General features: G+C 32.4%; 3 protein-coding genes and 4 non-coding genes across 9 annotated transcripts; 2 read left to right on the forward strand and 5 right to left on the reverse strand.

The window, feature by feature from the left end:
* Positions 1–3,982: 3,982 nt before the first annotated feature.
* On the reverse strand, positions 3,983–214,272 carry LOC146530908 (uncharacterized). Of its 3 annotated transcripts, XM_085199633.1 has the most exons (6): positions 213,926–214,272; positions 188,630–188,709; positions 150,736–150,855; positions 8,106–8,165; positions 6,331–6,405; positions 3,983–6,246 (listed from the first exon to the last, which is right to left on the reverse strand). In XM_085199633.1, exons 4-6 carry the CDS (start codon positions 8,106–8,108, stop codon positions 5,248–5,250), a joined length of 1,077 nt encoding a protein of 358 aa, XP_085055759.1. In that variant the 5' UTR covers positions 8,109–8,165; positions 150,736–150,855; positions 188,630–188,709; positions 213,926–214,272; the 3' UTR covers positions 3,983–5,247. The 3 variants fall into 3 exon arrangements, with proteins under 3 accessions (XP_085055759.1, XP_085055761.1, XP_085055758.1); XM_085199635.1 differs by lacking the exon at positions 188,630–188,709; XM_085199632.1 differs by lacking the exons at positions 150,736–150,855; positions 188,630–188,709; positions 213,926–214,272 and adding an exon at positions 49,072–49,588.
* Positions 214,273–218,164: 3,892 nt separating this feature from the next.
* On the forward strand, positions 218,165–220,499 carry Prosalpha7 (proteasome alpha7 subunit). Its single transcript, XM_085199438.1, has 5 exons — positions 218,165–218,330; positions 218,533–218,739; positions 219,165–219,413; positions 219,849–219,961; positions 220,291–220,499. Exons 1-5 carry the CDS (start codon positions 218,310–218,312, stop codon positions 220,466–220,468), a joined length of 768 nt encoding a protein of 255 aa, XP_085055564.1. The 5' UTR covers positions 218,165–218,309; the 3' UTR covers positions 220,469–220,499.
* Positions 220,500–220,904: 405 nt separating this feature from the next.
* On the reverse strand, positions 220,905–221,023 carry LOC146530910 (5S ribosomal RNA). Its single transcript, XR_014878877.1, has one exon. It is a non-coding gene; the product is annotated as a 5S ribosomal RNA (ribosomal RNA).
* Positions 221,024–223,528: 2,505 nt separating this feature from the next.
* LOC146530911 (uncharacterized) lies at positions 223,529–225,009 on the forward strand. Its single transcript, XM_085199518.1, has 4 exons — positions 223,529–223,802; positions 224,283–224,445; positions 224,536–224,540; positions 224,687–225,009. Exons 1-4 carry the CDS (start codon positions 223,529–223,531, stop codon positions 224,911–224,913), a joined length of 669 nt encoding a protein of 222 aa, XP_085055644.1. The 3' UTR covers positions 224,914–225,009.
* A 1,890-nt stretch (positions 225,010–226,899) lies between these two features.
* On the reverse strand, positions 226,900–227,018 carry LOC146530912 (5S ribosomal RNA). The gene has a single exon (XR_014878879.1). It is a non-coding gene; the product is annotated as a 5S ribosomal RNA (ribosomal RNA).
* Positions 227,019–232,915: 5,897 nt separating this feature from the next.
* LOC146530913 (5S ribosomal RNA) lies at positions 232,916–233,034 on the reverse strand. The gene has a single exon (XR_014878880.1). It is a non-coding gene; the product is annotated as a 5S ribosomal RNA (ribosomal RNA).
* Positions 233,035–238,931: 5,897 nt separating this feature from the next.
* On the reverse strand, positions 238,932–239,050 carry LOC146530914 (5S ribosomal RNA). The gene has a single exon (XR_014878871.1). It is a non-coding gene; the product is annotated as a 5S ribosomal RNA (ribosomal RNA).
* Positions 239,051–243,793: the final 4,743 nt, after the last annotated feature.

Consider the following 243,793-nt stretch of genomic DNA (forward strand, 5'->3'; position numbering starts at 1 on the left):
TTAAAAGAATCATTTAATGATAATATCAAAATCGTTATAATCATTAAGGCATAATAATTTAAATTGAGTTATGTATGTAAGCAGTGTTGGTATAACTGTATAATTCAACCAGGTTCGGTCACACGCCGACCGAGCACGACATGCGCTCGCGCATTGCAAGTAAATTAAGCTTTTATATCGAACCAAGATTATATTACATTAATGAAGTTTTATATATATATATATATTTTAATGTTTCGTATTCATTTATTTTTATTTTCATTTCATTCATTTATTTTTATTTTTCATTTATAAAAATTAAATGTAATATTTCATAATCGATTATTATATTTTACTGATAATCTAAATAAGTAAAAGGGCGATATTGAACTGCTTGTTATATTAATCATGAATTGGCATCGCCGAAAAGCGACCACGCCTCGAACACCAAGGAGCGCCGCCCACACCGCCCATCTCTAATTATTATTATAACCAGTTATTTGTAACCGTTGTAATTAGCAATCAGCGCCACCTGTTGCCCATAATGTGATTCAAAATGCTATTAATTAAAATTTATTAATAATTGCTGTGTAAACATTAGATGTGTGGACGCAAGAGGTCTTCTTTAATAAGTCTTAAAGTTCTTATTTATTGAAAATATAATTTTTAGTTGTAAATAAAGATATTAATATTTGAATTATAGTAGTCTAGATTCATATTTTTGTTCCTTGATACTACCAACCAAGGACGCCGCGCGGCGTTTAGTTCCGCTACTGGACAAACAGTGCCTGGATAATTCTGCGGAAAGTGGGAGACGAAGTATCTTAATACTAGGTTCCCTCTGCCTACTCTACTATACAGCGCGAAGCTAAGAAAAATATAAAATATCTTTATTTTTAGTCATAACTTTAAATAAATGCATATTTACAAAGAGTCGATAGTCGCGTTTGCAAGTAATAATTATTCTGGAGTAAATCTTGCGAGCAACACAAATTAAATGTATCTACCTACAGTCGAAACAGGTTCCGTTCAATAATGTAAAGTGTTTATTCATAAGCTTACATTCTGCTCCAGTAACTTGTAGATTTACAGCTTACTTTTAGATTGAGTTGCATTATTAAAGACTTTATATAGGGACGTATCACGACTGGCTTAGTAGTGGCGCAGGAATACAAACTGTAAACGCCACAGCCTGTAGATTCGATGCCCACTTGAGGCAAATGAAATATTACATATAAATTAATATAATTAAATAAATTTCATTCTCTCTATGGCAACGAGGCAAAGTACGGCGTTGAGTTTCACACAAGGAACGAAGTGTTTTAACATTAGATTCTCTCTGCCTACTCTACTATAAACACTTGTATTTTATTTACACCAATCCATAATTCCTAATCTTAACAAAAAAAACGTTCTTAAAAACAATAACAATCCCCTTTAAACTCATTCAATGAACCCTTCAAAGAACCTACGTATCAAAGTCTCACAGAAAGCGGAGGGAACAATTAAAGTAATTTGAAGACAAATATTTACCAGTATTTACAACGTGATGTTTAGCGAGCGCCTACACGCTGACAGCCGGCCATTACCTGCGCAAGCGCAAGGCTCCCTCGGGGATCGGCCAGCTCATACTTGATAGCGGAGATTAAATTAAACTTCGTGAAAGTAATTAGGTGCTTTTCTGCTAAAATACTACATTGTAGACTTACAAGTTTACCTTGTCTGTTTTATCTTTGACAGGTATTGCAATTTATGGCAAGTTTTATTTAATTATGGTATAAATTTATGGTAATTACAGTGTAAAATTAGTTTAAACAAACATAAATAATGAATGCACCAATTATGTTTTAATATTATTTTATAATTGATTTCATATTTAATGAAAAAATGCGTTTAAGTAAATTGCTAATATAAGCAATTCAATTGCTAAGTGTAATAAAAATATGTTTTATATTTCTTTTATAATGAATTATTTAGATTATATAACTTTGAACCTAGTGGTACTGGAACTCCTGTATCTTGGATGGTTTCCAAGAGGCGCGGTTTCGAGTCCCAGACTATTATTTTATATTTCTACATAGTCCCTGGCAATTTTACCAAAGCTATTTTCTAGATTTTAGACGGCCTTTAAAGGACTTGTCACTTAAAAACGTTATACAGACAGTGGCCATTTCATGCTTTAATTGTGTAACCTGAATTTCCGTTGACCAATAAGAATTCTGAGATGACGTTAGATTAAGTATTACAACCTCTCGAATGAAAACCTGTTGCAGTACACGTATTTTATCCTCGTTTGTTTAGTAAGAACCTGCCTTTGGATCTTTGTACAAATTAGCCCTTTCACTTTTGTAATTAAAGAACTTTATAGTTATAATATAGATATACGATATTTCCTGTGATATAATAAATATGATATCAGAATTTTCCACAAAACGTATTAGATTTATCATAAGATAGGTACTCTTACACAGGCTCTAGCAGCCTCAAGGATTCCGACGATTACGGACCTGGTCCTAAGATAAGGCAGATATAAAATGCAATCGATAAATTTTATGTCAATTTTATCTTAATTGCTAGTGCATGGTACAGACGGCTTTAGTTGTTGGTTGGAGATTGCCTGAGAAACGGACCAGCTAAATATGGAGGTGGATTATGAAATATTACTTTAATCTGTTTATATAATTATGCAGCTATCTATGTTAACGAGAGATGTGGATTAAAAGTCTCTTTTATGGTAGAATATAAGAAATAAAAAATATATTATTTTTTATAGATTGCTTTTATATTATTAATATTAATTAATAGTTTTTTAATTAATAAACTAATAATACCCACAATATATTGCTTAGAACATTTAGAGCAAGACTTTAATCCCCAATTGAAGCCCATTTTCTATTAAATTAAAAATGTTAATTATCTTTTTGTACAGGAATTGTACTCACACCTATCGAGCTGTTTAACCTGAACTACAAATGAGCTTCATATAAGTCAACGTTAACCAATTACTTATTTCCTTGAAAAATTTACAACGTGAGTAGGTATACTAAAATTATCAAATTTAAAAGTATTGGACGTAAAGCCCATAAGGAATAAGAAATGTGCCCAAGTTTTGTAATAAATCTTAAAAGAATGCTCGGCCGTTCCCAAAAGGATACTCGTGGAAGCGTTCACCTTCTATTTTCCTTGTTATTTATGAGCCTATGCTTTATACTGTAACCGCGAGCCAGAATAAAGTAAGTAAATAAAATAAATTGCCTCATCTAACAACAACCGTATGTTCGAAACCAAAAGTATTTTCGGTAATGAAAACTTATGAGGAAACTAGAAGTCCATACTAATTAATTTTATCTAAAGTGTCCCAAAGTCCAAAGAAATATTTTATTTCAATATAATTCTAACGAGGTGAAGACAAAAAGCCCGTATCTAATCTAAAGGCCTGATTTATGATGATGTGAGCATGAATACGGGCTATTATAGTTTAAATTCTAATACTATCTCCAATTTACAACTAATTTACATAGACCTCCTCTTAATTTGCATCTTTCTATAACGTTATTATAAATATCACGTACATATCAGCTAACAACTAGGTTAAAGAAATTCGTTAATAGACCTAAAATTAAAACTGCTCAAATATTTAAATATTCCAGTTTAATATTTCTAGTCGTTCGTTTCTATGCTAGGTTTGTATACAACGGGAACCTTGGGGTAGCGTGACATAGAAATCTTTTTGTTTGATCGGGCATTTGTGACAACAATTTCGTTGACGTTAATCCCTAGACAATGGTAACGTTTTATACGAAACACAACGAGCCCTTTGAATTATGTTGAATCAGAGTTAATGTTTATTTAAAAGCTTTCTTGGAATTATCGTTTTTATTAAAATCGTCGGTGCAGTAAATCCCTTGAAATTGAAATGACTTACACAGTAATAGAACTTTTTCCTGATAATTTATTTGTTTAGAAATATTATAGGGATTTGAAAATGAAATAAAACTTATTGTAATTTGGCAGACATATTTATTTATACTTGTTAAATTTTAGCTGCATCAATATAGCAATAATATTTATTTACAAATTCCAATGAAGGTACGAATGTAATATCAAAATAAATAAATTTAACTAAGTACTTAACTTATACTATGATAAATTTGGTCACCAAACAATATTCATTAACAGCACAAAGTAATTTTGGCTTATTAGTTATGCCCTACGAGAAATTAAAGTTTTAAGTACATGTTTAAAGCTAACATCAACTTCAAACAAATCTGACTACATCATCATTTAACAATTATTACAAGACAATTTATTTTCGCTCGACTAATCTAGTTATAGAACGAAATCCACGCAAATTTCGAATAAAAATACAGTTAATTTTTTAACCTTCCTCCATTACATTTAGAAATATCTGTTTACGTTCACGAAAAATATAATTTCTCTGTCAGTTTATACAATAAATGTTTTAAATATTTACAAATACATACATGTAATTTTATTGCTGAAGAAGTCGTAAAGTTCCTAGTGTAAGTAAGATTCACAATTAGAAGTAAAATATATTATCTAAGAACTATAACTAAAGAATAATAAGGACTAGCTGTAAAAATATTTTTATTATTTTAAGTGTCTTTCAAATGTGGTTCCGATATGAGAAATGAAGGTGTTTTGGCAATTTATTTAGTTTATTGCGCTATCATGAAATAATCGTTTATGCTTTAGAAGACTGCAAACTTATTTAAGATTATATTTTTAATATCTCGAGAGATAAAAATACCTTAACATTAATTGAGAAATTGCTCTTACAACACGTATATTTACAGCACATTTAATTTAATTAATTTTAAGAAATGATGGTTTACCATGTCTCATAATATTTACATTGCTATACTAAGCTTTTCTGGTGTTTATCTTACTGTGATTCATAAATACAATTATAAGTACATTTTTCAATATACAATTTGCCTAGATCTACATACCAAATTCAAATAGGTAATTTTTATCCGATAACATAGATAATTTCTTTATAGCATATACACTGACTTCGAGAGTTCATGAGTACCTAGTGAAATATAAACAAGTTAACAGAATAGTTTTTGAAATATATCGTCGAACTTTCTCTCACTGGCACAACTTAAATAACTTTATCACATTCTTAAATCCATTTTCACTGCACTTTTCTACATATCGATTATTCCTTTGCGAATATATCGTCCAATAATTTTAGGAACTCATAACGCGGTCTTCAAATGACAGCATGTCAAAACTATGACGTCACACAACTACATCTCTCGCTGTGGCTCCATTAGAGGGAGATTTTGGAGCGATAACAGGCTGGAAACAATGTGGTGTTGGAACAAAGTCTTCTACTAATTTACGCTTTAGAACAGAAGAAGATCCAACGTATACGTTAGTTCCCGGAAACGTGCCTCGGCGCCTCCGCCTCCAAATGATGGCAGCAAGACCACCTAATCCAAAAGCAATAATAGCCGACAAACAACCCAAAACGAGTTCTGAGTCTGGCGTACGTTCTGGAACGCGCTCACCCCTCATAGAACTAACAAGAACAGACATAAGCCGATCTCCTTCACTAACTTCAACGTCTTGTACACTCTCTGTAGAAACACGTTGTGCTCGGCTGGTGTCTATTGTCATTGTTTCAGATTTTTCATTGTCAACACCTGGCGTTCGAGAAACTAGTTCTACCTGAATATGGTAAATTGTATCTGGCCATAAAGATAAGGTAACACGAGTCGAATCTGTGAATAGATTTCCTTTGAGTCCACCTCCATCAACTTCCCATGTAACGAGATATACACCACGGGCTATTCTGGGCTCCCAAGCAATTTCACCAATAACAAGTACTTTTTGGTGTATAAGTGATATTTCTTTTAGTGTCCATTTATGCTCGTCATGATTGGAGCTGTTTGTATCATGTGCCACCCAAGTTTCATCTGGACTATAGATTGTAACTAGACCTAATGGATCAACGACCAGCACCCTCAGAAGGGCCCCTTCGTTATTTGAAGGTACTCTGGTGGCAAGAGCTTGTGTTTGAATAATTTGTCTCCATGGTCCGTCAGCAGCTCGGCGCATTACAACGTAGACAAAAGGTGCAGGGCGAGAAGCGGCTCTTGGGGCTGGTGGTGGCCAGCGAGCGAGTGCCCCACTGACTCTCATTACCCCTTCACCTTTTGTATGAATTACTGGTTGTGTCTGAGAAGCTCTTGCCGCTTCCGTGTGGAACTCACAAGCTATTTTGCAGCCAGGAAACTATAACAAAAACAAATTATTAATAATTTATTTTATTATGAAATATCAATACCTAGTAAGTAAAAAAACATAAATTATACTTACACAGATGTCTTTCTCATCACATACTGCACCCCACACTTCGTAGTTGGATTGGAGTAGTTCACAATTTTCCCAACACTGCAAAGAAAAAAAATATATTATTTATGTTTTACAATACGATAATAAAATAAAATAAATATTTAATAAAATATAAATAAATCTTTGGTATTTAATAACAATAACCAATTTATAAAGATCAAATAATATTTAATAAGTGACATATCTAGACAAATACATTCGACGGCGGACACAAACGCAGCATTTGTCATTTGAAACACTCATTAGTTGGAGTTGACGTTAACTTGACGCCCACTCTTGCCTTGGTAAGCTTTAATAATTATGAGAACGGGCTGAGCCGCGGTTATTAATTACTGGTATTGACAAAATGTCCTGTCGCCTGGAATCCAGGGAGCCTTTGAAGTGGCAATTTTATTGATTTTAACAAGTAATTTCATTAGTATTTTAAGGTTTCACGCTCGGTTGAGTCGGTTGGACAGTTTAATATAAGACTTTATAATTAACATGAGTTATTCGTGTACACATAAATTATATATTTTTTTATATTTTTACAAATTCTAACGTAAAATATTCTGCAATGAGCTTAAAAATGCAAAACTAGCGGTTAACCATATGAGAAAACCCGTCATTTTTAGTATAAAATTCTTTCTTACATATAAATACATTCCAAAAGACTCAAAGATCAAATTAATTTGGTAATACTACTAGATAGCTATCAATATCTCACAAACAAATAATTTCCTTAATGAAATTATTTTTCTTTAACAAAATAACTGCGTTTTCCACATTATTTTCATAAAATAATGTCTATATTTATTTTATATAATTAATATTTAATTATATTTACGATTTTAATTAAGTGCCTTTTCTTCTGGAGCTATATCATTACTGAGTCCTGAATTTCAACGTCGACGTCGACTACAAAAACCCGAGCAACATCAGCTGGAAGTATTAATTAGCGTTCTTTTATATTTCCCATTATTACTATAGATAATGATAAAAAACAAACTTCCTTTACCATTCCGTATTGTATTTTAAACTTGTTGGATATTCGTATTTTTATAAGTACATTGTCAGACTGGTTAATTATCTGTCTGCGTTATATACCTTTTTTTAGAATCAGCTAACTATTAACCTAGTGTTGAGACACTCCGTTTCCCATTATCCACTGAATTCTGGAGGCATTTAGTGTTTAGTCGCGGAAATGAACGCCGCGATGGCGTAGTCGACGTGGCTAAATACTGGCAAAATATGACAGAAATTTTCCAAGCATTGACACGAAGAATAGGAAGATGCCGCGCTTGGCCACAACACCAGATCGAGGAAATAAAAATATGGAATATTTCATTTCATTGAGTAGGAATCGAACCCACAATCGATCACGATTTCAGTCACACTTTGTGCTCCTGCACTAGCGATAGTCTAAACTTGTAGATAACTAGTATTTTTATAAGTCCATTTTCAGATTGTTTAATTATCTGTACTTACTACCGTTATATACCTACTATGAGCTAAGTAATTATGGCTTTACGTTATGACATTTTAAAATCCAATAAATATCCAACGGATATTAAATAATTAAGTTAATTTTTACAACCGCCCACATTGGTTTTTTGGCGGTAATTCGATTTACTACTATTATAAAGTAATTGGGGATGTAATTATAAGATGTTATGGAAATTATATACTAAAATTAATTGGCTCTAAAACTGATTTATTGGTTTGTAAAGTGTATGGGATCAGAAAAATGGAACGCTCACCATAAAACAGTCGGGGCCCTGCAAGCACGATGACTCCCCGCCAGGTCGAGGTGGTGCGAACTGTGGACAACAAAAAAATATAAGTAAAAATACATACACTGTAAGTGCAATATATCATATAAGATACACGATCGATGCATTCCAATACACCTTATTGATAACGCAATTTTATTTTATGTTTTTGTTTGGTTCTTTTTTTTTGTTTTTGTATAAAAGTTAGCTTAATTGCAATGAAGTTGTTACTTTATGAAGGTTTTATATTTAAATTATAAATATAAAATAAATCATAATTAAAAAAAGTGTATAAAGTAAATGCGGCGTTAAATTCCGCTATTCAACATGTAATACCTCAAAAATAAAAAAAAACTCGTCTTTATCGCTGTTATAATTAATTATTGTTGACTTAGAAGTATAATCATTAACTAATGAAGATACCGATCAATAAATTTTAATTTTGTAGTTATAATAAGAGCTACCTTAAAACTGGAAAAATCAAAGGACAAAAGTACGTTACCATATTTATATACTTTTTATCGTCCTTCATAGTCATTATCCTTTTACGTTACTTATCTCGGAGGGTGCTCTGGTACTTTTAAGCTATATATCTTGAAATTTTTCTACTACTTTTCTCTTTGTTTTATGTTTTTTTTACATTTATCTATCTACCTTTATCTTTTGTAATTTTCTACGACAAAAATAACTACAGCGAAATAATGTGATAAACATTATAGTAGAAGCAGTACTGTTATGATATTGGTGTGAGTTCGATTTCCATTGGGTAAAAAAAATATATAAAACATAATTAGTTTTTTTTTAACATTATGATTATACCTAGAAAATACATCAACTTTGTTTCATATATATTTAAATATTATAGAATATGGTTGAATTAAGAAATGTACAATACATTTGTACTCGGAATAACACATACAGATGGCAAGAGATGGTAAACTCCGAACATTTAGGATATAATTTCCGCTCCAAGAAGCTGTTGTTACCACAAAACACTACTTAAGTTAGCCTCTATTCTGCGGCTGCATTTAGTGCTGATGCTTGAAATTTGCACATTTAAATATCTAACTAGCGACCCGCTTGCGGCTTCGCCCGCTTGAACTAAGAAAAAATATTTATTTACTTAACCGGATTATTTTCGTGTTGTAATAACATTATGTACTGAAAGACAATGTCCAGATAATTCAATAATATATCGATATAACTTTTTTAATTAACCAACCGATTGAAATTACAAATATATTAAATGTTAAGAGAAGTTTTCCAAGTAAAAACTGTACTTAAATCGGTACAGCCGTGTCTAAAGTTAGCGTTCATCAAAGCATAGACAAACAGATAAAATGTTAAAAATCTTTGTTTCAGCTTTTATTACATTATCAAATGCCCTTATTACTAATTTTTCTCATAAATTATTATTATTTTTGTATATTTTTGTTTATTTAAGAGAAATAAGAAAAAGATATTTATTTGCGTTTAAGGAAAATAAATAATAAATATGATAAGACAAATACGATAGGATTATTACTGAAAATATTAGCACACGTTATAATAAATATATTTACACAAAATGTTGGTAATCAATATTTATTATTCTGTTCCGTATATAGTCTTTTCGCACATTTCTCGTGTTTTGTAAGGTACATATACGAGTAATATAGGCGTTAACGCACTCTAAATAACCAGAAAATATCAATATTTTAAATTGCTACTATTTATTTTACATATCTCGCATATAGCAGAATAGGCAGAGGGAACTTAGTGTTAAGACACTCTGTTCTACCGAATTTTTGAGGTATTGCGTGTTGAATGGTGAACTTAAAGCGAAGTGATGCCAAGAAATTATTTACTATGTAATATTTGAAGCTACAGTCTGGTATTGGCTATAAAGGAACATATTTTAAACTGATTCAAATATATTGTCTTTAAGGCAACCAAATTGGCATACAAGCTTACCCCAACATATATATCGATGTGAATATTCGACCACATTGGTCGAAAAATATTTTAGCCGTAATTCAATACACAATCGACCAGTTCGTGTATTGATATTTATTCGAAATACTTTTCCATACCGCAATGACCATTCGAATTCTTAATTAAATATAAATGGAATTTTAATTATTCGACAGAAGCTAACGCATTAGTTGTTATCTAAGCTAAAAGAGGGTATATGTAAACGAAAAACGACCAACTAAATGTTGGAGCGAGCTCTCAGTTTAATGCATTTGATAAGGATGATCGGCATCTTCTTACTGGCTGTAGCCTGCTTTAATTGCATGATATGGCGAAAGGACATGCATACGGTGGCACGAACACGTCAGAATATTTCGTGACTTCATGAAGAGTTAATTTTTTATTTATTTTTTACGTCAAAACTGTGACTGGCATATAAATTGTTTTTTTTAGTGGCACGCTCTATTTCGCATACAGCAGGATAAGCAGAGAACCTAATTATGAGACACTCCGTCCCAATTTTCCGTTGAATTTTGAAGGCCGTGTGTGTTTACTGATGGAAAATTTCCTCGAGTGGGAATCGAACCAACTGACGTTTACAGTTATACTTTTACTATAGGGGTGTGGCGTGTTTCAAACATAATTTTATACAATAAATTAATTTTAAATTGAATTTCATTTTGTTTGTAGTACATATTATTTATGATATTGTTTTTCATAAGAAAGGTTTTTAGAGACTATAAAATACATATTTTAGTAGGGTAATATATTATGAAAATATAATCGGGCTACCAAATAAACGTGCCACAGTAGTAATAATAATGTGATATAAAAATAAGAACTTTATTATTCGTTTCATCTTTCTTTATCTTTCTTTATTTTATATCTTAAAGATATAATATAAATAACCTTATTATTATTGTATAACATATAATAAAAGCTTATTATAATATACCAACATAAAAAAATACTTTTCACAGAGTTTTAGTAAGTAGTTTAAATGATGCACTAAGACCTTTAACATTTCAAGTTATACGATAAAAATATCTCTTATTGCTTTTTTGTATCAGCTCGATAAGAAAATGTCTCATTACTTTGAGTGCAGATATTAAATAGTAATAAAATATACTATTTAAACATAAACAATATTTTAAACAAGTTTCAAATATTAAAAACTCGCTGGTAATAAAATAAACATATAAAGATAATTTGAATGTAGACAGCTAATGTAAAAAGTAATTATAAATTATAATTAGCATTTATTAATCACAAATAAATGTTAATGGACTATAATTTTATAATAAAATTAAATTATAGTAGGTTTATAGGAAATTGTAAAACGAAATAAAACTCTCCTCGGGTCACTATCATTGCGGCTAATGAACAAATAATGACGCCAATATCAAACAAGTCCGACATCCGCCTCTATTAGATGTAATCATCGTAATTTTTCACACAATTTATTTTTTTCAACCGTGATACAACGCCGCAGAAATGTTATTTCACGTCAACTAATGACAACAAAAAATATTATTAAAATTGTTATGCTTTGGGCTATTTAAATGCCAACGGAAAGGTAAGTTTGAAATTATTTCCGTTGTACATTTTCTTATTTATACTACCGTTGGTTTATCATTGCTATTATTATCATTAGCTTTACGCTGTACATATTAGGAAGTAGTGTTAAGACACTCCGTTCCCCACTTTCCGCCCAATTTTCGAGGCATTGTGTGTTGAGTGGCGGAACTCAACACCTCGCTTGTGCCTTTATATAAGAGCAAAGAAATGAAAATATTCATAAATAATTATTCTTTCCTCCAATTGGGAATCGTATCGTCGCATTAAAATCACACGCTTATACCCTGGAGCCGACGACGGCATCAGCCATTAAGGTTTTATCATTAAATAATATAAATTCAGTTTATCTAATTAAATCCAACTCCAAAGAGATGCCAATCAATCGAACCACTTTCCAAACGCACGAAGTTTTAACCAATTCAATTATTAAAAGTATTGTATCGCACGACTTCCTCTCGAACTCTGAAATTTGAAAGTAAAACAAAATAAAACTGGCGAATATACGAGTACTTCGGCGGATGCAAAGGGAAGTGAGTGGATAATGAATGACGGTGATTGAAATCTGCTTGACGAGTGCTTCGTATTTGTATTAGATGCCGCCATAGATTACTCTTTTGTTAGTCAAACAACGCTTATTGAATATTATTTAATTAATCTTTGGTATTTGACTTTGGACGCCGTTGTGGAAGCCGTATGAAAAATGAATTGTTTGGAGGGGAATCTAGAGGCTTTTGAATATTTCAATTATTATAAATGGGATAAAGAATGGAAAATCGCAAACAATAACAGAAAGTATTAGTGAATTAAATGAAAGCTTACACGATAAGATCTTCACTATTATAGTGGATAAAGAAAAGAATGCGTCAAAATGACAGGATAGCGTAACACATAAATTTTTAGGGTTCTGTACCTCAAAAAAAAAACAGACCGCTTATACAATTACTTTTATTGTTTGTGTCATGACCGTTTGTCCTGAGATCGCATGAATGTATCATCTGATGAATATAAACTCTAGTCTACTGTCCCTTGAAGTGGAGAAAGGTTCTAAGCCATCGCGATCAAAAGTTACGAGCATTTATGCATAGATTTTGCAACATTTTCTATGAAATTTGCACGAAGTGAGAACTTATGATACAAATAAAAAAATTATCGCAAAATGCAAATTTTAGTATGTCATAGAAAAAAACATTACAAACTTATAATCGTATTTGATTTCATACAAAATGAAGGCATAGGTCCACAAACTGTACTTTGTTAACTATTACAAATTGTACATTCCGTTTACCTACAATCCTGAAATTGCTACGGAACCCTCAGCATGCGAGTTCGACTTACATTTGACCGATTTTTTAAAGATTATTAGACATAATCATAAATAAGCGATGCCTAGGGCGATGCTAGAGGTAGGAATTAATCGATCGAAGAGCACACACGCTCGTTTACAATCAATCTATCAGCGTTTATGTTACCATAACTACCGGCTATCTTCATTTATCATTTTGTTTGTGAGTAGCCAGCGAGATCTGTTGGGGGTCATACCGAAGGTCCACGAGCGGACGCCAGTATTACGAAATAAACTACTGCAGCACAGAAATGGAATAATATTATTTTATTCCATTTAAAGAACATGGCACTTGCCCAACGTCGCAAGGTTATCTAACAAAATAAAAGAGAATAGTAATTTCTTCTTACTCAACATAAAATCAGCGAACTCAACAACACAAAAGATATCGTGAGCTGGAATCTAAAAGTTTAATAAACAATAGTAAGTGCCACATTTACAAGGAAGGAGATGGAGGATGGTTTCGAGCACGTTGCTATTTTTTTTGAAGAAAGCAGGAGAGGAGCATGAATTATGATTACGCATAAAGATAAAATACAAGCTAAGCTAGCTCGCCAAATGGTGGAAAGGAAACGTAATTTTCTCTTGAGAGGTACGACCGCGATTAAGATGAAAATATGGAGTTTACAGATTTTACAGATTAAAAATTTATAGAAATAATAAATAGGCTACAGCTATGTTTTTTTTTATAATTTACTTATTTTTAGTAGTGAGGAAAAAGAATATTGTAATTTATTAGATGATGATATAGAGAGATTATATTAGAGTGATATACTATTTTAAAAAATTAAAGTAAGACAATTTCTTTCTTTTTAGAGAAAAAAAAAGAAAATTATAATATACCATCTTTATAATAAATTTAAGTGTCATCATAAAAAACAATTTTTTTTTGATACTATCAAAATCATAATTTTTATAAAAGCAAGTTTTGATTAAGTTTTCCATACAATAAGTAGTTTCTACACAATTATTTTTAATACTCACTCATACATTTTTTTGCTTTTGAGCTTCATTATATTCATTAAATGACTTACCTCCATACCTTTGTGCGGTTACAATAGGCTTAGATGAAGTGAGCCTGGTGTACTGGAATAATAATTTATATGCAAATGATATTTATGAGTTCTAGTTACATATATCTGCATTAGAATTTTGTAAAATCAAATCTTAATTATTATACCTAGGTATGGTATAAATGTACAATCGTTTAATAAACATGAATTTAAATTGTTATTATTCTAGTTTTATTGTCGCATAGCAAGGTAAAAAGAAACCTTGTGTTAAGACACGTTTCCTACTTTTCAGACAATTGAGACATTGCGAGTTGAGTGAAAAGTCAATTTTGCTTTGTCTAATACAACGGAGAAATGAAAATCATTTAAATAATCTCTAATCTCTCTAATCTCTAAGTAGGATTTGAACCGGCAACCATCGAGTTTAATCAAACGCTTTACACAGACGGTCAGAAGTTTATTTTTTACTTTTTAAAAAGGAATAAGAAAAATATACATCTATAAAACAGTAATTCAGCTTCTAAATAAATTCATTAACCGCATCTAATAAAATACTCATTTAAAAGGATTTCTAGATAAATCGTGAAAAAGCAAAGGAAGTGAATGGTGCTCGAGTGTGTGCAATGTCTCCCGTACGCTGGCTGTTATTTTATTTGATCTGGAGGTAAACTCTATTACTGGACCGTTTTTACAAGTAGAAATTCAATTTCAACGGCGTGTTCTTAGTGGAAAGTAGGTTATTGGACATGGAGGATAAAAATTAAATGAACTTGTTTCGACGTAAACAACTTACTTACAATAATAGTATTTATATTACAATTTTCTGTTTGAAATTGCTTAGTTGATTTTCCTTGTAATAAAAATATATCTTATTTTTCTGGAAATTTTGCTCTCCTCCGCATCATGTGGAGAGTGTAAAAGAAAATAACTTTTAAAATGGAATTCTTATTTTTTTGCTTAGTATCGAATACCGGTAACTAATGTTTTTTTTTCCAAAATAAACTACATATTTCTAATATTTGAAATTGTATTTTTTTGGTAAATGAGAATGTAATCTTCAACCTAAAAATTTATCAGAACTGCGTCAGGCTTCATTAATCTTACACTTCACTTTATATTTCTTATAAACCTATATCTTTTCTTATACATAAATTTTAAATATAACAAAAACAATAAAACCCATAGAGAAATCATACCTACCAAATATATTATTTAACATTTATCATATGACGCTCTCGCACATTCGTTACATTAAATACGTGTCAACATTTGAAACAAACGATTAATGAAAGATATATACCCGTTGGCAATAAAAGATGGCATCGGCATCATTAGGGGCGCGGCTGCGATATGAATTTTTCATGAAATATGGACTGGCACGGCGTTTATTGCTGCGAGTACAACGTACAGAGCTGTATTATTACATCCATCGATTCTTTTTCCTTATTCAACTTTTTTCTTTCGTGTGAAAGGACCTGATGATTTTATCTTGTCTTGTGTACAAGGCTATAAAATTTCATCTGATATGGACGAAATCGTGGACACGAATTAATTAAGTTGGTACTTCATATAGAAATATTATTATTGCAGGTGATGCGAAAGGTTATATTTGAAGTTTTATTATTATTATTATGATAATAGCGAAATATATTTATGAAAGCTTAATGAATATTGATGATTCATATATTCGTATTATCGTCTATTTTTATATAGCTTCTATAATATTTTATTATTTTGTAAGGCAAGGAGAGAGAAAAATTTAAAATGTTAATAAATTCATTCCCCCGAGTAGGGATCGAACCCACAACCATCGCATTACAGTCACACCCTTGTAACCCGGCGCAATAATAGCAACTCAACTCAACTTAATTTTACTAACAGAAAAATTTACTATATTATATTAAGCTTTTTTTAAAAGTTTCTAAGTTTATTAGCTTCATCATTTGTCACTACATGTACAAAAAATTACATGTTATATTCTAGTGGTACTATTACTTTAATGACCCAAGTGTTCCATATAAACTATATATAATTGGAATCTAACTAGTGTTTTTGTCTTCACAGTTATAATCCAAACCGTTGACCCATTTTCTTATTATACGTAGAGCCGTTGTATCCTGCCAATTTACTTTATTGACATAACATCGTTTAGTTTTTATTACGTTTGCCGGTTTAGAGTCTATAATTATTACAATTTCAAACTATCCTTAAGCTATTTTTAAATTGCACCTCTACGTCTAAATTCCTATTTTTATAATAAAGGGATAATAGGTACCGCTAATAGATCTACAATAGCATAATTGGTCATAGGACTTGATTTTATAACTAAAACGTTTTCATAGGATTATAATTAAGTAATTATAGTATATATTGACGGTATGGATGTTATTGAAGGATTTTAAATTTTAAAATGGTCAGCTTTTAAATTTGATTGTATTAATTTTTAGACGCTTAGTACATATTTCCTCGTAATCCTGAATAGACAGCAAAGAGATAAAATGATTGTTTCTTCAAAATATCAACAGCTTTCAGAAATAAATCAAGTTGTCACTTCGTTTATACCAACAAACGATACAAAACATGTACAAAATTTGATTATACCACGTATAAATTAAATGTGAACACAATAACAGATTAAATTACTACTCCATTCTGCCCACACGACAGGCACCAGGCCGCGCGACGCGACCAGAGAACTTTCGAAGCGTTATGTACGAAGGTGGCTTAACATATAATATTGTAGCACATTGTACGACTCGAGGACCGCATATAAATGCGTTCGGAGCAAATAAAATGGTGCTATAATTTCAAATCATATGGACAGAGAATGGGTGTGGACGGCGCTCTCATTGTGTGGAAATGATGTAACCACTATTAAAAGTGTGGGCTGTATCCCTGAATATTTCTTGCAACGAAGACGTCGCTGGTCATATCGGTATTTTATATCTCCAAGGAGACAATAGCGTACATTCCCAATAAGAAAACTTGATTCGTACGTTAAGTGGTTATACAGTGCTTGGTAAAAATCAACGTCAGGACCCCAAAAGGCACAAGTTCGCGAAGTGAATTAGTACCTCATTTAAAGCGGAATAACTAATTGTATTGCTCAAGTTCTTATTGAATTTTGTTTTTTATATTGTTTGTTTGTTGTTGTTGTTATAAATTTTAAACAGGAGTGAAATACGAAATTATGATATTTTAAAAGTTATTAAGTAAAAAATATTATTTACATGAGGGCATGATTAATCAAACTCTATTTAGTAAAAATTGTCGACATTTTTAAAGTTTTAACTAATCTGGTTATTTTGTTTATTTTACACATGTATACGCTTAAAAGTATACACATATTCTAAAAAGTTCTATTTGTATCATAGCTGTTTAAATAAGAAATCGATTTCGTCTCTTAAAACCTTAACAGCAACGACTTAATTAAAAAAAAAACAGTATAATCGATAACCATCCAACCTTTCTAAAACAACTATGAATAAAAAACTCAGATTAACCTTAGTTTTTTATTGAACATAAATCTTCGAAATCCGTCGAAGTTGAAGGACAGTACCCCTGGTTGGGGATTAATTTATCTTGCGTCCCGTTCACGCGTGTAAAAGCGGGATACGTCTATCTCTGTCTATCCGTCGGTTTTTGTAAGTCTCAGAAGTTCCTTGGAGCATGCGACAGATGCGCGCTTGGCTGCAGTCCCTAACGAAGCGTATTTCAATCGGGATAATCAATCATATCTGTGATTGTTTGACCGGTGATCTTTGATTTCGAAAGCTATATCTGATACGGCTCTAAGTATACATTTTGGACGCTAAGCAGGTATTGGATCCCAAAGTTTTTGTGATTAAGATTAATCTCCTGATTCTTAAGCTTTGATAGTATGGTATGATTAAATTAGCGATCTTCTCGGTAGCTTGGTTAACTGTAGATAAATATTTGTTGGGAAAAAGAAATTGAAAACTAAGTGCTATAATGATTCAAAAACCTAAAATTTATAGAAAAATATTTTAAATCGTAGGTTTGTTAGGAGATTTTGTGAAGATTGCTCAATCAACGTTCATTTTTCTAAACTATATTTACGTCAACTTTTCTTTTATATAAATAAAACATAATCTATCATTATAGAATGCAATAATCATTTAGCCAATAACTAATTCCGCAAAGCTAGACCCGATCCTGTTACTACCACCAATAGCAACAACCAGTCATTCTGCTATTGTACCAGATGGTCATCAATCAAAACGTGCGTTCATTACTCAAAATATAAAATTCATTTTCAATACAAGTTACATTACAACTTCAGCGTACCTGAGAAGCGTGTCCTCAATAATATTCCCAACAAAAGTATAAATAATATCTTACCAAGATATCGTAATCACGATACAAGCGAAGGAAACGGGAGAATGTAGCCAGATAGGAAGACCGTTACAAAGCGATATCGACAACCGAATCCGATGGCCGCATTGCGAATATTAACCAGAAACCACACTCCACAGCCTAGAATTAGGTTATGCTAAGTCAGTGGCTTAAAACTACAGATTCTACAGTAATATGTAAATTCACAGTAACAGTTTTTGTTCGCAATCCAACTAAAGCCATTATCAAGAAGTGTTCTGCTCCAGGTAGTTAAGTTGTTATATCTTAAACTAAACTTAATTTTTTATACATAAGAACCATACTTGCATGTATCGCAATCTTTTTCTCATTCCTGATGGCCGGTTGATGGCTAGAATTACGTGGTGAGTGATAATAAACCATATGTTTAACGGGGCTAGGTTGAGTTTTAATTTTAGCCATTTATTAACCACTAGTTAAGCTGCCTAGTTCCCTGCCTAATAGCTCGGGTGCGCTTTCGTACGGTCGGCTTGAAGTAAGCCTACGTTGATTATCCTTTTTTCTTACTATGCTATATCTTTGATATTTACATTTTCTTGTACTTAAATAAACAATGTCGTTATTTTATTGCTAAGAATTGCTACAAATATAAAGTTTGTTATAATATATATTTAGTATAAAATCACCTTTAATCTGGTTAGGCGAGAAGTAGGTTTCCATTCCATTCCATCAGCCTTTTAAAGTCCACTGCTGGAGAAGTAGGTACTTAATGATGTATCACCTCGATATTCACCAATCATTTCCTTTCCAAACATAAACAACAAACGTGCTGGGTGGTATAATAATATATTTTTTATTGCCATATTATCTCAACTGATCCGTCTTTTTCTTGTTCCTTGACATTTGCGAACTTAGATTTAAATCACAAATTATATAGATGTTTGAAAGTTTCAATATTATTATCAACATTTTTTTTATTGAGCTTAACTTATAATAATTATTTTTTTTATGTATTCTATTATTTTTATTTTAGTGAAATCTCTTTCTTCCTCACAATTTTCTCAAATTTCCTCACATTTCGATAAAGTTTTGCCAAATCAAGAAAACATGCTCCAATAGCCCCCATAGCGACCATAAATAAACAATTAAATATATATTGGAGACTATCTGGTATATCGTCTGCCAACGTAATAGACCACCTTACAAAGAAAACACCATGTCCTCTCACAGCTCAAGATCGAAGGCGTAAAGACGACATAGAAATGGTTATGTTTCTGTATGTATCAGATTTAAGTGACACATCGTTTATTCTGCTTACGGTTTCATGAAAGCTTAGAGATGCGATCGATTTATTCTTGTTTATTATGGTATAAAACGTATGTGTTGGTTTAATCGATGAATCTAAGTATATTGGAGTCCACAAATAACTTTAGAATTATTTTGAATTGGTAATTGATTTGTGTGTTAACATTTTTTTTGGAGGTTAAAAATTATTTTTTTGTATATTTTTCTTCTTTCTTTCAGCTAGGCTGGCTAGACCGAATTTTGGAGGCATTGCTTGTTGAGTGACGCAAACACTCGACTAGGAATCGAACCTACAAACTGTCGATTTTACAGCCACACGCCTCGACTGGCCTCAAAATCCTCAGATGGCTTCCGATAAAATAATATGCATATTGAAATAACAAATTTTTTTTTAAAAATAAAATAAAGTATACGTTGTATATAAAATATACAATACAAGAAACTTTTGTTGGATAAAATAGCAAATGCATAACAAATTCATTGAATCTTATTATATACAGCTAGGCGGGAGCTAACGGCGTCGTGCTTCTATTCTTATTCAATACAGCTTAATTGTGGTTTCCGTTACGGCCTAGTCTACCTCGCCTCACCATGCCTTACCATGCCTTACCATGCCTATCGATCTAAAACGTGAACAATAATATTATTAACCGAATGTACGGTTGCACGAAGCACTTATATCAATCTTAGGTATTTCCTTGATCGCTATCGACGTGGACAACCGTATGGGATTCGATAAGAGACCCATATCAAATCATATTTCGTATCGATCGTAATTCATTAAAAATACTTTTTATTTTAGAGTTAATCTCAGACGAGTATTTGGGCCAGTCGTGGCGGGCACATAGTGGACTGTAAATACCACTGGTTGTGGTTCGCTTCCAGGAAATTAAATATTTTATATCTTTGTTGTTTGTTCTGGTATCGAGGCAAAGCGCGGCGTTGAGATCCGCCACACGCAAGTGGAGTGTCGTGCGGGAAGCCGATTTTTTTCTTTTTTTAATCTCAAACAAATATTACTTTATGACCGAGTTTATGACCGCGGCAAGCTTAATTTTATCACGGTAGTATTTTAAATGTATCTATTATATGGGGACTAATGCACACAAATGTTTGTGTCGCACCAACTTATCATGAAAGATGGTTAAAGTGGAATATAACTGTCATAGATGGAGGGTAACTATTAAAGATTAGGTCCAATGTTAGACTATGAAACATGTTTATCTAGATATTTATTTTTATATTATATATTTGTATACTTTCTTATATATATGTTATAGAAACATATAGAAAAATACTAAATTTCACGTATATACAAAAAGTATATATTACGTTAGATTTACCTCACTGTAAAGCATCGGCAAGCTACATATGCAATGACTCCAAGAGCAATTAAAGGATTCATAACCAAAAAAGTAAATGGCCGCGTTCTCCTTCAAATATTTATATAGGCGAGAGCAAACAGTAGCGTTAAAAGCAAAGACATGCGTTTAGTCTATGACAAACACGCTGAAAGAATTACGCGAGAGGGACACAAACACTAAAGAGGACTCTCGTACCCAGAGGGTAAACAAGCGAGGCTATAAGGCAGGTAAAGCGAGGATTACCTCCTAGCTCAGGCGAGGCCAGGCAGGCACTACGGTATTAAGGCGACGCACCGCAGTTCAAAATGTAAATGACTTGCTTAGAAACTCTCAACTGGATTAAGTTGTAATTTGCATATGTATGATGATATCATAAACTGTTACTGGGGAATACTTTCTTTAAGTGTTATCTTTGAAAGAATGTTTTAAATACTTGTCAGGGTATAAAGCTGGATCATTTTGATTTACATGTCGATTAGATATTTATGTTTGTATGGTTATTGGAATTTTATACTAGACTAGCGGACGCGCGCAGCTTCGCTTGCGTATATAGGGGTGAATTCTAATAAACCATGAAACATGTGTTCAATGAAATATTTTTAAGAGTCTAAATTTCAAATTTTATAAAAATCGGTGGTGATTTGAAGATTTTTCCATACAAAATTTCAACCCCTTATTTACACCCCTAGGGGATGAATTTAAATAAACCACGAAACATCTGTTCAATGGTATATTTTTAAGAGTCTAAGTTTAAAATTTTATAAAAATTGGTGGCAATTTAAAGATTTTTCCATACAAACTTTCAACCCCTTATTTGCACCCCTAGGGAATGAATTAAAAAAAAAATTCTAAAAAACCGTGAAACACATGTTCAATTAAATATTTTTAAGAGTCTAAATTCCAAATTTCATAAAAATCGGTGGCGATTTAATTTTTTTTCCATACAAACTTTCCACCCCTATATCACCCCTTTAGGGTTAAAATTTTTCAAAATCCCTTCTTAGTGGATGTTCAGATTACGAACGTAAACATCTGTCCAAGTTTCAAGTTTCTACGCACAGCGGTTACGGCTGTGCGTGCGTCTTACCTCAGTCAGTGAGGACAAGTCCTTTTATATATATAGATATACTTACAACCTGAGGCCGTCTTGGCGCAGTGGCTTAAGCAAGGGATTGTAGACGAGGGTTGTCGTCCCATTCGGAGGAAAGAAATATTTAATTTTTAATACTATATTCCCTCTGCCTATCCTGGTACATGCGAAATACAGCGTGAAGCTGCAAAATAAAGAAGATAAAACCTACTTCTCTATTTTTAGGCATATTAACTATAAATATTAATATTTTTTTTATATCCATTTATTATTATTTGTATAGCAAGCAGCAAAAGCTTCGATAAAACTAAATACAGTATCTAGAAAGTTCATTATAATTATACAAGTAAACTCATTCAACTCTGTGAGGTCGGATTAGTCGAGAGCTATAAAAGTTATCGAACGTACTACCATTATTAGATAAGCAATGTAAATTTCCTTCTTATCGCAGTAAAACTTTATCTAAAACGGACGACTACAGTAAGGCTGGGAGCTAACCAACTTGTAAGAAGTTAATTTATTGTCAATTATGTTAGTTCTAACTTACTAAGCTACACTTGACGTATAAAGTGCACGCTAAGTTACAAATTATCTTTAGCTATAGCGAACAATAATCTGTATAATAAATAAAAGAATTCTTGATTGTGATAGCATCTCGTCGAGATAGCATAAGTCGAGCGGAGAAGCAAAGTATATTTTACATGTTTTATTTTCATGAATATCTTATATTTTAAGAGAAATCGCTTTCCATTTCTTTCAATTCAGTAGTTCGCTGTGCCCAAAGATTATCAAAGAATCAGAAAAACTTAAGTCTTAAAAATTTTGTAAAAACAAAAATTTTATTGGGCTAGAATGGCGTCTATAAAAAATATTTTGCTATTTTAAAAGCAATATTAAAATAATTTATAATGTGAAATAGCTGGACTTACTTAGATTAATAAATATGACCTCGACCAAAAACTATTTTTTGGTCGAGGTAGGTAAAACTATTTAGCTATCTAAGCAAAGGCAGGGCAATCGCCCGTATAAAATTTTTCTTTTCTTTTCAATTATATACGAGTACGAGTCACTATAGCTGTTTTGCAAGCAACCACCAAATGAGGACTAATAAGGATTTATGTTGGAGATAACTTTCTATTGATTCATCATTGCCATTACGTTTGAATAATGACAGGCCTACGATACACACGTCCATCTTTCATGTTTTCAATTACTTTGATATACCTATAATACAAAAAAATATACTGAAGAGGCCAGTCGTGGCTCTAGGCCACAAATGTGGGACTGTTAACTTGACTGGTTCTGGGTTTGATCTTCACTCAAGAAATTGATATATTAAACCTTAAGCTTAAGTTAAGTTCCGCTACTCAACAAGCAATGCCTTCAGAATTCGACGGAAAATGGAGAACGGAATCTCATAGTACTAGGTTCCCTTTATACCCGGGATGTATACGGGATAAAGCGTGAAGGTATTGAAAAGAAGATTATTATTATAATATACTAAAAAAATTAAAAAATATATATCAACATTATATGACATTTTAGCCGCCCGTTTTAAAACGACAAAGTTTTCGTAACAACCAAAAACTGAGTAAAGAGCGCAGATGCCGCAGACAGTTGGGAACAACTGGCTTTGAGTTGTACTATAAAAAGTTATCTTTTAAAACAAAGCTGTAAATCAATAAAAAGTTTATACTTTATAGGAAGCGTTAAGCGGAAATTTACGATGACGGTCCTTTCTAGTATCTTGATAATCTGTGAAGATAGTTTAGCTTTACTATAAGGTTTTAGAAAGCTAAGCACTATGTACTTCGAAACGTTAAGTAAGAAAATAAACATATAATAATATATCACAAAATTAATTTCAATATTTAATATATCGATATATCTATTTTAGTTTATTAAACTTGAAAAAAAACCACATAAATTTGTTATATATAAATATCTTTTTTTTATTTACTCTGTCTCTTACATAGCAGGCTAGAGTAGGTAGAGTGGTAGAGGTAGCCTGGCAACCAGGTGGTCCACCGGCCAACCAACCATTAATAATATTGCCGTAATTAAATGTTACTCGTAAGTGGTACAAATAGTAATAGAATGAATAAAAATTTGCTTTACATGGTAGAGTCTTCGCTAGCTAGCCCTATTTTGATCATGTTTTCTATGCAGATAAAACATATCATCAAACATAGAATACGTAAAAAAAATTACGAAAACATCCAAATTTACTTGTAAATTAGAAACATAAAAATTTTCAATTAACTCCAACATTATATCACTAAAACGATTCACAGATAAGGCGAGGTAGAAAACCCTATTGTGTATAGAAAATTACCTAAAGATATGAAAGGGTTATATTTTTTGTTAGACAAAACTGTTTCGCTTCGATCGGCATCCAATTTACTTAGAAGAGGCCACCGTCCCGCCGTCCCGTACCTGACGCTTTGTCGCACGGTCACGGTACACGTTCTAGTATTTGTGTACTTTATAATTAAAAACGAATGTACATCAGGAATGTTATTATGGAAGTAATGGGAACATTAACTTTTAGATTTTGATGTTTTGATTACGATTAAGGTATAAAATGGTGTATTAAATTGTTAGACTTTTTATATAGGTATTCCATTTTATATTGAAGACAGAGAAAAATGAAAAAAGAATTGTATAAATGAAATGACGAGTAGAACCTGTAACTAAAGCGAATACTGAATTCGATTTCATTTTATTATATACTTGTATTTAAGTTACAAATATATGTTTCTTGGTAAATTGTATTTGGAGTGCAACTTGTGTACATGCTGTAAAAATTATGTTTATTTTAGAATGGGATCGTTGTATGTACCTACATATATTTTCCGCATTTCACAATAGAAGCAAGGAACACTTCGTTCTCGTTTTATTCTAGAAATTATAAAACAAAAACTTTATAACAAACCCTAAAACATTATAAAAAATCAATTATATCAAACCCTAATAGTTACCTTAATCTTCCAACAATCAACAACAGAATAAGCATTTCACTTCATTCGTATTAACATACATAGACATACGTACCCAGTCAGTACGGCCACTTAGAACAACACCGCTTAATGCAGCAAAAACAATGGCAACCTAACGTTCCATACTAACTTAATATCGCTCGCCTACTTATCTGAGGTACTTAGCGGACCTTCTATGTTATAGGTTGCTCCTTTTAGGGAGCTGTTTGTGTTATAATTCTGTATTGCATATGGTAAATGAAGGAAAGTGGCAATAACGTTTGGTTTTTCTTTTAAAAATTATAAATAAAAAGTGTTAAGTTACTTAATTTTGGCTAATCTTAAATTAAGTAGACAAATTAACAGTAAATTCTCAATAAATAAACGCCGACAGAAAGCAATTTTATTTTTTTAAGTAGTGCTGCTCTTGATTGCAATTACTGTTTTCTTTTCAGTCAGAAAGTCCTTATTACTATTTTATATTTATACTAGCGACCCCCTTGCGGCTTCGCCCGCTTTTACTACTGGATTATTCATATAATGTATGTTTGCAAAGCACTTAAGATAATGTGAAAATTAATTTTCTCTAATGCAACCCGCATTTTCGTAGTTCCAATAAGGATTTTCCAATTGTTTTACACAGCAACGATTTTTTAGTAGGTATAGTAATTTTAAATCTGTGCTACTAATCTTTTTAAGAACTTATTAAAATATATTTAAATGACTATTTTTAGATAGTTAAATGACTATTTTTAAATGGAAGAAATTATAAACAAAAGCCTTCCTACTAATAACTACTACAAAAAATATGAAACCAAATATATCGCGCTGAAATAATACATTCAATTCCAATTATCCAATACGTGCAAACACATCTAAATCTTCGTTGCTATGCCTCTATAGCGGGCGGGTTTTTTTTTTCGAGCTTGTGGTTAATGCTGAAGAGGGTATTCTGTCCCTGATGAAAAGAAAGCACTACTTGGCTGCCTGTGAAGAAAATTAAATAGAATGCATTGGCCGGGAATCGAACCCGGGCCGCCCGCGTGGCAGGCGAGCATTCTACCACGGAACCACCGATGACTGCTCATGACACGCTTGTATAAGCAAAATGTCGCGGGGCGCGTTTCGCAGCAAGGATGTTTTGATATTGTAACAACTTCTAAAGTACTTATTAAAATGAAAAACAGTAAAAGACAGTTTTGATCTACATTAAATGGCCAACGTAACTAATATACTTATTTATATGCTGAGAGTAAGGGATAAGTAAAACTTAAGTCGGCACAGCTGATGAGTCAACGGCGTGATGTGTCAACAATTAAATGCGTTTTTCTCTAAAACTATTCGCAATTTCGAAATAGTGTAAATAGCAAATTTTATCTTCGTTTAACGTAGAAAATTAATAAAGTATTTTAAAGGATAAGGATTAATACCATTATGGAAAAATATCCCTCACAATAAAAAATATATTGAAATTACTATTTTTAGACAGAAATATGATCACTACACGTTATCCTTAAAAGATAAAAATATGCTCTCGCGGACTTTTTTGTAGATCTTATTAAGAGGAACAATACTCCAGTACATTGTTTTCATGTAGTACTTACCATTAAAGCAGCGCATGCGCGAAAGTGTCTCAATGGGTAGGACTTTAGACACATTTATCGTATTTATGTTAATTTACATAAGAATGTACAAATAATAAACTATATATAAACCTTCCCTGAGAAATACTCGACCTAATGGTGAAAACCGCATAAAAATCCGTTGGGTGGTTTAGAAGAAGAAGAGTTAGAAAGTTCAGACAGACACGAAAAGCGACTTTGTTTTATAAGATATAGGATATAGAATAGAATATTCTTTATTGCACACACAAAAGATACAAATACCCCAAATATAATTAGAATATATATTTAAAAGATATATGAAAAAAACGGTATTATTGCTTCGAGCAATCTTTTATATACTAGATATAGTTATCTCGTTATTTAAAAACTATTAGTTATGCCTCTACCACGATAAGACTTACGCTTTGGAAGCCGTAATAGTAAGTAGCTTTATAGATAAGGAACCGAAAGCAGCATCTTTTGACAAATGGTCTACATCTGCCAAATCTTAAGGTTAACTTATTATCATCATACTAGTATTATTAATGTGACAGTAAGTTTGTTTGTTACGGTTTTCACGCCAAAAATACTTAAATGATTATGAAGAAACTTTGTAAATATTCTTAGAGATATTAGAAAGGACATAGGATACTTTTTAGTTTTAATATAAAAATAAATTTAAGCGCCTTTGAGTCTCTAGCTATGAAATAGTAAAATCTCTCATTGTTTAGCAACTTTTAGGCATGTTTTACAAGTACGTTTCAATTTATATATTTTTTTTTATTTTATTTTTATTTTTATTTTTTATTTTTTATTTATATTTTTGATCAAATATTGTACCACAAAAGACGTCGAGATACAATACAATACAAAAAGATATGAAGTTAAAGCACTGGCGGGGTATCTTGAGATATTAGTTGATTTGATACAAATCCTGGTTTCTTAGATAAGACGAGCTCAAGGGTCCGCTTGACAAATGGTTGCGTCTATGAGGTCATGGCTGCGATGTAGACTCTTCGCATACTTGGATAGAAATAAAGCTAAACAACTTTAGTTTAAACTCTTGATAGCGCTATTAAAGTTAATCTTTAAATTGTTTTTAATCTCGGATAATTTTCTCGTTTTTGTGACAACCACTTAAGAGTTGAAAGCTTCTGCGTAATGTTTTAAATGGAATCTGTAGTGGGCTTGTTAGTAATTATTAAATATGTGTTAGATAATTTTATTTAATAGTGCCTATTCAGGGAGATATTGTTAGTTATTTTTATAAAGTAAAGCCTCCAGAATTCGGCAGAAAGTGGGGAACACTAGGGAACACTAACACTAGGTTCTCTCTGCCTACCCTGCTGTGTGCGGGATAGAGCGTGAAGCTAATATTTATAAAATAAGCTTATGTAGCGATTTGAATTGAATAAATTGGTGTTGCGAATCAGACTCGTCCACCAATGGTTCCTTATCAATTTTGTAATTGAATTTGACAAACTTAACTAATAGTCTTTCTGTGGTATATCTATAAATTACCAGTTTACGGACTTTCCTTTACAATAACATACAATATATCGTAAGCAAAAATTATCGTATCTTTTTGTTGTGCTTTCTCAATTCAATCTTCAATTCGTGGTAAGATCTCTAATATTATTTTTGAACATTTAAGATATGTCATATGTATAATTGTAACTAACGTCTGACGTCTCAAACAAGACGTCTGTTATACGTCTTTGCTTAACCACTAAGACTTTCACGCGGAAACCCGCACATGGCAGAAAGAACCTAGTGATAAAGCACTACGTTTTCCACGCACAGGTCAATTATTAAAACTGTGTATTAAACGATTAAAAGCTTAACCTTTAATCAAAACAACATCTAATTAAATTGTAATACAACAAATATTAAATATTGTTATACCTTGTATATAATATTGACGTCTTATAATAAGCGGGAAGTTGGTACAGGTTTCTCGTGCAATGTTTTCCCAAGATACATAGCGGGTTACTTACACGACCGGGCTATGTTAGTCTAACCTGGTTGACCTCGCTTTATTTCGTATTTTAATTCATTAGCAAGCCCCGAACAGCAGAAGCGACTTCTGATACCGATTGTACTTTTGCAACGTGTATTTGTAATATGTAATTGGGGAATACAATTACGTTTTGAGGGTAGTTTCAATTTGGTTTGTTTTTCACAACATTAGGTTAATTTTAAACATTGGTCAATTTAAAAATAATAATTAATACTAGTTTATTGCAATTTCGAATATTTAGAGGGTATTTAAAAATACTTCTAAAGTGATATAATATTGTGATAATTTTAATACAAAAAAAATTATTAAAACATTTTTTTTTTTTTTAAATAAATATTTTTATAAAGTTTCACTACTCAAAGCTTCTCCTAATGTTCAATTGACGAGTTAAGTTGCTCATACCATGACTGAAAAATGTATATATTTTGTTCAGATAAAAAATATCTACACATTATCAATTTAATACATAAAAACAATCTAGTAGACGATGCAGCTTCGCCTTGTATCATCTCATTTAGTAAGGTAAACAGATCGAACCTAGTGTTAACACACTCCGTATCCCACTCTCCGCTGAATTCTCGAGGCATTACATGTAGAATGGCGGAACTAAACAAATATAATACAAATTTGTAGCCTTTTAATATTAACATTGATATTTACTGTAAAAGTCAATTAGAAAAAGTGTATTCAACCGTCAGCACAATGGTAGAGCAACCCGCGCCCCAGTCAGCACACAATATACAAATTATAAACAGTCCACTTGCCATACGTGGACTCGCATCACTTCCTGTGGCATTCATTGTCAGTTTTCAATACATACAATAAGTTTTTATTGGAATAATCCTAGAACGTAGCTTTGAACGAGAATAGGCTTTTATTTGTGGGTCCGTGCCACATTGTCGTACACAATTTCAATTACAGCTATTTCCGTTTATATCAAAAGGAAGGTACGGATGTCGATGAAATATTTGCGAATGCTAAGCTTGAATATATTACAAAAGCCACAATCGATTACGTCGTGACAAATGTACGCGGTGTCCTATAGGGAGGTTGCTGGTTGCCGTGGTTAACTTAACTATTGTGATGTAACTGCGGAAACCGTTTAATACCTGCAACAAAAAGAATAAGTGTCATTTTGGTAATAAATACTATTTTTATTGATACTTAATAAAAGTAAAATTTTCGTGCGTATTTTTTTTCATTTTTACGCTGTATCTCGGATATAATAGGTTAGGCAGGAGAAATGAGTGACGTAACTTAACGCTGCGGTGTACTTTGATATCAAAGCCCACAAATAATATCGAACGCACAATCGTTGCGCTTACAGTCACACGCTTGGACCACTGCGCTACAACGGTCCCAATTGTATTAAAAATGTATGTATGAAAATTATCTAGGTATATATCATTATAATACAGCTAATTAAATTAACTAACTCTAACATAAACTATAAATACTATTTTCCGTACATATTTCTAAAATATACATATTTATAACATAGTTCTAACAAAATCACTTATATTAATCATTTAAACACCAAAAAACTAACATTTAATAATAATTAATAGCATAATCTACCAAATACTATAATTAAAGCCATTCCATACACGACCTATACAAACAATCTAGACAAGAACCTAACCCTAGCCCTCCAAGCTAGGTAAATCGATATCTCAAAGGTATTCGAGGCATGACATACTGGCATTCTACATTCTATTGACAAATAATAATTAACATGCAAACAGCGTCAGTACTTAGGAAGCGGTTACCAGGCATAGCTCCATAATTATATTATATATCTATATCTATACTAATATAATAAAGCGGAAGAGTTTGTTTGTTTGTTTGTTTGTTTGTTTGTTTGAACGCTAAGATCTCTGGATCTACTGGTCCGATTTTCATTGTTTTTGTTTTGTATGAAAGCTGCATTCTTCAGAAGTGCTATAGGCTATATAACATTACATTACACATATATACTAATATATTTTAAAGTACATTCTAATTTGACATGCAATTTATTCTGCCATGTTAATAACAACCGTCGTTGCTACGCGACCGCTACCGCGACGTTTTGATATTCATCCTTAAGAAAATAAATATAATAGTCACTTTTAGCATTTTATCTAGATTGAAATTATAGTTTACTATATAACATACTAATAAATAATTAAGAAGATGTCACTGATTCCAAATGACCTAGCCACCTAGCGGGCGGCACAGTATGACCGACACGAACGGGCAGATGACGTTGACGGTTTTATAAATTTTCATACATTTTCGAACTTTATTTGTTGTTTATAATTAATTTAAAATACACTTTGATTCTCTTCTTATTTTATTTGATATTGCCCGCTAAAATTATCCTACTTAATAGAGAGAAATGTTTAGTTGTTTCGTAGAGTCGATATCTATGTACGCACGTACGGAAAACTTTAGGTACTTTTTCTAATATTAAGAATACCTATCCTTTAGTTACTTTTAATCCTTTTGTTAGTTCATTTCAATAACTCAGATATTTTTTTCTAATAATGTGTATCTACTTATTATTCTTTTTGATTATTTGACCTTATATTTTCTTACTAATTCTATTGAGAATTGAAAATAATTTCATGAATATATTTAATAAATATTCTTATAGTTGAAGCAGGCGTAGCCGCGTCCGGGTCCACTAGTACTAATATAATAAAGCGGAAGAGTTTGTTTGTTTGTTTGTTTGTTTGTTTGTTTGAACGCTAAGATCTCTGGATCTACTGGTCTGATTTTCATTGTTTTTGTTTTGTATGAAAGCTGCGTTCTTCAGAAGTGCTATAGGCTATATAACATTACATTACACATATAAACTAATATATTTTAAAGTACTTTCTAATTTGACATGCAATTTATTCTGCCATGTTAATAACAACCGTCGCGTCGCTACGCAACCGTTACCGCGACATTTTGACATTCATCCTTATGAAAATAAATATTATAGTCACTTTTGGCATTTTATCTAGATTGAAATTATAGTTTACTGTATAGCATTCTAATAAATAATTAAGGAGATGTCACTGATTCAAAATGACCTAACCTTCGGGCGGCATAGTATGACCGACGCAAACGGGCAGATGACGTTGACGGTTTTATAAATTTTCATACATTTTCGAACTATTGTAAATGTTTATGTAATTATTTGCTGTTTATAATTAATTTAAACTACAGTTTGGTTCTCTTCTTATTTTATTTGATATTGCCCGCTAAAATTATCCTACTTAATAGAGAGAAATGTTTAGTTATTTCGTAGAGTCGATATCTATGTACGCACGCACGGAAAACTTTAGGTACTTTTTCTAATATTAAGAATACCTATCCTTTAGTTACTTTTAATCCTTTTGTTGGTTTATTTCAATAACTCGGATAATTTTTTCTAATAATGTGTATCTACTTATTATTCTTTTTGATTATTTAAGCTTATATTGTCTTACTAATTCTATTGAAAATTGAAAATAATTTCATGAATATATTTAATAAATATTCGTATAGTTGAAGCAGGCGTAGCCGCGTCCGGGTCCACTAGTCTTATATATAATGTGAAATAACTATTGGTGTTCAGAGATGAGGTCTTCGAACCTGGTCTACCGTTATGTTAGGTCAGGGAATGTTTTTGCTGGTTTAATTAGTACGTATTGTGTAATATGTTATGTAAAATTAACGTTATTAATATTAATTTTGTGTGTGTGTATATAACTGTATTTAATTCGTGTTTAATTCAATTTTGATGTTTTTTTTAGGATTGGCTGTGCAAGTTTTTATAGCTTTGAAAATGAAAAACAAGATCACGTTTTTATGCCTTAAATTTCAAAATATTTTAAAATATGTTTTTGCAATTTTTGTCTAGAAATTTTGAGACTTGCCAACAATCTCTAAAATATCTTAAGGTTACTCTTTAAAATCCCAAATATATTATATGATATTGTATACAATGGAATAACCATTGCCAGAAACATATACACCATTCTAATTTTAACGAACCCCCTATAAATAAACTATATATATCCCTTTATCATACCACCATACTTTATCTTTACCTTTTAATATATTTGTTCGATATTACGAGACAAATTGGTGAGCTTGGTCTAAACTGGTCAGCTGGTACTTTGATCATCCGGCAGTCCACATAAAACGTAATGGATGCCATCAATTCGGATAAAACTCTAACCTTTTTAATAAAGCCGCTATTTGCCCAACGCGGTGTAGAACAGAAAGATTAATACAGTATATCATTGTAAGCTAGTCAAATTAAAGCTAAAATAAATCTAGACATAGAGCTAGATATAAATATAGATTTTTTTGTTTTGTTTATCGCCTACGTATTAAATTTTATATTATTTCTATTTTTGTTTAATATAATGGACGAAATTATCGCAAGAGCATTTAAGTTATTTTATATTAGCATACCTATTTAAATATAAAGATATTTATATTTAAGTATTATCTTTATAGTAATAAATGATTTTGGGTTCAATCGACCCCTAAGGAGAATAAATTCTGTCTGCCCTGCTTTAAAAGTAATATAACATGAAGCTGAAGAAGAATATTGTTATATGACTAAATTAAAACATTATCATTTTTTATTGTAATTACTGAGTAAAAGTTATCATTTAGTTTTCACGAATATTTCTGTAAATATAAGCTGTCTAGATTTTATTTAAAAACAAACTTAAAGCATTTCAACGTATGCATATTTAAATAAATATTGCTATGCTATTTTATAGGTATGCCCTATAAAATAGCAAAAGACTACTTTAGCTTTTACACTTAATAAAAAACTGTAATACCTTAATAGTAGATATTCATTTGTCTGTTTAATTAAAGCGAAACTTTAGTAAAAGCGAAAAAGAATAATTTACTCCGAACTAAACGTCACATAAAGTCGTGGGCGAGGGGACAGCTTGGATAAAAGGAGAAACTTTTTTTTTTTAATTTAAGCAACAGACAGTGAACAAACACAGCTGGCGGAATGCAAAACAATGTAAGAGAAGGAACCCACATGTTAAGCGCAACTACCTACCTAAAGGGAATCATTGATTTCTGAAGCAATTTATTTCGCCTTCGCGTTTTTCGGTTAGTACAAACAAAAGTAAAAAATTGTAAAAATGTCGCGATACGTCGGTAAAAGATATTTATATTATATTTTAAAATAAAATTATATAATTTGGTGTTTATTTGTGTGACAAGAAAACGTGTGCGTTAGTTCGAAAGATTGATTAAAATATATTTTTAGGTCATTCCAATTTCAGGCCCGTATTCATTCACCACTTTCAAATGTGACATGAATTTTAAGATACCATCGATTTCAAGATCGATTTCAGATTTGAGAGCGATTTAATAATTCTCTGCTTTGCATGCCTTAGTGTCATAATTCTTCTCCTTTTTGAGTCTTTGCGTTACCTAATTATCCACTTGAAAACTAAATTAGTCAAATATTGAACAGTATTTAGATCTTTTTATGAGATTTTTTTATTCTGATATGTATGGCAACTAAGAATAATTAACTATTTCAAAAGTACCCACATATAAAATGATGCTTTTTGTCCCAACCAAAATATATTAAGAGCAGTCGACAATCAGATTGCGATACCAGTTACAAGAGATACCAGATAACTTATCTCCTCCGAAAGGAAACGTACTGTTCGAGAGGTATTATTGTTGTGACTATTGCCTACCATAAACATTGGCCACGAGTCCTTAATTAACAAGGAACGGAAACGTCTTAAACATTGTTCTTTGACGAGCTCTAGATATGGTGGTACTGATTGTGGGGATCTAAAGTTAACGATTTATTTGATTAAGAAACTTTTATTTTGGGTTATGTTTCACATATTAATTGTATTCGTTGTATTCATTTTTAAATAATTCAAAAGTCATTATGGTTTTTTGTTACAAATCAGGGTACTTCTTTAGTTTAGCTTCATGTTCCTGCACATAGCAGGGCAGGCAGAGGATACCTGGGAAACTAGCATTAAGACCATTCCTCAATTTCCAAATTCTGGAAGCATTGCATATTGAGCGGCAGAACTCAACATCTAGCTCTCGTTACAAGAACGACAAAATGAAAATATGGAATAATTCAATTTTTCAAGCGGAAATCGAACGTACAATATATTGCGTTTATAGTCGGAGACAACAATGATCTATATATATAAAAGGACTTGTCCTCACTGACTGAGGTAAGACGCACGCACAGCCGTAACCGCTGTGCGTAGAAACGTGAAATTTGGACAAAAGTTTACTTTCGTAATCTGGACATCCACTAAGAAGGGATTTTAAAAAATTTTAACCCTAAAGGGGTGAAATAGGGGTTCAAAGTTTGTATGGAAAAAAATTTAAATCGGCACCGATTTTTATAAAATTTGAAATTTAGATTTTTAAAAGTATTTAATTGAATACGTGTTTCATCGTTTTCTAGAATTCTCTCCCTAAGGGTGCAAATAAAGGGTTGAAAGTTTGTATAGGGTTTTTTTTTAAATCATCACCAATTTTTATAAAATTTGAAATTCAGACTCTTAAATGTATATAATTAAGCACATGTTTCATGGTTTTCTAGAATTCACCCCCTAAGAGTGCAAATAAGGGGTTGAAAGTTTGTATGGGAAAATTCTTAAACCGCCACCGATTTTAATAAAATTTCATATTTAGACTCTTAAAAATATTTCATTGAACACATGTTTCATGGGCTATTAGAATTCACCCTTAAATACGCAAGCGAAGCTGCGCGTGTCCGCTAGTCTTTAATAAGTACAGAAAACTAAGAGACATCCTTTTAAGACAACTTAAAAGGCTGTCTTTTAGTTCTTTTTCTTTTGTATCGTATGTATAATAATCCACAGACAAAACCTATATTGCTATTTAATAGCACACTTAGTGTAACAACAAAAACACTGCTATAAACCAGAACCCACTTCTGAAGTGTTCGAAATATTTATAGTCAGACCGCTTTCTTTCCGTACCCGCTTACGCCATTTCTGTACACTTTCTCAAGAATAAATTTCCGATTAACGCGATAAACGGCCGAAAGAACAATATTTAGGAGTCAATTATACATAAATAAGTATGGACGACTGAGGCCACGCGTAGCGTACGGGCATAAAATGTGACTGTAAACGTCACAGGTTGTAGGTTCGATTCCCACTCGAGGAAATTAAATATTTTCGTTTCTTCGCTCTGGTGTCGAGGCAAAACGCAGCTTTGAGTTTCGCCAATCAACTACTCAACCTCCAAAATACGGCGGAAATGGGGAACGGAGTGCCTTAACACTAGGTTCCCTCTTCCCGCTGATTGCGGGAAACAGCGTGAAGCTACAAAAAAGTATCAACGCCTAGCGCGTCCGTATAAAGTGAGGCTAATACCCGTTTATACGGCAATAGCTAACAGCGGGAAATTTGTTGTAAACCTGTGGTACGCGCCACGGGCGACTGACTCTGGCCTCTTTTACTACACTTAATTTGTTTTTTGTAATTGAATTTATCATAAATTGAATATTTTATTAACCGAATTCTACATTACATTCTTTTATTTCCATATGGTGACGTTCTAAGCGTGTTTTAGTTTTTCTATAGAGTTTTATTTTTTCTTTAGTTTTTTTTTTGGTGTTTGGTGTTGTTATGTCTCGCTTGTAGATAATAAACAAGCATAGTGTTATTAAGTTCCACTTATTACTTGTGAAATAGCGACCACTTAGAAACATTGTCCGTTAGTTAGATATTTGAATATTTATACCTACCTAACTTATTTATATAAAAACATAGTTATAGTTCATGAAATATTTATTTACATAGCTACATTTATATTTTCATTTCTTCGCTCTTGTGTCCAGGCATAGAGTGGTGTTGAATTCCGCCACTCCACACGCATTGGCTCTAGAATTCGGCGGATAGTGGGAAATAAAATGTCTTAACACTAAGTTCCCTTTGCCTATCCTGCTGTGTGCGGGATACAGCGTGAAGTAAAAAAAAGTTATACATATTTCAATGAAATCAAAACAATGTGAAACATGAGAACATATTAATTGTAATTCTAATAAATTAATGAAGAAACTTATATGTCTACATATAAATTATTAATCACAAAGGGATAAATTCAAATGAAACTTATCAGTGGCTATTGTGTTATTCGATATTTCTACGACTTAAGAAGCCGTATGAATACGACAATGCATTCAGGTGTCGTTTTTAAAACTGGGAACAAACAATACGTGAAACTCTCTGTGGTGACTCATTTATACGAATGATTGAATCTACTTTTTAGTTATTCGCTTTCGATTCGGTAAGTAATTAAAATTATTAAGTTTTATTGTCAGGAAAAAGTCATGACATACGGTGCCGAAACGTGGACACTAACAGTCGGTCTAGTCCATAAGTTCCAAGTCGCTCAACGTGCTATGGAGCGAGCTATGCTCGGAGTCTCTTTGAAAGATAAAATCAGAAATGAGGTTATCCGGAAAAGAACCGGAGTTACCGACATCGCTCGCAGAATTAGTACGTTGAAATGGCAATGGGCTGGACACATCTGTCGAAGGACCGATGGCCGTTGGAGCAGACGAGTCCTTGAGTGGAGACCGCGGATCGGCAAGCGTAGCGTAGGGCGCCCTCCAGCTCGATGGACCGACGACCTGAAGAAAGTTGCTGGCTTCGACTGGATGCGGAAGGCGGAGGATCGGGAGCTTTGGCGCACCCTGGGAGAGGCCTATGTCCAGCAGTGGACCCGAAAAGGCTGATTTGATTGATTGATTGATTGTCAGGAAATAGTAAAATCAGCTTCACGGTGTATCCTGCACACTGCAGGGTAGGCAGCGGGAGCTCAGTGATCAGATACTCCGTTTCCCACTTTCTGCCGAATTCTGGAGACATTGTGTGTTGAATGGTGGAACTGAATGCCGCGCTTTGCCTCGATACGAGAGCGAAAGAATGAGAATATAAATTTAAATAAATATTTTATTTCCTCAAGTGTGGATCGAACCCATAATCACTCACGTCAATACAGTCACACACTTAGTCTTATCACCCCTGCGCTACGACTGGCCTGTAAATATATACACGCCTAAAATATCTTAATGAATCCTATTTCAAAATCTAGTCAAATAATCTTCAAACTAAAACAAAGCGACGAAAAATAAACGAAACAAAAAACGTAAATTACATTTTTAACTAAAACAGTACAATATAAAATGTGACAAATTCGTCTCACAACAGACATGTTGAGAACGAGATGCCTCGTAAATATTTAAGAAGAAACTCAAAAGACGTGTTAAATCATGAAGCGGGAGTCCCCCTCAAAGAGACATACCCAAAGACGTCAATTTGTTTACGAATTACGCATAAATTCGTCCCGAGAGACAAGAAATCTCGTGCGGCGATCGCTGTTGCGACATTTCAATAAAATTTACGATTCTGACTAAAACTGTGCATTCGATGGACAAAAAATACGTACGCTTTTTATACATCCCGTAGCTTCGTTAAAATATCTGGCTACGGATGATAAATCCATATTTTAGTATCTTTTAGTATGGATTCATCGTTGAAATAGCAATGGAGTTTATTATATTGATATAGGTAATTAAATCTTTGAGTTAAACGCCACTCGCATCGAGTTCTCGTTTCCCTTTCATATTTTCATAAGAAATTGAAGCTTAGTATAATATTAACAAGATCGAAGAAGGTCGATGGCGTTTGACGCTTCACAACGTCGTATTGGCACATAAATATTTTGAAACTACTTATAAGAGACCGGGCGTCAAAAAAACAATTTAAAATTTTATCATCTTTCATTCGCGTGGGTTTCCATTTTATTGGCTCGTTATTTTGAAACAAACGAGATGCTCACAACAAGATGACCCTTGCCAATATCGAGGATTGAGATTAGGATGATTTTGTTCAAGGATTTGTAGTAAAGATTTATTGAACCTTACTAAAGAAGGTAATTTGAGATTTTTTTATCAGTTAAGAAGATAAAAGGTTTAATAAATGCATGATTAAATTACATTTTGTTCGAAGTTAGGTCTCTCTACCTGAACTGAATTTCGTCTATTTAAAAATAAATAACTATACAATTAATTTTAACTTTCTACACCTTATTTATTTTAAAGCAAGTAAGAAAATATTTTTCAAGGGGGAATGTAGTGAATTAGTGGCAATACTAAAATTAGTATTTAGAGTGGCACGGTGAAACGTACGCAGCATTGACACGTTATTGGCCGTGACAGCCAAGTTTACGAGTCGAATATATCGCCCTTAGGATACATTTAGAGTAAGCGGACAAAGCTACAATATTAGTTAAACGTTGAATCGTCTTGAAATTATGTGTTGGGTTAAAGGCTTAAGATTAAATTGAAATAGATTATATACAAAATAATATTATTTTTTTTTAAAACCTTTCTTGTGTGTATAGTGTATTTTTTTTTTTCTTTTTTAAAGATTTTTGTAAAAAAATGGTGATAGTAATACTGTAACGAGATCGACTGTTATAATTGTCAAATAATCTAAGCTTCCTTTATTTCCTTCCTTCATTGTTTTTATTTCCTATTAAGAAAATAGATTAAAAAAAAACTACACTATTACATTTAAATGACCTAACGCACCACATAAGTTTAAATTTTCTAAACTTAATATTCAAAATGAAATAAGTATAGCAAAAGTAAATATAAAACTAGCCAATACCAAAACCCCACACAGTAGGTGGTTTTGGTTCAACGCGTTTGGTATTTTTGTCTCAGTATTGACATAGATTGTGTACCCAGTCTACAATGTTTACTCAGATGACTCGAAATCTCAAACTTAAACTTTCGTTGAACAATAGAAATTCCAACAACTGAGTTGCCTAAGTTTGTAAAATGTAATAAATAGATTTATTTAAATTAAAATAAAAGTCATAAAAGCTTGTCGCCATTAATAATTTTGATCGCTAATAAAGTGAAAAATTGTTTATAATCAATAAAAACAGGTGAAACGAAAAATTATAAGTTATAAAACAATTGACTAATGCCCTCTTCGTTCCATTAGTTAAAGTATTTTATTAAAACTTAAACGTAAATAGAGTAAAAATAAATGTAAATAACAGTGTTAAATTCTGTTGTTGCAAGCTTGCAAGAATGGATTCAGAATGAAATACAATTTAATGTACCAGACAAAATTTAAATATTCATAGATTTTTTTGCCATTTCTTATTTAAAGTCTAATATTTGCGCTGTATAAAAATTCTTTTTCTACTGCACAAATATTAGAACTACGAAATAAATACTATGATTGAAATTTTCACTATGTCTTTAGTTTGTGCTAGTTTTAGACATTGCATTATCAGTTTGCATCTGGTAAAAAGATTGCAAATTAATATAAATTATAATTTTGATTAATATTTTAAATTTTACAAACTTAGTGATCCCATAAAAAATGCTTAAAAAGTATTTTAAACATTAGTACTTTATAATATTAAGAACCGTATAACAAACAATATATTACAACATAATTACTTATGCAGCACGATCATCAAAATTTTATTTCACAGAAACCAAAACCTTTCAATTTAAAACAACTGTGGGCTTAAATTTTGTTTTTTACTGCCGTCTTCATTTTAAATACAACACTTAAAATCTCGGCGTTTAACATAAAAAAACTTATATAGAGGCATATTTCATTATTTTTTCTGTAAAACAACGGGGTGCCTCGTGTTTTTTGTTGGGAGTACCAAATGGGTCGAAGCCCACGCGAGCCCCCATGATCGTTCACACTTTAAGTGGCTCTACAGTAGTGATATATACCTACTCAAACTATTATTAGAATTTCTAGGAAAGTATTACACAAAAACTAACTTCTCAATGTGGTATTATAAGTAGATATTTAAATTTCAAACTCCAGTCATCTTTGACAGCACATCGCATTTAAATTTGTAAATAATTCAAATTGACACTTTGGCCTTATAATGCATCAAAATAAGTTATTTTAAAATGAAATATTCGATCATTTAAGCTTGTGACATACTTCTAAGTTGTATCGACACCTCTAGGAATTTTTATCGAGCCACATTAGATTTGAGCCCCCGATAGCTGGCGGGACCGCCATCAATTTCATTCAAATATACCAAATATTTATAACCTTTAAGATTTCTTGTAGATGAAAGATCAAAGCTGAGATAAACCATCGACTTTACTAAGACGAAACGATATAGACTATAAATTTTAACACCTTATTTGCTTTGTTCTTTAAAACTTTCGATGTGGGTATTGTTTTTATGGCTTGTGAATAAAAAATGGTAATGGAGTAAATATTCCCCACCTTTTTCATTTGCCAGCCCCTTTATAGCTGCGTTTACGCATAGTTAGCCCCGCCTATACGGACGTCCTACTCTTTGTTTTAAACACGGTATCTATTACCAACGTGTACAGAGAATAAATGGACTAATTGTAATTAAATTAAATATATGTAAATTTTTTATATGTGGTTCTTTTTATTTAATATGAAAATTTAGATTATGTGGACTCATATTCTTTCAAGAGTTTGTTAAAACAACCTTTTAGATATCATTAAGCTAATATCAGTTAAATTTAACTGTTATTAAACTGATAGTTATTTGTTACGAAATTTTAGTATTAAAGTTGGCCATCCAACAATTAGTAGATCGAACGTTCGAGTCTCAAAACGAAATTTACGAGTATTGAAACTATCTTCATTCGATCGTGCAGGGTACAGTATGACTATGAGAGGCAGCTGCTTTTAATCGAATCCCAATCAACTCCCAATGATATTAAATACTTTACTACAGTATTAAATATTGTATAATCAACTTCAAGTGCCGCCGCGACTGTTACACAAGTTTCAAGTTCATTTTGTTATAGCTCAAACGTCAAAATGAAATGAGATTTTTTTTATTTCACATACTTTTCTATGAAATATTGTAATAAAGTCTCCCACGTATTCCTTAATTATTAGGCTGTATATTATATTTCACTTTTCAAATCTATTTTTTTTATTATAACTATAAAAATAGTATTTCATGAAAACAACGAATATTTTCAACTAAAGTTAAGAAAATAAAAAATTACAATTGCACCCTATTTAAAAGAAATTAAACGGTGATTTATTTATTGATAGATTGATAGCGAATAGAAACAATATGAGGTCGAAAACTTGATTAGACGATTCTTAGATTTTATTAGTATTAAAACTTCCATATAAAGATAAGTTAAAATGACACACCATTAGATACCGTCGTCTTGATTGATCGTCGTATAAGATAAAGAGAGAGAGAGAGTCATTAATTTGTTATTTACCAACACGACCCGTAGGTGCTGGGGACCGTGCTGTCAAGTCTGTGGTACACAATGGTCGAGGATTAAAAGCGAAGCTATGTACCGGTAGCCAGGTATCATTTATCAGGATAAGTATTTTGAATTGAAATATGAATGCTTATGTTTATAAGAAAAATACTTTTTTTCAGGTTCCGGCATATAGGCAGAGGGAATCTAGTGTTAAGGCACTCCAATTCCCAATTTCCACTGATTTCTGGAGGTATTGGACGTTGAATGACACCAGAGCGAAGAAATGAAAATATTAAATATTTTATTACCCCGTGTGGAATTCGAACCCTCAACTTGTTACATTTACAGGCACACGTTTGTGCCCCTGCCCCATGATTGGACTAGCTAAAATTATATACTAATATAAAATTATTTGTTAAACTTTAATATGAAAAACACATCTCATTGCTTTTTTTGTTCCAAGGTTAGTTAATAAAAATTAAATTATTAAGGTTGCACCATTTGCGACTCTTTGGAATGCAGGTGTTATAAAATATCTCCGTAAAACGACAATGTTATGGGTTAGCATTTTACGCATTCTTTGTGTATTTAATATTTAATATTTTCAAAAATTGCTTGAAAAAAAGAGATTTTCAAAGAGTGGTTGTAATAAATATGTAGCAATATTTATTATAAGAAAGGAAGTAGCAAGAGATTACGAGGAAAACTATGATTAATATCAGCTTTCTAAGCGTTCGTTAGTCGTAGATGTAAGATAAAGACAAAAAATTATAACTAAACAGAAAATGTGTATTATTTTTCTCATATTTTATATAAAAATATAGTTGTGTTGATAATTCCAAAAGACAAAATTGTGTTAACTCTTTCAAATTTCTTTACTGAATAGAAATTTTAATTTCATTCGAAATTCGTTTTATTGCTGGATTGCGTGACAAGAAATACTATTTTAAGTTTTGAACTAACTGTATGTCATGTAATTTCCAGTAACGACGTGTTTTTTTATTGTCAATCTCCGAAATGCTAACTTCATCAAATAAGTAACGTTCACGTTACATTTGGATTGAAATATCACCTCGTTTACATTTCTTTTATGTTAATTATTAACAACCATAAATATTCTAGATTATATCAGCTTCATTTATTTTGAACTTTACGAAAATAATATTATAAAGATCTGATTAAAAAATGTAATTTATATTAAGACATATATTTCTAGACGAAAATATTGACATATTGGCTAAATCAAAGATAGACAAACGAAAAAGTAAACAAGATCCGTCGCTTTCACAATCGATAGCTAACTCGTTACAACTTCACACCAAACCCGATTGTAACATCAGCTTATTACCACTAAACAAATAAATCCCATCACCTACCACTACCACCATCGTTATCAAGAATCTTTAGGAGAAATCCGAAACCGTAAACATGCACGACGAACACACAGTTAACTATTCATTCGGCGTCTCTGGAGAATATATTGAACAAAAGAGGAGTTCAGCATCCGACTACACTATTTCTCACTACTTCGGTGCGATGTAATCAGAGAAGACGACGTGTCGCGTTTATTTATGTATGGACGGGGCGCGGGCGAGGGTGGGCCGCGGGATACAAACAGAATAATATTGATGACACTAAGCTCCGAGGGTCGTGAATCATTAATCGTGAGCTCTCGTCTACGGCTCTATTACGACTACCTTGGTGGATAAGCCACCCTTCAGAGGTGATGCGAGATATGCCTTACGCTTGCCTTTTTCGTGAATCAGGCTGCGTTTAATGATATGAGGATCGGGCTGCACGGAACGGGTAGATAATTTTTACATTTATATGAAGAAATCTTGTGCTTTATTAATTCAAAACTAATAATGTATTATCATCATACATCCATTTCATTATTTTCTATTTTCATGGGTAAAACATCAGCTTTACATTGTATTACGACATCAGAGTAGGCAGAGGGAACCTAGTGTTAAGTCACTTCGTTTACCACGTTACATTTCGTGGGTAATAGATAAATTTTAAGCATCATTAGTGAAAACTACATTAAAATCTGTTTTCGTAATTTAGAAGATTGAATGAAAGTTACATTATCAGTGGTTGGTTTATGCAAAATGAAGAAATTTAAACTATTTTTTTTTCAATAATATACAAAATACAACCAAGCAATTTAATTTTAACTTTTTTAAAAGACAATAATTTCGATATTGTTATTTATTTCTTATCACCAACGCCGACCGCAAATCTACGACCACAAAAAGAAACGGTAATATCTCGAACAGAAGAAAAAAAAACAAAGTCAATTTAAGTTAATTCAGTAAGCAAAAGACATGGCTACTTCCAAATGAACCCGAACGTAACAAAAACGAAAACAAATCGGGAACAAAAACGCGGGTCATTTCGGACTATCGTTTATTTTTTTTAAGCGAGGACGTGCATTGAAAACCTCAGAAGGGTTTTTTTTATTTTAAAAAATTCTTACTAAACCTGCGTAACGATAAAATAATAATGCTCAAGTTGGAATAGGAAAGGGACTTAAGTATTTGAACGCTTTTTGATTTCTAATTCGTGTTACGTTTTCAGTTCTTTATTATTTTTATTATTTTCAAATACGACCCTGGTAAGTAATTTTATACCATTTTTTATTATTTTGTAGTCAATGAGAGTAGAGAGTTAGGTTGGAAGGATTTATATAAAAATAAGCATCTGCACGTTTTGTCCCGCATAAGTAGAGGAAACGAAATTTGCGTACACGATTAATGTTTTCCCTAAGTGGGGATCGAACCCACTACCACTGCGTTTATACTCAGACGCCACACCACTTCGCTACGACGACCCCATGTAAGTAGTGAAAAAATTTTAAACTTAAACCAAAAATGTACTATTCTTCAGATAATTTATTATGATTTTACTCATTTGGCTACCACAAAAGAATAACAGAGAGGCCAAAGAATAGAAGATTTCGAAGCAAAGTAATTTAAATTCCGTCCACCTTCGACTGACTGCTTTAAAATTTTAAATGTTTAAGCAGACAATATGTTTTACATGACAAGTCACTTAGTAACCATAAAAATTGAGAGGCATATTATCTTAAAGTTGGAGCTTTAAAGGGCTTCTTTAAATTCATCACATGGTCCTAAACCAAGTCAGCGTACTCGTCCAAAGCTACGCTTAAAAAAAATTTAGATAAAAATAAAGCCAATCGTGACTTGTTTACAGAAAAAAGAAAGTTTCTTAGAAGTCACTTAATGATTTTATTATATCAAATTATTGTTAAAGTTTAACTAATTCGAGTTAATATAGAAATATTATAATGGAGGTACAAGGGTTTGACTGTAAAAGGGCAGATTATGGGTTCAATATTCACTCGAGGTAGTTAAATATTTAATATTTAAATTTTTTTGCTCTAGTGTCGGTGCAAAACTCTAGAATTCGGCAGAAAGTGGAGAGCGGAATGTCTTGACACTAGGCTGAAAATAATTTTATTACTTAACATGTGTACCTAGACATATAAAGAAACAACTGTTACAGGACCCTAAAAGTAAAAAGACGAAATGGAAAAATACAAATCGATATATTTAAAAAGGACGGAGCTACAATGCATTGTGCAGAAAAAATAGTTTCTGGCGACAGTACGACAATAACACAATGTGGGCCCCACTTTTTTTACTTTTGGTCGTTTTTGTTATATTGTTTGAACTAGTATTTCAACTACTTTAGAAATTCTGGATAGTTTAGGCAAAAAGCTATAATTAAAAACATTTTTTTTCTTACCTTCAAGACACTAGTGTCGAGGCATTCCATTCTTCACTTCCGGAACTACGTATGTATATGTACATCTACTATTAAGTATAAGAAAAATAGAATATTATAAATTTTAGGAGTAGACAGAATAAATCAAAATCAGCTGCACTCTGTATCCCGTATACGGCAAGGTATGCAGAGGAAACCTAGTGCTTAGACACTCTGTTCCCGACTAATAGATATATTAGCATTTGTACATACAGTGGTCCAAAGGATTTATATCTTTTGTATTTATATTAGTACAACTTCTTATCTAATATCTCATTACAAGGAACCAAATAAAAGAAGGAAGTAATTAAAAATTATCTCAAACGTTAATGTTATCTACTATTTACTTTAAGTAATTAAGATATTCCATATCAGGTTAGTAACTAGTTCTTTGAACTGATGAATGGAGTGTAATCGCATTTTTTTCTATATTAAATATGTTATTTGATATTTAAAATAGTTTAAAATTAATCCAGTTCCTATCGCAACTATTAGATCGCTATCGTTGATAAATTAAAACATTTGAAATTTCCAGTTTCTAATTAGTTCAGTAAAAATATGTTTTGGTGTCATTTAAAAACACATTACCGGTTCATAAATTAAAAGGTTAAATCAGGTTCTCGCTGTATCCCGCACAAAGTCGGGTAGGCAGAGGCAACCTAGTGTTAAGACCCTTGAATTCTGAAAGCATTGCATGTTGAGTGGCGGAATTCAACGCCGCGCTTTATCTAGAAACCAGAGCGAAGAAATGGAAATTTAAATAAATAAATATTTCAATACCGGTTGGTAACATTAACAAATTCTGATGGTATCACAGCATCCTAGTTTTTGTCAACATAATTTGGGTACTTCCTGACTGCTCTAATCATGTGAATAGGAGGTAGGATCCTATCGCCTTTGTAGGAATCACGAACGTCCCTGAGTAATAAAAAAAAAAATGCCGAGCTCATTGTGTTTGAGGCAGGTAGAAGGAACAAAAACGGTCAACTAACAACGAGACGTTATGCAAAAAATTGTACGAAGCGAATATTTTAAGTTATAAACAGATGGTTATATCTAGAAATTATAAATATGATTATTTAATAATTTTATAAATTATTATTATATATTTTTTAGTATTATAATTACCTAGTAGACTAAAAAAAATAAATTAATTATATTAAATTATTCATAAACTTTATATGAACTATGATTAATATTAATAAAAATATATATATACACATACTTACATACAAAAATATACTTACTATGTTCACATCAACCCGTATAATGTTAGAGTAATACATTTGCATTTTGATATAGACTTTTATATTAAAATGTGTTTTTTAAACGAATGCTGCCTTAGTAAAAGTTACGACTGTAGTGACATAAAAAGTTAAATTCTTCAACTTAAGTATCATCGTAAAATTTAAAAAGTTAATTAAAACTCAATCAAGAACCTTATTAAGTCGGTAGAATAATACATTAATCTCCAGGCTGGAAGATATAAGTTTGTTCGTATAAAATTAATGGAATTTGATAACGTGGTTTTTACCATTTCCTATTAAAGATAACACAACTTGTTACAATAGTCCAATTTATCTGCATAGAATAACTTAAAATCATCATCGTTTATAAAAATTATTATTTTTTCTTGTTCTCAAAATAAGTTTACATATTAAAAAAAAATAAAAAAAAAATGTTAAAGACTTCGGCGTAGGCTGTTACTTTTAGAGTACAGTTAGTGTTATAAACGTAATCGACGGTCTAAATGACCTAGACGTAGAGCTAAGTAAATATATATATGTATAATAAATATAAATGTATATAGAAATAATATAAAATTAGTATTAATTACATTTATTATAAATCTAGGATCACCAATCAACAACTAAATCTTTTTCCTTTTTATTTTACCTAACCTATCTCTAGTTAACTTAAACTATATATTAAAACACATTAGAATATTAGTAACATAGAATAAATTTGTAGTTTCGAGATTACCCAACATGCTTTATCTCGTACATAATAAAGAAGCCCTATTAAAGGACAACGTGGGCGAGGACACGGGCGGCAGCTAGTCATAGAGGATAGGAGGGATAGCCGATACAAATAACATTTATGGAGGCACAGTTCCAATACAGATAACCGGACAACCTGTTCGGAACGATTCAAATAAATAGCATAACCCGTTTAGATAAAATATATCTGTAAATATTGTTAGATATAAATTGTATGGCTTATCGTTTACAGAGCAGCGATAAACATTTCTTACTTATAATTGAGTTTACTTCTGAACGCCGATAGTGGGTTTTGTAATTTAGAAGCTTTACACTTTTATATGAGGCTCATTAAGAGATTTGAATTTTGTACTCTTATGGCTTCCTTGTTGAAGATTCGCGTCCAGCTTTGGCTGTTCGTAGAATTTTCTTACCATAAACAACCACTTTATACTAAGTATTTTATACAAAAATAAATTCAAAATTATGCATGTAACCTTGTTTAGAAACGTATAAAAATTGAAACGTATCTGGATTTGAACCCATGCTTCTTGGAGAATCTTTTTTTCGTAATTGTGGTTAACATTTAAAAAATATAAAAAAATATTCATAAATATGTTATAGGTACCTATAAATAAAAAAAATATAAAAGAAATGAGTATATTTTGGAAGTTATTGAAATTTACCGATTATACTGGGATACAAAAAAAATACAAAATCTAACTATAAGGTAAATTTAGATCACAACTGTTTTTTAAATAATAACTGCGAAATATGCATCATTTCCATACAGTTTTCCATTTAAATAAAAAAATACGAGTATACACATTGGATTTTTGGTTTGAAATTTTAGATTTCACTTCTCACATGCAATATTTACAAAGCCATATAGAACAAGTGGATAAAATATTTCATAAAGGAGAATAGTTTCACAAAAAAAAATTATTGACGAAAACATAGTACTAAAACTCTTCGTTTATGGGGGCTTACTCTATCTAGTGAAATTTATTTAGTCGGCCGTCGGGGGATTGGAGTACACCGGTGATTGATTGGAGGCCAAATGAACAATCTACAGCACCAAAATTGCATCTGCATGTGAAATTGCATTTGTATTTTCATTACTTTTTTATATTTTTTCAGATTGCATTGGTTCAAAATTACATTTATAGCATATTGAAAATTTATTCTAAAATTATTTTTATAGGTTTCTATATCTATTTATCTTTCAATTGATTACTTGGTAATATATCTATTTATTTTCTGATATATTTGTATTAGCTTAGTTTTTAGATGTAGTAAGGTGGTGGTTGGTGCCTTACCTTTTGCAAGCATGTGGCTCTACACTGAGCTACACGTAAGGGAGATGACACTTCCTCCTCAGCTACCACTCCAATCCAGGTTATGATCGCGGAAAACAACGAAAAATTATATAATAACATTTTGGCACACATTTTCTTTGGTATTCCTTTGCTAACAATTTCAATGTTTATTCAAATTCTTCTCGTATCATAACCGACACATAAATCCAAACAAATATATTTTCATAATAAAGTTTTCAGTCAAATAACGAACTTTGTTAGTCCTGTAACTTTAATACCACGTTGAACATAATAATTGTAACGTCAAAGTTTTATGTAAATTAGTCTTTAGAAAACGAGATGCCGTACGTATCCAACGGAATGACGCTTCAGTAAGAACAGAACAGAACGAAATAATTGATATTAATAATGAGAACGCACAAGAAAAATAATTTCCACAACTTGAATCGGTCGCGTTAAAACACTGACGAGAGCCGACGCTACCGCGAGCGCGGTCGAAAGCGGACTAACCACCCCGCCTGAAGAAGCTCTGTTCCTCTCCCCTCTGATAGTTAATTTTTGCAGCTCTCTCGCTCACACACTAGGGTTCCCCTCCTCTCTTTCGCTCTCACCGCGACATACACTCTCATACTACATATCGCCCTCTCTGTCGTCTCTATTAGTGCATATATTTTATTCTATCTCGTTTCATCTCGGGCGGTTTTACGTTGTTTTTCCTTAATGCAGTTTAACCGATGGGAATGTGGTAGTTATTGTTAGAGAAAGACGGTGGTAGTAGAAATTTTAGGGTTGTTCAAAGGGGTGACAAAGAATCGAACTAATTCAGGGTTTGCGTTTTTATGGAAGTTCGGGCGGTAAAAATTATCCCGCCTCTCGTTTGTTCAAGTTTATGGTTCTCGCGTCGCGAAGCCATATTAATAATATTAATGGCTGTCGTATCAACAATAACGCTATTTTGTTGTCGGGGTTTTATGAATTTTGAATGTTTTTTTAAATTATACAATGATTGATGTCTAATGTGTCAAGCTTGACGACCCCTGTATAGGTTTTTATGATATTAGCAAATGAAATTTACATTTCATTTGTAAGATCTATAAGGGCTCTTATAATAACAATATTAGAAGCCAGACATGGCTGTAAGCTCGAAAGGCTGTAGGTTTGATTCCCATTCGAGATTTTTTTTATTTTATTCGCTCTGGTGTAGAGGTATCGCGGCGTTGATTAATGCCAATCAAAATTCGGCGGAAAGTAGGGAGCGGAGTGTCTTAACACTAAGCTCCCTGCCTACCATGCTACCTACGGGATACAGCGTTTTTTTTTTTTTTTTTTCCCTAGCCTACATCATCCCATTGTTGGGCAAAGGCCTCTCTCCACTTCTTCCATTCCGGTCTATTTAATGCTATTGAGCACCAGTCAGGCCTATAATGGTCCAGCTCGTCCCGCCATCTCCGTTTTGGTCTGCCAATTCTCCTTTTAGAGCTTGGAATCCATCTGGTAGATGATGGATACAGCGTGAAGCTGAAAAACAAACAACACCACTGTACTATACGAGTACGTGACAGATCAACCCTTCATAGGAAATTCCATTTTTCGTTTCCTACAGCATCTCTGGACTGTATTCATCTCGTCTTTAATCCCCGACTTCGTCTAGACGAGTCTGCGGGCGATTGCACACAATTTTGATACAAATATCTATCGGACCTACATCGGCGATGGTAAATTGATACTTCCATCGTTTTTGTTTGCCCAACGAAAATGCCTTCCTTTGTCTTAAAATGTCGATACAAAAAGCTGATAATCGATAAATAGGGTGCATTAGCAGCAAAATGTCAGAATCTATATATATAAAATCGAAAGGTCACTCACTCATCACGAAATCTCAGAACCTACATGTGCTAGGAATCTCAAATTTTGCATAGGAGTTACTTATAGGACGTAGGTGCTCGCTAAGACGGGAATTGGCAATATTCGACTTCTAAGGGGTTGTTTTTGGGGTCGAAAGTTTGTATGAAACTTCGTTACAACAAATGCTAGGAGTCTCATATTTTGCATAGACGTCACTAGGACGTAGTCATGGAGACAGAAATTAATAATAACGTAGTTCACGCGGGTGAAACCGCGAGCGGGCCGCTAGTTATCTATATTATAGGAATATATATAGTAAATGTCATATTAGAGTTTCAATATGTTGCAAATGTCAATTAGTGTTTAACTGCCATTAAATCATATGAACGTATTGGTTTGTAGATTACGCCGATTTCCATTTGCTGAACGCTAATTGACGTTTGTTTGTGTGAAAATATATTTTTTTATCTACGATTATTATCGAATATAGCTATATGATTTTTTTTCAATATTAAAGTATTATCTACATGAGCCCTGTCGCAGGGGCATAGGCCTGTAAACGTGACAGGTTCTGAGTTCGATTCTCACTCGAGAAAATGAAATATTTAACACTTTTATTTCTTTGCTCTGGTAACAAGGAAGTGGGGAACAGAATTGTCTTATTTGGACGGAGTGTCTTAACACAAAGTTTCCAAGTTCCTTCTGTGAAGCTAAAAAAAAACAAAACTACATATTAATTTATCAACGATGGCTTCTGATCTTCAAATTAGATCATTACCATCAAAAGCAGATGTTACTAGTTGCTTCTATCATCTGGTCTGTCGGTGGGTTTACAGAGAGTTCATTGCAGAAGGCGACGAAAGGTTTATGTGTCATAAAGACGACGGTGACGGTCAATGCTCACTCTATTAGTGAAATGTAATAAGTGACTATTGAAAGGAAACTTTGCATTAAAATTTTATTTCTTATTTCTTCTTTAATTTATGAGGGTAGTTGCGCAAGGGTACAAGCGTACTACTGGTTCGATTCGCACTGGAGGAAATAAAATATATAACATTTTAATTTCTTTGCTCCGGTTGAAAGTCCACTTTCAACTTCCGTTCTCCAGAACGGAGTGTCTTAACACTAGGTTCCCAGGTTCCTTCTTCCTCCACGCCTTCCTCTGCCTAGTATACACCAAAAAATTACTGTATATTTTATCCTTAATGCGACGAAAAATCCCATACATACCTGTATAAGGATACGTACGGGCAAGTCTATTAAGCAAATAATAATTAGAATTTTGGCACTTTTTAACGGTCTTTTTATCAAATAAAGCTCTAAGCACAACTTCAAGTAGTATATAATACAGGAACACGATCCGTTGGCAGCCTTTATCAGTTTTGCGTCGTGGTAAGAATTCTAAAGTCTCGTCAATATTAAAGTTTAAAAATATAGTTGAGAAAAAGAATTTAGTAATAGTACTCGTAGTTAGTGTATAAAAAATATAAATTTTTAGATTTACTTTTTACTCTTATCTTTATAAATGAAGATTAGCCTTAAAAGATTTTTTATTTAGAACTACTGTTTATTTTATAATCAGTCAAAATATAGCCTGAGGTCGTCGTGGCACAATTGTGCTACTCTCAACGCGGCGGTTGCGAGTTCGCTTCCTCGTTCTGGTAACGTGTTGAAGCGCGGCGTTCAGTTCCGCTATTCAACACGCAATGCCTCAAGCATTTGTCAAAAAATGAAGAATGGAAGTGTCTTAAATATGAACGTTCACGCACTTATTAAATCGGGATTTAAATCCACAATCATCAGTACCAGGGAGGTACATCACAAATGTGCGAGTGTCAACTTAAATGACAAAACGTTAGACATATCTAAATCCCTTTCAACATTTTATACTGAAAATGTAAGAATTCTTGAACATAATATATTTGTGTTTCCTCTTAATATTCTAACATATACAAACAAAAATTTTATTTCAGTACATCCATTACGCAACGATGTCTAATTTCATAATGCTTTTTAATGAATTCATTTTCTTTTGTTACTTTGACGGGATTTATAATAACATTCAACATAATGTCTACTTATCTCTTAATCCATACCTATATTATAAATTCGAAACTAACTCTGTCTGTCTGTCTGTCCTTTACGCAATCAGTGCCAAACCGCTAATATAATTGTGATAAAATACTCATATAGAGATACTTGAGGGTCTCGGGATGAACATAGGATACTTCTTTTTCTCGTATTTGTAATATTTTTGATATATACCAATATATTAAAATACTTATTAATTTGACATGCAATTGATTCCGCCATGTTAATAACAACCGTCTCTATGCGACCGTTGCTAAGCAACGATTTGCAAAGTTTGTTGTTAGAAAACATCACCCAAAATGAGCTTGCTTAACGAGATACGTTCTATTGAAAACTGAAAATAATTTCATAAATATATTTAATAAATATTCGTATATTTCAAGCGGGCGTAGCCGCGTTCGGGTCCACTAGTATAATATAAGCTGTAATAATTTTTTTTAAAACAATGAGATTTGAGAGGCAATTTGCTACAAAGGACAAGAGTTAATTAGAAGTGAAAGAGGATGAACAGCTAGCGTTGAGAGCTTTAAGATTTGTCCATCCCATACTAATGTTTACACAGTGGGGTATCGTAGTTTGTGTTTTACCAAAACAATATTAGTTTACGAGGCACATTTCGTTAATATTAGATTAGAAACTACTTAAAATAATTACTGTTTAAAGGAAGTTATCTTTACGAAGTTACCAGATTAAGATATTCAGGTAGATTAGTATATCATCCACCTTTCTAAACAATTTGAGAAACGTCGCTTAGTTATTTAAGTTTTTTTTTATAAACTAGTTAATGTTTCATATGTTTGCTTAATCTGCAATGTTATTCTATGAAAATATTATCAATCTCAATTCTCTATAATTTTAATAAATTTCAAGACACTAGACTAAAATTACAAAAAAAAAACAATAGCAAACCTTAATTTGTATCTAAGTTTAAACGAAGAAGCTAAGAGGGGGTTGTTTAGAAGAACAAGGAAGTTAATTAGCAGTAGTAAGAGGCGGTCCGAGAGCCAAGTTTATAGGCTACTAGTTGTTAGCAACATGTAAAAGCAACGTAGAGAAAATTTTAGCATTTACTTAGTTTTTATCTATATTTTGTTTTTATGTAGGTAATTTCTTTAGATATATGTATTCTAATTTTTGAACCTCTAGGATTGCATGCTCTTCTTTGTAGGTAAGTAAATGGGTACCGATATATACTAGTTAGTAATAGATATGATATATATCTATTTTTCTCTCTCTCTCTCTCTTAATGTGGAGGATATTTCTTGTCTGTATAATATAACGTCCATTCAATCGTTTTTGATAGTGGATGTGAATAAGTTGATCTATTAAAATTCCACATTTATTTGGAATCACACGCAATATGTCGAATTGGGAGTGAAAAGCTCAGAATAGAAAGAATAGTTTAAAAAACTTTAAATATGAATGCACTACTAAAACAAAAAAGTATTTAGTAACATTTTATTTTAAATATTTTTTTTACTTTAAAACTGTTGGTTACATGGAAAGATGCTCGAATATAATACAGCAAAAACTGTTCTTAGTTCCAGTGTTCAAGATATTAAAATCTTTTTTCCTTTCATAATACTGAATGTTTTATTTAAAAATAGCTGACGAATATAATTGTAAAATAAAATTCTTACTTAATATATTTTATTCTTTAATCATTTACATAACTGTCATTGACTGTCATCAGCCTCTTCCTACATAGCCTCTGGAAGTTCCCATACTTTAAAATCATGGTGCACGTAAACGCGACCTTCCTCCAGTGTAGTGTTTTCGAAGATCAACCAGTCACTATCTCTCTGACCTCTCCGGAAATAATAATTTAAATAAAATACTTGTACTATAACAAAAACTAGCATTATATAATAAAAGATTATATTCTATATCATGGAGGATGGATGAAACTTAAGTCCGTATTACACTTGTAAGATGTCGTCTAAATATATCCACGTGCCCAATAATACGAAACAGAAGAATGTAAGAGGATTAGCAACATAAAGAAATATTATTATTGTTAGATAGATATATTTTTATAGTTTATAGATATTTCTTTTTTTTTATTTGAGGGCTTATTTTGGGGTTGATTTTTAACTTTAAACGTGATTATTTGATCACTACTCAAACTAATGATTTATATTTATTTCCGCGTTCTCCTAAGACAAAACGTGCCGTTGAGTTTCACAACTCAAGTTCCATAACGTAATGTCTCGAATTCGGACGTAAAATGAAGAACGGAGTTGGTAGACACCAGGAAAACGCTTAGGTATATTATAGCCAATATTAAAAATTTAATTAATTATATTATACAAATCCTTTACATTAATTCCAGCCAGCCAATTAATGTAAAGTTTCATCTAGACCGGTTCAGTAAGTGGAACAAAAATCCATCCTTACAAACTTACACAATTATATAAGCAGGATCTACCTTCTTTAGGTACAGGTGCTTTAGTCGTAAGATGAAGATAACAAAGCCGGGAAAAAAACACATTTTCTTTTTGAGGGCTTATTTCAGTTTTTACATTAATTATATATAACCATAAAAACTGATTGTGATATTTATTAAATAATCTCCACTTTCTTTCTCCTGCTGGGACATTATATACAAACTTTATTACTTTATTCTCATATCTTTACAGTGACAAGGGGTTATGGGTATTAAAGCGGTAATAACAGGTTCGTTTAACTGAAGATAAGTAAGTATTTATAAGCTTATTACTTTATTTGTCGCATGCCAAGGAACTTTAAATTGTTTGTATAATAACCACGATACTGTTATCGATCCATACCTATATTATAAATTCGAAAGTAACTCTGTCTGTCTGTCTGTCTTTTATGCAATCAGGGCCAAACCGCTAATTTATTTGTGATAAAATACTCATATAGAGACACTTGAGGGTCTCGGGATGAACATAGGATACTTTTTTTCCCATATTTGTAATATTTTCGATATATACCAATATATTAAAATACTTATTAATTTGACATGCAATTTATTCTGCCATGTTAATGACAACCGTCGCTAAGTGGCCGTTGCTAAGCAACGATTTGCAAAGTTTGTTGTTAGAAAACGTCACCCAAAATGAGCTTGCTATTGAAAACTAAAAATAATTATTTAAATATATTTAATAAATATTCGTATAGTCCAAGCGGGCGTAGCCGCGTTCAGGTCGACTAGTATATTATAAAAAACAATTTATTCCAAAATTCTTCTTATTCTTTGATAAAAACGTTCTTTAGATACAAATTCGCCTTGTAAAATTTCTGTCTCAAATCGTCATCATAATAATGCATACTTTCGTTTATTTCTTCTGTCTCGGAATTTTTATTTCACTCATTCTTTCTACTATGCAGCCACAGATTATTTTATTACAGAGACTTTGGACACTTATATTTAAATATAATGCCATAATTGCATAAATATCTATCAAATATATTTTTAAATATTCCGTTATATAATCTACTAGCGGCCCGCCCGCGGCTTCGCCTGCGTGAACTACGTTATTATTAATCATACAACCTCTCAACCCCAAAAACAACCCCTTAGGTGTCGAATATTGCAAATTCCCGTCTTAGCGAGCATCTACGTCCTATAAGTAACTCCTATGCAAAATTTCAGATTCCTAGCACATGTAGTTTCTGAGATTTCGTGATGAGTGAGTGACCTTTCGATTTTATATATATAGATAATTAATTTAAAATGAAAAATAAATCCCAATACCAAAAATCTATTATGTTAAAAAAGAAAAGAAAGGTTAATTTAATTTTACCCAAAAGCAATTAACTAATATCTAATTTAATATAATATATTTTTTTTATTGTAAGATTTCTTTTGCATACTAGTACGTTGTCTTGTCGTTGCTTACTCTGTACCTTAAATACACAGCTGAAAAGATGGTACTGTGACACTAAGAGAAGGATACGGCCATCTCCTTATTTAACATTTTTTATGTTATTATTTTTTTACTGAAATGAGTTTTGAATTTTTCATATTCATAACTAAAACAAAACAAGCTGTTTTATATTTTGCATCTCATCTTAAAAGAAACTTTCTTTTGTTATTTTATGAGGTCTTTTTGCAAATGTCCGTACAATAGTCCGTGTTTAGCTTTCCTAATACATATTATACCGTTAGCTAACGGCTTGTTTACTGTTGCAATTTTTTGCACTTTCTACGTATTGTATTACACAAAAGGAGCATTTGCAAAAATATAAAGAAATTATTGTATTAAAATAACAGTTATTTTTTAGTAAAAAAAATTATTATCCATACCTATATTATAAATTTGAAAGTAACTCTGTCTGTCTGTCTGTCTTTTACGCAATCAGTGCCAAACCGCTAATTTAATTGTGATAAAATACTCATATAGAGATAATTGAGGGTCTCGGGATGAACATAGGATACTTTTTTTCTCATATTTGTATTATTTTCGCTATATACCAATATATTAAAATACTTATTAATTTGACATGCAATTTATTCCGCCATGTTAATAATAACCGTCGTTGCTAAGCAACGATTTGCAAAGTTTGTTGTTAGAAAACGTCACCCAAAATGAGCTTGCTTAACGCATCTCTCTATTGAAAAGTGAAAATAATTTCATAAATATATTTAATAAATATTCGTATAGTTCACGCGGGCGTAGCCGCATTCGGGTCCACTAGTGTATTTTATATAAGAGTAAGTAAAAAAATTCGCTTAGAATTTACTAGCGTAAAAATTAACTTCTCGTTCCCAAGTTTCACCGCCTAGCCACCATTGTTTGAAGATAGAGGAGTTTCTGGCACAAACGCGATGAGCGCACGTCGTTACTTCGATTAGAAGTTTCTTGGTCTGGACGCTGTAAGTTTGACCACAGGAGAAGTTAGAAGCGCGTACTATTTTCATCCTTTTGTCTTATAGTTAAAGCACAAAATGGCATGTCACATTTGTTTTAATGCCAAAAATATTAGTTTGGCTTCTGTGTTGCGGATGTTAAAGTTTTTGCGCAGTTTTTTAGTATACTTTCTACGAATAAGATGATATTGAGAATTTAATATAAAAACTAAATGTCATATAGCGTCTACCTCCACCTTAAAGGTTCCTCTGGTGTTACGCGGGTCGTGGGCGGCGGTGTTCACTTACCATCAAGTGACCCGTACCCTCGTTTGTCTTGTATTTTGTATAAAAAAGACGTATATACTTAATTATTGACAAACTTTACTTTTCCCGCTTTGCTAACACAGTCGTGCGGCGTTAAAGTACGCCAATCGATACGAAATATCTTAGTTCTTGCTGCCAGCCTTGCTATATGCGATGATGAGCGAAGTTGAAAACATATTAAAATTACATTTTATCATAAATCAATTACGAGTATAAATAAAATTTATATGTAAAGTGAAGGACGCATATAATTGAGAACGGCAACATATAATCGCGAATTTAAATAAGCTTCAAACGTATTTTAAATTAACTATATATAACACTTTTCCACGCTACTTCCGAATCAACGAATACAAAAGATTCTATAGCAACTTCGTTGAACTTAACAGTAAGACTAGTATCAACACTTAAGATAATGCTTAACAATAAAATTCAATTCATCTTTTATAGATTGTTGGTAGCGAGATGGTCTCAGTAGCCGTTGTACTTCCTCGGTATCTCTGGCTAACTTAAATGAGTTTTTTCTCTCTATTATTTTCTTTTTTCTCCTTTTATTTCCCTCCTTGGAAGTTGAGAGTTGAGTAAAGGGATCATTGAGTTTATGATTCTTTTATAATTTTAAAGAGATTGCAACTTTAAATATATACTGAAAATCTAAGTTTTACTTTATAATATTTACCTGAACGTAACAAATTTTCTTACTTACTTAGTGTAGGAAAGTTCTTGTGGTCTGTTCTGCACTAGCTTGTGCTATATATTATATTACGATGTTAAGATAGCGTTCTTGTTAAATATTTTTTAGTTTTTTTATCTTAAACGTATTATAGACATTCTGTAGATTAAATTGGGGGAATGGAGTGTCTTAACACTAGGTTCCCTCTGCCTATCCTGCTGTGTACAGGATACAGCGTGAACGAAATTTGATCTATAAAATAAATAAGAAAGTATATTCAGATATTTTAACACAATATTCACAATAAACAAAAACGGACATCAAATCTTGTTCAAAATTGTAGCATTTCAATATAAGGATAATTAAATTAACACATTTTTTTTAATCCCAAGCAACAATATGCAATGCCTTTATAATAGTAGCCAATAAAAATACACAACTTACATAAAGGGATACAGAACCGACTACCTGTGCCTTAGCAGACAAAGTTGCACCTAATAGTTCAACATCCTCTAACATTACCTGCGGCACTTTCTCATTTGAAATTCAATAGCCAATTTACTTCCAAAAATATCTTACAACACTCTAAACGCCCGTTGTTAGTCAGTGAAGCGCACTCTCCTGAGATAGACCACCTAGGCAATATCTGAAACCTAAGATTGCTGTATTCACAGCTGAATTTGCAAGATCTTTTAACTTTCACCTATTTTAGTTTTAATAATTCGGTCTTGGTGTTCGTTACTTGCAATAGATTCTGAGGGTGCAGAGTCAAATGTCAAAAATTGTATTTTAAATACAACTGGGAGATGTTTTTACATCATCATAGTGAACTGGATAAATATGATGGTTGAGAATTCGATATCGATTCGAAGGAATTTAATTATTTTTAATACCACGCCTTGGTAAGACGCAATGTCTCAATTGGAGGAAAAGTGGACAACGTTAAAAAAGTTTCACGCTTTATCCCATCATATCATATAGAATGTTAGGTAGGGGGAACCTAGAGTTAAGACAATCCGTTCCATCCTTTCCGTCGTATTTTTCGAGGCTTGGTATACTTACTAATAATACATTCCTTCAAACGGGGATTGAATTCACAACCGCCGTGTTAAACTCACACCCGTGCTCGTGCCCCATAACAGCCCCAAAAAAGAATACGCATCGCTAATATTATAGCAACGTGTAGTACTGTCATACTTTTACAAAATCTTCGCAACATTTTGCCCTCCGACTGGATATAATGCGGAAATGCAATTTCCATAAATTTTCCACACCGCGAGCACAGTCCCCATCCGAAAAGATTGGACGTGACCACATGATTATGACGAAGATTGCCGGGTCCTCGGTTCAGTGCCTTTATTATATAGTGTAATGCTCTAATTGAATTATGATTTTTTACTATAATTTCTACTTGGAAATTTACGTAAAAACTATTATGGGTGATTGCACAGAAGTTGCTAGGATGAGCAATTTTTTTACACAAGCTAAATTTATATTATTTGGGAAAAATCGACACATAATCTGTAGACTACAGTTCGTATTTATAAACTGCTCTCAAGTCTGAGACCGATCTTGAGATATCAGTCCAAATCGATCTCAGATTTGAGAGCAGCTTATCAAAGTGACGGTAACAATAACAATAATAACATTTAAAAATATGTATAATAAATGAATATTAAAGATAAACATAAACATTATAATGCTTAATAACGTAAAATAATTTAGGAGATAGCAAAAAATTATTTTCAAGTACGAATAGAAATTTCTCAGCGGCCATCCGCGAGGACATATATTACTTTCATGGAAGCAACAAGGACGTGCGCTCGTAACAATCCAAATAAATTATAAAAAGAGATCTCGGGTATGAGACAAGGCTTTTCTTGGGACAAGTCGTAAATTTAACGGTCGAAGAAATCCTTATTTTCCGCTGTCCGTGGTTGTGTTAGCAAACTATCCCTGTTTATGGGTAACTGTAAAAATTTGATCTAACAACATATATTTTTTGTTTAATGTTTTAGCAAAAAAGTCAAGTTATAAAGTTTTTTTATAGCGTCACGCTGTATCCCGCACACAGCAGGGTAGGCAGAGGGAACGTAGTGTTAAGACACTTCGTTCCCCATTTTCTGCCGCCGCAGAACTCAACGCCGCGCTTTTGCATCGACACCAGAGAGAAGAAATGGAAATATAAAAGTAAATAAATATTTCACTTCCGCGAGTGGGGATCGAACCCACAACCATCGCGTTACAGTCGCACACTTATGCCGCTGCGCCACGACGGCAAGTTTTTTCCATAGCTTAAATTGCTTTGTAAGATGAGTTCAGTTTGTAATTTTCATAACTTTTTTTAGCAATAGATTAAATCCTATCCTATTAATATTATAAATATGAAAATTTGTGAGAGTGGATATTTGTACTTTCAGGCAAAAACTACTCAAAGGATTTATATAAAACTTTTAGGCTATAATTTATGTTATTTTTTTTCATAATTTAGCTATATTATAATAATAAATAATATGCTGATAACCATTCTCTGTTACTTTCGTAACAATTTTATCTATTAAGTCACTTTTTCATTTAATATCAGCATACGTTATGGATAGTACTAAAATTAATTCACAAAAATACTTGCCTCACAAGAGAACCAGTAAAACGTAATCTTGCAACACCCTCAATTAACGTACCACTTCCCATACGCCTCAGAAATTTCTCTATTGTCTAAAATTTGTAACATATTAAAATTGCTGGACCGCGACAAACTTACTGTGGAATTATGAATATAATTTAATTTAGACATGCTATGTCTTAATTAAATTATATTTTATACATTTTATAGCAATTAGTCATACAAACTGTGGTTTGGGCGTTATGGGTAATTTGATATCTTAATGGGTTTACGGCGGCTTTGGAATACCTCCTACTCCAGAGCGGCCAATCAGGTTCAAATGCAGTGCCTTGATGGCTTCGCTTACTCATCATGTATTGCTCACTTGTTGGGTTTCCGGCTTTTCTTCTATGTCACTTTAAATTTGGTATATAAGCTTATGTAATATAATACACAAAATGTACGTAACTTTCTAGTTATTTGTATGACGATGAAATGTTGATGAAATACTTTAAAATAAGTCAAGTTCGCGCTCCCGTAGCAGGATAGGCAGAGGGAACCTACTGTTGGGACACTCCGTTCCCTATTTTCCACCTAGTTTTGAAGGCATTACGTGTTGAATGGCGGAATTTAACGCCACGCTTTGCCTCGACACCAAAACGAAAAAATGAACATATAAATTTAAATAAATATTTAATTTCTTTGAGTGAGGATCGAACCCACGACCAATCACACACTTGTGCCTCTGCATCACGATGGCCTCGTACATCAGCTCAAACAACATGAAATACATCAGTATAGTAAATAGTACTATGTATTTATTTATAGTATAAGAAACTACTAATATTAGAATATGGTATTTTGGCACTGTTCTCTGTTAAAAGATGTATTTTAATCTTGGCAAAATACACGAACTAGTTGATGACATTAGTTCTATAACCAGAATATATGTTATGAATATTTCATTAGCTTTGTCATTTCATAGATATGTTATTAATCACGTAGTAAATAAATTTTTTTCAGCTTCACGCTGTAACCCGCATGAAGGGGAGGCAGAGGAAGTCTAATATTAAGACACTCCGCTCATCTTTTTCCGAAAATTGTGGAGGCGTTGTGTGTTGGATGGCGGAACTCAACGCCGGACTTTTGTCATGTTGCCAGAAATGAAAATATTAATAAGTGATAATTCATTCCCTCGAGTGCGAATCGAAGTCAGAACTGTGGCTGCCTCAAAAAAGATATATTAAATTAATAAAATAAGTGTACAATAGTGTTTATTGTATTTATAAACTGACATTGCTATGGCAACGCTTATCCGCGTCAACAGATCCTGACGTAGAAAGAAAATTTGTATAAATATAATAGAAAAAAAAATAACATTGTATCCTCTATTTGTTTTAATTTTTAACGTTTAAAACATCTTATCTAAGGAACAAGCAAAACAAAAACCCACCGTCCATCACGGAAGGCGCGCTAATAAGCTCCTTACGTCAGTTAGCAAGGCCAGTATTATTTTTCTAAAAGATAGCATTGCTGGAGATTTCAATGTAATTGCCCCGGTTCCTTCAAGGGGCTGACAGCTCAAAGGGCACTCGGTGACGTGCTTATTGTCTGAACGCCCACGGTTTACCTTATTCAAACATTTGGGAGTTTTTTTTCTTCATTTAAATATTTGCGTGGCAATACTCGGTAATGAGCGGTTTGTTTTTATGAAATTTTAGCTTGGCATAATATCATAATATTATTTAAATTTTCTATGTAAATAACAAGAATTATGTATTAATAAAAAATAAATCAGCACGTAACACTTACGTACACGTACCAACGTAAGTCCGTCTCCCACTTTCACTCAGCGAATTTTTCGGGCATTTAGTTGCGAAACTCAATACCGAGGTAATGCCGTGGTGCCAGAGTAAAAAATTAAAAAATATTAATAAATAATAATTAATTTCCTCGATTGGAAATCGAACTCATAATCGTCACGTTACCTCGCCTCTGTACCACTGTACTATAAATATTATTCAATTTTCAAATATAATGAAAGGCGTCTATTTCTAAAATAACTAAGATCCAACACAAACTTAACGTTTACTTTAGCCCGCCGTTTACGATGTAAAATTATGGGATAGAGTAATAATTTCTTTATGATCTGTCGGGGCCTTGCCTTCAGTCCAACAGAAAATGTTTCAATAGTTATAAAATTAAATTGTAGCTGTAAAATGTCGTAATTAATGATACCAAATTACTTCTATACTGAATACGAAATCATTAAAGTTTTTTTCTAACAATCATATTAATTTACATTTTAAATTGATTAGTCTGTTTTGGGGTTTTTATAATTTATGGCTACGAAGGCTCTTGTAGCGCAGTGGCACAAGCGTGTGGCTGTAAACGTTACAGTTGTGGTTCGATTCCCACGCGGAGGAATCTCCCTAATATTATTTAATTATTTGGAAATAGAACGAGAAATTCGAGGAAATTCGAAGGAAAGTGGGGAATGGACACTTGACACAAGGTTCCCTATGCCCACCTGTGGGATACAGCGAAAAATTAAAAAAAATACCACAAACTGTTTATATATATGAGGTTGTACAGATATTATCGGCTGTCTATACATTCAGAAATCCAAAGAAATGTATGACAGAGCGAAAAAAAACAAATCTGAGACCATTCTTGAGAGTAACTTGATATTGCTCATTCGGTTGTTTTCCGGCTGTTTGGGTATAAGATTACAAGCAATTTATTTCAATATGGCAATTGAATTTACGAACTGCTCTCAAACAGTTTAAGCGAATTTTATAGTCCTTTGTGTTTTATTTACTCGCAATCGCTTTAATACGAGTCAATATTGTTTCGCGTACTGTAATAGATATCCATACGAGCGAGTACGTGCGTAGGCTGTTGCAGCTAGAAAATTATTATATTATCTGTTTTTTTAAGTTCCCTCTGTAGATAGCAAGGGTATGTAGAGGGAACCTAGTGTAAAAACACTCCTTTTTACATATTACGGCGGATGTTTATACGTTTTTTATGATTTATATGTGTGTCTCAAGATTTTTAATGTCCATGGCTAATGATTATGGATTAATTGACTACTAAAGCAATAAATATCTAATTTTTATTTTTACAACTTCTAAGTCATACAAAAGATATTCAAATGTGTGAGGCTGGTATGGTGAAGTTATTATGAAAGAAATCGTTTAGTATTTTAATATATATTTATAATTATATACAGTTGCTAGTTTACATTACTAATTAAATTAATTATCTTAATATAAATAGGACTGTGTATAATGACGATTTATATATTACATAACTTTGCCATTGTGGCGCAGAGGCACAAGGGTATGACTGTAAGCACAACGGTTGTGGGTTCCATTCCCAATCGGGGGAATGAAATATTATAATATTGGCATTTCTTCCTTCTGGTGACGAGAGAAATGCCACGCCACTCATCAGCTCACACACAAGGAAAATCAGCGGAAAGTTGCCAACGGCAATTTATGTTAACTCTAGGTTCCCAGATTCCCTCTGCCTACTCTGCTGCGTGCAGAACACAGCGTGAAGCTACGAAAAAAAAACAAAGAAATATATAAATCAATAGATAAATAAATAGATCAGTTAGCGTATAGTTTATCCACGTACAATTGGCAAGAGTTTGAGACACGTCCAATACTGTGCCACAAGAACCCCAACTTTAATTAACACTATCCAAATACGAACGAAAAGGCGGATGAAACTTAAATCAGCTTGAAATTCAATTTTAAATTCAATTATGTTTTTATCTAAAATGTCCTATATTTTTCCCATTTCCTCAATTATCTATATCGTTACAATTATCGAACGATTGCGGATGGCAGATCGCAATCTCCTTTGGGTTAGTTTAATCCAAGGATTTATGGGTCCCGCTACCACACTTTAATACCTTCTAGAAAAACTAAATTGCTTTCCTGAACTTCTGTAACAAGATTTCTCATTTGGGTTTAGAGAAAACTTAGATTTGGGGAAGTTTTGCCGGTAGTTTATCATTTTTCTGGTCAGATATATGGATTGTAATTTCTTTTTGTGGTTATTTGTTTTAGTGTGTTTCTAATATTTATAATTTTAATATAAATTTTGTCGTTACTATGTCTATATTATATTTTATTAACCCCTTCACTGCGGAACTTAAAAATACGCTGGTGCGGTACTCAATTTAAATCACAGTTTATGCTCAAAATTGCAAGTACTTTCCATCACACTATCACATCAGGCCCTATTAGACCTACTAACGGTGACAATCAGAAATTGTTCAGTGTGACAGTAGGTCTCTATTAGCCCGCAGTCCCAACAGGCCATCAATGACCCGATGCAACACAAAGCACTCACGCCATTATTTAGTGTTGTGCTGGAAGCTACCTCGATACAATCGACGATGGCAAACGGTTAGAGAAAAAACATAAATATTGTGTAAATCAGAAAAATAAGTACTATCCAAAGATAGTCATCACGTCCTCAAGATAAGCACAAAACAAAAGATGAACAGGTAGATATGCTTCGAAGCAAGGAAGAAAAATGGAAAAATCAAGGGTGCCCTGGTACCCCAGGGATGGTCATATGATGATGGCCTTAAACAAAATAAGATGAGAGATTGATCCATGATTTGATCGATGAAGTAATATAAGTAGGCTTTATTCCCAATACATATGTCAATTATTTTAAACAGAATAAAATGCAGAATATTATGACATTATTTTTTTAAATTACAATTATTTTAGGAAAAATAATAAAATTAACCTGCAACAGCAAGTATCACCAGATTTGTGGGTACAAGTTCTCACCGCTAAAGCCGTAAAAACACTAATAAGATTGATAAACACAAATAGAAAATCGTTTGCTTTACCTTTTAAGCTTTATTAACATACATTACGTTTATCCGGCCTCGAGTTTACTAGCTTATTCTTATTAGAGCATTCAACTTCCAATCTCATCTTATAGAGGATTCCTATACTACTCAGACCTTTTGATCTATTTTCATCTAAAAATATAGATTTCTCATAAAATCTTCTACGCACTAAATGTGTTTACGTCTTTTATATTAAACTACGATTTAGAAATATTAAAGAAGCTTAGATGAAAAATAGTGTGTATGATATATCTAAATATTATTATTTATATCAGAAACTTTATATTTATTTTAATAATGAAAAGTGAATGAAATATGTATATTTTCTTTTAATTTATTTTTATAAATACATTTCAATACTTTTTTAGCTTTGCAGGTCACAGCAGGTTCCTTTTAGACAAGACATTCCTTTATGATTTCATTAACTGGTGGAACCCCACGCCACCAGCAGTAGTACTAGAGCATAGAAATAAATAATTTAAATATAATCGTACCCCTGCTTGAGAATCGAACTCCCAATCATTGTGTACAGTCGGACGCTGTCCTTATTCATACGTTTTTTACTATAATCCGATAACGTGATTTAATATTTTGGTATGAAAAATTTGAAAGCCTAAACACTAAGCTCCAATAAATTAATTAACTTAATCGTGAATAACGTATTATTTATTATCAATTCATTATAATATTCATTAGCCAATAGATTTTTATCACACAAAATAAATTTTATTAAGTATGCAAATCCATACAGTTTGCACGTCGATCAACAAATTTATGTAACTTTATGTATATTGGTAAAATTTATAATTCGTTATATAATATTTATTATTATTGGTATTATTAATAAATAATTATTAACAAAAAAGTTAATAAAAGAATAGAGTTATACAAAATAGTTATAATTAAGGAGAAATGTTCTGGAGTTCCTAAATTTGACCAGGTTTTCATTTTAATGGTAAACTAAATTATTAAAGTAAATTTCCCTATCTATGAAATATATATTTTTTTACCTACGAATACGTCTAGTTACATGTACTCAATGGGTTTTCATTAGGTTCCCTCTGTCTCCGTCCTAAAACTCAAGAGATCAACGCTTAGTCAAAACAAGCAAAAGTGTATGGCGTAACTCTACACCGTGCATTTTAAAAACAAGTTGATATAAAAAGTTAAATTACAGTATTCAAGAATAGTAATTGCTTTAAAAGTAATAATCTTACTTTTAAAGCAATTACTTCTCTTTGTTTAAAACCTAAGGAACTCTGTTATTATTTTGTACTTCTGTCAATTACACGGCCCAATGAGTTGGCAAGTTGTTGCTGCTACCTACCGCAAAGTCAATATTGAGAGCTGGAATTAAAAAAAAATGTTATTACATTTCTAATCTTTTTTCATATTTTTTAGATTAATACGTAAGCTTCATGCTTTATCCCGCACACAGCAGCGAAGGCAGAGGGAACCTAGTGTTGATACATTCTGTTCCCCACTTTCTGTCGAATTCTGGAGGCATTGCGTGGTGTTTGGCAGAATTGGAAATATAAACGTAAATAAATATTTCACTTCCTCGAATGAGGATCGAACCCACAATCGTCGTGTTATCGTCACACCCTTGTGCTGCTGCGCCACTACGCCCTCAAAATACGTAATTAGTTGTCATTGAGTCTGTAACGTAGCTTTAACTATAAAATTTTGGGAAGTGACAGTTCTGGATTCGAATCCTTTTCGGAGCAATACAATTATACTTATATGAAAAAAAATGATACTTACATATTTGTAAAAGGAAAATATTTCTTTATGAAACCTATAATTTTTTACCATAACGAAACTCGAACCCGCGTCGCTTGAAAACCGCCCATAGCTCTAAGTAACGGAAAGTGGCGACTCGAGCCATTTATTGTAGAAAAAGTATATTACGTAGAACTATAAGGGCCGCTGTAAAGATCATTATTATATATTTTTATTACAAGAATAGTAGGTTTAAGTAGGACTTACTTGAGAGAATATCGCAATTTATGTAATTAGGCTTACCTGGAATAGAAGAAAATTGTACTTTCAATTATATTAATTATATAGATAATTCTGGAGGCATTGCGTGTTGAGTAGCGGAATTTAACGCCGCGCTTTACCTCGACACAAGAGCGAAGAATATTTGTATATAATTAAAAATTAAAAGCTTCCATATAAAAATAACAATTTTAATCCCTATTCAAAAAAATCCAAGCATGAGTTCTAGAAAGTAGTTAATAAGTTAAATGTCCATTGAATATCATATATTTAACAATGAAATTTACTGTAATCCTTCGATTTCGGACAATACGAATAACTTCGACTTAAACTATAAATATCGTTCCATATAAGGCGGTCTCTTTTGTGTGCACAAATATAATTAAATTCTGTGGATTTAAGTATACAAGTCGCCTGCGTTCAAAGAAAATAAGTAATATTTACAATTCTTCGTCAATATTCAATGGGATTACGTAACCAGTTCCTGGGAAGCACAATAGTTGAGCATATTTGGACGATTTTGGCTTTTATTGTGTTAAAACCGATTACTGCATTTTTTTTCTTTTGCAAAGAAACCGGCTACATTGCGTCAGGTCCTTCATTATTGAAATGTCTGTGTTGAGACCACCCGCGACATACAGATAAGGAGTTGGAGCAGCATTTTTTGCAGACCAGAGATATACACACAGTCCGAATAGATAACCTGCTTTAAAATGACTCTTGTGAAAAAAAATGTCTTTCAAGGTTTATTGAGTTAGTAAATGTTGGTTGGTTATTATATAACAAAATATAAATTATTATTTATATTTTTTTGTTCATTTAATAAATAAAAGACCTCATTAATTAATAAATACAGTGAATATCAGCTTCACGCTGTAACCCGCACATAGCAGGGTAGGCAGAGGAAAACTAGTGTTAAGACACTCCGTTTCCCACTTTCTGCCGAATATATTTTAATGCTAAATCTTTAGAGTGCTTAATGTTATTATAGATAATAAATGTCATCTAAGTGCAGGCTGTTTAACATTCGAATCGGCTGTATCCCCTAGGGAACGTTGGTGGGCTCTGGAGAGACAATTTCAAATATTTTACAAATTGCAGAATTGTTGGCGACCCGACGCGACATCGACGATAACGAATAACAATAGATCGATTCCCGGTAAGTCGGTCACTCATTAGTCATTTCTTGTATAAAATTGGTGAGTGCTTGTAAAATTTAAATTAAAGTGCTTTGTTCTATGTCTATGTGTCTTATTTATTTACTCTATATTTTAATGTTTTATTCTAGTGGTAAGACACTCCGTTCACGACTTCCCGCTGAATTTTCAAGACATTGACTGTTGAGTAGTGGAAATAAACGCCTCGTTTTATCTTGTTACCACAGTGAATAAATTAAAATATTATTTTTTTTCTCCGCACGGGAATCGAACCCACAGCCATTCTCGTTTATAATCACCATTCTGTGCCACTGCGTTAAAACATCCTCTTAAAAATATTGTCAAGATAAATAAGCTTTGTGCTGTTATTGGTTTAGATATTGCTATTACGATGTTACGAAATATAGAGTGATTAAATTTTCATAGAAAATTTACAAATTTCTCGACAAATTTTCATATACATTATTACCAATATTCGTAAAGTTAATTGAAGTTTGACGCTACAGTGGCCCAGTTGAAATGCCTGAATGAACGCGTTGAATGGGTTTCAATTTTGTTCGGGGATTTTTTTGCCAGTTTCTTATGTTATCTTTTACAAATAAAGTAGAGAGTATTTAGTGTTCGCCTTTCGTTCTCCACTTTCTATCCAAATTAGGGACCTCGAGCAGTGTTGAGTGGCGGAACTTAACATCGCATTTAATATTACCGAAGTGAAAAAAAAATCTTAATTTCTTTTCAGTTCAAAGTTTACAACCATCTTCTCTACTGATATAACTAATTAGGATATATTGTATATCAATAGCTTCTAGCATTCTAGGAATATATCTGTTCTCCCTAACAAGAATCTTAGGTAACATAACATGAATGCCTGAAATGGGCATATATATATAGAAGACAGTGGCAACTGAGAAATCGTTGATAGTAGTTGAAATTCTAATATTTTTTCAACTTTATTCTACCACCACGAGTTTGAGCACGGACTCCTGGGAAGTGTTCGAAACGTAGGGTTTCAAAAATGTGTCATACTAAATTAAACGTACTTTGAAACATTACCAATAACTATTTAATTGGCCCAATCTTTCAATCTTTAGTAAACGCTTCAATTAACAAACGCTACTTTAAAAATGTCTAGCAATTATCAAATTAATGAAATGTGGACTCTTCTTTTGAAAAAACGATATGTGATGATGTACAACGACACGATAGTGATGTTGAAATAGGGAGAGAAATAATAAAGTGTATTTGAAATATATATTTGTAGTATGTTTTTGACACCATTGTGACTCATTTGTTGGAATTCTGATATCGGAATGGCAATTAAGTAATGATAATGTTTTTTCTTTTTCAGCTTTACCGCCGAATTCTGGGGGCAATGCAGGTTGAATGGCGGAACACAACCCGCAATGAATTCAGCGAAGTGAAAATTTTAAATATTTAACTCCACCTGGGGATGGGGATTGCACCAACCACCATTAGCACAACGATGGCTTCAATCATAATATCTTATAAAATATCTAAGAATCTAGGTAATGTTTTTTTTTCACAGTAAATAATCCAGAAATAGACTTCAAAAGTCTACACATCTTTAAAGCTTTAAGCAAAGTTCCTCATGACATCTACAATATAAATAGATTAAAATGTTATAAATAAAAATCTTGATGCAACTCTTCAATTGTGCGCTCGGAATAAATCGAATAACTGTGCATTTGCTGTCGCTGGCAAATGTGTCTTCATTCATGATGGCGCTACGAGACCGGGAACCTATAGAGCATTTATATCTAAATATTGAAATAAATATGAATGCTGCGATCGATAGTGATATATTCATTTAAAAATGAATAGCTCGTATGGAGCTATTCAGTATTAAAGGCAATAGCTATATTGAAATCATCTTTTTTTGTAGCTTCACGGTGTATCCCGCATCAGGGTAGGCAGAGAGACCCTTGTATTAAGACACCCCCTTCTTCACTTTCCCTCTGAATTCTGGAAACATTGCGTGTTATGACGGAAGTCATCGCCACGCTTTGCAGCACTAGAGTGAAAAAAATTAAAATATGAAATATTTCATTTCCTAGAGTGGGAATCGAACATACAACCTGTCGTTTCGCTTTGTCATTCTTAAAGAGCTATAAACTATCTATAATTGAATCGATAATAATTCAACCTCATAAGTAATAATAACAAGCCCAGTATAAATTAATGTGCACTTATAAGTCCACATAAAGAGAAATAAAATACAATGTGGTCTTGACAGACGTGAACAGGTTCAACTAAAAATAGTCCACACTAGATTTAGTAGGAAACCGACGCACAATACATCGTTATTGAAACTCGTTTTATTTGTATTGTATTAAACATTAATAATAATTTTAATGAAATATTTTCAATGCTTATTGCTATTTGTTGTAGCTAATATTTTAATTATAAATATTTTTTTAATTAATTATCCATTGATGGTAAAGTTCAATAATGAATGTGAAATAAAATGATTGATAAAAAACAGATGCAGACAAAAGCCACTCTATTTCCCATTGTTCCATATGACAGACGTGGACAGGTTTGAGTAAAAATAGTCTTTCAGTACTAACGCTACCAGCTGATGGACGCAGCATTCAATGGAATACACCTATCAGCAACAGACTAGCAGTAATAAAAGGAACTGTCGATGTCGACTGACGATGTCACGATAGTAAACGTTCAGCCAAAACAAAAATTAGAAACATTTGCATTTGTTTTTGATTATTTATTTTGTAGCATTTAAGAAAGATGTCTCTCTAGAGAAAGGTATTATTATTAGTTTACATCTGAAATATGTTGCTCTGGTTTTTGATAAATTTGAACTAAATATATTTGTCAAATAGATGCTTATATTTATAAAACTTTAAATATTCGACTGGTTAGCGTTGAAATCTCATCTATGGAATAATTTTTATTTAAAATATCTGGCCTGTTCCGATAAGAAATATTCTTTAACCTGGCGAATAATTCCACCCACTCACCAAGTTATCTCTGAGGAAGACCTCATTAACTAGAAACTGATAATTAACGTCGTTAATTACATCTATTCAGAATCAAACAACGAACAAACAAAAAATAAAAGAACCTTCGTTACCCCTGAACAAAAAAAAAAATAGAAAAAAAGTGGAAGCTATGGTAAAATAGGCATCTCCATTACGCTTTCAATAGGCTACTGTATGACAGACGTGGACGGGCTTGATTAAAAACAGTCTTAAGTGCAATTGGTAGACTGACGGACAATGCGTTCATTATTGAGACACGCGCATCTGTGCGCCTCGATACCGGCCAGGCACTTGCAATAAAAAGTTATAGTCCCCACTCATCAGAATGAAAAATTAAAAGTGTTTCTTCCCCATTCGCCTCAAACGGCTTTTGGCACGGAAATAATATAAAATATTGAAAAGATCTGTTCAGTTAATATAAATGTATTTATAAATTATTTCGAATCTACAGGCCCAGAACAACTAATGTTTAAAAATCATTAGAAATACGAAGAAATCACCATAAGACTACAAAGAAAATGCAGCGTAGAATTCCTTATTCAATGTACACAGTTCTACTTGACTCGTGGAATTATAGAAAACGAGCTCTCAATATTTATTAAAATTCATAAAAATACCGTTAAGTAAAAATTAAAAGGCAGTTGAGTGGGTAGGAACCCGCCTGGAAGCGGTCTGTTGTAAAAAACGTGACTACGGAAATATATGCATAGCTTTAAGCGGATTTAAGAGAACGTATGGGGGTGTGTGCAATTTTATTAAAACTGCGCCAAATTTTCGGAATTTCGACGCCAGTTATTTAGAAGAAAAAAAGATTTGCCGTAACAAAAGTGCACCAACCAGTTCGTGAGCTATTGATTGATTTTCATTTTATTTTTCGCTTCCCTCGATTTTCAGTACAGAAACAAGGTTTTCAATTTTGGGTTATAAATGTTTGTTAGGGAGTACGAGAGCTTTTAATCACTTCATGCTTCCGCAAATGCGAGCTAACAGCGTGCACTATAGTTATTCTACATATCTACAAAACTAGTAATATAAACACACTGCTTTTAGCTATATAATATGACTAGCGATCCACCCGCGGCTTCGCCTGCGTGAACTACGTTATTATTAATTTCTGTCTCCATGAGTACCAACGTCCTATAAGTGACGTCCATGCAAAATTTGAGACTCTTAGCACTTGTAGTTTCTGAGATTTCGTGATGAGTAAGTGACCTTTCGATTTTATATATATATACGATCTGAATTCAAACAATTTTCATTAAAACAAATGTTACTGAATCGCCATTCTATAGTAGCTGAAAAACAACACAAAACAAGACCTAAAGATCAGCATTCGACGACCGAAATAGTGTTGGACAGTATTCAAAACTCTTTGGAATCATATACTATTTGTTCCCTTCGTCCATTCAGTAACTCAACACGCCTTTTGTAATCTGTTGCAAGTGGAATTCAACAGTTATTAGAAGAATATAAATTTCAAACGTCTCAGCTTAAGATATCCGTTTACATGCCCTTATTGGAGCTTGCACGTGATAGTTTTAGATGTTATTTATTGTCTGTCCGTTCGGTGTCTATCGAATGTTTTTGGAAGTCCATGTCGTAAAGATGGGTTGTCTAATTCTAAAACTAATATTAACAGCTGTATAACTTGTCTAGTTAGCTCTGCCTTTGAAATTTTACTATTAGATTTTATGAGAAAACCGTTTTTAGGGCGCTAAAAGAGTACAGTAATTTTAATTTGATTCTTGATTTCTTGATCTCGATTAAAACAAAATTGGAATTATAAAATACAAGTTTAATTATCATTAAAAAAGAAAATTGAGCTATATCCGTATAATTATGAACCACTTATTTGTTAGGTAATAAAGGAGTTTACTGTCTCTGTACTTAAAGTGGTTTTTCAATTACAACATTTTAGCACCCGTAATGAAGTGCTTTAAGTTTTTTTAGAGTTCCGTACCCAAATGGTAAAATGGTTCCCTATTATTAAGATTGCGCTATCCATATGTACGTTTATCTGTCTGTCTATGATAGTTAGACAGTTAATATTTTCATATATGAGATATTCCTGTTGGCCGCGTAATCAAAACCTATATGGGAAAAAACAATACAAATAAAGAAAAAAATCTGAAATTCACAAAGTTTTAATTTATAAGTATCATATCATAGAAAAAAAATACAAACTTATATTTATAAAGCATACTTTCCGTTGGCTTACAATCCAATAATTGGTACGGAACCCTCGGTGGCGAATGAAACTGACTGGTATTAAAGATAACAGTAAGGAACCCTATGCGCGCGATTCCAACTCGCACTTGACCTGTTTTATTTAGTTTTATATCCCACAATTAGCATGGCTACTCCACTCACATTAATTACGGAGAAAAGAAACACTACAAGTAATAAATAAAAGTTAATACACCCGCATAATCTGATCCCTATTATTGCAGTCGTAACGCAACATTCCAAAGGATTTATTACAAAATAGCAGTTAAGAAAGTACTTTAGGCATCGACGGGCTAAATCTGTAAAATGAAGAACTAGAATGCTTTAAACGAAGGATGATTTATCGAGTCGGCTCGTTTTGAGCCAGTCCTCGCCTTTGATGCTTACACGAAACATTGGTTCGTGCAAAATGGAATTCTAGTTTCACACGCAACAAATGCACTCGATATCTGATGAACTTTCCCGAGAGCCGGGCGGCCTATCTAAATATAAAGATGCTTAATATATGTGCTTGAGATAGTGTTATTGTAAGTTATATTATTAACAACATATATAAATATTTAAAGGCCAGTCGTGGTGTGTGATTGTAACGTGACGGTTGTGGGTTCGATCCCCACTCAACACGCAATGTCTCCAGAATTCGGCGAGAAGTGGGGAATGAATTGTTTTAATACTAGGTTCCCTCTGCCTTTATGCGGGATACATCGTGAAGCTGATTATATATAAATGTTTTAAATGTCCTTGAGATTTTGTTATTTTTATTTCCGTGCATTTTTTGGATTTTGTGAGTTGTGTAATAAGAGGACTTAGTAGGAATCGAACCCATAACCGTCGTGCTTACTTTCAAATGTAAAACCACGGCGCCGCAAAAGCCTCATTACCATACTTATATTCCAATAATATATAACTAAACAACATAATAAATTTTAATATATTCGTAAATATTCATCAACAACCATTTCGATGTATAGTGTAGATTTAGAACTCCAATATGCAATAGACTTGCCTCTGGACATAATTATTTTGATTCCCTCGCGTGGCTAACGCCATTCCGAGCGATACTGGCCTTTAAATGATTTTGTTAGTGAGCGAACTTTAGAAAATGCTCAATTAAAATTTATATTTTGTAAAGTTATTGGTATTTAGTTATATATTTTTTGAAACATGATAAAAATGATTAAAATATATTTGGTTATATATTTACTATTTTGTTATGGATAAAGATAAAATGAATTCAATATATTTCATTTTTTTTTGGATCCACACTGTACGTATGGAGTAGGCAGAGGGACCCTAGTGTTAAGACACTCCGCTGCCCAATTTCCGCCAAATTCTGGAGGCATTTCACGTGAATGGCGTAACTCAACACCGCAAATAATTATCTAATTTTAAACAGAGATGCTTGAAATGGTTGATGAGATGTTTTACAATAAATCACAATTTGGAAGATATATTTTTTTAATAAATAAATAAATATATATTTTTTTTTCACAAAAATGTTCAAACATTAACTTTAACTTTATTAACTTTTAAAACATCAGCATATATGTATTTAAAATAAACGTCAAGTTAGCAAAGTATGCGATTTTGCCTCAAGGGCACTCAACATAGAACCAGGAGGGTATTTCCAAAAACTTTTAACAAACTTAACTCGAGCAGAACATGCACTTCGAAGGAGAATTATGAATAAGGGAATTAAATTAGCTCAAATTATCGAAGGTAGGACTACCCATCGTCGGTGGAACATTACGGCGGCGGAGGCCCGCAGGCCTACATCGCGTGACATGGAAAAATATTAATAATTATTATAAGTAATTGCGATGCTCCTGACTTTTACACGAGATAAATCTTTGCGTTATGCTAAGTCGTTTTTTATGTCGATAATTATATATAGACTTTAAATATGGAAGCCAGTCGTGGAGGTGCGCAGGAGGTTTGCAAACGCGACAGGTTGAGGGTTCGATTCGTAGTCGTGGAAATGAAATATTTAATATTTTAATTTCTTCGCTCTGGAGAAAAAGCCTCGAAGCAAAGCGCGGCGTTCAGTTCCGTCAGTATCTAGAATTCAGCATTAAATACTAAGAAAATATTTAGTACAATCGATGCGAGCATTAAGTAGGTAATGAAAATATAAAGCTTGGAATTGGGATTAATTCTGGAATTATACCTATAGGAAACGCGAAAATTTCATTTCAATTTATCGGAATAGCTTTTTAATTTGCAAATAGTTCATACCAAAGTACACTGAGAGTTTATATTTTTTTGTTTTGTTCAATCATAATTTGGTCAAGAGGCACGTTAAAACGGTTGGAATGGAAAAATATACTATATTTTGATTTTTTTATGTTAGGAATATACCTATATACATTTATTGCTTATCATAAACATGCTGTTACTACATTACTCCACCACCGCCTGTGGGGAACCGGAAACCAGAATCAACATCGACATTTAGACCACTATCAACCACAAATATATCAATAGTATAATATCCAATACTTTCATTTGTGTGGTCTCTTAGAATATTTACTTACAAGTACCGACCAGGGGATTATGAGCATCTCGAGTTTTGAAAGAGAAAAAGTTTAATGTAAAGATCACTGACAAATTTGTAACAGAACAATGAATCGGATATTAAAGTATCTGGTTTCATGACACGGGCGAGCGGATGGGACGCTTAGGTGCATGCCATAGTGACAGGAATCTACACTAAAAAAAAATAATATTTAAAAATTCCATGTGAATTATTACATATAATCCTCTCAAAAGGAGATTATATAAAAAAAAACATAACATTTAAAATATTACAATATTATAAATCATAAATACCTCTCATTTAGCTCGAGAATATCGATATTTCAATCGGATAAGCCAGTAATTGGTGGCGATATTTTATCAGCAACCAGGCTCGCTATAAGCTGGGAGACAAGTGCGTGACATCTAGTAGCCTTTAAGATTAAGGCCGGTATAAGTTACGTGAGCTGAGACGCTGTCGTTTCGCTCATCGCTTCGCTTAATGCCCTGGTCGCACGCGATCCAACCGCTCGCGAACCTCTAGTTGGTGTTAAGTGTATACGTCTCCTTGTATCAGGTTACCGTACCGAAGGCGTGGGCATTGACATGTCTTACTTGTTTTGTTCTGTTCATTCGACCGTCGTAAAGGTTGACTTTTTACGCGCATTGACGTGATGCCTGGTTAAGTTACGTTAAATTTGAGATCCTGTCACTGTCAGCGGACTGGGAGTGGGACAGGTACGAGGAATTTAGAGGGCTGTCGATATGGTCTATTGAGGGAAGGATGTTGATGTGAAACATATATTTGTGTGTCGGTTTTTTTAACAACCTTGTAACATAATTTTGCATTAAAAGGCTTCTTCCCATAATTTTTAAGGTCAGACGTATTTCCTAGTAAATTTCTGGACATGTATGTTTAGTTAAAAGTGGCTAGTTTTTTTTTTTTAGTTTTACGTTGTATTAGCATATAGCAGGCCGAGGGAGCCTAAAGTTAAGACACTCCATTCCTCACTTTCCGCCGAATTTTCGAGACAATGCGTATCGATTGGCGGAACTTAACGCCGCGCTTTAACCTTGGTACTGGTACGAACAAATGAAAATATTAATAAGTAATAATTCATAACCCTGAGTGGGAATCAAACCGACAACCGTCGCCTGCACACCACACCCGTATGCCCCTGCTTCACGACGTCCTAATAATATAATTTACATAATATATAATATTTAATTAAAAGTATCTAGTAAAAATAAATAATAAATTAATAATTATAATAAAATATTACTTTCCATTATATTCTGCATATAAAAACCTATCAAGTGTTGTCACTTGGCCTTTGAAAAATAATTATACGTGTTGAGTGTACGTCCTGCTGGGCTACATGACCCGACATATTAAGACGTTGAACATTTAGCTGGTTGTCTCTCACTGTTAGCGATATGCCAGATGATAATCTCAGCAACTCCACTGGTGACTTATTTTATGCTTGTCTTGTTAAATAAACAGGATTGGAGAGGCTTTAGTCACTTATTTGTGTTTGTTTTTTTTATATTTTTGCATATGAAATTGAAATTATTAATGTTAATTGTATAGTTGTCTGTTTTTATAAGGTTGCTAACTTGACCTCGACACTAGAGCGAAGAAATGAAAGTATTTAATATTTCATTTCCTCGAATGGGAATCAAATCCACGACCTGTCGCGTTTATAGTCACACTTTATGCCCCTGGCCTCACTGTTTTTCAAATCTTCTCAACCATTTTACAACCACTTCTTAATATCCGATTAAGCAATATTATGGTGACGGAGAGCTGTTCTGATGATGAAATCGGAATACACAGTTTAATTGTGTTTAATTGTTTTTTTTCTTCAAATATTTTAAATATAATCAGTACATTCATAATATGTATTAAGTATTTAATTGCGCGGAGAGGGGAATTTCATCTTTCCTCTAATGTCTACATTAAGTTTTTCAACTCGCAATGCCTCGAAAATTCGATGGGATAAAAAAACAAAGTTCATTGCAATGAATCGAGGATTTATAATATAAACTTCTTTTCATTATTACATTTTTTCCTTCATATATTATGTGCTATTGTATAGGAGTTTTGAGGAATAAAAACACTTGTCCCCACCAAGTTTTTACTGACGATTCAAACAATGCCTTATAAATATGCTTTAGGCAGGGTTGAGAGATAACAGTGTAATAAATATCTATCACGCAGCTTGTAAAGTATGATATATTTAGAATTACGACTACCGTAAGTACTAAAGGTTTTATGTGTGGTGCATCGACAATCGTAAATAACTTTCGTTAGTACAACTCGTTATTAAGGTGCACAGAAAGTTCTTATGAGATATTGTATAGAAGCTACTGTTTTAGTGTTTTTTTTTGTTTTTTGCTTTTTTTTTGGTATAATTTAAAAAATACACGATTTTTTTCAGAAACTTGTTAATTATTAAATTTATTTTAAAATTATTTTATTAACTTCATCTGTATCTATTTATCTATTAAAAACTGGTAAAGTGTGAGTCGAACTCATCTAAGGCTTCGGTACCAATTTCCACTTCCTACTGGTCAATAGGAAGTACAACTTAAAAAGTATATAAACTTAAGTTTGGAGGCTTATGCACTTTTTTTGTATAAAATGAACGACAAATATAAATATAAATAATCAACATATTTATGATGTAATTTAATGAAATATTTATTAAAATTCATTTCAATTCCTTGACAAGGAAGCCCAGCCTTAGAAGGAGTTATTACGATATTCCACCATGTGGCGCCACTAGAAAGGGACGTGAGAACATTTTGATGTTCAGACAAACTTGTAAAAACTACTTTTTTATACCTTATGGTAAAGTAATAAGGTTTAAAATTGAAACATTTATTACTTATATATATTTGTAAATCTGATTCGGACTAAGCACTACGGTTGAATACATATTTTGTTATTATGTTGACAAATATATACCAGGTATGTTAGTACTGACATGACATGTGAGTAAATTACAGTTATTTTATTTCCTTTACGCTATAACCTGCGTAAATAGGTGGGCAGAGGGAACCTGGGAACCTAGTGTAAGGATACTTCATTCCTCATTAAGTGCGGAAATGAAAATATTAAATATTTCATTCCCTCGAGTGGGAATTGAACCCATACCGTATTTGGAATAACGTATTAGTAGTAAGTAATAAAAACAAATTATATAAATACGACGATTCGATTGAATTTCAAGAACCTTCGATGGATTTTGTACCTGTATAGAATTATATATGAAAATATATTACGAAATTAATATGAATACAGTGTCTTGTGTAACCAAATATGTTTTTAAATAAAAATAATTGCATCCTACAAGACTTTCATTTCAAAATCTACCATCAGTTTTATTTAAATTTCTATTACCTTATATAATATAATCTAATATCTTTATGTTTGCCTAAATAAAGTAAATATATAATGTTACAATTTTTATTTGAAATATTAACAAGATAAACTCATATAAACGCACCACCGTGTACTGTACCAGATTATAAATTCCTGTTTAGCTATTCAATAAACGTTTTCTGTTGGAACGAAAAAAATCTACTTAATACGAATTACAGCTATAATATATCACAGGGCATTTCTATATACACTTGAGGCAATTGAAAGCGTTGATCGGGGGTTCGATTCCCGCTTGGAAGAATTAAATATTTAATTAGTTATTTTAAAAGCTCACAATATAACTATTCCAAATTGATTACATTTAGAAAAAGAAAAATTGGAGAACAGAGTGCCTTGACACTAAGTTCTTTCTCATAGACATATTAATAGCAAGACAAAGCCTACTTCAAAAAAATATTATATGTACTAAAACATAGGCAAAGACAAACATACTAGCTATAAGCTTTAATATATACGTAGGAAAAGTATATCTGAATTTTACACAACGGCTTCTCCAAACAAATTTAACCTGTTTACGGTACAATTTCACGCCCTATTTTATTCCTACGAATTTTTCACAATTGAAAATCGACCGTAAAAATGTCAAGGCCTTTGTACGGTGAGTTATTTTTCAACTATTTTAGTTGAAAAATAACTCACCGTACAAAGGGGTGAATCTGTGTAAGTGAAAGTGAAAGTGAAATCTATGTAAGTACTGGGTTCTCCCAGTACTTACATAGATTTAAGTGCAAGGAGAGCCCATCGTGCATCTGTGAGCCGGGCACCGCAGAGAGCGTGACTCACATTCTATGCGAGTGTCCGGTCTACAGTAATGAGAGGGCCCAACTCGAGATCCGGACCGGGAAAAGAGTAGCAGCCGAAAACTTAAAAACATTGATAAGGGACAAAGAGACCCATGAGGCATTCGTGGGTTTCTGTAAGAGCGTGGGCAGCAAAGTAATAAAAAGGAACAAATAAATTAAAAGTCAGAAAATCTTAAAGCTAAATTCATTATTGGCCTAGTGCCACTTTTTCAAAATTTAAACCAGTTCAATATATATAATTGCAAAATAAAGTCTCTGATTAAGTCAGAGGGACGAGAATAAAAAAAAAAAAAAAAAAAACTATTTTAGTATTTTGTTGATAAATTACTTATATTCATTCTTTATGCAATATTGTAGCGTTGCCAAACGTTTTGGAGATTGAAAAATAGGTTTATGTTAAATATTTATATCTTCTTTTCTATATGTAAGTAGCAATAGCAATTTCCTAAATTGAACAGTTTCAGTCTATTAAATTTTCTAGAAATTTTTATTATGCACCTGTTTTACGTCATAGACAAGGGTCATATTATACACAGACGTACATACATACATATATAAAAACTATATAAAAATCATAATAATTACTTCATCATTATTCAGTTCTATATATATGTTTAAGAAATAGATTTTTCTCGAAAATTCACAAAAATAAAATTATTAAAACGCTTACGTAAGCAGACAGAAATATATAACGATCTGTAAACTTTTACCGAAGCAAAGTCGCCGCTAACAAGCTTAAGTCGTTCGGAAGTGTCGTTGTCAGCTTTCAAAAGCTTTAAACCTGAGTTGCGGAAATAAAAATTCACATTAATCATCCATTCCAGCTTCAATATATCTCTGTGTTCTCTCCGGGGCGCCACTCGCCAGCTAAGTGATTTTATTTGTGTCCACATACCAATGTGTATCATATTACATGGCTGGAGCCAACTCCTTGATCGATATTGGATTGTGTTGCTGAAAGAGCAATGGAAAATAAGATGGTTTATAAAAAATTAAATCTTTGAGCTGCTGAAGAGCTGTAATGGGTTGGATATCCACTTGAAGAAATGTTTCTGTCAACAATAAACTTATTCTTCAAAATTCGAGTAATTAAATTTCTAGTTTTTCTTGTTTTTCGACCTCAAAAAATCTTTCGATAACCAAGATGATCAGTGCAGATATGACCGGGCATAAGGAATATCGCGAGATGCGATATTTTATATCTGGCAGCTGAAAAAACGGCAGAAATAAAGCATTAAACTACTAGATTTCTCTATTTTTATTAGACCCATGAAATCAAAACATATAAGAGGTAGTTTAAAATATTACAATACTTATTTATTATACTAATATTTTTCATATTATTCCCATATAGGTATTCCACGTATATTTAAGTCTGTCGCGTTTCTTTATGCAAATCTAGGAACAGCTGCGCGTGTAAATGTTATCCTGGAGTGTCACTCTCAGATGCAAAATCGATTTGGAAGTTTATTCAGGCTGATAACGCGTGAAGCAAAGCTTTATTCGGAATCTCTCACGTAGTCTCCCATTGTATTGGATTAGAAATAAAATTGAATTTTTATGAAAAACTGGGAGACGCCATCGGTTGGGTTTTGAAATTCGTTTTATATAACCATAGTTGAAATATGAAATATGGTTTGAATTACAGTTTATGTCTATAAGATTATTATAATACATACTATTATACATAATGTATGAGAGAAAGAAGTAAAAAAAAATCAATACTATAGATTTTTTTCAGCTTCACGCTGCATCCCGCAAATCAGCAGGGTTGGCAGGGAACTAAGTTAGTTAACTTTCGAGGCAACGCTTTTGCCTTAAATATAATGAATAGAATATAATTATGCATTATTAAAAGTTATAGAAGATAAATAGTACTAGCTACTACTAAGTGTTTTATTCAAAAAAGTATATAAGAATGTAAATTTTCTAAAAATTTCATCTTGGTTGTTTGTTAGCTTACTAAATTCAAGGGAATAGTAAATTTTCTCAAACACTCAAACGAGTTAATCTTCAACTGTACTCTAACAACAACTAAGACAAAAAGCTGATGATTCTTACAACAATTTGCAAGACTACTGCAAGACTCTAGCTACTATAAGAATTGTAATAGTAAATATAGTTGATAATGCATTAGAATGCGAATGCATTTTGTATTCCTTTCCAATCTCGTAAAAACCTTACTCACTGCTTCGTTTGTAATGCGCTCTGACATTGTTGATGAGGTTTTTTGAGCCATCGTTTCCTTTTAGAATTGTTGTTTGGCTTTTAAATTAAAATTTGTTGTTTATTTAGCTTCAATCTTAGTGTTGGAAATTAAGAAATTGGATTTTGGGGTTTTGTGTATCGTTTTTTAAGGTTTTTTTAGTATGTACTCGTATGTCCTGTATGGTGTGACTGCAACGCGACGGTTCTGGGTTCGATCCCCACTCGAGTGAAATATTTATTTACGTTTATATTTCTATTTCTTCGCTCTGGTGTCGAGGCAAAGAACGGCGTTGAATTCTGCCACTCAACACGTAATGCCTCCAGAATTTGACAGAAAGTGGGGAACGGAGGGTTTTATCACTACGTTCCCCCTGCCTACCCTGCTGTGTGCGGGATACAACGTGAACTTGATTTTTAATTTTTACTCGTATGTAGCGTTAAGGTGTCTGTAAAATTTATATTGCAAAAAAAAGTTTCGTTATTATGTAATTTTATAAATAATGTTAAATGTGAAAAACTATTTGTGGACTCACATGTCAAAATAATTGTGTATGCTATTTTTTTAGCGTCACGCTGTATCCTGCACACATCAGGGTTAAGATATTCCGTTGTCCATTTTCCGCCGAATTCTGGAGGCATTTCGTGTTAAGTGGCGAAACTCAACGCCGCCCTTTACCTCCAGAGAGAAAATGAAATTTTAAATATTTCATTTCCTCGAGCGGGAATCGAAACCACAACCTGTCGCGCTTACTGTCACAACCTTGTGCCGTGGCCATGACTGGCGTCAATAAACATAAACCTCTTAAAATTCAATATTATGTAAGTAAAACGTTTAAATCTTATAGCTAACTTCATTTAGTTTAATTCAAGATAAATCAAGATAGTATTTGATTTATTTTAAAGCTATTTTAAATAATGTTGATAAAATAAATTTATGTTCCGAATCGCGGTAGCGCGGTTGCCTTGAATTGAAAGTGACAGATTTCGGGCTTCGAGATCGTTTCCCGGAATATTTAATATTTGATAAAGAAATTGTAAACAAAAATAACTTTATTGTTAAAAGTAAAGAAGCCAATTAGGGACTTTATAATAATAATAATAGTGACACAATTCTCTGGTTAATTTTTTTTAAATATTTTATTGTATTGGAATGTTCCAAATCTCGTTAATAGATACTGTCTGGTGTCAACACAAAAAATGTATAAGATTTTTTTGTAATTCTTTCAGGTAAAGTTTTTTGTATTATTAAGGTTTGTCCACAGAAATAAGTTTATCTAATATGTCAGTTTGCACAAAAAAAAACAAAAGATAAGAAATGTTTTCGAACACAATAAAACGACTTCGAAAAAGTATTACATCCTGTATTTTTTAAAGATTAATAGTAACTCTTCCTATAAGTTAAGTGCTTCAAAATTTTGAAAGTAAAAAAAACGCCAAATATTTTTAGAAGCGACGAATGTAGCATAGGTATAATGAAATGTTCTAATATGAAGTGTTTTGGTGGAAGGTGGGGAACGGAGTGTCTCAACTCTAAGTTCTCTTTGTCTCTGTATATAAAAAAAATTCTGGACACAGCAAGTTATTAAAATATCTAAGTACCGAAATGTCTATCTCTTACATCCCAACAATTATGACTTAGAATTTTTATTCACGGGTGGCCTCATTTACAGAATGACAGAGGAATTATAAGAAATGACTCTTTGACAATGTCAACCGTCAACTTTTATCGTATCACGATAATTGTCCCTTGGAACGTTAATTGTAATGGTTTGTATTGATGTTTGAATCATTTAAAATACTGTAGAATGCTACACTGTCAAAATATTAAATATTTTTTTTAAATACTGTTTAAATTTTATTGTATTCATCATTTTGGTATACCTTTCAACACAAGCATTTTTTATATAGTACTTTATTTACTAAAGAATTAATATATTATGAATAGTTATTGCCTAATATGTTGTTAAGCACGCAATACTCGTATATTACGCTACAGTAATAGTCAATTATATAATTTCAAACGCCAATTAACTTCCAATTTTCAGCTTCTAAAACTATTATACATAATTGACACACGAAGCTTTAGACATGTTTAAATTTGTTCTAGTTTTAGATCGATAACAAAGTACTTGAAGTTTGAACACAGAAATGATGGTAGCTTTCCTTCTACATAGTGTCGACTTTCGTGTATGACACGTGCGTTAAACCTTCCCCTCACGTAAGCCTTCTAAAAGCTGATTGGCTGTTCCTCCCCGATTCTTTTCGTGTAGGGTTTCAACGCACTATTTGAATCGCAGTCTGACTACAGAATGCACTCAGTGCTTAGGCAGATGGACTGGAACAAACTGGTATTGGATGGAAAAAACTGTAGTCAACCTTGAGGTAAATGTTTGTTGGAGTTTTATATAATACAATACATAGAACACTGTTCATTTAATGTATATATTTGGGGTAATATTAAAATATTAATTCTTTTTTCATTTGATTTAGAAATTAAGTAATTTGACTTTTGAATGCTATTTTAGCATCTTCCATATATTTTTCATTGATTACTTTCTGTTACTTGAATCCTAATAGAACGGGGCTATATCGCTGAAAGTTTTGGGCTCCATGGACTCCTACCACTAGTAACATACATTACGCATAAACGCACCATGAGAGAATGTCAATAGAATTTGATCATTTCTTTGAAATCACGTTGCTTGGAGAATACACACTCAGAAGGTTATACGGAAAAAAAACAGAGAATAGAGAGTAACAAATAGAAAATCAAATAAACATCGCAAAAGTTTGAAGGCCTATTACCCATTGACATCCAGATACCAGAGTCGTGATCGAAAGTAAAGAGATCCTCGATCCTCGGTGCTTGGACCGACGTTGTGCCATAAACGCTATCGAAGCTGAGATCAGGGCGGAACGGCGGCTTGATTCGACTCACGGAATTAAAGAAATTGCTCATGGGGATATTATTCTTAGGCTGAGATAACATCGATGGAGAAATTCGCGTTGTTATTTTAGTATTTTTTTTTCTTCGTTAGTTTTCGTAGTTTTTCCTGTTTGACACTATCATACTGGAGTTTGGATAGTTAATGTGAATTATATGTTGTTTAAGTATTTATATATTTAGTCTTATATTATTTATCTCCAGGCTTTCCCTGATGAGGTAAGAAGAGAAGTAACAGCAAAGATTACGATACACCTACGGCACGATGTTTTAGAACTTCAGTTAATTTCACTTTTCCCCCTTTCACTTATATAATATTTAAAAAATATAAAAATAATAATTGCCATAACTAGTAAAATTATTATTTATTTACATTAGCGAAATACGATTCGAAACGTTTTTTTAAAAAATGCCTTAGCAATATTCTAAACGTCCCATAGCAAATGCGTTTCATTTTTAGAGCCAACATCAAAGAACTGTATGTAAATATATTTATATTGAATACATAAATAATGCATTGATACATTTTTCGGTGATTGCTCCAGGGAGTTGGCTCAGAATAAATTTGAACCGGCATGGTGCAGTCTAGTCTAACCCTTTTGGCTTTTCCGCGCAGCATTAAATAGAATTGGTAAATATTTGGCTTTATAGGATTCCATGTACTATACAGTGTGCATAGAATGCAAATACATATGACGTTAAGCCAAAATAATTATTATAATAAAGATAATAAAAATATCCAGGGCTAGTCATCGTGATAGGTTTTGAGTTTAATTCCCACTCGAAGAAATGAAATACTCAATATCTCAACATGTAATATCTCTAAAATTCAAAAGTTGGTAGCGGAGTGTCTTAACTCTAAGCTGCTTGCCTACCCTGCTACAGGCGGGATGCAGCATGAGGCATAATATTATAAAACAATTTACTCAAAAGCAAGGATATCCAACATCGAATTAATATTAATAATTGAAACATTTTGTTTACAAAAAAATACTTTTTCTTTGTCTACAATATTCTAGACTTTACATAACAAAGCGATCCTATTTAAATAGTGCAATTACTTTAACAGAACATCATTATTGTTTAAGAATCCTCTCAACATTCGGTGTTGTTCGCCGTCGCCCGTCAACAATTATTTTCGTCTGACGACGTTATGGACTAAGGGTTAGCCTTTCGGCGAACAGATACAGATCCTGACTTTAATTGTATGTGGCGCTAACGCAACGTTTCATCTTGAAGTATTCTATGGTTGGTCTACATGGTGCTGTTCAGATTTTATAAATTTTCGGTTTTATTTTCTGTGGACTAAGTATTTAATTTTTTTAAATCCAGGAATATAGGTAAAATATATCTATAGAAAAGCCATAGAGTGCGAGTATTTGAGAGACAACAGAGATTTTTAGCGGCACGCTGTATCCCGTACACAGTAGGGTAGGCTAAGAAAACCTAGTGCTAACACACTCTGTTCTCCATTTTTAGTTGAATTCTGAAGGAATTGCGTGTTAAGAGACGGACAGCTCAATGGCACGTTCTGCTTTAAATCCAGATCGAGCAGATCGATCGAAATACAAATATTAAATATTATGTTCCTCAAGTGGGAATCGAACCCACAACCTGTCGCGTTGACAGTCACACCCTTGTGTCTCTGCGCTACGTCTGGCCTCTTTACTTTTATATACGTTCACATATTTTAAATGTCAAATTAGTTCCTTTAATTAATTCCTATCTTTTAATGATGATAAACTCGCGTAATTTGGGGAAATTTTCTAAACAACAGTTTTATTGCTTTGCGTCATGGACGATTTAACAGAGGAAGTAAATTAAAAAGGGTGCGTCCAAATACATATGTTATAATCAACATGGAAATAAATAACAATTACTTATAAAATAAACACACTGTATGTGTATAGTCTCACTGTTAAGGATAGAATTAAAGATTAAAAATAATATATAGTAACTTTAAATTTGATATTATATTTGAAATAACTTTTATCAATATAAAGAAGTAACCTTTAATTATTTTTTAATAACTTACTTTTAATAACTTAAATATGTTTAATATGTTTTTATTTTCGTATTATCCCTTGTATTGAAAGAAAGTCAGAGATAGCCTTCTGAAGTATACTGCGGTTTTGTTACTATATTAGACACAAAATCGTCGTTCGTCGTTTTTTAGCATCACATACTCGTATAGAAGGAAAGCAGAGGGAATCTAGTTTTACATATATAAATATTTTTTTACCCGATTGGAAATCAAACCCACGATTTGCGTATTTACAATCACAAACTTGTGCAACTGTGCCACAAGGACCTCAAAAAAACACAGTTTATCATCTAAATATTTATGTAATTAACACCTGGTCCTCATTATAGTCCTTATTTGACTTGTTCTATTTAAACCTTGCATATTTTGCCCTTATATGAGGGCTATTAAACAAACTATCGTTAAAATAATAATCGCTATCGTAAAACACTATTATGAATAGTTCTAATTAATTATGACGTTTATTGGGAATGGAATTAGTTACTTTTAGTTTACTTTATGTTGTTTAAATAAGGTTAATTTATTGAAGGTATAAGTAACATGTGTGCGTGTGTGTTTATAATAATATATTTAATTTTTTCTATTTCTGATAACAAGACATAGTTAGGCAAGAAAATTATACGGCAAATGGAGAGAGCTGTGCCTCAACATAAAGTTTACTCTACTAACACTGCTTCCTACACCATTCATCTTCTCCACCAAGAATATTTAACTTCTAAGCAAGGTTAAGGTTAAAGATATTTTATTTCCATTAAAAGACATAGGCCACTTACATGGAAACATTGGTCAACAAAATAAATAATTGTAGTCGGTCGTACATTATCAATTCAAGTAACACATTTTTTTTTGCTTACTCATTCAATACATTTTTTTTTAGGGTGGGTAGCTTTTAATAATGAATTCGCTTAGTTCTGTATTCGCTTAAGTCGTTAATACATATAATTTCAGCAACATATAAACCCTACAGAACTCGCGTCTAATTTAGTCGGTGTTGATTTGGTCGTTTTCTCATTATACTAAATGCCGGGTGGCCGCTATTTGACGGGAGGAAATTGTCCTCAGGGATAAATAAAATTTGACTCGGTTTAAATTGTTCTACATTAATATGCTTTATGGCTACTCTTTCGCATTTGCAATAGAATAGATGGTTCTGTGAATCTCTTTGTTGTATTGCTATATGTGATGGCAGTGTTACAGTTATGAATACAATTATTTTGTGTGAGTGTTTTGTTTCTATTTTTGTACTAAATTTAAACTTTTATATGACACTAGCGGCCCGCCCGCGGCTTCGCCTGCATGAACTACGTTATTATTAATTTCTGTCTCCATGAGTCCCTACGTCCTATAAGTGACGTCCATGCAATATTTGAGACTCCTAGCATTTGTAGTAACGAAGTTTCATACAAACTTTCAACCCCCAAAACAACCCCTTAGAAGTCGAATATTGCAAATTCTCGTCTTAGCGAGTACCTACGTCCTATAAATAACTCCTATGCAAAATTTGAGATTCCTAGCACATGTAGTTTCTGAGATTTCGTGATGAGTGAGTGACCTTTCGATTTTATATATATAGACTAGCAGACCCGCGAACTTCGTATCGCCTAACTGTCGATTTTTTTTAATTCTGCTATTAGCGACACCGGGTCAGCTAGTAAGATAAAAAAATAAAAACTTAAATCATTTTTAATTCTTATAATATTCATTAAAAATTATAATAAAAATAACAATTTCCGATATCTTATTATGATGCCTATTCATTATATTTTGTTTTATTTTTACTTATTCTAAATTCAGTTTCATTTTCATTGTAGTACTTTATGGTACACGTTATTTTTTGTTTGGTTATCTGGCGCGTAAACAAACAGAGCAGATGGTTTTCCAACACGGGAACAGGCAATATACAACAGACCATGCGAGAAACATGTGTTTTCTATATTAATACCACAAACACTTAATAACTGCCCCTGGGATTTGTTCATAGTCATTGCGAAAGCAAGCCGTACTGGAAACTGTAGTCTTTTAAGCTCGAATGGTATGTGAGTCGAAATCATTGGGATGCCCCGCATCATCAAAAAGTCTTCTCCTTTATATTTTCCTTTTAATATGATTGCTTCTATTACGTTATTCATTATTTTTTTATCGCTAATCGTGTCCTAAGTTTCAATGTTACTAAGTTTCAGTTGGTTAATATTTCGCAACATTATAACTACACATTCAAGCTTTAATTGAAGGTTGTGAGGCGGCAATCCTGGCAAATCAAGTGAATTTAAAAATTCCGGTGGATAGTTCACGACATCATGTTCATTAGTTGCCGTATCAACTGACTTATGTGTCCTTATTTTGCCAGGAATGCCATTTTGAAAATTTATATTTAATTCATTTACATCAGTGTGTTTAGCAGCCAGTAAAGCTCTTTCGCTCAACCAATTATGGAATAAAAAATCAGCAACATTTGGAAGCACTATATGAATGAGTTCATCTTTTGATTACGTTAACTGACAAGAACTATCAGGAAAGGTGATGCAGCCAGTCAGCGCATCTACAGGAAGTTTGCCATTACCAATATCAATGAGTTATTTAGAGAATATGTCTCCAGATTGATCATTTTGCAACATGACACGCATATTCTTGCTTAAATGTAATACCTTGATATGTTTCCACAATTTCGAGGACTTTAAACATGAATTCAGTTCATCAGCTTGCATTGAACGTGGAACCACTGGCAATCCTCCTCCTTATAATAAAATCATTGCGCCACCAAATTGATTGGCAAACTAAGTTTTTACAATAACCTTACAATATTGGCAAGCAGAGTTCATAGGTCCAATAGCAACACAGGTGTAGGCACTGCTGGCATCAATTGATATATCGTAACAAAAAGCAGCTCGATTCAAATTTGCAACATTATCAGTCAACTATCGTGGTCACGTTCATTGCAATTTTCACGTTCTGGGTACGATTAGATTCTTCTGGCTAAATTTGTCCACCGCCTTATAGAAGACATTTTTTGTAAGTCACAAATACACAACACTTTATTAATTTTATAAAATTTGTGGCTTTTAGATTTAGTGATATAGACGCACAATGAGACGTTTACATTTCAATTGACACCTTACCATAGAAATATTGACAAATATTGACATTAATAGACTGAGATCCCAGGGCCCCCAGGCCTACATCATTTTAACAAAGCTGAAATTTTGAGGATTGATAGTCTAATATGTACTTAAGACTCTCTAACTTAAAAAACCTTCAGAGATAGTGCCAACTTAAAGCACACTTTCAGTTGCGTTAAAGAAGAAAGTCTCTTTTTTTTCTCATTTATTTATGTACCACACAATAAAGAAAGTACAGAAAACTTATGATAACAGAAAAAATGTGTACAATGGATAACTTATCTCTAATAGAGATCTCTACCAGAAACCCTTGAAAGTAGGGGATGTTAAAAGAAATGATTCGCACCCGAATACGGTATTTTAATATAATGTTAATAATAATAATAAACCTACATACAAATATACATAATATTAATCAATATTACTATACCTACATAAATATATAAAATGACATAAGAGTTGAAACAGAAAAAGAAAATTAATAAAAAAAAGACAAAGCGACTACTAAAGATTCTAATTGAGATTAAGAAATGTTGTTTTAATTTGATTTTAATAGTATTTAGAGATGGATTGCCCGACAGTATAGAGTTACGTAGTGAGTTCCATAAGCGCACTGCTTGAACTGTGAAGGATTTTTCATAGAAAGAGGTATTAAATATAGGGCACTCAAGCTTTCTTAGAGTTACACATGAGCGTACAGGTCTTTCACTTGGAAGTGTCAATTGAAAACGCTCCCTTAAGTAAGGAAGAGAGTTTTTATATATGTGTTAAAGTAAAAAATGTATATTTCACATTCTTTCATGTGGACCTTTACTTCTGCCAGACGTCATAAAGGTTCTTTAAAATTGGGGCAAATTACATTAAAGTAAATCTAAAATTTATAATATATTATTTACGGACCCTCTAGCCCCAGACCCTAAGCAACCAGATCAATCCGATGGCTTTATCATTTTTCCAAAAAGAGACATACCGTTATTTTTCTCTACCTCTGAAAGGATCCCATTTTCAAGTTAGTGAGTAAGCATACTGTCTTAACTACATGTAAGACTAATAGTCCTCAAAATTTCACCTTTGCTAAAATGACGTCGGTCTGGCAGCTCTGGGTTCTTGGGCTATAGTAATTAATCCGATACTAACGTCACTCAATTGTTTTGCCTTCCAGAAATCCAGCTACTAACATTTAAACTTTATAGTAGTGTATTAAAGTCCAAATTGATTTTTAAGTAGATATTAATACGAATCTTTTGTATGGGAATATAGAAAAGTTATGATTTTGGACCTTTTCTGGTAAATTTTAATTTTTTTCTGTCCGTTAGAACCATCCTCGTACTTCAAGGAATATTATAAAAAAAGAATTACCGAAATCGGTTCAGCTGCTCTCGAGATTTGCGCTTAGCAACACATTCAGCGATTAATTTTTATAAAAAAGAAGATATTTCGTATATTGTTTTGATATTATAAAATTACTTTTGCCTCCTTCCAGAGTGAGGTAATGAAAATATTAAATATTTCATTTCTTCAAGTAGGAATCGAACTCAGAACCTGTCGTGTCTACAGTCCGGTGCTTGTGCCACTGCGCCACAACGGGCCTCAAAATTATAAGATTTTTTTTTTTTTATCTGTGATACACATATATGTTACCGATTTATGGATTTTGTTTTTAAATTTTATTTAATTTGTATATATTTATTAAAAATATTTACTTAAATTTATATCATTTGGTGTTGAACCATTTTAAATAATAATTATGGTATTACGTAAACGTCAAAACAAATGTTTATTACGTAGAATAATTTATTTTAAGACGACTGACGAATTATATGTAATAAAGTTTAGCTGGGTGACTGGGGTTCCACATTGGATCCAATTTTTTTTTATGTCAACAGAAAATGCTCATCACGTTGAATAACTTTTCCTAATTCGTTGTATTGATATCTCTTATAGATATGGCGGGCTGCTAGGGTCTCACATCAGGTATTCGGACTATCAAAATAAATTATAGCCTATATGTTGCCGAAGACTAATAGCTATGCAACAAAAGAAGTTTCATTTAAATCTGTCCAGTAGTTTTTGAGTTAAAGAGTCACAACAGACAGACAGACAGACAAGAATTCCAAAAATTATATTACTAGTTGTATTGAGTCCCCCTGAAGTGTTTTTTTTAGTTTATATTCAATGTACAGATTTTACCCCCTTTACAGTTTTATTATATATATATAGATATAGATAATAATAAAAAAGAACTTCACGCTGTATCCCGCACACAGCACTGTAGGCAGATGGTACCTTGTGTTAAGACACTTCGGTCCCCACTCTCCACAACACAATTAATTGCCTCAAATGGGAATCAAACCCCAAACCGTCAAGTCAGCTTCATTCCTATTATAAAGTTTAATTTTAAATACCTTAGTTTATATCTTATAAAGGTACCTAATCTAACTTTAATCATTTTACATTTACAAATCGTTAAAATAAATCCATTCAGCCAATTCGATTTCGGATTCTAAGTAAAGCAATTACAATAAAATTAAATTCCATTGCAAATCTACAGAATAATAATCAATCCTTTTCGTATTTCGATAATGTACTTTTGAATGTTAAAGGTAATTAAAATGATTTAATAGCTGTGAAGTATCTTTTGAAGCTCGTAGGCTCGTATACCTAATACAAGAGTGCGTATCTGTCAGGCTTAAAGATTTCCAGCTTTATGCTGTATCTCGCATGAAGCGGGATAGAGAGGCAGATATAACTTAGTGTTAAGACACTCCGTTCTTCATTTTCCACTGAATTCTGGAGGCACTGCGTGTACGGTAGCGGATTTCAAAGCCGCGTCACCAAAGCTATGGTATGAAAATATTCATTAATTCATTTCCTCGAGTATCGATCGAACCCACAAACATTGGCGTTTACAGTTACACACTAGTGCCCCTGCGCCATAACTGGCCTCAAAAGCTAATTAAAATGATTTAACACCTGCGAAGTCCTTTTTTAACCGACTTCTGTAAGAAAAAGAGGTTATCAATTCGACTGTATTTTTTTTTTTTTTTAATTTTTTTTTTTTTTTTTTTTTTTTTATGTTTGTTACCTCATAACTTTTAACTGGGTGGACCGATTTTGATAATTTTTTTTTTATTTGAAAGGTATAGCTTCCCGAATGGTCCCATTTTTTTTTGGTTCATGTCTGACAATGGTATCCATGAGAAAATCACATAAGTCTTAAATTTGCATTATGCATGTGCGCGACTAATAGCCGAATAACTCAATGTCGCGCCAACCGATTTTGATGATTCTTTTTTTATTTGAAAGGATACACTTCAGGGATAATTTGGTGAAAGTTTGGTTAGGTTTCGATTATGGAATCCGGAGAAAATTGAGAAAGTTTGTTTTTTTTGGTCAAAAATTAATTATACTGTAATAGTTACAAGCAAAAACTTTTTAAATTGATGTCAGAAGTGAGATTCCTGATCGTTGCATTTCTTTTCAACCAATCTCAAAAAAGAGGATGTTCTCATTTTCAACCAACTTCAAAAAAGGGAGATTCCGAATTCACCCGAATACTTTTTATTATGTTTGTTCTTGTCAATATACCAAAATGTAACTATGCACAAAAATAATAGCTAATTAAATGAAGTTTTACATAGAACAATCACAACCACTCGTTGACAACCACTACCACCACCATCACCACTCGTTCAAGAAGCATCATTTTAAGATCTACCCATCACTAACAATCGTAAAATAAATGTCAAACTAATGCTACAACACCTTTACTACAATATCTAATTACTAAGCCTGTTTGTTTTACTTGGCACCGACTTCACAATTATAAAATCTTTATATAATTATTTTTCACTTTTTAGTTCGTTGTTAGAAGTCGGTTTTTGTTTTTGTTAAAAATTAATTTTCATGTATCTCGTAAGCGAGATATACGTTTATGACGAGCTTAGGCTTAGATATTACTAATAATTATTAGGTAATATTAATAATAAATATAAATATGATTGAGAAAACTGTAGAAACCGTCGTGGTGCAGTGGGGAAAGGAGTATCTTTACACTAGGTTCTTTCTGTCTACCCTGCTATACCTGGGAACCTAAAGTTAAGATACTCCATTCTGTGAATTCTTGAGGCATTTAGTTGAGTGGCAGAGCTAAACGCCGTGTTTTGAGTCAGCCAGAACAATCAATGAAAATATTCTATTTCCTAAAGTTAGAATCGAATCCTCAAGCTCGAGCCGGCCTCAAGGCCTCGATAATATTTAAAGGTGTATACAAAAAACAATGTAACTATTTGAAGATTAGACGAGAAACCTATAATTATTTAAAGCAATTTCACCTCAATGATTAAGCTCGTTCAATATCTAATTTGCTGGGACAATAGACATTGCATAAAGAAATATGTAAATTTTTCCTTTGTGTCGAATCTTCGGAGCGGAAGATTATAATTATTATAAAAATTATAATGCGAGTTTCCGTTCGTTTTAGGTGTAATTCTTTTATACTGTACATTATTTAAATATTTTTTTATTTAAATTTAAAACAATACAGTCTAATCTTAAAGTTTATGTAGATAATTATATAGGACATAAGTTAATACACTGATGCTATCGTGCGAACTTATTAAATTATATTATAAACGCGATAGATGCCGATTCCATTCCTGCTCATCATCTATATCGCTTTTGTTGACGCATCACTAAGTTCTTCTTTTTCTACCTGGCATTAATTCCGGTTATTCCCAGGGTCTGCCTTCCTACTCAACCTACTCCACTTTGCACGGTCTTTTGCGTCCTCGGTGGTAAGACCATTGGCTCTCATGTCCTGCAACTCGACATCACACCTCACTAACTATTATATCAAATTTTCTACCCTTGTTTAAAAAAAAAATGTGAAGAAATAAAAAAAAACCAGTTACTTATCTAAATATTCTGGTAACTACAGATGTCATTGAAGTCCTTGTTAATTTAAATTTAAATTTTCATCAAATACGTATAACACTGTTTAAATTGTAGATGGGCATAGGGGTTCTAATTAGAATCAAAGGGGTTGTTAACCCTCTCCCTAAAACAAATAGTTATGGAAGATTAAATACGTTATATGGTTCATTAACGACCTTAAAACTTTTTAAATAGCTGTCTTACGTTAATTACTACTGTATATTGTTGATAAGCTAGCTAGCTAGCTAAGCATATACGTTAGAAAAATAAGGAATATTGATAAAATCTTCTAATTTTATCATAATTGAGAAATAAAAAAAATAATAATAAAAAAACTTTCTTAAATGGAATATAATAATACATTTAAGATTTGCAGTTTAATCAAAACTTTGAATATTGTTTTTTTTGACATATTAATAATTTGGATTAACTTACCTAATTTGTACATACAAAAATATAAAAAAATTAAGAATAAATTCCAAACACATTCTGATAATCAACTGGTGTCAAATAAGAAAGCTAGTAGAGAAATCCTTTATTTCCACATTTCTTATCGCTTCCGACCTCTCGACGCTCTTGCTTCAATAAAATGCCACCCCCCGGGTCACACCCTGACAAGTATTAACGTAATATCTTCCAAGAAACACACGTGTGATAATTTGGGGCACTCCCCGAGTCATGGTGACTGTGAGCAGTCATCATAGATTACTATAATTGAGGATACAATTTCTTATCCTATTCATCCTATTATTCTTTAATTAATAATTCTTTATCTAAAATTAGAAGGCATTCGTGTTGAAGGGGAACAAAGGTGTGACTGTAAGCGCGAAAGGTTGTGGATTCGATTCTCACTCGAGGAAACGAAATATTTAATATTTTGATTTCTTCGCTTTAGTGTCGAGACCAAACGCATTGAGCTCAGCCACTAAACATGCAGTGCCAAAATGAGAAGTGGTGTGCCCTAACACTAGGCTCCCACTCTCAACCCTGCTACATGCGGGATACTGCGTGAAAAACAAATATTTAACACTAATAAGAAAGAGCTTATCACTGAAATAAAGCATTACGCTTCAAGACAAAAGCTTGGCCAAGAATAGATTAATATGTAAATAAAAATTCAAATGCTATTTAAAAATGTATTGTAAGTAACTCCAGATAAAATAAACATAATAAGGACACTCAATAAACCAGATACGTTTATTTCAAGTTTATTTCCCAATGGAAGATATATTTAGTGCGATAAAGGAGTACCTGATCGCAATGTTTACTTAGCATCGAATTAGTGATATATATTTCTCAGTTTGCAATCTAGAAATGGAACATTAAGTTTTCAATCGACAATACGAAATACAATCCAGTTCCGTTCCGCCATCTTTACATTTAGATCCTTTAATACATTCTGTTGCCTTTGATCGTGGAGAAATAAAAGGATATGCCCAGGAACGTTCATTTATCCGGGTAATATCTAATAATGAGACACATAAGCCCCACCAGATAGCCTCTCCGACTTATTGAATTGGAATTTTCGATTAGTCTGTGATTGATTGAAGAGACTTGTCTTCCGAACGTCGTGCGTTTTATGATCGGTTTCGCTTCTTCGGTCGATATTATTGTCTAGCGAAAGAAATGAAATGCTGTACTATTGAAGATATTTGCTGACGTACGATAGGATAATTTTAAAACGTATTATATATAGTATAGGTAAATGCAACCTAAACTAAATATAGGTAAAGGTAGCGAAATATGACATTTCGATATCTTTTTCTTTGTTTCTTCCAGACTGTAGTTCCACACAAAATAACAAAGAATAATGATGAATAATTTAACAAAGAATATATAAATTTATTTTCCAATTTAGCTGAATATCTTTGATATAAAAATACAGGAGTAATTCAGTAAATTTTCAAATAATATGAACATATTTTTAAAGTGCTGTTAATGAAATTTTATTTACACTATTAAGGTTTCCAAAAGGTTACCGGTGAAATCAATAGGATTGGGCTAAGCTTCACTAGTCCGCACATGTTCTTGTCTAGCACATTTTATAATACTTGTCTATAATGTTTGTCTATAAATTGATGTTAGAGCCCAAATATATTATAATTGATAGTGTCCATTAATGGAAATAAGTTCTCCGAATCAAGATTTTTTTCTTTTTCGAAAGCTCTAAAGCTTTATATTAGTTATTAACGCTTTCAGTAAGTATTTTTTAATAAAATAATATTCTTTAATGTTTCTAACAAATTTTATCTTTATACTACTATCAAAAAATATCTCCACTGAATTTTCTTCGTAATATCATAAAGTTATTCTGTTTATTTAGGCCTTAGATTTACGTTCCTTTCTACTTTATATTGTTATTCATGTATAATAATATTATTTTATATATAATATAAATTGGGGTGTCGTTTTATATTGGCTAAGCATACATATTTTTTTAAATAACTCTTAAGAAATGTTATAGTCATGTTATAATATATCTAATATTTATCTTTCTTAAATTTTCGTAAATAATTAAAGAAATCTAGTATTTTTTTCGTTTAAATATTAATTGCAATCCTTGGTAACTATTAAATATAAAAAAAAAATACACTAATTATACATTTTCTTGAGGTAATAAAATAAATAATAATTAATAAAAAAAATAATAGAAAACAACAACTTCATCTAAAATTCTATGCTATACTACAGTCGATACCGATAAAGCTTAATGCAATTTGCAATAATGCAACGATCTAGACCACCTCGCACCGGCCGCTGTACGACTGCATGCCGACACTGCCGACAGACCGCGTCACAACAATTTTGATTTCTATTCGGAAGTGAACTGAATTACTCGTGACTTCTTGTGCGTTGAAACTTATTTATATTATTTATAATATACTGTTTCTATTAATATTGTAGGAAGAAAGGAAGGAGGATAGGAAGAATACTTTATAATTGTTTTTTAAGCATTGTAATACATATAGGAAGCCTCAATAACTTAGTAGTGCTTTTGGTGCTGCATGTCTAAAATCTTGTAGTTGAGGTTACTTGGAAATAATAATGGAAGATCTCATGTGAAATATGTTTAAATCATCATTTTATATTGTTATTGCTATAAATATAGTATTAATGTAAACGTGACAACTATGAATTCTGACCATATAGGAATAGAGATAGGAATAGGAATGTATTATTTTCATTTCCTCCATCTTTTCTGGTACGAAGAGAACTCTGTCACTACTCAACAAGAATGTCTTGACAATTAGGTAGAAAATGGGAAATAGAGTATCTTAAAACTAGGTTCCTTCTGCCAATCCCATTGCATGAAAAAAAAAATAAATCATTATAATATCTGCGTGCTCCTGAGACTTCCTATCCTATATGTCTTCACCATCACCATCATTCTCCACCCACCACGCAAAGTATACGAATTTTCCAAAAAAAATAATGATTTTTTTCTAATAATAGAATTTGTCACAAATATATTAATTAAACAAACCTAAATCAAAGCAAACACAAACAGCAAACAGCATATAAATAATTAATTTACTCAGTTTATTACGTGTAGAGTAATTGTTTCATACATGCCCTAAGCTGAAATCTTAATGACGCTCTCGTACTCGGATGTTGTGGAATTTTTAAAAGCCTTTTTTTTAATCCGGTATTCTACTCCCTAATGAGTAAAAAACCAAAGCTTTACAATTAGGATTCCGTGACAGACCATTCTTTTGTTATAAAAAAACGTAAAGTACAGTGTTTCGCCTAAGCAATTTTGTTTTAAATTAAAGTTGAATTAAATTTAATTAAAATTAATTTCTTTGCTCTGGTGCCGAGGCGAAGCGCGGCGTTGAGTTCTGCCACACAACACGTAATGCCTTCAGAATACAGCGGAAAGTGGGAAACGGAGTGTCTTAACACTTATTCCCTCTGTTTACCATGCTGTGTGCGGGATACAGCGTGAAGTTCATCTAAATTTAAAAATAATGTTTATATATACGTGTATATATGTGTATAATGCCATTATTGGACCTATGTTAGATCAGTCAAATGAAATTCCGGTGGAAAATGATACTTTTGTCTACAATGACTAAACATAGGTTACAGGTGCAACCACCGCTGTCCGCTCGATCTATCCGTTAATGAATTTGCTGCTCAACGGATGAGGAACTGAGGTGTGAAATCGCATCAGATGAATACCAGAAGCTGTTAGTGTAATTAATGCTAAATTTTATATAAGAAAATTTTTCGTAGGGACATCGTGGTGCAGGCAGTAGGACAGGGTCTAACTGTAAAGGCTATAGTTTTGGGCTCAATCCCCGCTGGGCTGAATCGTTTATTTTCAGTTTCCGACTCTATGAGACAGGGTGCGGCGTTAAGTTGCGCATCAACACACAATGCTTCGAATTAGGACGGAAAGCCAAGACCGGAATCTGCCTACCCTGCTACATGTAGGATAAGGAAGATAAAAGATGAGGAAAAATCTTTTACATGTTTTCGTAACGATACGGCTTCCAAAAGTATTTTCAAATAGAATTCTAAATGAGAATTGTTTAACGTGGGTGGAGAATTGACGCCCTAGTCGGCTTATAAAACATTTTTAGGGCATCTTTAATTTGGCGTTATTTTAAAATAACAAGATATGAAAGACTAAAATAAGAAAATCAAAGATCAAAGCATTTTCTTAAATATAACTTTCGAAGTTCGTTCTTGTTGAATTATGCCAACAATTTTCTATTAATCCCAACGAAATAAATTTTCCTTTTTCTTTTCTATTATAAATTCTATTATGTTTTACTTTTACTTGGATTAATTACATTGGTAATTTTTAATAACCATTTTGTTTCATAAGCTGTCTGGCCTATATAATATTTCTTTTAAATGTGCAAAACAATTTCTTCTCAAAAGACTCCATCAAAAAATTTACACATAAATACATTTAAAAAATATCAACTATAATATGTTTTTTTAATATAGCTTCCATATATATATATCTATATGATTATATGGTTAGAATGAAGGTGAGCTGCTGCTAAGCTTTACTGGGCTAAGGGTTGTGGTCATCCTTTGTGTGGTTGTGCAAGGGTGCAATGTCACATGAGGTAAGGGTAGATAGAGATATTTACCCAGCTATATGCGAGATATAAAGTAAATCTAAAAAAAAATAGTTCATATAAATTATTAATCACACACAGATTACCACGTCGCTTTATAATAGAGTCTCATAATCCCACAGTTCTAATTACTGTTAGCCTCCATAGTGTTTTAACTCTATAACCCTTTCATAGTTATAATATTAATAGTTTTTATAGTGATTAGACGAACCCTTTTCATAGAAACTCTACAATACAGTTTCTACATAATAAAAGTTAACTCTACTTCTACGTTATGAAAGTTAAATACAAGTAGATTGTTCGTTGCGTACCTTTAAAATTGTAACGACAATGATGTACTTTGTTTGTAATAAGTTGGCTTATTATTTTTTTATTCTGTTTACTTTTCTCTATGGCAAAAGTTCCGTTTAGTTCCGTTTACTTTAGTTCCGTTCCGTTTCCGTTAAGTTCCGCCACTCAACACGCAATGCTTCCAGAATTCGGTGGAAAGTGGGGAACGGAATGTCTTAACACTTTGATCCTTTGCTGATTTAATTTAATTTTGAATTATTTTCTCTATACATATTAACTTATATCCATAATTAGAAATTTGACTGCTTAACCGCTATCAGTATTAAAAATCTTATTCTAACCATTTATTATATAAAAAAACCTAACAATTACCTAATTATTCATTGGGCTACTTTGATTCGTACAAATTTTATTTATATGGAGGACATTTTTCTACAGAGCACGCGAGGTCAGCTTAAGAGGGAGGAAACGACTTTGGCCTAATCCGCTGACTTTTATTTATTCAGTGAATTAATCTCAGCATGCCTGGGGGTGGGGACAGTAGACCCTATTTCCTGACGCCTTAAGGTGCGTTCTCATTGTGACTAGATGAAAAATTCAGTTTAATTTTCTAATTGATTCTGTTTGCCAATATTTAGACTATGAATATTTATGTTTCTTGAACTTTATTACATACACACTGATATTTGAAGGAATAATTCCATTACTTGTCCATATGTGAATTGTTTCAAAAAAATATATTTTAATTTAAATATTTGATTCCCTTAAAAAGCAGTCTTTATTTTTTATAAAAATGTTTTTATAAATTATTTTTTTAAAATGACGTACTGCTCGACCCAAAAGCTAAAACGTACTATAACTTCCCTATTTCATTTTCTGTCTGTATATATGCCTGTCACCTTAGAACTAAAGAACTGTGAAATTTAGAGAGTTAACATTTTCACAGATGGTGTATTTCTGTTGCTACTATAATAATGAATACTAAAAAAATAGCATTAAATAAATATATATGTCTCTTATGCAAGGAACGCGATTTTTTTATCGTTTTAATGATAATGGTACGGAACCCTTCGTGCGCGAGTCCGACTCATATAATTTACAATTGTAAAATGAATTCAAATTACAATTGTGAAATAGTTTTAAAACATATTAAAATAAGAAAATTTTAAATCCCGGATGTATACAATGGAAATAAAGCTGCTCTGTACCGTTGTTTCTCGAACATAAAAGAGTTCCGTAGTAATGTTACGCGAGATTTGTAATTCTTTTATATAAAAAGGATTTTGTTATGAATTGGCGTGAGATTTTTAATTTAAAATAGCATTATTATTATACAATGAATTGCTAGAGTTCATAGTCTGAATCTAAATTCATTTTCACGTACGCAATGCAACTCTCATACAGCTTGTGATACAGAAATAATCTAGTGATAATACACTCTTGATTTCAAAATCATAAGTAAGTCGCCATTATTATAACTTGAAATAGTAATAACCCGCGTGTAGCAGGATAGGCAGGGAGCTTAGTGTTAAGACACTCCGCTCCTCACTTTCCGCCGATTTCTGAAGGCATTATGTATAGCTTGACACAAGTCAGCACCGCGTTTTGGTTCAACATCCAAGCCAAGAAATTTAAATATTAAATATTTCATTTCCTCGAATGGAGATTGAACTCACAACCTGTCGCTTTTGCAATCCCATGTTTTTGCCCCTTCGTCACGACTGGCCTAAAATATTTATTTTCGATTATTTTTTATTAATTTTTTATTTTTATAGTAAGTAGGTAGATACTATTAGTTGATGTATATTAACAAAACTAGAGAAACATCATCAAGATGCATTGCAATTGGACATTTATGTAAATGTTACGTACAAAATTGTGAGACCACCACGTACCACGTACAAAGACATAAAATTTTTACTATATAGGGAGATAAACGACCTCGCGTGATCTACCACATTGAAAACTCATTCTTTATTTGATAGCATTGTCATAATATGATATCGATATTATAAAGCGATATCGATAATACGATATCGATAAAACAGCATATATCGTGTTTTCATGGTCTGATGATGGAGTGGCCATTACGGCGGAATGAGACGGTGTCTCATAGTAGGTAAATGGTTGTGCATTCGATTCCTGCTTGAAGATTTTTTTTTATTTCTCTGTTCTGGGAATATGCTTGAATTCAGACGAAAAACAGAGTAGGCACACTGTATTTTAGTTATTATACTGCACGGGTACAAATTCTGTAATATTCGAAGTTTCAAGGATAACATCATTACAGTAATAATTAAAAATAACTTTTAAATATTTAATGATTTTTAACGTTTTATACTATTTAATGATTACATAAACTATAAACATTTCAACTACACTTTTAATAGTCACTTCCAAGTATCCAAATGAATTGTTAACCGCAGATGTATTTATTATCACAACGGAGAAAATAGAAGAATCCAATGCTATTCCTAAAAACGGCACTTTTATAGTTAAACATTTTTATTCCTTCCTTTGATCGTGTGTGGCCCCGTTACTGCTTTCAGGAATTGCCTTACTTCAAGTTTCAGGATTGCTGTAACCTTTTCCAAATGACAGTTTTATTGTGCATATACTGATGTAAAAATAAATTTGAATTTATTGTCATTTATTAAAGGACTTACTAGTACTAGTATATGAGAAAATACAAGTCAGGCGAGGCCAGGCGCGTAAACGCGTTTGATTGTGGGTTCGGTTCCCACTCGAGAAAATTAAGTATTTCAAATTTTCATTTCTTCGCATTAATTCCGCCACTCTATACACAATGCTCCAAAATTTTGCGGAAAGTGGTTAGCGGAGTGTCCTAACACTGGCCTCCCTCTGCCGAATACAGGATGAAGCTGAAAAAAAAAACAAGTGAGTTAATTTGAATATGGATTCCATTTTCTGCTATTCAGCAACGAAACCCTAAACGATTTCATCACGTCCTACACCAATATATTTTGTTTTAGAAAGTCCACATCAACATTAACAGGAAGCTTCACAATTAAATACAGGCAAACTACCCATAAGATAATATGAAATACCCAAAAACCCCATCACGAACCTACCACAAACGAGCCGATAAAACAAATGTGGCAACGGTTGTCCAGATTATAGTTTCCTTTGGGCTTTTGTCACGCATTAGTGTTCTGGCATTCAATTATCAAAATACAAAGGTGGCCGCTCTAAGTGGTATTATTTGTACCCGAAACAGGAAGCATACCTTCGCTCGATGACGCTTGAATGGTAAGAGTGGATTCATAATGGAGTTAGAATTCAAGACAGCTGAATTACTTTTATTCATTCAATTGATTTTGGATTGTCATTTTATTGTAATATAATTATTTTGTTATGTTATTTGAAGGTATGAGCCTTCTTTGAAACCTTCTTTGTACATAAAGACTAAATATATCGTACTAAGACTATATTTACCAGATGTGTTATTTTTTTCAGAAATAATCGTTAAAGAAATTAATTACACAAAATAATTACATTTGTTTTGAAACATAATAAAAATATATAATTATATTTTCATACTTAATTTATAATATTTTTTTTTTCGGATTATCCAAAAAAATTATAGAAAATATAAAATTTATAGATAACTCAAAAAATATAAGCGAATGTGGCAGTCAGACTAGCGAGGCCTGCATCCTAATTTTTAATTTATTTTCTTGTTAAAATAATTATGAAAATTATAATTATTAAAGTGACATTCTTTTACATAGTTACGCAGATAAAAATAATAACAAAAATATTTTGCTAATTTTGTATTGTACTTCATAAATTTCATAATATATGGTCTTACCTTTACACAAGGACAATATTATAATTTAAATAAAAATATGTTATACAAAAATTTGCGTACAAGAGAGTAAACTTCTAAATCTAAACGCCTGGTCGCCGAACCTTTGGGTTCGTCAATAAAATACAATATTGAAAGGACGCTATGCTTATTACGCTTATTTATATTCGTTTTTAATACATTTGTAAATTTTGTAAATGAAATAAAATCCGTCGTGGCGCAGGGGCATAAATTTGCTACCGCAGGTCGTGAGTTCGATTTCCACTGCTGGTAATTGAATATTTAATATTTTTTTTTATTTTCTGGATCTGAGTAAAGAGGTAAAAGGAGCGGACGTGTTTTAATGGGAACGGAACGTTTTTAACTTTAGGTTCTCATGTTCACTCTACCTACCCTGCCATGTGTGGGATACAGCTTAAAGTTAATAAAAATTTATTTTAGTTTATTTATACAGCAACAATTCTGATCCCATTATTTAGTAAACTATTTGACTTAGATATCCATATTGTACATATATTTATTATAATTATAGTATTTTAATTATACTTAAAAGTAGAAGAGCACAGAATGATTCAACACTAAACCTCTTTCCGTTTACTCGCAAAAAAAATAAAAAAGTCCCTTTATCTGTACCAAGGAGGCAGACTTGGGTAATATTTCATAATGTCAGAAAGAAAATCCCTTTTTCATGATTAATGTAACAGTGAATCTATTGTTTCAGTTTGGAGTCCATTCCACGATTTGCATACCAAAGCTCCTCAAGGAATGTCTAATAGGAGTTTTTGCATTCGTAACGAACCGCGAGAATCAATAAGAAGTTAAATGAAGCATGGTTCAAATATTCCCCAAATGGGGTAAAACTTTAATTTGGTCATTTAATTATTATTTATATTAACATATTTAAAAACATATTGTATTTGCTTATTTTATAAAAAAGGTAAAGTCTAGAGATATATAAATTAGGCTCTACAGATATTTAACAATATGATAAGTATAAAATTTAGACACCAAGATTTGCTTGATTTATTGGCCGTCGTAGTGCAGGAATAGCGCGCACAATCGTGTGACAGGTGGGTTCATTTTCACATTCCCATAATAAAATATAAAAAAATATTAAAATCTATATCTATTATCATTTCCTCGTCCGGTCGAAGTGTGGTGTTAAATTCCTCCACTCAACACGGAAACTGTCTAATGGAGTGTCTTACCACTATTAACAAGTTTCCTCTGCCTACCCTATTATATACGGGATGAAGCAGGAAGTTGTTTTAATTATATCTTGGACATTATATCTTGGCGATTAGCTATGGATTCTTATATTATGTTCCATACATTAAAGATATAAAAAATTATGGTAACTTATCAGATCCTTATAATAGAGTGAATAGTAAAATAAATAAGCCTTGTAGGTTCCTTTAGCCTAGCGCCATCTACAAAATCTATAAAATTAAAAGAAAAAAAAACTCCACTAACAATTTGCTTTCAATTACAAGTGGGTCATTTGGCGAGGGCTGGTTCTGTTCATTATAGTGTGTAACAGATTCAAAATATGTTTTTGTAGCCAACTAAAATTTAATAAACAGTGTATAATTTAATTTAGTGCACTACTCGCGCGGATGATGGCCAATAAAAATAATTTTATGGTGTTTAACACTGTTTTATTATGATGCATAAGTATGAATCACCAACGAGAATATAGTAAATAGGCCATTTTATGAATATTTTTTCCATAAAATAACATTTTTAACTTTTATATATTTTGTAATAGGCAGGGAAGTGACAAAATTGCTATATCATTCGATTTAAAACATCGATATCGATTTTAAACTAACATTTTCCCACTGAGACTAAGCAACCACGATTCGGCGTTATAAATATAAAATTGTATTTTTTAATATTTTAAAAGATAGTAAAAAACAATAATTTACTGCCTCATCTCTAAAGCAGAGGTACTCGAGTTGAAGTTTGAGTGCCCACTCAAAAATTCATTATAGCGCAATGATGGTTCTACTTTTTTCAGCACTTTCTTGTCTAGACCACAGATACTGGAGAGCCAGGAACATTTTGTTAAAACAGTTGGAAATATAAATAACTTTTTGCTGCTAAAACGTTTTCTTTAAAGATGCAACCATTTTATAAATTAGTAGTCATGTTAAAAGTAAATTAGCTTTTGTTTGTGGGAATATTTTAAACGGAATAAAGGAAAAATATAATAGTAATAGCAAATTTAACAAAATTTTTTTTTGTTGGAAGTATCAGAACTGAAATGAATAATATCTACACGCTTTTCCCCGTAAAACAGATAAGGCAAAAGAAACCTAGCGCTTAACACTCCGTTTCTGATTTCTTTCCCAATTTTCGAAATAATGCGGGTTGATTGGTGGAACCTAACGCCGCGTTTTAAAGCAATAAGCACCAAGTAGCAAATGTTTGACTGCATGCGAGACCGATGTCACCGACCGGCGAATATATATAGGTTTCTAAATAAATTTCCTTTTTTTAATGTGTAAGTAATACTTTAAAAAACGTTAATTTTACTAAATTAGTTACAAATTAAATTAATAATAGTTACAAATTTAATTTTCCTCCACATTGAAATATTTTTATACAAAACATAATACTGCTTATAATAACAATTAATAATATAAGCAAGTATATCATAAATGAAACTAGCTAACAGATAAATTTTAAGGAAGTTCCCATAACTCTTCTCGACACAGCGAACGGGCTGCAACAATATACCCACACAGCAATTTATCTTAATTCATTTCTAATACAACATTACTTAACGTTTAGGAAGTGCATTGCGTTTAATACTTAACAAGGGTAATACTTGCGCGTGGAAGCGACAAAAGTTTTCAAATACAGTTTGATATTTTTTTTTAATGATGGTAAGCAGAGAGAACCTAGTGTTAAGACACTCCGTTCCCATTAAGACTTACATTTCCCATTTTCCGATGAATTATAAAGACGTGTTAAGTGGCGGAGCTTAACGCCGCGTTTTGCTACATTATCAGAGCGAAGAAATTAAAATAATAATTTCCTCCAGTGGGACTCGAACTAAAAACCTGTTGCGTTTAGACATCTGCATGCACGACTGGCCTGACGTGTCTATATATGAGAACAAGCAAAATGCGAAAATAAAATAAATAGAAAATACGTTTTTTGTCGTATAATTCGGCCATTTTGGGGAACCTAACAAAAACCGTTCCACATTAAAATTTTAGTTCAGTAAGACAATCGTGACTTACCGTGTGCGTTTCCTAGTAGGAGTACATGTAGGAGTGGAGTCGAGTGGACTCGTATTCCACCTGCATTATTTATCGCGTTACATTATTAACTGCATATCGGTCTAAGATGGCTATCGTACTACACTGCGAGGTGCACGCGCTTTCCAGTAAGATTGCGATCGTGTCGAATGTGAATCCATTTGCAAGTACGGCACGTCAAATTAATATTTATAGGTTGATTGGTGTGTGTTTTAGTATGTATGGTTGAGTTTTTTGAGTTTTGAGTTTGGTTTGGGGATATAGAATTGATTTTTAAAGTTTAATTGTGCTTTATTTATTTTTTGGTAAATTTGTGGAATTCTAAAATTTGCAGAGGTTGTTACCTCTTATTTCTATTTTAACCTCGTATAACTTTTTTTAAATTTTTTTACGTGTACACTAAAAAATAATTTTAAAAAGTTATAAAAATTTTAAGCAAAAACTTATATTTGTTTCGCCACTTATTATAGCGTAGGTACTTTTTTTCGTAGGTACTAGTGAGACCAACAGTTTGTATATTTTCTGTCTAACGGTCTATCCAGATAGCACGTTTTAAACGCAAGTTGACGCGAGGCTCCCTCACTGCTGCTGCTGCTAAGCCTGCTTTTAATATTTTATGTCGGCGTTTCTACAGATTCCCCAGAGAGAGACCACCTAGACAAACCAGTTCAGTTTCAAGCTCCAACTGCGATACTTCTCTTACCTAAGTACCTTAAAATAGTGTAATATAATAGTGTTAGTTATTTCTAATTAAAAATAAACATTAATAATTTTATTAATATTTTTTAAAACACCAAACTCCCGACGCGTCCTAACAACGCGTCCTAATACTCGCGCGTAAATCGCGTGCCTGAACGCAAATACTCAAACAAGATTCTAGATGACGGAAATTTAAACTCTTCATCTGGTCCGATCCTTATATTAATAGTGCTGGAAACCCTCATAAAACACTGCACACTCATAGCTCTTTTATCTTTTTAGCTATAACATTAAAACATTGATTTCATCTTAGCTTACTCTCCAAATACCCAATATTGTTATCGTAGAAATACTATTTCTTTGTCTGCTCTATCACATCATTAGAAACGGCGATTAAAATCAATTGCTAATAAAGTACAAGACCGTGTGAGTTTAATATTTATTTTATCTTTTGTAAGCTTCAATATTATGAGTATTTACTGGATAGATATTGGGAATCAGTTGAAATCTCATATTTCGCTTACCACAAATGAAGCGAAGAAAGCAGTGGTCATTTCTTGTATCGAAGTTCAATACTAGCCGTATTTTGTGTGGACCGATACAATGTTTTTAAATAGAATACGGAAAATACTTATCAATAACTATTCTATTTATTGATAAGTATTTTTCGTATCCATATTGCCTATCCTGCTATTGGCAGATGAGAGAAAAAAAGATATAAACTAACTATATTTTCAAAGTTAGGTTTTCTATATAAAAAATACTTAAACGAAACCTAGACAGTCACGTACACGTTAATAACGTTAGCCCTGGATATTTCAAGTTCTTAATAAAAAATGATAAAATGTTTCTTATTTTGAGATACCGTAATGTAGTCACGTAATCCTTCAGTCTCTTATTGCGAATGAATTTTCAATCGGTCTGTGATTGATTGAAACGAGTGCCCCGGGACGGGATTGATTTTTAAGTAGATTCAAAGAAAAACCTTTAATAAATTGAGCAAAATACGATACAAAAAACAAGCGGATGAAATTCTTATACTACTGGTACTTTGGCAGAAATACGATTAAGGGCCCGCTTTGTACGTCCTTATCCTTTATTTTAATTTAGTAAGTATTTGGGATATTCTTCGAATAAAAGTGATTGATGCTTAAAGCTTTCCAAGTTTGGAAGCCTAATTCTATTGCTGACGACCAATATTTACAATTTGGTTCTATTATCAATTACTTTCTTTAGAGGTACTTTCTTTTTTGAACATTTTTAAAGAGTTATTTCGCAATAAGGAAAGAAATGTGTTTTTTTTTACAAAATTTATAAAAACATTAAGTACCAGCATTCGAAGTACTCTGACAACTAAGCCTTTATAAGCTACTGGAGAATCTACCTCGGAGAGATACTAATAACATAAATAATTTTACCAACTTAAAACTAAAAAATACATTTATTTTTATTTCATGTTTAGTTCAAAATATTAAATACTACCGGCCCGCTCGCAGTTTTACCCGCGTGAACTAAGTTATTATTAATTTCTGTCTCCATGGCTACGTCATAGTGACGGCCATGCAAAATTTGAGACTCCTAGCATTTGTAGTAACGAAGTTTCATACAAACTTTCGACCCCAAAAACAACCCCTTAGAAATCGAATATTACAAATTCCCGTCTTAGCGAGCACCTACGTCCTATAAATAACTCCTATGCAAAATTTGAGATTTCTAACACTTGTAGTTTCTGAGATTTCGTGATGAGTGAGTGACCTTTCGATTTTATATATATAGATTTAAAAATGGAGTTGATCTGAAGAGTTTTAAAATGAATTACAAATAATAATAATTAATCTATAAGATAAAATTATAAAAACAAAATTTTACCACATTCAATATAATATAAAAGATACGGAACTTTACTAATTTTCATTAACAATATAGTCAATTACTTGACTTCTTGCTTTATTTTTCTCAGTTTTTATTGCATATTTTATCGACATCCTGTTTTACGATATGACCAAACGTCGACGACGAAAACGTTAAACGTTAACGACTGAATGATGTATATGGTCAAATTCAGTTGGTTATTTTATGAAGCACGACCAATTCTTGATATATACTCGTATACTTGATGATATTATAAAATCGTCTATTCTACGATGTGGCCAAGCAGACATACAGACAGACTACTTATATATTAATAAATAATTAAAATAATATTTATGTATTGTATATATAAGTTTTCTTTCCTAGTCAAGATTTTTTTTTTAAGTTCATCTGTATACCCCACATAGCAAGGTAGGCAGAGGGAACATGGGAACCTTGTGAACACGGATTCTGAACTTAACTCACGCACAATACAACTTATTTAAAATTCTAAAATAATTCTAATTTATAAAACGAAAAATTTTGTGTTTATCAAATAACAAATAAATAGCTAAACTTTGAGAAATTATTACACTTATATATATTTTATATGTAAAATTAAATTCCTCAGGGGTCGGTCGCATCGTTATTTAGGTGAGACAAAGTATTACCATGAAAATGGGCCTAGTTCATTTAGAATAGACAGACAAACATGGATAAACAGAAACAAGAAGTGTTTTGGCATGGAAAAATCTAAAATAACAGGATATATTACTTTTGTCAGTATTTTTACGGATATTTTACTTAAAAAGAAAATTTATTGACATGATCATTATGCAATAGAACTGTTTCACTGTAAAGCGATCGTTATGGGTTTTGATACTTACTCGAGGAAAATAACTTACATATCGTCATTTCCTTGCTGTTGTCATAAAGCTCAGCGATGAGTTGTGCCACTCAGCACACAATATCTTAAGTTCAAACAAAACGACTAGTCTTGGCACTAGGTTCCATATTTATAAACCGCTCTCAACACTGAGATCGATCGATCGAGATAACGGCATCTCAAGATATAACCTAAAGAAGTTTATGAATGCGTACGTAGTTATCTATGTCTACATTATTCTGTTATGAAGTTGCTTCACATTTTACTTTAGCAAAAGTAGAATTCGATAAAACATAATTACATAAACATTACGAGCTAACAACAGCAGAAAATAACGACCACACACAGTGAGTTTAGTCACTATATTTTTTTATACAAAACTGGTAGCCATCAAAGATAAGCACTAACCAAAAAAGTAAGCCTTAAAATACTTTTGTAAATCTGTAAGAATTTCAGTATAAATATCTTAAAACGAAAGTCATCCAAGCATATCTAGACATAGTACGAAACTTTTATCTCTGGAAATGTGGTCTCGCCCCGGGACTTGTCCCGACGCTGTAATTACGAGTGTACACCCTACCCGCAAATAGAAACAAAACCGCACATTCGCATATGTAAATAGAGGGGATGGGGGATCACAGCCGATTGCGGTGTTTGGGTACCAACAAAAATAATGAAAGTGTTGCAGCATATTCTCTATAATATCTTAGCTATTTACTGTATAAACATATTCGTATAATAACGTTTACAACCCCTTTGGAAAACAATAAAAATTTTTGGGTTGAATAATTTCACCCTTATTTGGAATGGAAAGATAATATTTAGTTTCAATTTTGTAATGTATTTTGTGTTGTGAAAGTAATTATATTCTTTGATTTTGATCAAAGTAGTTGTAGATGTTACATTTCTTGCGATTCAATGAAAGTTGTGAGTTAAATTTCATCATTACACCGTTAGAAGATAATATTTTAAAATGATGTAAAAATGATAAAAAGATAACGAAAGGTAATTAGATTCTCGTTGCTTACACAGTTAAATGTAATACATGAAATTAAAATCCTTAAGGTTTAATTTATCCTATATTAGGTTTAACAAATAAGGCAAAAGCGTTGAGTTCTGCCACTCAACACGTAATGTCTCCAGAATTCGGCGGAAAGTGGGGAACGGAGTGTTTTAACGCTGTGTCCCACTGCCTATCCTGCAGTGTGCGGGATATAGCGTGAAGCTAATTTTATATACATTTATAAAATGTGCTCTACAACACCTTGCCCGTCTTTATGTACTAATTAAAATAAATTATGTATAGCCTCATCATGAAGTCGGTAATTAATTAGTCGTTCAGCCTGAAAGGTAAGCCCTCATACATAGTTAAAGTATGGAATTAACACTACGAGGAATGCTTAAAGTAATCATTATTCATATAACACATTTTATATAAGAAAATATATTAAAAATTCCAATTACTACAGCTGGGATATATGATACTTATTATGGGGAAGTTACTTTTTATTGTCAACATAGTATTTGGATATTTTTTTTAAAGGATAATATCTCGGGAACAGTAAAAATTTCAGGGCATACTGTAAGGGATACAGAGTGAAATAGTAGGAGATAATCTACTCTATCACCTGTAAAAGTTTGTCTATCTACCAAACACCTATATATGGCGTGGTTATGGCGAGACATACATATTGCTATAGCAACGCATATTGCACGTATTAATTCGATCTCTAGTCTATTGAAATACACATTTTTTATTTTAAAAACAACATAAAACAAAAAATATCAGCGATATTATATATCCTATCTATATATTATATTTAAATAAAAAGGATAGTTTAATATTAACAAATGACTTAGCGAAATGTGTTGAAATCTCAATATCTGAGTATTTCAGCTCAAATTTAATAAAAATATTTTTTTAAGCCCTTTCATATATAATCTACACATATTAATATGATAAAGCAAGGATAAAGCTAAAGATGCTTGCTTTAGCATGTTAATCTCCTGAGATTAGGTACCTAGTTCCTGAACTACTGATTTGAATTGAAAAAAAAATGGACTAATATAACATTTAGGTTTTAACCTAAATAACATGACGTTAAACGTATTTACTTATTTAGTAATTGCTGTATAACTACGAGAGTAAAGTCGGAGCAAAAGCTAGTTTATCCAAATTCGATAACTTCGCATAACTTTAGAGTTTAAACTCTAAACTATACGTTTTAATATTTAAATAAGGACTTTACATTATTTATTCATCCTGTAGATAAAACAAATAGCCCTCAGTGTTGTAAACTAACCGGGTCTAACTAAACAAAATAGTCGATGAACCGGCAATAATTTCCACTGTACTACTTCATTAATAACTAATATAGCGCTTTCCTAAACGTTGAGAACTCAAATAATATGGAATACTAATATTTTATATGAAAATAAATTCATATTCGATTTGATTAACGAAAATTTGGTTATTTTGCTGTTTGATTAAATAATATTTTAACAACTGTGGTTTAAGTCTCAAATAGATTTATATTTATTTATAAAAATGAGTATTATATTTGAAAATATTTTTGGACATTCAAATAACAGAAAAAAACAGAAAAGTCGTTAATTTTAAGCCTATTAGTTTCTAGGTATCAAATTTCATACCTCGATTGATATATAAAGTACGTTCATTTATTTTTATTGCTAATAATAAATTGTTTTCCACTTTAATATTTTCTATTAATTATAAAGACGTATAGTAAGTACATTCAACGAGTAGGGGCCACCTTGAAGGTAGCTCGAATGGCTGCGCAGATTTGTTTTTACGGTTTTTTTACATTTGATTGTCTCATACCGAACGAAGAATGTATAAAAAATCAGAAACCTAACTTCAGGACACCAGACTTATTGACCGAGCTGTATGTATGTATCTATAAAACATTGATTAAAATAGAAAGTACTCGTATTTGTAATTTGCCTAACTAAAAGAGTGCAAAATAAACTTATTACAATTATAATATACTAATTCCCAATGAAGATTTAAAACGCGCGGAGCGCGTGCCAAGTTTCTGGGTTTCAGAACTGGCGAGCAGCACCGTGTGTTATTTTACACGAACCATTTGAAGCCACTTTTTACCTATTCGTAACTCAAAAACTATTCCACCTAAAGCTGTCATATTTGGCTCAAATATTTAGACCCCCTACCTGTATACGTGCATAAAATTTCATAAACACAGCTCAAACAGTTATTTAGATAATGACGTCCAAAAATCGTAAATTTTTAGGGGGGTGACTGACCTATAGACCTTAATGTTAACCAAGTTCCAGATGATCTAGAATGGTGAAATTTAGCATCCGGTTAAGTAATTGGGTGTATGTCAAGGGAAAAATCCGAAACTAGTATTTTTTTAAATATTTTCTTATAATTTTTCAATAAATAGATTCAATTAGGAACATTTACTTATAGCACCTGTAATGAAAGCATAGCAATCAAAGTTAATGATAACTGATTTTTAGGCATAGCGCCTGCCAACAAAATAAAAGCAATGCATTATTTATATATATTTGCTTTTATTTATGTCACACGTTAGTAAATATTTTATTTGTTTTGTAGACTAACTTCACTATTACTTACGTAAGCCATCTCAAACAACACGATGCTTTCAAGTATATTTTAAGATAAGATATGTCTCCATTTGTAGCTGAAAATGACTCTAATTTATGTCCTGAGAAAGCCTGTCATCATGTGGACTTCAAGGGCTTCACGTAAAAATATAAAAATATAATAAATGGATTAACATCCTTCATTATTATTTATTACTAGCGGACGCGCGCAGCTTCGCTTGCCTATTTAAGGGTGAATTCTAATAACCCATAAAATATGTGTTCAATGAAATATTTTTAAGTCTAAATTTCAAATTTTATAATAATCGGTGGCGTTTTAAAAATTTTTCTATATAAACTTTCAACCCCTTTTTTACACCCTTAGGGGGTGAATTCTAGAAAACCATACAACATATGTTTAATTATATACGTTTAAGAGTCTGAATTTCAAATTTTATGAAAATTTATGAATATTTGCACCCCTAAGGGTTCTCTCTAGGGGAGGAATAATAAGAGGGGAGAATTCTAGAAAACGATGAAACACGTGTTCAATTAAATACCTTTAAAAATATAAATTTCAAATTTTATAAAATTCGGTGCCGATTTATTTTTTTTCCCATACAAACTTTCAACCCCTATTTCACCCCTTTAGGGTTAAAATTTTTCAAAATCCCTTCTTAGTGGATGTCCAGATTACGAAAGTAAACATCTGTCCAAATTTAACGTTTCTACGCACAGCGGTTACGGCTGTGCGCGCGTCTTACCTCAGTCAGTGAGGACAAGTCCTTTTATATATATAGATTATAAAAAGATACATTTAAAAATATAAAAAAACCACTCTTCCGAGGGCGGGACAAGGGTCCAAGCCATCGGTGGCTAGGGCTCCAGAGAGAGGAACCTCCGCACAATACGTGCCGTCTCAAGTAATACTGCCTTCTTTATCCGGTTCTTAATCCAACAGCTAAGCGATAGCCTCTTAAGGTGTTGGTCGAGGCTTTTCGCTATTAAACCGTTAACCGAAACCACTATCGGCACAATGATAACAAATAACAAATTATTATAACAAATTATTATTACAATATTTAAGTACTAAGTCCTATAAGGGTTCTGTTTTATTGCTTTCGAGGTACAGAATCCTAAAACAGAAAAAAATACACTAAAAAATAAATATAAATAAAAGCTTTTAAAAAGTAATTATATTGATAGAAATATATATAAAATTTAATAATAATATACTATCTGTAAGGTCAGTCGTGGCACAGGGGCATAAAGAGTGACTGTAAAACCTGACTGGTCACTGGTTACTAGTTACTGAGTGTTTTAACACTAGGTTCTCTCTGTCTACTCTTCTGTGTGCGGGATACAGAGTGAAGCTGATTTGATTTTTATTTTGAAACATTGTCAGCCTACCAGCTATCTTAACAGAAGTAATTATAAAGTAATTATTAACAGTAAAAATTTAAGTAATTGTTAATAAAAAAATAAGAGAAAAAAAGAGAAAATTAAAAATTACTTAAACAAAATAATAAAAAAAAACAAAATGTGGTGTCGTGGGACACCAGTTAGGAACGAAGTTCGACGAACGACGAGTCCTTCGGTTAATGTAGAATCGACACAAATTGCAAAAAAAGTCGTGCTCAATTTTATGCAGGTTTTCTTGACTTTTCTCTTAAATTTTGCTGATTTGTTTTTATTTAAGTACAAGAAAGTATTTAGAAAATTCAGTATTTTAGGAAATAATAAATTACTTAAAATAAAAAAACATCGTAATTCAAATTATCAACTAAAAAAAGAAAGAGGGAGAAAGAGAAAGGTATTATACATTACTCGTCTGTGTATGCGACTGTCGCGCCTGCGCACGTCTCATTTAACGTTTTTATTCCACGCATTTTTCTTACGGTTTTACTATCACATTTTTTTCAGTTCGTTCACGCAGCGAAATCCCTATCCCTTCCAAACCTGCCGTAAGGAACTTCGTTCCAATAAATAAATCCGCTTTACGGTGTATCCCACACATAGCGGGGTAGACAGAGGGAACCTAGTGTTAAGACACTCAGTTCCCCTCTTTCCATCGAACTCTGGAGGCATTGCGTGTTGAGTTATTCCAACAAAATAATAAAATTAGAAAAAAATAATCATAAATTTATCAGATTTCTAAACGCAGCATACATTAATTACTTTATAATCTGACAACTGTCATTTAATCAACAAAATAAAAACTATAGTCGAGATTCATAGATATATATAATCTAAATTCATATATAATTAAATATCATCTTAAGAGTAATAAAACATAATATTATTGACTATAATAAAAAAAGTAAATACCTAATTATATTAGATACATTTTATTGTACGAAGGCGCTCATATTTTAATGGTTTTTTTGGCCTGGGTTTCATGATTTTACTGGTTTTAGGAACACTTGTGAAAACGGCAGAGAACGAAGTTGACCTTGGGATCATATCAATTCAGATTGGTACCGTCAGCACTTAATAAACTTATTGTTTATATTTTTTCTAAGACATGTTGAACAATGAGTCGTTCGATAGAATTGCTTGTGGGTGAAACAAGAACCTTACACCGAATTGTTCCAATGCCTCCCGATGGGAGCTGTCTCTTCCATGCTTTTGCATATTCTTTGTTTGAGCGTATTGATATACAACAAACTAATAAATTGCGCGAGACTATAGTAGAGTACGTATGTCGTCACTGGAATGATTTAAGTATCTACACTAGCGCTCGAAACGGGAATCCTTACTCTTCTAAAGAAGACATGCTTTGCTTAACTACGTACGGAGCTACTTCCGAAATAAAGGCTGCAGTAGATTTGTACAATATTAAGATAGAAGTGTATTATCACAATGGTGTCCTACTTGGTTTATTCGGTGAAGAGAAATGTCCTATGAAGCGCTTACTCTAAACTATGTTTTAAAAAGAGCAACTCTTGAGTTTCTTGCTATAGTAGCTTCCTATAGGAAAAGTACTTGTAATGGCCAAATTGAATAAAGAATATTTTGATTTTGATAACATTATGAACCTTCCTACTTATAATTTCTGTACAAAAAGTAATGATATCCCATCAAAAACATAAATGTAAAAAGAAAGCCAAGTTCTGTAATAAAACGTATGCTTTCAGCGATAAAAGAAGTGAGATGTAAATGTATGCCAAGTTCAATGGTCAGTCCTGAAATTTATTTTTAACAATATAAAATATTTTATAACAACTGAAAATGCCCATTCTTCTTACAACTTGGAGATTTCATTTATGTGTAATATCTGACTTGGCTAGTTTTCAAATTAATTTACATCGATATTAATGAATGTATTCAAATTCTATTCTATTCTATTCAGATTCTATTGTAAATTCATATGAAAACTAGCCAAGTCAGATATTACACATAAATAAAGTCTCCAAGTTGTAAGAAGAATGGGCATTTTCAGTTGGTATAAAATATTTTATATTGTTAAAAATAAATTTCAGGACTGACCATTGAACTTGGCATACATTTACATCTCACTTCTTTTATCGCTGAAAGCATACGTTTTATTACAGAACTTGGCTTTCTTTTTACATTTATGTTTTTGATGGGATACGAAATTTACATCAAGTAATGTAATTTGCTTAAATTTTAGTTTCCCTTTTGATGTTAAAATTTACATTCAAATTAGACTGACAGACAGCTAAGTTATAATATTATTTAGTTTAATATTAATTCATTAACACCACTTTGATAATATAACGCCTTTATTGCTCAACAGACATTGACGAGATAATCTCCCTTCATATTGTATATAGGTTCAATATTATGGACAAAATAATTTGAGGCCAGTCAAGCTTGGGCACAAGTGTGTGATTGTTAGCGTGACAGGTTGTCAAATTTCCACTCTTGTAGTGAGCCATTTGCAGCGTTGAGTTCAGCCACTCAATACAATGCTTCCAGAATTCTGTAGAAAGAGGGGCGTGGATTTGTCTTAGTGGGAATGAAATGTCTTAATCCTAGGTTCCCAGGATCCCTCTGCCTCTGTCTGTTCCTAGTATGCTATGTGCAACGTAAAACAAACTAGATTTTTAAAAATTATACTAGATGACAACGTAGTCATTAAAAACGTTTCTGTTTTAAACGTTTCGATCCGGCTACCAAAAGGAAAAGTTTTTTTTAATAAAAATATCATAAAACTCATGGTTCTTTGTAATATAATTGTGAGAACATTTAAAAATGCCATAATCAAAGAACATAACTGAATTTAAAATACATTTCGGTTATCCTGCAAGATACAGAAAAGAACTATTAAAACATCTAAAGATTAACGCACAAATAAATCAATGTAAGAAATCGTGTAGAATTAATATACCATAAATAAGTCCATAAAAAAATATTAAGTAAACAAAAACGCCGCGGTGTTCCCCTTTAAAAAAATATTAACTATAAATAATAACCTGGCAAACATTTAGACAACCCTATCGAGTCGGTCACGTGCGTGTTAAATGATCTGAAACGGGAAGCAATAAAACTATAGTTTTGTTGTCGTTCATCAATTTATGATGCTATCAGATCATATACTCGTAGTTGCACTGAAATGATTTTTATGTGTGAAAGTTATGTTCGAACTAACATTGTTAGTGTTGTTAGTTATAGATTGGAAATAGATTAATATATTCCATTTTAGATGTTTGACTTAGGAACTATGTGAAATGTTGTGTGTGTTATGTGTTCGATTTCCACTCGAGGAGTTGAAATGGTAACCAGGTAACGGGGCTGTTACTCAACACGTAATGTCTCTAGATTCAGTAGAAAGTGGATAACGTAATTGTTTTAATGGGAACGAAGTGTCTCAGCATTAGGTTTCCAGCTTTCTTCTTGTCTGCATTATGCGGGATACAATAAGAAGCTAAAAAACTTTATAAACATATAAATTATTTGTGTTCTTATATTCAAATTTAATTAAACACACTTACACTTACTTACACTTACACTTGAAAAAAATTAAATAAAATTTCATAAAAACCATACTTTTTGTGCTTCTGTCAGCAACCTATATCTAAATACTAGCGGCCCGCTTGCGGTTTCACCCGCGTGAACTACGTTATTATTAATTTCTGTCTCCTTAACTACGTCCTAGTGACGTCTATGCAAAATTTGAGACTCCTAGCATTTGTAGTAACGAAGTTTCATACAAACTTTCGACCCCAAAAACAACCCCTTAGAAGCCGAATATTGCAAATTCCCGTCTTAGCGAGCACCTACGTCCTATAAGTAACTCCTATGCAAAATTTGAGATTCCTAGCACATGTAGTTTCTGAGATTTCGTGATGAGTGAGTGACCTTTCGATTTTATATATATAGATAACATTTTTGTAACATGCATAAATGAATATAAATTCGTATTAATATAAAATAGATTTTGTGATTTTTTTACAAATATAAACAATTTTCTACCTAAAGATCTAAATACTCACATTCCTCTAAAACAAAGAAGTATGAATGACAAATAAACCGTTCTGATTGGCCAGGAATTGGATAATAGCGTCAACCCTATCGCGATATCGGGTTGCAGTCATGGAGCATGGGATATCAATTAACCAAAATGGCCGCTACACAAGTCGCCTGCTTTTAAATATCACTAACAATACCACCAAAATTATTTACTTGGTAATAAAGAACAATTTTATATTAAAGTTTATTTTTAAATAAGAGTAGAATTTGTGGTTGAGAAACTCTTCACGTACATCGATGTATCGTTTAACGGAAATCTGTGGTCAGTGCTTTTGTATTATAAGATGGCTGATCGAAATCTTTTTTTCTTTTATTTATCATTTAACGTATCTTTCATATAAAACATTTTTTTTTAAATTTGACATGGCACAGAGTAATTAATTTAGACACTATTTTATTAATTTATTTTAACCCTTTATTACACCATAATAAAATAAAATTAATTAAAAATTAACAAAACGAAACACAAACATAAATTAACTTAACTTTTTGTTTACGTCAATACTGAAATGTAATAAAAAACTCTTTCTTGCAAAATAATAATTTGTAGGTATGTCAAAATACACGGTTACATTTCAAAAAGAAGTCAAAATTTACATGTAGAGTACCTAAAGGGACCCCAGCAGCAAACAATTAAAACTATAACCGTACTTAAAAACTACTTGACGAAATTTTCTTGAAAATTCAATCATGGCGTAAGAACGAAGGGATCCATAAAAGACTGGGGGCTCTAATGAGATGCTTGGGGGTCCTTTGCACGGATCCAACGACCAATGAGGGCATGTCGGGCGTAGTGTTCTTAACAGCACTAGGCTGGATTAGTTTTTGAGTAGTGCTCGTGATGCCTGTGGGGAGAGGGTATGTAGTTCAAACGAAGTCTGAATCATTTATGTACTCGTATTTTATTTATTAATATATTGTAGTAGGTATATAGGTAAATATTGATGTAATCGTAATTAATTTACATTTATGCTGTATCCCGCAAGTAGTAGGGTAAACAAAGGGAACCTGTGAACCTAGTGTGAGGATACTCTGTTTCCTCCGAGGCATTGCGTGTTGAGTGGCGGAACTTAACGCCGCAATTATAATATTCATAATATAGTATCGTAATTATTCATTGGTTAGTTTTAAATATATTTATATTTTAAATATATTACACATTTTATAAATAATTCTATGTATATCGATATACTAACTTCTATTGCTACAAAACTTTAATTTTCCGCTTATAAGCTTCAATCAAACATCAATATGTTATTCTTATATTTATCTAGTAAAAATATGGTTATAACATTTACAAAAGGCAACAATTTCATAAGTCAAATATATTACTTGAATAAAATAATAGATATACAAAGTTTATACACAACTCCATAGTCACTATGAATTTTTATAATATCATTTAAAATTCAACAAAATATTATATAAACATTAATCGCATTCCATAGTTTTAAAAGGCCGCTTAAAAAATATTTTTTGCTTGTTCTATTTAATCCGGGATTACAACATGTAGGAATGAAACTGCCCGTCCCCAAAGCCTTCCTGAAAACCGCACAGGGATTTATGGGGATTTATTTTTTTTGTAAAAAGCTCCATCGTTATTTAACTTTTCAAAAAGTATAACTGGAATCGATAGATGCAATTTTTCAAATAATAAATATTAGGTACCCTATATGCGTACAACACTCGTATGTTCTAAAATTTATGTTGATTTTATGACCATCACAGTGTAAAGCAATATTTTTTTAGCTTCAATTTAGTAGGCACAGGGAACCTGCACTAGGTTACTACATATATATACCTCTGCTTATTGAAGTGAAACATTCCATTGAATTGCGCCACTCGTGGCGGAACTAAACGTCGCGCTTTGTCTCGACAGCAGAGCAAAAGAATAAAAATATTAAATGTCTCTTTTCCTCGAGTGGAAATCGAACCCACAATGTGTCGCCATTACAGTCACACACTTGTGTCTCCGCGTTACGACTGGCCTCTATTATTTGGAATATTTTTTGTAATTTTAAAATTGATTCTATTATAGTACCGAAATAATTATGAAACATCTCATATTAAAGTTATTTTAAATATTATTCAAATTCAATTTACTAACTATACAAAAAGAAATATTAAATAAAAATACACATATTGAATATATACTTATTCTATATCAACTTAAACTAACTATAAAAGTTTCATTATTCCAATAAGCTACAACCGTTCCCAGCCTCGGGCTAAATCTTCATTTTAAAATATTATAAATGATACCCTCGCTAATTAGACAGAATTTGCTTAATTCTCAGCAATTTGCGAACATACGAGTATACTGTTCGATACTTTTTTTAAGCATAATTTGCTGCTTCGTTGCTGCTGCCTTTTTAAAGTTAAGTGTACATGTATAAAATAAATATCAAAAGTCATTTTTATATTTATAAGTTTATCGCTTATATGATATTTTAGTATTTAGTACTAATCACGTACAAATCATTTGAACGTCATGGGGAGAGAGAAGAAAGGGTGGGGGATCGATTGTGGATGATAAGGAAGTGATACATCGTGATTATAGCGCTCGTTACTCCATTCTCTCTGTTTAATGCGCGAAAATTAAAAAAACATGAATAGAATAGAATAAATTAAATAAAATGTTGATGAATATAAAAAATATGCTTAACTTAACACACCATTTTAAACATAACTTGTTCTTCAAATATTTTGAAAGAAACAAATTTCAATGGAATGATTAAAGATTACAGTATAAATCGAAAATTATTTATGACAAATCCCTTCGTTCACATACACTAGCGAAGGCGTTCATGCCGAACGTTTGTTGGCTGGCTTAGAGGTATAATAGCAATGTAATGACAGGAGCAGTCAACCGGCAACCCAGGATCGGTTACCGTGTGAGAATGGCCTAAAATAACAACAGCTTGGCTTGATGCCAAGTAAAAAATTAAATCCACCTGACATGGACTTTACGTGGACTACGGATTCGTACGATGCACAATATAAACAAGAAACAAACAATCTTTCTCAAAACTTTAGTCTATTTATTTTATGTTCTTGTTTACACTGTGAACGTTTCAATGGATGAGATGGGCTAGTTTTTAACGTCGAAATTTTGTAACCACATATAGTAAATAAAGTACTAATAAGTAAATTTAGTATTATGAGGCTAGTCGTGTCGCAAGCTTGCCTCTGTAAACGTGACAGGTTGGCGGTTCTATTCCCACACGAGGAAATAAAATATTTAATATTTTCAATTTCCTTGTTCTGGCAACGAGGCAAAACGTGACGTTAAGCTCCGCCACTCATCACCCAATACCTCAAGAACTCGGCAGAGAGTAAAGAACATAAGTGTCTTAATGGGAATGGTGTGGGCTTAACTCTAGGTTCCCAGAAAGTAGGGGGATTACCTACAAAAAAAATTCTATCCATATCTACGTTGTAGGGGAGAGCGGGGCTAAAAGTTACCGAGGTAAGTTGTTCCGATGGAAATAATTTCGCGGAGAAAAGTGATAGGAATATTTAGTAAACATGTAATGAAATACAATGTGATAGCGCACCCATGGCCAGCATATTGAACAATCCAGTGGCACCCGAAACCAATGGAATAACACACGGGTGTCGTTGGTGCACGATTGTAAATATTTTTGCATTTCATATTTTTGGTCTATCTCACAAATTTTAACGATTAGCTTCGAGTATGTTAGTGTTTTTTTACATTATATTACCTACTATTTCGGAACACTATTTGTAAATTATTTATGATTTCTACATCTTATTTATATTTAATTTTTTTTCAACACGTGTTTTTGGGGCTAGATGTTCCCTTTGTTTGGGGCATGTTGTGACCTGTTGTTGTGACGAAAAATTTTCGCCAATTCATTTGTACCAATATAAATAATGTAAATATTGTAATTGTTCATACTAAAAAATATTGTAATTTAGTAACATGCGGACTTATGCTCGGAAATCAACTCGAGGTTATATGTCATATGAGTTGATGCAAAAAGCAGCGGATGTAGTTTTCAAAGATTGCAGGAATAAGATATAAACTGTTACCAAAGAAATACATATGCATATTAAGTGCGAAAACCTAAAGGTATAAAATTTTTGTTTATTATTTTGGTTTAACAAAATCAAAATAAGTTTTATTTTATGTAAAATTATCTTTTACATTTTAGTTCCGTTGTTTTTCGGTTCGGTTTTTTTGTTCAAAATAATTCTTTTTTCGATTTTAAGTGATAAGTAACCTTAAAAGGATACTTCTTAAACGAGTGTTGGTTGTGGTGGTAGTGGTTGTTAACGAGTGGCATCTGTTGTGATATGTAAAACTTTACTCAATTAGGTATTATTCTTGTGGAAACTAACATTTTGATATATTAACAAAAAAATACATAAAAAATATTCGGGCGGGAACCTCTCCCTTTTTTGAAGTCGGTTGAAAATGAAAACTTCTTTTTAGAGGTTGGTTGAAAAGAAATGCAACGATGGGGAATCTTACTTCTGATAATAATTTTAACAAAGTTTTCCCTTGTAACTATTCCAGTATAATTAATAGTTACCAAAATAAAAACAAATTTTCTTAATTTCGACCGGATTTTATAATCAGAACCTAACCAAACTTTCATCAAACTATCCTTGAAGTGTATCCTTTCAAATAAGAAAAGAATCATTAGAATCGGTTGACGTGATATTGAGTTATTCGTCATTTTGTCGCACACGTACCAATACAAATTTAATACTTATGTGATTTACTCCCAGATACCATTGTCAAAAATAGACCAAAAAAAAATTGGTTCCCACATGGAAATCACTACCTTTCAAATAAAAAAAAATCATCGAAATCGGTTCACCTAATCAAAAGTTATTAAATATCATACATAAAAAAAAGAAACAGTTGAATTGATAATTTCCTTTTCTTACAGAAGTCGGTTAAAAAAGATTTGCTTTTGCGCCTGGTAATTATTATGATACTGTTGATTATTCCTTAAATAAACAGGCTTTGTTCGATTATTTATTGTTTTTTATTTTGCAAATAATAGCTTTAAAAATATGGTAACAATTTACCCCGGTCTGTTAACAACTTGCCCCAAGTCGGGGTAAGTTGTTACTTTCCGACTTCAGTCATAAAAAAAATCATAATAAAAAAGTCTTACAAAGAATACCCCAAATTACTGTTTTAATTGCAAGTCTAGACATGTAAGTTGAATTTGATTATATTGTATAAATACTAAAAATCAAGTATTCGTAGCAATATTTGAGGTTGAAAAAAAATCGGAACTTTTGGCCCCGCTCTCCCCTACCTAAACAAACATTCAAGTCTACAAATTTTAAACAGTAGTTTAACTACTAGAAAGTTATCTCGAGCGAAGCGAATAAAAAAGATCGTATCCAACGTACGTCGAGTGCATATGGAGTCCAATTAGCTGCATTTTATTATGACCACTTGGCCATAAGTAGTTTAACTGCCTTAATCTATAGTAGGCGTTGCTTTGGATATGTGACTATTATAGATTTATATGATGCAAAATTATGAAATATGATCATTTTTGATAAAATTAGTGTGTATAAACACATCTAATTTATTTTCATGAGAGCTTTGACTCATTAACGTCTCCAAAATACTGTACACACCATATCTTTGAAGAATTGCTCAGTCAAAAAAGCGAGCTGTCTAAAAAAGAATTCGCTTCAAAGCTAACATCACGATTAGAATCTTTGTGTACAAGAATAAATTTGTCGTCAGCTGCTCGGTTGTTTGATCAACAGATTAAAAAGTCGGCAAATGCGGGAAGTAAATGGTGCAGTTTGAAGTCGGGAAAGTTTTTACAAAGAGTGTGCACACATCGCAAACTCCAGATTTCCATACATTAAACTTTAAATTGTCTCTTACATGCGATGTGCATTTTTATATAAAAGTAATATTAAAAGTTCAGCTCTAAGTTTAAGTATCAACAGTTTTCCAACAGAGTGTGTAATCTTGTAAAAGTTTATTCATAATAATGGGAATACTTCCCCCAGATATTAAATAACAACTTCCTTGACTGGTAATGTTTATAACCATGCACAAATTTGTCTACATTACAGAGTATAAATATGTAGCATACAACTATAGTAAACATCTTTCCAGTATATATAAAATATATAATAAAAGTTAATAAGAGCTTATTAATCATGATATGTTGCGTCAATTTTCCAGAAAAGTAAAGAAATCTGAGCCTAATGCTTGAATCAAAAGAGAAAATTAAGGATTGCATATAGGGTGGCGTAGTGGAAACATGAAACACCCAGAGGTTCTTGGCTCTAATCGAAACTGCGCTCTAAAGTCCTTTCTCCAGCCCCATCGATGACTTTGCCATAGACGACAACCTTTCAAGCAGCCACACGGTGCTTGCTATTTCTGGGACAGACTCTTCCCCACCCAAAAGCCAATAGGACTAACAGCATTAGCCTCATATTCCAATAAAAAAAGGATAAAAATGGGTCCCATTCTCCAAAGTTCCTGTCATGTAGACTGTTATGAATACATAAATGTATTATTCATTATTAACACAATCGTCGAATTTGTGTTATATAAAGAAAGTACTTTTTCTCTGCAACTATCATCGATTTAATTATATTTGTCAATTTTTCTGATTTTAAAAGCGTAGTATAAGAAGTTTACTTCTATTTTCAATATTTTTCCATTTTTTTCTTTACATCTCTCTCACATAATATTAAAAGAGCAAATGTTATTGATCCTATAATTTAAAACTACCATACGTACCATTGAAACTAATTATTCAAATCCAGATTTTCAACATCCTCATACAAAAAAACCACATAAAAGAGAAATATTAAAGAAATTTCGATGCATAAGCAATCATTATCAACGTCCATTTCTAATAAGCAGTATCATATTACTATATTAATTTTAGGGCGATACTGTACCTCAAAGGGTACCGAATTAGCATAAGTGGGCACGTTTGAGGGATAATAAAGTGCTGGTAGTTGGTGAGTAGTACACCTTAGGGGCTAATTTTGCTTAGCGAGTGATTACGATCCAACCCGCAATATGCTAATGTTTTTAGCCTTCAGCATACCATACTGCTCCTGTGTGATAGCTGTCTTTTGTGAAACTGCCAAAGATTGTGGTGACGCTACACCCTGTATACATTGTTTAGCTGTATACAGTATATAAGTTGTATGGTTTTTTATAATTATATTCTTGGGGTTTTTTACTGACAACCATCTTTTATATCAACCTGGTCGTAGCAAAAAAAATATTAAAACTATGATTTTTTTTATTTTATGTTATATAATAATTAGATATATTATTAAGCTTATTACGTTTACAGTTTAAAAGTAGCTCATGAGCTATTTACTATTTTACAAAAATCCAAGAAGCAATTGGAATTTCTTTTTAACTCCAAAAACAACATATTATATTTTAGCTACAAGCTTTTAAATAAATATCATATACCTAACCAGATTTTCTGAAACAGCAATTATACGGCCTTTAATAAGAATACCATTAATCCTGTAGAGGGTTTAATTCACATAGGTACAATTGTGGATAGAAAATTACTCAATTAACAAAACATGAAGAACGTAAAGGATTTATCCGTCGACTTAAATGTAGATATCCTCTAGCCTTCAGAGACTTACTGGCTTGAATACTCCATTTTAAGCGATTATTCTGTTAATAAGTGCTTCTTAACTAACAAAGGGGTGAAAAATAAATTGTTTTGTGTGCGGAATAGCATAATCCATCAAGGGAATTTATCAGGCAGATTAGACAGACGATCCGTTAATTTTTAAACAAAGATTCTTCTTTAAATAAATTAATGGCTTCTATTGTGTTTTTTCTAACGCCCCATTGGGCAGTTGACATGTATCTAGACTCTAGACAATACTACAAGGTTCGAAGGTTCGAATTCCACTCATGACTGATTGATGTAGAAAAAATATTATTGCACTTTTACTTCATAACTAAAAGTATGTTAGTAATTGAGTAATTTATATCACAAAACAGATGAAAGTAAAGTTAATATTTTGAATATGAACATTTTTCACCTTAGGATATGAGCCATAAGCCTTTACCAAGTTATTTAGTTCGAGTGACAACGAAAATTATGTCATTGAAAAATAATATTCTACATAATCCCTGTATTATTTTAAGTTATAAATTCATAATATAGGCATTAAAAAGCTATATAAAAATTGTGCATATACACTACCACCATTAAAATTCGTATATATCGGTAGCATTTCTCTAGCGTTTGTGCCGAAACCGTAAAAAAAAAAATGAATGTTTTTACATAGTTAGTGGGTCGACATGGAGGCACAGAATAAATTTAATATAGCATTTTCAAATTGCTTTTATGAATTCTTTCATGTTATCGAACGCTGTTTCCGTTGATTATACCAATTTTTCGGATCGTCCGCTCCCGTTAATTGTTTTGCCAGTCCATCCGATTCTTCAGTTAGCTTTACAATTTCAAAGTGTCATTTGATTCGTGATGGATTTTCAAGTTTTTTTTGTCAATTTCACGCTCTATGGCGACTTCCAATGGGCTCACTTTTGTTTTGTCATGTCAGAACATCAATTGCTGGGATAACTTTCTCGACATTGTTTAAACAATTTCGATATATGCATTGTTAATAGAAGATTTAAAGAATTTGTTCATATATGAAGTTGAAAAAAAAAAGATTATTATCTGTATAGCCTAAACGGGTAAAGATATATATTTAAAATCTAAACATTACCACAAAAAGTTGGTGTGCACTCAGCAGTAAGACCCATTCTACTTCCAGCTGCGTGACGACGGCGTCGATTTTACTCATTCCTCATAAAAAAATTAAAAATTAAATCAGATTTATCCTGTATACCGCATACAACAGGGTAGGCAGAGAAAACCTAGTTAAGACACTCCGTTCCTCACATTCCATCAATTTTTCGAGGCAATGTGTGTTGAGTGGAATAAACGCCGGGTTTTGTCTTGCTTGGTGCAAGAGCGAAGAAATGAAAATGTTATGAAATAATAATTCCTACCCTCGAGTGGAAACCGAACCCAAAACTTGTCGACTTTTCACACGCTTGCGCTACGCCACGACTGGCCTAGATTATTTCCATGTAAAATATAATTTCATTAATATAGAAAATATTTACCGCCAATAATTTCTCAACACAAATACTTAACTTATCCTAACAAGTGTTTATCAAACTTGCTGGATTGATTGTCAATTAAAAAGTTGTTTATTATTTTGCTCTACAACTTGCGGTGGGGGATAAACAAGGAGTTCCGAGGAACTGTTCAACTAGTAAGTCAACTAAGACTTGACCAAACTTTAATTATGAACTGAACGGTTAGGTGTGGGGCACAGTGGTTTATGTTGAAATAATGTTTAATAATATTAGCGAAAAGATTTTTCTTGTTATACTATTTTATTAATCTAGAAATCTATGTATTTGTGCGCAAGAAACTCAGCTGTACTTTTTTTAAAATTTAAAAAAAATACATATTTAATTATTTGTCACAATGATACCTTTGAAACAGACTGGTTTATTAATATTTTTATTTATTTCCTCTGGTAACAAAGCAAAGCATGGCGTTGAGTGCCACCACTCAACACATAATGCCTCAAAAATTTGACGGAGAGTGCGGAACAGAGTGTTTTAATACTAAGAACCCTCTGCCTACCCTGCTATATAACGTGAAACTAAAATTGTAAAAGGTGAATAAAAAAATTAATATATACGTAAAATACAAAAATCACTAATTTGTTAGCAATCACATAATATGTCTAGGAATATTATATTAAAAAAAATCTGCTACACTTATGAAGTTATGGCCAAGTGGTCATAATAAAATGCAGCTAATTGGACTCCATATGCACTCGACGTACGTTGGATACGATCTTTTTTATTCGCTTCGCTCGAGATAACTTTCTAGTAGAAAAGCTAAATTTAAAATTTTCAATTTTGTATCAAAATTTAGAAAATTCGCTAACATTAAAGAAAATACGTTTTTAATGACATTTTACAATTCGAGTTACAAAATCCTTAAACATTTTTTTTTACATTTTTAAAGTGTTCTTCCACACCTAATAAAGAAAAATAATTATTTAGAAAACGTATAAAAATGTATATCTAACCTAACCTAACGTTATTTGAACCTGCGTCTCTTGGAATTCGTTTAAGCAACTTATTATAATTACAATGTAATATTTTTCAAGTAAAATTTAAAATTATACAAAATAACAAAGTTAATCTTTATTTTTCTCCAAAAACACTCCCTACGAGGCTATTTAAGAAAATGAAAAAGTGGGCGTCTCGCCTAATCTCGGATATTGTCGTCTTAGGCGACTTTTCATCTCTTAGTCGTTATTTTGTCAAAGGAACGGAGTCTCCCTTAAAGTCTGGTCCAACAGAAGACTACTCATCTGCAATTTTGCTTTGCAGCTTCGTAAAATTACAGCTTTGAGTTCATTCCTACGAATTTATAGCTGTATATGGAATGCATCGAAATACTCGTATACACCTGTAACTATGAACGTAACTAAATTTATTTTTCATGTTTCAGTAAGAAAATTAAAAGTATTGTTTATTTAATTTCTTGAGGTCAGTCGTGGAGCAGGGGCACAACGGTGTGAATGTAACGCGAAGGTAGGATGGATTAACACTCGAGGAAATGCAATGTATCATATTTTATTGCTCTGGTGTCAAGATAAAGAGCGGCGTTTAGTTCCGTCAAAACATTGCGTATTGGCGGAACACAACACCTCGTAAAATTCAACGACAAATGGGGATCAGAGCATCTTAACTCTAAATTCCCTCTGTCTACCCGACCCTATACCTATGTGCAGAATATAGCCTGAACCTAACTGTAGTGTATTGTAAAGCAATTAAATATATAATTAAATACAAAAAACTTCAAACAAAAATACAAAAAAATATAATTTTCCCAGATTTCAATTTGTATTTAAAATGGATAAAGTACCTACAAGGTAAAAAAAGTCATTATAATTTTCTAGCTCGCCTTAGGCTCCGTCTGAGACTAAAGCAAACTAATTTACTTCAGCAGTTTTGCTTATAAAATAAATAAGGAAAGACAAATAGTACGTAGCGTCGTTAAATAACTTCGCTGACGTAACCTGATTGTGTTTTCAGGGTCCCGGGGTCCCAGCAGATATAGAAACATTTTTTAAACCGCCCCAAGACTTACAAAGCAATTTACTTGAGTAAACAATCTGTATTCCGTCCCGTGGAGCGAAGGTTCCGTCCTCGCCAGAGTTATGTGGCAACCGTGCTCTTAAAAATATACTTACCTCAGGTTATGAGGAAATTTATATTTTATAAAACAATAACCTCTCCACCTTGATGTCTTTTTCAATCTTGGATGTTGAATGGATTTTATATGGGAAAACGAGATGTGTGTCTTATTGGAGAAATATAAGGGTCATAATCAGAAAAAGTGTACATTTTGTGTCTTTTCTTGTCCCGCCTCTTTGAATACGTTTTAAAAATACAATTTTAAAGATAATTTAAATATTTTGCCATTTGAGATAAATTTACTTATTAACTTAAAGATTTTTGTAATATATTTAATGTATTATGGCTAATAATAGTATTTTTTGTTAGTTGCAAAAAACTTTTCAAAATGCTTCCATACAATTTTTCGTGTCCCATTCACCACTTTACTTTTTAAAAATTGATTTGTTACGAATATTTATGGTTTTATTTGATTTAAGATATGTTTATGTTACTTTACTTTATGCATAATATTAAATAGAACTACTTTTATTGATACATTATTTAATAAATAATATATATGAATTAAGTAAATTTGTCCCAAAATATTGTCTTTTTGTTACTCAGGGCTAGTAACGTACAATTAAAATATGAACGCAATTATTTTGAATGATATTTAATATTAGTTTTTATTGTGGCACCATTATTGTAAAAGTCAATGCTGTCGTAGCTACAACCAGTAGTGTTTTCGCAGCAGTTGAGGGGTTCAAATGTTTTAGAGTGAATGCGTGAAATTACATCTCAGGGTTATAAACGGCTTTTATTTTGGTAAGTATTTTATAATTTCGGTTTCTTGTTTATGTTATTTGCTTCTTTTTACAAAATCTCAAAAAAGAACTTCAGTGCTTGCACATGCAACACGTGGCTTATGAGCAAATATTTAAAAAGGTTAGAATTTCTCAGACTTTATTCTCAATTTTGTTATATTTCGTTACGTAACGAAACTGAGAAAATATGAAGCCTAGTTCATAATTACGTTACCATCGGAAGATATGTATATAAAAAAAAAATTGCTGGCCTATGAAAAAAAATATTGGTGACTTTTGATAACGTAAAGTAACTAAAAATAATGATTTTTAAGTTTTTGCCTGTTTGCTTGTTTGTCTAATGTGTTTGTGCACGCTTATCTCAGAAACGGCTTAACCGATTTAGTTAAAAACATTTTTTTGTGAAATTAGTTGTGATTTTGTAATTACTATTTTTTTCTCTGGAGATAGTGGATTAATAAATATGTAGGTCAAGCGGGTGAGGCTTTTATTTAAAAACAAAAACATTCTGTACTAGCGTTGATAAAGATCAAAACAATAAACATAAAATATTATTAAATACCTATTGATAAATATTTTTTTTATTTTCAGTAAGCGTCATGCCTCCTATGTCAAATGCTGAAAAAATACAATAAAGATATAGAGAACGTCTTAAACAGACCAATCCTATTAAATATGAAGATATGCGGAATAAACACTTACAAAGAATTAAACTTAATTCCAGTGATAACGACTCAAATTTTGATATATTTTAAAGTGGATTTAATTTTATCATTAACTTTGTGATCTCCAACTAGAAATATAAGTTTATTACGTTACGAACTAGCATCATTATATTGTTAATATTGTCACTTTGTTATGTTTTCTTACATCTATAATCTGTTAATTCAAGGATTCTTTGAAATTTTAATTTGTGTCTCATTAAATAAAAACAACAATATTATATAATATAATATTCTTATTTTGTTGTGTATATTGCCTTATGTCATCAGTTTCGTAACAAACATTATCAGTGTTGTTACTTATCAGTTACGTTACGAATTCGAAAATGTCCACTTTTCTGATTATGACCCATAAATCTATTCTTCTTTGTCATATTTACTGATGTCTCGTATTAGTATAGAATTGGTATCAATATTTTATTGTATTCTACAACTGCTTGTTTAATTTTAAAATCTTATGTGTTCTTTTGTATAATATATTCTTTGTATTTACGATGTAAGTATGCCTCTAACCAGATGTAGTACAAAGCCAGAACCATGTGACTATAAGCGCGAAATGGTTGTGGGTTCGATTCCCACTCATTTATCATTTCATCTCTGGTACCGAGGCAATTCGCGGTGAGTTTTTCCACTCAACTTCTAATGCCCCAGGATTCGGTGGAAAATTTAGATCGCAGCATAAAACAGCAAATTTAGCTATAGTGATGAGATTTCTCTATTATCTAACACCAAAAAAGAAATAGATTGATGTATAAATCAAACGCCATTGTCATCATTCAATACATTCTTTACAGTTTGTTTTTCGCGAAACTTTACGAAAAATTTCCAATAAAATTTTTGCCAAACTGACGCTTTTATAAGATAAGAATAATAGGATTCCATACACGTAGCGTTTTGGCGTGCTCTATTTTAGATTCAAAGCTTGAGTTTAGTCATAGGAGAAACTTTGATGAGCGTTTGTAGGGGACACTTGCAAGTGCACCAGCACTTTGTTGCAACTTGTTCAGAAATTACAAAGAACATCTATAGTGCAGTGGAGAATGTCTTATACTTTAAACTTAGTTACAGGTTTCAATATCATGAGTTTCATTTTAAATATTCGTTTCGTTTCGAATTAATTTTGTCCTTTGATTTTCAATTTCTTTCTCATACGAAAACACGAAATATCTGTTTACTTTATAAACAAAATCGTTTACCAAATATGTAGGCGTGTCACAATATTCAAGATGAAGGTAGAAAAGGTAGAAGCTCATTCAAGAAATTCCAGAAGCTCATCTACTAAGAAGTAACAAGAGTAAGTAAATAGAAGTAAAGAGTGTAGACTCTTTTCTTCTGTTTAGAAAAAAAAAAAAGAAATGTTGCAATTTTTTAAAACCTAGAATACAACAAAACAACAATAGCTAAAACAAGTAGCTATAATAGATAATTAGGAAATTCACGTCAAATTTCCCACCCATAGAATATCCGGCTATTTGCAAATAGCAAAATCTTGTATATTATACATATATATGTTAAAATCTTCGTGGAAACAGCATACGAGACTATATGTAAGTAAATTCTATTACTGGGTATAGCGGCGTCATGCTCTTGTTCGGTGCAACATACATTTAAATGACTACTGCATACGAATAAGTAAGTCTTAGACAGTGTTCTTGAACATAAATAAAAGTTGTTTCAAATTTAGTAACAACTTCAATTCTAAGTTAGTTCATCTATTAACTTCATGAGACTTCATTGTGAAATATAAGGTGTCTACTATAGAAAACTATTTAAATGTATTATATTTTATTATATTCGTTCTAAGGGCTGTTTCAGCATATCGTAATAACCATTTTAAAAAAAATAATACTAGACTACTAAAAATAATACTAGAATAATAAGAGAAATCTTTTTTTTTTTCAGGGAAGGCCTAGAAAACCTGGGAACCTAGTGTTAAGCCAGTCCATTGCCATTAAGACACTTCCGTTCCCTACTTTCTGCGGATCTCTGGAGGCATTGAGCATCGAGGGCCAGAACTCCACATTATACTTTAGACACCAAAACGAAGAAATGAAAATATTTAATATTTCCTCGGGTGGAAATCGACTCACAACCTGTCACGTTTACAGTAACACGCTTCTACCCCTGCGCTACGAGTGGCTTCTATATTTCAATAGTAGGAGCACATATCATAACAAAATTAATATAAACAGAATTATCACAGCCAGCGTGAACAGTGATATATGAACACGTCATAGTAGTTAAGCCCTTAATGTATTTATTAGTCGCCTAGCAAGGAAACCCGATAGTTAGAGTGTTAATGAAGTTCTCTGTAACAGGTACACGTGTGGAACTGTGGAGAAATTATAATTACCGACTACAGACTAAATAAAATATGTAATATATGACGTAACATTATAAACATATAATTACTGAATTAATTACAGACAGAATTTTAGATATATTTGTCTGTTTTTACCTTATACCACTTATAATCGGTTAAACTTTTTTAACCGTAACGCTGTAGAGCGCTGTACGCCGCACATAGCAGGGTAGGCAGAGGGAACCTATTGCTAAGACGACTCCAGAGTGAACAAAATGAAAATATTAAATATTTCACTTCTTCGAGAAAGAATCGAACCTAAAAACCTAACCGAACCTAAATTGAACTGGCCTCGTGGTTAAATTATTCGATAATAAATTTATATACTGTTAATATTATATGACTGTACGTTACAAAACACAAAAGGATGTCTTCGTTATATCATACAATAGTAGAAAGAAATCAAATATCATAAAATATGAACTTTCATATCCTAATGAACTATGCAGGTGTGATCTAGTTTAGTAAGTGTTTGTTCTACCCACTCATAGCCCCAGCTTTACGGTTAGTTATCTCAGAAAGGAAATGGCAGTAAATCTTAAAAAAAACATTCTTCTTATTTTGACAATTTTACTTAACATATTTAATGTTTCTCTTTAATATTTCTCGACGAGATATGAATTTAGTTTTTCCCCGAGTTCGTTACAGCGACGAATATAAAAAATGTAAAATATATTAGAGCTCCTTTCATCTCGCAGAAATAACAGAGATTTTTCGACACTATATCACGATGTAAATTAGTTGGGCTCTGAACGTTAAATAACACTAATGACATGTTTTAAAAGATTTTTTTTAATTTTAGGTTATAAATAAATATTGAAAATCAAAATCGATTATGAAATCTTTGTTAATTTATTAAGTGAGATAGCTTCAAAATATCAATACATTTACATTAACATTTTAGTGTAATAATCATTATTACAATCTTGAGGAGGAGTCCTGACGCAGGGTCACAAGTGTGTGACTGTAAATGCGACTGGGGTTCGATTCCCACTGGAGGAATTTAAATATTTATTTAAATTAATATATTTTTATTCTAGTTGGTATTGAAACAAACCGCGGCGTTGAATTTCGCCATTTAACTGGCAATGCCTTTAGAATTCGACGTGAAACAGGGAACGGAATATTTTAACACTAGGTTCCCTTTTAACTCAATTTTATCTGTAGACTTATGTTCCATATAGAAAAATACAGCGGTAACGCCTGAAATATATTGCCAATTTATACCACGAAGCATTTATATGAGTATGTGAGGGTTAACGAAGTGGAATATGTATTTGTCATTAGCACAATATCTTTATCTACTTCGGAAATCTAAACACGCGTCTTCCACACGGGAGAAAAAAATATACGAGTACTTATATAAGATGGCGTAATTATTGTTTCACTTATATATTTTTGTTCTTTTTAAGGATTTTGCTTAAAATATCAAAATTAGCCAGCATATAGCATTGAAATAGACAAAATAAATAATAATCAATATTTATTAAGAATCGACTTCAATACAAAGTAAATCTTCACTACAAATACACTTCCATAAACTAAAATTTTATTATTTCATATTAAATTTTTTACTCTAATATCTCAGTAGTACTCATACCTAGAGTGGGCTTACAGAAATTTAATTAAAGGGTACGTACTAACTTTACCGACGCACGCACGTAAAGCCAGGGGAGTGTTATATTGAACTGGAAGCCGAGAGCCCTCAGCCGGCTGGTGAGGGCCGGTCATTTGGTCATCAAAGCACCGACGTATGAAATACACAAGTGCTTTCAATGTCCTATTTGAAAATATAAAAATTGCCTTCTGTTTGAGTTAAAGGTGCACTCTATTCTTTTGATGTGGATACAGCTTAGTTGCTATTATAGAATTTTTTTTCGGTCTGAAATATATGAATATTTTGTAAATATAAGGGATGAAGTTTTTTATTTTGTTTGAAATAAGTTAAAAATTTATTTTTATTTTTAAATATTAACTTAGCTTCTATTAATTAATTGGAACGTGACAATTGAAATGTTGTATTTTTATTTCTCTTTTATAAATATACTAGCGACTCATACTACCTAAAGAAGAGGCTTAATGCTAATACTCGTGATAGTACAGGTGTGCACACTATTTATGTAATATTTAATATTTTAGATAGAATAATCATTTCAATTTAGTCAAAATTACATTTTAAAAATGTAATATACGAATATAAAACTTCCTCCTTTTTGAAGCCAGAAGTCGGTTAAAAATCATTCAAATCAAGCCAAATTAAACACTTAGAAATCTGACAGTCTAAAAAGGAACCCTAAAATGAGACATGCTAAGACTTCCCATTGTTAACCCTAAAGACATATTGTAACGACATATTTTAATCTTGAATATGCCCCTATATTCTATAACAAAATATGTTATTCTAAAGTAAATCAGCTCATTCTTTGCCATCAACACACGTGTATTTGCACAACTGCTTCTATCGTTAAACATTGTCACTGCTCTCCAAATAATAATGACACAGCACGGAAGCTAGAGATACGGACAATATAAATAAAATGGAACTGCACTTTGAAATAAATAATGGTACCTTTTATTTCTACTGGAAATAGACAAAATTTAACGAATGATATTGTTGTTTTATGTGTAAAGCCTAGATACTTATAAAAAACCTTTTAGTTAAAAATATACTTCTTAAAACTTAATATAGTAATGTTCTTACTTAAATATACTTAAAACATTATTTAACAATGTTTCGTTACTTTTTAGGTATTAATATTACACCTTAGGTTAAATCAATTTGCTTATATTTTGAAAATATTAATTCTGAAAACTATACACATTAAATCACAGCTAATTTCTTTTTATATCTCCATTCATGTGAAAAATATAATATTAGAATTTTTCACAATATTAAAATGAAGATACAACTACCGTACTTTAGAAAACTGAGTTTGCAAGACAGACTGCATCGGGGAGTGAGTCTACTCTGTGAAACAAAAGATAATTAAATTCTGCCGTTCTTACTGAAATAAGAGTCGTTTATCTACCCCCCCCCCCTCCCCCTATTACCTGCAGCGCCTGTGTAAACTAATCGGCAAATTAAGTAATTACTCCGCTGAAAATCAATGTGTAGAAAATTTAATTTGTCTGCCAGACAGACGGTTGAGGATTTAACTTCCTAGGGGAACCTAAATTTATTATGTCTCGGCCCTAAATGATGATAATGTACTTTGTTAAACTTTCTGATTAGTCATTCTAATGAAATATTGTGTAGGGCTTCGTAGTGAAGTTAGAAAATTGTTACCATTTTAGTTATTTCATTTATGTGAAATAGTAAGTTGTTGGAAATTATAGTGGATTTATCACTAGAAGTTATTTTTGTGTTAACCTTTATATTAAACTGAAGATGTAAAATCAATAGCTAAAACAATGGTAATTACAGGGTACACGGATTTATTTTTATTAATTTTTCTCTTTTGATTCGACAGCAACAAAAATATTCTAATTAAATTCTAAACCTAACTTTGCAAACATACAAATTTCCATATCAACATCACTACATTTGTTTTCCAACAGAATGTTCTCGAATATTGAATATAGAAAACGTCGCCTAAAAATTTCATTAGGCAGGGACAGTACAGCAACAACGATCCTTTGTCCTATATATTGACTGAGATTGATAGTCAGTTGGCATGTGCTAAACGAGTTGGACGACAAAATAAGACCAAATATTCACAACCCTTGTCGTCATTCGTCACGAGTATCAATCGTATATTGAAGTCTCCAGAGTCAACCATATTAGCTTTGGTGAGAATGTTAGCAAACAGACCCTGACCTAAAATGTTGGGCTTAATCAAGCTAATTTTTTTTAATTTAATATGACATATCATAATATATACAGGTGGAAGAGGCAGCGCTTCTTTTATTGAAACTGTATATAGGATAATATATTTCAAATCCACACCTAAGAAATTAATCAAGGTACCTCAACAGTTTGGACGTAGGAATTTTTTTTTATTTCTAAATTTAATTTTTATAAAATAACTTTTTTTTTTTGGGAATTATTTTTTTTCCGAATTATTTTAGGCTTTTATAGAGTAGTTAAAACTGTGGTTTCATTTAAAGTAGTGCTGACAATTCCACCCTGTATAATGAATTAACTGTCTAAAACTTAAAATTTTGAATTGGCCTTAAAATATATTAATTAATGAATATATTTAGTTATTACAAAATATAGTAGCCATACATACTTTAGGTAATAAATACATTTGTTATAGATCCAAATATAACGATATTTTTAGACATTATTTAAAAAAAAATGATTAGACTTAATAATTTTGTCTAATGACTAGTAAGTAAAAGGAAATATTAAGTAAATAACTGAAAACGTGCATACAGTGCAGTCGATATCGTTTCATTGAACTTTATAATTGTGGATTCAATGATCAGAAGAAAATTTACATGTTCTTTATCTATGCTTCGCTTTACGCTACGAATCTGATACGTACTGTTTGATGTACATATAAAACTTACATACTAAATTAAATTTAAGCCGCAAATATTAAAGATTTATAAAGTCCTGGAAAATATTAAGGTAACTCACGTTTCCAAATATTTACACTATTAGAATTTAATAAAAAACATACTGAGAATTCAATTTTTTTGCTTAATTTCAATCAACGTTGTATCATTAAAAAAATTACAAACATTGCTACACTTAAAAAGAAAACAGATATAATTAAAAGAATATTAATGCCATCTCCACTTATCTTTTCGAAAACTTTTATCTTAGAATTCATTGAAAAACATTTCAACGGGGGCCCCTAATTAATAAAACCGCGGCCTCCCAATTTCACGATACAGCGATACCACAAAGGTTTAGGCAGTTATAAGTTTCGTTATCTACGGCATTTCCGCAATTAATCCTATCTCAGCGATAAGGCTGTTTCAAGTTAAGGGCCAGTCGCTGGGGATCCCAGCAATCTTTACGGGTGACTTGTCAAAGAGAGAAAGGGTCGGAAGCTCAGGAGACTTTCAACAATGCTTGTTATCTAAGAAATAAACTAAGAACCTAATGATAGCATTTTAAGCAAATACATCTTGAAATTCTACTTCTGTTCTCTGGAGACAGTGCGTTGTCCTTTTGTAGATAGGCCTTTCATGAAAGTTGTACAACGTTCACAATTTCTCAAGAACAATCCGAAATACATTTAGTATTTATGTAGGTACTCGAATATTCCCTTTGGCTTTGCTAGTAAAAGATTCCTTCGTATATCACAGAGAATGTACAATAAACTTAAAAGCTGAGGATTTATAGTCCAACATATTATATGTATGTATAGTCAAGATATATATGTTTTTGTATTTTATCATTTATATTAATTTTATAAATAAGAAATATTGATATAATTAATTTTATCACATTATCGCGCCAAGACAATAGCATTCTTTTCTATGTCTATGTTGTTCTGTATCCCAAACATAGTAGAGTGAGAGGAGGGAACAACCTCTGGAAAACTGATGTTAAAACACTCCGTCCCCATTAAGATTCCATTTTCCACTTTCCGCCGAAATCTGAAGATCCTCGTTACCTAAACGAGGACATGATAATAATACATACTTTATTTCCTCTAGTGATAAGACACCCCGTTTTCCACTTTCAATCTAATTCTCAACAGCCTCACAGCTTCACCGGGTTGCAGGCCGAGCTAGAACAGCTCTAACCTTTGCAAGGCATTACGTGTTGAGTGATGAATATAACTCATTCCCATGATTGGAAATCAAACCCAGAATCGTGATGTTTTTCAGTCAGAAGCTGACACTTCGCGGTATTCGAAATAAACTTACGTATTATATTTTAGCTTTTTATTCTATCAACAATATTTAAAAAATTATGGAAATATATCAGCTTTCAAATTCAAATTGAAGTACGAAAGTAGATATGGCGAAATAAAATATAAACAAACCTAACAATGTCGCCCAAAGTTTGTCACAATAAAACTCGATGGAATCCAGATAAGGGAATTTATAGCACTATAGAATACAGCCTTAGAATGAATTTCCCGTTGTCATGATGAAGTTTATAATTAATGAAAGGGGCCCTCGGTATTAAAATACATAATTAGAGAGTTGATAAGGCGAGCTCTGTGGCGAATACTGTGGCTTACTGATTGTTTTTTTTTATGACATACTTTAGAAGGAAAATTGAAAATGTTATTGATTTTATTTGATTTGTTTTAATAATGACTACAATCAATCTTATTTTTCTTTACACTTTATTAAAAAAATTAAGAACTCTCTCTCTTTCATTTATGAAAAAAAACAGTACGATATTTTTAAGTCTCTGAACGTAGGGTAGGCACTGGCAGTGCTAGGAAACTTCATTTCCCACTTTCTGCTGATTGTTTCAGGCATTGCGATTTGATGAAGAGTGAAGAAATTAAAAAAAAAACCTAAATAATAAATTCAACCATTGATTAAAAATAAAATCATTTTCATTATCATATAGTCTTATAATAATTATTTTATTGTACAATACATATATAAAAAACTCTTTGACCTTTTTGACAGGTGATGTACAGTCATATCAAAATTTCCAAGGCACCGTCTACATACATTTCTGTAATTACATTCATTCCATCTCATATACAAACCTAGGACGGCGCCCTTGTTGACATTACATTTGCATCTGTGTTAGCATTGCTCAGACCGCGGCTTGTCAACATCTTGTGCACTACATACAGTATGGTAGCTGTTTAAATAAATTATTTTAGATTTCATGAATAGATATGTTATAATATCGTTTGGAGGTCGTAAATGCTGGATCGTGGGTTTGAATCCCACTCGAGGTAATTAAATGTTTAATATTTCCATTCTCTTGCTCTAGTGACGAGGACAAGTAGTAGAGTTTCACCTCTCAACACCAGAATTCGGTGCAAAAAGGGAACTCAGAAGTGTCTTAATGGGTAACGGACTGTCTGAAAACTAAGATATCAATTTCCTTCCTCAAAGTTAAAAAAAAATGTAAGTTTGCCTCTAGAAATTCCTTTATATTACTAACATAGCGTCTGACTGTACATGCGATGATCTTGAGCTTATTCGCCATTCAGGGGAATTACCTATTATATTTAAATAATTCCCCACTTAATTTTATTTAAATACAATAATTCCCCTCTGGCAGACAAAGCGCGGCGTTTAGTTTTGCCATACACCACGTAATAATAATTTAACATATTGTGAGCATTAAATGTCTTAAATTTAATTTCTTCTACTTGCCATACTATCTACATGCAAAAAAAAGCATGAAGTTGAAAAAAAATTAAAAGGAAAGCTTTTGGTATCTTATAGTAAACTACTACAATTTTATAATAAAGATATTCTACACCTATTTTTTTCCCATAAATACCTAAACACTCAAGGCATCTATCAAACTAGACCAGAAGTGGAACTCCTAGTTTTCACTCGTCATATTGCATTATACGCTTCAAATACAATTTCCATACATAATCCTATATCTTATAAAACAAAGTCGCTTTTCGTGTCTGTCTGAACTTTCTAACTCTTCTTCTTCTAAACCACCCAACGGATTTTTATGCGGTTTTCACCATTAGGTCGAATATTTTTTAGGGAAGGTTTATATATAGTTTATTATTTGTACATTCTTATGTAAATTAACATAAATACGATAAATGTGTCTAAAGTCCTACCCGTTGAGACACTTTCGCGCATGCGCTGCTTTAATGGTAAGTACTACATGAAAAAAATGTACTAGAGTATTGTTCCTCTTAATAAGATCTACAAAAAAGTCCGCGAGAGCATATTTTTATCTTTTAAGGATAACGTGTAGTGATCATATTTCTGTCTAAAAATAGTAATTTCAATATATTTTTTATTGTGAGGGATATTTTTCCATAATGGTATTAATCCTTATCCTTTAAAATACTTTAATAATTTTCTACGTTAAACGAAGATAAAATTTGCTTTTTACACTATTTCGAAATTGCGAATAGTTTTAGAGAAAAACGCATTTAATTGTTGACACATCACGCCGTTGACTCTTCAGCTGTATGTTACTCAAGTTTCACTTATCCCTTACTCTCAGCATATGTTTTTCATTTTAATAAGTTCTTTAGAAGTTGTTACAATATCAAAAAATCCTTGCTGCGAAACGGCTCGCCACTCGCCATGCGTCCGCCGCGTCGCCTGCCTCACACGCATCTGTGGTTCAGTGGTAGAATGCTCGCCTGCCACGCGGGTGGCCCGGGTTTGATTCCTGGCCGATGCATTCTCTTTAATTTTCCTCACAGGCAGCCACGTAGTGCTTGCTTTTCATCAGGGACAGAATACCCTCTTCAGCATTAACCACAAGCTCGAAAAAAAAACCCGCCTGACTTTATAGCAACGAAGATTTAGATGCGTTTGCACGTATTGAATAATTCGAGTTGAATGTATTATTTCAGCGCGATATATTTGGTTTCATATTTTTTGTAGTAGTTATTACTAATAAATTCTTCTGTTTAAAAATAGTCATTTAACTATCTAAAAATAGTCATTTAAATATATTTTAATAAGTACTTGAAAAGATTAGTAGCACAGATTTATAATTACGGTACCTACTAAAAAATCCTTGCTGTGTAAAACAATTGGAAAATCTTTATTGAAACTAAAAAAATGCGGGTTGCATTAGGGTTTAATTAATTTTCACATTATCTTAAGTGCTTTGCAAACATACATTATATGAATAATCCAGTAGTAAAAGCGGGCGAAGCCGCAAGAGGGTCGCTAGTATAATTATATAACTAATATTATATTACTTTAACTATATAATTTAACGTGAATTTGCTATTCACAAGTTACCGAGTAGACTGTAGTTAAAAGTTAAGGCGTTGATATGATAGTTAAGTCGAAATTTCCCTGATAGAAATTATCAATGCAAATACTTTGACGAACATTTAAACAGGTATCTGGTAACGAGGTAAAGTGCGGCGTTGAATTACCTTACTCAACACGCCTCCAGATTTTGATGGAAGATGAGGACGCGGAAATTTCCTAATGGAAAACGGTGGAAAACCTAATGTGCTATGTAAGAATTCCTTTACTCCTCAAAGGGAACGGAACCCTAAAAAAAAGAACATTTAAACAATCTAGTTATTTGCTTCGGAAGTATACTGAAGTTTATAGAAGAAAAATATAAACAAAACCTAATAATCTTGTGCACTACGAGGAACTGCGCACTCGTCTCTTGTTGTACAAGAGATCCTTAAGGATATTGCGTTGTGCATCAGCTTTTACCTATCCTTTAATACTTAAAACAATATTAAGAAACGCAACAAATATAAAAGTATAAAGAGATTTTATACACCAGCATGTGATGTTGTTATGCAGCATTTAACTCAATAGGCAAGAGAACGTAATTCAACGTTAGTTTATATTATAATTTTACTAGCGACCCCCTTGCGGCTTCGCCCGCTTTTACTACTGGATTATTCATATAATGTATGTTTGCAAAGCACTTAAGATAAAGTGAAAATTAATTAAACCCTAATGCAACCCGCATTTTCGTAGTTTAATAAGGATTTTCCAATTGTTTTACTCGGCAAGAATTTTTTAGTAGGTGCCGTTATTTTAAATCTGTGCTACTAATCTTTTCAACTATTTATTAAAATATATTTAAATGACTATTTTTAGATAGTTAAATGACTATTTTTAAACGGAAGAAATTATAAACAAAAGCCTTCCTACTAATAACTACTACAAAAAATATGAAACCAAATATATCGCGCTGAAATAATACATTCAACTCGAATTATCCAATACGTGCAAACGCATCTAAATCTTCGTTGCTATGCCTATATAGCGGGCGGGTTTTTTTTTCGAGCTTGTGGTTAATGCTGAAGAGGGTATTCTGTCCCTGATGAAAAGCAAGCACTACGTGGCTGCCTGTGAGGAAAATTAAATAGAATGCATTGGCCGGGAATCGAACCCGGGCCGCCCGCGTGGCAGGCGAGCATTCTACCACTGAACCACCGATAACTGCTCATGACGCGCTTGTATAAGCAAAACGTCGCGGGGCACGTTTCGCAGCAAGGATGTTTTGATATTGTAACAACTTCTAAAGTACTTATTAAAATGAAAAAAAAAGTAAAAGACAGTTTTGATCTACGTTAAATCGCCAACGTAACTAATGTTCTTATTTATATGCTGAGAGTAAGGGATAAGTAAAACTTGAGTCGGCACAGCTGATGGGTCAACGGCGTGATGTGTCAACAATTAAATGCGTTTTTCTCTTAAACTAATCGCAATTTCAAAATAGTGTAAACAGCAAATTTTATCTTCGTTTAACGTAGAAAATTAATAAAGTATTTTAAAGGATAAGGATTAATACCATTATGGAAAAATATCCCTCATAATAAAAAATATATTGAAATTACTATTTTTAGACAGAAATATGATCACTACACGTTATCCTTAAAAGATAAAAATATGCTGTCGCGGACTTTTTTATAGATCTTATTAAGAGGAACAATACTTCAGTACATTATTTTCATGTAGTACTTACCATTAAAGCAGCGCATGCGCGAAAGTGTCTCAACGGGTAGGACTTTAGACACATTTATCGTATTTATGTTAATTTACATAAGAATGTACAAATAATAAACTATATATAAACCTTCTACGAAAAACACTCGACTTAATGGTGAAGACCGCATCAAAATCCGTTGGGTGGTTTAGAAGAAGAAGAGTTAGAAACAACAGACAGACACGAAAAGCGACTTTGTTTTATAAGATATGGGATATCTGGATTTGAGGTATTCCTACTGCAAAGGCAAAGGGACACAAGCTTGCGATTGTAAACGGGATAGGTTGTGTGTTCGATTCCCACTCGCGGTAATGAAATATTTAATATTTTCATATCCTCGCTCTGGGAACGAGGCAAAGCGCGGCGTTGAGTTTCACCACTCAACACTCAATGTTTCCAGAATTCAGCCGCAGGAGGAGACTAGATTTCCAGGTTCCCTCTGCCTGTCCTCGTATGTGCGTGAAACTAATAGCACTAACAATATTCATAACAACTGTACGAACAAAAGCAATCATTAGTTAAATTTGCTCCAGCATTCAACAGTTACAAGTTTACTGTGTTGCCATAATAAAATGGTTGGTATTCAACAAAATTCCGCATAAAGTCTGAAATGACGTTGAGAATTTGCATGGCTGATTGCCGTCCGTTGCTCAATCAAGGATATTTAACAAAATTAACTAATTGAGTGAACGTTCCGTTCCCCTCGCTAACTTGCCAACGGTAAATTGACTCAACAACGGAGCTACGTGTACGTATTGGGGAAATCTAATAAGAGATAATAAGCTCATTTTGCGGGTTCGCCCGTTCAAATTTGTTGTTTAGATGAACATTAAAAAGATAAACAGACACTTTCTGTTCGGAATGTTAAGTATGTCTTGTCTACCTTTTAAATTACTAATTAGTAAAAAATAGAATAATTACTATAATTAGTCTGGTAACGAGCGCTACGTTGAGTTTCACCACTCAACAAGCAATGCCTCAAGATTTCAGCGGAAAATAGAGAACGGAAGTGTTTTAATGAAAAAGGGGTATCTTTAATACTAGGTTATTGTAGATTGCACCTTAAAAAAACATAAACTTTTTGATTTGGTAACCATATAAAACCACGAATTACCAGACATTAGATTAAGTATTTAAATTTCAGAATGAAAGCATAAGAAACCAAGCAAATTTGAATATTTTTTCTAAATATATTGCAATAACTACAAATTCCTTTATTAATTAATTAATATTCCAAACATCAAATTATATAACGTGATCCATATTAATTAACATTTAATACATAAGAAACACAATAAATATACTCAAATAATGACAGAAGAATATGTAACGTTATCGTCTAATTAGACTCGAGTAATGGGGAAGCGAAATTCATTTTATAGAACAATTTTATAATATGGAATATGATATCTATACGGATCCATAAACATGAAATGTCTGAAAATATATTTTGAATATTCTGGATAATTAATGAGGCTTGTTATAAGACAATGTTGGATCATATAGACTTATGTTAACGTCAAATATCCTTCGAATATCTGGAAAATTCATGAGGATATCAATTTTCCAGGGTATTTTGGTTTTATGTATTTTCAATCCCCGACACAAAAAGACCCTGTCTGTAAGTTTGTCTGTGGCACCGTATCTCCTGAATTAATGAACTGATTTGAGTGTGGTTTTTCTTAATCGAAAGCTTTGTTAATACTCGTATATTATGTTAGAATGGCAGATGATAAATATACAAAAAATGAGTTTTCTGTAAATTTAACTTTCTGAAAATATAATAAAATAACAATATACATTACTATTTCGGTTTTCGCTTTACTGCATTTCATTTACATTGCAACCAATAAATATATTTTCGCGCTGTATAGGTCTGTGTTGAGTCAACACAGGCTGGTATTTGTGTTTGCGAAACACCTATTTATTTAAGTCCCAAAGGAGGCGGCGCTGCAACAGAATTACTCTGGTCCAACACTTTCACTACACACTTAATTAAATTTGAAAATAATTTAATTTGAAATACATTTTGGAAACTAGGAATAAATAAGCTATGCATTTCTGGCCAGCAAAATGTTACTAAATAAAATATAAGCTAATATAACTATTCTTACAAAACTCGCCTTGTGGTCAGTTGTGGGGAAGGGGCATATGACTGTAAACGCGACTGGTTGTGGTTCGATTTTGTCTCGAGGAAATTAAATATTTAATATTTTTATTTCATCACTCTAGTGCCGAGACAAAGCGCGGCGTTGAGTTTCGCTATTCAACACGCAATGCCTCTAGAATTTAATGGAACGTGACAGAGTAACTACCCTACTACTGCTTTGTACAAGGGTAGACAGAGGGAACCTACTGTTAAGACACTCCGTCCCCACTTTCCGCGGAATCCTAGAAGCATGGCGTGTTGAAAGGCGGAACTCAACACCGCGTTTTACCTGAACAGCAGAGCGAAGAAATGGAAATATTAATTTTAAGTAAATATTTTATTTCCTCGAGGGGGAATCGAACCCACAATCAGTCATGTTTACACTTTGTACCATTGCGCCATACTGGCTGTTTAATATATAAAATGTATAAAAGAATAGGGTCACTTTAGTAACGAAATGTTTCCCAAGTAAATCAGATCGCACAATACCGCAAGCTCTAATGACAACGAGAGTGGCCATAACGAGACATTTCATAGTCCTCAAAGTATGTTTCGTGGAAACAAACGAATGAGATGTGGTATATTTTTTGTTGATCTTTCACTTTTTTTTTTAACTTCACGCTGTACCCCGCACACAGCAGGGTGGGCACAGGGAACCTAGTGTTAAGGCAGTCCGTATCCTACTTCCCGCCGAGTTCTGGAGGCATTGCATGTTGAGTGGCGAGACTCAATGCCGCGCTTTACCTCGAAATCAGATTGAGAAAATGGAAATATAACTTTAAATAAATATTTAATCCTCCCACAGTAAAATATATGATCATGTTAAATTTGAAGAAATGTGTTTTCTTAAAAGCTATCACTTTAAACTGAATATATCAGGGCAGGCAGAGAGATCCTAGTGTTAATCACACTCTGTTCTCCGCTTTCCATACGAATTTGAACACATCGCCGAACATTGTCAATAAAACGGAAGAAAGAAAAATAATTCTAAGCTCCATACCATTTTTTGGTTATAATAATCAACATCTTTTTATCTATGGAGATACACAATTAATTCAATTACAAGTCACAAATATCATTATTGAAATTAATAACACAATAAAATTATAAAAACAATCATAAATAAAATTCCCATTTATAATGTACATACCTTATCTATATTTCTTAATCTGGAGGCCCTTAGAACAGGCCATTATTGATAGAACTCTGATGACAGCATCTTTTTGTATCTCCACTTGACCCTTCGCGCAAAAAGAGGTATCCCTCGACCCTGTGGACAGCAAAGATTTATTTCCTGGCTGATCACAGAGTTTGAGATAAAGGTCGAATGTCTATTGTTGCTTTTGTGATATGAACGAAATGGAAACATTTCTAAATAAGTTTCACGATAGCTCGATAGATATCGTTAAAATACTGTTTTCTATTATTTCTATAATTTTTAGATGTTTTATATTTTTTTGTTATTTTAATATGTTTATATTATATTTATTTCTCAACATACTCTATTTTATTAATATAATAAATATAGTTCGAATTATTGAATTCAAATGAATATCAAAATTTTTAGTAATTTTGTTTACAAAATTAAACTTTTTCACTAAACTAAGTTTTACTGTCGCGAACGCTCTAATATGCAAAGAGTATAATAGCCAGAAAGAATTTTACAATCATTTTCTCATTTTCACTATCAACAACATTCTATGCATTCAATAAATATCTCACTTTTTCCTCGTTTCACATAGAAAAAGCACATAATAAAAAACATCAAGCATCAACATTACAATTAAAATGAACCCTGTGTATCAAACATCTTATTTCCATTACCAAATCCCATTTCTAAATATTTGCAAAACTAAAACAATTAGGTTGAAACTTCAAAGAAATGTCAGTTTATAACACCGCAACGTAAGTATTGTCGACATGAGCTTTGAATCCGACTGAAATTAGGCGAGTAATAATTATGAGACACTAAGCTCTGCAAACCACTAATGACTTCCATTTCATTTCAACTGGGAACAAAATTTTGGTGTGTAATTGAGTTTCTTGCTCGTTTTATTAAAACTTGCTTTTGCTTTGCGAAAATACTATTTCACGTTACGAGGTTGTATTTTGTATAATAATTGCTTAACTATATCATATGAGGCGTGGTGGTGGTGGTAAACGCGTGGTTTCTGGGTCTGGGATTCCCACTTGAAGGTATGAATTATTTTTATTTGCTTGCTTTGGTAACAACTCAAAAACACGGCGTTGAATTCCGATTTCAAAGCCAAAGTCAAAGTCAAAATATGTTTATTCCATAAAAATGCTTAACATTTACTTGGACATGTCATAAAAGTAGAAAAAAATGCAAAACAAAATAACCAAAAAAAAATGTGCAATTTTGACTTGAAAAAAGCCCGTTCAAATGGTTGAGCTCTTGAGAAGATACAGGCAAAGAAACTCATGGCCACTCTTTTTCATTGCCAGTATTTGTTACAAATTACAATTACAATTAACAATTTTAACTTAGATTTAACGGGCAATGTCTCAGAGAAAACATTTTCAGGAGTGCTTTTGTAGAATGACACGAAATAATTGAATTTTTACTACGTATGGCTATATATATGTAAATAACTATTAAGCGTATAATCTAATTTAAGTACCCATAGATCTTACTGAGAAGATGTAAATTCTTGAGGGGAAGTCGTCACCAAGCGGATGCGGCTTGATCTTCTCCATTGAAACAAATTGCCAAACTACAAGCAAATCGACCATCAAATACCTTTTACTTGTAAAGACCGATAGAACTGGCAATAGTTCGCAAATTATCTCAACCACGCTGGCTGGAATCTCAATAAAGGCAATGAGTGACGTCTCGTTCTGTACTTATTTCTCTGTAATGTCACTACGACTCAAGTGTTTGGTGTTTCTACAGTGGTGGTTTCTGGTAGTGGTATTTGTAAGTTGAGGCCATCGTGGTGCAGTGGATAGCTGATAACGTGATGTTGGTTGGGTTTGATCTCCATTTGGGGAATGAATCATTTTAATTTCCCGAAAAGACATAACTAGGCGGTGGGTTCCGCCGTTCAGTATAATGTCTGGTGTTCGTACGAAAAGTGGGGAGGCCACTATGCTATTGGACAGGTAAATTGTAAAGATGAAAAAAATATTAAATATTATTTATAGTTAACCTAGATATTTCAGTATGCTTTTTTACATTTACGCAATTGTTTTTAATGAATGGATTTTAATTAAAACTTTAGATATATACATATATTTATTATGATTAAAACCATTTTTCTTTAAAAAATATTTTTATAAAGAAATGTGAATTATTTTTTTGACAACATTGTAGAATAAATCCGTACAGGAAACCATTTTATTTGCTCCACTAAGCATTTGATGACATAGTTCTTTTCGTTTTAACCTTTTTCGTCCGCTTGCATTCTACCCATAGCAACATTCGATACGAGTTTGTTTCATTCAGTAAAAGCTTTATATAATCTCTTTTGCTTCTCAATAATATAATGAAACGCAATTTACATATGTAAATATTCTGATTAATATTTTGTATTTATACGTTTTCATAATTATTAAAGTGTATGAAGTGTGAAATTTCGCATGATTATTACCATATCTACAATTAACACTTTTTGCCTTTTTAACATTTATTTTTTCAGTTTCATTCTGTATCTCGATTGTAGTAGGGTAGGTAGAGAAAGCCTAGTGTTAAGATACTCCACACCCCGGAGGCGTTGAGTGGCGGAACACAACGCCGTAATCTATCGGAATTGAATCCATAACCTTTCGAGTTTACAGTCACATGCTTGCATCATTGCGCCATGACCGGCTTTAGTTAAAATTTATAGAGTACATATTCATTTATTTATAGAGTACGTAATTATAAACAATCGTTACGTTACATCTTATCGTCAAGAATATTTTCAACATTTTTAAAGTGTTATTCTACACTTCGGAAAGAAATATACTTATTAAGAAAACGTATACGTTTTCCAGGCGGTTTCCAAAGAGGCGTGGGCTTAAATCCCCCCTTATTTTTACCGTCAAGAAATTTCCTTCTCACAACAAAAGAGATATAACATATAGCAAAATATACTAATTAAGAACGTGTCAAGCGCGAGACAATACACGCCACCCGTAACCAGTTAGTTAGTAAGTTATAATTTAAACGCTTGCTAAGCATCAAAGTAAATGTACTGAATAGGAATAATGGCGAATACTCAACGGGCCGTGCCTGCAGAAATGAGTGCTTATTTCTGTTTTTATATTTCATTATTGGGCCTCTCGACTCGTATTCATAGAGGCCGCCATAAAAGATTGAAACGCGAGAGGGGCATTTCAATAGAGTAATTGCAAGTGCACTTTTTTTTTAATTCAATCCCTGTCGGCTTTGGTAAAGTTGGAATGTACTTCATTGATATCGCTATAAAGTATAGTAAGTAATGAGGTTTTTTATTTCAATTGTATATAAGTTGTAATATTAGCTCGTTTCTATGTAATATTCAGTAGCCCTAAGCTTACAATTTCAGTTTCGTGTTAAATAACCAGTGCTTTTATTTTGCTCTAATAGAGCAACGTAGGAAATGAAACTAACTTCTTTTGTTTAGACAGATAAATAAGAATTAAAAAATAAGAATGGAAAATAAGGTACATTTTAGTATGTGACAACAGCGGGATACAGCGTGAAGTTAAACAAATATATTTATAACTAGTTATAATTGGATATTAGAAGTTTGTAAAGTTTCAAATGAATATTTATAAGATTTCAGTGAATTAAAATGGCTGAAGGATTGTAATGCCTTTATAACAGTTTTGACGCTCTACTATAATGGTGGTATAAATCTGAAAGGCTTTGTACAATGTGGGTTTTTTTTTTGGAGATGAGAAGGAAAATGAGCAATTACACGGCTGCGGTAGCTCGACTCCAACTAATGAAATTTAGAATATACCTAATGGAAACTGAAATACGTGGAGACTTCAGGATTCATTGTTGATAATAATTTATGTACGATTACTACATAAATGTAATTTTTTTATATATTTGCAGCTATTTAGACGTGAAAAGCCAACAGGATTTTTTTATTATTATCATCTAAATGTTATTTGAATATTAGTTAAATGTTCAGTAGCATTTCTTCTTCTTATAAGTACTGTAAATGCCTGCTGTACCTGCTTTCAGAGTCACATTAGGCACTAACTTATAATGTATCATAAACAATTCTTAGTTATTTCCATAAGTTGACGCGGATGTAGCCACGGGTAAGAATTAGTGTGTATATATAAATACAAAGAAATTTGTAGCGAAACCATTCTATAGACTTTAGGAACAATACATCTCTATATCCTCAGACGCGACCAGGATTCAGACGCTTGGAAAATTATCCTCAAATACAATTAAAGTTTAATGCAATTTATTTTAATTTTAATAAGCCACGTCTTAAAGGTAGGGAGGTACACTGAAATGAAATAATTTATTTTGTTGTTGTTATTTATTATGCAAAACATGGTTGGAGAGGGGAAATTAAGTGGGATACATTTGTAGCTAACATACGTTCTTTTCTTAAACATATTATAAAGAATGTACAAAAATAAAAACAAACAAAACGAAAAAAATCAAATATTAATAAATAATAATTCATTACAGGAATCGAATCCAAAACATTATAGGGATCGAACCAAAACCCTCCTGTTACAGACATACCCTTGCACCCCTACGCCACGACCGCCTTAAGTCAAGGTTTATTTAATTATTCCCAATTGACAGAGTAACAAATCGACCTCATAATTGCAATAAGCAGACCACCATGCCCCATTAATCCAAACGTCGCGTCGGTCGTCCAAAATTAATAAGATTTCAATATAGGCATACAAATATTAAATGACGAATTGCTCCAAATGAATTTAGCGTCCCCTCACAGTTGTTGAAGCGATCAATCATTTGCTATACACATACATACATATATAATATGTATAGTTTAACATCATTTGGGCCACAGTTTGATGAAAATGATTTTAATAGCATTAACTTATGAACATAATTTGTATTAAATGTAAATAGATCGTGAATATTGGGGGTTTCATGATTCAAAAGATAAAAAAAAAATCTTATATGATGACTTTGGCCTTAGGCCTTGGACTGCCGATTGAGCTGGTTGGAGGGCAGCCTTGGGCCTTTTACCTAGACGTAGTCACCATTCGAGAATCTTTCTTCCCCTTTGGTTGTTGGACCATTAATAATTTTTTTCAATTGTTAAAATTAGATTTCCATGTTTTTTTCAATAAGTCTAAGAACTAACCCAAGGATGAGAAGAACTTAGCATTTCATGGATTCACCGATCAAGCTGTACTTGGGACTTGCGACTCTAAGGTAGTAGATTTAAGAAACCCCATTCAATTCAGCCGTTCACCTTTTCTGTCTAAGCTCCTCTCTCTATTTAACCAAGTTCTAAATATTCTACTAATTTTGTGTTCGAAATATATTTTAGAAATTAATTGATAGTAATAGTTCAAGACAGGTCGAGGTCAAGGTCTTTTAGCAAACAATTGTGAGATTTTGCTGTTAAACCTCCGGCTACTACCTTTAAACTAGTTTCTGTTTAATTAACTCTAAACTAGTTTCTGGCAGTTTGTTGGTAAGTTTAAACTACTTGTATAATACCTATACGTAAGTCAGTTGGACTGAAATCATTGGTTTTAGCTATATATTGCTACGCTGCAAGGTCTACTATTTTCAGGCCAGCCGTGGCGTTAGGGCACAAGCAATTAACTATAAATACGACAGCTTCTGTGTCAATTCCCATCCGAGGAAATGAAATATTAAGCACGGCATTTAATTCCGCCACTCTAGATGCAATGTCTCCAGAATTCAGCGGAAAGTGGAGAGCGGAATGTCTTAACACTAGGATCCTTCTGCGTACCCTGCTACATGCGGGATACTCTACTATTTTGCAAATTATATAGGAGTATATAATTTATAATAAATAGTGTACATATATGTATGTACTAGTAATAATTAATTTTATTTCTTTTTCCTAAGTTAATTACAATAACAACATAAAGCTAATTATGTACCCACTTACACATAATACGGATCAACAAAATAAATTAAATTGGCCACCGACGACCCTAATACCAATCTCATTATAAATGTTTAAGCTTACAACAAATTAAGAATTTGCGGGTTCTACTTAGAAGGAAAACAGGCTTATAATGTGGCGTTTCCCAGCAAGAATTTCATTACTATGACAATGTTGGGAACTTCAATTTTCTGAGATAACGAGGATGGCTGAGATTGTTTCAAGCTTCCAACTTGAGGCCACTTTGACCCGCGGCCCGTGAACAACGCAAACATGCTCATTAAAGTCCATCCAGAAAATGCTAATATTTATGGACGTAATTGAAAATAAAATACAAGGAATAACTTGCGTGTGTAATCTTGTAGCAGAATTTCGAGGAATTTCTTTTGTGCGACGAGCTCGTCTGGAATAATGTTTTGGAATTGGTGAAATATTTTTTATCTGTGTTTAATCTATCAATTGTCTAACGTCGTGGACGTATAAAATACGGAATGAATAAATGATATAGGGATTGTTGATTCTCATTTAAATAGAAAAAAACAAAATTAAAAATAGGAAAATGTAAATTCTTTTGCTGTATAAAACGAACGTATAATGTTTTTTAATATTCTTTGTACACTTAAGGTTGTAAATATGTTAAGGATGCTAGTAAAAATTTGGAAGGTAATATAATGCTTATGGGACTGGTCTTCTCAAATAACTCGTCCAAGCACTCTAGTCTAATAATTGACCTGTATATTCACTTCTATGAACAATATATATTTCATATAGATACCTACTACAATTTTGAAGATTAGTGAAAGGATATATTATATACTCGTAGGAAGCTTCCATACCTAAGGGTTTCGTCAGTGTTGTGCTGTATTCAGAAGCACAAGTGTGGAACTATAACTCGATGGTTGTGGGTTCAATTCCCACTTGCGACAATAAATTGCAATTTACTAAGATTTTCAGTTCTGCGCTCTGGTACCAAGGCAAAGCGCGGCGTTGAGTTCCGTTACTCGAAACGCAGTGAATTGAAATTTCGACAAAGAGTGAGGAACGCAGTGACTTTGCACTAGTCTTTGCGAGCTACATGAATGATGCAACGAAACAAATAGATACCAGAATCGTATGTAATATAAACTTCACGAAACACCCAGTATAACCTCCTATAAAATTATCAACAAAATGACTCAAAAGTACAATCGTTTAAAATCGAGCTACATATAGTAATGCGAATTATGTTGGTGGCTATGGATTGTCCAGAAGGGCAATATTGGTAAAGCACTCGACTATGCGCTAACGAGATGCGGGTCTAATGAACTTGAATCCTGATTCCATTTTGTGTAATGGACATTTACATGGAACTATGAAAGACTTTATAACTCGGATTCGTATTACGTTACGTTGTTTGTATGGTGTTCAATTTCGTACACCTAATTGAACTTTACGTAAAATTTAAATAAAATTTGTGTTTTTATTAAATTTTCGTAACCGCTAATATGATAAGTGTGTTAAGTAACAGAGTTACGAAACCGTGAAATAAATTTTATATTGTTATTAGGTACTATATTCAGGTAACCTAACCTGAGGTTCCCCCTGACCTGCTATGTGCGGGATACAGCGTGAAGATATAAAAATATGTATATGCGATGTAAATAACAAGCGATAATATTTACAAATTGTATAAAATATTTACACATTGTATAAAATTTATACACTCAATTGTAAATTTACTAAAGCTATATAAACCAACGTACAAATATTAAATAAAAAAAATATTTAAAAACTTCAGAAATATTATATTTGATAGGATAAATTTATACATTCATGAATCATTGCATTCAAATTGTTAAAAAGCGAAACATTTTAACATAACAATATCATGTTCAATTTAATTAATAAAATCCTCAAATTTGAAATAAACTTGTTTTGTCTTTTTTCTTTTTGAAACCAATTAATTTACTAAAATTTTTTGCTAAATTCTTCAAAATTTATAGCTTCACGTTCCATCAATAGTGATGACGGGTAGTTGACGTGCTTTTATAGCATAATCCCAGAATGTAGTTGCGGGGTACAGTAAGTATTTGTTAATCGGATTAAGTGGATAAATGTCCACCGGCCATTGACTTATCTGACAATATTTTACGAGTTTATTCTCCATGAGGTGAAAGGCTTTTGGAATAAAAACTAGAGGTGTATCTAATAAATATTATATTTTCATATAGTGCAGAAAAATGTATGCATAATGTAAGTAATTTTCACAAATATGGGGCCTAAAGTATAAATATTAATTCTAATTAGCATTAAATGGAAACTAGGTAAGTAGAATTTTATTAAGATAATTAAGACAGATTACAAAATATCTCAATAGTCAGTTACAAATATCAAGACAAGCACAAGGGGGTCAAGCCAAGTGAAAAAGCTCAATAAGTACTTTACAAAAATATATATAACAGTTAGATCAAATAACGTAGAAAATAAAGTGATTTTAATAATAACAAAATAATTTATTTAAAAAAGTAATTATATCCCATTTAAAACATAAATATGAAATGAGAGCCATGTAAAATGTTTAGTAATACGTCTTTCTCAACTATACGGTTCATTCACTCGATATAAAATTCAAGCTCTAAAATTAACTTAGCTACTTTTTATCAACACACACCAAATAAAATATCAATCTAATAGGCTAGTACAAAGTTTGGACATTACTAGCTTGCAAATATAATAATAACTGTAGTTATGCTTTTAGGTATAAAAATGTCAACCATCTTAAGATTTTGTCCAGAGTGAATACAGAACTAGGAATCCATATAGATATCCCAGTAATTTGTCAGCAAAGTCGAGGACGACGTATTACTTAACAATTAACTTGGCTATCAATTTGACGATTACTCCATATACCTGAAAAAATTAAATATACGAGTAGGTATATGTAAAATAAGTATTTCAAACTCAATTACGGTTTTACGTATTTCAAACCAAACAATTAGATAATCTCTTTTAATTAAACAATTCATTATTAAAACAAAATCTCTTTGAAGATCTCAATCACGGAATAATAAATTAACAAGAGGTCTCCATCAAAATTTCCGTAATAAATGAGTCCAGCATTTATCTCCATTTCCAGTGTCATCTTGCTAGATTACGTGACGTTTTAATAGGTCACCATTAGCATATGAACGGTCGGGTTGAAGGATTACGTGTTAATGGTATCTAAGATGTTAATATCTCATGAAGAGTTAAGCCTGTGTGTCAGTAATGTCAGTAATGGATTATTCAAGACGTGGACGAAGTACAAATCGGTCTCGGGGCTCGGCACGTACTAATTGAATTTTGATAGCTATGTAGGCTTAGTTACCGCTCGGCTATTTCAGCGCTCTTGGAACTGTCCTCAATCATTCCGGTCTGATTATTTTATATGAAGTAAAATAGGTTGAAAGGAAAGGCTAGAAGGAAATTGTATTGTCCGGTTGATATATTCTATGAGAGCTTTCGGTATGATTTGTTTTTAATTTCAAAATTTGATTTTAATTCTACTGCTGAAAATGTAGAAATGTGTGAAGGTTTTATTATTTAAATATGTTTAATATATTTTATTATTGAATCATAAAATATGATAGATAATAATTAGAAGAAAGTTGGGAACGGAGTGGCTTAACACTAGGCTCCCTCTGCCTACCCTGCTCTATGCGGGATACAGCGTGAAGCCTTAAGAATTTGGGGGGGCAATGGTGATAGAAGTGTCAAAATATCTAAATTAAAGAATAATAATAAAACAAATAAAGAACTGAACTAAATAATAAAACACTAAGTTCCCTCTGTCTACCTGCTGTGTATAATTACATAAAGTTACGCTACAAAATAAAATAACTAAACAAAAATAAAAGCTAGAAGAGACAGCTATAAAACCGCTAGTCCCATTCTCCAAAACAACCGAACTAAGGGATTAAAAATGTTCGGGCACTAAAGTCGCCTCTGGAAAGATTTCGATGACCCTTCAGTGCGACGAACTCCATCGCTCGTTCAGTTTTACGAGGCCCAGCTTGAATACTGTCTGCATCGATACAATAGCCTCGGTCGTATGCTATACGTATTAACACCCGACCATACTTCTCCATACATATTATTTAATCTTGTCCGACAAGGCCTTGAGGAACTCTTCATATAAATTACAATAAAAAAGGTGAAACGACCAAAGGGTCTCCCATTATTGGCAGTGTACGCGCCGCAATTTTCATATTTTCTCTATTGAATGGTTTTTTCGCACAATGAAAATGGATCCCCATAGTGCCAGTAAACTATAGTAATTTGGAAGGTTATTTACGTTGTATAGTTTTTTACCCGATATTGTTTTTCGTGTTTCATAAAATGTGTGCAATATTTCAAAAGTATAGCCATTTCGATGGATTTGTAGGCAATTCTTGACTGTATTGTGCATATAGGTAATTTAAAAGTTGAAAAATGAACCTGTATTTGTTCTTTTTTATCATATCAAAAATAAAGGTTTTATTTTTTTCAAAAAAGAGGATACTATATATGATAATATATTTGATGGCTTGTTTTTATATCTTTTATAAGTATCCATCGTTTTCTCCGTATCAGAATCGATTTTAAATAAATTTTATTGTAATTCCTTAACGAAGCTCTAAAAAAACAATAATATTTATATCCCTATTTAACTTCTACTATTATTAATTGAGTATAATCGTAGTCTCTTTTCCCATACAGGTAATTTAAATTCTCATAATTTTTCGTGATCGTTTTGTAGTAAGAAATTTCAATGAAACATCTCTTTTACAGTAATTACTTCGGTTGTGCTTTACCAAAATGAACATGTCAAATAAAATGTTCTCGACTTTTTAAGGGCTATTTTGAGCTTTAAATGACCTTTTATTCACTGCCCGGTGGTAAGAGGTTGAATGAATAAGTCTTAGGAATTGGTTCAATTTTGAAAATTGTCACAATTGTCAGTTGTTATTTATAGCAAGTTAAGTTTAAGTTTTTAGTTTTTAAGTCTTTTTTATACAATCATTTTAAAATAATCAATTTAAAAGTTATGTTCCAAATGAAACTTTATAATATAGTGCACTTATAAATAAATTATAACACAGAGTATGTTAAGAAAAAAAAACATAAGTTGTCGTAAAAAGTAATTATTTAGTTTAATAATATAACGATTTTTTTAAAATTTAATTTTTACTATTTATATTTGATTCATCAAATGTGACACACCTTTATACAGCAGGATGCCTAGTGTGGAAACCTAGTGCGAAGACACTCCTTTCCTGCCTCCTCCGGCATTGCGTATTAAGTGGGGGAACTCAGCACGCTTTGCCTCGTCACCAGCCTCGTAACCTACCACCAATCACGTTTACAGTTACACTCTTATGCCTCTATGCCACGATTGCCTTCTTCTTCTTCTCTTCTTTTAAAAAAAAAATACTAAATTCGCTTATAAATTAGACCAAACGTTTAAATGTTAAGCTGTCGAAGTAACCGCGGTCCGGCACTTGTGTCGAGAGCGGCATTATGAACCGTCTGCTCTCCTCAACCCTTGTTCAGAACCAAATTGAAATTTAAGAAATACACTATTTCTACCAGTTATATATATTATACTTTAGGCTCTTTTATAGAAATAAATTATTTTATAATGGTAATTGGCCATTTAGATTCCTTGCATATGTACATATGAATATTACTAAATTCGCTACTTTTTGAATAGAAGAGATGATGCGCTCTACACCAGAGAAATGAAGATATTGAATCTGGCCTGAAACTGGTATCTGACCTTTGACCTCTTGATCCTGACCTTCTAAAAACTGTAATCTCCTCTAAGTATACTTCCTTAAGTTTAGATTTGCCTGTTGATGTGTATGATCATGTAATTCAGCACATGAATATACATATGTAGGGGGTAACACCATATTCTATGTTTTTCTCTATTTCTTTTATTGAAAATAACCAAAACGTATCTACATTGCAAAAGTCTTCACAAATATTCTATTCATAAGTATACGATAACAATGAAAGCCTAAGAAAATATCATATTTTAACTTATTCTACAATTACGAGAATATAATAAGACCCCCTCAGAAAGAACGTCTGGGGACACGTCTGCATATTTAGGCCGAGGCTAGAGTATTTACTTATGAGAAATAAAACATAAATTATTCAACAAACGCGGCGGGCACACGTTTCATCTTCCACATTGAATAAATATTTGAACAGAAATACTCATTTAACCTCATTTCGTAAATTAACAGCGGAGATTACCCCCGCACGTTAAATTTAAAGAAAATAATCCTGGCTGTATTAAAATTTCGTGTCGTTTTTATTTTTACGCAATTAACGTTTTATTATTATTACGTTGTCGGATTCTCTTTTGGTTTTCAAATATAATTCATGTTAATTTTATATGATTTTACGGTAATATTTTTTAATAAATGAATAATTTATTTCGTAGGTGCTTATTGCTAGATTTATTCTGTTCTACAGATTGTACGTTAAGAATTTAAATAACTCGAATGAATTCTAGATCCTCGATCTTGTTCTGCAGATTTATACAAGAACTATGGTGTGCAGAAGATTGTGACAGACATTCTGTAATTCTAAAAAACGATGCGAATGGAATATAAGCAAGTGCTGTTCTATGAGATGAATATCTAATATTTTAAATGGAAATTAATTGCAATAAATATTTCATGGACCTATCAAAGAGACAGAAAAAATTACAATTTCCTCATGGAAACGGAAAACCCTAAACCAATCTCAATACCAGATTTTTCAAGATTTTGCGAATCGCGCCAGAATTCGTATTTCACAAGTTAAACAGCGTCTGCAAATATCTCTCCGAAGCAGATGCACTTGACAGGCTATAGCGTCCGCGATTCAAAAACACTTGGATAAGAGCTATTGCTTTTTGCGACTTTATAGTACCTACTATACATTTACTATAAGCCAAGTTTTATGCTATTTAAAAAGATGATGGTAATAGCTATGTCATTTCTTCTTTTTTTTTCAATATTATTATTTTTTGAATAATGTTGCTTATAATTTGTTAAAAAAAGATTAAAAAAATTAAATGTTAAGTAATCATTAAACTTAAAAAAGAGTTAATAACTATAATAAGATTTTACTTTAGCTGAAACCAAAAATTAAAACGGAATGGTAATTTTTTTTAAGATTTTAAAAATAAAATATTACTATAAGATGATGAAGATGATATATTCGAGTAAAATTAGTTAATTACAAATTTAATATTGTTATTTTCATTTATATAATTTTTCACACTTTAAGCTGTTCCTGCATAAAACAGGGTAGGCAGAATAAACCTGTGAACTTCCTGTCAAGATACTTCCGTTCTGGACTTAGATGCACCGAAGTAAGCATTGAGTGTTAAGTGGCAGGCGAGTAAAAGAAAAAAATATATTTCATTTCCTGGAGCGGGAATCGAACCCATAATTTGTCACGTTTACAGTTACAGTTTACATTTTTGTGCCTATGTGCCACCACTAGCCTTACAACTATATTTTAACTTTTCAGTTATTAAATATTATTAGTGAAAAAACTGAAACTGAAACATGGTAATGTTTCACTGGAGAAAGAAAATATAGAGCAGAGTAATATTCTTTTTACGTAATCATTGCAAGCGTGAAGCCAGCCGATCCTAAATTTTATTTTACAACTGAAAAATTATATATACAAATAGTCTTCTTTAGGAATAGTGAAATAGAATCAACGTTGAAATCAATCAACGTTCTCCAGAAGATTTTTGTGCCTGCATTCGCATTCGCTAGTCAAACACTTTCTGCAAATATTTCCCTGAAGCAGATAGCTGTTGACAGGCCAGCATCCTCACTACGAAATCAGTTTGGTCTGACGAAAGGCTACGTTTATGTGATGCTTAAAAATGTCAGTTTCATATTATTTTCTTGATTTGAACCCACCGAGGCTCCAGTACCTATTTTAGGATTGTAGGTCTACGAGCTGTAAAATTTATAAAAGTTTGACAAAATTAAGTTATGTTATTAGTGCATTTACACTCGTGATGTATGATATGAACTACAAAAATATTATATTTGTAATTACTTTTTTCCATTAAATTCCTATAAATTGTCACTTTACAGATTCTTCTCATATCGTGCCAAATTTCATAACTGTAAAGCCACGGTTGGTACTCTACAGGTTTCTATGATTATTATTAGATTTCACATAAAACTGTGCAAAATCAGTGCATAAATGTTTGTATTTTTGATGGTGTTGACTAAGAAGATTGTTTAAGAAGCTTGTACGTTTTTCCGTACTCTACAGGAAAGTAAGCATGAATATTTGATTTTAATTTCAACGTAATATCTCCACGCGAACCAGATCCAGGACTGATACACAGACAAACAGACAACAAAGCGATCCTATAGGGGTACATTTTTTATGTTTCAAAATTACAATTACCCCTAATTACATCTTGGCGTCGTTATTACAAAATAATAAAGAAATTTAATTAATTATTCCAAAAATTAACCTCTAAAAGGTTAAACTAACTAACCCTTCACAACACCAACGTTGTTTACTCAAGACCCCATTGCCTTTACTAACCTCGTCTGAATAAACTTCAGCACCAATTCAATTAATGTTAGAATATCAACAATAACAGTTTTCAGTAATTATATTTACACAACGTATTCGGCAAAGACTTGATCCTATTGAACGGTTAGATATAGAATGTATGATTGAGATTTAATCTAATTTACTAAAGTTTTCGTGTTACTTGGTAGCGTGTGACTGTACGGCACGGGTTGTGGATTCGATTCCCTCGCAAGGAATTGAATAATTTTATATTTAATAATAAATATTTAATGAAAAAAGCGCGGTGTGGAGTTTTTCCACTTAAAATGCAATGCTCCCATAATTCTCCGGAAAATGGGGAGCTTATAGGTGGGTAGCCAAAGTTAACCAGGTAATTTAAGACACTCTATTCCCCTCTTTTCCACCGAATTAGAGGTATAGCGTGTTAAATGGCGGAATTTAATCGTGCGCTTTGTTTACCACGGCGAAAAAACGAAAAAAAAATTAATATATTTGTTCCCAGAATAGGAACCAAACCCACATATTAATTGAAGTCCATTTTTAATACAATAGATTGCAAAATCATCAATTTATTAGTAATTTCTTTATCCTATTTATTTTAAATTGTGTTCCCTCCATAGAAATATAAATAAATGTAAGTAACAAAAGAGGCAAATAAAAACTACATCAAACCTGAAGTTGGAACATTACTTTGACGAAAACGTCATGAAGAGTAAAATTTTTCTTTTCACCGTACAAAGATAAATGAGAAGCCTTATTCATTGTTTGAGAAATCGTATTATTCACGCCGTTTGCTTTATTCTACGAAAAATTCGGTAAGTTGGCGTTTTATTTAGAATTCAACTAAAAATTCAGAACATGTGGAAAAATTTCTAGCTTTAATTTTGAAATACTCACCTACTTAAATTTGTTTTTTTTTTTGTTTTCCTTTCATTTTTCAGGTCATTCTATTATACCTAGAGGCTAGAGGTAAGACTAATAAAAACAAATAAAATTAGTGCATTATATTCAACAAATTACATATATATATGTTTTATACTATATTAGAGGCCGGTCGTGGCGCAGGGGCACAAGCGTACGACTAAAAACGTGACAGGTTGTAGGTTCGTTTAATATATTTTTTTCGCGATATTCGCGAAATTCCAGAATTCAGCGGAAATTGGAGAGCGGAGTGTCTTAACTCTAGGCTCTCTCCTATAATGAGAAATATTTTTTCTCATACATAAAACTAATTACATAAATGGTCTGGCAATAAATCTTAATAAATATATACACATTTTACAATAAATACTTGTGAAATATATTTTGCATATAATTAAAAAAAAAGAAGAGAAGAGAGAAGAGAAAAAGAAGATATTTCTTATAAACATATCGATCTCATATCCTCATTAGAGTACGTAAGGTGTACGGGTGGGTATAATATAAAATGCTGCTATTGTCTGAAGAGCCGTCTGTCTCGAATCAAGTACATATCATGTTTTTTTATCACTTTTTCGTTTCTCTTTCCATGCAATCTCGCTTCTATTCAGAAGGCTTGGTGATGATTTTTTTTTTGGGTGTTGTACGACTGTGAAGTAGGATTGTGGGTAGGTTTTAGGCGCAATTTAGTACTCGTGTGAATGGAGGAAATAATTAAATGAGTTTTAATGAGATTTTTAATTTAATACTATTTGTAGGTTTTTTTTAAATAGTGATCTTTGTTTATTTTCTTTTTTTGATTTTATAATAGTTATTATAAAAATATTCTTGCGACGCTTTGTCGCAAATGATGATAAGATTAGCTAAAAAATATTCCACATGAAGGAAGATAGACAGAGTAAACCTAGTGTGAAGATACTCTATTCCTCTATATTTCCGCCGAATTTTTAAGGCAATACATGTTGTGTAGCGGAATTCGGAGCTGTCCCCTGCTTTATTATCAGAGCAAAAAAAATATATATTAATAAATAATAATTAATTTCCCCGAGTGGAAATCAAATCCACAACCGTCGCGTTTACAGTCATATTCTTTTGCCACTGCGCCACGACGACCACCTTAAAATATTACATATATAGATTATGTTTTAATAAAATCTATTAAAGAGCGTCTTACAGAGTACAACGTTTTCTTTTTAACTTTTTGATGGGTTGAAATTTTTAGATTATGATCGACGGGAATCGAATTACATCGATCAGTATAGTATATAAAAGGAATAAATCAAGCTTATTTTAAAACAATTTTATTATATTTTTTATCTACAAAATTATGTTTACACAAAATTTTTCATTGTTAGTTCAATTATTAAATGTATTTTATTTATGTACCTTATAGAGGGTTCTGTCTACATTTTTTCACTACCCTAAAAAATAAGGAATGCCACTCAAACATCTAGTTTTCAAACGACGCCATGTTGATTTCAAAAAGCATTGTTTCGTCAAAGAGTTCCCGCCCTTTTCTAAAATATGGCGGCACTATGTACTGAATACAGATAGACAAGGGACCCAGTTTCTTTATTTTCAACTTTATTTCATACGTTTGTGTCATGTGCTAAATTAAAAACTAGCAAAACTGGAACAATAGAAACTCTCAAATGCTAAGTACCAATACTGAATTTAAAAAATATAGAATAATTAAATTTATTTTATACTTCAAATTTATTTTTTCAATATTCATCAAGTATTTCACAATTAAAACTACATCGAAGCACAACATCAAAAAGAAAAAAAATCAAATTAATTCTACAAGAGCAAAATTAATAACCAGAATGGCATACCAAAAGAAAAATGAAAGGGAAAAATGTATATGAAATTTATAAAAAAATCCCTCAGTCAGCTCTTAGTGGAGTACTTGTTAAATATGTAATTATTCTTATGACGTTGATAGTGAAAGCTAGTTGGTTAATATAGTGGGTAGTTTTAAAAGCGTAGTCTGGCAAGTACTCTTAGCCAGTTACGCCTAGAGGAGTTAGGGTGCGCATTCAACCAATGACGTCATTTTCATGCATTCCAGAGTTAGAACGAGGAGGGCCCTTCATCGTCATTCAACTGTTAAATTATTCAAGGATAGATTTTTTTATTTTTTTTTGTATTGTCTGGATTAGAGGGTAGTTTTAAATATTTTTGTTTAATTGAAAATTTTGTTGTGGTTTTTTTGTATATCGTAATTGATAAAGTTGGTTGTACGCAACTACTCAATTGAATTGGCTTTAAAATGTTTGTTCCATATATATTTTTGACAAATAAATTGACTATTGCGTTTAATCATTTTTTTTTTCATTTTGTGGTATGTAAAATTTTAATTTCTACAATATTTCAAATAATTATATAAAAATAGAACACTACTTCATCGTTAATTTACTATTAGCGATAAAGTTGATAAACTCAATGAATTTAAACTTTTATTCTCAATTTAGTTTTTAAAAAATACAAATATTTTTCTAAAACCCGACATGTATGGAATCGATCATAGATTATAGACGGTAGCTTTCGGATGCCGTCCGACCCTCACGTAGATGCAAAAATAAATTGCGGACTTGAGAAGCTACATTTTGCATCTTGAAGACGTAGCGAGGTAAGGTCAGCGCACTCCGTCTTACTTTAGAAACGAATCGTAAAATTTTGTAATATCATATAACTTAAACTACATTTTGATTTAAATAATTCTTTTTCTTAGACAATGTTGGATGCGGTTACGGTTTTGTATAATGTATTATAATTGTATATTTAATTTTTATTTATCTTTGCATGATTTCAAGAATGCTCGTGGCGCAGGCGCGCAATCGTGGGACTGTAATCGTTACATATTGTGGGTTTGATTCCTACTTGAGGAAATTAAATAATAAATATTTTCCTTTCCTCGCTCTAGTGACGAGGCAAAACGTTGAATTGCAATACTATACGACAAAAAATGAGGAATGGAAGTGTCTTAATGGGAACAGAGTGTTTTAACACTAAGTAGACTCTGCCTACCCTCCTATAAGCAAGATATAATGGAAGCTAAAAAAAAGGTAGTACGACCGAAGAAAAAAGAATTCGGCATAAAATAGTGAACAGAGTGTCTCTACCACTAGGACCCTGAAAGGGAAAAAAATATTCTTAAATACAAAATTAAATGTACATTCAATATTTACATATATTTTTATTTAGATACATAAAAAGCTTTCAAAAAGCTTTGAGAGGTAGCATACATATTTATATAATTTCTACATAACCACGTCTGGCGCGAGTAAAATAAATATGAATATATGCAAGAGCGAGAGAGGAAAATAAATGAATCGTAGCTTAGAAGCTACAGTCTACATCGTAAAGAACTCGTAGCGACCCACGTCTTTGACCTTTACGAGATATCATTGTAAAAGAGAGGACAGATTATTTAATGTTTAGAAGTTATTTTTATTGATATTTCTTTTTTAAAATAAATTTAGTATTAAATATTTAAGTATTATAATAATAAGTAAACCTAGCCACCGATGGCTTGGACCCTTGTCCCGCCCTCGGAAGACTGGTTTTTTATATTTTTAAATGTATCTTTTTTATAATAATTTATATTTAAAAATGTAAAATTGATTCACTAATTTAATAAAAGTATATTCATATAGTAAATATTTAAATATTATATTTTTGTAAAATTTGTATTTTTAGCTTGTTTACTTCTAATAAGCTATCAAGCTTAATTATTCTAACATTTAGATGATCAGAAACTTAATAAATTATAATGGCATCGTACATTTGTGACGTGTAAATGGTATTTTTTTAACTCCACGCGGTATATTTCATACAGCAGAAACTGAGGGAACCGAGGAGAAGAAGGTCAAGATTCTCCGTTTTTAATTTACCACTCGCATTCCAGGCGAATGCCTGGAATATGGTCATGAATATGGTCATGGTCGGTCTAGTCATGAATATGACCCAATACTACGCCTCACTTTGTCTCATCAAAGAGAGAATTACAATAGTTCATTACCATTACCGTGTTCCACTGCACGACTATGTTCTTATCATTAACTAGAGTAAAAACACTTCTTTCCTTTAGAAAAGGTTTTACGAAGGTTTTTCGTACTTAAAAATAAAGGTGGATAATATTATTATACAAAAATAAATTTTCGTTATCATATGCCTATCATATTGGCAAAAACCCGTAGGTGGCAGCTTTGATGCGCATACGGAAAAAACTATATTGATTTTCTGTTAAAATATACGAAAATATTCCTAAAGAAATTTGCAATTTATATGAAAATCCCATCGAATAACAATAACCCCAATTATAATTTTATCGAAAATGGTGTAGCGGTGTCAACATTCATTAGTTTATTTGCATATCAATTGATTCCAATTTGCTCGTTTTCAACGACATTGTTATGTCCGTATCGAATTTTTCAACTCTTTCCAGCGAAACAATTTTCATTTTCTGCAGAATATAGCACAGTTTCAATATTTGGATGAATATTTCATTTCTCGTAGAGGCCAGTCTCTCTAGGACACAAGCTTGTAACTGTAATGTGAAGTTTGTGAGTTCGATTCCCAGGCGAGGAAATTAAATATTTAATATTTTCATATATTCGCTCTAGAGTCAAGGCAAATCAAGTTGGTACAATTAACACGCAATGCCAGAATTAGGCGAAAGTGAGGAGCGGAGTATTTTAACACTAGGTTTCCTCTGCCTACCCTGATGTGAACTGGATACAGAAAGTAACTTAAAAATATTTAAGTCTTAATAGTACTTTTAGATGTATTTTCCTTGATAAAACACTATAATTCTTAACTAAGCTAATATAATTTACAAAATAAATTGTATTAAATCGACTGAATTACTTATTACCCGTTTCATACAATTATACCACCAGTCCACCAGGAACTTAGTTTGAACTACAGCCAAGTCTAACTTGGTGGCACTGAGGAATGGTTCCATTATGCTCGTGACTGATTTGTTATTTATTGGCCACTCCTGACTTTTACTTGGGATTTGAATGATGCTGAGCTCACAATATAGTACATATAATTTAATTTAATCAAAGTTTTTCTGTTTAACTTTACTTTTTGTTTGGAATCTAACTCTTTGTAGTTTCTAGTTAGAACCTATTTTTAAATATTGAAAGAGCTAGAGAGGTTCCGAATAAAAAGTTAATATTGGAAGTCAATGTACAGAAGTTGTTGAGGCTGTGGCACAGCGGCCCAAGGGTGTCACTGTAACGCAACGGTTGTGAGTTCAAGGAAGTGAAATATTTATTTACGTTTATATTTCCATTTCTTCGCTCTGGTATCGAGGCGAAGGGCGGCGTTGAGTTCCTCCAGAATTCGGCAAAAAGTGGGGAAAGTGGGCGGTGTCTTAACCCTAGGTTCCCTCTGCTTATCCTGCTGTGTGCGTGATACAGCGTGAAGCTGATTTTTATTTAAAGTTACGAGGTGGTATTTTCTGCACATAAAATTTAGGTAATAAAATTAATTGCCAAAAAAAAAATTTCAAAATCTATATATTATTTGCTTTTACAATAATTTCCACACTAACAAGAGTTTATTCCACGACCGGAACGGTCTGAAGTCGCTAACTAAGCTAAGTAAGATATAATAAACTTACAGACCCATAAACCGTGATTTATGCTAAGTAACTTTGTCCAATGCTACGTCAAAATTGTAATGCATGTATTGCACAGCTACAGACTGGTAAAGCTGAGGTTTATATACTAGTAGCTAGCCCCTGTTTCACTCTATCTTTAAAGTCGAAAAATTCTAATGTCAATATCAGCTATGAAGAATTCGGAGGCTGGAAGTGGGGCAGAGGCACAAGTGTGAGACTGCGTTAGGTTTCGGATTCGATTCCCACTCGAAAAAATGAAATATTCAATATTGTTATTTCTTCTGTGGTGGCGAAGTAAAACGCGGCGTTTAGTTCCGCTTCTCATCACCCAATGTTGCCAGAATTCCACAGAATTAGCCTAGTTTACATAAATATTTGAATAGATGATTTTTTTTTATTAATTTCGTTGAAAGTTAACAAAGTTTAAGCTATCTTTATGTAAAATTCAATTTACTAAGATAAAATACATAACATTATGCAAACTACACATTTCCTCACATAACTTTCGAACAGAACTGACAAGTTTTAATTAAATATCTTATAAGTTACAAAATACTTGAGCTTGTAAACTTAAAGTATTTTAGCTCATTGAACCGAAGTATTACATCGCTCTAAGATATTCAATAAATATTATCTTTACCCACTATGAAAGAATTCAATTTGAAATTGAAACTGTCGTCTTTAGAAATTATAGTCTTTTCATAGTTATCATTTATGTTTTGTACAGGAAAAAAAACTATTTATTAAATGGGAGTATGTATATCCATACCTTCCATACCTATATTATAAATTCGAAAGTAACTCTGTCTATCTGTCTGTCTGTCTGTCTGTCTGTCTTTTACGCAATCAGGCCCAAACCGCTACTTCAATAGTGATAAAATCCTCATATAGAGATACTTGAGGGTCTCGGGATGAACATAGGATACTTTTTTTTCTCATATTTGTAATATTTTCGATATACCAATATATTAAAATATTTATTAATTTGACAAGCAATTTATTCTGCCATGCTAATAACAACCGTCGTTGCTAAGCAACGATTTGCAAAGTTTATTGTTAGAAAACGTCACCCAAAATGACTTTGCCTGACGCATCTCTCTATTGAAAACAAATAATATAATCATAAATATATTTAATAAATATTCGTATAGTTCAAGCGGGCGTAGCCGCGTTCGGGTCCACTAATAAGTATATATAACAATTTTCATTTTCAGGCCAATCACGGCACATAGGCAGAAAGTGACTGTAAACGCCACAGGTTGTGGATTCGATTCTCACTTGAGAGTCATCGAAAGTGTCGTGACAAACGTTCAGCTTTGAATTCCTCAACACTTAGCAGATAGCTAGAATTGAGCGGAATACGAAGAAAGGAGTGTCTCAGCGCTGAGTTTCCTCTGCGTACCCTGCTATTGTGAAACTGAAAAAAAATCCTTATACCTACACCTGCAACTCGGTCATTGCATCAATCATGAAAAACGCGGAAACAGATTGTACGAAAAAAAAAAAAAGAAAACTATATATTATTTAATGTCATAAAAACAAACATCGAGTGTCATATTTCATAATACTTTAAAACAATACACTATACTCGTATTTCCAAATCACATAAAAATGTTTGCCAATACGAGTATTTCCAATACTTTTATAAAGGCTGCTTAACGAATAGTTTTCATTGGCGATATTGCTTTTGTTCACTGACACGGACCGATTACCCTTATTGTGCTCGCTTAAATTCAAAAGTCATACATTTCATCACAATTTCTGGATAAAGTAATCAAATTAATATTTAAATGAATGTTGTTTTTCCTTTGAAAGTGATGAGAGAAAACTAAAGTGTTGATTCAATTCAATATTGCTATAAGCTTTGAATCGCGTATAACTAACTGGCTGTCATATGTATGCAATCAATTTTAAGCTCATTTTTATTTTTTTTTATTCGAATAAGCTATGGAATATATTTTTTTCTGATATTTTTGTATATTTTTTTAATGAATTTTTTAGACTTGCAACGTGTACATCTCACGGTTGTGAGGCTGTGAGGCAAATTTGCAATTCGTTACAAGAAATACATGCGTTGAAAATTACGGATGTTTTTTTAATAAAGTTATATTTTAATGAACTTGCGAATTTCCATATGATTCTTCTTGTTTATGGTAATATCACATATACCTGAAATATCCAAAAAATGTATGACACAAAAAAAAAAATTTGCGTCCAGTAGAGTTAAGATTAGGTATATTCGAAAAATGAAAATTCTATATATTTTTAAATATTAAAAAAAATATAGCATTAAATAAAGCTAACACAAACAACATTAACTAACGAAAAAGTGAATACTGAATATTCCTTAAGAGAATGAATAATTGCAATATGGCGTAAAAACTGCACACACAAATTACCAGATATTTAATAAAGCGGAATGCTATCCAAAACTCACGTGGATCAGATCATTTGGTAAACGCATCAAAAGTAAAGACTATAATTTGAAAAACATGCATGCAATTGTGAGTCTTATTTCCAAACTAATATTAACATCAAAACTCCATGCCATTATTTTAACTATACATCCCTTTGAAGTACAATCCGTACATATTTGCATTATCTAGATTCGGACAGCTCGCTTTCATCTCACGTTTTGGATATTTCAAATACAATTTGGAAAAGAAAATTTTGTTGGATTTTTCTGTGTGCGGTTTCGTTTGCATTCCGTAAATGCACGATGAGATTTTCGTAGCGCGAATAGTGTTTCAATTTTTAATAACCATAAACCACTGCAGATATTACATTCTGCTTTGGACCTGGGAAATTTGGAAGCTGTCTTAATAAATTATTTTATAGTTCATATTAAGCGGATTTGTTTTAATTTCCACAAGTGTATAATTCTGTAGATACGCTCTTTTGAAATTGCAAATTCTAAAACAATTCCATCTGTAACATTGTATGTGGAAACGGAATTTCAGCGTATATTTTATATATTTACATTGTTCTACTTCTGTCAAGCTAAAAATCTAATCTTTATTTCAACCTGACCTATAAAGCTACGTATGAAATCTTTAAAAGCAATTTCATTTGGCGAGCAAGTACAAGTCTTAAAATTTTTGCTCGTGCAGGTATTTCCAGTACATTTTCTTCCAGCACAAAGCCACTATAAATTTTTAAACAACCATTTGGCTAGACCATACGCCTAAAGAAATTTAGGTACAGTCAGCAACAAAAGAATCTTGTACACGTTCTAATAAAATTTTATGAAGTTGAAAACTAGCCAATAATGCTTTGAACGTTGTTTGGCACAATTTCGGTTTTAGTTTTTATTTTTATAGCACTTTTGTTCTTGAGTGTACCGACAGTAAATTCTCTTCTTATCGAATGAGATCCTATAGCTGTTAGGGTGACAAACACCTCACTTGATTACGACGGGGCGTGCCTTGTTTGTGAAAAATGTTTCCTCGGCATAGTTAGAACGTACTACAGTTAATTACCTTATTATTAAGTCTCTACTTAATTATATACTGACATAATGTATTTATTGTTATTGGTTCTTTTATTATATTAAGAAATATTATTTTTATCACAGCAATTATATAAAAATACTTCCACTTATTATACGAGTATTTATAATAGTGAAATAATTCACTATTATAAAGACTCGTATAATAAATATTTTTTTATTTATATTAAAAATGTAAAATATACTAATGAATAATAATAATAAAACTAACTATTTTTTTTTATATTTTTAAATATATTTTTTTTTATATAATAATTTATATTTAAAAATGTAAAATTGATTCACTAATTTAATAAAAGTATATCATGTGATAAAACTAATATCAATAATACCGTTAGTAGCCTGCTACTGTAAACGCGACATGTTGTGGGTTCGATTCCCACTCAAGGAAATGATTTAAAAAAAATTAAGTCAGCTTCACGAAACCCCCAAATAACAGGGAGGCATAGGGCACCTAGTGTTAAGACACTTCGTTTTCCAATTTCCGCTGAATTCTGGAGACAACGTGAAAAATATATAATTAACCGTTCTATCCAACGATGCTTAGAAACCCAAAATATTTACAGCAATATAAATATAATTAACTTCAAAAAATAATCCACTCTCGAGATGATTTAAAAAACAAAAAAACACCTGCTACTCTAAAGGCTATGAAGGAATAATTGAAAATTGTTGATCCCGCACGCCCGTTAATAATATTGCAGGCGCCATACAGTGACATTTTAATGTTAAATGCAAATCCTTACTACGTGTTAATGGTTCTGGAAGCATACTGCAAAGATTTGCGAATTGTACTGAGGCTTGCTGCTAGCATTTAGAAATTAAATTTTCAGTAATATTAATGTTATGAAATTTAAAAATAATTATTAGGTATATGTCTATAAAGGACGTCCAAAAATATACGCTATATCTTATCAAATCACAGCTTAGAGCGAATTTAAAAAAAAAAAATTAAAAAAAATATACATTTTATGGTGTATCTCGCATCCTATGATAACAATGCCGACAGAGAATTCAGTATTCACTCCGTTCTCCGTTCTTCGACCGGATTTGAGACGAATAGTTTCAACCGAGGAAACAAGGAATTGATCATTACCAAAACCTTTGAGGCCAGTCGTGGCACAAACGCGTGACTGTAAACGGGAGAAAGTTGTCGGTACGATTGCCATTCGAGGAAATTAAATATTTTAATTTCTTCGCTCGCGTTTCTTCAAAACACAACGTTGAGCTCCGCTACTCAACACGCAATGCCTCCAGAACTTGGCGGAGAGTATCGAACGGAGTGTCTTAATGGGAACGGTGTGTTTTAACACAAAGTTTCCAGGTTCGCTCTGCCTATCCTTCTACGGGATATAGCGTGAAGTTAAAAAATAATAAAAATATAGTTTAAAATATTATAGTTATAAATTTATATAGTTTAAAAAATAATAAGTCCTAAAAACTAGTAAAGAAAGCACGGTTTCTGACACAAAATCCCCTATCTAAGAAAAATAAGTGAACCTATAAAAAAACACAAATAAAACTACCCTTAAAGCTCGAATACAAGAAAATTTACAGCGTTTTCTTTATAACGATGTATTACTATTTTAAGTGTCTATTTAACGATAAATAGCGCCATTTGTCCGCACCCATTATGGCTTGACGATGCTCCGAATTGGCTCTTCAGATTGTGCTAGGATCTTGGATAAACTGCAGTTCCGTGGCCAGTTCCGTTGTTTTAGTAACGTATACGAATGTACAAATCGATATTGAGAAATCTATTCTATATAATTTATTTATATTTTTATGGTATACTATATTAGCACCATACGACAATCTATATCTATATTTCTATACTAGTCTATATCTATACTAATATAATAAAGCGGAAGAGTTTGTTTGTTTGTTTGTTTGAACGCTAAGATCTCTGGATCTACTGGATCGATTTACTTTGTTTTTGTTTTGTATGAAAGCTGCATTCTTCAGAAGTGTTATAGGCTATATAACATTACATTACACATATATACTAATAAATTAAAATACTTTCTAATTTGACATGCAATTTATTCTGCCATCTTCATAACAACCGTCGTTGCTAAGCAACAGTTTGTCGAACGAACGAAGTCATCATTTAGGCTTATATTTTCTTACTAATTCTATTGAAAACTGAAAATAATTTCATAAATATATTTAATAATTATTCTTATAGTTCAAGCAGGCGTAGCCGCGTCCGGGTCCACTAGTATAAAATATAAACAAAATAGAAAAATATAAACGCGACTGGTTGTAAGTTCGATCCCCACTAGAGGCAATTAAATATTTATTTAAATTTATATTTCCATTTCTTTGCTTAGGTGTTGGGGAGCGCGGCGCTGACTTCCGCTACTTAACACGCAATGCCTCCAGAATTCGACGGAAAGTCGGAAGCTTTACACTAGGTTCTCTCTGCGTATTCTACAAAAAAATTATATAATGTAAGGTTAAATACACGATCTCCAGGTTTGTACTTAAAACCACTAATTACTGCAAAGCCTGGAAATATTATTGTTAACTTCCAATTTCCCCCAACAATAAGAGCTGTAAGTGAAGTTATTGTTCAAAATGGTGCCAATTGTTGATAGTGGAAAGGCATTCTTATCTATACGTTTTCGGAATGTAGCAATATCACCTGAAATTTAGTTTCAAATACTATTGTATTTACAGATAACACGATATTTACAATTACCGCATGTTTGTTTCAAATATTTGAATGTGAAATTATAACGAAATACATATTTAACAAACAATTTAAAAATATAAATTTGATTAGGATAATCATGGGTATGGGTTCAAAATCGGCATTGAACGATGTTTTTAAGGCTCCTTACTTACAGGGTAAAATGAGATCCTATTGCTAAGACCTCGTTGTCTGTTTGTCCGTCTATCACCGTACGATATCTCATGAACCTTGATCATTAAACACTTGATATTTTTAAAGATTATGTATTTCTATCGTCGAGTGCTGCTACAATAACGAATACTAAAAAATATGTAAACATTTATAGTAATATATGCTATAAATGTAATAAATATAATATTAAGGAGAACAAGAACGGAAACCTTCATGTGCGATCGCAACTCGCACTTGACCGGATTTTCAATCATAATCAACTGATTATGTCCACTAACATTTATTGCTATAATTGTCTATTCTAGCAAAATTTTATAAAACTATACTTAACAAACAAAATTAAACTTTACACCCCACATATAAATTACACGATACATGAACAAGTCCTCGACACGAAAAACTCCAAAGCATTACTACCCTTTATTTATTATAACAGTAGGTTATTACTGTGCAAATGTCTCAATTAAGACAGAAATACGTGATAAAGGCGACAAGAATAAATTGTGGATAATTTAGTGCCAACGAACTCAAATCACTCTATATCCTGGCGGTGCGGAGCCGGCGTGGTTATTATGGACTATTAGCACGACCTTCCATTTGAAATTCGTGACCCCTTATCCTAATTTAGATTTGGATGTGAATTTATAAGGTAAAAAAAGGAAATGGAAACTCCGTGTTTTATGCTTTTCAGTATAAAATATTCATTATTGAGTTACCTAATATGAAATTTTAACAAGAAAGGTAGAATTAAGAGGATTATGTGTTTAATAATGGGTTTGATGTAATATGCCGTGGATTTGTTCTATAAATATTAAACTGTAGTATGTGTTATATACAATTTGCCGATTTTATTTCTAACATATTTTAGTAGTAAAATACATTTCTAACATGTTTTAATAAAAAAATCACCTATATGTCTACTTTATCGCTATACCCATATAACCTTGTGACCAGAGCGAGGAATATTTCCTCGCTCTTGCAACGAGGCAAAGTTCGGTGTTGAGATTACGGCGGAGAGTGTGGAAAGGAAGTGTCTTAATGGTAACGTAGTGTCTTAACACTAATCCTCGACGGCGACGGCCTCTATTTGTATGCTTTTCTACTATTTTTTTATTGTGTGCATTTCTTTGAGATTAGGGCATATTAAAATACGCTCTACAGCCTTATAATATTGGTATACATATATAGATAAAATATAATAAAAAAATATATATTTTCAATATTTAAACAACTGCAATGTCCGCTGTGGGCTGTCGAGACTTTAGCAAAGCGAGGCCGGATATAGATATGATATGAAGGATAAAAATCCATTTACCAATGCAATTTCCGTTACAAAATTATTATCAGTATTACATGTGAAATAAAGTTTTGTTGAACGATCTATCTATATATATAAAAGGAGATGTTCCTCACTGACTGAGGTAAGACGCACGCACAGCCGTAACCGATGTGCGTAGAAACGTGAAATTTGGACAGATGTTTACTTTCGTAATCTGGACATCCACTAAGAAGGGATTTTGAAAAATTTTAACCCTTAAGGTGACATAGGGGTTGAAAGTTTGTATGGAAAAATCTTTAAATCGGCTGCGATTTCTATAAAATTTGAAATTCAGACTCTTAAAAATATTTCATTGAACACGTTCATGGTTTTTTAGAATTCATCCCTAAGAGTGCAAATAAGCAAGCGAAGCTGCGCGCGTCCACTAGTCTTTTATGTACATACAAATATTTGAAGTCATCAATAAAATTTGACAAGTATTGTAAAATAAATCTTAATTTACTTACATTAATTTTACAGCCAAAATTTGAAAGAGTATAATATATTAAAGCCTTTATGTTGACAAAAGAAATTAATACTGAAACACCTGGTTGCTCTAGTGCTGACAAAAAAAAATGGCTAACAGCACATAGTTTAATACGTTATTTCTCATTTTTTCAGTAGATATTGGCTTTATTTTACACGTCGGCCGAAAGTGAAGGGTCTAAACGATCGTTCAACGTTTATTGTCATTTCGTCGTTGCCCTTTTTCACCCTCGTCTTCCCTTGATACATTGTTGCAGGGTAAATGAAATATACCTTTATTTGCTCTTTGTTGAAACAAAAGCTTATAAAGAATGGGGGGTTACTTCTGCTAAATATAAAATTTAACAATGTCTGTAGGGATAAGAACTATGACTGACTCATGGATGTGCTAAGTGGTTTGAAATATTTATTTATTCCTTAATTTGAACGAAATTTGGACAGTGAAAGTCTCTATAGACTATGACTATATAGTACGTTAGTTATTCCTTAAATATAAGAACACAAGCATTAGAGTAATATTATTATTGTATATATTACAAATGCTAAATTAAGAACATATCTAAATTAGCTAAGTTGAGAAGCCATCAGATAAATTCCTGCATTTTAGATGAGAAGAAACTACTTAGCATTCCATGAAATGAATCCATGATTTCACCATGCTGGTGCTGAGCTCATTGCAGAGTTGCAGAGTAAGGAGTATAGAGTCTAGTCTACTCTAGTCTAGTCTTCCTAAGAAACTCCTTTATATATTTTGAGATTTCGCCAAGCATTTATATAAATATAGAATAATAGATTTTCTGTATGTGTAAGTTATTATATGGCGTTGCGTAATATTTAATTTTCGTGATATATCTCTGAACATTTTATTATTTCACTAAAAAGTGTTTTAGTGTTCGAGATAAAAAGGTTGGCGGGAAGCGGATGGGTCCGAAAAGCTTAGGATCGAGTGTGGCGCCGAGAATTGGGGAAGGCCTATGTCCAACAGTGGACAAAAGACGGCTGTTGATGATGATGATGATGATGATGATGATGATGAAAAAGTGTTCTTACTAGATAAACGTATTTGCACCCTTTAAGGTAATTTTAAAATAACAATAAGATTTGCTAGGTCGCTACAAAAATTATTTGGCCCGATACGATAACAAGCGATCGCGAACAAGCATCCAACCAAATTCAGTATCAAAACATTTTCCATCGCGACTCTAGTTCGACTTAAATACATCTCGGCGCTGCAGAGGGATTCAATTTAAATCCTCCTAGAAATCCTATTATTACAGTTAGTACCGGCGTAGACTTACGTGTACGTGAAACTGGAATTTGGTGATAAATTGATTTTGTTAATGTTAGAATATTACGTTTTCGAAAGTTTATCTAATTCTAAATATTCTATTGGAAGTGTAAGAAATTTTATAATTTTTATTGCTTTAAGTATCCAACATTCAAAATTTACTTACACCTCTAAGTAATCAATTATTTCTTATAGTTAGCTTGTGTTTTATCCTTATTTTCAAATTAATATTCATTTCTATAAAGTGAAATATTTTAGATGTAATACGTATTTCAATATTATTTATAAAAAAAATCAAATAAACGTTATAATTTAACCAAAAATCTTCCTAAATTTAATTTTCAAATTAAACTATCAAAATTACAATATCAATAGAAACACTTACACATAAAAAATAAGGTAAAGTGTCTAAACTCTGCGCCACACTGAAGGTGTCGAGAGCTAAGTAACCGTAGCATCTCGCAATGCCTTCAGACAGCAATAAATTAGACAAATCCGATTTGCACGTGCGAAGGGAAACAACTCGTTACCCCGTTTCAGTGATCGCGTTTGTTTAAACAAAAGGCGACATTTGTCTCGGTAATTCTCAATTCTAAATTGAATTTCAGAAGAACGCTTACCTTACTTTTGGCCTAGACAATAAGCCTTGTTTATGGCGGATTTGTATTATTTATTATGTTAGAAATTGTTTATATATATATGTTATTTTAATTAAGTTAAAATATACTTACGTCGTCCATCGTAAACAAATATCTTGCAATTTATGTCGCTTTAATACACGAATTTACTACGGACTAACTTTGTGTTGTACAAAGATAAAAAAAAAATATATTAAAAGATGAGACTTCCTTCGTAAATGTACTCTTACGTAGCAGTGGAGGCAAAGGGGACCTGGGAACCTAGTCTTAAGATACTCTGTTTCCATTAAGATACTGCCGTTCCCCAGTTACTATTAAATTCTTGAGGCATTGCAAGTTAAGTGGCGGAATACAACGCCGTGCTCTGTCTAATTACCACAGCGGAGAAAGAAAAAATATTTAATAATTAATTTCTCCATTTTTCTTTCTGTATTTATGCTATACATATTACGTATTCTCATTGCCGAAACCTCAACAAAATTATATCAATACCAATAAACAAACGCAACGACCACTCGGTTCATTAAAAGCACTGATTCCGCTCCCACATTAAAACAAGCGGTAGGCGGCTTAATAAAAATATAAAGAGGAAAAGTAAAAGCGAAAGCTCGTATATACGGAACACGTACTCGTACGGCAGCCGATTCTTCGTCACGTACGCAGAAAGAGAGCCTTTATTACTTCCGTGCTGCGTAATTGTTATGGAGAACCATCTCTTATTACTCAACTTCGCCATCAGTTAAGTAACCTTAATGAAGCATTAGCTGCTTATATTATTTTCAGTGTAATGTAAGTGATAAAGTTTTCTGCTACAATTTTGTATGGTTGTGGCATATATTGATGTTATATTTTTAGTTTTGCGCTATATAGGCAGAGGTGCTGGGCTAGTGTTAAGATACTCTGTTCTCATTCCGTTCCCCTTTTTCCGCTGAATTCAGAAGGAATTGCTTTGTCACCAGAGCGAAGACATATAAATATTTAATTTCCTTGAGTGGGTTTGTGAGAGTTTATACACGTTTGTGTTTTTAACAAATCACATTTTATAAAAAATACTTCCTTTATTATTGTATTCTTTTTATTAATCGTTTACATTTCAATCTGATAAATTTTACTTTAAGCAACAAATTTTAAATGTCTACATGTCTACCCTAAAAAGCTTGTCAAGTGTCAGACCTAGCTATGTTCTACGATTATAATGAATAATTTTCAAAAGTTAAAACACGCACAATACGTTAATACTATTTATGTATAACATCTAAAACATTGATTGAGGGCAGTCGTAGCACAGAATGACAAGCATATGACTGTAAAAGCGACAGATTATGGGTTCGATTTATATTATATGATAATGAAATATTAAATAACTTCATTTCTTCGCCCTGGTGATGACGCAAAAAGCGACTCCGCCACTCAACACGTAATGCTTCCAGTATACAGCGGAAATTGAAACTGAAATTGCCCCCCACTTTCCTTAAGCCTTAAGGCTAGGCCTCTACTTACCTTATTACAAGTGGGATACAGCGAGAACCTGAAAAAACTAAGCAAAAAACAGCCTATAATTAAAAGAAAACACTAGGCTATATTTAATAAACATTTCCCACTAAGCCGACATCGAGTTTCCAAGAAAAGCTTAGCGTGCGCGGTCTCAATGGCCGTGTAGTGACGTGTTAATCTAACTAAGTTATCGTTCGAGGGTACGTACTTACTTGTCGAAGCAAATTGCTCAATCAAAGCTGAGAGGTCAAGCGTGACTTACACCGTAGACCTGGTAATGACTGGGCAGAGTAAGTTATTCATCTATTAACTTTTCATTACTCCAATATTTATTGCTGATAAAAAAATTACCCCTTTGGAACCTGGTGTTGTGGACGTGAAATTATGTAAAGTGCTCCATTTTTTTATTTTTTTATTAGGATTTTGAACTTATGAACTAACAAATTGGTTATTCTTTTGTTATATTGTTTTTCCTTTTTTTTTTAAATTATATTATTATTTTAAAAAACATTAAAGGTTCGAGAACAGTCTAACATTTGAGATACCGGTTCCCTTGAATGTCATCATACAACGAAAAAATATTTTTTTATGAATATTTGTACATACTTTAGAAGGTCAAGTTACTAATGTTACATACATACACGCTGTATTCCTAGCAAAGTAGTCAGTGAAAACGAAACGCCAAAGACCAGGATTCCTATATACCCTTTTCACCTCATCCACTGTCATCAACCTCTTCATACATGCCCAGGGTGTCCTCACGCTTTTTACGTGAACTTTCTCCACTATCTTCTCTATCAAAAGTTTATTTCATACCTTAGTGTGTTAGTGATAAGAATATTGTTGATTATAGCAGCATGCTCTTTACTTAAAAGTTAATATGTATAACAGCTGACCTCATAGCTACAAAGGACACGTCAAGATCTAACGTCAACAACAGTCGTGACTGGCAGTGAGAAGCCTGTGTAATACTGATAATTCGTCTAACCGCTGCTTACCGGTAGTGTCGCCACACTATATAGGTTTCATTGTAAATTATGAAACCACTGAACTAAGGCGAGATTAAAATAAGAAAATATATGAATGCTAACGTTATTAACTTATATTTATTTATATTATTTTAAAGACTAGGCTGATTCGCTCGCTTAAGCTTATTTTTGTATTGATTTAAAATGTAAAGCGAGTGAAGCCATGAGCGGGTCGCTTGTATATTATAAATTTAATTCTATCTAGGTGACTGTAACTAGAATAAAAAAAAGCATTATAAATTAGATTATTAGATTTGTTGGTTTGTCTAACAAAAAGTAAATAAAGTTATTAACAAATAGTAATAAAATTTAAAAAAATATAGGTACTACATAAAAAATATTATTTTTTTTTTTTTAAAAACGTAGAGCCGGCAAAATGGGGACGGCTTAGGAGATACTTGTAAAGTTTCGATTAATAAACTTTAACTAAAGTTGAATATTTAAGCTGCTTTCAGTTTAAGACGGTATCGTAGGTATTTGTAATATAAACTGTTACCTATCTTATTTAATCCCGTTTATTAAATGATGGCCGTATATATTTCTGATCTCCATGTTTCATTACCTTCTCTTAATATTTCAGTTTTAGGTGAAACAGAAATATTTTTATTTTTTTCAGCGTCACGCCTTTAACAAGGTAAGACACTCCGTTTCCCACTTTCCGACAGATAAGGCATTGTGTATTGAGTGGCGGAGTTTAACGCCACGCTTTGCCTTGTCACCAGAGCGAAGAAATAAAAATAATAATGAATGATTATAAAAACATACTTCACTTCTGCTTTTTATTTTACACCGCGAAAAATAAAAACTGATGAAGCTATTAAAATGTACGCAAATTTCACTACAACTTCTTCATTAATATAAAAATATAATATTTATATATGAAAGACAAATTTTAAAACTTTTGAACTGTCCGGCCACCAGCATTTCTGATTTGGCTTACGAAGCCAGTATCTAAAGTATGCTCTTTATATCTAAACTTTTATACGGAATCCAATCACATGCAGTTTGGTGAAGTATAGCGTCCATACCACTATAGCAAACTTAAGCTACGCTCAAACGTACACGCCTCCAAAGGAAACCACCGATATTTGTAACATGACCCTTATTTTAAAAGCTTTAAAGACGATTTTCAGATTTCCAGAAACCGAAAGGTGCACCGTACAAACATTTCTACTATTCTATTCCCTGTGCGGATAACAGAATTTTCAATCAGAGATGTTTCTTTCGACATCTTTGCTTACGCGTTTTCTTTATTTCAGCGGAGTTTATTCAATATTTTATGAGATTCCACGACTGAAATAAAAATATAAAAATATTTTCTAAGTATAAAATGTCTGTTTTGTTGTGTAATTACTATTTTCATCTAATATTAAACAGCATTTTATTTTGTTAATCTATACTAATGTTGAACATGCTATAAAGTTGAACATTATATTTGGTTGAATGCACTAATCTCAGGAACTACTGATGAATATTCATTTTCAGCTTCGTTCACGCCGATGAAAAATTGCCAGAAAGATAATTATAAAAAGTCTATTTGAGCCTTGACTTTAAGCTGAATCGCTACAGTTAATTATCTATATATATAAAATCGAAAGGTTACTCACTTATCACGAAATCTCAGAAACTACAAGTGCTAGGAATCTCAAATTTTGCATAGGAGCTACTTATAGGACGTAGGTGCTCGCTAAGACGGGAATTTGTAATATTCCACTTCTAAGGGGATTTTCTATTCCACTTCTATCAAACATATTTTATTTAAAGGCATCTTATATAAAAAAAAATTAAAAAATAAAGCACAAATAGACTTAATAAACATCTCCTTTTCTAACTCACCTTCTCACCAAAAAACTCACCTTAATTTTAAATTTAAGCTTTTAGTAAAATTTGTAAGACTGAAAGTGTTCAGGCATCCATAAAGAAACTCCCCTCGAAGGCCGAGGCCGGCTCATATAAAACATAAACATGTTTAAAACTGCCGAAACAGTGCACTTCAATTAATTTCAACTAACATTTCGGTAGCTGTTTACATTTTATACTTTGAAGTGTGCTTCATAATTTCATAATTTACAAAAATAATTATTTCCTCGATGCATTTTCCTCAGCGTCGCGCCCTCTTCAGGCTTTTCGGGAGTACAAAAAGTAAATTCGTATCCGTCTGAGATACCTGACAAGCTCTCGGGTGGCCAGTGACCTGGCGTTCACATTTCGTATGCCAAATCTTATTAATATTCATATATTTTAGAATGAAGTTTTTATACTTGGAATTTAAAAAGTGTATCTAAAAGCGCTAAACATGTTACAATATTTATTTTTTAATTTTAATTTTTACTAATCATGGGAGATGTGGACCAACGAATGTTTGAATAATGTAAAAAATAAACAGGTAATTAATCTTGAAATGCCATTTTCATTAAAAAAATTGGCATCTTTCAATAAAAACGGCATCTCAAGAACGTCCTCAAGATCAGTCTCAGAGTTGAGAGCGGTTTATAAATACAGGCCTAAGAGAACAACCCACGTGTGTCGTTATGAACAGTAGCTTACAATTTAATATAATCGTATACATATAGGACGTACAGAACCCTTAGAATATAGTTGAAGAAAGTAACATCCCCGATTTTTATTTAAAACGCTTATATTTATAGTATTAAAGAAAGTAAATTCAAATGTATTATACATATATTTTAATTATAACCTTCAAAGAAAATTACTTAGAAAACTTTCGCACTTTAGAGAAAATAACTTTATAAGTGGCGTCTAACTCTAAAACAAATTAATGTAATTAAAGACGAATGGCCTTTCAGTTTTAGTTAAAGTTTTAGTTTAAATTGGAAAGGTGTTGATTATAAAATCCTGAGTTTATTTATTAATTACTTTTCGTATTTAGTTAAGTAAATAATATATAAAGAATACCTAGTTAATTAAGGAAAAAAACAGTAAAGCGCGAGTCACACTCACCCACTTGGGTTCCGTACTCAGGATTATAAAAAAATTGACAAGCATAAGTTTGTGGGCATACGCCCATTGATTTTGTATGAAGAAGTAGTTTTTTCCTTTATTTCCGATACTAATTTATAATTATATGTTTATTTAAAAGAATCGACATACATTATGTAAATATACTGTAAATAATAGTATACTCTATATATAGGTACGTATAAACCCATCTTCCAAAAGCTTGAGAACAGGATAAGGTTAAATATGTATTACATAAGTACATCGTAGGGCATTAACGTTAATAGCCAGGTCGGTAATACGAATTCTCCCTTCTGAAATAATGTAGGAAGATTATATGTGTAGAATGCTGGGAGAATACTTACAGGTTGACGCATCCGGCCGCAAGAGATCCTTAGGATATGTTCAAAGTTATATATAATTTAGCTCGACTTATTGGTCGTTTATATTTGTATATTTTATATAGTAAACATTGAAACCATCAAGGGATAGGGTACAGCATATGACCGTGAATGAGACGGTTGTGGATTCGATTCTTATTCGGGGGAATTAATTATTTTTAAATTTCAATGGTCTGGCAAGAGTTGAATTGCGACGCTCAACACACAATATCCTGGAAATTCTTTGAAAAGTGGAGATTGAAGTGTCTCATCATTAGGTTCTGTCTGAGCGGGAAAAAGCGTGAAGCTATCTTTTATCTTTTGTCATATTTAAAAGCTTTTTGTAACTGCCGCCATCTGTCTGTCTGTCTGTTCTATTCTAATATTTACATTAAATTTGTATGCATTAAAATCGCTGCATATATTTAAATAACTGCATTATATTTAAGTTCCATATGCACACTTCCTAAGACGTCACATCCGGCCACATCGCCCCGTAGACGGTTTAGAGCCAAATTTCCAACGCACAAAGGATGTGGTAGCCCTTATTGAAGGAATACGCAAGGTTGTATACACAAGTTTACGGAAAGTTATTATTAAATAACGTTCGAAGTAACGCCTGGATAGTATGTGCTACTAAAATTGATATATCAATATTGAAGTTTCAATCATTTTAATTACGGTTAAAGTTGCAGGTTACTTCTGTAAAAGTGAAAAAATTAGGGTTAAAAGTTAAGCAGGAACAATCTAGTGTTAGGACACTCCCATGGCCGTAGGAATAGCGGAGGCCGAGCGCACCTATAGAGAGAGATTACAGCAGCGGTCCTTTCAGTAAAATATATTTTTTTATAATTATACTTAAAATTTATATAAATACCTGTAGCTCCTCTGGCGCTGCACGGGGTCGTGGGCGGCGGTGATCACCATCAGGTGACCCGAATGCTCGTTCGCCTTGTCCTTTTTACATTAAAAAAACTTATATAAATAATAAAATAAGAAATTTTAACCCAAAGGAATGAGAGATTTCTAAGTAAAGCTTAGAATGCTTTCATTTGCCACAATTTCTATTATATTAAAATTCTTTGCTTACTTTCAGAAAATTTAATCGGATATCAGGTACGGGAACCACAATCTAATATATTAGCTACGGATGGGTAAAAAGGTAGGCCACATACAATATTCAAGGTTATTTGCAATACAAATTAAAATTGACAGGCCATTCGTGGCGCAGGCATAAGTGTGCGAATAGGTTGTCGGTTCGATTCTCACTCTAGAAAATGAAATATTTAATATTTCCATTTCTTCGTTCTGGTGTGAAGGTAAAAGTTCTGCGACTCATCACGCAGTGACTTCAGAATTCGGCGAAAATTGGGGATCGGGATGTCGCAACACAAGGTTCCCCGTGCCTACCCTTCTGTGTGCAGAATACGGCATTAAGCTTACAATAATAAATTTTTAAAAAAGTTGCATTTTCCTAATACAGATTGATAAAATCTTCTAATAACAATTTAATTGAAAAACTTTACAAATACAATTTCCCCAAATACATAGTCTTATTTCCTTGTATGCACTCTTCCATAGAATGAAGTTGACAAGAAAATTTATATTCATAAGAAGAGTGAGACGTGGGGACCGGTGCTGGTATATCATGGGGGCGGCCCCTCTCAGGTAATCGACTGACAAATGTCTAAGATATTTTACGTACTTCATTTTGTGAATGCCGCAAATAATAGAGTGTTTTTACTTTGACGACGATATTTTCTGAATGTAACGAAATTGACAATCGCGTGCTTGTCATGGTTTTTGGAAAGAAATAAAATGGTAGAAAATTATTTGAGATATTATTATAAAACCAAACAATAAGTAGTATTTTTTTATGTTTTGCCTTACGTTATATCCTGCACGCAGCAGGATAGGCAGAGGGAACCCAGTGAGACAGTCTGTTCCCCATTTCCCGCCGTATTATGGAGGCATTGCGTGTCGAGTGGCGGAATACAACGCCGTGCTTTGCCTTGACATCATAGCGAAGAAATCAAAACAATATTTCATTTCCTCGAGTGGACAATGATCCCACGACCAGTCGTTTACATTTACACACTTGTGCTCTTGTGCCACGACTGGCCTATAATAACTTTAAATAACTTATCAAATTATTTTTTTGAAATAATTCCTAATTTAAAATATCATTATAAAAACATACACATAACATAAAAAAATAAAAATAACAATGTTTTCTTAAAAAATGAAAATATTTTCTATTCCAAAACACCAATGAAAACGTAATAAAAGTTCATTGACCGTTTCATTGATTCTCTTGTAATATTACAATTTCCATCTAAAACGCGAACCCCCAACGGCGTGGTCTTGAATTCTTATGAAAAATTCCCATTTTTTTGCCGTTCTCAGACAATAAGGTGCGAAATTAGGAGAAGAATTACACTCCCTAGCGCGGGACGTGCTCCGAATATACTGAGGTGGTCGAATAAATATCCTAAAATATTACTGAGAACTTTATCGACTAATGATTTATGGGTCATAATCAGAAAAGTGGACATTTTCGAATTCGTAACGTAACTGATAAGTAACAACACTGATAATGTTTGTTACGAAACTGATGTCATAAGGCATTATACACAACAAAATAAGGATATTATATGAATAAAATATTGTTTTTTTTATTTAATGAGACACAGATTAAAATTTTAAAGATTCAATCGTTGAATTAACAGATTATAAATGTAAGAAGAAAACATAACAAACTGACAATATGAACAATATAATAATGCTAGTTAGTAACGTAATAAGCTTATATTTCTAGTTAGACATCACAAAGTTAATGATAAAATTAAATCCACTTTAAAATATATCAAAATTTGAGTCGTTATCACTGGAATTAAGTTTAATTCTTTGTAAGTGTTTATTCCGCATATCTTCATGTTTAATAGGATTGGTCTTTTTAAGACGTTCTCTATATCTTTTATGTATTTCAGCACTTGACATAGGAGCCATGACGCTTACTGAAAATACAAAAATATTTATCAAAAAATAATAATCACAAAATCACAACTAATTTCAGGCAGAATAAAAAATATTTTTAACTAAATCGGTTCAGCTGTTTCTGAGATTAGCGTGCACAAACACAGACAAACAAGCAAACAAGCAAAAAACTTAAAAATCATTATATTTGGTTACTTTACTTTATAAAAAGTCACTAATAGTTTTTTTCATATGCCAGCAATTTTTTTTTCTTATATACATATCTTCCATATACAAGCACCGGTTCGATACAATTTTATTATAAACATATATAAGAAAACATTGGTACCGTAATTGTGAACTAGGCTTCATATTTTCTCAATTTCGTTACGTAACGAAATATAACGAAATTGAGAATGAAATCTGAGAAATTCTAACCCTTTTAAATATTTGCTCATAAGCCACGTGTTGCATCTGCAAGCACTGAAGTTCTTTTTTGAGATTTTGTAAAAAGAAGCAAATAACATAAACAAGAAAACGAAATTATAGAATACTTACCAAAATAAAAGCCGTTTATAACCCTGAGATGTAATTTCACGCATTCCCTCTAAAACATTTGAACCCCTCAACTGCTGCGAGTACACTACTGGTTGTAGCTACGACAGCATTGACTTTTAGAATTATGGTGCCACAACAAAAAACAATATTAAACACCATCCAAAATAATTGCGTTCATAATTTAATTGTACGTTACTAGCCCTGAGTAACAAAAAGACAATATTTTGGGACAAATTTACTTAACTAATATATATTGTTTATTAAATAATGTATCAATAAAAGTAGTTCTATTTAATATTATGCATAAAGTAAAGTAATATAAACATATCTGAAATCAAATAAAACCATAAACATTCGTAACAAATCAATTCTTAAAAAGTAAAATGGTGAATGGGACACGAAAAATTGTATGGAAGCATTTTGAAAGGTTTTTTGCAACTAACAACAAATACTATTATTTGCCATAATACATTTAAAATATTACAAAATTTCTTTAAGTTAATAAATAAATTTATCGTAAATGGCAAAATATTTAAATTATCTTGAAAATTGTATTTTTAAAACGCATTCAAAGTAGCGGGACAAGAAAAGACACAAAAAGGGCACTTTTTCTGATTATGACCCTTATATGGGCTGATAATGTTGTTGTCAAATAACTATTGGTTATTGAAATTTATGTAAATAATTTCATGCTAAACGATGCACAATTTGGAAATAAATAAGTGTATATACGAGTCTGTATGTTGTTTCTTTTATTCTTTTGAAATTTGAAACATAATCAAAATTTAATAATAATTCATGAAATTAATTTTCTTCTTTCTCTATAAACGCAAAGCTTATTAACAATTAAAGATAATTTACTAATTACTTAACTAGCATTTATAACATTAAATTAGTACAAAATAATTTATTATTCAATAATATACACTATTGAGTAGAATGCAGTGTTGAGTTATCCCCAGTAACCTCTACAGCATCAACGGACTTGGGGAGACCGAACTAGATAATGGAGGCCCGTCGTGGCGCAGAGGCACTAGAGTGTGACTGTAATTACGACTGGTTGTAGGATCAATTCCCACTCGGGAAATGAATATATTCGATACGATATTTTCATTTCTTCGCACTCGTGTAGAGGCAAAGCTCTGCGTTAAGTGTAATACCACCAGAATGCGACAGAAAATGGGGAACGGAGTAGTTTCCCTCTGTTGTATGAAACTGATTTTTTTATATAAGCTATGTATAATAAGGATTTTTACAAGCGTCTTAAGCTTACAGCACAAATATTATGAAGGATGTTAAACAAACAATGTGAACTATATATATAAAAAAAAATAAAAACAATAACGCTCCAGGCAATGACATTACATAAAATACTACAAAATATAAGAAGCCTGGTTGGTATAACAAAAACATTTTTCTTACTGTAACCTCGTGTTTACTGGCAAGTGTTTACCATCCGAGCCCCAGATGTTATTCTCCATAAGCCTTCTCTTATTAGGGATTCTGTATGTTCGCCGGTTGGAGCAAAGTATTTTTGTTTTAGCGACATTATTAATATTTTCTCATACTGTTTCAGCTATCAAAGACTATAGGGCGGATTTATGTGGGAATTCTTGCACACTTTAGTATGGTTACGACCAAATCTTTAAATGGTGTAAAGGGATTTTTTTTTATGAATACATACTACTGTTATAAAAATAGTATTTCTATAAACAAATAAGGTTAAAAAGAGTCAACTTCAAGAACCAAAGCATAAAATAACTTAATAAAGATTAAATTTAGAATATTTCTTAAGCAAACTGATAGGTTTGAACTCAATTGATAAATTTTAAGTTCTTATAAAATATTTTATGTTTATAGAAACAAAATTCAGGCTTCCTATTGAACTTGGCACCCATTTGGATGTAACTTATTTTATCGTTATATTCAACAACCAAGGCTTATGTCATAATATTGAACTTGGCTCTTTTACATATATATTTTTAATGGGACTTACAACTAACGTTAACAATACAATACGCGTTGTTAAGACTAAGACGCTTCCATACTCGCACTCAGCTATACAATACAATACAATACAATACAATACAATACAATACACGTACTTTTGGCTTAAGTGTATCAAAGCAATTAGATCGGACAATACACTCGAGTAGCGCCATGAATAATTTAACTTACTAATGCTGTGATACATAACCATTATCCATTTAACACAAAGCACTGTACGTAAAGGATGGCTTAGATGACGGCCATACCCAATATACAATATTAAACACGTCCTAAGACATGCATACTACTGGGACATGAACCGTTCTTGAGATCGTATTTTGGATTTAATTTTATTGGGAATTAATTATTGTTTCATTTGGATTCGAACCAGTTACAGGATTATTGGTGAGCGGGAAGTACCACTTACAAATGTTGACAAATTTAAGTTTACAAGCTGATGAAATGAACTACAATTATAAATTTGTAATTATTTTTATGGGTATATAAATATAAAATTCCATTTTTCGAATCTTACTTTTATCTTTTACTCGCGTTTATTTAGAAACTTATTTTCTTCTTGAGTTCCACCACTCAACACGCAATACCTTAAAAAATCCGGTGGAAAGTGAGGAACGGAGAGTTTTAACACTAATTTCCTCTGTCTATCGAGCTGTGAGCGGTACACAGCGTGAAGCTGTGCATAATAGAAAAAAACTGTATAAGAATCAAAAAAAGCGACTTCTTTAACTAACAGAATATTCTACATTTATTATTCCCACATTTACATAAAATTAAGGTCACAGTATCAGCAAAATATAATCAAACCCAGAATAAATATCGAATTCTTATTATAATGATTTCATATCGAAAACTAATATAACCTCGAAGTACGAACGTCGGGAAGATGGTACGGACGCGTTTGGGTTCTGACACTTTCCCAATCTATAGCTGGGTGAAATCTGAATATTTTAATAGATATCTCCGATTTAGCTTTTGTGAAGTAGATATGGTTTGGAGAGCGATCCACCGACAAGTTATCTATATATATAAAATCGAAAGGTCACTCACTCATCACGATATCTCAGAAACTACAAGTGCTAGAAATCTCAAATTTTGCATAGGAGTTATTTATAGAACCTAGGTGCTCGCTAAGACGGGAATTTGCAATATTCGACTTCTAAGGGGTTGTTTTTGGAGTCGAAAGTTTGTATGAAACTTCGTTACTACAAATGCTAGGAGTCTCAAATTTTGCATAGACGTCACTAGGACGTAGCCATGGAGACAGAAATTAATAATAACATAGTTCACGCGGGTGAAACCGCGAGCGGGCCGCTAGTATTATATAAAGAGTGGACTATTTAAAAGGAAGCTTCATAAAAAAACTATATATAGGAAAATGAGCAATAAAGTCTTTTATTTTTGGGATTTTTACATATTTTAAATGAAACTCTTTGATCATATTAATCGGACGAGTAGACACGTTACCACGGACTACTGCAAAGTGTTTGAAATATCGGGCGGCTGTAAACGTAATATGTTGTGGATTCGATTCCCAATCGAGGAAATTAAATATTTAATAAAATTATGTTATTTATTTTTATTTATGTTAATTTCTTCCCTCTAGTAACAATACAACGCTCGGTGTTGAGCCCGCCACTCAAAGCAACAAAATTTGACGAAAAGTGGAAAACGGAAGTGTCTCAGTGGGAACGAAATGTCTTAACAGTAGGTTCCCATGTTCACTCTGTCACTCCTGCAATGTGCGGAATACAACGTGACGCTAAAAAAATTGAGAAAGCTTTCTTAAGTACTACGAAATAAATAAATAAGCCATTCTTTAATAAATGTTCAAAGTAAATATTCTATCAATACAAATATTACATTTATATGAAAAAAAAACAACTAAAGATTGTTATTCCAATATCCTTCTAAACAGACATCCTATTCAAGTTACAATATATAGTTCAACAAGGCCTACTTTGTAAAACGATCTTTACAATCTATTTTAAAGGTACGAAAATTGGGGTATTGCCAACCTAAAGAATCCTTTTAAGTCACCGTAGATAGAAGGGGTTTGATCTCAATTTTTGCCTGTTTAATACAATCGATTATAGCCAGAGGGTTAAGGATTACAATATCAAAAGAACATATAATCCCATGTTTCACGTCAATTTGGTGAAACATTCTCCAAAAGACCAACTTCGAGGATCATATAAAGAACGCGTAAAGCTTTTTATTACTTCGAATTTTTGTGTATAACATATCGCGGTATCTTATTCCATTTCTATTGATGGAGAATGATTGGTGTTAGCATGTTTGAGTAAATCTCTACATAAAGAAATCTCTACTCTCTCTGTTCCACGACAGTGACTGTCTGTAAACGCTATGATAATAGGTTTAATTCCCATTTAATATTTTGATCCGAATGGATAAACTTATCTACTTCCTATATAATGCGATAGCACTTACTCTAAGGTCTATTGCGATAGTCTCTTACTTGGTTATAAATATTATTTTTTTTGGATTTATATAGCTATGTAAACTTCAATACATATTTTAAATGTATTTTATATACTACTCTACCGATTTTAATATGGCTTTCCTGAATAAGATGTTTGGAATGATAATATTTGCAAATTAAGTTTGGAAAAGATCCCTTCCGAGATCGGCATTAACGTGCATAGCATACTAAGCTAATTTTACGAAAAAATATATATTTTAGAATAGATAAAAGAAACAACCTTGTTGGAAAGATTCAGAATAAATATTATATTTTGGATATTTCTATATTTTTTAAACTTCTATTTAAATTCTCAAAAATATTGCAATTATATACAATATTTTTTAAATCTGCTTCTCTTGACCTATCATCTGTCCAATCAAATCATTAAAAAAATATAATAAATATATACCTCTTGAAATTAATTTAAGTCCAACATTTTATAATTTCCTCCTAGACTAATATGAGCAGAGTAAGTAGATTATAAGATTTATATACTTACATACACATATAGAAACTAATTCTGCGCTGTAATATGTGTTCTCCGTACTGGAATAATCCGAGGAGATTAGAGATGCAGTGTTTTCCACTAATACGTAAAGGTTGAGGCTGTATATATATTTGGTAATATAATAATTATTGAGGCCGTAGTGGTGCGTTGGCACGAGTTTGTGACTCTAAACGCGACGGTTGTGAATTCGATTCCCACTCAGAGGTATGGATTATAATTTATTAATTACAATACAATTCCCCGGAAAATATTGGCGGAAAGTGGAGAACGGAGTGCCTTAACACTAGGTTAACTCTGCCTACTCTACTACCCTTAAAAAGAAATTTCCTTTACATATGTATTTTTTTTTGAAAAAGGAATTTCACTTAAAATAGACAGGTACATTTCCACAAATAGAATTTCAACTTTCTCGAATTCACAGACAAATAAATTAATTTCATTTGTATAGTAACATGACCATTAGACACTGAGCTATACTTATTGAAAACATGAGGATATATCAGATCTCGACATCTACATACGCAGAAAGATCCCTTATCTGTTTACGAAGCAAATATGTTTTTTCAGTCATTAATTCTGCTTTTCTATCGAAATTATTCTAAATAGAAAGACCTTGAAGTATGTCATTTGCTGAGAAATAATTTAATGATTATTTAAAGGAATGAATAAATTTAAAAGGTCTCTACTTAAACAGCAAAAGCGGTTATACTGGAACTTAGACAAGCAAGAATATAATGAGTATTGTTGGGAGTTCAGACGGCTTTGACTCACCACGGACCACCACAATTTCTTTTCTATTAAAATTCTTCGCTTAACTTTGGAGAATTTAATCGGGTATCACGTACAGCGACCGCAATATATTGTATATTATATATGTATATTATATATGAAATATGTATATATGTATGTCATAAGAATATTGACATAGTCAATGTCTGGTTTTTCTATGAGAAAAATACAAAATTATTTGTATATTTCATTGACATGTTTTTTTTATATTAAAATAGCAAAAATTTCGATATTTTCTTTATATTTAAATATTTTCGTTAAAAAACAAAAAATAAAACTTCTAGCTAAAATAGATAATAATATTTAATTAATTGTAATACACCAATACCTACAACGTAAAATACAAAAGGTCAATTCTATTTAAATATTTCATGAAAATGTTGAGTATTAATTACTAAGTAAAGTAAAGGTAATAAATAACCTTTAAATTAATATATTTTGTATACAAATGAAAATATAAAATAGACCACGAAACTTACCACAAAAGTAAATAAATACTTATTATAATTGTATTTACATTTAAACAGCACCTAGGGGAATCGAAAAAAGGAAAAACGTATCACAAGCCTTACAATACTTTTTCTAATATTAAAATAATGTTATACGCGAACGAGAACGTCAGAATAAAAAAAATTGCGAATATATTTTACATCCGGTCAGGTGTCGTGGAAATCCTGGGGGAAATCTAACTTTCCCGGAGGCGCAGACAGCAATCGATTCTATTCAAATTTATGACAGAGAATAACGGTTGGGGTATAGAATATAGAGTTGCCTACATAACATTATGAGGTTTTTTTTTACTTTTGAATATTACAAGCGAAATGAATAATGTAATTAATTAACTTTTAAAATAAAATATTTAATTATTTTAATATACTCGTATGTTTACTATATTTTTAACTAAAATCAACGTTTAAAAACAAAGAATTTTTTTTATAACTTTATTTAACCAGAACGATAATAGAATAGTTCTTGTTCATTCCACTCATAGGTAATTAGTTAAATTAGCCTTTTCGATTGGAGCTTTTTTATAAAGAAACATTTTTACAAGTTTGTTTATTTGTTTAAACACACAAATGACAAGAACTAATGGTTCGAAATTAAAAATGATTTTTGTATTGGTTAGTCCATTAATAGAGAAATTCTATAGGTTCATGTGTTCTTACTTGTTTTCATTTCTTCATAAGGGCGCTAGTAAAAGCTAGTTTCAGTAATATACATCATTAAAAATCTTTATTACGAGGCCGAGTATGTTTTATACATTAATTGTATTTAGTAATAACCTCTCCACATATATATTTTAAGCGTACCGAACCCTATCAATAGCCGTCTGTAACTGGCAGGTTAGGCGTCGACTTCTCACAGGATTTGCGCCCTTATTTTATTGCCTCTGTCCAAGATTAAACTTTTGCTCCTTCGCTAAAGAAACCTTCAAAATTATATATAGATAAGTACTTCAGGAATATATTTATAATTCACTAATATACAACAGAATTGGGGGTAAACACGATTATTATGGACTCAAAGCCACTTGGGATTCAGTTTTAAATATTTTTGGTTCCCCAATCTGACAAAGGCCGATATTTGGGGCCTCACAGCGCAGTTAATATTTCAATATTCCCCTAAATTTACTTTAAAAAAAATAACAGTAAAACAATCTTAACAATTTTTCAATCTACAACACAATCCGCTTCCATTTCCGTATTTTAATCAAAAGAACAAAGAATCCGTCCTCATAAACTATTCTTATTAGTAAACTGTAATTCTTTTAATAAAAGAAAACTTTACGAATTTTAACAACCACAATTTCAAGTTAAGATACGACTTCAATATTATTTAAGGGGAACAGAATAAATTTTGTAGAGGGTAACTAACGCAAAGAAAGAAGTATGGATGGAGCCGTAGGCAACAAATCTCCATTTTACAGGATTACAGCACCTCGCTGTTTTATATAATAGAGAAGGTATGAAGGAGTCTGAATATTTCACCAGCTACCTAAGACTTCGTGCACATTGCAAGCAGGTGTTGGGTGCGGCGATAAATTTGATTTTCCTTTGCCCTAAATCGACTTTAAAATATTTACATAAGATAACATAAATGGATCGTTAGTTTGTATTATTTGTCGTTTGTTTGTTATATTTGAATATGTGGTTTTGCTGAAGAAACGGAAAGTAAAAAAATCACATATTTGACATGTTATTTCCCTTACTGAGGCCAGTAGTGGCACAGCAAAAAGGGTGTCTGATTCGATGCCCACTCATGGAAATTAAATATGTAATATTTTCATTTTCTCGCTCTGGTATAGAGGTAAGCGAGGCGTTGAGTTCAGCAACTCAACACACAATGCCTCAGAAGTCGACGGAAAGTGGAAAACGAAAGTGTTTTAATGGGAACCAATCCTCTTAATATTAAATTCTTTCTGCCCATCCTGTTAGTACGGAATACAGTGTAAAGCTACTGAAAACTAAAAAAAATACTCCTAATATCAATTTATAGTATAATCCCTATATATTCTTAATCTAGGTAAGTTTAACAAAAAAAATAAGTTAATTAACACATCCAAGTTTAACATTGAGTGTGTTGGAAACTTTACACAGCTTTACGATAGAACTACTAATATCAGTCACGAGCCGACGTTGTTTCGACGTTACTGAAGAACTTTCGGAGAGCAAACTTGTTCATATTTATTAAATTTTTCATATTTTTGTTACCAATTTATGTCAGAAACTTCAAATATATTTTACTCTATTTGGACGTTAAAATTCTCAAAATGAGTCATTGAGAAATACGAAATAAATTATAGTATAAGCTTAAGTAGGAATGGTGATATTTAATTGGCTAGCATGTTTTTTTTTTTTATTTCATTCACTTTATATAAAAAGCTATATTAAAAAGTAAATTTAAATTATGTTTTTTGTAGCTTGTATATTTTTATTACGTACAGTACCTAAGTAAATTAAAATATGTACTTAGCGAGAGACAAACTTGTCAAGTTAACTCTCTCTACCTCAATGAAATTAAAATATTATAATATTATTATTTATTTTTTATTGGTTCCCCAAAATGGGTACGGAAGTGTCTTAACACTAGGTTCCCATCTTCAAGCTGTATCCTGCACACATCATGGTAAGCAGAGGGAACCTCATGTTAAGACACTCCGTTCCCATTAAGACACTACCGTTCTCCATTAGATATATGTGCACATTACTCGACTACATATATACCATAATAGGACCGTAGGTGACCATATATCTTGTCAATACGGCCAAATCTATACAATATTATTATTTTATATCAATTATAATATTCTAAACAAAATATAAATAAAAAAAGTCAATTTTACACTAATATAATACTGGTAATACCTGAAATTCATAAGCTACAACAGGTCCTAGGTACGCAAAGTACTAGATAAGTAATTAAAGTGAACTTAATTAAAATCTCATATTAGTGTAAGCGCTCCGAACAACGGACACTGAGGAAGTTCAACAACAAACCTAACTGGAACTAACTCCGTTTATAAGTCCTATTTAAAATCCCTTTTGAGTTTACTATTTAAATACTAAAGACAGAGTAATGAAAGTTTTTAATGTAATGGAAGGAGTCACAGCAAAAGTTTGCATCGACTTTATTATTACTGAGAATTGTATTTTAAATTGTAAATAAAAGTATTTTGCATTTGCGGTGTTGAGTTTTGCCACTCACTTCACACTCACTCACGCCACACAGAACGGAAGTGTCGTAATAGGAACGAAGTGGCGTAACACTATGTTCCCAGGCTCTTTAGGAAGACAAGGAAATATAAACAACTTGTTCTACTTACGTTTCTGCTTCTCCTTTAGACAAAATAGATTATATAAATATGCTACAGGGCAGTTTCAGATATGTGTAGAATTTCAATAACTCTCCAATTGACTAGTATACATATTTAGTATTTAGTTAATGTAAATAACATTTTAAAATATAAATAACATATTTAAAATAATAGATTAAATTATTTGTCTATTTTTTTATTGTAATAATGTTATTTTAGTTGATGAAAACAAAATAACAAATATATTTTTATACCACTGTGAACAACAACAACAACAACAGTACCATATCTTAATACTTTCAATATATAAATAGATATATAAAACAATTTTAATATAACATTTCAATATTACTGAATAAAATGTAGCAATATGTTACTTGACGTCAGATTATTGGAGAAACTAATAAAAGAATCATGAATGGTCAATCCCCACCAACTCTATCTGCCGATCCCACGTATAATAACGCGAGCGGTGCCACAAAACATGTTCCAAGTTAAATGCGAGAGCGATTTTATATATATATTCTTTTTGTTTATTAACCAGAAAAATTCTTCCCCAGGGTCACAGGCCTTTTTTACTATGTTTCTTTTTTTTTACAAGATTTCTTCCAATCTAAGATGAATCCTTCACTGATATATTGATGTAATATAATATGTTTTTTTTAGTTTTTTTATACTAATTATATTATTAAAACTCGCTCCATTTGCTTTTTAACGTAGAATAGTTGATAGCTTAAACAAATTTAGCATTAAATAAAAGCTAGTTTCTGGGATAGGATACGACATTACCAATTTGAATTTGAAACCAAAAACTTTCGATATATTTTTGAATGTGTAAATAATATATGTATATAGAGAACAGTGCTAAGGTGAGTCTTTTAGAGAAATCGTATCCCAAAATCCTTCCTCAAATGTCGTTCTTGGTTGTATACATACATATTGCACAGAATGATAATTGTACTTATACTTTATAGCCTACATTTCTTCGTGGTTATGTTCCACAAAGTAAAACGACAAATTTTGCGCTTTTTCTATAAGAAAATACTTATATTTTCTTTAGTATTTCATTTAACATATTAACAAATTGATTATAACTTTCATATTGGACCACACAAAATCGCGGCAAGCTGGCAAACACTGATATTAGTTTTCTGTGTAAGCAATTTTCGTAAGTGTCCTCTGTTATTCGTACGTAATGCGGCCCTAACTCTGTTGGCTTTGATACCACGTGGCGTTTATTGAATCTTAATAAAAACGTGTCGACGCTGTTGTAAATTGTATCAAAAGCTGACCAATATCAGGGAAATCCGTAGTTATAGGGGGATGGGGTGATCCGTGCCCACCCTATAATAAATAGTCTAGTGGCCATCCCAGAAATTTTAAAGAAAAAATTGCCCCAAAAAATTAGAAGGAAAACGTTTACATGAGCATATTTTTTTAACGTATAAAGGCCAGTCGCGGAGGGCACCAGTGTGTGACTGGAAACGCGTCAGGTTGTGGGTTCGATTCCCATTTGAGGAAATGAAATATTTAATGTTTTCATTTCTTCACACAAGTGTCGAGGTAAAGTTTGTTGAGTTCCATCACTCAACACACAACACCACCAGAATTCGGTGGAAAGTGGGGGGCGGAGTGTCTTAACTCTAAGCTCCCTCTGCCTACAGTGCTACATGCATAATACAGCATGAAGCTGAAAAAACAATATTTGTACAAACAAAGATCAAACAAACAATTTAAATGGCCAAATTAAAAAAAAAACCTGAAAAATTAATGCAATTCAAGAAAAAACATACGATATAAAGGGTAAATGGAGATGGAGAAGAATTTATTTTATGAACTAATTTCGTTGTGACATTCCTTATATGCGAGATGCTTGAGGGCATAGGCATTTTTTCGGCCACAAACGTGGCTGGTTGTGTTTAATGAAAACTCTGTACCGCAATATGCCGCGGGGGACTGCTTTTTCTGATTGTGGAAATTCCGCTTCATATGAATATTTTTTATATATTGTAGGTACCTTTTTTTAATATTTTTCAGCAAAGCTATTTTTGGAAACTAAGAGAGATAGGATTTTTTTTTCAGCAAGGTTCATAGAGAAACTAGTGTTAAGACACTCTGTTCTCCATTTCCCGTGGCCTCGTTTATAAATAAATAAACGCCATGGCAAATCGGGATTAATAATTTATATTATAGTTTTATTATTTGTATTTAATGCACATTATTATTGCTTTAATTTTATGAAAAAAAAATTAGAATATGTACACGTAGGCACATGCTTGACATGTATACGAACTGAAAATTCTATCTTAAAGAATTCTAATAAAATAAAATAAAACACGACTTCGTACAAGAATCCCTCAACACTCTAGAATCTTAGAAAACATTAAAATATTGCATAGTATCAGAAGGAAGCTTAATAGCAACGCAAGGTGAGCGCAGGAATTTGCAATAAGCCCCCACCTTTGTCTCGGAGAAGCGTTCTACCGCCTTTATTTCCCAAGTTCCTTGCATTTCATCCACATATATACATGTATACATAGTAAAACACCGTCCGAACACATTTTTCATTTCTCCACTGACAATTTTGAAACAATTTATCACGTTTTCTATGTTATTTATATGAAAAGTGGGATCGATGAGACCAAATTTGTTTCATGAAAAATGTATGATGTAAAATAAATACTGTAATATGAAATTTTAATCACGATTAAATTCTTCTTTTATTTTTTCTATCAACATAACTACTTTAAAAATAATATGAGATACAAATTCGTGGTACAGACATTAATATTAGATTTTCAATTGAAAACAAACTGTAATATTGTCGAGAGTTCATTAAAATGTAAGGGGCTTTTATCTTCTCATATATAAAAATATTAAGCTAAAATCGTTCGGAATCTCGATGTTCTAACAAGCGCTGACAAGGAGGGCAAGTCGTTGGCGACATTCCTAATGATAGGATTGTATAACAATGGTGCATCTTGTACTTGAAGTTGTTAAACTTCTACCTATCTTTTTATGCTGTTTAACCTTTATATTTGAGTCCATTACACTTATATTTGAGTCCATTCGTGGCGTTGGGGCACAAAGTGCGACTGCCAAAATTCCTATTGGTTAAATTGAATGGGTTCGATTCCCACTCGAGAAAAATGAAATATTGAATATTTTCATTTCTTCGCTCTGGTGTAGAGGCAATGAAATATGCGAATACGATGCCCGCGTTACGCCTACGATGTTCCAGAATGGAAACTATGTCTTAACGTTAGGTTCCCTATGCCTACCTAGCTACGGAATACAGCGTGACGCTAACTTTTATATGCTTTTATATGATGTTTACACAAAAAAAAAATTGTGTATTGATACATACAACGATTGTTGTTTCAAATTCACCACTCTTAATAATTATATGTTTATATGAACATGTATCTCTAATATATGTTTTTATTGTATTTGTACATATTTTGGGCTAGGAAAAAAGAACCTTGACATAAATTACCTTGTTTTTTACTTCTGTCTGTGAAGAATCACCGCACGGTAGACTAATATGACCTAAGACCTTTATATAACTCATTCACAGTATGTTTTTTAATAAAATAAGTCAATTTAGCCTCAATGTTAGATATTCATATATATTTAAATATAGAATTTGTACCTTATATTGTCCAAATCCAATCTTACATTCCTGTACGCAGTTTACAGACTCTATTGAAAGGCAATAGAAAAGAAATGGAAATTACTTTCCAGTATACGTATTTCCACCATTGAACTTTTCTACAACCGATTGAATATTGAATCCATCAAATATGTAACCATTTAAATTTAATTTGGCAAAACGAGACGTGTACCGCCGGTAGTAGGTACTATTCCAAACTCATAACAGCCCATTTCCTTGGTATAATATCAGTTTCAATGAAAATAGAAACTTTTCCCGTATTGGTAAATCTTTTTAGGGCTGAGAAAAATAATTGGATCGGTTGAAAGCAATTACATCCGGCGAGCAATTTCGATCTCAACATCGACGATTTAGATAAACTTCGTATTAAATCGATTTAGTCCGCGATATACTCGTATACTTTTACTTTGCAATTGTTTTGGATTGCGATACCGTAATGGAATTTATGGTCTTAATAGCCAATTTCTTTTGAGTAATTTTTCATTATATTTCCTATTTTTTTATTAAATTATAAGTATTTTTTATTAATAATATGTCGTAAATGTGTATAAAATAAAATAGAAATATAAATAATAATAAAGCTTAGGAAAGCTTAGGGATAAACGAGCTTCGTTAAATACATTATCAACTCTGTGACGGAGTTGGCAAGTTGCAATCGAATTCCTCACGACCACGAAATACAAGTAACTAGGGATTATGTACTCATGCTCGTAACTTCTATTAACGATTATATGGAGAAAGACTTTTTTTAACCGACTTCTGTAAGAAAAGGAGGTTATCAATTCGACTGTATTTTTTTTATTTTTTTTTTATTTTTTTTTTTATGTTTGTTACCTCATAACTTTTAACTGGGTGGACCGATTTTGATAATTTTTTATTTGAAAGGTATAGCTTCCCGAATGGTCCCATTTTTTTTTGGTCCATGTCTGACAATGGTATCCATGAGAAAATCACATAAGTCTTAAATTTGCATTATGCATGTGCGCGACTAATAGCCGAATAACTCAATGTAGCGCCAACCGATTGTGATAATTCTTTTTTTATTTGAAAGGATACACTTCAAGGATAATTTGGTGAAAGTTTGGTTAGGTTTCGATTATGGAATCCGGAGAAAATTGAGAAAGTTTGTTTTTTTTGGTCAAAAATTAATTATACTGTAATAGTTACAAGCAAAAACTTTTTAAATTGATGTCAGAAGTGAGATTCCTGATCGTTGCATTTCTTTTCAACCAATCTCAAAAAAGAGGATGTTCTCATTTTCAACCAACTTCAAAAAAGGGAGATTCCGAATTCACCCGAATACTTTTTATGTTTGTTCTTGTCAATATACCAAAATGTAACTTTGCACAAAAATAATAGCTAATTAAATGAAGTTTTACATAGAACAATCACAACCACTCGTTGACAACCACTACCACCACCATCACCACTCGTTCAAGAAGCATCATTTTAAGATCTACCCATCACTAAAAATCGTAAAATAAATTAATTTTTAACAAAAACAAAAACCGACTTCTAACAAGGAACTAAAAAGTGAAAAATAATTATACAAAGATGTTATAATTTTGAAGTCGGTGCCAAGTAAAACAAACAGGCTCAGTAATTAGATATTGTAGTAAGGGTGTTGTAGCATTAGTTTGACACCGACTTCAAAATTATAAAATCTTTGTAAAATTATTTTTCACTTTTTAGTTCGTTGTTAGAAGTCGGTTTTTGTTTTTGTTAAAAATTAATTTTTAATATAATTTTTTTAGGTTCACGCTGTATCCAGCATGTAACAGGGCCTAACCTAACCGAATTCTAGAAGCATTGCGAGAGGCAGAACTCAACGCAGCGAGAAAGAAATGAAAATATTAAACAATTGATTTCTTCGAGTAGGAATCGAACCTATAGTACCGCGTTTACAGTCCCACGCTGGTGGCCCTGGGCCACGACTGGCATCAATATCGTATAATAAAATTGGAAATTTTAAATAACAAACTGTAGAAAAGCATAGCATTGTATATGTTTGCTCAACTTAGAGCTTACAGTTTATACGTAGGATTCAAAAACAATTCTACAAGAATTTTCTGTTTCTAGTAATCGCTATAAGTTTCCAACGATTTTCTACTGAAAGAATACGAAACACGTAACTGACATACCGATTTTAATTTCATATACATATATGAAACCCCTACATGTCCTTTCAACTTTATCGCAGAACGATATTTGTTTACAAGCGCTATAAAAAAATATGTCGTCTATATCGTTTTTATTCAAGTAAGACAGACAGTAAAAGTGAAAGCATTATTTTATCTTTTATGGTACAGTAAATAAATTGTGGAACCCGTCGTGACGCAGGGCAACAAAGGTGCAGTTATAACGTGACGGTTGTGGGTTCGATCCCCACTCGAGGAAGTAAAATATTTATTTACGCCATTTCTTCGCTCTGGTGTCGAGGCAAAGCGCGGCGTTGAGTTCTGCTACTCAACACCTCCAGAATTCGGCAGAAAGTGGGGAACAGAGTGTCTTAACACTAGGTTCCCTCTGCCTACTCTGCTGTGTGCGGGATACAGCGTGAAGCCGATTTATTTTTTATTCAATATTTTTATGAAACCACCCAATCCTCCATAATATAACAGCATGAGACGGTCTCACAGAAATTGTATTTGAAGCTTCAGAAACTTGAACATTAGCCACTAACTTTTTCCTCGTAACGCATACGGTTGGATGGTCGCTAATGGGGAACTGTTCCTAAGCAAGTTTCCCTAAGAGAAAAAGTACGCTCACATTACTAAAGATCGCTCTCATCCATGGTTTAAAACTTTTTCGTTTCTCTTAAAGGAATAATTTCTGAACGTATAACTAAGAGGTATTTCAGGGTTTGAAAATTTTATGTTAAACCAATATCCAATTCAGTAAGTACAATATGCACAATTATTACATTTCTTTCAAGATTTTAGTATTAGCACTTTTAATTAACAAATAATCGAAGGCTAACATAAATATACACTATAAATTTTGCAATATCATTTTCAAAAACCATATTAGAGAAACATACAAAAACACCTAATATTTGAATTGTATCTACACCAAATATCTAGATAGTTAAGGCTAGACGGTTCATATGAGGTCCCCAGTGGGGGAGTTTCGGGGGCCAGAATCAACGTTCACAACCAATATTAGCTTGTCTACGTTAGGGTAGAGACGTAGGAGGAATAAGAATGACTTGCAATGCAACGTTACGTATCGCTATACACTGAGCAAACTGAGTTGGTGTTTCTAGTATCACGTAGACGATTTCATTTTTACTCCTTAGTTTGCGATATGTATTTACTTTGCTTCTATTTGTTGTTTTTTACTATTTTTTGGGAGTAAAGTATGAAAATTCGTAGAGTTTTGATTGGAATATGTGTTAAAGTAAATTATAGATATATGATTAAGTTTAAACACTACAATTTTTTATTTTTAAAGTAAAAACTCGAAATTGATGTGCATATCCACCCATAATATTCTTTTACTTTATTTAAGAATGTCTATGTAAGTCTGCACAACTGAGAATATTTATTATTGTAACAAAAACACAAACAATTAAGTTAATTATGTTTCATTTTACATTACTTTACCCGGATTTACCTGGATTTTTAGGTAAAAACGAAAACCTTTAACGAATGAATGAATTAACGAATCGAATAAATTAAGATCATGTCTTATGCTCACATTTTCTGTTGTTATTTCTCCAAAATCTACTAAATTTATAATGTTTTTCATATGTTTTTCATTTATAATGTTTTTCATACCTAAGTGTACTTTTCACCGTTCAATATATTGGCAATTTAAAGGGTTGAAGGGAACCCTATTACAAGCGTTTCATCCATCACGGGGTTGACTCAATTGACGTAAATGTCAACACTTAACCCTAGTTGCCTAACCTTGTGTTACATGAGGATATTAATATCTTAATGGATTATCATTTCATCTATGGAATGAAACTTGTTTTTTGTTTCATTTATATTATATAGATTTAGCTATATCTATTTATATAGAAGTCTATACAAATATTATAAAGCTGAAACGTTTGTTTAGTTACACATGTTAATAGTTAAAAAAAATCTGTTGATAAGTAAATTTATTGATGTAAGCTAGAAGCTATATTACATCACCTTAATCGTTTCGAAGCTCACTATAGCAGCTGAATGTATTTTACACTATTCTTAATTATTCCCATTCGACCAAGTGGTTAAAGCCAAAAATATATAAATCTTTTAAACATATGGAAATATCTATCTAAGTTTTCAGTGTGGATTGAATACATGATTTTCAACGCAAGCAAAGACAACTTTAATTTATTTATAAAGATCTTATTTTATTTTTGATTATTATGTAATTTCGTAATTAAGTATTAAATAACAACATATAAACTAACCCTAAAGAAAGATTTATGAGCGAACTCTGCCCCCACGTACTCGCACGTCAAACGTGATGACTCCTGTCAATCTTAAAATTGTCTGCAACATAAAATTGTGGAAAACATTCACTTAGCTTTACAACTTTACTCTTATTTATTTATCTATATATATAAAATCGAAAGGTCACTCACTCATCACGAAATCTCAGAAACTACAAGTGCTAGGAATCTCAAATTTTGCATAGGAGTTACTTATAGGACGTAGGTGCTCGCTAAGACGGGAATTTGCAATTATCGACTTCTAAGGGGTTGTTTTTGGGGTCGAAAGTTTGTATGAAACTTCGTTACTACAAATGCTAGGAGTCTTAAATTTGGCATGGATGTCCTTTATAGGACGTAGGTACTCATGGAGACAAAAATTAATAATAACACAGCGGGCGAAGCGGCGGACGGGCCGCTAGTATCTTTATAAAACACAAAAAGCTGTAAAAATATAATGTAACCACATTTTAGTACAGATAAAAAAACTTACGCTCACAAAAATAATTACGCTTTCACAGTAAAGGCATTTTCTCTCTACAGCAACAATTTCGTTTTAAAAAAATAAAGGCGATATAAAAAGCGATGATTTGAGAGCGGGCCAGCGAGGACTAACTTCACCATTCATCTACAAAGTAAACCCCAAGTCGAACCCTCGAAACTCATTAAAAGTAAATCCGCGTGCATTTTCTAAAGACGTTGAATTAAAGCTTCTTTAAAGAAATTTTCTTAAAACTGCAGGCGGGCGCCTCATTTGCCACTATTGAGGCGTGCCCATAGTTCAATGCTACCTTTTTAAATGAACTAAGATTGAAATGTTCAGAATCCACTTTGAAAAACAATTTCTTGTTTTAATTCTGAACAAAAATCTTTGTGGTTTCAATGTTATAAAGGTATTAAATGTAACACCGCGAGAAAAGCACAAGTTTTTCTAAAGGGAAATTTTTATTGCAACTTCCACTTCGCTTTAAACATCGAGCATCTCGCTGTGTAATCAAAATAAATAGTGGTCTTACTCGCACAATATTATTATCTGTTCATTTATTTACATTTTTACGTTTTGTCCCGTTATAGGGTACCTACAGATATAGGTTACCTATAGGATTTCGCCGCAAAGCAATCAAATTTGCGTGCCATTTTAATTCCATTGATAGCACCGTTTCAATCGCTTTAGGTAGGTATTTGGAACGGCATACAAACATGAATTCAATGATTTACCGGAGAGCTAGCTGGTAATCCTCAGATAGTGGTACAAGGCAAGGGTTTCTGTTTATTTAATAACGTTGTGCCGACGCGATAAGAGATGCCATTGTACAAATCCTGGGAAGTCGTATTATATCCTTAGACTAGGTGGGATATTAAAAATTTCATATAGAACAGTGATCTCTTTTGTCATGAATTTTACAAGCTAGAGGTAAAACAGTAAAAGCAACACGTTTAAACCCTTCTCCACCAAAACGTTTACTTTATTTCAACATATTATTCTGACGTTTTATGTTGGAATGGAAGGTGCTTCATTACTTTCAAGGTAATTTGTAGAAAATGTACGAAATGGGTTGTAAATTTTTATATTTTACTATAATAATTTACATTTTATAAGAAAAATACATATTTTCGTGCACTTTGTTAATTTAGACTATTTCAAAAATATATAGTAAAAGGTACAGAATACAAAATTATAATTCTGGATATTGAGGCCGTATAGGTCTATGGAGGACTGTAGTGCGTTCGATTCCCACTCGGGGGAATGAATTATTAATATTTTCATTTCTTCGCTCTGGTGCCAAGGCAAAGGCGTAGCATACAGTTCTGCTTGCCTTTCCTTTCCTGCTATTTGCGGGATATAGCGTGAATAAAAAAAAATATACTATCATTATTGATGAATCGAAACTCGTTGAAATTTCGTTACATAATATTCATTTGAAACGTTCATGTCCGCTCTGGCGGTATTGCCCTCTTTGTCACCCCAGTTCACGAGGCGGACTGCTTGGCAAACACTGATATTAGTTCCAAAAGTACTCTCCTTGAGTGTTTCCGACTATATTTCATTTGTTTATTATTTCTTTGCAAATCCATTACTTAACAAAATTAAAGTTTGTAACTTTGTCCTCTAATATTATTGATAAATAACCTTTCTTCATAAAGTTACATCAAAACAACTTGCTGACTGCTTGTTACTAAAAAATAATTTCTAATGTTAAATCTACAGGGCATTCGATTTCGGACAGAACCTATTTGTATTGTTCTCTAAGGTTCCGTACCTCAAAATGTAAAAACAGAATGCGTATAAGATTATTTTATTGTCCGTCTGTCAAGACCATTTAGCTCGAGGTCGCGTAGAGATATCAACCTGAATTTAATATACAAACTTACAATTGTAGTCTATCTCATATAAAATGAGTGCATATGCCTGCAAACTTAAGTTAGTAGACTTTTATAAATTGTTTAAACGTATTACACGAATGATGTATGAAATACTCGGATCATAACAGTTTGATATTTAGCTTATAATAAAGGAAACAGTTGCGAACTATCTAATGAACGAAATAGCCATTTTCAACGGTATCATTAAATCTTTAAGATTTAAATACTTAATTTTGATTTTATATTAATATTATACGATTATACGATTAAATATATTTATGAAATTATTTTCAATAGAGAGATGCGTTAAGCAAGCTCATTTTGGGTGACGTTTTCTAACAACAAACTATGCAAATCGTTGCTTAGCAACGGTCGCTTAGCGACGGTTGTTATTAACATGGCGGAATAAATTGCATGTCAAAGTAATAAGTATTTTAATATATTGGTATATATCGAAAATATTACAAATATGAGAAAAAAAAGTATCCTATGTTCATCCCGAGACCCTCAAGTATCTCTATATGAGTATTTTATCACAATTAAATTAGCGGTTTGGCCCTGATTGCGTAAAAGACAGACAGACATACATAGTTACTTTCGAATTTATAATATAGGTATGGATATTTACTTTAAAAAAGATAACAAATATATTGAAGCATTATTATGCAAAAATCACATCCCCATATAGAATGCCTCCCTAAAAATCTGAATCAATGCTCGGTGTACTGGAAAATGGCCATCTTCGAAATTAATGGATATTTTATTGCGTTCGATGTTAAATTGCTTGTGATATAATCGAAAATCATTTAAACGTATACAAATATTTTCATTGACGTGCCAGTATGTATGGGAAATGTTAAAAAAAATTCCCCTTAAATGCATGGTGTAGACATGTTGCACGTATTTTTTTTGTTTTTAATAAAGATAGTAGAGTAAAATCGTCTGTTTACTTTTGAAATGTAACTTGCTTATAATCCTTAGAATCATAATGTACAAATTTAAGATTAGATTCCTATTATCACCACGGTAATTAATAAATATAATTTTTTTATTAAGTTATCATTCGACTCAGTGGTAATAATAAAGTCAATACGTCACATATTACGTATATTAAATACATCTTTTTAAAATTATCAATTTTTTTTTCAGCTTTACACTGTATACCACATATAACAAGGTAGACAGAAGGACCTTAGTGTTAATATACTCGCTCTTCACTTCCAGTCAAATCCTGGGGGCATTGCTTGTTGAGTGGTTGAGCTCTACGTCGCGCTTTGCCTCAACACTAAAGCGAGGAAATGAAAATATTTCATTTCGTCGAGAGGGAATCGAACCCACAACCTCTCGCGGTTACACTCATACGCTTGTGCACCTATAATAAAAATAAGCAAATAACACTCCCTCTTCATACCCCAAGCATTTAGCTTAAAGCAATCGCATTAGACTTTATATTATATATTTTAGTATTTCTACGAGGAAAATAAGAATTTGAAATATCCGGGGCTTAAATTGCCCCATTCTACCGCAGACTGCGGAGAGTAATGAAAGAAAAGTTCGCTTTTCATGACACATAGATTATTCTTAGTGGCCTCTTTTACCCATAATGTATGTGAATTTCTATATAAAATTTTATAGCCGCCTCCGTGATTTTAACTCCAATTTCAGGAATTTATTCTTTTTACTTCGGCTTTATTAAGCTAATAGCTGTACCTGAACTAGGAAATGTTCATCTTTTATAATATTATGTTTTTTTATGTTAGTATTATTTTTGTAATAACGAAGTAATTTGTCACTACATTTTTTCTGAGGCCCCCGCAAGACATAGTAGGTAAATATGAAATTGAATAATATTAGGTTTTTTCTAAAATAAATTCAACATATATTTAATAATATATGAAAGAGTCCTATCGACAGGTACTATACTATATATAGTATTACTACTAGAATAAAATTAACCGTAATATCCACCTTTCGTTCGTTAAAATTTAAGTAATAGAAATACCTATACACATGTAAAAACTTTAAAATCTATATATTTCTTTTAGTATTCATATTTTCACATTGGTAAAATAACATATATTTACATACTACTTATGTAGTTCATTGTATTCTAAAACTAGAATAGATATCTACATATTATCAAGAAGTGCTCGTATCGTAGCCATTGAATTCTAAGCGAGACGAGGGTGGGATGTACCTACGAAATATAATTCTACTACAGTAGGCAGCTATATATAAACTTTCAATTTTTTTTATCGTCTCGCTATATCTCGCCTTGTTTTAAGATAGTCCGTTGCCCATTTTCCGCGGAATTCTAGAAGAAATGCGTGTCGAGTGGCGAAACTCAACGCCGCATATTATTGATTTTATTTTATATATGATTTCACATATATTTGTATAATATAACTTTTATAATAACATTTTACAGATATATAAAATACATCGCAAACTTTTCCACTAAAAGTGAATAAGGGTCAACTAGATTTCCACCTTACAATGTAGTCTACGGCGTTGTGCAATGTTTACTTAAGTAAGTGTATTCCAAAGAGAAGTTAGTTAAACGTTTCTCCTACCTGAATTATAAGGCCAAGTGTCCGGCTTCAAATTTAAGACTTTTCCGCTAAAACTTCGACTCTTCCTCTGGCACTAAAGTTTAATTGTTCCAAAAGTTCAGAATTTGTCTCAAAATATCACTTCCTCTCTTTAAACAAGACGACGGAACTTAAAAGGAAATAGCATCTTAATCACACTAGAACTTTGAGCAGTTGAAGGTTTTTAAATAAATAGAAAAACTTTTATGTTTAGTAACTTTTACAGCTTCAAGTTCTTCGATTTTCACGATTATTACACATTTTAAATTAAACTATTTTAACCGGATTAATCGTATATTTTACATTTTTGAAAACCCGGCATTTCGAACACTTTGCAGTAGTCCGTGGTCGCGGGTTCGGACATTCGTCTGTCAGTTGACAATTATTACATCAAACTACCGCCAACGATTTCTTAATTTCCTCGCGTAATACCCTGGATTCTTGAAGATTTTATGAGTGGGACCCAGGTGGTAGAAAGCTTCCAGCCGTCCTCTCTGAGGCAATTAGGATGGTGACGCAGAGGTACAAGCGTGTTGCATGGTTGTGGGTTCGACTCCCACTCGGGGGAATTACTATTTATTAATAGTTTCATTTCTTCGCTCTAGTACTAAGTTTCACCACTCAATACACAATATCTCGAAAATTCGATGGAAAGTGGGGAACGGAATGGCGTAAAACTAGGTTCCCAGGTTCCCTCTGCCTACCCTGCTATATACGGGATACATGAACCTACAAAAAATAAAGTAATATTTTTAAAAACAACACACATATTCATACTGGGCAAATATAAAATTAAATAAAATAAAAAAAATATACCATTCGCATTTTGAATACATTTGCATAATGCATAACGAACTGTGCACTTAAACTATTATTTGAGGTAAAAAAGCTACTAAACATAATTTGCACAAACCATTAAAGTTAATAAATGTTTATTATTGCAACTGATTAGATATTATTACGAAGTTAATTATCATCGTTGGGTAGCCTCCGGCGTCCCTCACAGCGATGTTTGCTATAGTTTTATTATATTTTATTTTAGAATTGTATTTACTTTATTTTATATAAATACTAAGAACAAACTGTTTGAAATGGATAATCTATTTTCCCTTGGAACATTTCAATCAGAGAACAAATAGAAAAATAATATTCTTAGTATTAGAGATTCACAATATATACTTTTATTATGTTAGAGAAATAAATTGTACATTTTTAAATATAAATAAAAGAAAAGTAAAGAATACGTTTAAAAATATAAGAACTTACTTTTTCCACAGCGGGACAAGGGTCCTGGTTATCAGTGACAAACGCTTCAGAGAGAGAAACCTCTCACAATACTCGCCATCTCAAGTAATACTGCCTTCTGCATTCAATACGCAACGCCTCTAGAATTCAGCAGAAAGTGAGGAACGGAGTTTTATAACACTAGGCTCAATCTACCTACCCTGCTACCTGCGGGATACCCTTGAAGCTCAGAAAAATAACTAATAAATATAATACTTTTACAAAGTAAGATGATTCTTATACATTTTTTATAATATATATAAAAAAACAATAAAAAAAAAACAATTTGTACTACCACATCAAATTGTACAGCTCTAAATATTAGGCTTAGCATAAGTCCGTTTTATAGCGTGACTTATTTCAGAGAGAAAAAACGAAAGTCACGTTAATTAGGATGTCAGCTACGCAAATAATAATCCTCGCCTCATTTTGTATGCGGGATGCGGCTGCCCCAAAAATCTTCTTTTATCTCTGCGTTTTTGGACAACACAATTTGAGGAATAATCTTCTTTTATCTCTGCGTTTTTGGACAACACAATTTGAGGAATATTTAGTTAATGCTGCCACCAACATGATGGAGAGACCTGGAAGTACTTGGTGAGTTACTGGATGTATGGAATTTTCTATGGCTATATTTAATCTATTTATTTTGTATTGCATTGTGCCAAGTAGAATTATTTTTTTAAAATATTAAATAATCATTTCAACTTTCAATTTGAATACAACATTTTTAAACATTTTTTTTAAAAACATTTTTTTTTTATGACTATTTCGACTCCAATTTCACAAAAAACAACGTAAGTAATTAAGAAATCTACAAGAATACAATTCGATAAAAGAAATAAATATTTATTTTTATGACTGACATATCAGCTATAAATCTTAGAAACTAACTAAAGCAAAGCTGAGGGAAAAGACGCTGAACGAGCGCGTTTCCATTGAAAAATAAAACAAGAATCCTTTCACATAATTGTGATGAACCTAGTAAGTATCTTCTGTTCGATTAATATAAATATTGGTCTCATCTGATAAGGAAAAACATATACTTTTGATGACAGATTAAAATCTCTATTCTATTTAATATATACTTTTAAATTATAAAAAAAATGACTACAATAGTCAATTCAGTACATTTAAGAACAGAACTCGAATCCTAAAATATTTTTATAAGGATATAATTTCCATTTCTATTCGTATGTCTGTAGTAACACTAACACTATAGGCTTGCCTCACAAAAGCTCATTTTGTTTTATAGTCCTCGATGTAAACGCCCAACCCTTTTAAGGGCGATATTTACTTACATTACACTATCGACTGTTCGCTGGAATTACGACTGTATTACTCGGGAACTTCAGATAAACAATCAGTTTGCGAAGGAACCTGAATACTTATTGGAAGTACTGCTTTGATAGTTAAGTAGGTATCGTAAAACGTAATAGTTGATATATTTATTACACCTTTATTATACATTTTGTAACTGAGTTATTTTTATTGTGGAATGCAGTTTTTAGCATTCAATATAAAATAATGCTGATTAAGTATATACAGCTTTTTACAAAGATCTATTTCAAAAAAATAGCCTACGAATATAATTATTTCGAGTCTGTACCGACATTAAAGATCGATGAGAAAAATTGTATTGGGTATATTATAATGCAATTGGATTCTCCAAAACAATGTTTTTTTTTTTATATGTGCGTTTGTTCACGCTTACCTTAGACACGCTTTAACCGATTTAACTATTGTATTTTGGCAATAATAATATCATATTCAAAATACTTCCTTAAAATAAATTTAAATTTTAAACAGAATCTGTTTTAACTTATGCGAAACAAAATTTCGTCAAAAACTTGCTCACGAGGTAAATGCCTACACAGGAATTTTTCACATGAATTGTAAGTATTGGTGGAAAATTTAGACGCGCGTTAAAAGATTTTTACCGTCGTCGGTACCTTACTGCCTGCCTACTTTGAAGGTCCCTAAGTGTCGTGTGGATTCCGCGATAATAAAGTTTCAGGGGATTTTTCGGCGTTTATGACGGCTGGTGAAAACGTGTAAACAAGGGTGGCCGTAAATTCTTTTGACATGGTAATCTGCTTTTGCTTCTCGAAACGGCGTAGTGTTTTTCCTTTGTATGCTTTAGTGCTGTGTGCCAGCCCGATATTACATTAAGGTTTTTTTGTTAGTTTCACATGTTATCTAGTAGATCTTGTTCAAAATGTGGATAGAATAGTATAGGTACGGAAATATTTTAGATATAAATATAAAATTGACAAAAATAAAGTTATTTAAGCAAAGAATACCTGCACCAAATGATTATGTTTATAATATTTAAAAATAAGCATAAAGAAATACCTGTTTTAAAAAATTTAATAGAATAGTACCTAACTACATATTTGTTATGCGTTATTTGTTTCTCATTACAATATTAGTATAAAACATTCAATACCTGCAATATAAGATGCATGCTCCTTCACCGTTTTCGAAATAGTAGTTTTTATAAGGACATTACATTTTAAGCTATAACACCATTGGCTTAAAATATAAATACCTAATACATTAGAACGTACAGGCATTTTAATGTACAGGTTTTAATTGCCTTGTTAAATTATTTGTTTTAATTAAAAAATATAATTTAACAAGGAAAGAAATTAAGCAGCACAGTTTATTGTTGAAGCCATAAATTTTTCATAAATCACAAATCACAAATTACTGCCATCTTTGAGAAACATATAGAATCGTTTAGTATTTCGAACCTGACACAATATTTAAATTAATGGTAAACATCTATCTTTTACAATAAAAAATATCATATAAAATGTTTCTATAAAAATATTTAACTTAAATAAATAAAATTTATCTTGCAAATCATTTGTATAAGATACAGACTATAAAGTTCAATAGCGTTTGCGGTTATCTGTGGTGAACATGAGTTGCTTGTCTACTTGTCATTATTGTTGCCGCTAGGTCGCTTTGAAAGAACAGAATTATTTTATTAAAAACAAAATTACAAAGTGTTTGCATATTTTTGTAAATTTCTTAGGAATTATTATAGTAATAAGTCCATCTATCTAAAGTAAAAATGAGTTCTATAGGAACAGGTGTAAGTATAATATATTTCAAGCTCTCTAATTTTTCATTTCATAATTTTCGATGATTATATCTATATTATAAAGTAATACAATACGTTATTAACTGCTAATGATAAAACATTACATTATTTCTGTTAATTTTACTTTTTTATATATTTTATACAGATATTTTTTTTCAAAAATGCTTATTCATTGCTATTCATTTTTTTTCAGTATGATCTTTCTGCATCTCAATTTTCACCTGACGGCCGAGTATTTCAAGTGGAATATGCGGCGAAAGCTGTCGAAAATTCAGGCACAGTCATTGGTCTGAGAGGAAAGGATGGTGTAGTGTTTGCTATAGAGAAACTTGTTACTTCAAAACTTTATGAACCTGGTGCAAATAAGAGAATATTCCATGTTGATCAACATGTTGGCATGGTATGCTGTTTTAATAAACATATTTTACAATAAATTTTCATTCTTAATATAGGTCATCAGGGCACAGCAAAACCCAGAACCCACTACTTGTATTGAACACACAATGTATTGAATCAATACATTACAGGGCATCCTGCTCAACATATTGACACTCAGCAGAGAAGGATAACAATCCCACATGAAGCTATAAAACTTAAGGATTATTAACTTAATAGTTTCCATTAGTCATTTTATATTGACAATTTTTTTCATACTGTTGAGATCAAAAGTAAAATATGCCATCTAAATATTTGTTTTTAGAAATAGTAGTCACAGTCTAGACTCTAGAATAAATAGACTACATAAATTTGGCCTTAAAATAATAGAAATAAAGAAATAGCTTTTATTAAATATTTACTAAATGTTTTATCTTATAATTATTACAGGCCGTTGCTGGTTTAATCTCAGATGCAAGACAAATAGTGGAAACAGCAAGAACAGAAGCTTCCAACTATAGATCCCAATATGGTGTCCCTGTCCCGCTAAAGTACTTAAATGAAAGAGTATCCATGTACATGCATGCATATACGTTATACAGTGCAGTCCGTCCCTATGGCTGTGCAGTCATTATGGGAACCTGGTCAGAGCATGATGGACCCCAAATGTATATGCTGGAACCTAGTGGTGTTTCGTTTGTAAGTGTTTAATAATTGTTTTTTTAGGGAAATTGATACTATCTCTTTCTTCTAACATAAGTTTACATTGAAAATTAGTTTAATAAATGTCTGGCAACATCATAGTTGGTATTATAAGTCTGAAACAGTATTTAAATATATATGAGAAATATGAAACACATATTGAGGACAGCTGTGGCACAGGGGCAAGTGTGTGACTAAAAGTGATAGTGTGGGCGCGACATACACTTAAAGAAATGAAATATTTAATATTTTCATATTCTTCACGATTGAGTTGTGCCACTCAACATGCAATGCCTCCATAATTCAGAGGAAAGTGTAGAACAGAAGTGTCTTAACACTAGGTTCCCAGGTTCTCTCTGCCTACTGCACTATGTGCTGCACACTGTGTGAAAATAAAACAACATATTAACATAAAATATTCTAAAATTTCAGTCATACTTTGGATGTGCAGTGGGAAAAGCAAAACAGGCGGCCAAAACAGAAATTGAAAAGCTAAAGCTTGCTGACATGACTGTAAAAGAATTAGTTAAAGAAGCTGCCAGAATGTAAGATTATTTATATATTCTTTATATACCAAGAAGTTTCTTCTTCCACATTTACAAAAGAACTATATGATAAAATTCAAGTAGCTTAATTTTATTTACTTCTAATTCTTTTCATGATACAGGCTAGATTAGCTACAAGTGTAATATCAAGTTCATTGATTCAATGTAACCAACTACAGTGGAAACACCTGTGGTCATTTTACCATACCGTACCATTTAAAAATTTTAACATAAGAAAAAGACACTATGTTGTTCAACAAATTGTGTTACTGATTTTTTTTTCACTATCAATTGCTTTTAATTTCAATATTTTTTTATATTATTTCCAGTATCTACGTCGTCCACGATGAGCTAAAAGACAAACAATTTGAGCTAGAACTCTCCTGGGTGTCAAAGGACACTAATGGCCAACACCAACTTGTACCCAAGGAAGTAGCTGCTGAAGCAGAGAACCAAGCGAAGCAAGCGCTCGCTGATATTGAAGACTCCGATGAGGGTGAAATGTGAATAGATAATTAATAAAATTTTATTTACTTTTTCTTGTGTTTTGTTTATGATTCCTTATATGGACTGGGTCCTCTTTATAGTATATGTTTAGTATTTTTTATGAAATTTAGTATAGTAATTATTATAATATGAAGTAGTTTGTTTTATAAAACATATTTAACATTATTTTAAATTGCAGACAGATTTTGAATATTAAATTGACTATAGTATGTACCATGTAACTGTTTATTACCATAGTTCTGCAAAATTGGAAACTGTATAAAATTTAAAAAAATTACAAATTATGTTTATATTTCAATTATTTTCATATTATATTCTGCTCTCTAAAATTTGATTGCATATATTCTAAAGATGATAAATTCTGTCTGCTGCAAAATTAAGCTATGGTTGGTGTGGCTATATAACTTATATTTTTTTCGGAAATATACAAGCAAAAAGCCAACGGCACGCGGTGTTCCCAGGCGGTCACCCATCCAAGTACTGACCGCGCCCGACGTTGCTTAACTTCGGTGATCGGACGAGAACCGGTGTGTTCAACGTGGTATGGACGTTGGCGACTGAGGTTAGCAAATATGTTTTCATAATTATGTTAAATACTATCTATATATTTAAAAGGACTTGTCCTCACTGAGTGAGGTAAGACCAGTGGCGTAGCTAGGGTATTTGCTGCCCGGTGCGGCTCGGGGGACTTGATGCCCCTTTCCTGTTGATGACTTCTAAAAAAAAAAGAAAAAAAAAACAACCTTATCGTCAACTTTGATCCCTCTTTTCTCTTGATGAGTTCTAAAAAAAAACAAAGTGATCGTCAACGTTGACTTCTAAACAAAAAACGTAATCGTCGACGTTGACTTCTAAAAAAACGTGATCGTGGACGTTGAGTTCTAAAAAAAACAAAGTGATCGTCGACTTTGATGCCCCTTTCCTTTTGATGCCCGGTGCGGCTTAGAGGACTTGATGCCCTTTAACATGGTATAAGGTCTAAAAACCAAAGAAAAAACACACTAATCGTCGACTTTGATGTCCTTTTCCTGTTGATGCCCGGTGCGACCGCCCCGCTCGCACCCCCCTAGCTACGCCACTGGGTAAGACGCACGCACAGCCGTAATTGCTGATCGTACAAACGTGGAATTTGGACAGATGTTTACTTTCGTAATCTGGACATCCACTAAGAAGGGATTTTGAAAAATTTTAACCCTAAAGGGGTGAAATAGGGGTTAAATGTTTGTATGGAATAAAAAATAAATCGGCACCGATTTTTATAAAATTTGAAATTCAGACTCTTAAAAGGATTTAATTGAACACATGTTTCATAGTTTTCTAGAATTCTCCTCCTAAGGGTGCAAATAAGGGGTTGAAAGTTTGTATATAATTTTTTTTAAATCGCCACCGATTTTTATAAAAATTGAAATTTAGACTCTTAAAAATATTTAATTGATCATGTGTTTCATGGTTTTCTAGAATTCACCCCTAAATAAGCAAGCGAAGCTGCGCGCGTCCGCTAGTCCTAACATAAATCCATTCTGTAATTTTTTATTTCTTTTATTTTTTATAAAGTACAATTATACATAACTTCTACCCTTGAATTAGTACTGCTAAAGTTAAGATTATAAAATATTGTAAAATTCACCTTCCCAAGAAAATTGCATGTCAGTAAATAACGCCTGTAGGCCATTTAAAAAAGAAAACCCTGAACATTTGCTAATAATATAAAATTATAATTTTCTAATATTATATCTGCACAAGTTTAATTTTTGTACGGTTTGGACGAAAATTAAGAAAAATAAATCTTATTGTTTACATCATATACCCATCATATTTACATATCGTTATAAATTATTGACTATACAACTTGGTAGGAACAACTCTGACAAAGAGGCTGACAGAAGAATACGATTGGGCTGGGCAGCGTACGGAAAACTTCGTCAAATCTTCGACTCGCCAGTACCTCAATGCCTGAAATCTCGGGCATTCGACCAGTGCGTTCTTCCGGTCATGACGTACGGGGCGGAGACATGGACTCTAACGAAAGACCTCGTCCACAAATTTCAAGTCGCTCAGCGCGCCATGGAGCGAGCTGTGCTCAGTGTATCTCTTAAGGATAGAAACGAGGAAATCCGGAGGAGAACCAGGGTTACCGACATAGCCCAAAGAATTAGTAAGCTGAAGTAGCAATGGGCGGGGCATATCTGTCGTAGAGCCGACGGCCGCTGGGGCAGACGTGTCTTAGAGTGGAGACCCCATACAAAACGACCGGTGGGACGACCCCCTGCCAGATGGGCCGACGACATAAAGAGATTGGCGGGAAGCGGATGGGTCCGAAAAGCTGAAGATTGAGTGTGGTGGCGAGAATTGGGGAAGGCCTATGTCCAACAGTGGACAAAAGATGGCTGTTGATAATGATGATGATGATAAATTATTGATTTAGACTACTACATATCGGATCTTCAGAATTATAGTTACCTAATTATACCTCATAAAAATATTAAGTTTTGGGATACGTCAAATAAAGATGTGTACAAACACGTTTTTGTACAAAAATATAAATATAAGGCTTATAAAATTATTTTATATGATACAGTAGTAAATGCTTTTTAAATCTACATAAGTAGATACATAAATCAACAATTAAAAAAAATATTTTTTTTCTTTCTCAAAATCATGGTTTTTTTTATTAAAAACTATTTTACCCACCTCTAATTCTATAAAAATCATACCGTTCCCTATTTTCCGCTTGACCCATGAGTGGGGGAACTCAACGCTTCGCTTTGCATTGCTACCAGAAAATTAAAATGTAATATTTAATTCTCCGGGTGGGAATCGAACCCACAACCGTCGCGTCAACGGTCACACGCTTGTACCACTGCGTCACGACGGTTTCTAATAAAAAAAATTAGCATATTACATTGCATTTTCCGCACATACTAACCTGAATAAAAGAAACAATCAGAAAAATAAGACGTAATTTTAATCTACTAACCTTACGTATCGAAATGCTTTAGGCGATTTCCTTTGTATCAATATGGTTTTTAAGCACGACTGTGGCTGTGTGGAATTTCCACGATGGAAAACCCACAAATGGCGTCTTTGGACAGTTTGCCACCAACATTTGTTAAAACTTTCATTCGTCAATTAAATATATTGAAATTAGTTGGCATTGATATTTTTAATGAACCTAAAAAGTATGGTTTAAATTTGTTTAAAATATTAATAATTTTAATTTTCTCGTTATATATGTTTGCTGGAATGGTTTTATACGTTGTAAGAAAAGACGAAATTGGTGTTGAGTTCTTGGAAGTAGTCAGATCAATGACTGTCATTGTGGGGTGTATGCAAGGTAGCATGATTACCATTTTTTTCTTTTTTTCCAGCTACATGTTTGTATCCCGCGTATAGCAGGGTAGGCAGAGAGAATTTAGAGTTAAGACACTCCGATACATTTTCCGCCGTAGACTAGAGGCCGGGCTCTTCTTTGTTACCAGAGCAAACAAATAAAAATAATTCATTTTCCCGATTTATAATAGAACTCACAAATCGGCACCGATTTTTATAAAATTTGAAATTTAGATTTTTAAAAGTATTTAATTGAACACTTGTTTCATCGTTTTCTAGAATTCACCTCCTAAGGGTGCAAATAAGGGGTTGAAAGTTTGTATGGAAAAATCTTTAAATCGCCACCGATTTTTATAAAATATGAAATTTAGACTCTTAAAAATATTTCATTGAACACATGTTTCATGGGTTATTAGAATTCCCCCTAAATACGCAAGCGAAGCTGCGCGCGTCCGCTTATTAATTATATTTTTATTTTTTTCAGCCTTAGTTAAGCTGTCTGTTTTGTTTCTTAATAGAAAAGAAATAAGAGATGTCATAGAAAAGATAGGACAAATATGGCCAATTAATATTGAAAGTGAGGAAAAATTGCAACGCATGCAATTTTGGGTGCAGCGGTTAAATTTTTTTGGGGGTGGTATAGTGATGTTTTTAATTTATATTTAAGAGATAAGTTAACTATATGTAAGTACAAAAACGGCTTAAGTACAATTTCAAAACTATTTGAATTTGGATAGGGATGGTATCACATTTTTGCGAATTTTACGTTGAAAAGATCACTGTTGATCGTTGAAAAGATTTAAGTTTCTTAGTACACATTATTAACTAACGAATATATCTAATTGTTTAAATAAATATGTGCCCCAGCAAATAACTTTCGTTTTTTAGCATTCTTTAAAGCGGCCGTCGTTACATTGGCACTATTTGAATTTGTGCCTCTTGCCATGACAGTTTACGAGTTCAACACTAAAACTGTAGCAAATTACAAATTTACTATACAAATATATTTTTTTCACTACATAGACTCACACTATTTGTATGTGATTGCATACATATATCAGGTGATAACATGTAAGTACTTATTTACGTTCCAAAATAAGTTATATTTAGACTAGGTTAATTTTAAAGTGCTATTTTAGCATCGATACCTTTTATACGAGTGCCTTTTGTATTTTATGAAGAGATATAATTATTAACCTTCTGTGTCGAAATTGTATACTTATACAGGGTGTCCCAGGAGTCAACGATAAAACAAAACCATATATTTTTCTCATAACTGTCATGACTTGGTTTATCACCTGGTTTCGTTTTATCGTTGACTCCTGGGACACCCTGTATATACGGTTATATTTAACTTATTTTTTAGCTACACGCTGTATCTTGTATGTAGCATGTTACGTTAATCTACGACATCCCGCTTCCCATTTTTCGCATAATTCTGGAGGCCTTAGTTGTTGAGCAGTCTCTCTCACGCTTTGCCTCGACACCAGAGCGAAGAAATATAAATATAAAATATGGAATTTTGGGAAACGACCCCACAATCTGTCGCGGTTATAGTCATAGACATAAAGTTCTCCAGCTAATTAAAAGAAGTAAAAAAAAATACATTCTATTTCGTATTCGGTTCCTTGTAAGAGTAATCAAAATCTCAATTTTTTTACATTTCAGGTACATTACTCTATATTTGCATATATATTTCAAGTGAATTACTACAAGTAGCACTGATTCTAGATGTTAGTGCACTTTTTAATCTTCTTAAGATCGACCTGGAAAATGTCATCCCGCCTTCCGATTCTCTTACAGACTTTGAAGAAGATGAAAATTGTGATGACATAAAAGATATTGTTATATTGCATCAGAAACTGTTAAGGTTCTAATAAAACTCATAAGCAACAGTTTAATATATATTTTTTAGAATTGTTTCAATGAAATTTTAATATTTTAAAATTTTTACATGTCAATTTCAGTATTGTCGACGATTTAAATCGAATTTTCGGAAAGATAATTTTTACACAAGTGTCATCATCATCAATAGTGATCTGTTGTTATGGATTTATGGCGCTGGTATACCTATATATTATTTTTTACGTAAAATTTTATTATAATATTATTGTCGTCGTGGAGCAGGGGCACAAGTGTGAATGTAACGCGACGGCTGTGTGTTCGATCCCCACTTGGGGGAATGAATTCATTTGTTCGCTCTGGTACCAAAAAAAAAGCGCGACTTTAATACGTTACGCCACTCAACACCCAATACCTCAAAAATTCTCGGTGGAAGCTGGGAAATGGAGTGTCTTAACACTAAGTTCACTATACTTCTCCGCTATATGCTATATGCAGGATTCAAGCTGCAGCTTGAAGCTGAAAAAAATATCAAGCGTATGTAAAAAAAACCTATCGGTTACTAGCAACGATTTAAAATAACGTAATGAAACACAATTAAAATATAATAAAAGTAAATAGAATATATATTTTTATAGTAATAGCATAATTTTTAGATGGCAGACGGAATGTTCCTTAATTACATAGCGGCCGCCCTAGTGGTCATGTTTGAAATGTTCATTTTATCCTATCCTGGACAAATGCTGGTTGACACGGTAAGTAAACCAAGTACTTGAATTTTCATTCCATTCTCCAGTCTTATATCGAAGTACAAAAGTCGCTAAGATTAAACTATTTATAATATGTTTTAGAGTTTAGATATAGCGGACGCAGCATACGATTGTCAGTGGTATAGAAGAGGCACAAAATTTAGAAAATATATCGCAATAATTATGACAAGGTATGTTTGTTACGCTTATACCACTTAATAAGAGAAAACCTTAATATTCTATGGCCTTAAAGAATTTACAGAACATATGAACTTAAAAGAATTAGCATCCAACACTTTAAAGAATTCTGGCAGCATTAACAAAACAGTTATTAATAAAGCACAGAGAATTGGCAAGGCTAAGGACAAAACAAGGCCAATATTAGATCCACTTTCTCCTAATCTTTTCTCTCATATATTCTAAAGATGATAAATTCTGTCTGCTGCAAAATTAAGCTATGGTTGGTGTGGCTATATAACTTATATTTTTTTCGGAAATATACAAGCAAAAAGCCAACGGCACGCGGTGTTCCCAGGCGGTCACCCATCCAAGTACTGAACGCGCCCGACGTTGCTTAACTTCGGTGATCGGACGAGAACCGGTGTGTTCAACGTGGTATGGACGTTGGCGACTGAGGTTAGCAAATATGTTTTCATAATTATGTTAAATACTATCTATATATTTAAAAGGACTTGTCCTCACTGAGTGAGGTAAGACCAGTGGCGTAGCTAGGGTATTTGCTGCCCGGAGCGGCTCGGGGGACTTGATGCCCCTTTCCTGTTGATGACTTCTAAAAAAAAAAGAAAAAAAAAACAACCTTATCGTCAACTTTGATCCCTCTTTTCTCTTGATGAGTTCTAAAAAAAAAACAAAGTGATCGTCAACGTTGACTTCTAAACAAAAAACGTAATCGTCGACGTTGACTTCTAAAAAAACGTGATCGTGGACGTTGAGTTCTAAAAAAAACAAAGTGATCGTCGACTTTGATGCCCCTTTCCTTTTGATGCCCGGTGCGGCTTAGAGGACTTGATGCCCTTTAACATGGTATAAGGTCTAAAAAACAAAGAAAAAACACACTAATCGTCGACTTTGATGTCCTTTTCCTGTTGATGCCCGGTGCGACCGCCCCGCTCGCACCCCCCTAGCTACGCCACTGGGTAAGACGCACGCACAGCCGTAATTGCTGATCGTAAAAACGTGGAATTTGGACAGATGTTTACTTTCGTAATCTGGACATCCACTAAGAAGGGATTTTGAAAAATTTTAACCCTAAAGGGGTGAAATAGGGGTTAAATGTTTGTATGGAATAAAAAATAAATCGGCACCGATTTTTATAAAATTTAAAATTCAGACTCTTAAAAGGATTTAATTGATCATGTGTTTCATGGTTTTCTAGAATTCACCCCTAAATAAGCAAGCGAAGCTGCGCGCGTCCGCTAGTCCTAACATAAATCCATTCTGTAATTTTTTATTTCTTTTATTTTTTATAAAGTACAATTATACATAACTTCTACCCTTGAATTAGTACTGCTAAAGTTAAGATTATAAAATATTGTAAAATTCACCTTCCCAAGAAAATTGCATGTCCGTAAATAACGCCTGTAGGCCATTTAAAAAAGAAAACCCTGAACATTTGCTAATAATATAAAATTATAATTTTCTAATATTATATCTGCACAAGTTTAATTTTTGTACGGTTTGGACGAAAATTAAGAAAAATAAATCTTATTGTTTACATCATATACCTATCATATTTACATATCGTTATAAATTATTGACTATACAACTTGGTAGGAACAACTCTGACAAAGAGGCTGACAGAAGAATACGATTGGGCTGGGCAGCGTACGGAAAACTTCGTCAAATCTTCGACTCGCCAGTACCTCAATTCCTGAAATCTCGGACATTCGACCAGTGCGTTCTTCCGGTCATGACGTACGGGGCGGAGACATGGACTCTAACGAAAGGCCTCGTCCACAAATTTCAAGTCGCTCAGCGCGCCATGGAGCGAGCTGTGCTCAGTGTATCTCTTAAGGATAGAAACGAGGAAATCCGGAGGAGAACCAGGGTTACCGACATAGCCCAAAGAATTAGTAAGCTGAAGTAGGAATGGGCGGGGCATATCTGTCGTAGAGCCGACGGCCGCTGGGGCAGACGTGTCTTAGAGTGGAGACCCCATACAAAACGACCGGTGGGACGACCCCCTGCCAGATGGGCCGACGACATAAAGAGATTGGCGGGAAGCGGATGGGTCCGAAAAGCTGAAGAGCGAGAAGAGCTGAAGCGAGAATTGGGGAAGGCCTATGTCCAACAGTGGACAAAGGATGGCTGTTGATGATGATGATGATAAATTATTGATTTAGACTAATACATATCGGATCTTTAGAATTATAAAAATTAAAAAAGAGTTTCTTGCCGGTTCTTCTCAGCAGAACTGCTTTCCGAACCTGTGGTAGCTTTTTGTTGGCATGTACATACGACGATTCAAAAGAGCTTTTAATGGTTTATTTGAATAAAGAAAATTTTGAATTTAGAATTTTTTATAGTTACATAATTATACCTCTTAAAATATCAAGTTTTGGGAAACGTCCAATAAATATGTGTACAAACACGTTTTTGTACAAAAATTAGGCTTATAAAATCATTTTATATGATACAGTAGTAAATGCTTTTTAAATCTACATAAGTAGATACATAAATCAACAATTAAAAAAAATATTTTTTTTCTTTCTCAAAATCATGGTTTTTTCTATTAAAAATATTTTACCCACCTCTAATTCTATAGAAATCATACCGTTCCCTATTTTCCGCTTGACGCATGAGTGGGGGAACTCAACGCTTCGCTTTGCATTGCTACCAGAAAATTAAAATGTAATATTTAATTCTCCGGGTGGGAATCGAACCCACAACCGTCGCGTCAACGGTCACACGCTTGTACCACTGCGTCACGACGGTTTCTAATAAAAAAAATTAGCATATTACATTGCATTTTCCGCACATACTAACCTGAATAAAAGAAACAATCAGAAAAATAAGACGTAATTTTAATCTACTAACCTTACGTATCGAAATGCTTTAGGCGATTTCCTTTGTATCAATATGGTTTTTAAGCACGACTGTGGCTTTACGGGATCATTTCCACCATAATTTCCACGATGGAAAACCCACAAATGGCGTCTTTGGACAGTTTGCCACCAACATTTGTTAAAACTTTCATTCGTCAATTAAATATATTGAAATTAGTTGGCATTGATATTTTTAATGAACCTAAAAAGTATGCTTTAAATTTGTTTAAAATATTAATAATTTTAATTTTCTCGTTATATATGTTTGCTGGAATGGTTTTATACGTTGTAAGAAAAGACGAAATTGGTGTTGAGTTCTTGGAAGTAGTCAGATCAATGACTGTCATTGTGGGGTGTATGCAAGGTAGCATGATTACCATTTTTTTCTTTTTTTCCAGCTACATGTTTGTATCCCGCGTATAGCAGGGTAGGCAGAGAGAATTTAGAGTTAAGACACTCCGATACATTTTCCGCCGTAGACTAGAGGCCGGGCTCTTCTTTGTTACCAGAGCAAACAAATAAAAATAATTAATTTTCCCGATTTATAATAGAACTCACAAATCGGCACCGATTTTTATAAAATTTGAAATTTTGATTTTTAAAAGTATTTAATTGAACACTTGTTTCATCGTTTTCTAGAATTCACCTCCTAAGGGTGCAAATAAGGGGTTGAAAGTTTGTATGGAAAAATCTTTAAATCGCCACCGATTTTTATAAAATATGAAATTTAGACTCTTAAAAATATTTCATTGAACACATGTTTCATGGGTTATTAGAATTCCCCCTAAATACGCAAGCGAAGCTGCGCGCGTCCGCTTATTAATTATATTTTTATTTTTTTTCAGCCTTAGTTAAGCTGTCTGTTTTGTTTCTTAATAGAAAAGAAATAAGAGATGTCATAGAAAAGATAGGACAAATATGGCCAATTAATATTGAAAGTGAGGAAAAATTGCAACGCATGCAATTTTGGGTGCAGCGGTTAAATTTTTTTGGGGGTGGTATAGTGATGTTTTTAATTTATATTTAAGAGATAAGTTAACTATACGTAAGTACAAAAACGGCTTAAGTACAATTTCAAAACTATTTGAATTTGGATAGGGATGGAATCACATTTTTGCGAATTTTACGTTGAAAAGATCACTGTTGATCGTTGAAAAGATTTAAGTTTCTTAGTACACATTATTAACTAACGAATATATCTAATTGTTTAAATAAATATGTGCCCCGGCAAATAACTTTCGTTTTTAGCATTCTTTAAAGCGGCCGTCGTTACATTGGCACTATTTGAATTTGTGCCTCTTGCCATGACAGTTTACGAGTTCAACACTAAAACTGTAGCAAATTACAAATTTACTATACAAATATATTTTTTTCACTACATAGACTCACACTATTTGTATGTGATTGCATACATATATCAGGTGATAACATGTAAGTACTTATTTACGTTCCAAAATAAGTTATAATTAGACTAGGTTAATTTTAAAGTGCTATTTTAGAATCGATACCTTTTATACGAGTGCCTTTTGTATTTTATGAAGAGATATAATTATTAACCTTCTGTGTCGAAATTGTATACTTATACAGGGTGTCCCAGGAGTCAACGATAAAACAAAACCATATATTTTTCTCATAACTGTCATGACTTGGTTTATCACCTGGTTTCGTTTTATCGTTGACTCCTGGGACACCCTGTATATACGGTTATATTTAACTTATTTTTTAGCTACACGCTGTATCTTGTATGTAGCATGTTACGTTAATCTACGACATCCCGCTTCCCATTTTTCGCATAATTCTGGAGGCCTTAGTTGTTGAGCAGTCTCTCTCACGCTTTGCCTCGACACCAGAGCGAAGAAATATAAATATAAAATATGGAATTTTGGGAAACGACCCCACAATCTGTCGCGGTTATAGTCATAGACATAAAGTTCTCCAGCTAATTAAAAGAAGTAAAAAAAATTACATTCTATTTCGTATTCGGTTCCTTGTAAGAGTAATCAAAATCTCAATTTTTTTACATTTCAGGTACATTACTCTATATTTGCATATATATTTCAAGTGAATTACTACAAGTAGCACTGATTCTAGATGTTAGTGCACTTTTTAATCTTCTTAAGATCGACCTGGAAAATGTCATCCCGCCTTCCGATTCTCTTACAGACTTTGAAGAAGATGAAAATTGTGATGACATAAAAGATATTGTTATATTGCATCAGAAACTGTTAAGGTTCTAATAAAACTCATAAGCAACAATTTAATATATATTTTTTAGAATTGTTTCAATGAAATTTTAATATTTTAAAATTTTTACATGTCAATTTCAGTATTGTCGACGATTTAAATCGAATTTTCGGAAAGATAATTTTTACACAAGTGTCATCATCATCAATAGTGATCTGTTGTTATGGATTTATGGCGCTGGTATACCTATATATTATTTTTTACGTAAAATTTTATTATAATATTATTGTCGTCGTGGAGCAGGGGCACAAGTGTGAATGTAACGCGACGGCTGTGTGTTCGATCCCCACTTGGGGGAATGAATTCATTTGTTCGCTCTGGTACCAAAAAAAAAGCGCGACTTTAATACGTTACGCCACTCAACACCCAATACCTCAAAAATTCTCGGTGGAAGCTGGGAAATGGAGTGTCTTAACACTAAGTTCACTATACTTCTCCGCTATATGCTATATGCAGGATTCAAGCTGCAGCTTGAAGCTGAAAAAAATATCAAGCGTATGTAAAAAAAACCTATCGGTTACTAGCAACGATTTAAAATAACGTAATGAAACACAATTAAAATATAATAAAAGTAAATAGAATATATATTTTTATAGTAATAGCATAATTTTTAGATGGCAGACGGAATGTTCCTTAATTACATAGCGGCCGCCCTAGTGGTCATGTTTGAAATGTTCATTTTATCCTATCCTGGACAAATGCTGGTTGACACGGTAAGTAAACCAAGTACTTGAATTTTCATTCCATTCTCCAGTCTTATATCGAAGTACAAAAGTCGCTAAGATTAAACTATTTATAATATGTTTTAGAGTTTAGATATAGCGGACGCAGCATACGATTGTCAGTGGTATAGAAGAGGCACAAAATTTAGAAAATATATCGCAATAATTATGACAAGGTATGTTTGTTACGCTTATACCACTTAATAAGAGAAAACCTTAATATTCTATGGCCTTAAAGAATTTACAGAACATATGAACTTAAAAGAATTAGCATCCAACACTTTAAAGAATTCTGGCAGCATTAACAAAACAGTTATTAATAAAGCACAGAGAATTGGCAAGGCTAAGGACAAAACAAGGCCAATATTAGATCCACTTTCTCCTAATCTTTTCTCTCATATATTCTAAAGATGATAAATTCTGTCTGCTGCAAAATTAAGCTATGGTTGGTGTGGCTATATAACTTATATTTTTTTCGGAAATATACAAGCAAAAAGCCAACGGCACGCGGTGTTCCCAGGCGGTCACCCATCCAAGTACTGAACGCGCCCGACGTTGCTTAACTTCGGTGATCGGACGAGAACCGGTGTGTTCAACGTGGTATGGACGTTGGCGACTGAGGTTAGCAAATATGTTTTCATAATTATGTTAAATACTATCTATATATTTAAAAGGACTTGTCCTCACTGAGTGAGGTAAGACCAGTGGCGTAGCTAGGGTATTTGCTGCCCGGAGCGGCTCGGGGGACTTGATGCCCCTTTCCTGTTGATGACTTCTAAAAAAAAAAGAAAAAAAAAACAACCTTATCGTCAACTTTGATCCCTCTTTTCTCTTGATGAGTTCTAAAAAAAAAACAAAGTGATCGTCAACGTTGACTTCTAAACAAAAAACGTAATCGTCGACGTTGACTTCTAAAAAAACGTGATCGTGGACGTTGAGTTCTAAAAAAAACAAAGTGATCGTCGACTTTGATGCCCCTTTCCTTTTGATGCCCGGTGCGGCTTAGAGGACTTGATGCCCTTTAACATGGTATAAGGTCTAAAAAACAAAGAAAAAACACACTAATCGTCGACTTTGATGTCCTTTTCCTGTTGATGCCCGGTGCGACCGCCCCGCTCGCACCCCCCTAGCTACGCCACTGGGTAAGACGCACGCACAGCCGTAATTGCTGATCGTAAAAACGTGGAATTTGGACAGATGTTTACTTTCGTAATCTGGACATCCACTAAGAAGGGATTTTGAAAAATTTTAACCCTAAAGGGGTGAAATAGGGGTTAAATGTTTGTATGGAATAAAAAATAAATCGGCACCGATTTTTATAAAATTTAAAATTCAGACTCTTAAAAGGATTTAATTGATCATGTGTTTCATGGTTTTCTAGAATTCACCCCTAAATAAGCAAGCGAAGCTGCGCGCGTCCGCTAGTCCTAACATAAATCCATTCTGTAATTTTTTATTTCTTTTATTTTTTATAAAGTACAATTATACATAACTTCTACCCTTGAATTAGTACTGCTAAAGTTAAGATTATAAAATATTGTAAAATTCACCTTCCCAAGAAAATTGCATGTCCGTAAATAACGCCTGTAGGCCATTTAAAAAAGAAAACCCTGAACATTTGCTAATAATATAAAATTATAATTTTCTAATATTATATCTGCACAAGTTTAATTTTTGTACGGTTTGGACGAAAATTAAGAAAAATAAATCTTATTGTTTACATCATATACCTATCATATTTACATATCGTTATAAATTATTGACTATACAACTTGGTAGGAACAACTCTGACAAAGAGGCTGACAGAAGAATACGATTGGGCTGGGCAGCGTACGGAAAACTTCGTCAAATCTTCGACTCGCCAGTACCTCAATTCCTGAAATCTCGGACATTCGACCAGTGCGTTCTTCCGGTCATGACGTACGGGGCGGAGACATGGACTCTAACGAAAGGCCTCGTCCACAAATTTCAAGTCGCTCAGCGCGCCATGGAGCGAGCTGTGCTCAGTGTATCTCTTAAGGATAGAAACGAGGAAATCCGGAGGAGAACCAGGGTTACCGACATAGCCCAAAGAATTAGTAAGCTGAAGTAGGAATGGGCGGGGCATATCTGTCGTAGAGCCGACGGCCGCTGGGGCAGACGTGTCTTAGAGTGGAGACCCCATACAAAACGACCGGTGGGACGACCCCCTGCCAGATGGGCCGACGACATAAAGAGATTGGCGGGAAGCGGATGGGTCCGAAAAGCTGAAGAGCGAGAAGAGCTGAAGCGAGAATTGGGGAAGGCCTATGTCCAACAGTGGACAAAGGATGGCTGTTGATGATGATGATGATAAATTATTGATTTAGACTAATACATATCGGATCTTTAGAATTATAAAAATTAAAAAAGAGTTTCTTGCCGGTTCTTCTCAGCAGAACTGCTTTCCGAACCTGTGGTAGCTTTTTGTTGGCATGTACATACGACGATTCAAAAGAGCTTTTAATGGTTTATTTGAATAAAGAAAATTTTGAATTTAGAATTTTTTATAGTTACATAATTATACCTCTTAAAATATCAAGTTTTGGGAAACGTCCAATAAATATGTGTACAAACACGTTTTTGTACAAAAATTAGGCTTATAAAATCATTTTATATGATACAGTAGTAAATGCTTTTTAAATCTACATAAGTAGATACATAAATCAACAATTAAAAAAAATATTTTTTTTCTTTCTCAAAATCATGGTTTTTTCTATTAAAAATATTTTACCCACCTCTAATTCTATAGAAATCATACCGTTCCCTATTTTCCGCTTGACGCATGAGTGGGGGAACTCAACGCTTCGCTTTGCATTGCTACCAGAAAATTAAAATGTAATATTTAATTCTCCGGGTGGGAATCGAACCCACAACCGTCGCGTCAACGGTCACACGCTTGTACCACTGCGTCACGACGGTTTCTAATAAAAAAAATTAGCATATTACATTGCATTTTCCGCACATACTAACCTGAATAAAAGAAACAATCAGAAAAATAAGACGTAATTTTAATCTACTAACCTTACGTATCGAAATGCTTTAGGCGATTTCCTTTGTATCAATATGGTTTTTAAGCACGACTGTGGCTTTACGGGATCATTTCCACCATAATTTCCACGATGGAAAACCCACAAATGGCGTCTTTGGACAGTTTGCCACCAACATTTGTTAAAACTTTCATTCGTCAATTAAATATATTGAAATTAGTTGGCATTGATATTTTTAATGAACCTAAAAAGTATGCTTTAAATTTGTTTAAAATATTAATAATTTTAATTTTCTCGTTATATATGTTTGCTGGAATGGTTTTATACGTTGTAAGAAAAGACGAAATTGGTGTTGAGTTCTTGGAAGTAGTCAGATCAATGACTGTCATTGTGGGGTGTATGCAAGGTAGCATGATTACCATTTTTTTCTTTTTTTCCAGCTACATGTTTGTATCCCGCGTATAGCAGGGTAGGCAGAGAGAATTTAGAGTTAAGACACTCCGATACATTTTCCGCCGTAGACTAGAGGCCGGGCTCTTCTTTGTTACCAGAGCAAACAAATAAAAATAATTAATTTTCCCGATTTATAATAGAACTCACAAATCGGCACCGATTTTTATAAAATTTGAAATTTTGATTTTTAAAAGTATTTAATTGAACACTTGTTTCATCGTTTTCTAGAATTCACCTCCTAAGGGTGCAAATAAGGGGTTGAAAGTTTGTATGGAAAAATCTTTAAATCGCCACCGATTTTTATAAAATATGAAATTTAGACTCTTAAAAATATTTCATTGAACACATGTTTCATGGGTTATTAGAATTCCCCCTAAATACGCAAGCGAAGCTGCGCGCGTCCGCTTATTAATTATATTTTTATTTTTTTTCAGCCTTAGTTAAGCTGTCTGTTTTGTTTCTTAATAGAAAAGAAATAAGAGATGTCATAGAAAAGATAGGACAAATATGGCCAATTAATATTGAAAGTGAGGAAAAATTGCAACGCATGCAATTTTGGGTGCAGCGGTTAAATTTTTTTGGGGGTGGTATAGTGATGTTTTTAATTTATATTTAAGAGATAAGTTAACTATATGTAAGTACAAAAACGGCTTAAGTACAATTTCAAAACTATTTGAATTTGGATAGGGATGGAATCACATTTTTGCGAATTTTACGTTGAAAAGATCACTGTTGATCGTTGAAAAGATTTAAGTTTCTTAGTACACATTATTAACTAACGAATATATCTAATTGTTTAAATAAATATGTGCCCCGGCAAATAACTTTCGTTTTTAGCATTCTTTAAAGCGGCCGTCGTTACATTGGCACTATTTGAATTTGTGCCTCTTGCCATGACAGTTTACGAGTTCAACACTAAAACTGTAGCAAATTACAAATTTACTATACAAATATATTTTTTTCACTACATAGACTCACACTATTTGTATGTGATTGCATACATATATCAGGTGATAACATGTAAGTACTTATTTACGTTCCAAAATAAGTTATAATTAGACTAGGTTAATTTTAAAGTGCTATTTTAGAATCGATACCTTTTATACGAGTGCCTTTTGTATTTTATGAAGAGATATAATTATTAACCTTCTGTGTCGAAATTGTATACTTATACAGGGTGTCCCAGGAGTCAACGATAAAACAAAACCATATATTTTTCTCATAACTGTCATGACTTGGTTTATCACCTGGTTTCGTTTTATCGTTGACTCCTGGGACACCCTGTATATACGGTTATATTTAACTTATTTTTTAGCTACACGCTGTATCTTGTATGTAGCATGTTACGTTAATCTACGACATCCCGCTTCCCATTTTTCGCATAATTCTGGAGGCCTTAGTTGTTGAGCAGTCTCTCTCACGCTTTGCCTCGACACCAGAGCGAAGAAATATAAATATAAAATATGGAATTTTGGGAAACGACCCCACAATCTGTCGCGGTTATAGTCATAGACATAAAGTTCTCCAGCTAATTAAAAGAAGTAAAAAAAATTACATTCTATTTCGTATTCGGTTCCTTGTAAGAGTAATCAAAATCTCAATTTTTTTACATTTCAGGTACATTACTCTATATTTGCATATATATTTCAAGTGAATTACTACAAGTAGCACTGATTCTAGATGTTAGTGCACTTTTTAATCTTCTTAAGATCGACCTGGAAAATGTCATCCCGCCTTCCGATTCTCTTACAGACTTTGAAGAAGATGAAAATTGTGATGACATAAAAGATATTGTTATATTGCATCAGAAACTGTTAAGGTTCTAATAAAACTCATAAGCAACAATTTAATATATATTTTTTAGAATTGTTTCAATGAAATTTTAATATTTTAAAATTTTTACATGTCAATTTCAGTATTGTCGACGATTTAAATCGAATTTTCGGAAAGATAATTTTTACACAAGTGTCATCATCATCAATAGTGATCTGTTGTTATGGATTTATGGCGCTGGTATACCTATATATTATTTTTTACGTAAAATTTTATTATAATATTATTGTCGTCGTGGAGCAGGGGCACAAGTGTGAATGTAACGCGACGGCTGTGTGTTCGATCCCCACTTGGGGGAATGAATTCATTTGTTCGCTCTGGTACCAAAAAAAAAGCGCGACTTTAATACGTTACGCCACTCAACACCCAATACCTCAAAAATTCTCGGTGGAAGCTGGGAAATGGAGTGTCTTAACACTAAGTTCACTATACTTCTCCGCTATATGCTATATGCAGGATTCAAGCTGCAGCTTGAAGCTGAAAAAAATATCAAGCGTATGTAAAAAAAACCTATCGGTTACTAGCAACGATTTAAAATAACGTAATGAAACACAATTAAAATATAATAAAAGTAAATAGAATATATATTTTTATAGTAATAGCATAATTTTTAGATGGCAGACGGAATGTTCCTTAATTACATAGCGGCCGCCCTAGTGGTCATGTTTGAAATGTTCATTTTATCCTATCCTGGACAAATGCTGGTTGACACGGTAAGTAAACCAAGTACTTGAATTTTCATTCCATTCTCCAGTCTTATATCGAAGTACAAAAGTCGCTAAGATTAAACTATTTATAATATGTTTTAGAGTTTAGATATAGCGGACGCAGCATACGATTGTCAGTGGTATAGAAGAGGCACAAAATTTAGAAAATATATCGCAATAATTATGACAAGGTATGTTTGTTACGCTTATACCACTTAATAAGAGAAAACCTTAATATTCTATGGCCTTAAAGAATTTACAGAACATATGAACTTAAAAGAATTAGCATCCAACACTTTAAAGAATTCTGGCAGCATTAACAAAACAGTTATTAATAAAGCACAGAGAATTGGCAAGGCTAAGGACAAAACAAGGCCAATATTAGATCCACTTTCTCCTAATCTTTTCTCTCATATATTCTAAAGATGATAAATTCTGTCTGCTGCAAAATTAAGCTATGGTTGGTGTGGCTATATAACTTATATTTTTTTCGGAAATATACAAGCAAAAAGCCAACGGCACGCGGTGTTCCCAGGCGGTCACCCATCCAAGTACTGAACGCGCCCGACGTTGCTTAACTTCGGTGATCGGACGAGAACCGGTGTGTTCAACGTGGTATGGACGTTGGCGACTGAGGTTAGCAAATATGTTTTCATAATTATGTTAAATACTATCTATATATTTAAAAGGACTTGTCCTCACTGAGTGAGGTAAGACCAGTGGCGTAGCTAGGGTATTTGCTGCCCGGAGCGGCTCGGGGGACTTGATGCCCCTTTCCTGTTGATGACTTCTAAAAAAAAAAGAAAAAAAAAACAACCTTATCGTCAACTTTGATCCCTCTTTTCTCTTGATGAGTTCTAAAAAAAAAACAAAGTGATCGTCAACGTTGACTTCTAAACAAAAAACGTAATCGTCGACGTTGACTTCTAAAAAAACGTGATCGTGGACGTTGAGTTCTAAAAAAAACAAAGTGATCGTCGACTTTGATGCCCCTTTCCTTTTGATGCCCGGTGCGGCTTAGAGGACTTGATGCCCTTTAACATGGTATAAGGTCTAAAAAACAAAGAAAAAACACACTAATCGTCGACTTTGATGTCCTTTTCCTGTTGATGCCCGGTGCGACCGCCCCGCTCGCACCCCCCTAGCTACGCCACTGGGTAAGACGCACGCACAGCCGTAATTGCTGATCGTACAAACGTGGAATTTGGACAGATGTTTACTTTCGTAATCTGGACATCCACTAAGAAGGGATTTTGAAAAATTTTAACCCTAAAGGGGTGAAATATGGGTTAAATGTTTGTATGGAATAAAAAATAAATCGGCACCGATTTTTATAAAATTTAAAATTCAGACTCTTAAAAGGATTTAATTGATCATGTGTTTCATGGTTTTCTAGAATTCACCCCTAAATAAGCAAGCGAAGCTGCGCGCGTCCGCTAGTCCTAACATAAATCCATTGTGTAATTTTTTATTTCTTTTATTTTTTATAAAGTACAATTATACATAACTTCTACCCTTGAATTAGTACTGCTAAAGTTAAGATTATAAAATATTGTAAAATTCACCTTCCCAAGAAAATTGCATGTCCGTAAATAACGCCTGTAGGCCATTTAAAAAAGAAAACCCTGAACATTTGCTAATAATATAAAATTATAATTTTCTAATATTATATCTGCACAAGTTTAATTTTTGTACGGTTTGGACGAAAATTAAGAAAAATAAATTTTATTGTTTACATCATATACCTATCATATTTACATATCGTTATAAATTATTGACTATACAACTTGGTAGGAACAACTCTGACAAAGAGGCTGACAGAAGAATACGATTGGGCTGGGCAGCGTACGGAAAACTTCGTCAAATCTTCGACTCGCCAGTACCTCAATTCCTGAAATCTCGGACATTCGACCAGTGCGTTCTTCCGGTCATGACGTACGGGGCGGAGACATGGACTCTAACGAAAGGCCTCGTCCACAAATTTCAAGTCGCTCAGCGCGCCATGGAGCGAGCTGTGCTCAGTGTATCTCTTAAGGATAGAAACGAGGAAATCCGGAGGAGAACCAGGGTTACCGACATAGCCCAAAGAATTAGTAAGCTGAAGTAGGAATGGGCGGGGCATATCTGTCGTAGAGCCGACGGCCGCTGGGGCAGACGTGTCTTAGAGTGGAGACCCCATACAAAACGACCGGTGGGAGGACCCCCTGCCAGATGGGCCGACGACATAAAGAGATTGGCGGGAAGCGGATGGGTCCGAAAAGCTGAAGAGCGAGAAGAGCTGAAGCGAGAATTGGGGAAGGCCTATGTCCAACAGTGGACAAAGGATGGCTGTTGATGATGATGATGATAAATTATTGATTTAGACTAATACATATCGGATCTTTAGAATTATAAAAATTAAAAAAGAGTTTCTTGCCGGTTCTTCTCAGCAGAACTGCTTTCCGAACCTGTGGTAGCTTTTTGTTGGCATGTACATACGACGATTCAAAAGAGCTTTTAATGGTTTATTTGAATAAAGAAAATTTTGAATTTAGAATTTTTTATAGTTACATAATTATACCTCTTAAAATATCAAGTTTTGGGAAACGTCCAATAAATATGTGTACAAACACGTTTTTGTACAAAAATTAGGCTTATAAAATCATTTTATATGATACAGTAGTAAATGCTTTTTAAATCTACATAAGTAGATACATAAATCAACAATTAAAAAAAATATTTTTTTTCTTTCTCAAAATCATGGTTTTTTCTATTAAAAATATTTTACCCACCTCTAATTCTATAGAAATCATACCGTTCCCTATTTTCCGCTTGACGCATGAGTGGGGGAACTCAACGCTTCGCTTTGCATTGCTACCAGAAAATTAAAATGTAATATTTAATTCTCCGGGTGGGAATCGAACCCACAACCGTCGCGTCAACGGTCACACGCTTGTACCACTGCGTCACGACGGTTTCTAATAAAAAAAATTAGCATATTACATTGCATTTTCCGCACATACTAACCTGAATAAAAGAAACAATCAGAAAAATAAGACGTAATTTTAATCTACTAACCTTACGTATCGAAATGCTTTAGGCGATTTCCTTTGTATCAATATGGTTTTTAAGCACGACTGTGGCTTTACGGGATCATTTCCACCATAATTTCCACGATGGAAAACCCACAAATGGCGTCTTTGGACAGTTTGCCACCAACATTTGTTAAAACTTTCATTCGTCAATTAAATATATTGAAATTAGTTGGCATTGATATTTTTAATGAACCTAAAAAGTATGCTTTAAATTTGTTTAAAATATTAATAATTTTAATTTTCTCGTTATATATGTTTGCTGGAATGGTTTTATACGTTGTAAGAAAAGACGAAATTGGTGTTGAGTTCTTGGAAGTAGTCAGATCAATGACTGTCATTGTGGGGTGTATGCAAGGTAGCATAATTACCATTTTTTTCTTTTTTTCCAGCTACATGTTTGTATCCCGCGTATAGCAGGGTAGGCAGAGAGAATTTAGAGTTAAGACACTCCGATACATTTTCCGCCGTAGACTAGAGGCCGGGCTCTTCTTTGTTACCAGAGCAAACAAATAAAAATAATTAATTTTCCCGATTTATAATAGAACTCACAAATCGGCACCGATTTTTATAAAATTTGAAATTTTGATTTTTAAAAGTATTTAATTGAACACTTGTTTCATCGTTTTCTAGAATTCACCTCCTAAGGGTGCAAATAAGGGGTTGAAAGTTTGTATGGAAAAATCTTTAAATCGCCACCGATTTTTATAAAATATGAAATTTAGACTCTTAAAAATATTTCATTGAACACATGTTTCATGGGTTATTAGAATTCCCCCTAAATACGCAAGCGAAGCTGCGCGCGTCCGCTTATTAATTATATTTTTATTTTTTTTCAGCCTTAGTTAAGCTGTCTGTTTTGTTTCTTAATAGAAAAGAAATAAGAGATGTCATAGAAAAGATAGGACAAATATGGCCAATTAATATTGAAAGTGAGGAAAAATTGCAACGCATGCAATTTTGGGTGCAGCGGTTAAATTTTTTTGGGGGTGGTATAGTGATGTTTTTAATTTATATTTAAGAGATAAGTTAACTATATGTAAGTACAAAAACGGCTTAAGTACAATTTCAAAACTATTTGAATTTGGATAGGGATGGAATCACATTTTTGCGAATTTTACGTTGAAAAGATCACTGTTGATCGTTGAAAAGATTTAAGTTTCTTAGTACACATTATTAACTAACGAATATATCTAATTGTTTAAATAAATATGTGCCCCAGCAAATAACTTTCGTTTTTAGCATTCTTTAAAGCGGCCGTCGTTACATTGGCACTATTTGAATTTGTGCCTCTTGCCATGACAGTTTACGAGTTCAACACTAAAACTGTAGCAAATTACAAATTTACTATACAAATATATTTTTTTCACTACATAGACTCACACTATTTGTATGTGATTGCATACATATATCAGGTGATAACATGTAAGTACTTATTTACGTTCCAAAATAAGTTATAATTAGACTAGGTTAATTTTAAAGTGCTATTTTAGAATCGATACCTTTTATACGAGTGCCTTTTGTATTTTATGAAGAGATATAATTATTAACCTTCTGTGTCGAAATTGTATACTTATACAGGGTGTCCCAGGAGTCAACGATAAAACAAAACCATATATTTTTCTCATAACTGTCATGACTTGGTTTATCACCTGGTTTCGTTTTATCGTTGACTCCTGGGACACCCTGTATATACGGTTATATTTAACTTATTTTTTAGCTACACGCTGTATCTTGTATGTAGCATGTTACGTTAATCTACGACATCCCGCTTCCCATTTTTCGCATAATTCTGGAGGCCTTAGTTGTTGAGCAGTCTCTCTCACGCTTTGCCTCGACACCAGAGCGAAGAAATATAAATATAAAATATGGAATTTTGGGAAACGACCCCACAATCTGTCGCGGTTATAGTCATAGACATAAAGTTCTCCAGCTAATTAAAAGAAGTAAAAAAAATTACATTCTATTTCGTATTCGGTTCCTTGTAAGAGTAATCAAAATCTCAATTTTTTTACATTTCAGGTACATTACTCTATATTTGCATATATATTTCAAGTGAATTACTACAAGTAGCACTGATTCTAGATGTTAGTGCACTTTTTAATCTTCTTAAGATCGACCTGGAAAATGTCATCCCGCCTTCCGATTCTCTTACAGACTTTGAAGAAGATGAAAATTGTGATGACATAAAAGATATTGTTATATTGCATCAGAAACTGTTAAGGTTCTAATAAAACTCATAAGCAACAATTTAATATATATTTTTTAGAATTGTTTCAATGAAATTTTAATATTTTAAAA

The sequence above is a fragment of the Heliconius melpomene genome, chromosome 16, assembly GCF_056956725.1.
Source record: "Heliconius melpomene rosina isolate 202511_hmr_F chromosome 16, ASM5695672v1, whole genome shotgun sequence".
Classification (NCBI taxonomy): Eukaryota; Metazoa; Arthropoda; class Insecta; order Lepidoptera; family Nymphalidae; genus Heliconius; species Heliconius melpomene.

Bases quoted from the DNA above. Each gene is read 5' to 3' on its own strand.
- LOC146530908 (XM_085199632.1), bottom strand. From the start codon at position 49,203: ATGTGTGCCAAAATGTTATTATATAATTTTTCGTTGTTTTCCGCGATC. The intron at 8,166-49,071 runs GTAAGGCACCAA...TGTTGTCCACAG, and splicing joins GAGCCACATGCTTGCAAAAG to TTCGCACCACCTCGACCTGG. The intron at 6,247-6,330 runs GTAAGTATAATT...TTTTTGTTATAG, and splicing joins GTGATGAGAAAGACATCTGT to TTTCCTGGCTGCAAAATAGC.
- Prosalpha7 (XM_085199438.1), top strand. From the start codon at position 218,310: ATGAGTTCTATAGGAACAGGT. The intron at 218,331-218,532 runs GTAAGTATAATA...ATTTTTTTTCAG, and splicing joins TGAGTTCTATAGGAACAGGT to TATGATCTTTCTGCATCTCA. The intron at 218,740-219,164 runs GTATGCTGTTTT...TAATTATTACAG, and splicing joins TTGATCAACATGTTGGCATG to GCCGTTGCTGGTTTAATCTC.
- LOC146530911 (XM_085199518.1), top strand. From the start codon at position 223,529: ATGGAAAACCCACAAATGGCGTCTTTGGACAGTTTGCCACCAACATTT. The intron at 223,803-224,282 runs GTAGCATGATTA...TATTTTTTTCAG, and splicing joins CATTGTGGGGTGTATGCAAG to CCTTAGTTAAGCTGTCTGTT.